We start from the raw sequence: 229,391 nt of genomic DNA, 5'->3' as shown, positions 1-229,391 counted from the left end.
ACTTGAGGATGAAGCTGTTTCAGCTTCTATGCAATACTCCAGCTCACATATACTCCGTATATCATACAGCTTTATCCTCTCTGACTGCTGATCAGAATAGGTAGTCTATTGGAATCAAATTGAGAAGATCGATTCCATCAGGTGCATCATCTCATCCAATGCACTTTTGTTGTTTCCAAAAAAAAAGATCCTTGCGTCTGTTTCTATCTTCTTCTATAAATACAATCACATTATCTGTGTAAAGATTGTCAATGGAAAAAAGAACTATAAATGGCCATACAAGCGCAAACAATGTTGAGTATGTCTGTCACCACAAGATAGTGCACATCTATCTGTATGTTACAGAGTACCAGAGTTGCCATTAACATGCAGCAATGGGTGGTTTGCATGAGTGGAGTTCAAGAGATGAACCACAATGGAAGTAGGCTACTACCTGACTTAGAAATAGAAGAAGAAGAATCCCTTTATTATCATTGTACATGTGCAATGAAATTATGGGTGCACCATGCCAAATGTGAAGGAGTAAGATAGATAGACAGACAGTAAGACAGACATTTATACAGCCTAGAGGAATATATACAAAACAAGAAAAAACACACAACGGAGCGTAAAGTGCTTGGAAGCAGCCTCCAAGAGGTGGCAGAGGGTAGCCAATGATTTTTTTAGGCGGTGTTACTTACCCATGGCTAAGCTATTTGGCTAGCCATACAGCCATATAGCTTTAACCCATACAAAATGCTTTAGTTACAAAGAAACACAGCATTCAGCAGAATGGTTACCATCAAACCAAGAAGCCCAATCAACAAATAGGCCAAACAGGGATTACCATGCGTGTGGCTTTAGTTTGTCATGTGTTGACAGTGTTAGTGTAAATACTCTCACTACCAGTGATAGGTTTGTAGCATAAACCTATTCGCTGGAACGTTAAGGACAATTTGCTACACAGCAAAAAGCAAGACACAAGGCATCAAAGTTCTTTGTGTTACTCATGCATGAGGGAGACCTGCCTGGAGCCAAATGTCGTTCCACCACTTGACCTCCGTCAGACTCTCAGCCAGGTTCCCCATAGCACTCCTTTTATTGTGGTTACATGAATATGCATAGGGTCATTAACATATAACATCTTACATAGGTATACATGTGAACAAAGAATACTGTGCGTGTGTGTGTGTGTGTGGGGGGGGGGGGGGGGGGGGTGTCAGAGTGTGACCCCATAAATGACTTCCCTAAACCTACTGGTCTGGAAAGTCCAGCAGTTCATGTAAACAAAAGGCACTTAGACTAAAACAGATATAGCTACGTTTATCCTACCATAAAACAATAAAACAAGGTACGACCTTTTCCCATGCTCCCAGGATGTAGGTGTGGATTCCAGAACACTCTGGAATGCACACCAAGCCTTTGCAGCCTGCTAAAGATCACACATCCTATCACTACACAATTGATTATACACCTCTAAGCATATATGGTTAAATATTTCCTAATACAAATGACAATAATAAAATCTAAACCCATCAACCAGAAGGGGGAGACAAAAGTTCCACACTGGTGGTTTAAATATGAAAATAAATGTGGGATTACAAGCAGCAGGTCTCCACAGCCTGAGTGTGTTCCAGTTAAATCCCCAATATGTCATTTAGTCACACATACACACACTTAAGTCTCTACAAGTTGACGTAATGTGCATCCAAATTCGACAAGTTATGAGCGTACAGAATAAGGCTTTTACATTTGCTGGAAACAACGCCATCATCCTTTCTATAAATACATTCTTTGCAAGTCACGTGCAGCACAGACCAGCTGACAAAAAACAACAAAAAAAAACAACTGCCTTTGGCAACCATGTGTCATACATTTGGACATGAGTTTCCTGTGCATCACTAACACATGGTGACAGCGTTGCATCATGGGCTTTCTTTGAAATCACCACTCTTTACAGTCACAGCGTTTAGTTTTTGCATCTGTTTGTGTGCATGCTCAACTGTGTTTCCTTGAGCCCGTCGTATTTCTGGTCAGCCAAGAATATCGGCCCTCACAGACAGACACAGACACAGACTGTTTGTGCAAGGCTCACACATCTGCTAGCACATGCGTGTTTATGTGCGTGTGTATTTAAACATCTCCACCCTCCAATACACTGCACTCCATCGCATCCCACATGTCATTACACGAGACGGGAAATGCTATTGCTCACCAGAGGAGGTGTTTCTTCTGTGGAAGTCCCTGAATAGATAGCTTTGGCCTTCATCACGTCGGAATCAATTAAACCAAAAATGAATCATAGGCTACTAGTGAAAGTTATGAAGACTGGGTGTAACCAGTTTCCTTAAACTGCTTTTCTGTGGGATGAATGGAAACATGACAGATAAAGACCAAATAAATTATTGATTGATTCATGAAAGAGCATTAAAAGAAACTTTCTTAACTGGTCAAAAGAATTTGATTTCTAACTTAGGCCCCTCTGATCTAAAACTCACAAATCAAGTTAATATGAAAGCTTTGCCATTTTCCCTTTTACAATGCCAGCGTAAATGCGGGCTCATACAGGAATATCCACGGACCAAATGTGGAAAAAAACAACAGCCAGGCAACTACTGAGCAAACTAACATAACCAAAAAAGCAGCTCGGGAGTGTGCCACTACTCTGAGTACGGTGGGGTATAAAAATACTCTGGTTAATATACATCCACATCCAAAAGTGCATTACCTCCATTACATAACCAGAAAAATCTCATATTTTATTTTCTACCCTTTTATATGCAGCTTATTTACATGGACAAATGTCTGGATGTTGTCCAACAATGAGCGCTATAACCAGCAACTGCAAAACAGCTTTGAGTTAATTCCACAGGCAACTGTATGTATCAAAGTCAATGTGCTTTTTTTGTCACTGACAAGCTTAGATTGTTTTTCTAAGTGAGTGTGATTGTTTTTGATATCGAGCCATGCTTTTGCTTGTACTAATACCAAATCAACAAAATAAGGTTAGTTCCACTCTGTCTGCAGCAGGTCTGTCCAGTCTTGGAACAGCTTTTTCTTCCAGCAAAGTGCAGTTTTGGGTTCTTCTTCTGTTTGACTGGCCGTAATCCTTCCAGTTAAAATGGTCAAGGCAAACACAACTGCCTGCAAGGCACAGCATAAGGTCAGTGCAGCCCCAGCTTCAACAAATACCTAGCAATTATAGCTGTCAAATAAAAGTAATAGAGTAAAAAAGGAATAATAATTCCCTCTAAAGCAGGCATAGATAAATAATTTTCCCAAGAGTCCAAATGAGAAACTGGGACTGTTGTGAAGCATTGCAGCAATAAGCTTAAAAAGAGGTAAAATTAATATTGAGGAGCGTATTATTGTGGCCTTACAAAACATTCCCTTTTCTCAGGTCATGGAGTCAAAGCAAAAACGTCAAGAAATGTAAATAGAAAAATGCAAGTACCTCAAAGAGTACAATACTTCAGTTAAAGCACTTACACCATTTACACCATGCTATTGATTTATTTACTTCCATTTCATCTTTACCCCCACCACAACCAACAACAACTTTTATTCTTATACGCTTATATTTCCTCAGTTTTCTTTTCACACCTCTCATAAATATCTTATCCAAAAACTTCAACCTTTTACCCAATGTTCTCACTGCCTTGCAACACCACCAATTTCTCTGGTTTCCTTCATCCCACTTTCCTTTGTTGAATGCAGTCTGGTTTCTATCACTAGAAGAAATATATGTGGTCACCAACTGACCTAATTCATATTTTCAAGAGTTGCAATGCAACAGAATGAACATTACATTCAAAGCTTAAAAACAATATTTGTAAACCCTTTGACAGAGCGCATTTTGCTGGATGGAACTAATTTTTTGTGCGGCATTCTTGAAACAGTTTACAGCACAAACAACAATAGAAATGGACTTTCACTTTCAGGACTCACAGTACGAATCACACTACGTGGGGTAGATGTTCTGAGCTGTTCTGTTACAACTTTTTATTGAAACACTAAGCAGCAGTGATTCAGAGTGAAAGCTACTGTTAACTAAATAAAAGATAAAGGATTCAGGGCGTCAGATTTTACAGGAAACTCACAAAAAAAGAAAAATCCTAGCTCTATTCCTCCTGAGTGTCAACCACTTGGCATCATAATTTCCTACATTTCCCAATCTGCATCTTCTTATTTTAAACTGTTGATTTGCAGTAATGCATCGCTACTGCTGCCTGCCACATCCTGCAGTTAGTATTTCTGAAGAAATGTTTTGCACATATAAAAACAGTTATGTTTGTTAGCTTTGCAACCAATGCAAACCAATGAAAAAAAGCAGTCACACTCCTCCATAAAAAGATAAATTCTAACAAGACTGTCACTCGTTACGACCTACAGTACATGATGCTGTAAAACATGTTACAGAGCCAAGTCATTTTCATATACTTATTGACTCTGAAACTCTTAAAGTCTGCTGTTGATCTCAATAAACGTAAGAGAGTAGCCTTTCTTCCCAGTGTTTCCCAACCACTGTGCCGTGGAAGATTATCTGGTTCCACCTGATTAGTAATCTAAGCAATCAGCGTGAGTAACGGGCAGAACAATTACATTCTCTTCCACTAGAGGGCAGTACAACTACCTGCTCTAATTAAATGGGTTGCCAACTGCCAATAAAACAGAAGAAGAGGAAGAAGCAACTACATAATAGTCATGCTGAGGATGCAGAGTGTAATAGCAATAGAAAAACTATTTGAAAAGACAAAACTGGTCAGTCTGACCTGGGTCCTGGAGAAAATTCCGACCCAGATAAAGGCCCTAGCATGAGTAGTGGTCAGAAGAAAGCAAAAAAGGTATACTGGGGACAAATACCTGGTGTGTGGGGAAAAATTATCAATAGGCTTTTTGTGACATTTTTGTTTGGTGGTGTGCCGTGTGATTTTTCTACTGTGAAATATTTGCCGTGGCTCCAAAGGGTTGGGAAATTGTAGCTTAATATTTGTTCATTATTTTTTAACTTGACTTTTGTGCCGTAAATTTGAGGTTATTTCAAATTAACCCTGGAGAACCAGTGGGGTCGGCTCTGACCCCATTGGTTCTCCAGGGTTAAATACTGAAGTTAAATGACACAGCTGGCCAAAATACTAAGTGGAAGAAGGATTAAATCCTGGTGTGTAAAACATGAGACTTAAAATATGAGGACTTGTGTATTGTACAAGACCCCCAAATTACACAGACGTATGTTACAACATTGTTTTGAAGGAGGTGGTTATATGTTTAAGTTCTTAACTTATTTAGTTGATGTTCATAATTACTCTGTAATAATTATGAATGTCATTATAACCTTGAGCTGCTACCAAAACATTGAGATATAAAGATTTTGACGGCAGAAAGAAAGTGCATGTATGAGAAGAACCAGCCCATGTCATGAAACTCTGTGTGGCAGGCAGGAGATGAGGACTCAAAGTGCAGGACTCACAGACTCAGGGGATGAACTCAAAATCACAGCTTTATTTGCTGGTCACAGAAAAACAAGCATACAAAGTAAACTAAGCTAAACTGGGAAACAATGAACTAAAACTCACAGGGAGATCCACACAGCAAGAGGGACGACACGACACTGACTCAAAGAAACACAGGGTTTAAATACACTGGGAAGTAACGAGGGGAGCGAGACACAGAAGGAGAGCACAGCTGGGAGAAATCAGAACTGATGAGACAAGGGAGCAAAGCAGGACACATTTACATAAGACACAGACCTTCAAAGTAAAACAGGAATTAGCACAGACGCAAACTAGACTAGGGGAGACAGAGCAACTAAGAAACACAGACAACACCAACAACAAAGAGATACAGAGGGCAGCTACTAAATACTCAGAGAACTAAACAGAATACAAGAAAACCAAACTAAGACACTACACTAACGAATAAGCTGGGACAACAGAGAGAACTAAGAACATAATACAAAAAACTCAGAGGCACAAGAAACTCAAAACACTGGGTCACTGACCCAGAACCATAACAGCCCATTTACCATTTCCAGCAGTAATAAATACTCCGGGTTCAGAGGATCCCTGTGGTTCCTGAATTATTTTTGTGGTGAGGAAAAAATAAAATGAGATATTTTCTCTGCTGCACACTGTCATGAGCCACTGTGCAGCCCTTTTTTCTTATTTTGGTGCCTTTTACTCCACATTCCTTTCTCAGCTAAGTCACACTGTCCCCTTGCTGCTTTTGTCATCACAGATTCATCACTTCTTTCTTTCATTTTACGGCTTTTCAGCACATCATCATTCAGATCTGCCAACATGCGCCACACAGCTGGAAAACCTGTATCAGTGATGGGTGCAAAAAAATAAAACAAAACAGCAGTTGTACAAAGCAAAGTTTTTGTCTGTCAGTTTACACAAGCTTGATTACACTTGGGAAAAAAATTCACATTTCTTATCCACAGGATATTGGTCACCATACTCCATGAAAACAGATCACATTTAAACTGGTGGAAAACCACTCACAGAGGTCCTCACCAAATTCTTCCCAATATCAAAGTGGCACATTAAAATTTCAAAATCATGACTAATTTGTGTACCCTTCACGAGTTCTGTGCCTCCAGTAGGTGCAGGCGGTCGGAAAATGTTTGCTGCCGTAGCCAAGAGTAGAAGGTCTTTCACAGCTCAGTCAAGTGTGTGTGTTCCTCGCTTGGACTGGTTGTGATTTTGAGTATGGAATAAGACAAGAATTTAGATTTTTTTTTTTCCACTCACTTTTTCCAACCCGTTGATGCCATGAGTAGAATGGCTTATTAAGTTACAGACTCCCATACCAGGTCAGAGCATTTCAAGGATAAAAATACTGCACACATTAAAGGACATGCTCATTCTTCCAGATACTCCACTTCTTGCCACCCCACAAAGATCAGATATTTCTGTCATCACTGTCTCACCAAGTTGCTATAATATGAAATCTATAATGATACTTTTATTGAACCTCTCCAACTGCGGACCTTGTTACATTTTTGTAACCTTATTATGTGCCAGTCAGGATATGCGGTCGTGCATGAAGTCCACTTTTCCAGGCATATAAATGGGCTCTGCATTCTACAGCAAAGCGGAAAAATCTATGGGATAACCATCTGAAGTTTCACGCACACACCCACAGTGTGCACACAAATATCTTTTTCATGTGTAAAAATCACCATATTGTAATTGCATGCCCACTGCCATGAGGCTGCGGTGTTTTCCTCAGGATTCGTTTAATTAATATATTCGTATTGCCCATCAAAGTGTAGTCTATGCATAGGAAACGAGGGATTGTTATTGTGCTATTCAAAGTTAAAAAGTGACGTAAACCAACAAACAGCATAAGAGATGAAAAGCAAACACACATCCTTCTATATCTGCAAAAGATTTTTAGACAACCTACCCAGCAATTCATATATATAAAGTTTTTAATTTAATTTCTTTTATAAAAAGAAATCTACGATCTGTTTTTGTGTGGTATGTTTAAAATGTTCACATTTATACCGCAGACCTGGGACTAAAAATTCCATTTTTGAAAATGAGACGCACAGCCGCATTATAATTTTTGACAGACAGGAAGAGTCGCTGCCAACTGCCATGTGGCAATTAGCAAATCTTTTTTTTTCTGGAAAGCCAAGGGGGACAGCAGTGATGTAGATGATGAAGCAAAAGGATTTAGAGGAACTAGAGGACAGAGAAGAGAAAGAGACATAATTCATCCACTTTTAAATTTGTCTCAGAGAGCAGAAGAGAGCGATCAAAAGCTCAATGTGGTTCTCATTTTGTGTGCCTTTGCCTGTGTGTGTGTGTGTATCCGTGCGCCCTCGCTGTGCCTGTGCAGGCATGCACGTATTTTATGTATGTGAGAGAGCTTGTCAGGATGGATCCTCCATCTGAAAGATAAATAACCACATTACATGGGAGGATCAGGCCTGCAGCTTAGAGCTGACAGCAGATAGGATACTAGACAAATCCACAGTCTTAAAGAGAGAATCTGGCTCTGACACAGAATCACAAACACACAGATGTCGGCATCAGAAAAGTCTGACTTTTTACACACGCTCTACTCCGCTACTGCACAGTTTTTTCACTCCCAACAATCAACAGTGACCTCCATACAAATAGTTTCTTTTCATTTAAAGACACTACGGACACTGTGTAATCGCTTTCCTCCCAAATCAGTATTTGCATGTAAAGGGGTTCAACTACATGAAAGACCATTATTGATTTTAGTGGTTTCACATATTTAATGATGGAACAATGTGAATTGTTTCAGGATTTGTTATAAAAAGCAGAAGAAATTTATTGAAGAAAATGAAATAAGCGCTAATAATGCTTTGTCTGAAATGTAAACTGTTTATCATTCAATAAGCAAATGTTACCTTGGTGTTACGTTCATAGCTCCTGCCCACTGCCTGCAAAGTACCAGAGCATCTAGAAATTTCGTAATCCCACGTCACAATTACTTTATGTATGTATGTGTTTATTTATTTAGAACTTTGAAGGAAGCACCTGCAAGTGAGAACAGGGCATTCTTTGAGCAGTCTTAAATAGGGTGAAGATGCATTACATTAAAAGTGCAAGACGACTTCGACTAAATTTAAACACGGCAAAAAGCAAAACAACACTTTAACAGAATTATAGTTAATGTAAATTCAATTTCATTGTTCTCCCCGACAATCCTATATTGAATATATTTATATAACAGACACAGTCATGGCCCTGAATGTAGCTGTACTTTGAAAATCAACTTACAGTGACAGAAAGTTTCCCTTTTGTGCATTTTGCTGCTTTAGTTTTTATTTGTTTTGTTTTTTTTAACATATTTCTGTAATATAAGGAAGAACATTTGTGAGGATTTTTTTATGTTTCAAAAACTTTTGTTAGCAAATAAATGAAATTTAGTTTTGGCACTGATGTTCCTGCCTTTTGTCCATGACTGTAGAGCTTTCCAAGATAAGTCAATATCAGTATCCAACTGTAGCATGGTGAACTGTGTCCAACGATTTCAGCAAATTTTCTAATCACTCTACAGCTTTAAAAAAAAAAAATAGTTATCATATTTCAATATGAGATGCTACAAAGCAATTCCAATCTTCTGTAGGGCATCACATTAGACAGTGAGTATAATGACTTCTCTCAAAAATCTTTCACTTTCAGGTGATGGTTTTTCCAGGATAATTTGGATCATCATAGCTGCTGGTGCTAGCATGCTGTTTTGTGCTAAGCAAAGCTACTTTCATTAACCTGTGTGTTCGATATGTGGCACATATGTGGTACAGTACTGATCTTGATTTGTAAATAAGTGCATTTTCCTAATAGTTATCAGGGACTAGAGCAGACAATAACAAACACATTGTCCTTCGTATATAACAGTAATAATTATGCATTAACAAAAATCAAACTTAAGTCAGTGAGGTGTGTTATAACAAGACGTTCTCCATCACCCCACCAGTTCTTAACCATCCAAATTTTAAATACAACCCACTTATACATACAAGATGCATCTTTGACAATTGTTGCACTTTATGTAAAACATAAATTACTTAAAATCACAAAGCAAATGCGCACGATGGTAAAATCATTTTCAGGCTTTGACACAATGAAAACTACTCAGCTCTGCCGTCTTTGAGTAAAGATCCAGCATCACATTTTGTTTTAAATTTAAGACACATGATGAAATAATGTTTTATGGTGGAACATTGGCGGGCTATGAGGGTCCTGTACAATACACAAGTCCTGCAGAGTAGGTCAGTGTGCACACAGTGGAGCAATAACAGAAGGCCTTCAGAAATCAACAAATAAACTGTTTAGGTGTGTTTATACACAGTACACGGCTGCACAGCTTCATTGCACCTTTCATTGTTTGTGAAAGTTAACACTGCATTTTTGTGTTGCAAATAGTCATAAATTTCACAAAGATGAGACTGTGGCTTAGAACAAATGTGAAGAGTTCAAACAGACATCTCAATTCAAATGTATTTGATTATGTTTCATAAAACAAATTTGCTTTGAATTCTGGGTAAATTAAACATGGCCGGGTTGCTTTGTCAGCCATTGTTCTTTAACTGCTCAGCTGTCATTTTTCTAACTGAAAATACTTCATTTTTTATTGTTTCAGGGGTTTCTACTGCAAAGATTCAGCAAAGACCTATGCATCTATACAATAAAGCTTACAAAAAAATGTTTGCTGAGATGAGGTGGCCTTTTAGCTTGGCTCAGCACTTGAGTATATTGAGTTGAGTATATTGTCCTTATGACTTAATCTTATTATGTTAAACTTGGATTAGGTTCGACATTTCTTTGATAAAACGCCTTCTTTACATTTGTAAAAATATTTAACTTAGATTAAACTTGTGTCATTGTCACTTCATCCTTATGAACTCCACTGTATGATAACCTTTGCCAGAGACTCAAACATCCTCAGCCTCCACTATCTCAACCAGGAAATTGTTTTCTTTCTGCAGACTTTATGTTATAATGGTTCTTTAATGGTTCTTTTTGGTCACATCACCACCATGCTCGGTGTTAGGAGACACCTTGAAATATTTTACAGCCTCTCACTTGCCATCAAAAGGAAAAGGGAGAAAAAAGAACTAAAAAGAGCTTCGGCCACCAGAGAAACAGATACAAAATACAAATAAAAAATATATAAAAATTTTAAAAGAGAAGGATGAAGGAGACATAATTTCTAACTGAAGTAAGTTTTTTTTCCTGGTTTGATGATAAGACTATACTAAAGCCGTCTTTTGTCTCTGTGCTGTCTTTGCTGCTTTGAGTTAGGAGAAATAAATCACAGGATCAAGCTAAGGGAAGCTTTAGCAAATGCCTTTGGTTGGGGAAGTGGAAAATAATTATCCACTCCACACCACATCATCAAATCATTGCTGAACAGAACATGAAAACCACAGTTTACACTAAAGCCTGTGACACCTTAAGGAAAAAAACAAACAACCAAATGCACCCTCTTTCCATTTTTCTGTCCATTTATCTGCTAAACTGTCTGGACTGCAAAGCAGAAAAATAAGAGAGGCTCTTCCAATAAAGAATTTAGCTGGATACAACCCAGAGTAAATCAACATACGACAGATGATGAAGTAAGACACACTAAATGGATACACAGTAGTACTTGTTCAACCTCACAGGAGATACATATAACTTACCACAGGTGTCCCTGCAGGGTTTAATCCATTTGTCTTCATGTCAAAGGGTTGAGGGTTGGCGCAGGAGCAGTGCTGGTTACGGTATCGTTCACTGGCAGGGTTAAGGTTATAATTTATTCACAGAATAATAGATCGAGGGAAAGGAAGAGAGAAAGATAGAAAGAATTGGATTGTTTAAGCCACAGAAAACCATAGTTAATAGACAAAACTGATTCTGTGCCCAGGTTGAAACAAAGGCAAAGGCATATTTTGTCTTGGAATGCATGGAATATGAAGGAAAACAATCAGATCTGAAAGTCCAGTTTTCTCTTTTCAAACTCTTTTCCCACAGTTTATTCTAACTTCCCTTGTTTAGGCTGTCCATGTGGCAGATGGGAAACAAGAATTGTATATTTGAAAGAGATAAAGAAACAAGAGGTCACATGATAGATAAGACCTAGGTTTATTTTATGTTTCCACCTGAAAAAATGTTCCCAGTTCAGTCATGTCAACTCTGCAGCTGTGAGGGCGGAATGGGCAATCTTGGACTGAAAAACAAGTCTTCTGGTCCCAATCACCACGGAAGAGTGAGACGGGAAAAACATTACTGCTTCTTAATCAGCCAATCAACATTAAATGCCAACCTTGTAAAAACAACCGTGGATGTTAATATTACCAAATGTGAGGCAACAAAAATTAAACACACAAATGCATTTTAGTCATAGTATTGAGGCAAACTTCAGACTGGCATGCTCCGTTTCTCGAAATTTAGATGTACAACTTTGGCCTTAAATATAATGACGGCCATTAAGTCGTCATTATATATAAGGTGAGCACACTGGAAACGTAATCACACAACAAAAGTGAAACTGCATTTGCAAAAGCTCAGAATTAGCCAGAAAGTCTGTACGGCAGTTAACCCACAGAGGAAAATATCAGCCAATCAGAGCACCATATCCCCAAAAAGTGATCAGTTGTGAGGAAGTAATATAATACACAAAAGATACACAGAAAACAATCATCTAAGTACACCCTGAAAAACTACTGAAGCAAAATATCAAGTTGCAATACCTGAATCTAGAAAATCTATCATCTATTATCTGATGCCAGGACTTCCAGTTTAGCCAGCAGATATTTAAACCATGTGCGACAGATTTCAGGCAATTCTGTGCTGCGGGTTTCCAATGAGCCCTGCAGCAGACTTGTCCAAAGATTACCCCAACTCTCGCCCTACAAGCTGAGCTCCCACCACAACCCTGAAAAAGATAAGCAGAAGAAAACATATGAATTGCTGGGTAGGTTGTCTAATGACAACCAAAGCTTTTATGATTAGATTTTAGCAAATGTAAGCCCACTTTTGCACATTACATGAACTTTTTACCTGCATATTACCAAAGCTTGCTCAAACGTGAGAGCAGTCAGAGTACTATTGGCAGGCTAAACAGGCTAAGCTTCTTGTTTCTGTTTTAAAAAGCTTGGCCTTCACCTACATAATCTACACATTCATGTCCAGAAATCTTTATAAAGATAAAAAGCACAGTCACACATGACCATGCAAGAGAAAGTGCAAACGCTTTTCTATGTACACCCAATATATAAAAGCAGAATTATCATTTGTTTATCATAAAGAATATTAATTATAGCCACTTTCTATGTTCACATTATCTTTTCCTCACACTTTTGGTGAACACTATCAGATTAGGACAACTTCTTTAAACCGTTTAGATTTAGTTAGGCTGATACGAACGACAGTGTTTGGTACATTATCACATTAAGAACAATTTTCAAAGACTAGCAAAATTACTAAACTTGTCTAAATCAAACAAATTCATCAGAATTCATAGAATGTGAGCATTACTCTGCTGCGGATGTCTGTGCATGCAGAGGTCTGGCCATGATGAACCCAATCAGTACAGAGTGGTGCATCTAAGTAAAACACTCTGTTTTTCCTCAGGAGCAGCATCTGAAGTGAATCTAAGAGACAGCTGAAGATGGGCCAGTAAAGCAAAGTTGTTGCTTGAAGCAGAATTCCTGGTGGAGAGGGATATCCTTAAATTGCCAGAGAGAAACTCATGAGCCAGTGGTCTGTGTTGTTTACTATGTTTTCAATCTTCTCTAATGGTAAAAGTTCACATTGCCTCACAGTGTCGGTTTTCTGCTCTGAAGGGGAGGATCATAAAGGATACTCTTATATAAAAGAAATTTGGCATTTGAAAATGTTTAACGTGTAATTAAAACTGGAGTACAGCGTAAAAATCTCGACTCACGCCTCATTTATTTGTTATTGGGGCCAGACTTTTATATATTTTTTTAAACATGTTCACAATTTCTCAGGGCTTTCTGAAGATCTTTCAGAGTTTTTCTTTGGTCATTGGGTAGTTTTTCACTCATTTTCAGTCAAGTCTCTGAACCTGATCATTTTCAGAGGAAAACCTCAACCATCAAAAAAAAAACTCTATGAGAGAGCACTTGGTTTTGGGGGAGCATCTGCTGTGACTGGTTTGGGGTGAGAGGAGAAAGACAGGATAAACCAACACAGACCTATGAATCATTCATAAAAAAGGCACCTAACTCAAGAGATGAACCAATGTTCTGTCTACTCACAGCAGACAACTCAACAATAAAACAATTTTAAATTGTATTTTTAGGCACTTTGTTATTAGCAGCCCATTCACTGAATTCATTTATTCCCATTTCTTTAGTAATAATTGAACAATTCCTTAGATAAAACAAGAGCTTTTAGTCAAAAAGTTGGGTGTGCAGTGTGTCCTTAAAAAACTGGAGAAGCTGGACAAAAGGAGGACAAAGGAAGAAGTGGCAAAACTATCTACAACAGACGAACAGTATCTAAAAGCCCTGTCCTTGGGAAAGGACAGGACAAAAAAAATCAGCAATGACTTGACATGGGACCTTGAAGATACAGCTGGACCTTCATTGGATCTACTATCTGCTGATCACTGAATACTCATCACACATGGTCTCAGTGGAAGGGTTGCTGTCAAGAAGCCATTCTAAAGGGAAACAGTGAGAAAAAGATGAAGAACGCCAAATTATGCAAGAACTGGAACGAAAATCAGCAGCAATAGGTCTTATGGATCAAAACTTGAACTTTTGGGTGAAATTGTCATCAATATGAATGAAGGAGGTCAGAAGAAAGGTACAACAATGAGCGTCTACAGCCATCTATAAAACGTGATGGAGGTAATGCATTTCAGTCAGTGATGCTAGAGATCTTGTCCAAACTGATGGTATGGATGCAGAACCATGAGACTTCACCTATCTGGAAATCATCTGATTGGCAAAGGCTTCATTTTTCAGGATGACAATGAGAGTGTAGAAGGATAGATAAACATAGTGGAACACCATCGGTTATGGATTGCCATCCCCAGAACCAAGACCTCAACATTGTTGAAGCACTGTGGGATCATCTTGATAGAGAACAGAACAAAAGGCAGAAACATCCATCTTTGAATCTCCTTCAAGACGTCTCAAGAACTATTCCTGAAGACTACTTAAAGAAATTATAAGAACACTTCCCTAAGAGAGATTGTGTTGAAGAATAAGGGCAGTCATACCAAATACTGACTTTTGTAAAGTACAGTGTGAAATTTTGAATGTCACTAACAGTAGAAAAGCACTATAAAATTCAATTCAATTCAATTCAATTCAATTTTATTTATATAGCGCCAAATCACAACAAATGTCGCCTCAAGGCGCTTCATAGATACAGAGAAAAGCCCAACAATCATATGACCCCCTATGAGCAAGCACTTTGGCGACAGTGGGAAGGAAAAACTCCCTTTTAACAGGAAGAAACCTCCGGCAGAACCAGGCTCAGGGAGGGGCGGCCATCTGCTGCGACCGGTTGGGGTGAGAGAAGGAAGACAGGATAAAAGACATGCTGTGGAAGAGAGACAGAGGTTAATAACAGATATGATTCAATACAGAGAGGTCTATTAACACATAGTGAGTGAGAAAGGTGACTGGAAAGGAAAAACTCAATGCATCATGGGAATCCCCCGGCAGCCTACATCTATTGCAGCATAACTAAGGGAGGATTCAGGGTCACCTGGTCCAGCCCTAACTATATGCTTTAGCAAAAAGGAAAGTTTTAAGCCTAATCTTAAAAGTAGAGATAGTGTCTGTCTCCCGAATCCAAACTGGAAGCTGGTTCCACAGAAGAGGGGCCTGAAAACTGAAGGCTCTCCCTCCCATTCTACTTTTAAATACTCTAGGAACAACAAGTAGGCCTGCAGAGTGGGAGCGAAGTGCTCTAATAGGGTGATATGGTACTACAAGGTCATTAAGATAAGATGGGGCCTGATTATTTAAGACCTTGTATGTGAGGAGCAGGATTTTGAATTCAATTCTGGATTTAACAGGAAGCCAATGAAGGGAAGCCAAAACAGGAGAAATATGCTCTCTCTTTCTAGTCCCTGTCAGTACTCTTGTTGCAGCATTTTGGATTAGCTGAAGGCTTTTCAGTGAGTTTTTTGGACATCCTGATAATAATGAATTGCAGTAGTCCAGCCTGGAAGTAATAAATGCATGAACTAGTTTTTCAGCGTCACTCTGAGACAGGATATTTCTAATTTTAGAGATGTTGCGCAAATGGAAGAACGCAGTCTTACATATTTGTTTAATATGTGCGTTGAAGGACATATCCTGGTCAAAAATGACTCCAAGGTTCCTCACAGTGTTACTGGAGGCCAAGGTAACGCCATCCAGAGTAAGAATCTGGTTAGACACCACATTTCCAAGCTTTTCAGCGCCGAGTACAATGACCTCAGTTTTATCTGAGTTAAGAAGCAGAAAGTTAGTGGCCATCCAAGTCTTTATGTCTTTAAGACATTCCTGCAGTTTAACTAATTGGTGTGTGTTATCTGGCTTTATGGACAGATAGAGCTGGGTGTCATCTGCATAGCAGTGAAAATGTATGCTATGTCTTCTAATGATGCTGCCTAGGGGAAGCATGTATAATGTAAACAGAATTGGTCCTAGCACTGAACCCTGTGGAACTCCATAATTAACCTCAGTGTGTGAAGAGGACTCTCCATTTACATGCACAAATTGGAGTCTATTAGATAGATATGATACAAACCACTGCAGTGCAGTACCTGTAATACCTACAGCATGTTCTAATCGCTCTAACAGGATATTATGGTCAACAGTATCGAATGCTGCACTAAGGTCAAGAAGGACAAGCACAGAGATGAGTCCACTGTCAGAGGCCATAAGAAGATCATTTGTAACCTTCACTAAAGCTGTTTCTGTGCTGTGATGAACTCTGAAACCTGACTGAAACTCTTCAAATAAACCATTCCTCTGCAGATGATCTGTTAGCTGTTTGACAACTACTCTTTCAAGGATTTTTGATATGAAAGGAAGGTTGGAGATTGGCCTATAATTAGCTAAGACTGCTGGGTCTAGAGATGGCTTTTTGAGTAAAGGTTTAACTGCAGCCACCTTGAAGGCCTGTGGTACATAGCCGATTATTAGAGATAGGTTGATCATATATAAGATCGAAGAATTAATCAATGGCAGGACTTCTTTGAGCAGTTTTGTAGGAATGGGGTCTAAAAGACACGTTGATGGTTTGGAGGAAGTAATTATTGAAGTTAACTCAGAAAGATCGATTGGAGAAAAAGAGTCTAACTTAACATCAATGGTACTAAGAGTAGCTGTAGATAATATTACATCTGTGGGATGATTATTGGTAATTTTTTCTCTAATGATAAAAATTTTATTTGTGAAGAAGTTCATGAAGTCATCACTAGTTAACGTTAAAGGGATGGTTGGCTCAAAAGAGCTCTGACTTTTTGTCAGCCTGGCTACAGTGCTGAAGAGAAACCTGGGGTTGTTCTTATTTTCTTCAATCAGTGATGAGTAGTAAGCTGTTCTGGCTTTGCGGAGGGCTTTCTTATAAAGCAACAAACTATTTCTCCAGGCTAAATGATGATCCTCTAAATTTGTGACACGCCATTTCCTCTCCAGATTACGAGTCATCTGCTTTAGGGTACGTGTTAGAGAATTATACCACGGGATCAGGTACTTCTGATTAGAGACCTTAGTTTTCACTGGAGCTACAGTATCCAGAGTCGTACGTAGTGAGGAGGTGAAATTATTAACAAGATAATCGACCTCTGTTGGGGTAGCGTTCAGATAGCTGCTCTGCTCTGTGTTGGTACAGGGCATTGACGATGATAACAGTGGCTGGATTATATTCTTAAACTTAGTTACAGCGCTTTCAGAAAGACATCTACTTTGATAAAGTCCACTCTCCACTGCTGCGTAATCAATTATTGTAAATGTAAATGTTATCAAGAAATGATCAGACAGGAGAGGGTTTTCAGGAAACACTGTTAAATGTTCAGTTTCTATGCCATATGTTAAAACAAGATCTAGATCAATTCCAGTCCATTTAGTCTATGATCCTGCCACAGAAACATAAATATTATTCTCAGTCACACAAACACTGAAAACCATATCAAACATCCATAAAGCTTAAAGCATAAGGATAAAGTAAATGAGCACTTCTAAATCAATAAGCTTTAAAATTTAGATTCCCATATGTCCTTGCACTTGCCAAAAACAAAATACTGTCTTACTGTACGCTAATGCTGCTGATGCCTTTGAGAAAAACTTTCTGCTGTAAAAAACACAAGTGAAAACCATTAGAGAGTTCTGGCACAAACCCTAAAATCACCTAAAAATGAACAACTGTATCCAGCAAAAAAAACTGTGAATAAATACACACCAGAAAGGCCCCTACGTAAAGGGAAGTACAGTAGATTGCAATGAACTGCAGACAACCTGACAGCATGTGCAGCATGTGGGAGATATTCTCCATGGCAGCATTCAGATCCAGGTCTGTAACAACCATGCTAATGCTTGATTGCGTTTAATTTGATACAAATGAGGACATTATCCAGCAATTTACCAGGAGCAAGTTTTACACAATATCTCACTTCATTACCAAATGGGATAATATGACTGGCAGGTCATCTGTAGCATATGTGAAAACTGAACTGTGAATTTCTTTAAACCTTTTTCTTTCCCACTCTCTCAGGGGACTGTACTCGAGAGATGTGGTGCCGGTGTCATAAAGTATGCTTCCCTGAAAAACTGCTGAAAGATTTCTGACAGAAACAGGCCAACATCTAATTGGGCCTGGAGAAGAGGAGAATTCTAGCTCTTAACTCTTTTTTTTACTCATCCCTGTGTTTCCCATTAAAATAGTTTCCAGCCACTGAAAAAAGGATTTGAAACAGCCAGCCTCAGGTAGTACCTGCTAGAGCATTTGCCAGACCATTGGGATGAACTCTAGACCTGGTTCTGACGTTTAACTCTTTCCAATAACATTTAAAACCTTAAATTTAAAAAAAAAAATCTATGCACATTCAACCACTATTTTTTAGGCCACCACACACTGAAAGCGCACATTTTTTAAAAAAAATACATAGTGATTATCTTCAAAATCAGAGAGCATAATATATGATATAAACAATAACAATAGACAACACAAAAGTCTTACTTTCATTATCTGTTCTGTCACTTAGAGGTCTAAACATAACGCTTCAGTAAATCTAAATCTAAGTTAGACTAGCAACAGATGTTTAAACGTTAAACAGAACGCGTCTCATCGTATCTGAATTAGTCTTAGTGCCGTTGATAGTCATGTGGAAAATGTGTTGTGTGTGAAAATAGGACATTTGACAAAGGAAAGAATGTACAGTAAATGGTTCCAGTTGTGGGGTGGCTCATGATTTTGATCCAGCTGTCAGAAGAAAATTGTGTTTATGGGGCCATTTTTTCACTAATTTGAATCAGCACATTAGAAATGCAAATAAACAATAACTGTAGGAAAAATGAAAAGTAAAATAAAATTAGAAAGTAAAAGTGATAGATTTCAGTCTAAAATGTTCAGGTAATATCCTGTCCCACACAAAAATAAGGAACCACGGACCTTTTATTCTCTTAATGTGTAGACATCTGTTTCATTTCAGCTCACTGTGAGAGTCTCTAGTGTGGTAGCAAGCAGGACATAAGGGTAAAACATACATGTTACCCCTCAGCCATTTGCAGACACACCTATGGTAGCAATTTCAAAATCCTAGGTGACTTCCTTCTTGAGTTATCGCATTCACAAGATTTTCACCAAACTTGACGTCTGACCTTTAATAAGTCGAGATCAATGAGATTCAAACTCGTCCCAGATTTTTGGTAGATACACCTAAATTATCAATTTGAAGTTTGAGGGATTCCTCTTTCGCTCTTTCTCACACACACACACGCACACACACACAGCAAAATTGCATATTTGTTAGTGTACCTCTGTATATCATCTGAGTTTACTTTGTTACAGCAGCAGTTGGAGACCCAGTGTGTCTGTTTACTTCATCCTCGACTTTTTCCCCCACCCCCATTTTTCTCACCCTTTACTTTTTCTATTTCAATAACAAGAGGAGGCTACAGAAAGTCTTCGGTGTTCCTCTTGGGAAAGCAAATATGTTTCGAACAACAAAGCAGGATAGGACAGGTTAATAAAAAATATATAAATACATTTTAAAAAATTGAAGCTCCTAACGTCACCTCTTTTTCCAGTTATCGCATTTACAAAGTGGGTCCACGCCACCCACCGGCTATTTAGGGCTGAGAGGTAAAAAGGAGTGAAGCAAAAGAGCAGCCGAAAGAGAACCAGACATATTTTATGACAGCTTTACCCTCAACTGAAATTTTCCTACTTCCTTTCACAAGTCAAAGTATGGTGAATCAGAGTACAGAGCTATTTTAACCATGTTCACTGTTAAAGTGCTCGTAGAGTGAACTCAGCTTTGGAATATTCTTAAACTACATTTGCAGCATGCATTTTGTCCTAGTAAATAAAATATTAAAGTCTCTGTGAAAGGTTTCAGAGAATAAACAATTTTAAACCAAATATGTCCATTGTCTGCCTAAAAGTACATTTAGTAGTTGACAATGTGTACATTAGGTACAGCTGTTTAATTACTCATTAATGTATATATAGAATCAGCCAATATAACATGGCTGGAATTTAATGGATATAGGCATGTAGAGATGGTCAAGGCAAGTTGCTGAAGTTCAAACGTATCCGAGTATTCCAGAAACAGCTAATCCACTGGAATTCTTCCACACAACCATCTCTAATATTTACACAGAATGATCAGATAAAAAGAAAATTTACAGTGAACAGCAGCTCTCTGGGTGAAAATGACTTGTTCGTGCTCAATGGCAGGTAGAGTGGACAGACTGCTTTTAGCTGAGGAAGGCAATAGTAGCTAAAATTCAACTCTACCTGTTTAATTAATTTTATTTATGTAGCACTAAATCACAACAACCGTTGCCACAAGGAGCATTATGTCAAACAACCAATGAGGTAGACAGGAGACGGTTTCCAATGATCACTCCTGTCAGCTAAGAACAGGAAACTGAGGCTACAATTTATACAGGCTCACCAAAATTCAACAATAGAAGGCTGTAAAAGTATTGCTTGGTCTGTTAAGTCTTGATATCTTCTGTGACATGGTATAGTCAGAATTTAGATGCCTTGTATCAACAGCTCAGACTGATGTGGCAGATATTTTCTTGGCACACTTTGGGCATCTTAGTACCAACTGATGATCGTTTAAACTTCCAGTAGGATGACATGCCATGTCAGAAAGCTCAAATAATTTTAAACTGATTCATTGACCATGACAGTGAGGTCACTGTACTGATTTAATGGAACAGGAGATTCACATCATGGATGTGCAGCTGATGAATCTGCAGCAACTGTCTGATGCTATTACATTAATATGGACCAAAATCTCTGAGGAATGTTTCCAGCACCTTGTTGAATCTGTGCCATGAATAATTAAGGCAGTTTTAAAGGCAAAAGGGGCTCCAGCCTGGTACTAGCCTGGTATGTCGCTAAATGACTTAATATAAAAGTTTAATTCTTTGAGTTAGTATGGTTAGTAGTTTCTGAACACAGAAGAAGAATAGAAGAGCATACATCTAGGTCTAATTGTAAGCAGGTGATTAATGTGCAGACTGGAAAAAGTGTCTCTGCTTCCAAGTGCCACAATCACCCCAGCTGGCCCTTCTCTCTCTCGCAGGTTTTTTACATTTTTCATAACATTCTTTAATCCACCTGGCCGACTATGCACACAGCATATCCAGACACATGCAAACATATGTACGCACACACACACAGACGCAATTACTTACAGTAAGTTTGCACTGTATTCCCAGTAGATGGATCCGTGACCTCGCAGTGTCAACAGACCATAGAGAAAGATCCTTCAGCAATCAGTGAATGAAGGACAATGAGGACACGAAGAGGTCGCACACATAAATATATTGTGTTACATTAAACATGATACATCACACAAGTGAGTTGTTTATCTCCAGCTGACAGGTTGGTGTGCAAGCTGCAATGTCTTGATTTCACACACACACACACACACACACACACATTGGTTGAAGACTAGGAAAATGTATTTGGGCACAGGATCATCTGGTTTCAATATGTCTGTCACAAATAACTCTTAATATTGGCCAGACAGCAAAAAGATTTTTTAGCACTGCTAAGATCAGCAGTTGGCCAAAGAGCTCACCACTTCCTAAACCGAGCAGAGAAAAAAAAAATCTATGCCTTTATTCATTCCGCATAACAGCACATATATCATATCAAATAAAAATGTGTATTAGCTTCAGGTACTTATTATACATTCAAGCTTTTTTAACTGAGTAAGATATGAAGACGCTTCAACTCTCATTTCTGATGGCGCATCATTCTAGTTACTGCTGATTTGGAATAAACAAGAATGATTTTATTTCTATGATGCTAGTAAAATCCATCAATATTTTTTCAGTTTTTCTCTTATTTGAGTAGGCCATGCATCTATAGTATTGACCGCCCATTTATATTGTGGATCAATATTAGATTTTTCTTTTTTAATATGTCAGCAAACAATGGTATTTGTCGCCAATTTACTTGTTTTCTATCCTTTCACTCGAATTTTGAATCTTCAGTCACTTACCCCTGGCCCTTCTCATCTTGTGCTTTCCCTACTGGCTGCCTCGCTGGCTATGTTGTTGTTGTTCATATCCTTAAAATCAGCTGCTTCCCCAGAGAGCATCTCATCCCACCATCAGATGCACTCAGCAACTCAGCTGCCTTGGACAGCAGCTGGAGGCAGCAGTCGTTCATCTTCTTCTCTGGAGATGTGCTGAGAGCTGGAAAGCCGCCCTAACGTCATCCAATGCAGTCCAAGACAGTGAAGCTGTTAAAATAAAAGCAAAAAAGAAACTTTGTAGCATGTACAGCACAAATAAAAATATATACATACACCACTCCCTGACTTCCTCCCAAAATCTAAATCTGTGTGAAATAATAAAAGACACAATATTTTTTTAAAAACATAATCCACCACATAAACCATGTGCTGGCTTCTGTTTAATTATGTGTTATGTTCTGGCATTTCTCCTGGTTATCTACCAAGCCAGCAAGAAGTCAGTGCACTCAACCAAAACCCAGTCAGACACATAATCCCCAGTAAAACCACAATGTGTCAACTTCAGTGGAGAGACTTTTTTTTAATGCAAAACCCTCAGCCTAGACGTTAACATGTACTGTTAAAGCAGATGAATGGTATCTAATTGTTATGACAGTTGAAAATCTGTTAAAACACACCTGAAAGTAATTCTGCCTCGCTTAAGGTTAAATTGTCTAAGGTTAAGATCAGATATATTCTGCAGACACTTTATGTGCCACCAAGCCACCATGCCTTTATCACATCCTTTTATCATGTCCTTTTTCACAAGGGGGTGTAGACAATAAAAGACAAAAGAGACTTGGGCAATTACAGGAGGCAGAAAAGGGTTAGAGGGGAAAGCAGATCTGTGAGGAAAAAGCTACGTGAACCATGATACTCTTTCAAACGGTTATTGTAATCACTGCTGATGTAAAACATCCCCTCCTGTTGAGCCCAGAATGTGTTTTTATGTATTAGATTTGTAGGTAAGCTATGGTTTCCTCCACAAAGCACAATGTATCTAAAACATTATCACTCTTGACCTCAGATATGATGAGACGTACCCTAACAGAAGGGCCAAGCAAAAAAAACTAAGGGTCTGAAACAGAGCAGTGGTACAGAATCTGCTTTCCTTCACCTCCCCTCTGAAGTGCTCCGTAAGTGAGATCGCATGTCTTCCTTAATGCCTCTGCTCGTATTTAAGACAGAGCCTGCACTCAGCTACCTTAGCTTAGCATAACAACTGGAAACAGAGGGAAAAAAGCCAGCTTGGTTTTATTCAGAGGTAACGTCTGACTAGGAGACACTCAAGAGCTCAAGTCATATCTATATGCAGGTCTAATTGTGTGAAGCAACTTCCTGTCAAACCATTTCTTCCCAAGAATTCACTTTCCAAATACTCCTGGCAAAAGGATTCATTTTGTAATACACAGGTTTTTGTTCTGATGTTTGTGGTATTAGAAACAGTGATGTTATCACCTATTTGTTGATTAGTGAACTTAATATGTCAGGACTGTTCCAACCATCAACCATCAATCATTTCCTATTTTTTTCATTAAAAGAACAAGTCTTGACCACAGTTCTTGCTAGGAAGCAAACAGAGGTGTCCAGGTAACCATGAAAAACACATCAGCACAACTTTTTCTTTTTTTGAACTACAGTATTTTTCACTTCACTATTTTTTACTTTAGCAACCATGCCTCATGGTACAGATCGAGGGAATATGGCAATTACAAATAGTGGGAAGTGCCTAGTAAAGAACCATGATTGGCTGGTCCATGCATGTCTAAAACAAAAGAAGCACAAAACACTAAAAACTGACTGTAATGTGACATGCATGCTTATTTTGTGTTCAGAGTAAGAACACACAGTAGTAAAGGAGTGTGAGTGCAGTTTTCTAATAATGAATATAGTTCAGTTTTTCAGACTAAGAATAAATTCATAATTTTAAGTGTTAGGTGCCTATACAAAAACAAAGAGATCTGCTTTCTATAACTATTGTTCATTGTAACACTGGCCAATAAAAGATTAATTCCTTATGCACTTTTGGTGGACGTGAATAAGAACTCAATGTGAATTTTCAAAAAAAGAAAAAAAAAGAAAATACTGATAATAAACTATAGGGAGAAACTTTATCCTTTCAGAAATAATGGTTTAAAAAAAAGAAGAAGTGAATGGAATTAATGAACCCATTTGACCCTGAAATAAATTTGGCTCTCGGTGGTTTTGCGTGAGTAGTCAACATCAAAAATCTGTTACAGCAAACAGAGGCTCAGCTTTGGCTTTGATCATTGTTTGACTTTAATTTTAAACACAGTTTTCTCACAGATAAACTATACTTAGGACAGACATTCATCCACTGATCCACTTTCTGCCGCTTATCCTAGGCTGGGTCATGGGGGCAGCAGTCTAAGCAGAATACCCCAGTTCTCTCTCTCCCTGGCCACCTCCTCTATCTCATCCAGGGGGACATTAAGCAGTTCCCAAGGCTGCCAAAAGATATCATCTCTGCAGAATATCCTGAGTCTTCTACAGGCCCTCTCCCTTTATGGACATGTCAGAAACACCTCAACCAAGAAATACCCAGAAGACATCTAAATAAGATGCCCCAACCACCCAAATTGGGTCCTTTCAATGTGGAGAAATACCAGCTCTCCACAGTAACTGAGCCCCTCACCTTATAGCTGCTTGTATTGGCATTCTCTTTCTTTCAGTCACTACTTAAAACTTGTGAGTCCATGGAAGCCATGAATCCTCAGACAGAGTTTTGTAATTTCACTCAGAAAGCTGACTAAAAAAGGAAGAATGTTTGAAACTTTGATCTCACTTTGAGTGACCGTCTTCCCTCATTAACAGTACGGAGCAGACCGTTCCAACCAAAAACAACAAAGATCCAGATGTCATAAAGCCATTGCTTTAAAAAACTATAACCTCACATTCAGATGTTATTAAGGAACTTTGTTACTTTGTTATTAGGGATTTTTCCCCTATTTTTAGGATTTAACAGTGTTGCTACTGAAATCTAAATAGGGTAATACAGTGAGCTCAAAGGCCATTTAAGCAGCTTCTTCCTAATGCAAACAAGCAATACATGTTTCCCTCTATAAGATGATGCGCCAGAGGTTTCCCCGCAGCATCCTTTTCCCTATGAACCATTTGTTCCCACTCACCCCCAGGAGGACTCTGAAAGTCTGGAACAAGATAGCTGAGATCATGTTTTTCACACTCTTGTATTTCCAGTTCAGTTATAAATAATGCAGTCTCCATTACACACATGTAACTGAAAAGGATCATAATTGGAAAAAGTGTTGGAAAAAAGTATTCACTTTGCATTTTTTATGTCACTGGGGACAAATCCCTCACTACATCAAAGGTTTGTTGTTGTTTTTTTAAACCTGTGCCTATTCCAGCCTATGACTGAACCTTTAGTGTTTGAACAACATACCAACAATCACCAAAACAAAGGGACAAATGGTGCCAACAAATCAAACTGATACTGAATAATACTCAGCTGGTTAGTGTTGCTGCCAAAAATCCTGCTCCGAGCCTACCCCTGATTAAAGAAGGATGAGAATCAAAGCTGTTTGTGACAGAAAGACTTGTGACCTAAGATAAGCCTGCGCTTCTGTAGAGAAGGTATAGCAGATAATCTTTTAAAAATCAGTTATTACATGAAAATTAATAACACCAATCAGTGTTAGCGAGGAAAAATGACTTTCTGCAAGCTTCACACCACCTGTGTGGGCAGCTGCACTGGAGCATCGGACTTGTGAAAGGTCAAGCACAGGTGAGAAAAGCGCAAAACTACAAGTCAAGTATTTTCTGTGTGGACACACCTCACTCAGAGTGTGGCTTGAGTTCATCTGACAATGCTATACATTTGTGATAAAATCTTTGACTCTAACAATGCACAACCGCACAAATTTGCTTGGTCTGGATGCTTTTAGAAAGGAATCGCATTCCTCTGAAGAAGAAGAAAAAAGAGTAGAAAACAGTATCCTAACTGTTTCTTTCCGACTTCTTTGGACACCTCTGTTTCACAGCTAAAGGCATTACACTCATCACACAGACACTGAACTACTTCCCAAGAGCTCATCCCAGAACATCTGTGTCGTATAAATCATTCGCAGAGAAGTTACCTCACAAAACACCAGGTCTCAGGGTGACAGAGCGAGAGCGAGAGAAGCCCCTGTGACTGCCAAGCAAGAAAAGGAATCTAACACGCAAAATGCAATACATCATTTTAATCGCCAAAATACTGGAATTATGCTCAGAGAGGGATTTGTGGATAGATTCAGGCTGAAAAATGAGGGATGCAACAACAAAATGAAATCAACACGCTGTTGTGCTAAAATGTATCTCCAGACTCTAGTGCAGAGACATCCAAGGCTAAACTCTATAATGAATTATATCAAGCAAATATTCTACCTGACTGATACCTGGATGAAGTCCATCTACTGCCTAAGATTTGGTGTCAGCATTATGATCCAAAAAAGTTTTTAATGGAAAATCAAATGCAGAATGACACACATTTATGTGATTTCATGGGCCACGGAGCAGAGGGGCAATACAGAAAAGAGTGAAGAGTCTGATGATGGCTTACAATATTATTATTATGATATTATTACTTTTACTGTTTGTTAAACAAAATAAACTTGACCAGTCCCGTTAGCAAGCAAACCAGGAAAACTGGCCCATTTTTAGCATTTATGCAACTCACATTTTAAAAGCATTGTATCATGCTCAGAACACAACATCATCTACTTCTTAAACAAATGTACTTCATTCAAAAGATTAACATTCAATTATGACACCATCATGTTTTTGTCAATGGACTAAGATTATATTTTTATAGTAGAGCAGGACCTATGCATCGCAGGGGACACATAAAAATAATTTGTATAAAATCAGTCCCATATTTATATCCTACTTATTTGTATAAATAAATAGGAGAAATATAAATATTAAATGACTGCAACTGCTATTTTTCCAAGATGACTGATCACTTTGCCAACAGCACAAACAGACCAAACAATTCTGTTAATGTTAATTTCAGATACTGTCCATGTCTATTAGTGAGCAATCTTCTCTCTTTTCCTGCCTTTCTGGGCACATTAACTCCAACTCATGGTACCACCAGTAGGACACTGCCTCATGTCAACAACATATAGCTAAGATACAAACAAAATAAAGAAGCACTCATGGAAACTTGACTCCAGAACGCCACTGGATATATTTTTTCTCTTTTTCTTTTTTTGAATACTGCAGAAGTAAAAGGCCAATCGTTTCCCAACGTTCACCCACACATAAAGTTTGTATGCTTTCACAGTGATTAAAGAGACGTGAAACAGTGAGCTAAACAATGCCAATTCACACAACCATCTGTTGAAACTGAGGCGCTTGGTCTGGTTTTAAAACTGGCTGTGGCCTGTGGCAATGTCCATCAACTCAGTGAGACAGCTAAAAGTGACATAGATGCATATGAACTTTTGGTTACCCATTACATGCAATACACTGCTGGTGAAGCACGTGGACTGAAACAGAGAAGTACTAAAGCCATGTGCCTTTGCTGACTCTTCCCTGATCTGATTTGCTCCCGCCTTCCATCCCTCACACTCGCTCCCACAAGAGATACACTGGAAACAATTATGGGTCTTGATCAGGCATACAGAGAAAAAAAAGTAATGACAAGGAGGGACCTGGTGAAAGGAGCAGGAGAGACTGAATAATGAAGAAAGACAATGCTATTAAAAGTGATAAAGTTCTAATACAACTTGATCATAAATGTCTAGGGCTGACCCGAACACCATTTCTTTGGCTCCAGAGATTTTCGCACAGCAGGATCGCAGACTGACAGGAATATAAGTGTCCACCACCAGCCTGCATGTAGGAAACAACTTCAGCTAGGAGGAAACTCTTTTTCACATCTACAGGAGACAAAATGCAACATGTTTCATAACAGGGTTGTTCATGTTTTCCAAGGTTTCTAGTGGGGCTGATTTGGAGTCTTTGCTGGGCCTTATGTTTGACACCCCTGACCTGACTGTACTTCACTGACAAGCTGCTAATAACTAAACAAAATGATGCAAAACACCTGTTTATGCTTCAAGGAATGCTGTGAATTATGGTTCGACATGATGGATGCTCATGTGCTGTCCCTGATGTGTGTGAAATTACTGATCCAACAATAATATAAATTGAAAGAGGTCCTGCAAGTAGTTAAAACTGCTCTGGAGTCCAGCTGCTCTGAAGGCCAGCCACTTTGACGTATAACATACAGCGCAGTACATTAGCAGGCTTCCTCCTGCGGTACTAAAAGAGGCCAACACAAAGGAAATTGTTGGATTTTAGAAGGAGGCTTAATTTGAACGCCACTCTAGAAAAGGTAGAGGTGGTGAAGAGCTGCAAGTATAACACTGAGGCTGTGTACAAAAAAGGACAGAGCAGGCTCTACTTGACAAAGTTCAGGTCTTTTAATGTGTGCAGCAAAATGTAAAATGTTGCATATTTTCTAGGTGTTGCCAGTGCAACTTTGCAGTTGGGGTAGCATCACAAGAGCCAGTGACACCAGGAGGCTAAACAAGCTGATTAGAAAACCTGGCTCAGTGTTGTGTAGCCCCTACACTTAGTCACTGAGAGAAGGATGTTTCAAAAGCCGCTGAACATAATGGACAACACCTGTCACAGCACACCAGTCAAATAGAAAAACTTTCAGCAGCAGGCTTCTTAAACTACAAATAAGTACAGAAAATAGGAAATCTAACTTAACTATGTAAGGATTTTAAGACACATTAGTTCATTGGGAAAGAAAGATGTAACTCACTGTTTGATGTTAAAGTCCGTTTTCTTCTGTCGTTGATGGCCCTGCTGCGCTGGTTGTTTGTTATTTTGGTGACAGCATACCAACGCTGCTAGCTAAAATACAAAACAAAAAACCGAAGCTAATAGCTGCCCGTTTCTGTTTTTATTAGTTTTCCTTTCGTAATAATGAGGCCACAGACTGACTTATTTCACATTTAACGTTTTATTTTTCTCCACAATTTCAAACTCACGTGGTATTTTTCGCGCCTGATAATTTAATTCGTAATTGCCACAGGTTGTTAGTACACCTCCCCTCTCTTAGATACAGGTCAGTCAGGGTCGCAGATCTGACCACACTCCGGCTGACTGCTACTTACCGTTACATTCGAGAGGGGCACTGTTTCACTAATTTTGCAAGTTGTATTTTTAGCCTGTGAAAACCCCTCTTAAACAGTTAAATTTGTAATGTTCTGTAGTGTTTAATTTAGTTTTATGTATATATAGCCAAATCACAACAGCAGGGCTTTTCTACATAAATGTAAGGATTTGCTGCTTTTCAATATGGGATATTAAATTAAAGACACCCTCCAAGTATGGACTAATAATCCAGTCAAGAAAATCCTAGAAATTTGATTATGTTCATCTGGGTTCAGCAGTTTCTCATGGGAGAAATCCTTCATCACTCATCCAGGTACTTCTTCAGTCTCAGCTGACAGCAGGTTTTCCCAACCTAATAAACAGTAATCTTTTCCAGGTTACAGGAAAAGGGTGATAGATTTTCTGAAGCAGTTAGAACAGGACATCGCTACTGACCGGACCCTCAGAAGAGGGCTCTATTATCTTTGATATCCTACCACAGACAGTGTTGGGGAGTAACGGAATACATGTACCGCCGTTACGTATTTAAAATACAAAATATGAGTAACTGTATTCCGTTACAGTTACCGTTTAAAAAGGTGGTATTTAGAATACAGTTACTCTGTTGAAATAAATGGATTACACTGTTTGGGTTTTGTTTGACAGCTGTGTTCTGTTGTTCCAGGCAGCAGCGTTACGGTTGCCGTGGTTACAGGGTGACGCTCTCTCTGCCACTGTGTGTTTCCTGGGTGAGAGAGCGCCTTTTTGTTGTTGTTGTGCTAAGCTAATAGGCAGAATGCTACAGGCATAGCCCTAAAGAATGTAGCCTCATGGGCAGTGTAGTCCGTGCTGCAGGGAGAATGGACTGCCATACCCGTTATGTGTCTGTGAGCACGAGGAGGGAGAAAAAGGAGAGTGGAAAAGTACGAGTTGTCATCGAGCAGAAACGGGAGCTGGACGCATGTAAATATAATAATAACCACTGCAGCCAAGAAGAGTGCCTGACGAGCCCAGTTGTAAGTAAGCTATTAAGACTCGACTGTACACTGTGTTCGTGTTTTCCTCCGAAACAATAAGTTCCGTTGCAGCAGCCTTTCAACGCCTCTCTCTGTCTCTTGCTAGCAAACTTGACCCAGACAACAAAGTAAAGCTATTTTTCGGCTACGAGCCCAACACGGAACCCGACGTATTAGCCAGAGGTCCCTTTACAGAGCCTTCAGTAATAGTAATAAATCACATTCATGTAGTTGTAAAAAGCATAATAATATATTAAGTAATCCAAAGTATTCAGAATACGTTACTCTCATTGAGTAACGTAACGGAATACGATACAAAATACATTTTGGGGCATGTATTCTGTAATCTGTAGTGGAATACATTTTAAAAGTAACCTTACCAACACTGACCACAGAACACCACCGAGCCACTGTTCCAGGCATGCGGATGACACTTGTGTGAAAAACAAGTCATTGGACATGCCACAATTCACTGAGCACATTAACTCAGTGGACAAACATATCAAGTTCACCAGAGAGGATATAAAAAAAAGACAGAATTGCATGACTAGAGTGTGAAATTACCATTTACCATTACCATAAACCAATGCATACAGAATTTGAAATTTGACTCTTATAATCCATTGGAGCACAAACTGGGTGTCATCTGGACACAACAACACAGAGACACTGAGTAAATGTGGTTATCCCAGCTGGCCATTTGTCAAAACTGGGAAAATGCCTAAAGAATGCTCCAGGCAATCCAGGAGAGAAAAAGGGCAACCCCAGCCTAAGATATAAACTGGGGAAACCAAACAACTTCTGGCTAAGCAGATATCACAACACAGAAGAGCTGCCTCATCAGAGCCGGTCTTTCAATGATGAGGATGTGCATTTCCTCTTGGACAGGGAGAAAGGCTGCTTTGAGCAGAGAGTCAGGGAAGCTATCTATGTGAAAAGGGAACAATCATCTCTGAAGCAGGGAGAGGGCCTAAGAGTACATCTTTCCTGACTTTACGGTGCTGTGATTGCTGCCATTCCCCAAATCCCAGTGAATAGTACTCATAATCAGTTAGGCAATTTGCATATTGACAATAACGAAACTGAGCTCATTGTTCGTTGTTAGGCAGGGGTGCTAGTTTGAGTGATTGTGAAACTGTAGTGTTCATATGGCTGGGAAAACCTCCAGTAAACCGAGACTGAAAAAGTCAGTTGTTTGACTGATGAAGCTTTTCTCCCACTAAAATCACTGCGTCCAGATGAACAAAATCAACTTTCTGGCATGTGCTCCTCAGCTAAAATCTATAATTAAACAATATAATATATGTACAATAGAAACATACATGCAAATTATTTCAAAACTGATGTCACGTTTAAGTGAGCTCAGAAAAACTATGAAACAGATAAAATACACAAAAAGGCCATCTAGGCTAAAGACTGAATCTTATATTTTCCTGTTTTCACATTTTATAGGCATTGACACCCACTGATCTTCACCCAAAGCCACCAAATGGTCTGAAGATGATAATTTATTACTCCTGTGATTACTCATACAGCAGGGTTACAAGGTTTACGAAAATCCAAATCTTTTTCTGAAGAAATTGGTTTGTCATAAATTAGAGACACCCGCATAATTGGCAGTAGGTTGAACAGACATCAGCCACAGCAGTTCAGGAGTTTCCCCTCACTGCTGGAACTTCATGTGTGTTTGTCAATCTTCTAATGAAATTACTTGGTGTTTTCCCTTTTTTGCTCATGTTGCCCAGCTATGAATCAATATCAACCTGATAAACAGTCCAAACTGGAAATGATCAAAATTCATTCAGTGCTCCTTCCCATTTTTATTAATATTTAACACTCTGAGACCAAAAGTAGGCACACCCTCCTGCTTGATTACCATGGTGATTCAGCTTTTCTAATATTAAAATTAAGTGATGTTATTGCTGGCAGCTAGCACACCCACTGACCTCACCAAACCACACCAAATACAATCCAAACCTCTGGAACAATAGCTCATACCAAACAAATAACAAAAAGAGGGCAGCTGCATCCAATTTTCTATGTATGCAGCACATTGACACGCTGTTCAGATCTGTATTGTTTCACCAGACTAATGGTATGTTTACACAGTGTCCCGGGCTTGTGCATAGGCGTTAAATTACGCAGCCAGATCCTGGCACATCTGTATATATGTGTATGTCACAGACTGATTACTCATACATACTAATTTAGAAACTGTCATGTAGTAGACAAACCTGCAGTGCTGAGGTTTGTCTGCTCTTCAGATTATGTGGGATAGCCTCATACTCTTCAGGAGAAAGTAAAATTATTAGCGAATTGAGTCTGTTATAGGACTGTTGCTATTTCAGCTGTGTCAACATGCAAGCAGCATTTTTTAAACATACTCCAGACAGACAACATCAAACTCACCTCTCAGTCCTCGCAGATCAACTAATAAAAGCTGGTCTCAGTGCCAGCACACATCATGTAGTCATTCAGCTTCTTCTACATTCCTTCTTCATATCCAACTGGCAAATGCTATTCAAGGCACACAATTTCAGCTGCCTTAGACTGCCTGCCAGCAGTCGCTGCACATGTGCAAGCCACTTTGCAACCCACCTCCTCCTTTTGATGTCATGTCTGACACCTGCGAGGTCCGCTGAGCTCAGTATGTTTGGATCTGGCATCAGCTGCTGTTCTGTCTAACGACAGAGCCATGCCACCAAATATAAATGAAAGCAGATATTCACTCACTGCCCACTTGAAAAGGTACATTTTGCTAGTACTGGGTTGGACCCCCTTTTGCTTTCATAACTACCTTAATTCTTCATAGAATAGATGTAACAGGGTGCTGGAAACAATTTTTCCTTAGTGGTATGATAGCAGTAGATAGATGTGTCAGCCCCACAAGCAGCAGCTTGAACTGCATAGATCCATGCTTTTGGAATGACTCATCAGACCAGCCAACGTCTTCTTTGACCAATTTTGATGAGTTGGTGAAAATCCTTACTTTCCTGTTTTTAGCTGACAGGAGTGATACCAGGCGTGGTCTGCAGCTGTAGCCCATCTGCTTAAAGATTTGATGTGTTTTGATACAGTGATGCTCTTCTGCATACTTGTAACGAGTGGTTATTTGACTTATTGTTACCTTCCAATCAGCTCAAAGCAGTCAGGGCATTCTTCTCTTACTTCTGAAATGAAAACATTTTCAACCAAAGAACATGTCAGATATTTATTCCCTTTTAGAGCATTCATTGTAAACCCTAAGATGGTTGTGTGGGAAAATCCTAGCAGATCAGCAGTTCCTGGTATGGACCTATGGACCAGACCATCTGACACCATAACAATCTGACAATCATGTCACGTTCAAAGTCACTGAAATTACTTTCCTTCCTGATGTTTGGTTTGAAATTCAGCAGGTCATCTTGACCATGTATGCTTAGCTAAATGCACTGAAGTGCTGCCATGTGACTGGCCGATACACATTTTCATTAACTGCAGCAGTTGAATAGGTGTACCTAACAATGTGGCTGATGAATATAAATAGTAATGTTCTTTTAACAAGATTCCTGCTGACTGAAATGTAATATTTGCTGCTAGGTTTATGCTTAGCAGTTGCCAACATGACATCGTAATTTGCAGACAGTGTGTAAATAATGTGCAGTACCATGGTGGTAAATGGAAATTAAAATGTTAACGTAAATATGCTTTGTGATTCTTCACACAGGAGTGGATTCTTCATTTTATAATAAAATATTTTATTTTTGTACTTGTTACACCTTATTAGTCCTTTACACAGCTGCACAGCACGATAACACAGTTAACATGGTGTCATCAGTATAAAAAGAAAATGTTGAAACACTGCAAACATACAATTTACATCCTACAGGACAACTGATATTTTCATGGCAGGACACTGTATGTGATGATTGGCTTGTTTGTCCAGGTAGCGGATGTTATAAATGGTGGTGGTAAAAACTGTATGCAGACAAAAAAAGCATACATATACAAATTGAAAATAAGTTGCAAAAGGCATGACAATATCATAAGAGTCCGTTCCACCAGTGTTGTTTTTTCACTTGTGTAGAGCTCTAACAGAAGACCAAATAGATATGTGTTATGTAAACAAGAAGCTAGGACATTATTTATATCCAACATTATATTATTGTGGCCTTCTATAACAGAATCAGCGGATAAACTGGATGACAATAAAAACTAACTGGGTTGTAGCTATTAGGGTCCTCTAAAAGGACCAAAAGGGTCAAGTCCAACAAATCCAGGGACGAATGGATGGGAATGCCAAAGAAAGCACTGGGTTTAGTCTGTCAGAAGGTTTCAGATTAAAGAGGAGTATCGTGGCCAGATAGGCAGACAAAGGACAGATCACTTTTTTTTAAAAATCGCTGGTAACCGTACAGCTTCTCTCAGCAGAAGACACAGTTTGAGGTCATCTTTCCAAAGAGCATATGTTGTTTATCAGTTCGCTCTTCCTAGTTTTTCCTGTTCTTCCAGTTTGCATTGCATTTGACATCTGAAAGCACACCATTTGGTCAAATCCCTGGGCCGCTTGCCTTGGAGCATTTTTCCACTGAAACGTGTTTTCACTTATTTCTGAGCTGTAGAAGGTTCATGCTCTCTGCCTTTCTTCCCTCACCAGCATTTTTTTCACTCTTGTCTGCCTTGTCATACACTATAAACAAACACCAAAGTTTGTCATTTATGAAGAGAAACAGAAACAGTCTAACACTTAACAAGTTCGCTGCTTTTGGCCACCTTAAAGGAATAGTTTGATTTTGTCACATACATTGTTCCTGGAGTACGTTTAGAGGAAGATGAATACCTCTTCAATATCTGCACATCCAAACGTACAAAAACTGAATATAAGCAGAAACCTTATTGCCTGGCTCTGTCTGGAGCACCGCTAAAGGCAAATCCACACATAAAGTTTTTCAAGTGGTGAAAACCCTCTTTTTATGTTTTTGTTCTTTGATGCACATAGTGAAGCATATTTTTGTACAGACAGCTATAAAGATGTAACAAATCTTCAATATTTATATAATTATAATAATAATTATAATTATAATAATAATAATAATAATATATATGAGACCTATGACACGAAGCTCTTGGCGCACAGTTACGGTGCTGATGTTAACAACAGAGGAGGTTTGGAGTTTTTGTTACACCAATTTCAGTAGATTGTAGTGGGAAGAAATATTATGAAGTGATTTGTTGTACCGTGGCATCATATTCTTAATTCAGAGAACTCATTACAAAGACCCATTCTTTCACAAATGCTTGTGAAGGCAGACTGCGTGGCTATTTTTCAGCTATTTCACCTGTCGGACTGAGACAAATGAATTCAAAGATTAATACTGTTCTCTTTACACATAGTTGTAGTTGTAGCCTTTTAGCTTTTTTTCAGGAATGACTGATCAGAATTCCACTGCCAGCTTTCTGGTTTCACTTTGACAAGTAAATTTCCCAAATAAAATTTAAAAAACTACATAAAAACACTGCTGATTTGCTCGTCTTGAGTTTATATGTTAAAGCCAGCCTGACAGACTGTCAGAAACTAAGAAGCGTACATCTGAAAATGCTGAACTATCCTTTTAATGTAGGATAATATCCAAATATACATAATTGATTTATTGATGTTGCTTTTAAATTGTAAAAGCGAATCATTGCAGACCTACATGTCAAAGAGCATTTAATATTAAAATAGCACCATTTACTAAAAAAGTTGCTTTCTCAGTATCTCTCTGAGAATCCCTACTGTAAAGAGAAAAATCTTCCCTACCAGACATCAGTTTAGCTATATACATACAATACATACATATTCACATGTATTTATGTTCTTCCCTTTTAAGAATGGACAGGTAGGCATGATGAAAAGAGCCCATACTAAATAAAAATACTACTTGGTGCAGTTCATCTGTCAAAATTTCAAGTAACAGGATGCAGTCTACTTTTCCTTGCAGGGAAATGTCCGATGAATAAGCAGCAGACGCATCCTGTGATGTCACAACAAGTTCACCCAGTCAAGAGAAGGCACTGAGGGCGGAGGAAGAAGCATCAGCACCTCTGCCCTCGCACAGGCAGAGACAGACGCAGACTTTTTGTGGAGAGACGTATGCTGTGAGACAGTCCAGTTTAAACAGTGCAATCCAGGCTCTGAGAATTGTGGCAAAGAAAAGATGACAGTCTTGACGGGGAGCTTGACGTTAAGAAACACAGGTGCGTTTCTGTGAAGGGTGAGAGGAGTGTCAGCATGAAAGTTACAAACAAAACAAAATATACAGTATGGTACACACTCAACACTATATAGTTATTATATTTTGCCTTTGAATGTATTATCTCTAATGATTGAGCACATGCTCTTGATTCAGCAAAATGAATTTACCATTAAGTTTTAGGAAATGTCTTATTTCTCTGTGATTCATGTGCAATATGCTGTGAGTGCACTAGTAAGCCAGGCTTTAATAGTTTGGAATTGTTGGAAATATGTAAATTTGCTTTTTGGGGACAGATGAAAAGACTGATATCGATCTTATTTCACCATATAAAATATGAAGCTGAATCCAGGAGCCACTTAACTGCTCCTAGACTAGTAAAAGTGCTGTACTCAATCACTCATAAAAACAAAGAAAACAGTCTGATGTTTTACATTTTGTTTTAGTCTGCACTAAATTAAAAAGAATATAAAAAGCATACATTAAAAAATGCTGAACAAGTTCTTGAAAATCATTTAAATCCTGAGTCATTTTAATTTCTTCCACATCTGTAGAGAGCCAGTGACCCATGGGTCATTGAAAATGGAAAAGCAAAATGGAAAAGTATGACGTCATTTATGATTATCTACTTTATCTACTGCACGCTCAGTTTCTTCCTATCTACGGTGCGGTTTACACCAACCTAGGCAATCTGCTCTAGTAATCCATCAATTCGTGTGGAGTATTAAACCCCCCTTGTCATTTACTTGCCCTTTATCTTTTTTACCTTTTGTTTTCCTGCTCTTATGTACAATATAGATAATAATCAACTTCCTGAATTATTGTATTGATGCATTCTCAATCATCCAGGGAAATAAATCTCCAAAAGTTGATTCTGTTCATCTGGACGTAGCGTTTTCTGGGAGAAACGTTTCGTCACTCATCCAAGTGACTTCTTCACTCTCAGCTGACTGCAGGTTTCCCCAATCTTATAAACAGTACATTTGCATAATGACTGAAACCAGCCCACTGAAGGAACAATGGGCTGTGAGGTCAGTTCCTTAATCATAATTATGCAAATTCTCATGACCATTGATCAACAACCACTGACCAAAACCCACTGATCAAAGACCACTGATCAATGGCCATGAGTACCATTCACAGAGAGTTGGGGAATGGCTGCAATCACAGCATTGTAAGATGGTGAAAGATGTACCCTTAGGCCCCCTCCTTGATTCAGGAGGCAGAAGAACAGCACATCAAAAAGGCCCTGAGTAAATGTGGTTATCCCAGCTGGACTTTTGTCAAAGCTGGAAAGGCACCTAAAGAAAGCTCCAGCCAATCCAGGAGAGAAGGACAACCGCTGCCCAAGCGAAAACCTGTAGTGATCCCATATGTGTCAGGAGTATCGGAACAGTTGAGACTCATTTTTTCGAAACACCGGGTCTCTGTGGCTTTTAAACCCGAAAACACGCTGCGCCAAAAATTGGTCCACCCCAAGGATCGGGTCCCCCGACCCAAACAGTAACATAGTGTACGCTGTTAAGTGCCAGGAGGATTGCCAGGATTTATACATCGGGGAAACCAAACAACCTCTGGCGAAGCGGATGGCACAACACAGAAGAGCCACCTCATCAGGCCAGGATTCTGCAGTCTATTTACACTTACAGGCCAGTGGACACTCTTTCAATGATGAGGATGTACACATCCTGGACAGGGAAGAACGCTGGTTTGAGCACGGAGTCAAGGAGGCCATTTACATGAAAAGGGAAAGACCATCTCTGAATCGAGGAGGGGGCCTAAGGGTACATCTTTCGCCATCTTACAATGCTGTGATTGCAGCCATTCCCCAACTCTCTGTGAATGGTACTCATGGCCATTGATCAGTGGTCTTTGATCAGTGGGTTTTGGTCAGTGGTTGTTGATCAATGGTCATGAGAATTTGCATAATTATGATTAAAGAACTGACCTCACAGCCCATTGTTCCTTCAGTGGGCTGGTTTCAGTCATTATGCAAATGTACTGTTTATAAGATTGGGGAAACCTGCAGTCAGCTGAGACTGAAGAAGTCACTTGGATGAGTGACAAAACGTTTCTCCCAGAAAACGCTACGTCCAGATGAACAGAATCAACTTTTGGAGATTCCTGAATTATCTTTATCTAAATTTTCTTTACTGAAAAAGATAAATGACAATAAGTTAAGAATTAACTTCTGGTGCTGTTCTTAAATGTATGAAAAGAAATGTATGAGAACATTTCTTTTCTTACTTGATCACCATTCTTAAGAACTATATCTAGGAGTATTGTTAAAAAATAACAAGCGTTCAGATTAAGGCAAAATACCTCACTGTTCACAGGATGGCTTCATATCTGTGTAGAGGAGCTCTCTCTCTGGGTATCCAGGACACTGTAGTACATGCAGAGGCATAGAAAAAGCATATATTAACCTTTATTTGTTTAAGAAGTGAAACTCTTATTTTTGGGAAAGTCTTGGGCTTGGATGGGCAGGATTACATGGGAGAGAGCATACACACTCCACACAGAAGTGCCCAGCTTGGGTTCAAATCCAGGACCCCTTTGCTCTGAGAAAACAGTGCTAATCACTGAGCCACCATGCTGTAACGTTAGATAATATCATTAGATACTTCTGAGGTTGATAAGTTACTTTATTACATTAAACATGGAACTACAATTTCACTCAGCTTGGTTTGGAGGTGATCTATTACCAGATACGGCTTAAAAACAATCAGTACCACAGGGAAACTGCTATCGCCAGGCAAGCTGGCAGTGGAATACATGTCTGCATCTTGTAATGGTTTCAACCTCACTGTATCAGTTCCAGGTCTGGCTGGTGACGATTTAGGAATGATAAATGTGTCCTGTCGGCCTCCTGTATCTCAAACTCGCTTCCCCTTCTCCTCCCAGCCTGGTTTGTTTGGCCCGTTTCTTTATCTGATCATAGTCCAAAAAGAGGATAACAAGTGAGCCGCTTACGATTGGTGCTGCCGTACGAAGTCTGCAAACTGCCGGTCCTTAGCGTAGAGCTCAATGATGCGTATCCTGTCTTGGATTTCCTACAGAAAAACAGGATATATGTCCAGAAGGAACATTACATCACAGGCAGATAAACAGTAAACTCAACAGGCTGCAGCTTAGTGAAAACATGACATCACAAAAAAAGCCACAAAGAATATTAAATCAACAAAAGGTAGATGGTGATAAAAACCTGATATTAATTAATTTAATCATAGACAGATAAAACGTGTAATTAATATGTATTGCCCTTGGTGTGTAACTTCCCCAAATTTCCCAGCTGCACTGCACTCTTTTTTTGTTTTTTGGCCCAAACAGCAACAGCAATTTTCTCACAAAATTTGAGCCAAACAGTCTTCAGAGTGTTGTATAAGCTTAAGCCTGGTGTTTTATGTGTACAGAGTAGACAGGGCAACTTGGGAATGACTTCTGCTTACTAATCCAAGAGTTAAAAGAAATAATGAGGTAAAGAAAAGACACCCTCTTTTCTAATTCAACCACTGGATTGTAGTTCTCTCACGAACCTCCCTAGTCAGTTCGCTGTTTTCATAGATGTGTCGTATCTCCTCGCTGCTGAAGTCAGTGGAGGCCTCAGCGCTGGCACTGCTGTACACGGGAGCTTCAGGGTAGCGGCGGTAGTAGTGACTGTAGCCTGTGGTCGCTTCACTCTCATACATGGGGTTGTACTTGGTCGCCCTCTCTAAAGATGGGAGACTCTCTGCTCGCCTGCAAAATGACACAAACAGTGAAGTCAGTCGCATGGTAGAGAAAGGGTGGGAAACAGAGTCACACATCCAGGAAGAAGAAGTCAGGAAAAGAGCTCCGTGGCCATGAAAAATGTTATTGTACGTTTCATCAATAACTTGTGCCCATTAGAAAGTAGTACATGGGAATAAGAAGTTGTAGCACTTATTGATGAGTGGCTATGAGAAATGCAGTCTGTTGTTGACTCACTATAGCAGCCAAGCTCCATAGGGCTATTATAACACGTACGGCATGGATGAATTTGACAAATGTTGTTTAGCAGAAGCTTTAAATAATGACAAAAACAGATGTGGACCAGATATGAAAATATTCCATGCAATATGCTGCAGTTTTACAAAGGAGAAATGAACCTTGTCTACTCCTCGCTCACTGAACTAGCACACTCTCTAATGAGGGTGTTCTGATTGCTCTGTATAGGATCCAGTGTGTGCCAAATTCAAGCGACTGCCTTCACATGTGATAGGGTAAAATGAATTCAATAATAAATCCTCTCAAAATCAAAATATAATGGAATTAAAACTAATTTAGCCATGCTTCATGCGTAATAATAGCATTATAGAGTTCACCCAGTGTGGCCAGTAAACAACAGACTAGTTATCTTGAGGCCACGCATTATTAACACACACACATTTTTATTCATCAGCTACACAATGATTTACGTCCTCCGTAACACTGTGGGTCTCAGTAAATAAGATGTTATTGTGGAATAGCCTTTATTAGGCTTAGATAAGCCAGCCTGCTTGTGCCAGAAAGTCAGATTCCAGACTAGTAGAAAGCCTAATGTGTTATGTGTTTAAGGCTTTTTAGCAATAGATCAGCACCATATCTGATCAGTTAACTGGCTGAGGTCAGCGCAGTCATTCTCCACAGACAGGTCCGGGATCCATGCCAGACAGATCTTTGTGTGTGTGTGTGTGTGTGTGTGTGTGTGTGTGTGTGTGTGTGTGTGTGTGCGTGTGTGTCTTTAAAAGACAGAGGAATTCAAGAAAGGAGCAAAGCAGGACACTCCAAACATCCAGGCAGCAGGAGACGATGGCTGTACCGCTGTAAGTTAAGAAGGATAAAGAGATGGTACAGTGGAAACTTTGACTGTGGAGACTGGCCTGGGATTTCTCAACTTAGTCTGTCCCCTCAAGAAAATAACCACACTGATTGCATGGAAGAGGGTTGGTCATCAAACAGACTAAATTTAAGTATTTGTCTTCACTATCAAACAATAAAGTATGGTTTCTTTCCATTTAAGACTGACTGACAAAAGGATTTTGTGTTAATTTTCCTATTTTAATCAAATTTAATATCCATTTAAAGACTGAACCATGAAATAATTGTCAGAAAATTCCACATTTTTTTGAATAAATAAATAATGATTTGCATATATGATTTTTAATCACACAAAACTCAGGTATCAAATACAATAGACCAGGTGTTATCATTTTTCACTATAGCATGCACCATACACATTAAATACAGCTCCAAATCTTAACTGAAACTCTATTTAAACTGTTTAATGTGGCTTCAGTGGATGAATCTGTAAATGAAAAACGGAAGTTCTGTAAAATATGCATTATATTGATACTCAGGTGTGGAGTGCACTGAAAAGCTGGTTTCTCAGTCGTGAACATGCCCTTGAGCCTTCTGAATGGTTTGCCCACTGTAGAAATCTAAATCCAACAGCTTTACAGAGAGGCAGCGAGATTAAAAGAACAGTCATAATTACTAAAGTCAAACAACATTACAAATATCCTGTAAACTCTTAACTGCAACAGAAATCCCAAATTCTTTCATTATTAAACCATCCCCATGTGCTCTGTGGTGTTGAAATGACTCTTTGGGTACTAACAGCATTTAACGTGCACTCCTTACCGTATGGGGTCCTCTGACTCATCCTTGTCATACTGATCCCGTAATGTCCTGGCCAGGAAGAAGATGACTCCAGAGGCCACCAATAGGAAGCCAGCTACAGAGGCAATCGCTATGCCAACAACCAGCGGCTCGGACACGTACTCCTCACAATGTTCTCCTCTGTACCACCAGTTCTCCCCGACGCGACACCTGGGGATGACGTTGGAAATTTTTCAAAACCGCGATAAAAAATTTTTCCAGTGCTCAAAGAACGAAAAAGACGAGAAGCATTGGAAACAGCAGAAGATGAAAATACTGCATCCCACATCATGATTCATACATACACATCATGCATCATGTTGTAACGTCTCTTTCATTCACTGAATAACAAAAATCTTTAAAAAGTCATCACTGACGACAACAAGTCATTTAATCATTAATACTTTTGGAATAAAGAATCAACAATTCACACCACTCGCTTGGAGCACCACAATACTTTTGTTGAACGGTGTGAGGTAAACAACGATCCAACAGCATCTGGAGCTGCCTGTGTGTTTTACGACGTGGTAGTGGGTGTGACACAAATGTTAAGCACTCATCTTGGAACAAAGGCCCGTCCTTGTTTGTTCATAATCACTCAAGTTAAGCACAACACATACAAAATCGTGAACATAGCCACCGGACATATTTCTTTCACTGATGTTGGATTGTTCTTGGCACGTCATCTTGTGCACAACTTACACACCACATACAAATTTGCATGTTTGGATATAGATGCATATGCACAGATCTTTGGACAGGTTTGGACCATATCACATTAAACTGAAGTATTGTATCCTGGAGCAGAGAAAGTTAATCACCATGTTAATCTTAGCAATACTGTTTTCAAGTATGTACAGGGCAACAACAAAAAAATAATGTCTTCTGGTGTAGATAACTGAATATTAACTGCCAAAGTTTTGAGCCTTTGCAGATTTGCTAAAATCTAATACATTTTATTTTTAGGCACCTTTAAAAACCCTCAAGGATAAATTACATTAGTACAGCAAATTAAAAACATATACACAACACTAATCAAAGTAACAATTGACTAAGACCATGTTACGATGAATGGTATGCATTTCTGAACAGATGGGTTTTGACACATGATTTAAAAATAGAAAGAGAATTTATGGTGCCAAGATATGGTGGAAGTGCACACCAAAGTCATGGGGCAGGGCAACGAAAGGCTCTGAGTCACAAAGTCGTCAGATGAGCAGATGGAATAGACAAAAGAGAAGCTGAAGCAGAGTATGGGAGAGGGTAAGGTCAGAAAATAAATCTGGGCTGGTCTAATTATATTTTGTACCCAACAAAGATATAAAACATAATCTTCATTTTATTTACTTATTTATAATTTGTAAGGCCAGCTAGATTTATGGGGAGACCCAGCTATAACTTGAAAATCTGCTTATGTGATGGCGTACTAGCCTCACAAATCTGCAAACTCAGACACACTATCCAGCACACACTCTCAGATCACTTCCCCTAATCCCCGCCTGTCACCCACCTGCAGATGGCTCCCTGGCCAGGGATGACGTCGCATTTGCCGTCATTGAGACAAAAGTCAGTCTGCAGCTCACAGATGCTCTGGCAGGGCAAGCCATCCACGCTGAAATACCCAGCATTGCAGACGCACTCTGCCTCCCCAGACCACTTGTTCACTTTACACTCAGCGTACTCGTTACACGCCTGGAACTTACAGGGATCGGCCTGGTCACCTGTGAAATAAAATAACCTTCTCAAATTTGCATGGTCAAGAGAACTCAGACTACAAATGAACTACAAATTGAAATAGCTAACAACAAACGGTCACGTACTAGTTGGCTTATTCAATCCAGCTGAACCCTGTAGTTAGTTACTATACCGGGATATGTCATTCTACTCACACTAACTGGTTGGTCAGAGTGAACAGTAGATAATGATATGTGTCAATATGGCTGCAGTCCAGGGAAGCCTGATTATCTCATTCCAGCTTATCTGTTTGTGACGCTCAGCTCTGCCACAAGTCACAATAATTCAATTCAGTTCAATTCAATTCAATTTTATTTACAGAGAGCTAATTTTAAACAGGAAGAAACCTTCAGCAGAAGCAAACTCAGCAAGGGGAAAAAGGGGTTGGCAAGGTTTTGTAGGCTTTTGCGCACTGTACTATACTTTGCCTTAGAATACCTTAGAATAATTTGCAAAGCTATATTCTAAGGTGACAATGAAGTAAGTGTTTAAAATTTATGGAAATAAGCCAATTGCCTTCTTTTCGTGAGTTTGTTATACAATGCTAGCATGAAAGCATTTAAAAAGGCTAATTTAGAGCCCCAAATACATGCAAGGAAGTAGCTAAAGATAGCTGGTGACAGGTGAGACTTTCTCATAGAGCAGTGGTTCTTGGCAACAAAAACAGAAATAGTGATTTCTTTAAGAGACCTTTGACAGGGATCTCAAGAAGAAGTGCTGTCCTTATGACAGCACTGGTTGTCAGTGAGAACATACCTGATTCAACATCCAGTGAATACTTGTCAATGGCCAGGTTCATGGTCTGGTAGGCTGTGTTACAAAAGTCCTCCAAGATCAAGTAGACAGTTGTTGTGACGCCACGAGCCACAGGCTTCCCGAATTTCATCCGGCTGTTGACTACAATGCTCCCATTTCGGAAGTTCAAGATCTCCAGGTTTTCAAAGTGACTGAGGTTGGATTGTAGGTAGGGCACAAGCTAGGGAACAGTTGAAAAATGTGCAGTTTGATGTTACAAGCAAAAGGACTTTACACAGGATTGTGAATATTGAAAATAACAAATACTGCAAGACGCAGGCATTTACCAGCTCAAGGAAGCGTTGCTCCAGAGCTTTGTACTCTGGGGAACTCTTGTTAAAGAGATCCTCTGAGAAGATCATGTTGGTCACCCTCAGACTAAAGAAAACCATTAGTGCTCGTCCAGGGTTTACAGGCATGGCAATACTAGCCTGGTCTGTGCCGTGGCCCACACCTATTGGGAATCCGGTGCTGCCCTCCTCTGTGTGGTTAATCAAACCATAACCATACTGAACCACATTATAACCATGGTCTCCAGTGGTGGTATCATCCAAGCCATCATCAATAGTCTGGATCTAGGCGATACGAAAGTAAAATGATTTGATTATCAGATGCAGACAGCATACATTTTTTGTTCAAGACAAATCTTGTTTGATTCGATTGCTTTACCTCCACCAGTAAAGGCATGTCTGTGTCAGGCTCATCATCAAAATCAGGGTTTACATAAGAGATATGGGTAAAGGGTGACTCCCTCTCTGGAGACAGAGCAGTTGGTTGGGCAGGGCCCAGAGAATCTGTCACTGGTGGTTCAGGAACATCTTTGTTAACCAATAAGATTTCATCATCTGTAAGATCTTCTCTAGAGATCTCTGGAGTTTCTGGAGGCTCTTCTACTACAACTGGAGCTTCAGACAGAGCCTCTTCATTTCTTTCCTGATCCTGATTTTTTACTGATTCTTCCAAGCCATTCTCTTCAAATACAGGTTCCTCGGGGCTGGCCGACAGCACATTAATGGCTGCATTCTCAGGTTTTGGGGTGTTAGCCTCCTCATTAGCAGGTGGAATATCTGCAGGGTTAGACTCTTCTGATTTCCCCTCAATGAAGTTATCGCCAACAGGAAGAAGACTCATCTTCGTTGGCTCTGGCTGTGATGCTTCACTAGTTATATCTACAGCATCTGGAATTGGTATTTGGGCAGGTAGACCCTTTTCTTCCTTGGTTTCAGTTATGACAGTAAAGATTTCAAGTTCCTCTATAATCTCAACAACATCATCCGGATTCTCCTCTTCCATAGGTACAGCTGTAGGTCCAAATGTCTCTTCCTCAGCTCCAGATGTAACATCTGCATTTATGGTGATTTCTTCTGTTTTCACCTCTTCCTCTGAAGCAGTTTCCCCAAGGAACATTTCCTCCTCTTCTGGAGTGATTGTAGATGGTTCAATTAGCCCCTCCAAAACATCTGGGACTGAACCAGAGGCTTCAATTTCTACTGGAGGTTCAGGCAGTGTGACGCTTCCTGGCAGTTCAGCTGGAAGGTCTTCAGGTGGAGGAGGTTCTACAGAGGGAATCTGCACAGTAACATCCAGCAACAAACTCTCCTTTTCAATCCCTGAAAAAACAAAGATAAGAAGAAACTCACTCTCTATTACAGAAGATATCTGACTTAAAGAACTAATGAAAAAGGTAGTCTTGTATAGCTGGAATGCTATGTGGAAAAATAAAGCATCATATGTGAAGTTGCCCAAATAACACTTACCGGCAGCTTCAGGTATACGGAAGGTCGGAACAAGAGCAGGAGATGCAACTTCACTCTCCTCTAGAACAATAACATCATTTTCTGTTGTTGCCACTGTGTTGGTTTCTGAAGATTCACTTTTGATGTCCTCTTCCAGGGTCAGGACCTCTGGCGGCTTATCAACAGCACTGATCTGCATCACAAACAGGAGCTCTGATTGGTCAGTCACCAGAGGCACAGATTTTTAAACTTATCCCCAAACACCCTTTTTACTTTGGTGACAGTGGGAAGGAAAAACTCCCTTTCAACAGGAAGACATCTAGATATATCATGAAAGTTAATTACAGTAAATGCCTGACTTATTGCAAAGCCAGACACATCAGGAGGATTATGTGTGAGCCACGGCAGAGAATGGAGTGATTGCTTAATGCCAACTTTAAGGACACTGCTGGTATGTTAGCCAAGCTTTGTTGTGAAATACTGCTTAATCATCTTTTATTAGAACCACATCTAGTGTTGAGGTAAACACTGTGTGTGTGTAATTAAAGACTGAACAAAGTTAGTTGAGAGTTAGTTGATGGTGCTGCGGTGTTTAACACTGTTGCCTCACATCAAAAAAGTCCTGGGTTTGAATCTATTCTGGGGCTTTTCTATGTGGGTTTTCTCTGTGTCTGTGTGGGTTCTCTCCAGGTACTCTGGCTTGGGTTACATGGTGATTATAAACCAACCTTAGGTGTGAACGTGAAAGTAAGTGGTTGTCTGTCATTCTGTGTTAGCCTTGCAACAGATTGACGGCCTGTGCTGTGACAGGTAAGACAAGCTCAAGCCCTCTTGCAACTCTGAATTGAGTAACAGGAAGAAAGCGGATAGTTGGAGCTTTCAATATGTATTCTAATGAATGTGTCTTTGCGTTGCATATACTTGTTAGCCAAGAGGAAATGTTGGTGCCTGGTTAAATCAAGTTACTTTGGTGAAGTGTGTGATGATTGAAGACTGCACAGCTGAAACTCGAGTTACCTTACAATAATGATCGTACAGTATATATATACATATATATACAGTGTTGGGGAGTAACGGAATACATGTACCGCCGTTACGTATTTAAAATACAAAATATGAGTAACTGTATTCTGTTACAGTTACCGTTTAAAAAGGTGGTATTTAGAATACAGTTACTTTGTTGAAATAAATGGATTACACGGCAGTACTTCCCTGTTTCATGTTGTCGCGGGTCAGGACTGTTTGGGTTTTGTTTGACAGCTACGCTCTGTTGTTCCAGGTGGCAGCGTTACGGTTGCCATGGTTACGGGGTGACGCTCTCTGTCTGCGTGTTTCCTGGGTGAGAGAGGCCTTTTTGTTGTTGTTGTGCTAAGCTAATAGGCAGAATGCTACAGGCATAGCTCTAAAGAATATAGCATCATAGGCAGTGTAGTCCGTGCTGCAGGGAGAATGGACTGCCATACCCGTTATGTGTCTGTGAGCGAGGGAGGGAGAAAAAGGAAAAGTACGAGCTGTCATCCAGCAAAAACGGGAGCTGGAAGCATGTAAATATAATAATAACCACTGCAGCCAAGAAGAGTGCCTGACGAGCCCAGTTGTAAGTAAGCTATTAAGACTCGACTGTACACCGTGTTCATGTTTTCCCCTGAAACAATAAGTTCCGTTGGAGCAGCCTTTCAACGCCTCTCTCTGTCTCTCACAAGCAAAGTTGACCCAGACAACAAAGTAAAGCTATTTTTCGGCTACGAGCCCGACACGAACCCACCATATTAGCCAGAGGTCCCTTTACTACGGTTCGGAGCCGCGGACCTTCAGTAACAGTAATAAATCACAGCAATAGTACATTCATGTAGTTGTAAACAGCATGATAATATATTAAGTAATCCAAAGTATTCAGAATACGTTACTCTCATTGAGTAACATAACTGAATACGTTACAGAATACATTTTGGGGCATGTATTCTGTATTCTGTAATGGAATACATTTTAAAAGTAACCTTCCCAACACTGTATATATATATATATATATATATATATATATATATATATATATATATGTGTGTGTGTGTGTGTGTGTGTGTGTGTGTGTATGTCTGTACATGTCATCTATGTCTGTATGTCTGTACATCTATGTGTCCTATCACCTCTTTATAGGTTGCCATATCTCAATGAAAATTTGCACAGACATAGTCACACATACAGCTATCATTTATATAATTTTTTTTAAAGAATTACATACAGTTTTTGTGAGTTTTTGAGTGTGTGTGTGTGTGTGTGTGTGTGTGTGTGTGTGTGTGTGTGTGTGTGTGTGTGTACTCTTTCTATTAGCTGCTGCTAAACCACCCAAGTCTTTCTGAATAACTGCAGAGTTTTTATTTCAAGATCTGTATCAATCTATATTTCAGGGAATTATATGTTCTTGTTCCTCAGCTTTCACATTAAGTCTTAGTTTTGCTCATGGACCTTGTGTTTTTGTAGTGCATTAAGCTAATTCCCTAATTCCTTTTTATAGTTAAAAAATTTCTACTGTAATACTTTTGCTATTGTATACATTTAGTTTGATGGCTTATCATAACATTCATATTTCTCATAACAACCAAATGAAATCTTTATTTAAATCGTTCCAACTTCAAATCGGGGTAGAAACTCTCCAACCTCATACCATGTGTCAAATTATCAGGCTATGCTGAAAACATGACCGAAGCAAACCGAACTGTGATTATCATTAAAAGCACACTCAAACACAAGAGAGCACGAACAGAGACATACTTTAGATGGTATTGCTTGTCTAGATAAATTCTCATGTGCAGTGTCTGTTGACTCATGGCGCTGTGGTGCACTGCAGTCTCTGCCCATGAATAGCAGTGGATTATTACAGCAAGAACCAAACTAATCCTCAAAGCTTCACTTCATCCTTGCTAGTGAGCTCATCCCCTACCTGCGCCGGTGTAGTCTGGATAACATCTCAAGGCAGTTACGGGTCTTCACAACAGCAGTTATACCAAGGTGTCTTTTAACAAAAGCGATGTACAAATTCCAAGCAGCTAGATCGCCTGGAGAGAGATTGTTTTCATGATAGCTGCAGAGGTAACTTGTTACTCACCATGGCTCCGTCTTCAGTGTTGATAGAGTGAGGAATCTCAGACACTGTGGAACCACAGAAGAAACAAACATTAACAAAAACTGACATAAAACACACAAACGTGCCAAATAGCCTAAATATTTCTGCCTGCCGGCGTATTCAAAATTCTGTTAACTGTTAGTGTTTCAGCACAGACTGCCTGCTTTTTGACGGCATCACCTCCAGGGGTAAATATCTACAAATCAGTGCTAAAATCTGGAATAAATATCAGCCACTGTGGTCCAAGGCTATTATTGCATCACCACCAAGGCAAAAAAACAAAGCCAAAGCTGTGTCTTTAAGTCCCCAAGCCACATGTGTCAGCCATATGAGAATGTTTAGCCATTATTTTAGATGTCACAGCCTATTACTAATATGGAAATGAGAGGGCATCCATCTTTAAAAGTGCTTGCCTTCGCAGTAAACTAATGACCTGCAGTCTTTAAAAACACAAGGCTGAAGAAATCTCACAGGAGATTCCTTTAACTATATATTAACGTATAATTAAATGACCAAAGTAAAAGGTAGGTAGGATATTGACTGCCTGAGTTTTTAGGTGGCATATTAAAAAAATAATAATTGTATAAAGGTGTGTGTGATTGGGTGAATGGGACGTGGTCACAGGTGAGGCAACGTCTGTTTGGCTAAAGACAAAGATTTCTCCATTGCAGTGTCGCCAACATTTAGACATGTTGACTACTCAGTAGTAGTTACTCCAGTATTACCATCTGCAACTTTGTTTTCACTTTGTGAGTCTGTTTGCATCTCTATGTTGAGATCATTTGGGGAAAATGAACAGCTCAAAACACTTACTGCAGCAGAAACTACCACAAAGCTGGCTGCACAGCTGGATCAACTCCTTTGCAAGATGGACTGTAGTTATATATGTACTCATAGATTGGAAAGAGACATTAAAGACAGACACAAGGGATTCAAATAGCCTATTATTGAAATACGGTATGTATTGTTTTGTTTTGTTTTGTTTTTAATCAGACCTGACCTGTGATTCTGTATATGCAGTTTTTATATCCCACTGTAATCTCACAGGACTGGCTTATAGTTCCAGTTGGACCAACCAAAGTTTGTGACCCAGTTTTGCACTGTTGTCACATCTTGGCAAAGTCTACAGACAACATAAAGAATTGCAAAAGTACTCAAACAGTCTTTGAGATAGTTCTTGCCACAGAAGGTGTCTCCAGGAGCATATCTTGCTTGGATAACACATTCACAGACTCACAAGGTTAAAATAATCCCCGCTTCAGTCTCTCAAAACTCAGACATCTGCATAAATATGTAGAATCTGTAGGCAAGGGATAGGATTTGGGGGGATACGTAAAGTAGTGTGAATGCTATTGATCAATATCTATGATAGACTTTAGAGGAAAGCAGGTAAACAGTCCACGTGGAGAACAAAACAGCAATGACATTAATACAAACCCACTGATTAACAATGACTGTATGTGTGTATTCCTGTATTCTGCTCTCTCTTATTGTATTTTCAGCACCATGGTGCACTGTGGGCAATGTTATTATCACATATCGACACTTCAAAAAAACATAGGGAATAAAATAAACCATATCTTTGCTTTGAATATGCCTGCTTCCAGTCTGACCATCTTTAAAGGAGAGCAATGCTAAGTAGGTAAAGTCATTTTTTAAGAGTTCACTGTGAGATCCAAAATATGTATGCCCAAAAAAAGAAAGGATTACAGTAAAGCCCAAAAATCTAAAGCTCAGATTTCAAACATCCTTTCTGTTGAGTTCTCCTTTGCTGACCATTTAATGACGAGGATTTAACTGACACACTGAATAAATACACAGTTCCTATAACTGATGACTGTTATTTGTCCATTAAAAATGGCCCAGTGGTGGGACTGAAACTTGTCTCTGTCCATTTGACAGAAAGAGAGTCAAATAAAAAACAGATGAGACTATTAAAAGCCTGGAATGTTTTCTCAAGTGGCGAACGGTGTGTTTTAATATCAGTGCAATGTCAACAGTGTCTCTATTTGACATGACACATGTAGGTTTGCCCTGTGATGCATGCACCACCTTTTCCAGTGCATTCCCAGTGACTCCACTGCCATGCTGGCAAAATAAATCTCTGCAGTATAGTTGAAATATGAGCGTATCAGTTTAAGGAGTATCTTTAGGAAGACTGGCACTAATGCACATCATCTTACCACTCTCCAGCTTTTGGTCATCTAGGGCTTCAATGAAAATTTTGTTGTCCTCACTGATGGTGAGGACCATGGTGGGGTGCTCCTTGATCTCTCGATAGGAGTTCTCCACTTGGTTCGACTGTAGGGTCAGGTAGTTCAGTTGTTCAGCGGTCACTCCTGCTCCATTCACCACCACTGTGACGGCATAGTCCACCACCAAACCACCAAACCTGCTGACACAAGTATGCTGTTGTTATATTATATCCAGTTCATATAGTGATCCATGTTAGGCCTAGGGACAATTGTTAATATAATTTTCCTATATTTTCGTTAACTGCACTCTCATATTGTACTTATGTTATGCTAATTATGATTTAATTCTTCACTATAAATATATTACGTTATTGATAATCCCCACCTCTAATCTCTCTCCTTTAAAGCTCCCATTACCGCTCCACTACAGCAGCAAGTTTAAATATTTAATTTAAAATAAGCAGAGAGGGTTTCTCATGCGTTTTCATGACCAGTATATTATTATCCCATTCAATAGTTTACATTTATCCTTTGCACACAACTACACTAAAGGTATTAGAGGGAAAGAGGAAGAAAATTGTTCAGGCATTAGCTTGATTTAATGATAAACCTTTTTTTAAAAATTGTAGAACACTAACATATGACTGATGAATCGTGTGATTTATTCTTGCTTGGAACGCAGGAGTGTGACTGTATAGTGCTAAAGGAGCCGAGTCAGCAGAATGATCAATATCATCATAATAAACATGGAAACCTCACAAGAGATTCCAGAGCCTGGAAAAAGCCATCTATCAGGCTTCATTTGACTACTGGGAGCCCTCCATGTCCATGCTGACCTAGTTTGTTGGGTTACTGGCAGACAGCTGAGCACGTGCTGACCTAAAGTCAGCCCCATTTAGAAGGAGATCCAGTTTACAAAAGGGCAGGCAGCGCTCTGCTCCTGCTGTGCCTTGTTAGAAGTTGCATGCAAGGTTGATTACAGCAATAAATTCATTTCTTACTCACCTATTTAATGTATACCCATAATTTCATGAATAAATAATATTCAGAGTACAGTTACCAAAAAAACTAATGATTGCTTATAACTATTATTATTATAACTATGTTTATTCAGGTATTGAATGAGAAAACATACAAGGTATATAAACTTTGATTTCATTGCACCTCAACAACAAACTTTGTACCCTACAACATTTATCAGGCCTTTTGTATTAACAATTTTCTACACAGATTCACACATTGAATAATAAATGAATACTTCAAACAGACGACATGTGTTGTTTTCTCTTGTTTTCCAGAGGTTGTGAGAGACACATTACTCTCAAATCTTACTGTTAAATATGAAGCCCTGACCAGTTAGCGTAGCTTAGCTGTAAACAGCAGGGAAGATTGTTTTTATACAACCCCTTTGCAAAAAATGTTTTGGCACTGCGTACAATGTAAATTAAAAACAGAATGCAATGATTTGCGGATTTCATAAACACAAATTCACCGCTGTGTAAACAATCTTTAAAATGCCTGTGAACTGAGATCATGTCCACGTATGGCTTCTTTTGTGGATGGCAGAGCTTTAACCTGCATTTGTGGATGGTGCTGAGGAAATGTTCTGGAAACGTTCCCGAGCTCTTGCATTAATTTCCATGAAAGAAATGGGCTATTTTTATGCAGTGGCATTTAAGGGCCTGAAGATCAGGAGCTTCCAATACTGATTTTTGGCCTTGTCCCTTGTGCACTGCCAGTCTTTGTATCTTTTGGTGATATTATTCCATCAAATTCAAAATTATTTAATATTTGTCATGAAATAACCTCACTTTAAGTATTTGATATGTCTCCTGTGTTCTGCCATGACTTAAATATGGATCTATGAAATTTAGAAATGTTAGCGATTTGTGTTCCAACCCTTTACACAGCATCATGAATGTTGTGGAATTGGGTTTATATGTCCAACGATAAAATACCAGCACACCTGAAGCTCAATAATCAGTGCATAATAGTCAATGTGTTTAATCTGCACAAAAAAAAAATGTGCATTTTATGAAAAGTTATATCAAAGCTTCTAGGCGCTGCTGGATTTAACAATTCCTGGAAGTTCCTCGTTCCAGTCAACGATCCAGGACAGCATATTGCAAACTAAATTCTTAAACTGTCATTTATCCCCTTCTGCTTTTGTTCAGCTCAAACAAACCAGTTCAGTTTATCTTTCCAAATAGCCATTTCCCTCTGTTTCCAATTTTTGTTAAGCTAAACTAACATGGTGCTGGCTGAAGCTTTTGTACCAGTCCCACATAAGCATGAGACCTCTCATCTAAATCCCCATGAGGGAACGTACAAGCAGATTGTTTGACCCTGCATTCTGTTTGTTGTCCATTCACTTGACTTGCCTTTTGTAATTCCCTTATTTTTCTCCATTTCACCACACAAACAGGTTATTTTTCCCGATAATTCCACTCATTTCCATCCTTCCAGGTAAAGCTCAGATTATCGTCTCTATACAGGAGCACCTGCTCACTTGGTTCAACCCACCCTGATCCCACTTAACAGGTGAGTGACTGCGCTAAGTCCATTAACACAGGCAACTAGTGACACAGCTTAACACGTGCCCATGCTCACAGGTAAACATAGCGTGAGATGAAGCTGGGGCAACACACATACACAGCTCTAGCTAAGGTTGATAGGGATCTGTGGCCTTAAACACAACACAGGATGGGGAGAGCTATTCAAGGTCGAAGTACCAGAGCGACTACTGATGACTCACCCCTCTGCGTCATCTTGCGGTCTGTGTGAAACAAGCGAGATCTGTTAAACTTCTGCCGAGAGCTCAAATCACGATACAAGTATTACAAAAAGAGGCCATTTGCTCTAACAGCCATAATCATTGGAGAGAAGCTGACCTGAAGTCAGTTACAGACACACTTTTAAATCCAGGAAGCCCCTCCAGAGCGTCTTCTATCTGCAAAGACAAAGTTGACCAGGCATCAGAGTGGAAACCGCAGTTAATTTGTTTCTTATTTCGAGTGGTTTACAATAAACTTGCTTGCCAAAATAAATCTCGTTTATTGTTCCAAAAGGACTCGTTTTGTTCAAAGTACTTGAAAGGTCGTCCCCGGATTATTTTCCTTAAAAGACAAACTGCTCATAGAAAACAGCTTGTAGTGGTTTTCAAGGCCTTGCTTCACCACACTAACATGAAAAAAGAAATAGATATAGTCGTGTCGTCCTGCAGACTCACTGACCCAGTTTATTAAATCTTCCAGAGATGAAGAAGTATGCGTACAGGTCTCCAGGGTCTTTTGTCTGCTGACTTCTCCTCCACTTCCTCTTTCTTTACACTCATTTACCATCAGTCCCTATCTTACCCTCCACTCCACTTTTCTTCTTAATCTCTTCAAGGCACGCAAACTTGCTTGTATGCATGATGTTTCTTGCTATAGACTACGGTATGTCAAGGTGTGTGCAGATGTTAGCTGTCCATCCGCGCAGAGAATAAAAGCAGCTCAGAAATCAAAAGAAAAAAAATACTGAAAGCATTTATCAAATGCAAAACACATACACGTGTGCGCACAAAAAAATGCACCAAATTGTCTGTTTAATGTTTTCATTTGCAAGGTTTTGTGCATCCACTGCCAGGAAAAAGGCCTGTAGGCATGTTTACTGAGTTACTCAAGTACCTGTAAACCCACTGGATACCTGTGCAGCGGCGTGCATGTGCGGAAGTTTATGTATTCCCAAGACATGAGTCATGAAGCTGGATTTTCAGCACATTATTATTTCACCCTAACCAACTGTGTATCATAAAGTCAGTGTGTTTTGAGCCCTTGCCTAACAGTTTGAGTTTAACTACTGCTGTCATTAAAGTGCGAGTTATTAAAACTAACAATGCATCAATCACAGACCATAAACCAGTAGATATAGAGAGTCCAGGCCAGCGCCAAGGCTCAGATGGGAGATATAAAGGGAAACAGACACGAGGAGCCAGAGCTAGAGGCAAACCTTTTCAGCGAGCTGTCTGCTGAGTGTTTGGTACTGGAGGCTGGCCGGATCAGCAAGGCTCTCGTTGTACATTTCTCCTGACAAGAGGATGCTTAGCTCCACAACCTGCTCCAGGGGAGCAGGAGTAGGCGGTTGTACGGTAATATCATTGTAAAGCTGAGTAGTGAGAAAGAGATAAAGACACACTTTAGTTAAGGGCAAATGATCAATCCCAGTCTGCAAGCAATCTGTGTTTACACTCACAGGACTCTCCTCTACTCCTGGTGAAATGGCAGGGGAATCCTCCTCCTTGTTTTCAGCTGTGTCTTCTAGGTGGTTAAGTTCATATGCAAAAGAAAAAGGGATTGTCGGTTTATTTGAGGTGGATGTCAGCTTAAACGTTTGGCAAGTGCCACGATTAGTGATAGTTATATGGATTAGACTGTCCTTACCCTGACTTCTTGCTAAATCTAAGGGTCAGCTGACCTAAAGCCAAGTTCACATACCGAGCACTTAAAGATGCACACTCCAAAATACAAAACTGCGCACTAGACAAGGGCCAGACACAAAAACAGCAAATCTATATCAGGGTGGTTAAATAAAAGGGGGATTTTCGCTACAGATGCCAGTATAATCAGGTAAAACACTGACCTAGCTCAGGAGGTTCAACGGATTCTGGTATGTCTGGTATTGGAGTGCTGTGAAACACAGGAGGATCATGTTAGCGACGCCGATCCAACGTTACACAATTATGATATAATAAAAAGGCAAAAAGCACAGCTATTAATGGCTTATGCACACTGCATGTAGGGTCGGAATAAGAAGTTAATGGAAGCAAATCCAGTTTCCGAGTGTCTGAAAATTATTAAAGGTTAGATTTTTGTACATTAATTTAGTTTGTTAAAAAAGATTAAAAAAAAGAAAGTATAGCCAGAGAGGCAAAGACTGAGATCCAAGCTAGTCAGAAGCAGTCAAGCTATTTGTATTTGTTTATTTAAATTAGATAAACTGCTGCACCACTGGCTAACAGGACTCAACCATATCGATATATAATCACTACACTAAAAAAAATAAATAAAAAAATTATTTCTTAACTTCCTTTCAACTAATTCAATTACTTGTATATTTTGTATGCAATTTTGTTACAGAAGTACAGAGTAAAAAGTTAAATTTATGGAATCTTGTCAAATGAAATGTACTGGATTTGCATAAATTTAGAGCATCTGAATAAATAAACCTTTGATTTTATGTATTTCACATGAATTTGACTTTTTTTTAAGTGTGCTGTTCAAATGAGCTGTAAAAGATAATAATTATATTATTCTGGGGGGGAAAAAACATGTGTTTCATGTGTTTACCAAATACCTTCAAACATTTGGTGAAATCGATGCTGTTTATACAACTGTGAATGTTACTGCAGACACATTGTTTGGCATTTCTGGGCACGATGGGAAACATGTGATATCCAAATCATGTGAATGTTGCTAAAATTTGATTGAGGACTAGGGGAGATGCATGTATTACGAGGTCCTAACTTTCAAAACCAAATTTTGTACCAACTCAAACTCACTAACCAAGAAAAGGTAAACATGTTCCACATTCAGTAATTTCAGGTTGATTTCTCGAAGACTTCAGCAGATAGTTTAACGATTTTGTTTGTTTGTTTTAGGACGGCTGGTTTAGTGGTTTCTGTTTAAAGCGTCAAAAAAATTGTTTTTATGAACATGGTGAAACAAAATGTTTTTTTTAATAAAAATCTCATATTCTTTAAACATCAGACAGCAAAGATGTAGCTGGAGTAAGAAAAAATAAAATGATGGAAGACAGCTGACTTCAGGCCAAGCCATTTTACAGAACACTGCAAAGACAAACTGGAGTTTTAGAGTCTGAGTCAAATTTCATGTTTCCACATGACATGAATAATAAAAAAGGATGAGAATTATAACAGGTACGCTTGTATTTCAACAGCTTCTTTGCTTGGACCCTGTTAATATTATCATTTAAAGAGGGAACTCAAACAGACAGTGAGCATAAAGACACATACCTAAGTCTATGACACATAAATGGAAAAAAAAGAAGCCAAAACAAATAAATGTGAAATATCATGTTTGATAAATGATGAGTGGGAATATGAACAGGTAAGGTTGAAGAGCTTTGACAACCTTACCTGCACATATGTTGCCAGGACCTGGTGGGCTCACTACAGATAGTGGTAAAAATGACACATTTACAAAACACAGACTTAATAATGAGATCATGAACGCATCATTAAAAGGTCACTTTGGGGAAAACAAAGCAGAGAGTTTCTTTTACCTCTTCAAACTGGGCAGCGACATTCTCTGGAAGTGGAAAACAGTTTCATGAGCCAGCTCCAGAGAAAATCATGTTTTGTACTAATCGCATATCATTTTATTGTTATTTAGTTACCTTTTTAGCCAGAGTCAGATGCTCCTCTGACGTACTAAAGTAGCTGCCAATATCCCGTGCAGAGACTATGCCCTCCTGACATCGACTCATCCAGCTTTGGTACTCTTCTTGCTCTGGGAGGCGGTCCCAGAAGATCTTAAATGCCTCCCATATGGTCTCCTGGCACACTGGTTAGACCAGAGAAAGACAGCACCCTCTTAAAAAATAAATCTGGAGAGCTTTCTTTCATAGTAATGTTTTCCAAGTTATTTTTATTGGGGTGAAACTTGAACCCTAACTTAAATGTATGCTTGTTTGACAAGGAAACCACGACACACGTTCATTAGCTGAGAAATAAGATCATATTTTATGGGTTTGACTCATTTACAATCTTGATATCATTAGTTAGAGTTTCTGGGGGCCCAAGCTAAATCATAAATCTATCCATTTCCATGTTGATGTCGTGATATGACTCTCGTGGGTCAGCCTACTGGGCGCTGATCCAAAATCAGTGCACAGACATATGCTCCAATCTTCTTCTCTAATTAACAGTGTCCACAAGGCTGCAGTGGTCACTTCCAAATCCATATCTAACATGCATAACAAACCTGCCCATGCACACATATAAGAAAGAGCTAAATGTCTGTTTTTACTGTAACTTTTGGCTTTTTAGAAAAAATCTTTTTTGTTGTTGTTTGTGTAATATTTGTATTTTTTGTCAGCGTGAATTGCTAATTTCATGAACTATTCCAAGCAAAGTACTTTAAAGCAGCATTACCTACTAATATGCAACTTGGCTGTCAAATTGCATTGTGGGTTATTGGTAGATAATATAAAAATATATAATGCAGTGCTAAATTGTACAAAAATCCTTTAAAAGCACACCAGAACTCGTCTGCAGGGCTGGTAAGACGCAGTGTAGGTAACAACGGCTTCTTTTAATGGAGACCTGATGTTGTGTAGATGCTACCAGTGTGTGTGGTGTAATGTTATTTCAGTAAATGAGCCCAATAAGTGGAGCAATCTGTTTTGATACAAATCTAATGAAGTCTAATTGAGTCTGATGGATCTTATTGCGTAAACGCAGCAAAGGTTAACTCTCTCGTCCACCGGAGAATTAAATCTTTTCACACTGTAGACACACAAAGAGGAAGATACAGAGGGGGCAATCTCTCAAAATCAGTTTGTTTGTTCTTTTTGGTGCCATCTTCACACCTTGGTGTGACAGTGACAATGAAAACTCCATTTACAATATTCATTTTTAACACCGGTTCACACTGGGTCTTACCTCTGAGATGAAAGTAGCTCAGATGGTTTGCAATGACTTGCTCAGTGGTCTCTTGCGCGCACAGTTTGACTCCACTTGGAAAAAGGATGTTCCTTTTCCGTCGAGAGATAACCGCGTGGCTCTCACGCGATGGCTTCACCTCAGATATGTGAGTGATGTGTGGAAACACCGCAGGCTCCTGAGTATAAGGCAGATCAAGGTATCCCATAGAGGAACCTTCCATCATTGCATCTGGGGTGCACAACAACAACAAAGTTTAAAATATAGAGTTTGTGTGTGCATTTAGGTAAGTAGTGAACGCTTGATTTTTAAGTCAACTAATGCCACGTACCTGTCTTTAGGTCCAGAAATATGACCATTAAACCAAACACAGCAGGGTAGAAAACACATTTCCACGAGAGGATGCTCATGTTAAATCCGTGATTGTGCTTAAATCCGTGGCCTTGGGAAAGGATCAAGGAGATACGTGTTTCGTCTCAAATCACGCAACAGCAGTGGGACAAACTGATTACGAGTTTGCATATTTCAGAGTTCTCCAAAGAAGACCCCAAAGAATAAGGGAAGCCCAATCACAAACCATTTGCTGACACAGTCACACTGTGGGCTCGCGCTTTCCTCTGTGCCCGGGGAGAGGTGTTTTCCATGGTGCTGAGAGGACAGCTCCTGGCTCAGGTAGATAGGCAGATGGCACTTGAGAGACAGGAGGATTTTTTAATGCTCTCTAATCCTGTTTACAGTAAGTCTTTTCGGAGAGCTCACCAAGAAGTTACTGGAGCAACACTGGCAGGGGAGGGTACTTAGTGTGGAGGAAACGTGGTCAGAGAGGAGGTAACAATGGCTACATAAAGGCCAAAGAGCAGCCACATGTACTGTATGTATGTAGAGGAATGTAAGGCAGGTTAAGGATTGAGTTGGCCATTAAGGTCATTTTGGAAAAAAATCAAAGAGTCCATTTAACTGGCAGTCACCCAGTTAAATGTGCACTCAGACTCAGCTCAGGAGATGACCATTAGCCACTTGCTATTTCGATGGGGTTTAAACTGTTTTCAAACTGGAAATCTGCTTCTTCTTACCTTTGAGTAGACCAACTTTTTGTAGCATTTACAAAGAGTGTTTGAACACAGATTTGGAGGTTGAAATTAAAATAATATGATGCTTAAGCAAAAATAAGTAAATATATTGTTAATTATTGTGATATTTAAAACGTGGGTTATGTAATCTCTCATATAATCTTAGATTTGCCTAAAAATGTGAAATTTTAGCTTCATATATCAAAATGCTTTGGGGTTTGTTTGTTTTTATCTGAGGCATCATCAAAACAAACAAGCAAACAAAAAATTAATAATAAACAATAATCTTTAAAAATTCACATTGCTAAGGACATTTAGTGATACTTTCTGGGACGCAGGTAAATCTCAGAGTAATCTGGGGGGAAAAACATGAAATTCTTAGTCACAAACTAAAATCATACTGGATTGAGAACATATGACAAGCTGTACAGCAGATAGTTTAACTCAAACAGAACAGGATGTTGGAGTTTCCAGATGGGAGTCCTATTAAAGCTGAGAAAATACTTTCATTAAATATTTGGATATTTTCCATTTTTGAGATTTTACCTACCTGTTATTTCAACACCTGCTGCCCACGATGGGTGTGATAATTCAGGTTAAGTTTAAAATATGCTAAGAACAAAGAATTTCATATCACAGTTCCTAGGTGACGTCTTTCTTAACACTTTCAGAAAACCTCTCTGAAGATTTTCAGAGTTTTCAGTTTGAAAACTCTTACGTTGCCTTGTTGGGTGACAACAATATCCCATCACCCTTTAATGGCTGTGGGGTAACAAGAATCCACTACTGACAATAACATAGCGTGTGTACCAACCCACCAGTCAAAATAAAATGCTTCACAATGCATCAGTTTGTAAATCATTCTTCACAAGGACCAGACTGGGCTTATTAACTTAAGCAATTTAGTTTCAAATATAAACGGCAACAAAAAAAGCCACATCAGAACAAGCATAATTTTTTCTACAAGTTTTAATATACAATGAAACCAAATGTATTTTGGAATCAGTTTCTGTACATTCATCTGACAAAATAAAATAAAAAAAATCCCAAAGAGAACACCATAAAGGTGTTACACAAGAAAACAACAACTGAACAATCTGGCAAAAAGGGAAAACTGAGAACATTAATAAAGGACTGAATGGGTCTTCAGCAGGTCATCGAACGTTACACATGCCAGCGTGTGCGCCCTTAAACTTTTTTTGCAAGGTGTATTCATGTTAAATTCATAAAGTTATCTGTTAACCAGGACTTGAAACTCAATAGACCCATTTTGCAGGACAAACCCAGGCAGGATAACAGCACTAGCCAGTGAAGCAATTTGATATGAAAGCAATGGTTTCCAGAACACGATGGGGAACATTTTGCACGAAATTCTTTTCCTACTGTGTTTCAAAGAATGACACATCTTATTAACAAACAGATGGCATTTTGTCATGACTGTATACAGTAGGCTGCACTCGCGTTAATCTGCAAATTTGTGTACATAAAGATATCATCATCTGAGACTCCTGTGGATAACAAAGAGTAGAGCCTGACCGATGTATCAGTAGGCCAAAATAACTGGCTGATATTAGCCATTTGGAAAGAAAAAAGCCACAAAGAAAAAAAAAATTGGCCGATATATCAGATTAGGAGACTTTTTTCAAATGAAGTATCGGTCGGGCTCACAAACACCTACTGTTATACACACTTTAACTTTATTAGAGAAGTGGGTGACTGCCGGGTCTGTCTGTAACTGGGAGGGAGAGGCACAGTCCTGTAGTTTCAATCATATATTTTTATAATGAAATTCAGTAAGAAAACTCCTGTCTATTAAATACCACACCGACGCTTCTTACATTTTGTCTAAAGTAAATCTTATCTAATAAAACTTTGATACAAAAGAAGGCAACATCAGGGACTACCTGGATAAGAAAAACACACAACTGAGATCTGAGCTAAACTGAACTGTCAGTCGGATAATACACGAAATGTCTACCGGATGCCAGCAAGCTGAATTCAAACTACAAAAGCTTAAAAGAAACCAAAGATTAAAGCAAGGGGGATCCTAATAGAACTTAAAAAAAATAATTTTTAAATATATCACTTTGCAAACTAGGTTTTACCACTGTTATGTTTTCACACATTATCTGCTTGGGCATACTACATAGAAAATTGAATTTTAATATTTCTTTATAAAATAGTTATCAGTATAAAAACAAACAATAAAAAGTCTTGGATTGATTTGTGTGTCTAGATATGCTTTTATGTTTTTCTGCCCTTTATTTTTAATAAGCCAATTCTTTTATATTCACTAATAGGACCCCCAGGTAGTCAAAGGTTTACATTTTCAAGTTAACGCATAAAATAAAAGAATCTGCTATAAAAGAAATATTTTCAGTTCACGCTGAAATGACCGTTGCTCAGTATGAGCAGTGATTTTTAATGGCTACAGGAATGTGATGTGCTCAACCGCTCAGCTGCTTTCCTAGTCTATTATCCAGGTTCTGATGTCGGTAAAGGTTAAGTACAAGATCTCTGATTTCATCTCGTTTCCTTCGTGCCTGCTGCTGTGGAAACCATTGTTCTAGGTGTAGTGGGAGGTCAAAGTGCACCACGGGGTCCTGAAAGCAGAAGCAGAATTAATTATGTTGTCCTTGATTATTAGCTAAACTAAATATGATGTTAAAAAAGTGCTTTACCTTCAAAAAGCACTCAACGTATTGTAGCAGGTAGAGGCCACAGTCGCTGCTGTTATCCTGAAGGGGGACGTGGCAGTGTGAGCTTTTCATCTGATCAGGACCAAAGTCCCTCGGTGACCCACGACGCACCTCCCATTCTGACTGCAAGTATCTGAAAGACAAATATGTGTCATTAAAAATAAAAATAAAAATAATATAAAATTTCACACAGACCCATATCCATGCATACCCAGCTTCAAAATTGTGGATTTAAGGTGTCATACTTACTCCCGCAACAGTTTGAAGACTCGTTCATGAAGAGAAAGTTTAAGGGAATCCATGATAAGAATACACGGCCTACAGAGAGGACAGACAGCTGCAAGTCAGTGTTTACTTTTACATCAAGCTTTCATTTGTGAAGTCTCTTTGTTCGGATGTGTTTAAATACCCAGAGACCAGGGGGGAAAACACATAAACTTCCAAAACACACAAAGACCTTTGCCTCTTTTCCGCAAGTGCCTACTTGGCTCAGCTCAGCTGTTAGGGGTTTTACATTAAGTTGTAGTACCTTTCAACCACTGTTGTAAAGACATAAATTCCTGCACCATCTCATAGTATAAGAGCCTTATCCCTATTATTTAACTGTGTTGTTTATTGTTCTGGATTGAACACTGTACTATTTTTACTCTTTATCATGCTGCTGTAGCACAAAAATTTCCCTTGTGGGATCAAAAAGTATCCAACCATCTACCTGGTACCAGGTATTTATTAGTACCTGCTCAGCCAGGCTCCAAACAAGCCGAGTCGCTCCAAAGATGTGACATCATACTGCATGCCACCGATTAGTCGGTCAAAGGCATCACTCGATGACTCATGAGACCAACTCCTTCACAAAAATCTAAACCACCATTTTTGAAACCCAGCAACAAGGGAAACCAACACAGTGAGCGGCATGTTCACTCAACGGGTTAAATCAGCCAGTGGTGGCTGACCAGTAACTGTCGACAATGCTTATGACTTCATTAGACGTATGTTGGAAGCAGATTTCTGCTTAAACATATGCACCTAATACAGCAAGAGTAGCAAGATTTTAAACTCAATGCGATATTTGATTGGTAACCAGTGTAGATCAACAAGAGCCGGAGTAATAGGGTCAAATTTTCTAGTTCCAGTAAGAAGGCGAGCCGCAGCATTCTGAACGAGTTGCAGCCTTCGAAGAGAGAAGGCTTGGAGACCACAGTAGAGAGAATTACAATAATCTAACCTGGAGGTCACAAAAGCGTGGAAGTTTTTCCAGGTCCCTGTGTGGTATATAATACCACTTAGCTTTAGAAATCTGGTGCAGTTGAAAAACAAACTACTAAACCATTATCAGTGCATGAATATAAATGGTGTTAAGAGGTCAGAAAACAGATGATCAGAGGACAACAGGAGTTCTTTTTAGAATATGGACTTAAAAGGTGTAAAAACTCACCTTTTGCAAACTGTCTTCTTTTGCCACGTCAGCTCTGTACAACTCTACAAAGACAAAAATAGACTGAGCTGGCTTGCAGGAACAAACAGACACTTAAATATTCTTATATGTAACTGAATTATATCTTACTACTGGATTAGGTGGTGAATCTTTGGTGAATTCTTCCTGGGTATTTTCTAAAAGGCATGAAACGACACACAATGATTACCTTCACCTTTCTGTCGTCACTGGTATAAACACCACTTATAAACACCAAAGACAAAGAAGGCATGAGTCAAAAATACCTGTCTCTGTGTCTATATTGTCACTGCGCATAGGTGATTTCTCCGCATCATCATTAAGGCTTTTACTTCCTTGTGCATCATCTTGACTCTCAGACTCCTCCGTCACGTCGCTGCTCTTTCCTGTCCAGCCCTCGATTTTAGGCTCACCCAGTCCGGGAAAGCAAATGACAACTAAATACCAGTGAGCTCTAAATGGAGAGAGTCATGTGATGTGTTTAACAGCTTTACTGAAAATTAAAAAAGAGAAGAAAACTGTGCAAATAACACCTCCTGTGCTGAACTTACTCCTGATTGACAGGAACAAACAAGAAGTCCTTTTTGAAGATGTCGACGTGTCGTGTCCATGTCTTCACGCGTTGGTGCCGCCTCTGTCTTTGACAGCTGAATACAAACAAAAATAAAAACAATAAAAACATTTTTTTCCCAAGGTTGAATACACTTTGGAGTCGTGCCTGTAACATGAATCTTGATTACAGGACATATCAGGTCTAAATACATTAAACATGCAATCTATTAAGCATTGCATTTTGGTCTTTGAAGCTTAGATGGTGTAGATGAGGACATCTACACTAATGACCAATGCATCCAACTCAAAAGGTACTGTAGGTTATAATACTGTTTAAGGAGGATGTAGTGTATCTTAAACGGCTGGCAGTTATTGTGCTATCATGTTAAATCCAGTAAACTGTAAGAAGGTAAGAACTCCTCTCTTTTTTTAAGTGAGGACATTTCACACAATCAGTACACCGTAAAGCAGACTGCAAACTCTATCAGGGTTACTTACGAGTCGCTGTTGCCACCTTCACTGGCATTGTCCCGCCGCGTCAGCTGCTTGTAGAAGAAGCTGCTGAAAATGTGGGAGCGCTCGACCACTGAAGCAGATGCGTTCTGGAGGAGGTATCTGGTTTTAAAAACACAAAAATCAAAAACGATCAATTTAGAAGCATCTCTATGCCTAGACTCAGAATCAGTTAATGCCTTTTGTTTAATAAATAAAAAAAATAAAAGTTCATACTTGAGGTAAAAATCAATGATAACATCGTTAAGGTATTTCCCACTGTCAAGGCACTGCAGGTCCTCCATTGTAACAGTGATTCCTCCTTTCATTGGCGGAGGAGGAAACTGGATCAACCTAAGTAAGGAAGCAGGAGATAAGAATGATCCGTTATTTAGATCATCAGAACTTTTAGGTTATACATATTATTCAAAGTGTTTTTTATGAGGATGCACTGATCTCATAAGTCAGCTTAGTATTACGATAAATGGGGACCTCATAGTAGTATTAACACCACAAATAATTTGCAGTTTGTTTATTCATTCACTTTTGTGATTGATCAGTGATTGATCTAAGAATTAAGTTAGTTCAGTCAAAATATTCCCTGCTCTCCTCTTGTCGTCCATAAATATAATCCCAATAAGTTCCTCGCAGTGTGTTACAGCTTGAACATTTTAATCATTTTGCCTCTGGACATCACCACAGTGGATCTGAAATTAAGCAATCACAATGTGATCAAAGTGGAGGCTTAAACTTTATTCGAGGAGCTCAATAAAATATTATTTTAGCAATTTAGGATATTACAACATAGCACAATTTTCAAAGGCTCAGAATTAACTAAGAATTATACTTTGCAGTCAATTGGCATCCCCAGAGGTTCCTCCTTTGAGAAGCTCTGACAGTATTTACTGCAGCTGTGTTCAGCTGTTTGTTTGTAGAGCTCTCTGCTTTCACCAAGTGGAAAATAAGCTTGGGCTGAGATCAGCAGACTGACTTGGCCGCTTGAGAACTTTCTGTTCCTTGTTTTCAGGTAGTTTTAGCTTTGTGTTTGGGGTCATTATCCTCTTTAATAAAGGTCATCCAGGTGTCCGGATTTTGACTGCATCCAAGTAGTAAAGCATTTTGCAAAGAATTCATGCTGCTACTTCTATCAGTAGTCACATCATCAATCAGCAACAATGACCCAGTTCCACTGGCAGCCATACATTTCCATGCCATCAGATCGTCTCTACTGTGTTTGACAGATGATGTGGTATGCTTCAGATCACGAGCCCTTCCTTTTGTTCTTCATACTCTTCTCTTCCCATCACTCTGGTTCACGCTCATCTGGACTTAATCTTTCTGCAGAATCCTACTCCACAGCTGGACCAGATGTTTTTTAGATGTTTCTTAGCAAAGTCTAACCAGTTTGTTCTGTTCTTGACCAATACTAGCTGTTTGAATCTTGCTGTAGCCTCTCTGTATTTACTGTCACAAAGGCATCTTTTGATTATGGCCCTTGATGGTGATACAGCTACTTCTTTATAAATATTCCCGAATTTCCTAGATGTGTTGTGAAAGGGTTTTCCTCACCTATGAGAGCTTTACAATCATCCACTTAACCTGTTTTTCATGGTCAACCATGATTTTTTGATTTTCCTCAAAAAATAACAAGTAGCAGGCCACATCTATCCACAAAACTGCTCCAACCTCCCTGAATTAACACCTACATCAGCCCATTGAAGACTCCATTCATACTACACCAAAGTAATTAACTAACAGATAAACAGTTAAATAACACAAAAGTTCCTGGTTTTCCACTATTTATACTGGGTCCACAGTTTAAAAATATAAAAAACATTTCTATGAATTAATCAACTCAATTTATAATATCAATTTATAATAATAGTCTGTATAAGGAACTACCCAAACTTTTCCTGTAACTTTTTAACATTTAGTCTCACTTGTCCAGGCAACTTAAAATCAAAGTACCTGACATACACCTTTAACCACAGCTTTTGCTGTATTTCAAATCCTCTGTGTTGGTGTAAAGAAGCAGAAATTATAAAATTTCTGCCACTGTCCAAATACTTAAGGACGTGTCTGTACAAATATTTTAAATATACTGGTGGTCTGTATGAACAGATCTCAAACCTTCACTGATGGATCTCATAAGCATCTTAGCATAGGCTACTTGCCTGTGAGCCAGACCCTGATGTTTATATTTAGTCCAGCTGGAGCCTGGTTTACACAGTGACACAGAGTAGGATCCTCTGGTTCTACGATGGCACATTGTATACACAGGAGTCGGTTCCTCTTTCTCCTTCTGTGGAGGGAAATGCACATCACAGACCAGTGGCTGTCAGGTGAAGTGGGCACAAGCTAAATAAATGCTTGGAGGGGGGGGGATATACTCTTACTGAACCACCCAGTAGACACTTACATCAGAGGGACATTCAACCCTTTGTTCTTCCTGATCAGGCTTTGGTTTGAGCAAAGGTGCTTCTGTGTCTGCCTCTGGTGCGATCTCTGTCTCTAAAACTGAGTCTGTCTTTTGTGCTGTGGGCTTTTTGTCTTCTTCAGGTTCTGTGTCCGTGTTTGTCACACCCAGCATGGAGAGCAGGAAAGAGTCTAGTCCAGTTCTTCTAATCAGCTCTATGCTATCATCCAGAGAAAGAACAGGAGACAGAACGTCTCCCAACTCACTAAATCTGTCTGTATTGTGCCTTAAATTGGTTTGTTCATTTGCCAGAGTCTTGAGACAGACAATGTCCAGGAGAGAGCGCAATAAAGCTCCCTCCATTCCCTCCAGAGGTTCTCTCAGAGTCAGCAGGATGAAAGGGCTGGCTTTCCCTATTAAAACAGAGCGCAATATGAAATAATGCTGAATGTTGGCACTATATAACAGAAACCTTCAGCATTTGTAAGTTTAAATGACCAAAACCCTGAACTTGTCATCCAGCAGTCTCACCAGTGTTCACAGCTCCATCTTTTTTGGCCGACAGCAGGCAGAGGTCCTGCTGTACCGAAGCTGCAGCAGTTTCTGACACACAAAATAGCAGCACAGCAGCAGGTGTGGGCTCCTCATCACCCTTAAAGTGCAGCTGTCGTTCTTCCAGTTCCTGTCGCTCCCAAACACTGTACCTCCTCAGCTCCGTACGCTCAAAGGTCAACTTCACCTCCAGCTCCTCACTGGTGTCTGAACACAAGATGCGGTCGTAAGGACAATACATTTTTACAAAAAGCTTTACACTTTATTCTTGTTTCTGGTATTTTACAACAATGTTTGTCTTGTTAAATTGACAAACAGCTTGTATATTTTGTGCAAGTATTTTTAAAGTATAAAGTAACAATTTTGTTCTTGCCTTTTATAAATCCTTTTCTAGCTAAGTAATAGTTTTGGTTTTAATGCTTTGGAAAATAATGTTCAACCACTCTTCTTTAATAGAAACATGGGTTACGCACACAAAGGCAGGCTAAAATGTCATTAAATGAACCCATAAATTGACGGAGTTTTACAGATTCAGAGGTGAAAGTCTACTGGGATCTTGAGGGTTTGACGCATTAGCACAAAGAAGCTAAGCAAAATAAGTGAAAAGCTAGGAGAGGATACTATGCCAAAACAAAATGAGGTGACTTGTTTTTGTGTCAAAGCTTATACAACCCTGCCCAAAGGCACAAAAATGATCAGAAAAGCTGATAGAGAGAGGTTCTCTTTAAAAGTTATTAAGAAAAGGAATTACTTAAGATCAAAACATATTTACAATATTACCTTGGAGTGGGATGATGATTTCTTCCTTCTCTATCTGTGAACAGGGAGAAAGATGCATTAGATTTTCAAATTCTGTGCATGCTTACGCCCATCTTAAGCCCATCTTTGCATTTTATTAGGGTTACCGCGATGGGTCCATTTGCTTTTCCATGATAAACTCCGCAGTGCAGACCACAGAAGGGCAACTCCATGCAGGAATAGTCTATATCGAGACTGGGAGCTGAAGTCACTGGAAGAGTAGTGTTGTGCACAACAAACACCTGCAAAACACAAACAGACACACACATGCAAAGTTTACAGGAAATAGAGCAAAGCAGGCTGCGCAGCCGCACAACGAGGCAAACAGATTAATACACGGTAATGTCAGGATAATAACAGACTACAAAGATAACTAGTGGCATGATTAAAGGGCAGCATGCAGAGGCTATATAAAATTGTTGCTTTGGCACCATCTGGTGGTGGTTAAAAGAATGACATGGCAGTTTACAGGTATTCCGCTGTCTATTGAAAAATAGTATATCAAGATATTTGTCTTGATATGTTGCTCAAATGAGAAAAAGAGAGATGACGCAGGAGTTCACCTGGTTGTCTATTCTGCAGGAGTTTGTTTAACCTTTTTGTGGCACTAAATAAAACTGATCTGTGATATTGTGCTACAGCTAAAGAACACACACACACAAATATTCTTACTCACTGCATGCACTGCAAAGCTATTTAAAGCTGAATTCAGTGACTCTTCCTGCCAAAATTTGATGCATGTGCTAAATGCATCGACTATAAACCATTATTAATGTACCGGGTTTGAAACTCTTGATGTTCTCCTTATAATGCCACAATCTTACTATGGTGGCAGTTTTTGAAAGCAGCTGTAGAGTGATCTTAGTTCACGTGACTGTGAAATCGATAACATATTGGTTTCGAAAAGAACAAGTTCTTCCTTTTATTATATCCAGACATCCACGTGCATGGCTCCTCTCTCCCTTCATGTCATTGGGTCAGATACAAGACTAAGTGGCTGCAGCACAGGCAAAGTATTGTCTTTCAATTAGCAGTTGATGACTTGGACACCCTGGGGTGAAGTAAAACCTTAGGCTCCTGGATCATGTCTGTAAAATACCCTTTGTGATGTCATGTTAATCTGGGCATTAGCTCAGCTCAGTTTAGAGGCATGTGCGAGGCTGTTGTCTGCACAATATAAAAAAGGAAAAGAACATATAAGGGGATTATAAAAACTGAGATCACATATGAAATGTGTTTGTGCTGGACTGAACACACTCTACGAACCTGCATGCCAGCAGTGTGTTGCTGTTTGGCCTCAGCTTCCTGTGACGACTGCCCCTTTATTACTGTGTCTTCCACAGCGACCAGTGTGCGGACTTGGCTGCAGCCCCGAGAAACGTCTCCACCCTCCTCATCGTCACTGGACAGCACAACTGAAACACAACCATTAAGACAGCATGAGGCCAGAGTGAACCTTTTCTTTGGAATTCTCTAAAATTACAAAACGCTTGAGGACACATAAGCCCCTATCTGACACTGCATAATGGAAATGTAATGGGCTTTAAAGCCACAGTGAGGACAGTAGTAATCCAGGAAAAGGCACGTGGGTAAGCTAAACAGTGAAAACATTGTAGCTGCTAATTGTATTTTCACGTGCTCCCGGATGGCCCCTTTTCCTGAGTCAGTCTTCAGTGTGTTCATGTGCCTCATAAACATAGAAAGAACATGGATGCTACAGAGAAGTTGTATTTTAGTGTTTAAGGCATTAAAATAACAGCTTGTTAACTTGATAAATAAGTAAGTCCTCAGGGTAGCTGACATCTTTGACATTTTTATTAACTTTTCAAACTAATTTTGGTGAATGTATGCAAAAAGAAACTAATGGTTACAACCTAATAACATACTGCTTCACACTCAAAAGAATCAGCTGAATTGGTTCAGGCATCTGACTACTAGGATGCCTCCTAGTAGGGATGGAGCCCAAAACCTGGTTTTGAATGAACCCTGGGAAAAAAATAATTAAAAACTGGAGAATCAATAAGCACCAAAATTATCAGTACTGCTTTCAACCGTGGAGAAATAAAAAAGAAAGAAATTACATGTATTTATTGCTAAATAAATAAATAAAGTTATCTTTTACATTTTATCGGACCACCGTTACTGATTAAGAGATTAGTTTAAGATGCATTTAACCAGTCCAACAGATAGCGCCCTCTGTGTCGCACGCAAGGGCCAGGGTGCAGGGGAGGCTCTGTGTCACACATATGCACACACAAATCCTGGTCTTTGTGAAGAGGGCTGAGAGAATTAAACGCTCAAAAGTATAGCTGTACTTTGTTAGAGTGAAACGGCTCGTCACCACAAATGCAGGTCTTTTAATCTGTTAAAACAATTAGCAAAAGCCTATTTCTCCAACACATTGACGTGGAAAAATGAAGGGTTTTTAAACTGCTTCGTTTGTAGTTCATCTGTCATTGTCATGGATAAGAAGTACCGCTAAGGCTATTAAAATGGTAGCAGAAATACTATGCCTCTAGGCTGACTTGGGAATGACTCAGTAACACACACACACACACACACACACACACACACACACACACACCGAAGAGCTTGAGGTTTAGGTATCCTTGCTTAGACTTTTTCCCGTGTCCCGATACCAGGTACGCAAAAGAAAATAGATGTAAATTTAAACCACATCTTCAAATTTACCATACCATAACTTTCCAGTTAGAAACAAAGTTGTCCACCCTATAATGCACACAAGCTACAACACCAAAAGTCAGAGAAAAACTAACAAACCATTTTTTAAGTTTTTCAAATCTCAGCATTAATGCTATGTGCTTATCCAAAAAAAAGATATTTGTTGCTGTTTAACTCCATACACTAATGTTCGTTTTATCCTAAAAAAAATCCAGCACCAACAAAGCTCCACCTATAATGAAGTCCATGCTGTTAATAGGCAGTAGCTTTCTCTCTCATAATCGGGAATATTGGTTGTGCAACTTTTCTGACTAAGAGCCGCTTATAAAATGTATGACTTAGTAATACACTTTATTTTGATGACCGCTATTTCAAGGTGAGCCAATTTCAAAGTCACTGAGCAGATGCAGCACAATTAATTACTGAAGTTTTGTTTAAATGAGGCCCTCTCTCACACACACAAACACACACATAACAAAAGAGCAGAGTGGTATTCATTTGCCTGGTTCTGGCCTGCTCAGACACACTCAGCAGTGGACTGAAGCCACACGTTTGTTGGGTGTACTTACTGGGCTCAGAGGGACTGATCTGATTCCCATTGTCCTGTGTGGATGACAGGCTTTGTCTTGGGCTGCCAGTAACATCTTCGCGTTCCAAATCAGGGTTGATGACTGGGACAAGAACTTCTGTTCCATCGTCTTCACCCACCGTGAACTGCACTATGCAACGCTCCAAGCTCTCCAAATCGCCATCCTCTCTACTGTCCTCATGACAAATGGGTGCAGAGAATGCTCCTCCATCTCTTCCATCTTCTTCTGTGAGCTGAAGAACGCTCTTGCGGTTGCGTTTGGGGCTTTCCGTTCCATTGCATTGGGACGCCGAATCCCTTCTTTTCCTCTTCTATCACACAACATAAAGTATAATGTATCACTTCTGCTGTTTACTGAGCACACAGCATAAACTGAAAGATTACAGAGCCATTTTTAGAATACAGTAAAACAAAATAAATTTTTAATCTCACTTTTTAGACATGGAATAACAACTGCTGGGTCTTAAAGATGTTGGTAGGCAGGTTACTAGTTTCCCAGCTTTTGTTCTAATCTAGTTAACTGTAGCACTAAATTTACTAAAACGATACAGGGGTGGAATTCATGCAGTAACTCTTAGGCTCAGGTCACAGCATGCTAATATGTACTGGGAAGTAAGTAGTGACCCGTCACTTTATCTCCTGAAAAAGTTCCTTATATGACTGAATCTCTTAAATTCAAAGAGGAAGTGAGCTTCTGTCTCAACCTAATCTGTCCAACAGTCACATTTTCTATTGGTTTGCCAACACTTTTTCTCTTGTCACCTGCCAGTTCTTGATCACTGAGCCTGCAGTTGGTTAGGATGCGTCTCTACTTTTTATCTCTAACTTTAGAGCCAGAATCTCCCCACACATGATCTCAATTTTTATGGCCAGGAAGTATGCCAATCAATTTTGGCTTTCAGTTTCTGTTTTTCCAGTGTTTCAGACTGCTTGCGTGGAAAGGACTCAAAGCCTTATTCAAAGCACAAGGCTGACAAGAAAATTTGCTACCATGTTTGCATAGTGTGGTGCACACCTGCTGAGCTCTCCGGGGATTGGTTAAGTTTAATCAAGGTTGATTGTTCCTGGTTTCATTTTGAGTTTTAAAAGTGGTACTCACCAGACTAGGCTCTGCATCTTTTTCTGAATCAGTCCACCTGTCTTTGATGTCACAGGACACTATATCCTCAGCAGGCTCCCAGCTCAAAGACAACCCACAGTCTGCATGACAAACATATAAAGTTAAAATACACTCATACACCACTGACAACCTATGAATGGAATTCCCTGTCCTCAAAGCAGATCAAAAACAGGAAAACAATTACTAAACTTTAAACACTGATAAGTAAACAGAGTAACATGTGATGTCTTTTGCTCTATATAACTTTTGTTTTTTTAAATCTACTCTGGAAATAAGATCAGCTGTGGATGGAACGGTAATGTCTCGAGTACACGATTTATTCACAGTTAAATCCAACATTGTCTTTATGACAACAAAGTCAGTCACAAAAGAGCGCCAGCAGCATTAAACCAACAAGTGCATCAACTCTTCATGTTTACCCACCTACAACTTCAGCAAATCTGTCATCTTCTGTGTTGTCCTTGCCTATTATCACCTCCTTGATATCTTTGCTTTCTTCTTTGTCCTCTTGGTTGTCAACATTTTGTGGTCTTCTTCTAAGGCTCAACCTGTGGAGAAAAAGATGGGAAAAGATGTTCTGATTATGATGTACAGTTTATTCCTGTTTTTAGCAAACTGTTAAAGATGAAATTGGGCGTTTCCATTCAGGTCTGGGTTGAAAGAAAAAGTATGCTGGCTTTAGTGTAAAGTGTGTTGTATGTAAATATGTTTCCCCAATTAAAATGAGCTACTGCAGATTCTACAAGCCTCTAAAGATGTTAAATTAATGAAAGTGGTCAGAAAGACATATACTTTTTAACTTACTTTCCCCCCTTTGTCTTATTGGGTTGGTCGGTGTTTACCAGAACTTACTGCTCGTAAGGATATTTGAGAGAGACTGACTGCTTCATCTAACTAATAGTCCTTCACATTACTTCTTTTACAATGCTATCCCACCTTTGGGAGGTTGGAGTGACAGTCCTCTGGTTGCGCTTGGGTGTCACGCTCTTGCTCCTGTTATGCCTGGCTTCCCTCTGACTGGATCTAGTGTCTCTGTAGGTCGGAGTTTCCTCTCTACACTGACCGCTCTCCCTCCGTCTGCTTGGCGTTTGTCCTCTGTTCTTCGCACTATGAGTCTTTTTTGTCCTTTCCATATACTCCATGCCGAATTTTGTCTTCAGGACATCTGTCAGGATCAGAAGAGGCTTCCTCCTGTGGGAGAAAGCAGAGAATCGTTGATTCACAACCTTCCTCGAGCGACGTCTTCTCCGCATATTGTTCCCATCAAGCCCACTGAGGTATTCAGGCTTAAAACTCCTCTATCTCTGCACGTGAGACTTTATGTGTGCCAGCTGATCAACAGGGTGCGGTCTGCTGGTGTAGATAAGTCACATGTGCAGAAATGATAAGCTTGGCTTTGAGTCATGGTGTTTGCAATGGTTCCTTTATGGACCGCAACTCTGACCACTGTGCAAAATTAATAAAATATATACAGAAATGGCAAATATGCCTGGGTGGCCCAAACAGGCATTTTAATGGTCGTATACTAACTGTGCAGCATCTGTCTTAAAGAACAATGACCACCTCCATCTATTTCATTTATCAGCACTCTTTACCCTTCTTCTCCCATTTCTGTTGCTCCTGCAAGTGCTCTGCAGAGAAATTATATTACTCTAATTTTGCGGAAATACTGCAGTGACACTTTTTTATTTTTGTTGTCCTGGAGTAATGAAGGTTAGATTAAGAGACCTTGGAGAACTTCATTATTAATTGTGAGCGCCCCATTTTATGAATGCTTAAGACTGCAAAAAATGTTATTTTTTTTTATTTATTTATTCATTTTTTTTACAGAGAACATAAGCGCAGTACGCTTCAGTGTAGACAACAGCACATATTTATGAGTTTTAAATCATAAGCAGATATTTTAGTGCGCAGTCCGCAGTTTAAAAAAAGTCAAATCATCACACGACACTTCTTGCCTCCTTACCTGTCCATGTCCAGTGCGATCATAGCTGCATGGCTGTGATCAAACTTCGTGGATCCATTTTTATGCGGTGACTTGCGATTTCTGAATTTGCAATCTGCAAACGCAGTCCAGGAAACCTTTCAAAGAGGAGGCAGACACTGTTAGTTATAAGAATAACCCAGAATAACCATGTTAGCATAAACATAATGCTGTACCTGTCTTTCTAATTTTCCATACTCTGATGAAAGACATGCCATGGGGATTCTGAGTGGATTTTCCATCTAAAATTAATATGGTTATTAGTGACCATGCTTGTATGAAACATATTGTAATGCAATAAACAAAAGCGCAAGATTTCTTTCACACAACTAAGGAAAAAAAGACCAGCATTGTCCACTTTCAGCTGTTTCTCAAGAAGCATCTGTTGCTTCTCGTTTTGTGATTGTAAACTAAATCTAGACTTCTGTTAGGAGAACTTAGCATTGTGGTATCTTAAGAGGTGTTATTTTTGCTAGTTTTCTGATATTTTACAAACACCAGCAATGAATAAGTTCACCGAAGACATAATCAGCAGCGTCAGTGGGAGTCAAAGTAACTCAAGTTGCAATCCTTGTAACAGCTTTTAAGCGTTGATTATGCAAGGAAATCCACTAAGTACAGCTCCCTATCCTCAATCAGTCAGGTCTCCAGCCCTTACTAGGAAGAGAGTGGGCTCACTGATTATCAGACTCACAAGAGCAAACCTGTGAGAAAGTAAAAGAATCCCAATTTGCAACGTGCTTGTGATCAGCAAAGGGTATGAATGCAGCAATGAAGCCATCAGCACCACAGGATTGGGCCAAGAGGAAATACAATTAAAACTGCACACTCACACAAGCTCACAAGAATGAATGGATGAAATGGAAAGTGGGTATTTCATAAAACATAGGTGATATATATATATATATATATATATATACCAGGTTATCCTTGCTCACTGTAAATGGAATAGTTAAGGCTCTCCTTTGCTCCATCATGGTCCACGGGTAAGGCACAGCAACAAGACTGCATGAAGCAAACAAACAGACAAATGTGAAAAAAGCCATATAGTGTGCCATCATCATCATTATTATTATTATTATTATCATCTTCAAGAACAGTAGTATGTGAATGTGAAAATGGTATAAATCTAACAAACAACAAGTTTTGTTGGAAGAAAAACTCCATCTGGGTGGCTCAGTCAAATAACTTCCAAAAGATGGACATGCTAACAGATTCCTGCCAAATGTTAATAAAATTTAGACAACTGTGATAAAACAGAGAGAAATGTGCGGTAATGGGACTTCCTAAAACAGGAAATACTTGCTGACATATAGTTGTATGACCTATAGTTAGTTGTGAGACAAATATTAACACAGGAATACAACATAACTGCTTCCTCTTGGGATATGTTTTCTGAACATTGAAACAAAACACATTTTCCAGTTTTCATGGAATATTTTATGAACAAAAATGACTGATTTAATGAAACATGACATAACACTGTGTTTTTTTATTTGCTCAGGCAAAAACATGGCACATGGCAAACCACACATTCAGCTAAACACTCAAACATTATTAAAACTGAATAATAACACCAGAACATTACCACAATAAGCTTTCTTTTTTTTTTTTAATTGAGTTATACATTCATTCCCCGGCCACATTATTAGATACACTTTGTTACTATCAGGTTGGACCCCGACTTCAGAACTATATTAATTCTCCATGGCATAGATTCGACAAGTTGCTGGAAATATTCCTCAGAGATTTTGGTCCACATTGACATAAAAGCCTCACACAGTTGCTGCAAATTTAATAACTTCGCATCCACATCCCACAGGTGGTCTATCGACTGAGATCTGATAAACTCATTGTCAAGTTCAAGAAACCAGCTGGAGAAGATTTGACCTGTGTGACATGGTGCGCTTTCCTGCTAGAACCAAACCTGAGATGATGTTTACACTCTGGTCATAAAGGGATGGACGTGGCGAGCAATTCTCAGGTAGGCTGTGATGTTTAAACGGTGCTCAGTTGGTACTAAAGGACCTTAAGTGTGCAAGAAAATATCCCCACACTATTACACTTCCACCACATGCTTTCATGTTGTTTACCTTAAATTATAATACTACTAACAAAATGTTGCAGCAGAAACCAGACCAGAATCGGACAATGCCTGTGCACAATGTGGCCTCAGTTTCCTGTTCTTAACTGCCACTCCGCTGTAGTCTTCTGCTGCACCTTTGTTCCTTATTCTGATGCTCAGTTTGAACAGGTCCTCTTGGCCATATCTACATGTGGAAATGCCTCAAATTGATGCCATGTATTTGGCTGTATTTGTTTTGAGTTGAACGGGTGTACCTAATAAAATGGTCAATGGGCATATATCATTATACATCTGACGTAAATGTCTCTCAGAGTGTGTCAGACTGCAGAATATTGCAGATACATTGCCCACGTTGTTATCCTGGCCAGCGAATCACGAAAGTATGATAACTGACTTCAAACCCTGGAAAGTATTATTCAGTAAATAAACCCTCTCCAAAAGAAAACTACATCACATGTTGCTGTAAAAGGGGAAAAGGGCACTTGGCAGACCACACGAATTGCTGCCAGCCATGATCAAAAGACAATGTACTTCCTATATGTTTAAACTCACATGCATTTCCTATTTTGCATCAACCACCATCGACAGATCTTATGAAGTTAAATGAATTATAAATCAGTTTCTTTGTGGACTCTCATAAGGCAAAATGATGAAATGCAAACTCAGAAATATATATAAAACTCAGTGTTGTGACTGTAACAGTACCGACTTGCAGCTAACCATAAGCGACCGACACTGCCAGTTCAGCAAGCAACACTCCAGCTTTCTTTTTTAATTGAAGCTGATGTTTAGCGCACATGCTGCTCCCAATCCAAACAGCCAACCTTTATTATGGTTGTAACACGGCACATTGTAACCTCGGAGGTCACCGTGCACACCTCGTGTTTATTTGTGTTTATTTTCTCTGCCTGAACACACCAGAAAGATGAAATCTGATTAGCTCTCGGCTGCAGCTAGCAGCGTTAATACTATGGCTTACCCATGATGCTAGAGACACGCAGGAAAGCTAAAGCTTACCCCAGGCCACAGCCGCTCGCAAGTGCAACGCACAGTATCAGGAAACTGGAAACCTACTTTCCCACGGACGTGTACACCTGCACCTTACAGTCACAGAAGGCACACATTTTCCACAGTCCGATAGCGTACTCAACGGGCGCTGCAATATTCCTAAGGAACATCCGGTGAAACCCGGAAGTGCATCCAGAGGAAAACAAGAGCGTGAAGAGCAGTTTGTTCCCAGGCCGTGCTAGGGCCGGTGTTCTGAGCGGGCTGAGACCAGGGCTGGATTGGCCATCGGGCATACCGGGCATTTGCCCGGTGGGGTGCTCGTGATTTTTCGTTTTTATGGTCCGATGGGGGTTTATATCTTTTTTTTAACGATATAAATGAATGGTGGTGGATTGGCCAGTTGGTCATGATCGAATCTGGGCTTGACCAGTTACAGCAGAGGAGGTCGAACTTTAAAGTTGAGGTGAAAAGGAACGCGATTTCATAACTACTTCAACTAGAAAGTTACTAATTCAATCATGAAACTGATCAATAATCAGCTGATCGGCTTTTCTCTCTGGGCCAAAAAGAGGAAACCAGCAGATGTCGCGCTAAACAACAGCAGCACGTTTAAGCTTGATCAGCTGTCGGTAGAATTTATTTAATATTAATTTCTAGTATCAGCTGATGTTTGTTGGAGCCACAGTTGTAAAGCTGCTGGTCATAATATAGGTTTGGATATGTGGTAAGAGGGAAACATGAAGATGAAACCAGGAGATGTCCTTACTAAATCATCAGAGCTGAACAGGGGATGGAGAAACAGGTTTACATTTTAGGTGACATGAATGAGTTGAAGGGAAAAAATGAACTGTTTCTGAGAGACAAATAACACCAGGATCTATACTTTTCTTTCTTATTCTCATTTAAAATGTCTAGCTTTTAATAAATATTTATCTGAATCTTACAACCAAAGTTTTCATCTGATGTAAAATGTATAGAAATACATTATTGTATTCAGTAAATATTAAGTCTAGTATATACCCTAGTAAGTTATAGTATTCTTTCCTTTGGGAAAGTACCATTTTTTTGCTGGGAGTTGGCAACCCTATTAGTTAGGTATATGTAATTATAAATTAGCTTGTTTTATATTTTTGCTAAAGACCGTTTAGAATACCAGAATAGGGAGGGTGGTGTAGGTTTAAGTTTATTATAAAGGCTTTATGGCTTTTCCTATAATACCATGGTGGTCCGGTCACTAGTCAAAATGCCCGGGCTGATTTTTTGTCCCAGTCCAGCCCTGGCTGAGACTGTCTGTAATTAATTAATAATTAGATGTACAGCAAAAGCTGCAAGTACTAGCTTTGTTTTAGGAATAATAATGAATTCATATTTAAATCTAAACAATTAATTATATCATGATTTAATGACCAATAATTATAAAAAATAATTTACTAGTCAAACAGTCTTTTAATACATATGTTTTAAAGGGGATATATTAAGCTAATAATAATAATAATAAAATTGTAAGATTTTTTTTTTATCACAAACTGTATTAGGAATACAAGGCATTTAAAATTTACTTTTTACTTTGTTCGCTGTTTTCTCTTTCCTGTTAGACACTGGACTTGATTTCCCTTCCTCTATTTTAGGAGAAATGTGGTTAAAACTCGGGTTCCTTAAAAGACACTATACAAATTTCAATTACTATTATTATAATTACTTTTTGTTATTACTATGAAGTCTTTCTCTCTTTTTTAGCCATACCCTACAACTCACCATTACTTCTGAGATGTAGCATATCACAGTTGCATCAATTAAAGGAAAACTTGGCAGCTTTTGTCTAGTATTTAAAGGAGAAGTCTAGTTTTGAAATAAAAAAAAAAAAACAAGAAACAGTTTAAATGTACACAGTCAGCTTTAATTTGAGGGGGCTGAACAAAAATATTCCATTCACAGTTGAGGAATTACATTTACATTTATCTTTTTATGAGTAGCTCCTATTGTCAGAGGCTCAAATATTATTCTACAATTCACTCAAGCGTTATAAATGATGTATGATCCCTTCATTATTTCTTCATAAAATAAGCAGGTACTTCCGTGCAATGACAATAAAGTTTTACTGTCTTCTAAAGGGTCAAGAGTTGATTCCAAGTGTAGTATTTACATTTGCTAGTTGTTCATGCAAATCAACAATGTGTGGACACAGGATTCACACATTAAGTCCAAGTTAAACAGTCAGTCACTAAGATGAAAGCCAAAACAAATCCATCACATTTAACTTTAGGAATATTAGGACATTGGCAGTGGCTAACAGCATCTGGAACAAAGAAAAACTGGAAAATTTTTGAAAGTTTTGAAGTACAATATTATGGCGTTTTAGAGTCAGACAGTCAACTCAGTTGAGGTGCATTTCCCATGGTGAGCAACTAATTAACAAAAAACAACTGAAGACTGTTGCAGTAAAGCACTGGGAAACATCAGAAATAAGAAAAAAAAACATTATTTCCCAATGCAAAGACTTAGGTGTACAGTAGGTGTGGTCTTCTACATCAGCAAAAGACCACATTGGGTGCAATTCCTGTCAGCTAAAAAAAAGGCAACAGAGGCAACAATTTCCATGAGGTCCACAAAGTTTGACAAAGGGTGACTGGAAAACATTGCCTGGTTTCACAAATCCCTCCTTGGTGCTAACTGAATATTGTTTATTGTTGAGTATTGTTGCTGACCGTGTTCTGACCATGACTCTGGTGTGTACAATGAATCTTCTGATAAAACACCAGAGTCACAAAGTTCAAATCATCTGAAACTGGTTTACTGGCTTGACAGTGAGTTCACTGTACTCAAATGGACTCAGAGTCACGAGATCATAATCCAATAGAGGACCTTTGGGATGTGGTGAAACAGGAAAATTCCCATCATGAATATTCAGCCAGCAAATGTGCAACAACTATCTTATGCTATCACATCAAATGGACCAAGAAAATGTTGCATCTGTGCTCTGAAGGAAAAAGGAGGTCCAACTTGGTACTAGCACAGAATACCTACCAAGGTGGCTGGTAGGTGTCAATAAAGAAATTAAAACAACCAAAACTGCCAACAGTTGTGTAGATCCCTTGCAAAAACTCTCCCTCATTATGAATTCTCATACTATGATGTTGCCAGTAGATTCGTCTCATTTCAGCAAATCTTGCAGTTGATTTTATTGATTTTGTGTCTGGGAAAACTGATGGCTGTTGCCTTGGGCTCTTCTTCCAAGTGGAAACATGGAAACAAGTTTCATTATCACATGAAGATGAATTTCAAGATGCATCCCAGCAAGTATCCCAGCAGAACAATAACTAACTTATAGTTTAATTGGTCTGCTACAGCAGCACCCACAGGACCTAAAATTCATATATGTAAAAAAGATATTACCATCCACTTTTACAGTCTTTTTGTTTTTTGTTACACTGCATACCAATTGCCAGGGGCAATAAGCATACCAATGTTAGACCAGCAATAATACAGCTGTAAGTTTTACAACAGTTTCAGCACATATGGTGCTTAAACTTAATTATCTATCAAGTTTTTTTCCACAAAAAGATTTTTTGCAAAATCTCTCAGTATAAATCTGTACATACAGCAGAAAAATCCATGATGTAATTATTCACAACTCACTCAACAGTCAGTAATTCATGCTTTCTCATCAACATGGCTGTCATGGGACACTGGTGTTCCCTGAATGGAGGCAATAATACTGCCATTTCTATCCTGTGCTTTTCCAGCTTGGAAAAGTCAAAAGGCCCAGCACGAAGAAAAAAAAGTAATTTTAAGGATTAAACTCAGATTTTCACTTCACCATTATTCCATCCATCCGTTCACTTTATTCCACTTATCCAGGGGAACACCAAGCCATTCCCATGCCAGCTGAGAGATATAATTTCTCCAGCGTGTCCTGGGTCTGCCCCAGTGCCTCCTCCCAGTAGGACATACCCAGAACACCTCAAGCATGAGGCACCCAGGTGGCATCCCTGTCAGAACCACCTCAAGTGGCTCCTTTCGATGTGTAGTAGTGGCTCTACTCTGAGTCCCTCCTGAATAGGCCAACTCCTCACCCTATCTCTAAGGGAGAGGCCAACCAACATTTGGAGAAAGCTCATTTACGCTGCTTGTATCTGCAATCTAGTGCTAGGTGAGGGTAGGGATGTAGATCAACCGAAAAATCAAGTGCTTTGCTTTTATGGTGAATTCTCTCTTCACCACAACGGACCAGTATAGCTTCCACAACAGTGCAGCCGTAGCAGCAAAAGGTCTGTCAATCTCCCGCTCCCCTCACTTATGAACAAGACCACGAGATACTTAACCTCCTCCACTTGGAACAGTAACTCGCCCCTAAACTGTTGTGGGCACTCCACCTTTTTCCAGATTATGGCCTCAGACTTGGAGGGGCTGATTCTCATTCCTGCCGCTTCACACTTTGCTGCGAACCACTCCAGTGCAAGCTGGAGGCCATCAACTGATGAATTCAACAGAACCACATCATCTGCAAAAAGAAGAGATGAGATTGTAAGACCACCCAAGTGGAAGTCTTCCACCACTTGGCTATGCCTAGAAATTCTGTCTATAAAAATTATGAACAGAATCGGTGACAAAGGGCAGCCCTGGCAGAGTCCCACTTATTACCGGCTGTGTGGCCCAAGCACTTGCAACAGTTGTAAAAGGAACGAATGGCCCATACCAATGGACTTGATGGACAAGTCATCCCTCTCGTCCCCAGACTCTACTTCCTCCACGGAAGATGCACCACTGGGATTAAGGTGATCCTTTAAATATCTCTTCCACAACCTGAAAATATCCTCAGTCAAAGTCAGCAGTGCTCTACCTGAACTATACACAGTGCAAGTTGAGCACCGCTCCCCCTCCTGAGTTGCCTGACAGTTTTGCCAGAAATTCTTGGAGACAGTCCGAAAACCTCTCCAAGCTTCTCCCCCACCTGGGTTTTTGCTTCAGCCACAGCCTTCAGCCATAATTGAAATAAAAAATAAATATATTTTCAAAAATGTAGCAATCAAAAAGCAAAATTGTTTCTGAAAGCTGTAGAATAATTTAAAATAAATAAATAAATAAAAATAAAATAATAAAAAATAATAATAATAATAATAATAACAATGCCATTCATCAGATTCATCCTTAACTAACTCAGTGAAAGAACAGCCACTCACTCATTTATTACTAAAATAAAATAATTGAAGATTTCATTTTTTACATAGATATTTTCATTTTTCACAATTATTGTCAATGCATGTTTACTGGTACACTCTTAGTCCTTATATAAGAAAATATGACCACAAGAGCATTTTTATAATTTATTGATGTAACAGCAGAAACATCAGGCCAGCTCAGCCCCTGGAAAGAGGTTGGTGAGCCAGCCTTCAAACACTGCAGCAGATAAACTTCAGATTTTACTTACAGAGAACATGTTGACCTACCACTCACACTTGATAACATATGCAGACTTTTTTTTTTAAACAGATTTTGGGTAATGCTATTACAGTGATATTTTCTATTAGCTATGCTAACGTCATGGTGTGGCAAGTCAAAATGTCTCAAGTAATAAAAATTTGACCACTGGGTACAACATACAACATGGACAGTGCTGGAATAATATTTCTTGTTTGTTTGATGTTTGCTTTTGTGTAAAAGAAAAATAACAATGTAAATCTTCACACATAAACTGTTTAGTGTATAAAATGAATGAGTACCCCCCAAAAATGAAATTAAATAAATAATCGATTATTTATTTCCATTGACTTGTCCATGGTCCTAGTGTCCAGCGTAGTCTTTAACATCAGGAGCCACATTTCTGCACGGCTGTCTCTGATGACGTCCCTGGCCCTGCTGCTTCTAAGACGCCTTCATCAGATCCTGGGCTCAGTGATGCAGCTGAGGCTTTTTCTCTCAACCCCTGCCCCGCTCTCTTTCCAGCTAAGATGACAAGAGAAACACATGGGAGTCAGTGATATTTACAGTGTAATGCTCCTGCATAAATCTACACGCACACTCTGTCTTTACCTCTAATACCCCTAATCTCATGCTTAATGATGTAATGTCTTAAGAACTATGTTATATGTGCAGTTCACTGGTAAAAATAAGTGTTGCTTGTTTACTAAATTAATGTTTTGCATAAGTGTAAGACAATTTATTTTGTTTTTGGGGGGCAGGGGGGAGTGAAAGAAAAATAAAATCACACTGATAATACAGAGGTCTCAAAAACCCGCAAAACTCATGTACCAGGCACACTTGGCTTTAAAGGGTTAACGAAGATCTGCGACATCCACAGTCATAGACAGTTTGAACTTTTTTCCTGCTTGCAGTTTATTTCCATTAGTTGGTTATTATCTTACCAATAGCACTACATGGTGTCAGGATGGGCTTCTCCTGTTGCTCTCCTTCAGCGATGGAAGCCCGGATCCTTCTAACCACGTAGATGCTAGCTGCAATATGAAACAACACAACAAAACAACACGATTTACTATGAGTATGAGTGTGCTGTGTGTCATGTTTTGTTTTGTTGTACATATCTATCTATCTATACGTGTGTGTATATAAAATATATAATATATAAATATACAGTCAAGCCACATACTGTATAAACAGTCACATAGATAGGTAGGTCTTATTGTGGAAAAAATGTAAACACCGCGTGGTCGCGAAACGGTTTAACAGGGATTTCAGAAAAGTCTCCTACCTTTTATTAGCAGTCACACCATCGTTTCTGTCCAGTGTTAATCTGTACTTCTCGTAAACTTCTCCGTAACAGGTACACACAGCTTCCTGTGTCCGCGAATGGTTATAAAAGCTCACAATCTATTACATATCGTGCCGGAGGCGGGGCTTCAAGAAACCCTGCTTTCTGATTGGCTGAGGTGTTACGAAAGCTGAACATGTAATGAAGACGATGTGCGATGAGCAATACCTGTGCAGTGGTGACATAAGAATGATTATACAGAATTGGGGTTGACGTAACATTTACAGGACATCTAATAAAATATAATAATAACTTTCAAAACAGATTTTACAGATTTAATAGAACTACAAATTCAAAAAAACTAAAAGGGTAGGCAAGCATTGAAGCCAGACACCAAAAGAATACAAATATAAAAAAATACAAGCGAGTCTATTGAAATGAGCTTTAAGAAGCGATTTCCTCGGGTGGATCATTTCAAAGTTGAGGAGCCCTGATGGCAAAAGTAGTCACCTCTAGGTTTAACTCTTGATTTTGGAACAGCTGTAAGTGCTCCAAATGTGGATCCAAGGCGACTCATGCTCATATGGGGTCAATAATTGTTGGCAGCTTGGGGCCAAATCCAAGAGACTTTTAAAAGTGGCCAGTAAAATATTAAAATAAATTCTAACATGTGCAGAAGGCCAATGCAGAGAACCCAGGAGAGGGGTGTTGTCTAGTAGATACTAGATAAAACCTTAATCAAGCTTCATAATTACGCACAGAGTGTGGTATATAGGAGTAAATAAAAATCAGGGTGATCCATTTAATAATTTATTGTCATTCACATATTGCAATTTACAGAGCTTCATTTATTCGAATCCAATCCTAACAAACAACATTTAGATCAAGTATTTGTGTCCCAACACATCTGTAATCTAGAATAGAAGCACGCTGAAGTCTACTTGACATCTTTTTACAAGAACACAGCCGTTTCTCATACAGTTGCATTTGTATATTCAATATATATACACACATAAAATTTCATTTAACTTAAAACTGTTTCCCACAGAAAGAAAAGCACAACAATTTCACAGAGAAACCAGATAAATCGCATTCTTTCATATTACAATATATTTTTTACAACAACAAAAAACAACTTCAATCACCAAGAAAAACAGATGAGACACAGATAGTGAGGGGTTAAATTTATAAGGAATGCTGTGAGTTTATAGAGAGGAAGTTTCAGTTTGTTCTCCCAGGACATGAAGAACGATACCGCTGTAGATAAACTGAGGAGCCACTAACGAAATGTTAATATTTTTGTAGGTTCTGCAGCCAGAGTTGTAAACAAAGACGTGAGTGGTATTACGGTCTTCCTCCCATCACACTCTCACAGTTTATTCACTAAATGAGACCTCACACAAAACACAAACATTCACTAGAGGGCTCTAAGGGGACAGCAGGAGATTCGACAGGCAGGACTTAGTCCATCCTGATCTTCTGATTGGTCATCCTGTAGATGATGCTGTCGTAGCCCGGGTCCATGTTCCACAGGTTGTAAGCGATGGCGATGACAGCGAGTGCCAGAACGATCATGAGCCACAGCACGATGTTGAAGACCACGGCGTACTCGAAGTTGTACTTGTAAGCCAGGTTGTAAAGGCTGCCTGGGTTACTCTGAAAAATGTTTGCAGTAGTCAAGAAATTATAAACAGCTATTTGGAACTAGTTTAAAGTGTCAGTGTCCGCAGCTAAGAAACAAAACAGAATCACCACAAAGTTGAATGAACGCCTCTCGAAAAGAAAAGTAATTTTGCTGCTATTCTCTGCTACATGACGCAGACCTCTATACTACATGTGTTACAGAAAATGTGCTTGAAATGTAAATAAACCCATTCTAATTTGGTACATTTATGTCATATTCAGCAAGTATCTCCTCTGGCATATATATATAAAATCATCAAGTGACTCATTATTGCCTTTTTGTTGGCACTAAACAGAAAATCAGAAAGTAAAAGTAGGTTGACCCAGACTTACAATCTGTCTGGATTCCAGGATTGAGCGGGACTTCCTGGTTAAAGGAGCTTCAAAGGCCTTCACTGTAACGACCTCCACCACAGAGCTGTTGCCATAGAGACCATACACATCCTGCCCAAACTGAAATGAAAAAACAAAAACACACACGCACACGGTTAAAATGTGGTTAAATTGTTAGCTGAAGAGGTGTATCGCTTCTTCAGATCTTCTTCTAACCTTCTGAAGGACAGAAGCGAGAAGGGCCGTGGCGTCGCGGTACTGAGGGGAGTCTGGACCATAGAGCCGGCTCAGCTCCTCCAAGCCAGACAGCTCCAACGAGTACAGGTCAGGGGAGTGGTCCTTAGCCAAATGTCTGTGTCTCTGCAGCTACAGGAGGGAAAGAAAAGATTTGCGTCAAACACAACTCTTTTTTCCTTTTTTTTTTGTAAGTGGAAAGAATTGCTTCAGTCCGAGGGAACAACTCACCAGAGCGGTGATATCATGCAGCACTTGGACTTCAGACAGGAAGAGTAAATCAGCCTAACAAAAATAAGAATAAAAGAGTAAGAAAGGCAAAGGAAGGAATTTTGGTTAACTAGGGAGTAAGAACTAAGTCTTTTGGTTTTAAAGGTGGCTAAGAACTGACCTCTGCATTTCTGCTGAGGGAGTTGAGGGGAAGAGAAGACAGCACTGAGCCATCCTGGGACAGACGGGCCCGGATCTGCTGCAACGTGACGGGTAAGTCCTCGAACACAGCATTGGCCTTGCCGAGCATATAGAGTCGCTGAAAGAAATGAAAGACACGTCAAAGTAAATAACTAACAGTGCCTCAAGAGGGATGTCTCAGATAAGAAGTACATCAGCAGACTTTTATTACCTCCTCACTGGGGGCCAGCTGGAGGACTACAGGGGTGTCCTCAGCAAACAAAGAGTGTACAGTCTCTGCAACACTATCCACGGTGAAGGGAACGGGCTGCAGGAAAGAAGATAGCGCCTTCATATACAGGTCTACGCTTCTATTTATACCATGATAAAAAGCTGATGGACAAAAACGGTCATACTTACATTCTCCAGGGGATATGAGGCCACGCTCTGAGGCAGAGCCAGACTATCCACTCCTCTCACCACCACAAGAACGTTGGCCCGGGGCCGCTGGAATAACGGACCAGCCTGGAGGCCAGGCCACGATAGATCCTGTGCAATTGGACACGCATAGTAGAGCTTATGCTGGCGTAATTATGAGCTTAGCCTTCTTCTATAACACTAATAAAACTGTGGAGCATGAGTTGAAGTAACGAATCACCTCTTGAACTGAGAAGCCCATGGTTAAAGCCACAAGGTCAGGGATCTTCTCTCCAGAAACCGGCCAGTCACCTTTCTGGAAGGACACAAACTCTGGAGCCTGCAGCACAGTGAAGCTGTCTCCATGGACACCTGAGGGGAAAAACAGCAGGACTGTAAATCTAAGTGGAAAAGAATAGGGTACGGGTTTGTTTTTTTTTTTTAAGTAAGACAAAAAAATATCACCACCTACAAATATAATTATTAGCTTAGCTTTCTTTTTGATCCCAATCACCACCAAACTTCACTGGTTATTTTAGTTTTGTTTGAAGTCACTATCTGTTGCCCGGTGCACTTTCTGTATCCAACTGATTGCCCAATTTTGTAATTTAAAACATGGCCATTTTGCAATCACAAATTCCCACAAAAGGAACAAAAAGAAGCATCACATGGCAACATGCACAAGTTTTTGAAAGAATGGCACATGTACTACTTTTCCTATGAATTATTTAAAAATTAAATTACAACGAAATTTGTCCAATTCTGTCCGGAAACTTCTTTTGCTCCTGTACTGAATACTGACTCAGTGAATACAGCATTACTTAAAATATTTACCATCTAGCAAGAACTTTAGCTATCACCCCTCAGGCTAGTTTAGTGAGTAAAATGACCCAGTCGGGTTACACAGGAATACTTTCTTGTATTGTACCATTTATTTTACCTGTCACAGATACAGAGTGATTTTTATCAACATATTGACCATTAAGTCGTGAGTTCTCAGAATCGGCTCTTTGAGCACAAGAATGACAACATCACAGAGCGCAAGTATGGCGAAGCTCGCGGCTCTCCAACGGGAGATTGCGAGACCAGTGTTGGACTGTAGAACTGCTTTGAAATTCATATGAGCTGTTCGCACTAAAGTAAAAAGCACCATCACTTCATGCGGATACCCTTTCGGCGCCAGCTGCGATCTCAAGGCTGGAGCCGAACAAAAACACCCTGATAACGACTGTGTTTAGTCTGTTCCTTCCCATTCCATGCAAGGCCACCTGGGTTGGCTGGAAGACTGTTTACTTAGCCTAGCAGGGCGAAGGACACTGTCTCAGCTGAACTCTGGACACGCACACACATACATATACACTGATATGCACACACTCATCTCCCCTCCCTTTCCAAACGCCTTCGATGCTTGTTCCCTCCTGGGAACACGGCAGGTCTGAGCCCACGCTGGAATGGTAGCGCTGGGCAGGATGGCTGCTGTGTTTGCTTCGGATTACTCCTCACCGCCCACCCGACCCTGTGGCTTGTCACGTGTTCCATAATGTTGTGCTGTGGAAATTTATGTGCTGTTTTGTGCAGAGGAGTTTTTTTGTTTCCTGTTCTCATGCTGTCCTCCCAGGAGCCCAGCATGAGTAGAGGTCTCTTTTTTTCCTCTTGTACTTTCCCATTGTAGTGTATATTTCAGTGTGTTTTTTTCTGTAACACTACCGATCTCCAACCTGTATCCCCATGTGATGTCTGTGTTGTGTGTGTAAGGTCGGGGGGGGGGGGGGGGGGGGGGGTTCCTATTTCACTGCAGGGCAACCTGCACGTGGCGAATAAAGCCTTGATTGATTGATTGATTGAAGTATCTGCTTCAAGGCTTCAGTAGCAGTAAATCTAGATCGTCTAGATCTATTAGCTACATATGAAAGCAAAACATTACAATATAATTATGAAAAGTGGGACATTACAATAAAATCAAAGCCAATTATGTTTACCAGGGTTAATGACTCCAAGTAAATTTCAGTTTTTCTTACCAAACCAAGAGGGCCAATATTTGTTAGTGTTAGAACCAGACTGACACATTCATGGCAGTAAACTGTTTTACATCTATAAATATCACATGTGATTCATAATGACACATTTTTTTTTTTTTGCCGTTTTTCCAAAGAGGGCAGCATTGTGGCCTCACTGGTTTGTATCCAGCCTATGGAGTCTGCATGGGTTTGCAGATGGTTGCATAGTTTCTACAGTCAAAAGACATGCACAGGTTTACACTAACTGTAGGCTCCAGTGTGTCTGTAGGTGTGAGTTGTCTGTCTGCGCCTTAGCCCTGTGACAGACTGCAGACCTGTCCACCATGACAGTACAGTGGCAACGCTTAGTTGGATATGCGTAATTAAAGAAAATACCTGTTTTGCATGACTCTGCCTTACTGTACCTACATTATAATCAATCCGGTCCTTCTTGGCCACTGTGATTGCCATTTCTGCTACCCTACTGGTCAGATATCTCTTGAAAAAGACATTTTTAATATACATGGTAAATTTACCTGGACAAACAGAGAATATATAAACTTCTACGTCTTCAACCTTGTGACAGGAATGTTCATTCTGGCTCAAAATGACTTGATATCATTCATTAGAGATATGTTTGACATATTATAGGTCAACACGTTATTTGCAACAGTTCAAATGTGGGCAATAATTTTTTGGCAGACAATCACTTTTTAGTACAATGGCAGCCCCAAGCCTGGATAAATGGGAGGCCTGGATTAATCAGGAACGGCATACAGTTTAAAAATCTCTGCAAATCCCTTAGGAATAAGGAAACAGTTAAAAGTATTTATATAAACAGTGATAAGGCATTAACACTATAACCTTTACTGACTGTCAGCCCTGAGCTGCTGGAGGATGGCGCACAGTTTATCTCACTGTTACAGCAAACACAACAAGCAGCAGCCTGCTCAGTAACTATCGCCCCTCACCTTTCATGTGGATGGAAGAAGAACTCGTGACAGAGAGCTGATGGTGAATAAAGGGGAACCAGTGGCGTAGAGCATGTCACGTGACCGCCCAGGCTTCTGTAAAATCGTAACCCTCTACCAGGAAGCCGTATATTTAGTACTTTCTTCATTTTTACATGACCTGGACGAATTTGTCAACCTCGTCCTTACGAATATTAACCACGTCCTCGTCGTCACTGGCAGATTTTAAGAAGCGACTGAGCTATAATCTCCGTTAGCAACAAGCTAACCCTATGGTCTTCCGCTTGATGACAATCCAAAGCCGAACAATGATTCTCAGCATCCGCAGAGTTATTATTCCACTTTTCCTCGTTTATATTAGCACGGTCGTACGAGTCTGGCCACAGAAATATTACAATGAGTTAAACGGCAACGCTAACAATGTTCCGAGCTCGGCGAGCGACCTGCCATTCAGCGCATATAAGATACTGTGCTATTACATGTAAATACGTGGGGGGAAAACACCCCAACACGTCAGCAATGAAAAACTATTATTATGTATTTCTTACCGACTGTGAACAGCCAGCAGAAGGTCAAAGTGACGATAAAAACAGACTCCATCCTTCGCAAGATCTTCACAGACATCTCTCTCTCCTCTACAGTAGCGATCAGCTGACCTGCGTCTCGCTCTTGTAGGACTTCACGTGAGCTACCGCCGCCTGCTGGACTGGAGGGGAAACAACACTCGCTGACGACCAAACGTCGCTGTGATGTTTCTCCAAGGAGATTTTATTACATCATAGTTATACTTCAACTAAACTTTACATCCTATATACACCTTAATCTTATCTAGTATTTGCTGTGCTTCTGTTTTACTGTATTTCGTTAGCAATTTTTGTTTTATATTGCTTTATTGATTTTATTGCGCTATTCTACTTCACTTGATTCTTTTCCCAATACCGAGCCACTACACAGCTCTTAGGATTCCCCTACGTGCTGAATTCCACGGTAACCTTGACTGTATTCATTTTATTGTTAGTAGTGTAGTCACTAAATTATCTTTCACTGCATGTGTTCTGCATCACACATTCAAGCTCATTACAATAATTAGAAATACAGTGTATATCTGAATAATATTTGTATTCTCATGCACTAATATCATTTTATGATATTAGTGCATCATAAAATGATGCACATAAAATGATGCACCCCCCCCACACACACACACACACACGCACACACAAAAAACATATTAAGGATTGTACATTAACATAAAACTGTTGTACACATGCATGATATGCAAACGGCTACCAAACAGCCATCATAATTCGTCATACAATGAGAACAGGACTAATCATCAATTGACAATGACTAATTAATATTAAAATCTGTAACATAATGTATTGTTTGGAGTTTAGTCTGTTACTGTTAATATTTTTACCATTTCTTTTTGGAGCAACTGTAACCCACATTATTTCCTTAGGGATTAGTAAAGTATTCTGATTCTGATTGTTTCAGGATGACCTGCCACTGACCTGCTACTTTGCACTCCAGTATGAACACAAATCCCCCAACTCGAGGATCACCACAACATGATCTAACACTCCTACACCTTACTTCACAGATTCACTTTGTCTAGGGTTTATTTCTGAGATTTCACACAACCCAGGATTCAAATCATGAATACATGATGGGCTTGGATTTACAATATTATGAATGAAATGTGCTCTACTTGGAAGCAGCAGGCCCCCCATCCCCTTTCGACAGCTTGTGTGTGAGACTTTAAATCATCAAACTGTAAATTATAAATTTTCAATTGTTATTGATCCCTTTACCCCGAGTCCTAAAGTGTATATTTATTTTCTTACTCTTCTTATATATATTGTTTGTTTACTTGCACTGCTGTAACTGGAGCCTCGTCCTCTCGTCTCTCTATATACTGGACTGTATGTAGTGGAGATGACAATAAAGTTTACTTTGACTTCAGCAGCGAGCAGGCGCACCGAGGGCTCTCGCGCTCTCTTTTCGCGTATAGAATTTCGAAAAAACATCGGTGCAAATTATAGCTCTGTATTATAATGTCTGGTGTTTTCATGTTTGTTGGTTTGTTTTAATTTTGTTTTATTTTGCGAGTTGGTTATTAGATGCTGCTCCAGCCAGCCAGAGAATCCCCCGCCGCCCTCTCCTCCCTGTGTCGCAAGCAGCAGGCGCACCTCGCAAACGGAGGGCGCCCCAGCAAATGTACGATAGAAAACCGATCGGTGCCTGTACCATTCCCAATATGCGCTGGCTGACGTCGGGACAGCATGAGTACGAGCATTTTATTTTATTTTTTTTTGCCGATGCCCGTGATGCCGCCCCCCACCACGATGCCGCCCCGGGCAACTGCCCATGTCGCCCGTATCTAAAACCGCTACTGCTTTCATGTTTAATTGAGTAAAGAAGTTTCTTCAGTACTTCAGGTTTTACTGGAGTAAAGTTGTTTTGTTTGTTTGCTTGTTTGTTTTTAACACAGGTATCTGTACTTCAACTCAAGCAAGGAAGGTCTGCACTTTTGCCACCTGTGGTTAACACTGGGTCAACACTACAATGGAGTGAGTGCGATGAGGAAAAAGCAAGTCACCCAGCATCTAACGTTTAAAAAGTAACAAAAAATAAACATTCTTAAATTTACATGTTACATGAGGTATCATGGTGGATTTAGTAGTGGATAATAGTAAGCATTCATTTTACTGGAATCCTCGAGTCGCTCCCTTCCTAAGTATCTCCTTCCATATAATTTTTTACCAGGCTAATTTCACCTCTTCCTTACGTTGTTGTTGGGATTCCCTCCTGCACTTCTCAGTGGATGGTGCTAGCAATAACAGCTTCCGGTGCCTATGAGATTGAGCTGTTGCTGGTACTACTAGGCCCAACTAACATATTGCATGTTCATTTATCAAATTTTGCTACATTTATTTTTAGTTTAATTTTCTTTTCTTACCGTTTCAGCTCCACCTTTTCGCCACTTCTTCCACACCACACTGTGTCCAGTTCAGCCATGTTTAAAGGTAAGGATTGCTCAATGATATTTAATAAACTGGAAATTTAGAGCTGACAAGTACGGAAGTTACGGAAAAGGATAAGGGACACCGGAAAAGAAAGAAAAAAAGTGGGCACGTCTTCTTCTTCTTTTTCTTTTGACGAATTCTGAGGAAAAAAAGTAAGAATTCAGAGATTAAAGTCAAAATTCTGAGAAAAAAAAGTCAGAATTACGACTTTTTTCTCAGAATTCTGACTTTAATCTCAGAAATCTGACTTTCTCAAAATTCAGAATTTTGACCTTTTTTCAGAATTCTGAGAGTAAAGTCAGAACTTTCACGTTTTTCTCAGAATTTTGACTTGTGAGTCTCAGGTGTCATTCTTTTCCCCACGCTGGGCCACTGCAGCCAAATTCCACTTTAACCCCTTTACTACCTGGCCACCTAGCTGTAATAATAATAATAATAATGATGATGATGATGATGATTTCAACTTCTGTAACAACAGAATTCCTAAAATATGCAGTAAATTATTTATTTAAATTATTATTATTTGTTATTTTGCTTCACACCTGAAAGCTCAAGACTAAGAGGAAACACTGTGGTGCTGATGAATAATCTTATGTCATGGAGGGCATTCAGAGTAAAAATCTTTGTTAAACTCTGCATGCAGATCCATCTGCTGTGGTGACCTCTTGCAAGAAACTAGAATAAGTTTCTATTTTGCTTTGCTTTTTTCTATTTAATTGAGCTTTTTGGGGGATTTTTTTAAAATGTAATTAAGCTATACTGTTTTTTATTAAACGGCTCTACACAGTTAAAGCTACTTTGTAATAACTATGTTCTTTTGATGAGTCAAAACTAGAATATCTCACCCCAACCTTTAGCTTAAATAAAGCATTTCTTATCCTATCTTTAAAAAACATATCCCCTGGAGGGCTTGCAAGTTTTTGTGAGATATATGAGATTATTTACTCTGCTATAATTGTCTTGCTGGTGTATAAACAAAGGCCTTGTACACAAAAAAGTTTTTTAATGACTCGTTTTATATCTGCAAACTAGAATTACTGTGGATAAAACTGTAAATTCGAGGGCATTAATAATATTTTTCATTTCCTCTGTAAATTAATAGTTAAATGATGAAACCAACAATATTTATGGCTACACAAAACAGTGCAATAACCATCCAGGGTTTTTTTTCTCTTCGTTCCTTTAAACATTATTATGATCATGGGAGAAATATGGTTTGTAAACAGACATAAACCCATAGACCACCACTATATGCTGACAATCAACAGTGATAATCAATAATCAGACACATAAAAAGCACGTGAATATACAGTATAGACAAAAACACACAGACACACACACGCATGAAATAAAAGGCAGCAAATCAAGCCAAAAATATAAACGCTACTTAATGCTACTTTCCTTTTAAAACCAGCAGCATACTTGCTGTAAAGTGCAGGTGTTGTGGTCTCCATTATGTTAGAGATTCAGTCTTTCTGGTATAAATGGAATCTAATGCACTTTGTCTTTGTGTGTGTGTGTTACTATACTTATGGGGACCAAATGCCCATCCCCATTAGTTTGAAGGCATTTTTGAGGCTCAAAATGTGGTTTTAGTGTCAGGGTTACTATTAGGTTATGGTTAGGTTTAGAGGGTTAGGGTTAGGCATTCATTTTTCATGGTTCGGGTTAGGGTAAGATGCCAGGAAAAGCATTATGTCAATTAAATGTCCCCACTAACATATGAAAATGAGTGTGAGTGTGTGTGTGTGTGTGTGTGTGTTAACTACAGTTGGCAGTTCCTCTTTTTCATCTACACGCCTTGAATTCTTAACTTATGACTTGATCAGAGCGTTACATTGGGAAAAAAAAGACTGCAGAAAAGCTGGTGATAGCTCAGCACTTAAAAATGTATGGTAGAAGAAATGACATCGAAAAATGTTCAAAGGGACGGAAATGGTTCTACAGCTGCACTTTGTCACCATTGTTGGGAATGCGGTGTAACCAGGGTCCAAATCAATGTAGTAACCAAAGCACACAAAACTTGCCAGTTGTGGATATGTTCAATCGGTATTTGACCTTTATCATTGTGGCCCTACTGGTTTGTTTAGAAGCTGGCACAAAGCAAAGCACACGCCTGTTTTCTGACTTGGCCTAAGGCAGTTCCATATTTCCACACGTTCAGTGTTAAGTCGCTGTGATTTTATCCTTAAGTCTGAGGGCTGTGTCAAAATAAGATAACTGCTCCATCATCTCCAGAGATGATGATGCGGTGAAAGAAGTCATCTGGTATCCGTTATGCTGTCATAATTCTAAAATGATTACAAATCGTTCCATGCAAAGCTCGAAAATCGAACCCAAGAAATGTCTGAGAGAAAATACGACTTTTCTTTTTTTTTATTACTTAGTTTTTAATAAAGGTTTTACATATTTTTACAACAGAAAAGGAAAACAACAAACAACCAAAAACAACAATAACAAAACAAGCAGTCGACTGGAAAGCACAGCTTTTTCCCACAAAGCAATTCTGGCAGTGAGAACATGACTTTATATTCATGAATTGACAGCACATCTACAGATGTAAGAGCAGCTTAGGAGAGGCATGCAGAAGTTTATATAGATGTGAGTAGGCACAAACAGGAGAAAGAAAAAATAAATTAAATTAAAAAAACAAAACAAAAAACAAAACAAAACAACATTCTAATTTCGGATATATTTCAACCACTTGTCCCATCTTGTGGTATAAATATTAGCTTGCAGCCTTAACAAAACGTTTTTCCATTTTATGAATCTCATTTTTTAAAATGAAAACACGACTTTTCATCAGAATGCCGTGCCAAATAGAGAAAAAAAATGACTCAGGGTTAAGTAAGAGCATGTCAGAATTGTGTGTCTATTTGCATCCCTGTAGATGTCAACAAGCTGTCCAAATGCACTTTGACAGGAAAAGAAAAGTGTGCAGAGTGGCACTCAGAAATGGCCCCCTGGTTGGTTTGCCTTTTAGTAAGAGTGGTAAGCTTTTCTTTCTGTCCTTTGTCAGGGTTGCAGTGGCTGAAAGACGTTTCAGCGCTGATTTATCGACACTGCAGATCAAATTTTATCACAACACTTGCTTGAGATTTTTCAGTTCCATAAATCAGTTAAATCATCAGACTATTTCTGGGAGCTCATTAATAATGGAGAAAAACCCCAAGAATCAGACATTACCAACTAAATCGAGCTGCACGCAACCGTTCATTTTTCAGTCTGCTTGGCTCCATTCTAATGAATTTTACTGACAATTAGGAAGAAACAAAGCCTTCACCGTGGGTGACGAGCATATCCACGCCATATTCTGTGTCATCCCAATTTTTCCACTTAATAGTGCCCATAATAAGTGCTTATTAGAGGTTTATATTCAGAGATAAAACCCTTATCTGCAATTACATCCTGCTGTTGAGTAAAGTGGGAAGTTAGTCAGAGTAGAGATCCTCTTGACACTGAGTTGTGACCCTCCTGCAACCTCTGCCTCAGGATATGACTCTTCAGAGTCTCGGCTGACAAACTAACGCCTTCAGCATCTAAATTAGCTGTCTGACAGACTCTGACACCTGACACGAGTCTGACACCTTTACCTGGATATCTGCAATGGGCTGTTTCCTCTCTACCTGCATGCAGAAAGCAGTTCATCTCAGACTTTCCTCACCTAAGCAAAAGCAAGGAGTCACACTGAGCATTCTGAGTGATGTTGCTGGACTTAAAAAGAAGTCCTAAGATCGTCTTATATCCCCACAATGATATTAGTTTGTCTTTATCTTTAACTTTGTCTGGAGAACTTGATTTGGTTTATGCTCATGTACTGCAATTTGCTGTTTCCATCCACAGCAGTCTGTCTATCCAGATATTTATTTCCTGAACGGATGTGTTGATGTTAATCTAAACATTTAGGGAATGTGGAAGTTGTGATGCAGACTGCAGATTGCTTCACTGTGGGGCTGTGGGCTAGTCCTACAAGTCCAGCAAACCCTGTAGCGTGCATGCAATCATTGCTTATCTAGTAGAGTGCACACAGCTGACAATTGCATTGCGTTTTTTTAATATATTTTATATTTTGCCCGCAGCCCTGGATAGCAACTGTTATTCCTATACCGTAAAGGCATCTGTGCAGTCTGTCAGAAATGCTCACCGAATGCTCAGATGCCTTAGGAAACCCCCTTTTCCCACACCTGTCTGACTTTCTGAAACTACCAATTTGACATTCAACACCTTCACTGGCTATTGGCCAACTGTGCAGGGGTTGGAAAGCAGCCAGAGTCTGAAGTGCTCTTCTTTTTGTTTTTGAACAAATTTACAGCATTTCTGTCTCTTTTCACATGGGGTGAAACATTATAAATATCTTCCAGGAGACAGTGGCAGAAAATGTTGCCTGCAGAGCCCAGACGAGATTTTGAGTCCCATCCCGGACCACTTGAGTAACAATATGCTGAAATGTTACCATGGATTATTTGATCAGTGACGCCAAACACGTGTTGCTTATTGCTACGTTAACTCCTGAGTGACAGCTGGCTTACAGTACGAAACAACACTATCAAACACAACCTCACCTTATCACCTGGCTCCAAACTGCTTAGCTGAAATATACATTTCCAGAATTATGTGCCACAGAAGCACAGCAGCACTACAAGACCTAAACATGTGAATAAAGTAACATATACGTGCTCTTGGCAAACTCCCACTGCACGTGCCTGTGGTGCTTCCCACTCTCGTTTTTGTGTTATGGAAGATGGACACTGTGGATTTAGAAAACATTTCTCAAACAATAGTAAATAGTGAATATATTTGGAACATATTGACATGACGGCATCACAGAGTTTCTGGAGATTTTGAAGCTGCTTATTCATAATGTGAATCTCCCATTTCGAATCTGGCCTGGTGACGATAGAGGCCATTGAAGTAAGTTGTCATGTTCAAGAAAACAGATTAAGGTGATCAGAGCTTTGTGACATGGAGCGCTATCCTGCTGGAAGATGGTGCACTGTGGTCATAAAGGGATGAACATGGTCAGCAACAATGTTTTCAGACCAAGTGCCGTTCCAACCTTTTGTTGTCCAGTTTTGTTAAGGCTGTGTGAACCGGAGCCTCAGATTCTTGGTCTTAGCTGACAGGAATGGGAGCCGGTGTGGTCTTCTGCTGCTGTGGCCCATCTGCGTCAAGGTCAGACTTGTTGCGCATTCAGAAATGCTCTTCTGCATACTTATACTTATAGTGTGTGGTTATTTGAGTAACTGTTGGCTTCCTATGAGCTGGCCTCTGGCATCAACAAGGCATTTTCACCCAGAGTACTGCTGCTCACTTAATATTTTCTCTTTTACAAGCCATTCTAAGCATTTGTGTGGGAAAATCCCAGTAGAGCAGCACTTTCTGAAACTCTCAGACTAGTCTGTCTGGCACCAACGATGATTCCAAGTTTAAAGTCATTTGTGTACAACAGTAGAGATCTGTGGCACATGAATAATCAGTGATACTACTCATTTGAAGGAGAACTTCTTTGCTGGTTTTGCTGATAGTAAGAAGATCATTAGGTGATTATTACCATTAAAAAAACTTTTAATTTGGCTAATCAAGTAATCAAATCATGACACACACTCACATATTGTGTTTTCCAATCCTGCCTTGATGCAATCAAAAACCTCCTGGATTTTCATTAACATTAAAAAGCATCGGCACCCACACAAAAGTTGGGATTTAGAAATGAAGCTCCATTGAATGGGTGGTGTTTGCAGATTTATACACTAGAGGACGCTGCAAGCCAGCAGCTGTTCACCACATAGGCGGCAAAAGGGGAGTTGGCACATTGTTCTCTCAGGGTTGCAGCAATAAATTGCACTAAACCTACAATACTTAAAATTTCCAAGAGATGGCAATAGAGGATCGTGGTGGATCGCACTTCCATCAGGCGCAGGAGTAATTACACACACAGATTAAAATCGACAGGGCACCCATCACCGCTCAACTTCTCAGAATTCAAATGACTTCACGAATGACTTAACAACGAGCAGGAGACGTAGATCATCTTGCGGTTTGTATATTTATTTTAAAGCAACTTCGTTTGTAAAATATAAATACAAATTATGAGATATTTTAATTACAAAGTTAGAACAAAAAGGACAAACAAACCCAAAACAAAACAAAACTGAACACACCAAAAATTACCTTACTGCAGTAGCCTCCTTGTTATGTACAAGCTGTGCCAAGGGGTGAATATCAACATTATCTTAAAACTTTATTATACAATTTTGTAGTTTGCATGTTAAATTACAGACTAAACAGGAAGCAACATTTGAACATCCAGAAAAAAAACTCAAAAAACAACAACAACAGAAAAGCCCCTGAGGCTCAAGCGAGCACTAAAGTCTGAGGAGGGGATGGCCAGGGGGAGAAAAACAGGACATCATGTGCTTCCTATAAACACAAATACCACATTCAATAGCACAGCCTCGGTACTATTCTGTACAACTAACACATGCACAATGTGCCGCGCGCTCACGCACGCCAACCAGTTGCTGACAACACGCTTATGCTCTGTTGCCATACAAAATCTTTCAGAGGGGCGTGTGAGCAAAAAAAAAAAAAAAAATCTCTTGATATTATATATTTATATATATATATATATATATTTATTTATACATATATTAATTTATAAAAATAAGACCATTATTAAGTCTATTGAGTCACAAATATATTGATCCTCAGTTAACAGAGGGAAATGTTTCAGCAGCCCATCAGCCAGTAGGTCAGTCCATCTGTACAGTGCACCAGTGCTGGTCCAGAGTCGGGCCAAAACGCAGGAACTAAAGGTCAGGCTAAGGCATGTCGTCATAACCCCTGCTCGGTTCTAAAGCAAACTGCAGTCGATAATGATCAAGGTTCAGTGGGTCAAAGGGTCAGGATGAGCCCAACTTTTCCACAGCCTTGATTTTGTCCTTGAGTTTGTCACCGGGGTGATCCCAGCGGTCGTCCAGAAACTCCAGTGTGGAGCCCAGCAGGGCTGCGAGCTCTGCGCTGTCTTCCACCAGGTCCAGCAGCTCCTTGCTGTCGGGATGGAAGCCCTCCAGCTCTTCTGGGCAGGAGAAGAGCTGGGACAGAGATGCTTGCCGGTAAAACTCCGCCTCCGCTACCGTCACCACCTCCATGTGAGGGAAGGCCTGCCGGAAACCGCGAGCGGACATCCGCAGCCGACGGAGCACGTCGGAGAATAGCAGCCAGTTTTTTGGCCTGAAAGAGAATAATTAACAGACGTTTAGGAATTTAGGAAAAAACAGAGTTGAAAATGTAATCTGCTTTTGAGATTAATGCTCACCCCTGGGAGAGGGACACCTGGATGTTGTAGCAAGGCAAAAGAGGTCGATCGGAGAACTCAAACTCAAACACCTCCCTTTTATCATCCTCATCTTCATCATCTGGACCTGGGGCGTCTGCTAAAATGTCATAGACACCGCCCTCTTCGGTAGACTCTGGGCACAGAAAAAAGGAAGAGCACGGATCGTTTTTTTAGTGAGCGTCAACATTACCATAAAGCTGCCTTGCCTAAAAGAGGCCAGTGTGACGTACAGACACTGATGATGTTTAAAAATAAAGACTTTGTAAGCACTAAAGGACACACGCAGAGTGCTGATCAGTACTCACCACACACAGCGCTGCCATAGAATTCCCAATAAAGCCCTGGGTCGTCATCTGAGCGGCCCTGAAGGTCGGCAAAATAATCTACGGACAGAGGAGAGGAGCGAAGCCTGTTATTCAAGAGCCAGAGCCCTGGGGACAGGCAACGAGGCAAATACAATTGCCCTTGGAGAATACAGCAGAAAAATGGATAAAGAGTGCAGGAAAAAAAAGAGGAGAGAAGGAGGAGGAGGGTGAGGGGGAGTGTCAAGAGAGAAAAGAGAAACAAACAGAGCAAATGTTTTTGGGGGGAGGAGGGGGGAGGAAGGGAGGGCTGATGGTCAGGGGCCAGCGGCTCTACCACGGGGGAGGAGAGTGGCTGTCTCCGCTGGGTTAGAGCTGGCTCAGTGCAGAGCAGGGCTGCAGACTGATGCCAGGAATCAAACAAGAACCACACACAGTCGCCGAGTGCGCACACACATACACACACACAGAGCGATGGAAACAAACAGGCAGAGGGAGCTGGATAAGCACACCCAGCGAGAGCAAAGTGTGTATTCAGCACATGCGCGTGCACACACACACACTTGCAGAGTGAGAGCTGGGCTTTGTGCCAGTGCTGAGGCGTGGGGCGTCTGGCGTGTGTTTGGAGGGATTAACGGCCTCCAGATGAGTGGGACCAGGTGGAGGGAGGGCAGCAATCGCTTGCACTCGCTCATTTTCTCCGGTGCTCGATCTCCCTGCCGACATCGATCCATCCACCCGCGTTCTCTTCAACATTCAGCACCAGCTTTCGCAGGCGTCTACCTACTCGCATAAACCTCCTCCTGCCACCTGTTTTATTTTCGCCTCCGTTCCGCGATAGTCTCTCCTGCTCGCTACGAGCCCCCGAGTGTCTCTCAGGCAATAGCTTTTAACTAGTTCAGGTAATACCAAGCAGCTGGCTACAGGGGAAACGTGAGCCTGTTTGTGTGTGTATGTGTGCTTTCATTTCCTCCTCCTCCTCCTCCTCCTGTGCACAGATTCGTGTTGACTCAACCCGAGTACAAACATCAAGCCCTCACAACACACACGTCAGACTGTAGCGTGGCAGCCTTGTGAAAAGACAGGCGCTCACATGCACACGTACAAAAGCAGAGTCTCTAGCCAGAGCAAAGCCCATTTCCGCACGTACGCTGAGCAAACACAGTTGCCGTTGCTAAGTAACCAGATAGAGGAGCTCAGAGGCAGCAGCACGCACCCCGGCGGGCTCAGACTCCCTGTCTAACAGGTGGTCGAGGGAGGGAGGGAGGGGGAGAGGAGGGGTAGGGAGGTCGCTGGAGGGGAGACGGGGATGACAGCGACGGACGTGTCGAGCTGTAGTTGGGAGGATTTGCGGAGAGGGCCTCACACCAACAGGTTGCACAGAGGTCAGAGCGCTGAAAGAACAGCAAACAGCGAACAAGCCAAGATGGGAGCTTTCGGGAACCGGGCTCGTGACCGATCTCTTTAACAGTTTACCCTTGCCTCACCTTTTGATGCTCACACTCCGGTGTGCCTTCTGGTTTATGTTTTTTTGTGTGTGCGTGTGTTTTTTGAAAAAGAAATCCTTGCTTCGCGCTGGCTTTTATTTCCCTTTTCTAGCATTGCTGAGTTTTATGATCTGTGGTCAAAGGCACATTAATATTCAAATTTTGTGGCTTTTGCATTTCATTTTGTCTGCATGAGAAAAGAAACGTTCTACCAACTTTAGCTCTTACTACACTGCGATTTTAATAAGGATCTTAAATTCCAAGTCATCTTTTTTTGTTAAGATCTGTTTTGTCTTTCTTCATATTGCAGATAATTCCGACATATGATGGCCTAACTCAGAAGGCTTTGTTTGCAAGCCATCTATCACACGTGCCAAAATGAGACTCAAATGTAAGAATCTGAAGTCAAGGACTCAGTTTAATGTCAATTTTTTTCTTTCATGTGTAAGAAAATCACATTTACCAGTGAGGAAGCGCTCCATGCTGTCGCTGTGGGTCATCTTGAGAAGGCCACGGCCAGAATACGTTGCCAAGGTGGGGTCGGCGCCATAAGACAGCAGGACTCTCACCACATCCAGGTGGTCGTTCTCCACGGCATCGTGAATCGGTCTACACACACAGGGAAGTAAGTTCATTGATTAACTATTGGAGTGGTTTACCAGGATGAGATTAGGGGGAAAATTGCATTTTGCATCATATCTTTACAAGTACATATCAAATTAAAATTATAAGAGGGAAATGTCTTCTTTACCTTCTTCAGAAAATATTTTAAACTAACTCGGATCCACATATCCTTCAGAATCCATGGATAAAATTTATACATGTTGTGGAGGATATTTTTGGGAATTCACTTCTGATCAAACTTACAAGAACGATCTAGCGTCACAAAATATATTTTCCTTATTTAGATTTTCCCTAAACTCAGATGTAGCGAGACATAAAGTAAAATGAAATTCAGATTTATAAGACTACCGTTGTTCTTACTGCAGATGCTGCAAATCTCAAAAGCAAAACTGCATGGGCAATACTCCTGTAAGACCTGAGCACAGTTTCCTAGAACAGACCCCCTAGTGTAAATTTTAATAACACTGCAATGAAAGTACTAGCCTTCCCTTTCCAAAAGTGCAGCTAATCAGCCAAATTACTGCTCTTGTACAATAATGTAAAATAAATCATAATTTTAGTTATGAGAAAGCTCGCGTCACTTTATTGATGGCCAAGCCCTGGTTTTCTTTATTCGGGAATTAATGTAAAACCAAAAAAAGAAAAAAAGAAAATCCCTACATTTCTGCATTTTCCTAAGAGGGGTGTTTATGTAACCGCTGGTGTTTGTGATCGAGTGTGCATGTGCATGAAAGAGTTTGTTTACCTGGTGCCGTCCTGAGCGCTGCAGTTGATGTCAGCCCCGTAATCCAGAAGGTGTTGGACTATGGTGAGCCAGCCGCGGGCGCACGCCTCGTGGAGCGCGCAGTAACCGGCGTAATCTCTGTGATTCACCTCACACACTCTGTTCTCCAGACAGTACAGCACAACCTCCTAAAAAAAAAAAGAAAAAAAAAAAGAGCCAACAAAGAGAGCAGGGCTTAGTGTGTGAGCATCTGCGAAGCAAACACTGCGAGAGCAGCCACACAAGTCAGATGCATGCGCAAACAGTCCTTCCCTTTACGGTTCCTGAGGGAGAAAAATAAAGGAAAGGAGGAACTGAGTGTGTTTCCTGTGCTGGACAAACATACACGCTCGCACACAAATGCTCCATAATACTGGAGCTGGCGCCAAACACATCGAGGAGACCAAGTGTGACTCAACTGTATTTAGCCTGCCAGATTCTCCTCATGCATGTATGTGAGTGTGTGTGTGCGTGTGTGTGTGTGTGTGGCATGGTTGGGCCTGGACGCTGCTGTGGCAGCCAGTTACAATGGCTGGGCTCTGAACACAGCATAATGGAAGCGGAACAAAGAGATTTGATAGCGCCGCTCAAGAGCTGGAAGCGTTTTCTCTGGTCTAGGGCTGTGACAGTTGGAGGTCCAGCACTAAGTAGTCAGACTGGTTTTTATTGGACTGGAGCAGCGTCTGCTGCCATTAAACAGAGACGAGCCAGAGAGACAGAAAGCAGCCTGAAAGTGTGTCGATACAGGGCCCGTTCGAGTCAGACAAGTGTGCTTTTTTTGTTAGTTTGTGCCCTTTTGGATAGGCAACTTAGTGTGGCACTGGCTATTACTAGTATTTGTAAACCCAAATAGATATATCCAGACGTTAAAATAGCTTTGAAATCCAATATGTCCTTAAATTCGCATGAAATGAGCAGTTTTGTGACCACGAGTGGCCCGTCTCCACGACACCAGTAAATTGTCCTTTCACTTTTGAGCCTGTGAAAATGGAAATGCCACGCAGAAATATAGAAAAAAAATAGCTTGAACTCGTTAACATTAACACAATATTTGTCTTAAAACCCCTTGAATTAAAGCTGCATACATTTACATCTTTATTGCTATATTTCATATCAATTGTAGTGGTATATAGAAGCAAAATTATATATAAATATTAGGGGTGCAACGATACACAAAATTCACGGTTCGGTTCGGTTCGATACTTTGGTGTCACGGTTCGATATTTTTTCGATACAAAAAAAATGTTCATGCCTTTTTATTAATTTGTCATTTATTAAATTTTCACGGCACATTCTGCACCACATCTCTGTGCGTTCATCATTTGTTTGAAGCCAGCTCACCTCCTGCAACCACTTTTCAGAGAATACGCGCTTCTTTTGTGGTTCGGACTCCTTCTGACATTTCTTTGGAGGTGGAGGAACATCACAGTAACTGCTTAAAGGAGCTTCTTCGACATCTTTAAGAGTTCTAAACAAATGTCTGTCCTCCTGAAAATCTTATGTACGCAAACACGCGTTGCAACTTCTTATCTTGTGCGGGTTTTTATTTTGACAGCGAATGCGCACCTGCGGACCACTTATGTGCAGCCCTGGTTATTTAGCTCGTCATATTGCAGCCACAGAAATTCTTTTGTCCATGAAACCATAAAGCTGCACTTTCTTTTTTCCTTATAGTCTGATTTGTCATAACCTTTCCGTTTTGTGGTAAGCTTTTCTTTGGCTGTCACTTCTTCACGCTGACCTGTCTTATTTGGCTCAGCAGAACTAAAATATATATCCTGCTGCTTTTACACACGCACTAACATAACGCTCAGCGATTCTCTGCGCGATCAACCTCTCACATGTTTAAGCTGCGGGAGATTTCACTTGTCATGTTTGCATAGTAAGCTAACGATTGATAAGACGATGTCAGAGGAATTGGTGCGCAAATTATCATCACTCACCAATCAGTACTGTCGCTCTCTATACACAGTTCACGCGATTGCAAAGTGAAAGCAAAAAACAAGCGCAAATTCAAACGCGATTTCAGTATGTCACATATTGACAGTGGCCGATGCCAATGACATAATTACCCAGCTACATTTCCAAAAGAATGCAAAAGCATTGACATATATTTTTCCTTCCTAGGATAGGCCGACGGGCAGGGCAGAGATAGATTTTGGTAGCCCGACTGGAAAAAAGCCCCGTCGGGCTAGCGATTTTGCGAGCCCTGTATCTGATTGAGGAATCACTCATCTTTGGAAAAGAGAGTTTATTATGGAGAAATGTCTCTTTCCAAAATAAAAGCTATACTATACGCTTCTTCTGGGCTATATTCTCAGCAGCATATTAAACATATCAGGTCCCCATAAGGAGAATCGTGTGCTAACGGCTGTCTAAATGACTCGGGTAAAGTTTGTAGCATGCTGCTTGTTGTTTTTCTCTGCTTCCACTTGTCTTTGCACTAGGATGATGTCGGAGTAAATGTGCAGTCATATTGGTTGTGTTCCCACTAGTGCTGTCAGCGTAAATCTGAAATGACATTAACGTCACAACACGGCAAATCTCCGTTAACGAGCTACCGCGGATCACCTCATGAGTGGGGCTGGAAGACGTCAACACATTAACGAGCTAACTGCGCTAACACACTAGTTCCCACCAATTGAGCATTGCTGGCACATCCAACATACTGTTTTACTTTTGTCCATGACAGGCTTACCTTCAGGGTCATACATCACATGAAAACCAAAATAGTTCCAAACGCCAGATCTGAATGAGGGTGGGGGAGGTTCAATTTGCCATGTTGCAACTAGCCTAGCTTCTGTCTCGCTAGCTTGCCCTGCGCTCAGTGAATCTGTGTTCGACTACTCCGCCTAGGCTGCACTGTCGAGCGCAGATCCACTGAGCGCTCAACACAGACAGCATCATCAGAAGGAAAGTTGATAAAATAAATTAAAAATGTTGTATCGTTCGATACATATGCGTACCGAACCGAAAGCACTGTATCGAACGGTTCGATATCGATACGAGTATCGTTGCACCCCTAATAAATATATATATTTTTTAAACTTATGGATCCAACTGTAACCACACACACGTGACTCTTATATCCAGACACATTCATACCCTGTCCTGCTGACAGTCCTGTGCCGAGGGGAGCAGAGCTGCTCATCTGAACCTGGGAAATGACTCCAAACTTCCATTTCTATGCTAATTCTAGGCTGCCATCTAGTCCAAGTGTTTATCTCTCTCTCACTCGCGCTTTCAGAACAGGGTGGCTGGAGGGAGGAAGAAGGAAGGAAAGGCAAGCGGAGAGAGAAAACAGACTGACAGAGGGACGAGCAGAGGGTTAGAGAGGACGCGGAACGGGACAGACGAGAGGCAACACCCCGACAGATGACAGATAAATGAATCTGTGGATGAAATCTGCCGGGGCAGTCCTCTGGGCTGCAGCTGATAATAACAAGAGATGAAGGGGTGGTGGGTGGCGGTGTGAAAACGGGGAGGGGTGAAAGGAGTGATCGAGCGAGCGATCGGATGAGCCAGAGAGGCAGGAGAGATAATGGAGAAAGAGAAGGAAGAGGGAAAGCAGGCAAGGAAGAAGTGCAAAATAAAAAGAGGGAGAGAGAGAGAAATGAGGGAAGGTGGAGAGACGCTCCAACTGGTTTTCTTTCACTGCCAACGCTCTGTTTGCCTGCTGGAGAGAGATTCAGGAGCACTGTGCTCAAGCTCCCCTCTGGGGGATTCCACTTGCTGTGTGTGTCTGTGTGTGTGTGTCTGCGTGAGTGAATGAGAGCAAGTGTTAGAGAGACTGACGGGTAGAGAGTGTTGATATGCAGCTTTCCTTGGTCTGTGTCTGTGCGCTCGTGTGCCTTTTTGTGTGTGGCTGTGGAGGAGGCGTAGCGCTAAACCTCCGGAGCCGTGTTTAATATCGCTGGGAGAGAGCGAGGAGCTTAGCATGAGAGCCCCGGCTTCCCGCCAGACAGACACACACACACACACACACACGCACTCCTCCGCAGTAAAATGAGACACCCCTCCCCTCCTCCTCCTCTCGCTCTTTCGCTCCGTCCTCTAATCTCCCTCTCTAGAATGCTTCCCTGCGCTCGCCTGCAATCAATGCATCACTCAGACATTTAACCCCTCGCGGCTCGCAGAGTCTTCGCATACAGCACATGTGGTCATGTCGAGATGAATCACGTGCGCAGACGCACGAGTGGCTTTCCTTTGAATGATGAAGTCTAGGCAGCAAAGTTTGTGCGTGCTCGGAAAAGTGAAATGTGCGGATGATTGAGTGCATGTGTAAAGTGTGCGTGAAAGCCCGGCCCTCCTAGAATGGCACCGCTGGAGGGAGACGGGAAGCCTCAGTATGCAACTACTCATGATGTCAGTCAGACTTAATCTCACACTCAACCACACATATGCCATTTAAGCCAACTTAAAAAGAAGAAGGAAAAACAGGAGGATGTCCCATTCTCATCAGTAACCTGCACATTAAAGCTTCTCCACAGGTGTCTTTTAAATGGGTACGTCCACACTAATCCGGTTTCATTTTAAAACTTCTGCCGCTTTCACATCCACTGTCCAAAATCTCCGGCCGGTTTAGGAGCTCCGAAAATAAACCTTTGGAAGCTCTGCTGACCCAGCCTTTGTGTGAAAATGATGAGATATTGTTTTAATCTGGAGAAACAAAGATAACGCAACACCCGCGTTCACTGATCAAACCATTACAGCTAAGCTTGCGTACTTTTATTTTGAGGTTGTCCTTCTTGTGCCAATGCCAGTGGCTTTTACTAACAATGAAAAATGGTCCTGCCACTGTCCTTACATTTTCTCTGCAACACCGCAAAGTCTGTTTTGGTTTTCTTGTTGCCGCTTCTACCTTCCACCTCGTTGGTAGTCCAGGTGGAAAAAACAAAACCTTGTCTTGAATTTCGTCAATCCTGTTGTGCCGTCGCCTGCTGCACATGCATACCCTGTGGTATGCGAATGGTCTTGCAATAACCATTTACAGTTGTGTTATTGTTGACCATATTCTGTATATTAAACATAGACGGCCTCACGATTTTTTGCTAATAACCAGCAGGGGGCGACTCGTCTCGTTTCAGTCGAGTTGTACTGAAGCCGATGAAAAAAATGCACACGGACTTCCTCATAGACCCTCATCCTAACCGTCTGATGATGAAATTTACGTCAAGTCCCAAGCAGACTCGGAAGCATAACCTCTGCTTTATGCTTCTTTGAAGTCCACCACTTTGTGAGCATGCGTAGCTGCTGCACTGTAATGTAAATTCTCCTCGCAGTCACCAAAAGCAGGTAGACGCAGACGTCCCCACGGAACTTCACACTCACCGTCTGATGATGAAATTTACATTACTTGGACCCAAGCAGGCCTGTGGATACGGAAAGCATAGTCCTTTGTCACTCGGAGATTAGTAGCTATTGGTATTTCGTTGGATCAGAAGCTGACAGAGTGCAAATGTAAGTTTGCAAAAAACGTTGATGTTACGTCCGAAGCTAGTTAGCAATCTTTTGGTAACTAGCTCTAGTTAGCAAGCGATACTGCTACTACCCAACAACATGACGGTGCGAACCCGCCAAAGCAGTTGTCATAGGTAGCTGGCCTGCGACGAGTAAGCTAACCTCAGCTTAAAATTGTTTAGTTAAAGAGATGTGCAGTATTAGTCTGTTTAATGAAATGCAATACAGTTAGTGTGATAACGTGTTAAATTTTGGACTTTTTGGTCTGTAGTTCCATCAAAAGTCAGCACTGTCTGGACTGCTTGCCATCGGTCAAAGCTGAACTTTAAGTCACTGTGGATGTACTTTACCACAAAAACCACTGATCACAGTGATTTCATTTTCCAAGTTTTTCCATCACGCTTTATGGTCCAACTACGCACTTAAAATGCAATCCATTTTTTTCCTCTTTGCTTGGATCATACATGGATTTGAGGAGAAAAATCAGAAGCGATTCATGGGGAGAATAAATGACAGATTGCACCTTTATCTGAGCTTTGAATGGGCAGAGAGCTGAGGGGCCCCGAGCCCCAGCACTAGAGGGATGAAGACATCCGCAGAATCTCTGCTCATTACCATTTCAAATGCTCAGAGAGCGAGGGAGAGCGAGAGAATAAAAGGGGAGTGAGGGAGGAAGGAAGAGAGAAAGAGAGAGAGAGTGGGCTTTCATGTGCAGAGGCACGGATTGCAAAACTAAATGAACGTGAAATATGCACAGTGTCGGCCCGGGCAGCAAGAACAGCACGGAGAAGTGCATGTGTGCTAAAATCGCATGCATGAGGTGATTCTGCATCCTGCATGTGCCAATTTACACACAAACACACACACACAAAAGATGCAGCGGCGTATTTAGTGGCTTGTGCATGCATGAGGAGACACTGAATTTGCATGTGCAGGTCTATGTGGGTGTGCGATAGCGAACGCCGAGAGTAGTCTTGTCTGTGTGGCATATGGAGAAGAAACATGTCAGGATGCCTGTGCATGTGCTTACTGGGTCAGAACGTGTGTGTGTGCGTGCGCGCACGTATTCCGTCGCATGCTCATAATCGGCATGTGAGCTGTGTTCGTGTGCGTGCCTCCGTCTCGCAGGCCCTCATATCTCTCTGCCTGCATGTGATAAGCCCAGAGCTCGCGGCGCTTAAACACCAGCATGAGACAAGCGCTGTACGCATCTACAGGCTTGTATGCAAGTGTGTGTGTGTGTTAGGCCTTATGCATAGTTGGTGTGTGTGTTCCTGAGCACGTCCTTGTGTGTGCATGTGTGGGAGCCCCAGGGGCCTGCCCCAGGCTTATCGCACACAGGCAGTGAGAGACGAGCTTCCTGAGAGAGAGAGAGAGGGAGGGAGGGAGGGAGGGAGTAAGAGAGAGAGAGAGAAAGAAAGGGTGGGAGAGAGGGGGTTGTTTGCGCAGCGGTCAGCGCCTTGTTTGTGTAGTCTCAGGTTTTCTCCTCCCTCCTCCTTCATTCCCTCTCCACATGCAGAGCACAGGAAGGGAAAAATGCGAAGGGGGAATGAAAAAAAAGAAGGAGAGGGAGGGGAAAAAAACGTTCGAGAGAGACGCATAAATCAGAGAGACGAGCCAGCTTCTCTCCAGCACGGCTGACTGAACCCTGCTGCTGCGCTGCACCCTGTTCGTGCGCGTGTATCTGTGTGTCTGAGAGTGTGTGTGTGAGTGAGAGCGAGCGAGCGAGCCAGGGAGAAAAACAGCCGCCGCCACTGCTAACCACAGTCACCACGGCACATTAGAGGGCCATTAGAACGCGATTATACTCCCAGTGCTTACCTCTCATTCACACTCTCGCTCTCTCCCATTCAGACTCACACACATAATCACTGACACACACACACGCGCGCGCACGCACCTCATCATCATAAACGTGTCCAAACACACACACAACCATAAAGCAACTCATGAATGAGCAACAAAAGAAACCCACACCTATTTACAGTTTCTGAGAAGATTCCTCTGCTGGTGATAAAAATTATCACGCACGCACACAGGCGGCATCAAAGGAGATACCGAATGAGTGGACATGCATACAGGCGCCCACACACTCGTGCGCGCGTGCACACACACACACACACACACACAGAGTGAGAGAGCAGGAATCCGCAGCTCAAGTAGCATTAAAACTACTCAGATCAATAAATCAATTTGTAACATCTGTCAACAAGGGGGAGAAACGTTTAGGCTCGCGAAGAGAAACACGGGGGATGCGGGAGAACGAGAGAGCGGGCCATCCAACTTTAATTAAAAGCTTTCGGAGCAATGGGAGTTGAGAGAGAGCGAGAAAGAGTCGGTAAAATATACACAAGTCTCATTCTTTCTTGCGTGTGGGGAGTATGAGAGGATCTGGTTTAGGAGCAAATGATCGGCAGCAAAGAAAAAAAAAATCTCCCGATGCTACGGAGAGGCAGCGAGCATCAGTCTGCGCATAATGATCCCACCGATCCCCTCATGCTGCCTGCGCGTGCTCGTTTCTGTGCGTGTGTGCGCGAAGTGTGTGTCACACTTCGCCTCACGGAAAATTAATGAGATGTGAGAGCGGAGCGAGGCGAGAAGAGGGGAGGCTGTGTGTGTGTTTGTGCGCACTTGTGGGGAAGAGGAGGGGTGCCAACGACAATCTGAGTCACAAAGAGAGGAAGAGAAAGAGAGCGCTGAGAGGAAAGGGGGGGAGGGAGAGAGCGGAAACCTGAGAGAGAGAAAGAGTAGAGCGGGCGAGAGGAGCCGAAAAGATGGAGCATGTGAAGTAGAAATCGCGAGTGAGGGCGAAATAGGAGGAAATCATACAAGAAGGAAGAAGAGGAAGAATAGGACAGATGAAAGAAGAATCTCAAAAACTCTGAGAAGGGGAAAAAAAAAAAAAAAAGAAGTAAAGCGACGTCTGGCAGAGTCACAGACAGGAACAAAGTAGGTGGAGAAAATGAGCTCAATTTAAGAAGGGAGAGAGAAAGCGAGAGATTTGGAAAAGACAAAGTCTGAGGGTGTAAATTGCGAAGAGAGAAAGCAGATAAGAAGCGAGGATGACTTCGACTGAAGCCTATTACCTCGTAGCCCAGTCGCGCTGCTCTCTGAAGGAGCGTCTCCCCGGCGTTCTTGTTCACAATCAGCCGACGAGCCTCTGGCGGGATCGGACGCACCACGGAGGGCTCGGCAGGGGGGGTTCTGTGCAAGCCCGCCGGCTCTGGTGGAACACCGCCCGCTCTGTCATTAGCCTGGAGCTGCAGGGAGGGCGGACAGAGCGCAGTGGGGGAGCAGGGCTTGACTGGAGAGCAGGGATAATGATTAGGAGAAGCGGCTCTCTTCCTCGGAGCGCTGCACTGCTCACTCAGCTGAGGAGAGAGTGAGAGATGGGGAGAGAGCGTTACAGTCCCTGCCACGAAGCAGACGGGACATTCACAGACACACACGAGCACGAGCATTCAAGGGGACAGGGATGAGACTACGCAGACACGCGCACAGAGGGAAATTAAAATGTGCATCCATGCACAGGAAATGATATCCACTTTTTTAAATAAGTTAAAAGGAGAATCAATTAAAAAGGTGGTTTAAGTATTCGAATCAGGGCCCAAAATTCATACTGAAATTTAAAGCTCAAATCTGTTCTTAAGCCGTGTGTTTAGACACCCCCACCCCCCATTATCCTCACATGACTTCCAAACTACCTCTTTAACAGCATACCTACTGTATATATACACAGATTGATTTTTTATCAACAACATCTATGTTTATATATGACTGTTGTGTCTGGGAGATACGCTATGCATCGCTGAAAACACACACACACACACACAGCTTTCACGCCGAGTGTTCACGCCCTAAAACAGTGCAGGTTGGCACGCCACTTTTCTTTAACTGCTAAACCAACAGAGCCCTCTGAACACAACACACAAGAGAGGGAGTTGCCTGCTTGAGTGTGTGCGTGTGTGACTGAGTGTGTGCGAACACTGCGAGCCCTCTCAGTGGAATTCCATGTCGAAGCAGCTGTCAGGCTGAGGAGGAGCAGGGGAGGAGAGCAGCACGGGCGGAAAACGACTTGCCTTCTTTTTTCTTTTCTTTTCTTTTTTCCCCCCTCAATTTTTCCCCCGTGCTCCCCCCCCCCCCCTCCTTTTGAACTCGGCGTTTCAAACGCTCAGTCGTAGCTGCCACATTCCTCATTGTGCGAGTGAGAGAAAGTGTGCGTGTGTGTAGCTTTGTGTTCAGGAGTGAGTGTGATATATAATTGCTCCAGGGTTTTTGAATGCTTGCAGACACTCGCAGCCCTGTCTCTCACCTACCTACACACACACACACACACAAAAGATGACACGCGTTCGACAATTAAGGCCAGAGACACAAACACATGCACGCAGGGCCCTCCGCAGGGAGCCGCTGAGGGCGCGGGGAGGTCAAAGCTCCAGCAGTCTTCTAAACATTGTAAACATACTTCCTTCCCTCAGTCCCTCCCTCCCGTCCCCAGCTGCATAATCAGAGGCGCCAACAGGCATACTGAAACAAAGTCTGCTGCTGCAAACATCCAGACGCCTGCGTCTTGGTCGCACTCACCTTGTCATCCTCAGCTTTTCCCAGCTCAGTCCCGCAACGCTGGCCCGGGCTGCTGGCGGCTGCCTCTTTTCTTTTCTCCCTCTCCCGCTCTCGCTCCCTCTGGCTGGTGTGTTTGGTCTTGCACGGCCGCTTGCCCTTGGGTTTGTCCGTGTCACTATGGCGACGGACCTTGAGGGGAGGGGTGCCTCCCACGGACTGCTCTGGGGCCGGAGAGGGGGGGCCCCTCCTGGACTCCTTGAGGCCACGGTCACCTGAGAAGGGGTTCGGCGGGTGCGCTCTGTCCTTCAGCTGGCTGGGGGGGAGGGGAGCGACGGCAGCAGCTACTCCTGGAGAAGGAAAAGAGGAAGGCAGAGTGAGCGAGTGTGAGGATAGGAAAGTATTGCAAGGCCATCTCTCACCCTCTGTTGGTTTATTAATGAGCACACAGAGCTGTCTGAGAGCGCAGCATGCCTGCTCGCCCAGGGAAAAAAAATATATAAAGAAAAAACACACACTCTCACACGCAAGCTCGCATAAACACCGCTATAGTGATTCCTGTGCACTTCTTCACTGCAGCAAGGACACGGCTAGGAGTAATCTCCTTAAACAAATGTGGCACTGTCTGGTTTCAGCCTCTTATAGTACATATTTACACAAAAATAAAAAAGCTGCCCTTGAAACCTCAATGTCAAAAAGCTTATTGGAATAGCTTATTAAAGCGGGTTTGCTCCTAAGGATAGTTGCAAACCTGCTTTAATCTACTCCGCAATCTGGTCTAGGTCTGATTTCTGCTGCAGTACAACTTTTAGAATAACAATTTAATAACAGCAATTTGTTGCAGAGACAACAGCTTTTTACAATGCGATATCCTTAACAGGCAGATTTATGCATTTCATGTGATTAGTGGTTTTCTGAAGGAGAAAAAAAAGAAAAAAACAACGCACAGATAGACACAGTGGAATAACCACAGTCATTATCAACACAACCGTTGTCACAGTCATGAGAGGTGAGAGGTAATTAAATAAATATATATTATTTTTTTTAAAAAAGAAAGAAAAAAAAAAAGAATCAGTGCCCGGTAATGGTCTGTGGTTTCTACAGAAAAATTCAAACCCTCTTCTGCTTTATTCACTTCCTTTAATCTCTCCACTGCTCTTTTATTCTTTCTTCTGCCTCGGAGACGCCATTTTGCATTTCTCATAAGGGAAAGCCCTGGCTTTAGTAAGACCCCTCTACCTCACCCACCCAACAAAGGGGAAAGAAAAAGGAAATCATTGATCACACATTAGTCACACTACACCTGCCCACACATACCTCCACCAGCTACTTCCCCTCATTTGCTTTTTAATCGTCTTCACAGAGACCCCGCTGCAGATCAGCTGAACATGAAAGAGAAAGCCTAAATCTACACGCACCGGGAGGGTGGTGAGAGGCATTTTATCTTGTGGTTCTCTGCATCCCCCTTTTTTTTTAAATTCCTCAAGCCTTTACCCTGGCAAGAGGAAGAATCCCCCCCCCCCCCCCCTCCTTGTGCTCCCTGACAGCTTTTGGGAAATCCCCTAAAGACAGACTGCTCAACAAGAAAGTGAAACGTGAGCCAAAGATAGATTTCCGTTACCCTAGCTGAACTCGGCGGTTTGTACGGCTGGTGGTTCACTCTTACCATTAGGCAGCTTCTCGCAGCCCCATTTCCTGTTGATCTCGCTTCTCTGCGCTGCGGCTCTGTCCTCGTGCTCGCCGGGCCTGATCTTGCGTTCGCGCAGGCCCTGGGTAGGGCTAACCAATCGGGGCTGAGGCCATGCCCTCTCCTGCTTGATTTGGGACCCATCAGGTGAAGCAGCGCCTGCGGCGGGCTTGCTGAGTCGCAGTCCCTTGAGCTCTATGCAGACCTTAAGCTTCCGCACCTCCTCGTCGTCGTCGTCGTCCGCACTGGCTTTCTCACGCTCGTCTGCAGATGAACACAAACACGGAATGTTGCTTGAAACGCAACAGTTTGATGGTTTTTGCGTTTAAACCTCGATGCAAAGATGTGAAGAGCAAGGTCTCGAGCCTCGGTTATTTTAAAAAGGTCATTTAAAATATACGCTAGATAGTCTGAAAAGTGCATTATGAGCTACTTAAAAGATTTCTTCTAAGTGTCTCTGAGTTGACATTTGGATTAAAAGGTTTTCTGCTTTCTAAAGCCGTCATTGTCACCGTCTGCAACGTGCAAAACTACTGTAGATATTGACATGCAAGCTACAGAGCACCAAGAACAAAGGCCATTAATCAGGACATTCTTATGGCTGGTAAAACCCCATCTAAGCCTTACATGTGACACACACCCAGGCAAGAGAGGCAGGGAGCAGGATGTAGAGCAGACAGATTGCGGAGTGAAAGGGGAGAGAAGTCAAGAGTCGGGTGGAGAAACAAAGCAATAAAGGCTGGAAAAGCAGAGGGAGGGTTCTCCCCCATGAAATTCACAGGGGACGGGTATTTGACTCGTCTGCCAGTGCCGAGGAGAACAAGCACGATACCGCATGCCAGCGAGAAAAGAAATAAAAAGGAAACCCAAACAGATGAGGGAAAAAAGAAAGGAGATGAAAAGAGAAGAAAAGAGCAGCTTTGAAGAGGGTGGGTAAGCACAGCGAAGGAACGGCAGTGCTGAAAGAAGAGAGAGAGAGAGAGACACAGGGAATAGCTGTCCCTCTTCGTCGCTTCTCTCGCGCTCCGCTCAAAGGCAGGATTAAACACTTCTCAGAGCTGGCTGCCACACAGAGCGAAACACAGGACAGAGAGCAGGAAAGGGGAGGAAGAGCGTGTTGTGATGGAACGGATGTGAGGTGGAATTGATTGGGATGGAAGTAGTGATAATAAAAGTGTGATTTAAAAAAAAAAAAGAACAAGGGATGAAACGGTGCTCGGCATCACACGGTGAAGGAAAACTAACTGGGCAGAATTCTAAGGATGCATGGAAAGCAGATGAAGAGCAGAAGGGGGATGCTATTTGAGGCATGCGAGATGCACGCGTGTTTGTGAAATTCTCACCCGTACAAAGCTTGGCTCTTTTCTCCGAGTGGATCACCCTTTCTCCCTCCATCTCTGTGTCCTCGTTCTCCGCTTTGAGGCCAAGGGGGTGTTTCCTGGTGACCCCAAAGCCAGGGCTAGTCCTCTCGTCGGGGAAGCCCTTTGATGGCGTCAGTGTGGGTGGCATACAGTGACCTTCCTCGCATTCTTTCATCCCCTTCCTGACACCATCCTTTAGCCCTCCTTGGCCCGGACCTCTGGCCCCATCTTGGGCTTCATGAGGATGGGACAAAGGCTCCCTCTGCCCTCCACACCTCTGAAGGACTGGAACTCTGTTGTTTGCGTATGCCGGCCGGACACCTGAGCAAAGCAGAGAAGACGGGGACATGAAGCGAACGGAGGAAAAATAAACATAAGATGATGGGAAGGGTGCAGACACACGGGAAGAGATTTCAGACAGAAAACAAGCAGGGAAACAGGGTGACACAAGGTGTGGTTGGTGGGGGTTGACGGAGCGAGAATGCCAGTTAAACACCAGCCAGCTTTTATTCTGCTTTAAAGACAGGCAGTAAAACTTTGATGAGGTAAAGACTTTTTAATCTGATGCGAGCCGAGCCAGCGGCCTGATGGTTCAGTGCAGCCGTGCACACTTCCAGCAGAGAGAGGCACGAAAACATCCTGCGCACATGTTGTGCATGGCGACTCCCATCCCTCTTCCCTCTCCCTCTTTTCGTCATCTCCCTGCCCCCCCCCCCCCCCCCAACTCCATGACCGCACCACGCCCTTCTCACACAGAGCGTGACTCTACCCCCCCCCCCTTTCCTTCCCCTCTCTCGTCGTCGACTCCCTCTCTGTCTCTCTCCATGCCATAATTAGGCTCACACGTCAGCTGCGGCCTCGCTCCAACACACAGCTGGGCTGCCAGCCAATGTAACTACCCCGCTCCCCACCCCATCCCGTTCTTTCCGTTGCGCTCTCCCATCCGCTTTCACCCACCAACTCCCCCCCACCCCAGCTTTCACTCACGCACTCCCTGCCCCTCCTTCTCCCCCCTTGCCCTCCCCTCGCCATCGTCTCTCTGCGCAGATAAGCACAAAAGGCTTCTTGAAAATAAAACTCCCCCTCGCTGTCTCTCTCTTGCCCGCTCATTGGCTTGCGCTGCCTAGCTTGTGTAAAAGTGCGTGCACGCACGGACACGCTTATGTGTGTGTCTGTGTCTCTGTGTGTGAGTGGAAGAGTGTCTTTTTTTAGAGTGACCCGGTCTTGCCTCAGCATTTGCTGCAAGTGCATGAGAGCGAGTGTGTACGCTCCTATTGTTTGCGTGCATGTGTCCCTTTTTTTTTGTGAGTGTTCATTTGCAGAGTGTCTGCATGTATGTGTGTGCATGCCTTGTGTATATGTGTGGTGCTGGGTTACTCACCCTCCCTCTCTCCCTGCCTGGTGGTGTGTTGGCAGTACTCCAGCACTCTCTCTCCGCACTGGCCGTCTGCCAGCTCCCGTCCTGCTGCCGAGGCAGTCATACACACACCGCTGCCCTCCTTCTCCTTCAGCTCCAACTCCGAGAACCGCATCATTGCCCGCTGTGCATACACACACAAAAATGCAGAGAAAACCCATGAAAACCACTCATCATCTGCCCACGCTACGCACACACACGCACCTCTCTAAGCCTAAATCTGGCCTCAACAGCTACACAAGCAAAAAAAAAAAAAAAAAAAAAAGCATGAGAAATCACATCGTCTTAAAAAACAAAAGAAGAATATGCCAAAAGAATTAACCTCCCCCCACTCCCCCCCCCCCCACCCACCCACCCACACACACTCACAACACACACACGCACACAAATACACGCAGGACACAAAGGAGGACAGATAAATCACAAGCACGGCGTCAAGACACAGGTTAGACTACTGCAGCCACTGTCAGTCCATGCGCTCTGGGGCTTAAATCCTGGCTTCTCCCTTCCTGAAACATAAACATGGCTTGGAAACATATACATCTAAGCCCTGAGGCGGAGAGAGGAGATGAAAAGGAGGAAAGAAGGAAAGAAGGGAGTGGGGAGGGGAAAAATAAAAAAAAGAAGTGTGCAGCAATACACAGTACAAAGGAGACAGAGCCCGTCAGAGGCAGATGTGATAAGAAATGTAAAGAACTGACCTCCCAGTTAGCTGCAGGTTGACTTATATTACTCCCCTCTCGTGATATGACTTCCATCTAAGCAATTAGAACGGGGGGGGGGGGGCTCAATATATCTGTCCAGCATTTCATCTTTTTCTTTTTTTTTTTTAAATAAATGAATTTACGTTACGTTTCTCCACATGTTTCTTTTACACAGAACAGGTAGCCACAATCCCAACAAAAATAACAATCAAATTAAAGTGAATCAACAGGTCAATTAACACTGCATCAAAACCATCAAATAATTTCTGAACTGCACCAGTGACAGATTGGAAAATTTGAATGGAAATAACACGGGTATTTGAGGTATAATTAATGACACCAATTTAGTTTCAGCTGTCTTGCTTTCTTTCTTTTTTTTGGCGGCAGGGGGGTGATCCAAGCAGACCACATCTGATTTTTTTACGCATCCAGAAATCCAGTGTTTGATAGCTTTGAGTTGCAGCTGTGGATTGACAAGCATGACAAAAGACAAAAACCACAGTTTTCTAGGGTGCATTCACAACATAGACAGACATGTGCAACCTATTAACATTTCTGCCCCTGAGCCAGTGGATAATATAGCATAGTGTGTCTTTGTGTTTCTGTGCTCAGCATTGAGCAAAAGGCAACCCCGAAAGACATAAACAGTTTGAAATGAATAGCTCAGTGTGCATGTATGAATGACAGTGGACAATAGCTAAATGTAGGTGATACTACTGTAATAGTATGTTTATAGAGGTCATGTGATCTTTGTTAGGAGGGTTGGTATTTTAGCCAATGGCGGGAGCGGGGATGAGGAGAATTATGACCTTAGACAGCAACCAGGCAGGACAGGCCATTGGAGGGAGGTGGGTTGGGTGAGGATAGTGAATGGCGGATGGGGGCATGCAGAAAGCCTTAGAGAAACCCTGAAGAGGGCAGCTGTTGGTTGTTAAGCACACTGCAAGCCCTCCACTGGCCCTAACTTTGGGGTTAAGCGTAGCCAAAGGCAGTGTGAACTGTGAGGGTGCCACAGTCATGCTCCCAAACTACTGTACATGTCTCTTTAGCACACTCAGCACTAACATGCTTTAGCCCCAAGGCAGTCACACAAGGACAAGCACATACGGAGACACAAACACGCACACACGCACAGAAATAACCTTTACAATGGCTGCTCACTAATCAACATACAAAGATGGCAGCTCTGGTTAACCTTTGAACTGCCACCCCATTAAGGAGGGTCTCGACTGGCCAGATCCCTAAGACAATGATAAACTAAAGGGACAATCAAATCTACCGCCAGGACAGTAGCGTGACAGCAGTTATATTGTATGCAAAGTATGCCAATTCCATGCAAGGTTTGCTCTATAGGCTGATCTGAATATTGCAGCAGGGAAAAACTGAGAGTGGCCTTTGAGGTTTTATTCCTGTGTGGATGTTAGAAATCAAAGTATGTCTGAAATGTCTGCACATAAGAAAAGTTGCTCATAACAACCTCTCCCCATCCCATCAATTTTCTTAAACCCAGTTCATTACGTATTGCATGTATACACAAACGTGCACAGTTGTTTGCAGCCTTACCTGCAGAGCTCTCTGTTCACGGCTCAGCTTGCTCGAGTCAGCATATAGCTCAGTGGTGACACATTTAAAGCGGTCGCCAACGTAGCCTGAGGAGTTAGCAATCCTTTTGGCCAGGCTGGATCTACGAGAGTTTTTAGATGAAGTCTGGCTACCGTCTTCTTCCTCATCCCCTTCTCCCTGAGACTCCCCCAGGTCAACAATACTGTCTTCTTTTTCAGTCTCTCTCTTGAGGACTTTTTCCAGGTCTGATTTCTTCACCATATCTGTGCAGTGTTGTGTAAGGCGAGAAATTCTGCTGTCCCCCCTGTCCCCTTTGTCCCTACCAGAGCTGCGCTCCCCTGATGTTCGAGCACAGCGCAAGGTGCTCTGATCTTGGTCTTCAAGGTCTGGGCTGGGGCTCTGCTCTTCACAGCTCTCCTCTGCTTGGGCAACCAGGCACGGAGAAGCTGGGGATATGCTAGATGTTGCCCCAGCACAGCCAGTGTCCTGGGGAACCTCTGCTCTCCCAAAGGGAGCTTCTGGTTGTCTGTCACTGTGGTTGGGCTTAAGGTTAGGGCTCTGTCTGGAGTGGATTGGATAAGGAAGGGAAAGGTGGTGTTTTGGTTCATACTCAGTCTTTGTGAGATTTTGGTTACTATGACAACATTCATTTTGGGAAGCCTTGGTGCTGGTCTCGGCAGAGTGTTGTTTGTGGCCTGATGGTGTAGTCTCCATATCTGTGTCTGAGTGTACAAGGTCAATGCAGACAATCTTTTCTCTGGATGTTAAAGAGGAAGAGGGGTGTTTGCTTTGACTGCCACACTGTCCTTGTGCTCCAGCTTCCCTATCAGGCTTCATTTGGTTTCCTTCGCCTATCTCTTTCCCAGTGTTGTTAACTCTGTGGCTTCCACCTTCTTCAACAGTTCCCCGAGATTTATCCTGTCCCCGGGACTTCAGTGTTGCATCTGCCCTTTCTGCCAGCTTGTTGTCAGAGTGTGTCTGCATCAAGGGATGGGCCATCTCCTGTGAGTTATAAGTGAGATATTCTCCTCCTGGACCAGGGAGATTGTGGTATGGTAAAGGGTGTTTTGCTGCCAGGTGGGTTGGATAAAGGCTGTTGCTGCCCAGCAGTACTGGGTGAGGGTAAACGGGGCCTTTTCCTCCAATTGGCACAGAATGTATTGTCATGTTGTCTGTGATGGGGTAGGGTAGGTATCTGTTGGCATAAGCCAAGCTGTGGTTTAGATAAGCCTCATTCTGTGGAAGGTAAAGGTGGCCAGGAGGATGACCATTCTCTACACAGTGCCTCTTGTAAGATGGCACATCTGGGGTTGTTTCAGCTCTCTTACTGGTCTGGGAGGGCTTCTCTGTTCCCTCTCTGTGGTGACCCGCAGATGGTGGATGTTCTGACTGGCTGGGGCTGTGTTTGACCCACTCACCATTATGTTTGGGAGAAAGAGCCCTGGAGTTGACCACAGAAGTGCCAGATGATTGAGTTGAGGAGTGGTTGGGCTCTTCTATCCTTGGACAGGATGAGCTACGTTGCTGAGGGAGTACTCTCTCCAGACCTTTATTTTTGATAACAGAGGGTGAAGAGCCTTTAGTTTGTGAAAGACCCAGGTCTGTATTAGGTCTTGGGGAGGTGGGCAGGCCCGGTGTGTGCTGTGCGTGAGAAGGTGATGGACTAGGTACAACCCAGGTGGAGTGTAAAGTGCTGATCATCTCTGGTCTGTCTGAGACCTTTGAAGAAGTGCTGCTGACCACACAATGTGGATGGGGAGAAGGGGAAAGGTTTTCTTTTAAGAGCTCTCTATTAGGGGGAAGTCCATAACGTGGACCTGAAGTGTCCATCTTAACTGGGAATCCATTGGAGGGCAATCCAAAGTCTAGCATTCTTCCAGACAAATCCAAAGGCTTCTCTGCTGGGTCTTTGGTTGCCTGTGGTTGGTGAGCTGGCCTCTCAGAGCTGGCTTTGGAGGGAGACCTGCTGGGTCTTTTTTCAACTCCTGCATTTCTGGGTTCAGGGGCCCCATCTCTTGGCCTTGATTTGTGGGAGCTGGGTCGGGCAGGAGAGGGCTGCTCTGATGCCATGCTGCTAACAGAGAACGTAAGAGGAATGGACTGTGCGGATGTGGATGAGGCAGATATTGAGGAAGTGGACGACACCGGTTGTCCTATCCTGGCAACCGGCCTTTGCAAATCCAGTGAATTGTCGAGGAGAGCAGGAGGAAGGGGAGGTTGTGGCAGGCGAGAAGAAACACGAGGAGAGGAATCAGTAGGCAGACTACTGATACCACTAGTAATAGTACTACTTGTATTAATATTGTTGCTAGAGCCCTTCCTGGACGGAGGTCTGCTCGGTCTGATACTCCTGTTAGGTGAGCGGTCCCTGTCTATAGAAGCTTGATGGTGCTGAGAAAGAGGTGAGGGTTGGTGAAGCTGCTGTGCAAATGGAGGTGCAACACCCAGCCCCTTGTCTTGGCAGTGTACCAGTGATGTTGGGGCCACGGTGACTGCAGGAATCCTCATAGGTGGTGCCACTAGGGGTGAAGAGATGGGAGAAGCAGGATAGGGAGGCATATAATAGAGCCTGTCAGCAGCAGAGACCGCTGCAGCAGGGGTAACACTGCCTCCCTGGGCTGCACACAGAGAAGGATAGGCCAGGTGCTGGGAAAGATAGGGGTTGGGTTGGCTGAGCAAAGAGGCTTTGTACATGTTTAGAGCTGCATACTTGGATGTGTCCATGAAGGGATACATGCTCGCTTCGGGGTAAGGGCTGAGCCACGGCATGCGGAGGTAGCTGCCACCAGCACTTGCCAAGCCCAGTTCAGATGCTTTCTCTCCAGGCCCTACTCTGCGTTCCAAGCCAAGACCTTCGGCTCCAGGAACCAGCACGGGCTTGTGGAGACTTGGATGAGCGCCCTTATAGAGGCCTAGGTATCCATTCGCCGTCTTACGACTGTCCAGAGGGCCATCAGGCTTGTAGATGAGTTCTGGGAGTCCATCCCTGTTATAAGTGAGTGGAAGTGCAGGCGCCTCTCTGCCCTTCTCTGCCTGAAGTGCTCTGATCCCTGGATACACAACCCCACCATGGAGATGAAGCCCATCATGTAAAAGAGTGCTTCGGTCCAGCCCCATCGCTGCCAGGGGCGTCAACCTTGCATCCACCTGCAGCAACAAAGGAAAAAGTATCTATTAGCACAAAAAAAAAAAAAAAAAAACCTATCCTGACATCAGCACAAAAACAAAAGAAAAAATACTACTAAAGATTGAAAAGGAAAATCTTGGCTTGTTTTTGCTAAAGTGACTTATGCGACAAATGAGTACAATCTGTACATGGGGATGAGCACGGGGACTTGCCATGTTTCGTGCGATATGGTTCCCTTGTCTTAGTTCCAGGTTGGTTTGTGCCTCAGCATCGACATCACGAACAGATGTTGCCCTGTGGAGATGAGCAAACAGTTAGCTGTCAGTGTCTTGGCTCCGTCACACACACTCACAAACAGGCACACACACATGCAGGCATGCACCACAGCTGTGTTGCAATCCTGCTGCAAAAGCAAAAAAAAAAAAAAAAACCCCAAACAAGCAATTACAAAAAAGCGAGTTCATAAGATTTCAAAAGAGGAAACACATATTAACTCTTACCAAGACTTAAATTATGCAACAAATGTGTCTGTGCTAAACAGGGATTAAACGCGGTCCAGGGATGTGCAAGTGAAACGAGGCAAGAGCAACAAAATGGCACTGTCCACTGAAGCGCTTGCTAGAGATGAAAGCACAGTGTGGGCTCCCCACTCCCGCCCCTTCTAATCTGTCAACATCTCCCCCATCCCCATATCCCCCTCCCGTTACCCCAACCTGCCCACCCTTGGGCTAGACGTGCACTGTGAAGCTGCATCTATTCAGTCACGTTCCTCACACACTGGTTTTTCTATGCCCTCTTTGACCTGCCCCCTCGGCTGCCTCAGCCAGCAGAGCGAGGGAAGATTATGCATCACAGACCAATTCGGTGGGAGACCATTTACCACCCGCCAACACAGAGCTTCAAATCAACAAACACTCACACCAGAACACGCACGCACACACAAGCACACAAAAAGAATATCTGGCAGCAAGAGAAAAGAGACGACTGTGCAAAATTTTTAATAAACCATAGATTTGAAAAATAAATCATAAATTTTAAAAATTAAGTTGACAATAGAAGGGGAAACTATTTTTAAACCCCAGAGGTAGTGACAAAAAGAAGAAGAAAAATAAATCTTCATCAAGACCGCCGTTTGTGTGAAACGTCCTTTAATGTCTTGTGTTTAGTATAGATTAGAATTTTCTTAAAGTGCCAGAGTACAACAGGGTTATTGTTGTCGTATTTTTGTAATGACAGGGAAAATGTGAGAAGTTACAAGAGGATGGTTATCAATTATTCATTACTGCAACAAATTCTGAAGACAACAGATTCAACAACTGGTTGCTAAACCTGTGCTTTTCTCAGCTGGGTGCTGATGAGTTCGATTTCAAAAGGGGGGAAAGAACCAAACACGCCTAATTTAATTAAACTGCTGCGAAAGCAAATGTACAGCAACTTTCTGAAGAGCGAGGATTTTTTTTTAAAGAGCAGTGGCAACCGACGTCAACCCTGCATGTTCGTTACTGCCTGAGTGACATCACAATGCCCTGAAAAACAATGTGTCACATACCACACACACACACACAGGGTTTCAAAGATTTTAATTGCGCAAATGTCAAAATAGAGATATTAATGAAATATTTCGGACCCTTAACGGGTCATGTGGTATCTTAACACCAACAGAATGGTCTGCTTCATTCAAGAGGCTTTTCCCCTAAAAATTTAAAATGAAATAAAACCATCGAACAGAAATGTTTAAATTTGATCCCCTTTTCGGGATTTGGGAAATATTTTACTTTGAATTCTGACTCGATTCCTAATTACGGTAATAAATAAATAAATAAATTTTCTGAAGGGCAGCCGTGGTAAGCAAGCACACACAGGAGTGCGGTGAGAGACGGTGAGAGAGAAGAGGCTTTAAAGAGGGGGAAAATGAAGCTTTGCAGAGAAACACGGCCCTCGATCATTGCAGTAAAACGCCTCTGAGCCTCGCTGGCACGCCACTTTTATTGCCGTGACCCGGGGCACATTAATCAGCCTGCTGTGGGCCCCTCGACACGGCTTCTCCCTGTCCCATCCTCCCCCACCACCACCCTAAGCCACAGCTCCGCCGCCAATCCACCGTCAAAATCTTCCGCGTCAGAAGCGAAACGGGTAGCGTGTGTGCGAGTTCTTGGGCACCAGCGAGACGGTGTATAAGCACGTGTGCACGACCACGTGTTCAGCTGCAGGAGTTTCGTCACATCGCTCCTTCCTCAGCGCGTTTCTCTGCGTGCCGCTCTCAAAAAGCGGATCGTGTTGCGCTTGCACTGAAAGGTCTGCGCTCAACCAGAGCAAACAGCTACAACAGCAGCGGACACAAAACACCCTCATTCAAACCTTTACCAGCGTTTCTGTCCAAATGGAAGAAAACTGTCATAAACACTGCTGAGCTTCTCTGGAAGGAAAATACAACAACTTGGAGATCGAGCGTTTTTATGACAGTACTATCTCTACCTAGACTGTTTTTAGTCAGACTCCCGTTTCTTAGATGAAATGAGCAGCACCAGGGCCGAGATAAGAGGTTGTATCGGGGCAAAAGTCAGGATGAGGCACCTGATAAACGCTGAGGGGGAGAATGCGTGTCTGCGGACTGTCTCCCGCATGAACTTTAGAATTGCACGAAAACGCTAAAGCTTTCTTTCTGCCTTCTACATTAGTGGGATATATAGTCATATGTTTATGTTAATATGATAAATGGGCTGGTGTTTGTTTTAGGCGCTTTAAAACCTGCTGCTCAGCTCACATCCACATCGCGTGTGCAGGCAGGAAGAGATTAAATCAGGGCCCACAGGCTATCAAGACGCGAGCAGATAAGGTGTCATTAGAACCCTGTAAAATAGGTGTTTGAGGATTTTCCGGGAGTAAGTCCTGACATATTTTCTCACTGTAAGTGGATAGATGGAAAGAAAAAAAGAAAAAGAAAAGCAGGAGGTGGGAGAGAAGGGAAAAGGCAGCGTGTTGACGCCCAACCCCACTGGCTAAGAATAGTTTGCGCAACAAACAACTCCCGACGGCCGTCCAATCCATCACGCTGGCCTGCAGCAGGCCGAGGGAGGGAGGGGGGAGGGCAGCGGTCGGTGCTGCTGCGTTTATAAACCAGACCGCTGGAGCGCAGCCCCGACGCGCACCATTAAACTGAAAACCACCGGGTGTTTTTTTTTTTTTTAGCGGAACCTGGTTTCAGCGCTGCGTTTCAACGGAGCAGCTGTAAACAAAGCCGAAGAGACGGACTGATGAAAAAAATTAGGAGAGAGGGAGGAGAGGAGAGCCAGAAGACAGTCCCGCTTCTCCCTCCTTTCTCCTTTGTTTCCCGTCTCCGATGACAGCGACTTGAACTCTCAGTGACCCGCGGCAGGCGTACCAGAACAAACACCGGCACCACTCATCATTTCCTCCAGGGCTGAGGCCTCTCCCCGCGCAGCTCAGTGGTTGCGTGCATACCAATAACGCGCGCGTGTGCGTGTATAGGCCTCATCTCCTTTTAAAAGTTGATAAATGACCGCCTAGAAACGTTTCAGTGAAAGAGCTCGGGGCATATATTAAGTACGGCTGTTCCGTTTTTACGATCAGCCCGCCGCGGGACCCTGTTGTTGAATTTCTCTCAGACTAAACGAGGAAATCGGGTGGCGAGTCTCTGCTGTGCGCCGGGGGAGAATGTAGGCTACATAGGCGCCCTCTCGTTCTTTGTCCCTGGAGCTTTGCCAGACTCTCTGAAGCGGCAGAGCTGCGATCAGCTCTGGAAAAAAAAAGGAAAAAAAAAGCACTGTGACGCAGGATAATCTCCGCAGCGACGGGGGTAGGGTGGGGATAAACATGGATTAAATGCGGGCGCGCGCCCACACGCACCCCCACCACACACACACGGGATCACCGTTACGGCGGTGTGTTTACGCGCACTCGAAACGAAAGGAATTTTTTTGCGCAGACGGCGGAGAACATCTGCGGCAAAACACGTGAATAGCAACTACAGTCTGGCTACAAACTCCACAGCCTCAGGTCACCCGATCCCCAGCGTTAACACCCAGCACCGTAATGAGCCGGGAAAGGGAAAAAAAAAAAAACCTCGGAAGAGAACGCCGGCCCAATTTTAATGGTTATTGATTATCGAGCCGACGCGTGCCAAATGGACCAATTGATCATCTCAGCGCAGGCTGCGCAATCTATGGAAAGCTGACACGCTGTTTCTCGCTGTAGTTTCAGATTTAACAGAGCTGTGAGCGCAAAGTGGAGGGAGGGGAGTGGAGGGGGGGGGGGTGAGCAGGAGATGGAGGAGATAAATGTTGTGCGGGGACTCGGAGGAGAGGCGCGCTGCAGCCGGAGCGCGGAGCTGGAAGGAGAGATGGCGGCGCCTCTTCAGCTGTCACATTATTAGCGGCGCAGTTGTAAACAAGGCCCCCCCGCGTCCTCCCGGGCCGCTGCACAGCCGCACGCAAGTCGGTGCACGGTTCAGTTCCCCCCGCAGCAGCACGGCCGTCAACAACGGCGACATTGTGAGCCCCCCTCCCTCTCGCTCTCCCTCCAGTGCTGTCACCAGGGCTCGGGCGGCGGCTGCTGAACTGGCTCTATTCATCCCAGGCCAAATGAGGACTAAATGGCTCTTTATGCCACCAAAGGACCCGATTGTAACAGAGATGCGCATGCACGAGCCGGCCCGCGTTTACCGGAGGTTTTTGGAAACGCTGGCATTGCTTTCATGTATTTCTGATAAAAGCACATGATGATGAAGGAATGATCCTCTTTCATGTGCCCTCTATTTGTTCGCTACTTTCCAAAGGCTGAAGTTCCAAAGTGTTTCGCGCAGACGGAGACAAGAGGATGTTTTGCCTCTTTTCATACGCGCTGCTTAATTAACTGCGCCCTGTAAATTAGACCAGACAATCTCTGCTGAAACAATTAAGTGTTTACCCTCACTGTACGACCCACGTGACCACCCTCCCCACCTCGAGGTCAAAAGCTCCGCGGCCGACACAGGCTCGTGCGATGTTACGTGCAGACAGCGCGTGACGCATTCCTGGCTTTGAAGACTGTCGGCGTAATAAACTCCTGTCGCTATTAACATGCTGCGTTGCCAAGAGTCTGTGGGATTTCGTCAGAGATGCCCGAGGCGCAACGCGGTCTAAAAAAGAGAAGGGGAAAAAAAGCTTCAAGACCGAGCCTGCAGAGACTAGGGAGGAAGGAGGTGAGGTGTGTCATCATCACTCTGCCGCTAAATCAATCACACCGCGGGCCAGAGCGAGGTCAGCAAACTAAATCCATTCAGAGTGAGATTTAGACTTTAATTACAGCCCCCCCCCCCCCCCACTCGTTCACGTTACATTAAGCCACCACTGATGACATTTATCAGCGATCGCTGCTGTAAAATAAGCAAATGTCTAAAAAAAAAAATCGCTATTAAACCAACATCCCTGGGTCATCGGCGCCAGAAAGCAGCTGCTAGAGGAAAGAATAATGCTATGTGCCCCCCTCTCTGTGTGTGGGTAAAGCAGTGGAGAAAAGGGGTGGGAGGGTAAGTGACCCGTGAGCTCCAGACCTCGTCGAAACAAAAAGCTCTCTCTCAGAGAGAGAGAGAGCGAGAGGTGGGTGGGGAGGGGAGAGGAGAGGAGGAGGAGGGAAAGGGGGAGAAAAGGCGGAGGGGAGGGTGGGTTCTCCCGTTTCATCGCAAGGTCCCGGGAGGCCAGCATGGAGCATAGCTTCAATCAAACCGTGACGTCTCCTCCGGGAGCTGCGCAGCGCCTGGAAAACCGATCTCTCCTCGGCTCTCTGCCGTGCCTCCCGCTTTTGTTCACACGCATCTCGCCTCAGCAGCGAGTGCAGCGCCGGCAGCGACGAGCCTGTTGTTTTATATCCATGCGTGTGAGAGACACACACACAAACACACACAAAGGAGCGCGACAACAATAAGAGCGCCTTCATATTTCTGTCTGGATGTTTACCGGGACACAGGGCATTTCTTTTGACGACCCCCCCCCCCCACACACACACACACACACACACACACAAACACACTATTTAGAGCTCGGAAGGTTTGATAAGCAGGAGCGGGTCCCGTGATTGTAATGACACGCTCTCTCTGCTCACAATATTCCCCGCGTGGTCCCTATTGATTCCGGATTAGAAGCGGACAAACAGGGGGGGGGGGGGTTAATTGGTTTAAAATGGAGGTGGTGAGGGTTGTTTCTATTCTCTTAAAGGCAAGCAGATCTCCAGCCCCCCGCGGGGCACTACGCTGACACGCTGTCACACATCATTCAGCGGGACAATAAGTCCGGCAGTCCCCGAGGCTGCTGTTGCCTCCAGGTGAACTGTGCGCCCATCAGTATACACGAACCTCTGCGCTTTTTACAACTGCGGATTTCTCCACGTCTGCCTGCTCAAATGTCTTTAATGCTTCACACATCACTTCCCCACCTCTGCTGATTAAAAACCTGCACATGAATTGGCTGCACGTATGCAAGCGAGGTGACGCTGGCAAAGGTGAAAGTAATTAATAAACCCCCTCTTTTCTTTGCACGTTTCTGATTCTAAATGATGTCTAATTAATAAAATTAGCACCAGATGCAATCCTGTTTTGCTAAAGGGGGTGGAGGCACTGAACCGCACTCTGACAGCTAATGGGCCTTGGCAATACAACACTGTTTGTGGAAGAAGTGTGAAGTCTTCTCGTGTGAAACAGAGAAAACTCAAGTATGTCAATCTAGCGAAAGCAGCCCTCCCTTTCTGTGTTCCGACACCTGGAAAACAGATCAGTCCCACACTGACTTCACGGCGCACAGTGGAAAAATGATGCGCAAAACAGTCCAACGAGCTTTCGCTAAAAATAAACTCGGCCCACACAAATGCGAAGTATTTGTTTTAGGATTCCACGGCGCGCAGCGCTTGGGAACCAGACTCTATTGCAGACGAATCAAACTAAGCAGCCGTCCAAGTTTGTGCACATAGTGTTTATTCCACGGGGCCCAATGAAATCCGTGCGTAACTTTTATTTGGACACCGAGGAAAAAAAACCCAAGTCGGACTAAACCTGAGATCGTCACTGAACACACAAGCAAAAGTTGTTGAACAGTTATTTCAATTATAATAGAAGTGACCTTAAAATACCCTTTCAGTAAGTAATTAGCCCCACTGTCACGCAAAGTCACATTTAACTTCAAATAAATGCCTTCCAGTTGTCCAGCTTTTCTCTGCCATCCCAAGTAAAACCGACGTTTAATTTAAATATAAACAGCTCTTTTATTCTGACTCAAAGCCACCTGAAACTGACCCCACCACCCCTTTACAGTGTCCCAACACGAGGTCCTGCTCCTGCAGCCTGTCGGCAGCCGTCAGACGTTCGCGTTATTACAAGCGTTTCTTCGACCGTTTATCCTGCGCGGATTGGCTGCTGGGGGCTGAAGTGGTCTTTTCAGTAGCTGCTTCCCTCACTCAGCTCGTCAATGAGCTGGAGCCAGCCAATATGAGGCACATCGATCGTCCTAAGAGAGCGTCCCCTAATTAGTGCATGCGTGGCTCCAGGACAGGCAACAGGCAGGGCAGCACGGAAGGAAAACTCCCCAGATACGAATCTCTCTCACCGTCTTGTCTGCGGTGGAAAATGTGGTCCGATAACATCAACCTTCTAATAAATGGAAGAGAAAAAAAAAAAAACCCACTTCGCATAAACACTGCTTTGACGCGCGTGAAACGCAGTCTGCGTTGCTCACAGAGGAGCTTCAAAGAATCGCGAGGTAAAAGACGACTCAGTTTGGAACGCATCCAACGCTTATTTTCAATTAAACTGCAATAGTGGAAGAAGCGGATCGCGTCGATTGACGTCGCGCACAACAGCGTGGGGAGGGTGGCGAAAACGATTTTTAAAGTTAGCGCAGTGCAAGTCAGTGGAGTGGGGGGGGGGGGGGGGGGAGAAAGAAAACGATCGTTACGGGAAGTTTATTATTATTATTAAGTGTTTGTTTTTTATTTCTTAGTGAAAGCGTCCCGGTGACACATTCTCTGTGCAAGAAAGCAGCGCGTATCGGAGCTCCGGGAGGAGGAGGAGAGGTGGAGATGGTACGAAGGGGGGGGAGAGAGCCAAACTGGCGCTACGACGAGTCTCCGTGCGCAAAGAATAATCCCCTGCATTGCAAAGCCTAGTCATACAGCAAGTGTGCCTGTATGAGTGTAACGCAAAGTCATATCCGAAAACACCTGCAAGACTCGGCGTGTGAGTGGGGAGAGCGAGAGACAAAGAGGTTTCCATCAAGTAGACACGAAGGTGAGCGGTGCAGCCCCCGCGTCCCGTCTCTTCCCCCAGCGCTATACCTTTGATGAGACAAGAGATTATCAGCGTCCACTCCGTCCAAACCAAACCTCCCCCGCGACACACACACTCCGCGGCACACCAACAGCCCACACACACACCGCGGGGATGCCCTCCAACTGAACTGAACTGTGCATAAACGGAGCAGCAGCGCTCGCTCGCCTTTGGCAGGGCGAGGCTGGATTCCGTAACCTTGTTTAGCGCAGAAGCTCCCGTGTGCGCGCACGTACACGCGTACACACACACACACTACCTACCCTCAGCCCCACAGGCACACTCGCGCTCTTCGTCACACAACAGGGTGCGAAAAGCCTGAATAGTCACCTTCGAGGACGGCGCCACTTTCAAGTTCGCTAATCTCTGGGATGTCCTTCTCACCTCTATCAGTTTGACAGGGCAGTTGTTAAAAGGACAAACTCATGCCCGGATAATTGTGTGTGTGTGCGTGTGTGTGTTATTTATCAACCACATGCCACTGCCCCGCCGAAACGCACAAAGACCACCCTATGCGCTATTCTTAGAAGTGGCCGATCCTCTCCCCAGTCTGCGCACAACACTGGACGATCGCGCTTAGATTCAGCCCCACGAGGGGACTGTTTTTAATCAAAAAAAACACACCCCATGAAAACACAGGATAATTTAAAACATCTTGCACGTTATACTGCCATTAAAAAAAACAGCGCTGCACGTTTTCGATCGTCACGCGAGGGATTTCACATCAAAGACACACGTTAAGGAAAATAGGTTCTGATTTGCCATTGATTGCCTCACCTGGTTAATTGGTGCAAGTTCCAACCGTGCTCAGCGCGCCCCAACTCACGCCTTATTTTTTCTTTTCTTCTTTCCCCCCCCTGTTTTTTCCCCCCAAGTTAACTGGAAGGGCAGCGATCCGTGCGTACGTAGACTTGCCCGGTCACGGTCCTGTCCGCTGGAGACAGACGATCCCGGCCAGAGAGAGAAAAAAAAACAACTAAAAGTGCCTAACAGGTTACTCACTTGTCATAAAACAAAACAAGTCTTACATATAAAGCTTTGGGTCTTTATTCTTTTGTCTATAAGCAGCTCTCATCCATTCCACTATGTTTCAAGAGGAGTTTTTGCTGCTGAAAATGTCACTTGGGTTTCCATAAAGCAAAAACAAAAAAAGATCCTGCGCCGAGCAAAAACAAACGGCAGGATACAGAGAAATCCACTAAAGAAAATCCGTTAAGGTCCTTTAAGTGGGAGAGCACTGCGCCGTATGGCCCGGACCCCTGAAGGATACAGGTGACGAGGTCGGCGGAATCGCGGAGAAATTAATTCAGCTCGGCCGTACCGCGCAGCAGCGCCATGTTGGGTTTCAGCGGAGCACGCCGTCCTCGGAAAAAGCCCCTTTCTCCAGCTCTCCGTCACTCCATGTCCTCTCCGACAGCGGAATCTGTGTCGCAGAGGGTTTGCTGAAGGTTATTCCGTGTAGCTTTCCGTCCCGCGCGTTTCCTTCGAGGATCGTAGACAACAGCCCGGTCGGAGCCCTCGGTTCGCACCGAGGACGCACGGAGCTGTACGGGGAGTGCCGCACAGAATGGATGAGCGCTGCCGAGACCGTGCGGCTCGTTCCACTCCCACTCGCGCAGCTCTACCCAGAAGGCCAGTCGGGAGACCGCAATTACCATAAGCCTCCAGCTCACGGCACTCACTGCGCGCGCACGCGCAAAGAGAGACACACACAGAAAGACCGACACACACACACGAGAGCCGCCGAAACTCCAAAACAGGAATAGCTGAGGTTTTAACCGAGAATAATTCAGTGATGAAAAAATGAAAATAGGTATTTGACTAAAGGAAAAGTTCAATGAAGGACTTGGGTTTCTAGATCTCAATGTGCAGTTTAGTAACAGATACAGGGACATTTATGTTTAAATATATAAAGAGACATAACGAAAAGTTACATATATGCATGTAAATCTCTTTCTGTCTCTTGATTGAGTGAATGTAATTAACATGGCCCGATACTCTAACCTAACCACACATACATGGGGGGTTATATTTTAACAACAGCTTCTTCTTAGCTTCCTTATTACATCCACATCTTCGTGAATGTTCTAATTTTGACTCCACTGTTTTATTTTCAAATTAAATGCCAGTTTGGTCCGTTTTCTCCCTGAGATGAGATAAGGTAAAATCAGCGAAGCACAAGGCAGTGGAGACACAGAGAGAAGAGGGGGAGAGTGGGGGAAGCTGCTCAAGGCTGGGGCACATCTGTTAAGGCTCCCATGTCAAGTAAAGGAGGAGGAGGCTATGAATATCAAGCCTGAGGTGTGTGGATCGTGTGCCTGCATGGGTGTGTGTGTGTGTAGGGGAGCGAGAGAGAGAGAGAGAGCTCCAGGCAGAGAGAGAGGAAAGCCAACAGACAGACACACAGACAGAAAAACAGACAGACAGAAGCAGAGTAGGAGTAGGAAAAGAGGGAGACTTGGCAATGGAAGGTCTGGCTGCATTTGCCACAGCTGTTGAAAGTAGGAGTTAAACCAGACAGTCACACACAAATAAACAAAGCTCACAGAGCACTCACATATGGACGCGTTTAGAAGCTCAACTCATCGCAAAGGCCAAAAGTTTGGCGTCAGAGGCACGTGGGATTGAGAGAAGGGCTTCTTCTGTGAAATGAAAAGAAAAGGTAGCTGGGTGCACGACAAGAGCAGTGCTTTTTCAGGCTGGACATAACTCGAGGTGAAAAAGCCATGGTGCAAGTTTCTATTGCAGGCAATTTAAAGAAGCCTTTTATTTTTTATTTTTTTTCTCCCAAACCTAAATAACTTCAGGGTGAACTGCCGGGCACGTTTGCGCTGATCAGCTCCACCTGTACCTCTCAAAAATGAGACCTATCCCACTGCAACCACAGCTGCTAAACCACAAGACAGCTGAGCCCCGTGTTCACGCTTAACCAACTCGATGTGAAAGCGCCGTTTGCGAGGTGTTAAAATCATTGTCATTCGCGTTGAAATGTTTAATCAATAGGAAAAAATGGTTTAATTGCTTTTTATTTCTCTTTTTTTTTTGGTCAACAACCTATAAAATCGTGCATCTCAGCCAACATCTGGCAAGAAGTGGGGCAGGCGGGTTACTCTGCTCAGTCTCAGCTGGTTAAACCTCTCTGCAGTTCCTTCCTTCATTTTATGACCACATATGTACAACCAGACACACTTTTTTTTAAACACTTCTTTTTCGCCTGTGTGTCTTCAGACAAATGAAAAAGCTTGGGTTAGTGAGCTGTCTATGCTGGTGCTGCTGTACAACAAGGCTGCATTCAGAATAATTTCAGCATAGCGTGAAAAAAGGAAACGCCTTGCTTCACTTAAATGATGCTTGTCCACTGACGCACCAGGTGTTGCCGTGCAGAACCTGAAAAAGTATAATCAATTCAATGTAGATTGATTTGTACAGGACCAAATCACAAGAACAGTTGTCTCAAGGCAGTTTATATTGTAAGATAAAGACCTTCAAAAGAAAAGAGAAAGCGCCAAACAATCAGATGATACCCTGTGAGCAAGCACTTGGCAATAGCGAGAAGGAAAAACTCCCTTTTTACAGGAAAAAATCTAAGAAGCAGGCTCGGGAAGGGGAAAGCTGTCTGCCTTGAGCAGTTGATGGTGAGAGAAGAGAGACAGGAAAACATTCATAAAGAAGCAGAAAAAGTCTGACAAAGAAATCTAAATCTGAGTCAGCTTTTATCAGATAAAGTAGCATGGGACTGAGTCATGCACAGTTGTTGACATAACTCTAAAGCTGCTGCAACAACACTCCAATCAAATCACTACTGATGTGACTGCAAAATGAAGCCATACTCTGACATTCAAGTTGTCATTTACGTTCACGGGCCACATTTAGAACATAAACTAAAATTTCATCTAGAGTGGGCTCTATTCACTTCAGTTTTATTTTGTTTGCATAAGACCAAATCACGAGCGCAGGCGCCTAAAGGCACTTCACACTGTAAGGTAAAGATAATACAATAATACAGAGAAAATCCTAACAATCAGACGATCCCCATATGAGCAAGGGCTTGGTGACAGTGATAAGAAAAAAAAAACCCTTTTAACAGGAAGAAACCTGTAGCAGAACCAGGCTCAGTGAGGGGCAACCATCCACTGCAACTGGTTTGGTGTGATGGGAGAGAGACAGTACAAAGACACACTGAAAACACAGAAAGTGGAGTATAAACACATAGTGAGTGAAAAGAGGTGGGTGAAGAAGAAATTTCAGTGCATCGTGTGAAGCCCCCAGCAGCTTAGACCTACTGCAGTGTAACTAAGGGAAGATTCAGGGTCACCAGATCCAACCTTAACTATAAGCTTTATCAAAAAGGAACGTTTTAAGCCTAATCTTACAAGCAGAGAGTGTGTCTATCTCCTAAACCCAAACTGGGAGCTGGTTCCACAAAGAAGGAACAGAAGAAACAGAAGTATGATGGGCTCTTTGCTCTCATTACAATGAAACACTACCATCGTGACCCAGTGAAACACGTGGGCACGGCCCTATGGTGTAACCACTGCTATGGTAGGCTGTGGTTATTATCTTTGTAAGCAGGAAAGTTTGAAAAATGAAAGTGATTCAGACCTCTTGTTTGGATTGCAACACAACACTTCCTGGTGCAGGAAAAAGAAAAATGCAATGAGAAGTCCCGACATCCTCCTCTGCCTTTCATTAGAAATCTTCACACTTTGGACAGATTTGGACCTTTTAGCGGACCACTTCTGAACCCACAGGCCGCATGCTTGGCACCTTTGACCTTGAAGGTTAACGATGACAGAAAGCTTCACTGCCACAGAGCAGGTTCACGTCACGGTTTCCCAGGAGCTGTTGCCCACTCCTATTTCACCAGCTGGCGAGGATGTAGCTTGTCGTTCAAATACCTCACTTTAGGAGAGGCTGAACAGGAGCTGCTGACAGATGGGAGCGTGTGTAACACATAACACACACCATCCAATAGACTTTTCATGTTGGTTTTAGGAGCATGACAATGAATGGATTACATTAAACAAGAATAGAAGAATTAGGCAATATTTGAGTCTTTCTTAAGAAAAAAAGAAGAAGATAATGAACTTGGCTGAATGAGACTTGTAAGATAAACTTTAACATTCAGTCACTGCTGGTGGTGTTTTGCTTTCTCCTCCACTTTTCCTGTGGATCTAAGAGAGGTAACGGAATTGCAATAACATTTTGAAGAAAAGGCCCAGGACGCACAATAATCTTTTTATTCCATCAAACACAGCAAGCTGAGACTCTAAACTACGCATTCTGGACTATCCTGGTTAAGATGTATTATTTATGTAGTTACAAGCGGCAGCTGGCATGTGACAAACTGCCCTCGTAGCTCTGTAGCCAGATTTTGGTTCTGCTAAAATGTTTCTTTCCAGGCTAAAGAAATATGCCAACGTTTATTTCCCCCCACTACATATAACACCATCTTTAGCCTTGGCAAAGTGAGTGTCATGCTCTACACGTTCAGCCACATTGCACCATATGTCCCATTTACTTCTGCTGCCCAGATTTTTGCAGGTAGGATCCAACCTGGCAACCCTGAGATCTCCTAGCGCTGTTAGTGTAAATACTGGCTTATAAAGGGATTCGGCGGGCTACTTTTCAGAACTGTCCAACCGTCCCAACATTATGCTTTATTATGAACCTCAATTTAATACAAAGTCACCAAGAATTCTCTCAGAAAAATCGTTTACAAATATGGAAAACCTACAGTGCTCACGTGACAGAGTCTAGAGTCAGGAAAAAGGAAGTCAGAGGGTATTTTGGAAAAGACAGACATCACTGCACACACCCTCCTCTCTCTTCTCTCCCCCTCCAGCTCTGACTCGAGGGGCGCTGATGGCAAGTGGCTCTCTCCATCACTCACTGGGAAACTGGATTAGGATGAATATTGCTGGGAGAAACCGCAGGGCAAACCAGATTTCTGGCGCTGGACACAAAAACACACAGCTGCAGCTCCAGAAAAACACCTTCGCTGACAGAGAGTCTGAGGGAGACACATAAACAGGTCTGGGGAGAGCGAGTCCAGCCCTTTTTTTTTTTTTTTTTTCATAACGGCCTCACTTTTATGGCTGTGTGTGAACTTTGCGGTTTGAAAAGCCAGCCCCGAGAACAGCATGTGCCTTTGAAAACTCTCTCAGTGGATGAGAGTGACAAAAACATCGCGCTTTAAATTGTGATGCCTTCCTCTCACTGCCATTTTATGTCATGTCAGAGAAGCACGCATGTAACGTGTGCATCTTGTTAAAAGAACCAAAACAGCGTGATCACACACACGCGCAGACACAGATGCATCCTGGTGTGGAAAGTACTGCACTCTGGGGGGTCACAGCGATCCAGCCATCTGCTGTTGCAATCAGACACTGAAGCAGCAGCGGCCTGGCAAAACACGCAGTTCGCATGGTGAGTTCACATGTGCACCTTCGGCGCACGTTTTGTCAGATGCCTGAAAACGGAGACATAAAGCCACACAGCGCCGACACACATTTTTTTTTAAAAAGAGGGCTCACTGCCAACACACACGCACGCACAAACACACACAAACGCACACACTCCAGTTAGGCAGGCGGGCTCAGATTGCAGGAAGCTCTTTGCACGCAGCTCAGTCCACAGCAGCCGGTACTAATCAGCACAATCCACCTGCAGATCGTTATGGATCGCTTACTGCAACTCAAACACAGAAACTTGCCTGAACACTCGCTAGCACGCACAAGCCCGGACATGTGCACGTGTGCAATCAATAGATCTATGCTCGCTTGCAGCACGCCGTTCACGACAGTCCACACTCACTGATGTTTTGCTTTGTTTGAGTTCACCTTAAAAACGGTGACTGCGCTAAAGCGTGGACACCTGGGGGGGCTCATTTGCATATCTAATAACTAATCGTGACTTTTTTTTTCTTCTCCTTCCTAAGTGTAAGGCCCCGCCATCAGTTGCTTTAAATCACTTTTGTCTAATCTGCAATTCAAAGCTCCGCGGTTCGTGCGAGGACTCGAAATGCGCTCTGATACAGGCTACCGAAATATCAACACAGAAGCCGCTCTCTCTCTCTCCCTCTGTGCCACACCAGCGCACGATCACGAGCGCGCGCACACGCTCTGGCACGCACATGCGCGCACCGCTGCCCCCCCACCCCGGTGTTGTAGGGCTAACCGGTTCCCCACAGGCGCGCCACGCTGTGTTAGCGCGGCCTCACCGGGGATAATTACAGCCTGGCGCGGCAGGGCGAGCGTGGCTCCGAGCCAAAACGCTGCTGCTCGCGAGAGAAGCAGAGCGAGCGAGAGAGGGAGAGAGAGAAAATAATTGGAGCGCTGAGAGACATTAACCTATAGATTAAGCCCTAATCAATAGGGCTGCTAAATTCATCGATGCGATCAATCAGTGGGCTCATGACATAAAAAAATGCGATCCCTGTCACGCATTTCTTATTTCGACCTTGGATGGGGTGGTGGTGGTGGGGATTAGAAACGGCAATCCCCGTTTCCAAATGCGCGCGCATAGACCACTGAACAGACCCGTCTCCCTCTCTCGCTCTTTTTTTTTTTTTTTGGAGAATATGAAAACCATCAAACGAACCTTATCTGAGAGGAAGGAGAAGCGGTGGCGGCTCTCAGCAGCGCAGCACAAGAAAGATCTGCCCCCCCCCCCCCCCTCCCTGCCTTCCCTCCTCCTCATCCTCCCCTCCTTCTCTCTCGTCTGTCGGCCTCTGTCGAGTTCCGCTCATAACCTCGCCACCCACCCTCCCAGTTCCCCGCCTCTGCCTGCTTTCCGCTGCTGGCTGGGAGCGCATACACACGCGCACGCGCACGCGCGCACGGAAACACGCACGCACCTCTTTATAGCTCTCTCTCGCTCTGACACGCACCCACAAGCATGCACACACACACAGACACACAGGCAGGCAGCGTCAATAAAAAGCCCAGCGCTGTGAGAGGCCGCCGGCACTCCACTCCCCCCTCCTGCCACTGCGATTAGCGGAGGCTGGCTGGCTGGGGAGAGGCGCCCCTCTGTTATCTGGGGCGGTGGCAGCCTGTGTGTGTGTTGAGAGAGAGCGAGGGTAGAGAAAGAGATTAATTTAACTCTTTCGGGGCCGGATCGCAGCGCTTAAAGCGCCGCTCGCTGCTGCACTGTGCTCAGGCAGCAGCAGTAGCGGGCCTGCGGTCGACAAGCTGGGAGATAGGGACGTTAAACAGACGATTCGCAAGCGACAGCTATAAATAGGAAAGATCGCGGCCACCGAGGTCACGTCATTGGTGGTGTTTCTCGAATTTCAGGGGATTATTCGAGTCACACACAGGCAGGTTTTCTGCACAGCTTATACTGATATTTTTGGACCAAATCCTCAGAGGTTAAAATGAAAAACCTGAAAGGATCGTGCAGCCTGTTGGCAGCACCAGGAAAGACTGCATGCGATGTTTAGATTATAGGGCTGGAACAATGACGCCTGGTCGATTAACTGATCGACAGAAAAGAAGCAAAGCTGCTTCTGGCTTTGTGTGTTTGCGTTGGGGAGGCAACACAAATATTAGATATAAGGATTTGGGGCTATGCGTGATGGTGAGGGGCGTTTGGACTATTTTCTTGTACATTATACTGAATTCCGAGTGGATGCAACTTTTTTGTTTGTTTTCAAAATTCTCTCAATGTATTAATTTGGTCTGTGGCTAGAACTTCGTAGGTACCTCAGTGCCTTCTCGTAATATGACGCGATTTTGTCAAAGCCGTTACGCAGAAGGTGACCTTCGACATCTCGACGCAGCAGTCGTGACTGCAATGGCAGAGAGATTAGTGGCAGGCCTGTCCTCCTGCAGACCAAGGCTCGCGTCCCGTTTTTAACGCTTTTTTTCCTGATTGGTTTTAGCGCTAAAAACTACTTGGTTAGATTAAGGCAAGGATCGTGGTTCCGTGTAAAACCCGCCCCTTCAAACTGGTAGCCCTGTGCGTTAAATATGAGTTGGGAACGAGCGACCATCTCAGCGCTTTACGCACAGAAGCCAAAGGACACTGTGCGTTAATGATCCGTGCCAGCAGTCAAAATAACACCCGGCTAAGTCGAAGCATCTGGCGGAAATTGATCATTTCAGCTTTTACGAAATCCTGGTTCATACTCTAAATGGAACCTGATGGTATCTGTCACATAAGTAGATTCACATTTGTGTTGACACTGAATCATTTTGTTCCAAACTGCACTGTGATTGGGCAAATCCGTCTCGTTTTTAGTGACGCCTGGAAAAACCACGTGGAACATACACTTAGAGCATTTTCACATTTCGATATCTTAATAAAGCTGCGCTCCCCAAAAATAGAATTTTGGTATTTGGTGATATTTGTTCTGTACTTACAGTTTGATCAGATCTGCTCTGAGCAAATGATCACAGACCCAAGGTCAGCGTTAAGAGGACCTGAGGATTTTGCACACTCTTCTTCTAGATATTTAAGCCCTCGACAACAACACCAGTACCAGCACCTTAAAAAAAGAGACTAGGCTAAAATCCATCTTTTGTGCCCCTATACAGATATCAAAAACCGAGTAGTTTCTTACTCTTACAGCAGAGTAAGAAACTTTTGCAGCTGCTACTCTGGTGTTGCCAGATTTGATGACCATGCGTGAAAGACAGTTTTAAGATTTTTGTACACTGCAGTCAACTTTTATAGCATTTGGTATTGTTTTTATGACCACAAAAAATGGCCACATTAACCTGTTGGTTGACCACCTGGGCAAAAGGTTAATAATAAGAAGAAGGGGGTAGGGGTCTTGCACTGGGCCACTTTATAATCCAAATGACCACAAATTGAGAGGCATAGGGAAAAAGGAGCCCAGTTTACAGGTTTCTCTACATTTGCAACAACTTCCACTCAATTATTTAGATCAGTCATGCTGTAATCTCCTCATTAACCTTCTCCAGCCCTTTTTTTTTTTTTTTTTACTGTAAGCAGCCGGTGAGCTGGTATTAGGAGGTTATACCCTCCCCCAATAATGCCTGTAAATACTGCCGGGGCTCTAAAGAAACAACAACAAAAAAACAAAAAACAAAAAAAACAGCAGACAGGGCTCCCTGTGGAAGCAGAGCAGAGCAGCCACAAACACCCATCAGGACTGCCTGCCTGCCTCCCTTTGGCTCAGAGGTGACAGAGCTCCAGCTTGTTTTTCAGCGTCTGCTGCTGCGCTGTCGCCTCTCCCCGCTCTCTCCACTTCTCCTCTCCTCTCTGTTTCTGTGCGTCACAGCTAGGTCATGGCCGGACTCCAACAATGGCTCCGGTTTCTCGAGCCACACGCACGCACACACACACACATACGCACACACACAAAGGCACCAGGAGCACACAAACACTGATCTGACAAATGATAGGGTGGCGAGGCGAGGCGAGCTAATAGTAGGCAGTGCGCCTGCTGACATGCCCGTGGGCCGCGGGTGTTAAATTGTATCCAATTACGGCGCATGCGACGATATGAGGGGGGAATAATAATTCTTCTTGCGTGACAGGGAGATTCGCTTATTTCACGGGATCTTTATATGAAGTGGGGGCGCAGGGCTCGATGTGTTCACACGTTTGTGGGCAAGCTGTGTTGTCTATGCACGTGGAGGAAAAAGATCTGGTTTTCCGGAGGACACGTTGCCCATGATCCATTAATCAAAATCCAGTTAATAACGTTTGGAGATGGGCAGGGTCCGGTAGAGTCCGACCAATAATTAATATCCATTATTTAAGCAGGCCCCGCCTAAAACATGTCTGAATGTACATACACACGTAACCAGACAAACACTTTGCAGGCAGGCAAGTGGGAATGAGGAATGGCATCAATGTGAAAATGAAATAAACAGGCCTAGTCTCAGCTTTGTTATGAAATGTCTCTCCTGCTCATTTATTTGATGGAGTGTGCAGCCGAATCAAGCGAGCAACAGTGCCAAGGAAGGGGGGGGGGGCAGTGTGGGTGATACAGTGGTGTGATTGTGAACTGCAAACCAAAGTTTCACCCAGGTGTGGCTGACACTCAGCAAAAAAGATTTAAAACAAAAAGGTCAAGAGTTGGTTTTCATAGTTCAGTTTGGCAAAGACGGAGCTGACGGCTGGGAGAGATCCGACTGTCATGAAGGCTTGAAACCAGAAAAAACCAAATGGGCTGTGGTAGAGCATAGCAGGTGGTTCACGCTATTAGCCTGACAATCAGCGACACTGTTCCTTACTTCAAAATAGGCTGGCAGAGGCACCTTAAAGAAACAAAACAAAAATAATAATAATAAAAAAGTATCCGTGTGTGTTTCTACGAGGGGATTTATTTGACTAAAAGCATCTCTCTGTAGTTGTTCATAAGGCTGTGCGTGTTGAATTCGGCTCTGCTTGACTGACACCGCTGAGCAGCAGATCTGGACCAAGAAAGAAAGAAGTTTCATCTCATCCTGGTCCAAGGCAAAGTACAAAAATAGAGTGTACAGTTAAATATGTACAATACATTGATCTGTTATAAATAGTGTATAACAAACAAGTATAGTATTTTTCATTAAAAAAAAAAATACAAAATAACCTTCCAGAAATGAATACATGTGCAGCAGTTGCATCAACAATAACAAAAACAGGCAGAAAACAAATATTGTGAGGAAGGTGACATGGGTGCTTTGGGATTTAGTTGCCCTGTTGAGGCATCTTGACTGTTTATAACCCCTCCCACTTCTGTAGTTCAACTCCGCACCCACATCCCCCCTGTTGGCAAGAAAATTGTTCAGTAGCAGGATCAATCTCAGGGTAGATGCAGATGCTTTCACGTCAGACACACGGGATACATCTTAAAGGCCTCCTTTTCAACTAATCTCCTGCAGAGACGTGAAAAGAGAATGCTAAAGGAACACCTTGTTATGATTGCCTTTCAGCGGTCCTTATGGGTTCTTTTTTCTCCATTTTATTGTTCTGGCATGCCGAAATACTGCAGACGTACAGAATACGATGCAGAGAGGGAAATCGTTTCAAGGCCTTTTTGGGAAGAAGCAGATGCGTTTAACATCGAGAGGATCTTTACAGCGTCCTAGTCCTTCCCCTTCTCTTGTAGTAATGCGCTGAGCTGGAGCTCTGTTCAGTATGTGTGGTGTGTGTGTCTTTAGGATATTAAATAGTAAAGGATGGGGATTAATAATGGAACCTGACAGCTCATCTCCGGCTCCTATCTGCCTGACTGTCCCCCACAATCTTCCCTTCCATTCCCTCCCTACCTCTTTTTCCTCCCTCTCAGTTTCTAATCTGCTGCGTTTCTCTCTGGCTCTGACCCTCCTTCGTGTTCCTTCCCTCCATCGCTTTTGTCTCCCTCGCTCTCCCTCCCTCCCGCTCTCTCAGGGCCCTCGGTCTTTCAGGGTCATGTCAGGAGAGTAGAAGAGCACATTGGTGTCATCGTCATCGCTGAGGTCGGCCAGGTCAGCCTGCGTGTAGCGCACCGCCCCGGGGTAGTACTCTCCAATCCGTGTTCTGTCACAGAGCCGTGACTGCAGAGCCAGCTAGAAAACAGACACACATACAGTTTGGAATCAGTACACACCAATTGTACTGGTGTAGAAAGGATGTTCACACTAAAGCTCAAGACTCAAATGTTTTTGGCCATTAAATTAAAAACAGTGCCCCAGGTAGATAAAAATGAAAATATTAAACCCCAGATTTGCATATCCAAGGTGTCATCGTGAAGCTGTGGGTCGCCGGCCATAAGAACCAATAATCCCCTTCAAGTTCATTTTCTCATGCACCTCTGGACCGCTTTAACCCCGTCTGCTATTTTTTAAAGCATCCATGTTACAATCTTTAATGTGTCAAAGCATTGGCCATTCAACTTCAATTTCATTTTGGCTAAGAGACGAGACTGCACGGAGGGAGATTTGCTGAGCAGACTGAGTGGGAAGTGAAGGTCGCTGTGGTGTGACCAACAAAATCCCGCCTTTTCAATGCAGTGTGTGCTGGAATAGGATGGCATGAGGAACAACTGAGGTCGTTAAGCATTGAATGTTCTGCCTCGGGATGCAACAGTAAAACTTTTGTTATGGTGACATTAAAATGCTTAAAATTCTATATACTAGTGTGAGAAGTACGAGCCGCTGTAAAGGCCCACTTATGCAGAGTTAATTTTAAGACTAATACTGTGGCTCTGCTAGAATCTTTGGTCATCCTGCACAACACTAGATTCCACCTTTTGTAAATTCCATGAAAGCAGCGTACTTCAAACAATATGAGAAAGAAAGAAAAAAATCAACGGCAGTGCAATAAAACTTTAACGAGCGTCTAAATCTGAAGAAGAAAGTGTGCAGCCCTACATCACTTAAGCATGAACTGCTTTGATGTGTGCGAGTAGCGGGAGAAAATAGCCTAACTGTCCAGTCAAGCCTGAGCATGTAAATGATATGCACGCGCTCACAAACGTCAGGCTCATGAGAGGCAAATGAGATTCTGCTCATTTGAGTTTGTACGTGTGAGCAGGGGTATCGATGCACAGTGCCCTAGCCAACAATACTGAAACCAAGAAAATGTTTAGTAGATTACACTGGATCTGGAAATCTGGAATTTTCCTGTTTATCTCAGTCACCATTCCAAATGAAAGTGGGAATAACGGTCCATATTTTAACTTTTAAGCTGCCAAAACACCTTGTCTTGTGTTTTGGCTTCTGCTAAGCCCTGGAAATCATTCATAATGCAGTCAAACCACCCTTCCCTTCCTTGATTGCATTTAATTGCGTCACTGGTACTTGAAAATCCCCTCAGTGTGGGGCTGTTTTCGATCTAACAAAGAAAATTACCTATGGAACTCAAGAGTGAACAATTACATAAGCTTGTTTGGGTGAGGGGGGGGGGGACTTTTGTCCCCTTTCAATCTCGCAAACATTACAAAATTCACAGCACAAATCTCGTCTCTGGGTTCCACTGACTTTGGTTCTGTCAGATGAGCTAGTGACTGTGAAACGGGAATGTGATTAACGCACAGCAACTGTTTTTATGCTTTTTGAATGGTGTGATTATGCAAACCGAATCAGATGTTTGGCTGTTTTATATTTACATTTATTCAACTGGCAGATGTTTTGTTTAAAGTACTGTTACCGAGCCAAGCCAGAGTAGCTCACAGTTCACAGGTTTTTCATTGCAGAAGGACAATGTGAGCTACAGTAGGATGGAAAGATGAAGGGTGTTTAGACCAGTTTAGACTGGGATTTTAAAATCCACATTGCTACCAAGACTAGCTCTTGTTCCATTGCAGATCATATGAATAGGACTGCTCACAAACCTGCATGGGATTATTCATGTAAGTGGGAGATGTGCTGATGGCTACTCTGCTGAAATACCCAGAAAAGAGTAAAGAAACGCAGAGTGACATATGCCGTCTTTGGCTGGTTGAACCTCAGATGTGCTGCTGCAGTTTAGATTTATTCATTTATTTATATATATATATTTTGCTGGGGTTTCACTGGCAGCCCTGCCAGAAGGGAATACAGTACACATACACTATAAGAGAGCAAGGGGGAGGACTGAACAGAGGTTTAACCAGCTGAGCCTCAGCAGCGTAACAAGGCTTTGTCTGCCTCTCCTTAACACACGACAGCTGTGATGCGCAGTTTCTGTTATTGGTGGACAAAAGGGGGCCATGCTCATGTGGGCACGCGGTGTTTCCACTAAAAAAAACAAAACCAAAACCCCCAAAACAATCGTGCTTTAAAATCAGCCTGCTTTGCATTAAGATTGCCACGATACCGAGACATGTAGGGCTTTGGAAGAGCTTCCTTTCCTGCGTGCACACTCATAAACACAGAGAAGGAGAAGTGAGATGTGAGCTCATTGCAGAGCCACGGGTGGTTCAGCTGTATGGCTAGAATGCAGATCAATATCAGGGTAGGAGCGAGAGGAAGAGGGAACGAGACGGAGAGTACACAGGTGGGAGGGAGATGCTGGAGAGCAGCAAAAATAATGTAAGATAGATAAATGCCAGAGATGCTGTAACAGGGTACTGGGAACAGAGGAGACAGCAGAAGAGTACGCCGAGGCAGAGATGGGCAGAGAGAGGGAGAAACAGAAGAGCGGCTTCACTGCCGCGAAAGAGGAGGAGGGTGGGGGAAACCGAGGACTAGATAAAGAAAGAGATGCCATGACAAAGAAGCAGGTTAATGGAAGAAAATGGGTTTAAAATAAATAAATAAATGCGCTTCTGTTCACAGTAATAACCTGGTTGTGTGAATGCATGAATCAGATCTGTAACCAGAAGAGGCCTCTCAGTGAAAGTGTGTTAGTTTTAGTTTTAGTTAGACCGACTCTCCTCACGCTTAAATTTAGCTTCAAGAGGAAGCGAGGAGGAATGGAAATATCCGCTAAAATCACGACCTGGTCTGATTTCTTTTTTTGTTTTTTGGTGTCATGATTTGAGTTTTAATCGGGTGTGTGCCGAGTCTTTTACTTAACTTTGTAATTCTCTGCACTGCAGTACGAAACATAACTGGCAGGTAGGCTTACTCACCTTAAAGGTCAGTGTCTAACTAAATTTAGGGGAAAAAAATGAATGGCAGTGAAAATGTGTGGGTGTATGCAGCAAAGGCTATTTGAAAAATTTAACAGCTACAATTTCTATGGCTCAAAGTAAACAGTGTACTGAAAGCCACCGCGCTTCCTGTGTTTTTGCTCAATCTCTCAACTGAAGCTGGCCGATAGACATCGTGCAGTCAGAGTGTGCTGTGCTTTTATGTCTCTAGTGACGAGGACCCATGTCCACTGCAAGTCTAGACTCAGGGAAACCCAGTGGTATTCACAATCATGCATGCTAGCCTAATAATCAGCCTGAAATGCCATTAAATTTAATCTCATTTCCATCCTGCAGTTTTATTTTTAGTTGACATGGGAGCTGCTCGAGTGGCTGCCAAGATCATTTATTTTGTAAGGTTTTTTAAAAAACATGTAAATTAGTTATTTTTAGCAAACTCTGCATCACGATCTTTCACACGTCACCATTCAAATCAAAGCAGCTACTTTTCATAGTGAGAGTGGAACAAATTGTGGATGTTTTGAGGGATCTAAATGTGGTGCCCAAACTCAGCGTTGCTGCCAATTTGCTCCAGTGGCCATTTGCAAGCACTGAAACAAATAAATGGCACATTTTTGCCATACCCTATAAAATGCGTGAGCCTTTCTTAGAACTCACAAAAGTGCTTTTATCTGCAATGTCTCATCCTAATGTGCTATCTATGCACTGAGCAGAACAAAACTGGCAGGGCCACAGAAAGCAATAATAATGCCTTTTTGCTATGTGCTGCATAAGCCAAAAGGGAACCTAATAAACTGAGAACAATTCAAAATCTTGGAGTCCAGTATCAAGGTTTAAAAAATACCAATGGCACAGTACCAGGCATGTTTGAATGACTGAACATATTGGATATTAAAAAGGTACTCCGCACTTAAATGTTGAGTTTATTGAGCTATAAACTTAATGATATTACTGTCACTATTACTGGGATGAAACATGTCAGTGCTGGTGGTAATGGCATTTCTTTGCAAATAATAAAAACCTGAATGTCACTGTCTGAAAATGGCTCAATAAGCAATCTACTGTTTTAAACCTTGCAAAGCCAGACTGCCACAGGTCAGACAGTTTAGGGCTCATCAACATGTCTCAGATCAGCTCAAATCAGCTGTGGGAGAACCCCTCCCACCCCTTAGTGTCTCATACTTGAATGATGGAAACTCATTTACATGAATGTCTGCCATTTCCTGCAAACGCTTCTACTTAGGGTTTTTCAGTTTTGGTGCAGTGGTTTGGACCTTTTGAGGGCTGCGAAAGCATCACCAGACCCTCACATAGCTCAGCAATAAAGGTGGCAAGATGCCCCCTTTTTAGTGAGAGACAAAGACACACAGAAGCTTTAAGCAGTATCCGCGCTGGAGCCAAAGGCTTGAACTGATGCAGCACGAGACCAGGATGGTCAGGACCAGCATGGCCTTCCACCACATTAATGTCTGTTTCAGGTGATTACGGATTTCTTCACCTCATATAAACCCTCTGTGGCAGACATGTGTCTCTTTCCATTTTCTCTGGACTGGAAAAGAGAGTGGGCAGCCCTCTCCTCGCCCTTTCTCACACTTTTTCCTCATTTTTTTTTAATACGTGGGGGTGGAGTTAGATTAAAAACTGTGGGCGAACTAACATTTTAAGAGGTCTCTACCCAAACTACAGGTGCAGATACAGATACAGCAAATGCATTACATTACAGTCGACGCATGGAGTCCACTAGTGGCCTGAAGGTGAGCTGTGGTATCTGGTGCCAAGATGTTAGCAACAGATCTTTCAAGTCCTGTAGGCTGGGAGGTGGGGCCTCCATGGATCAGACTTGTTTGTCAAGCACATCCCACAGATGTTTGATTGGATTGCAATCAGGAATTTTGAGGGCAAGTCAACACCTCAAACTTGTGCTCCTCAAACCCTTCCTGAATCATTTTTGCTTGGTGGCAGGAAGCATTATCCTGCTGAGAGAGGCCAGAGCCATCAGGGAAACAGTGCTTAGGGTAGGTGGTAATAATCATAGCATCAAAAGTAATATCCACATGGATGGCACAACCCAAGTTTTCCAGCAGAACATTGCCCAAAGCATCACACTGCCTCCGCTGGCTTGCCTTCTTCCTATCCCACATCTTGGTGCCAGGTGTTTCCCAGATAAGCGATGTACACACACCTGGCCATCCACGTGATGTAAAAGAAAATGTGATTTATCAGAAGAGACCACCTTCTACCATTTATCTGTGGTGCGGTTCTACTGCTCGAGTTCCCATTTATGCTGCTTTCGACGGTTGACAGAGGTCAGCACGGGCACCCTGACAGTGTTGTTTTTCATTTTTGCTCCTGGTACTGTATGACGTCAAAGAGAGCGGCTGTCCCTAATGTAGTCATCTCAGGCACACAGGCACACAGCTCACAGTGCCTGTGAGCACAAAGGTCCCATCCACCTGCTTTTTAAAGCCTCTGTTTATGAGGAGCAGCGAATCGGAATAATGATGGATCGTTATGAGCTGTAAATCACGCAAGACTACTATCGCAGAGTCCAGGAATAAAAACATGAAAGTGGGAACGAGCATAACAGGTCACCTTTAATTAAACTGATTTTCTCCGCCTACCCAAAGCAACAGCCACCAACAACTTTTCCAAAGTACGTATGGCACGAGAGAGCAGAGTGAAGACAGCCTAGGGAGAAGGAAAAAAGGAGCCTACCCTTTAAATCATGCAAATGTACTGCAGGCAAGCAGCAACAGAGGCAGAGAGGGAGAGAGCGCTGGTGAGTGAGCACGAGGAGACAGGGTTAGGAGGGCCGGGGTGGGGGTGGGGGGGGTAGGGTTGAAAGCGCAGATTCGTCGCTTTGAGAGAGGAATGTTTTGACGCTGTTGCAAAACCCTCCACACCACCACCACCACCCCCACCTCCTTCTCTCCCAAACCTCTCCCCCGCGCCCCCTTCTCTTCCCCGCCAATCTCACACCTGATGTGTGGGGGCTGCTGGGAGCCGCATGCCAAGATGAATAACAACCGGCTGTTAGTCACGATAGCGCACGAACACACGCCGCCTCTCTCTCTCTCTCCTTCTCTCTCTCTCTTTCACTCGCTCTCGCTCTGTCATCTTCTTTCTCACCTTCTCTCTCGTTCTCCGTGAGACGCGCAAACAGCGTTTTCTCTGTGATTTACGAACACATTGAGATTCCGTTTCACTTCTCTGTCTCTCTCTCCCCGCTCACCACAGTGCAACATTGACATTTGGGCTGAAGGTCACACCGCACATTCCAGTCTTCCACACTGCGCTCACGACCCGTTATCAGCGTGGTTGGTGGTACTGACTAGGTGACAATATGTGTGTGTGTGTGTGCGTGCGTGCGCGCGCGCGCGTTTGTGTACACGTGAGCTAACACCACAAAGAATTTTCTGTGTTTGCGGTTCAATATCTGCTCTGGCTCGTATCAGCAGATACAGTCAATGTTTGCAGATTGAGACAAATCTGTGGAGAACCCTATTGATTGTGGTGTTTATTGAAATGCAACAACGCAGGTTTGTGGTTTAAATTTTAAAAAAGAGAGAGAAATTAAATATAATATATACACGTAATTTTTTTGGAAAAGCTTGTCTTCATTACATGTTCCTAAGCCCTGAATTTGAGGATGACACAGTACAGAATTTGATTTGCTATTTTACACTTTAAAAAAAAAGAGGGGGGGGGGTTTGTACCAAAACCCAACAAGTATTTTCCGTACAGGTGGCGTGTGAACACCTGTAACAGATGGTAACAGTCAGTGTGGGAAGTTAAATGGCCTAATTACAAATCCTGAAGCAATTATTTCTCACTGGGAAGAGGGCTAAGATGATGTTGCAAAAAAAGAAGGAAAAAAAAAGTAAAATGACTTTTTGTAGAATTAGCACATCATTAAACTTAAACATCTTCCTTTACGTAAGCATTTCAACACTGGTATAAACCGAAAATTCAGCCACTCATTTCGATGGCCTTCAATACGTATGTCTTTGCTGGGATGGGCTTCAGCCACCTGAGTCCCTGAAAGGAGTAAGCAAAGGTACACTGCAGAGGACAGATGGCATTCAGAGCTTTATAAAGCTCCTTTCAGACGTGGAATCTGTGACATTGCAGACTGAATAGATCTGCTGAAGGAATGGATTTTAAACCACGCTAACAGCAGGAATAACAATGATGGTCAATCTGAAATTCACATAATTCAAATGAGTAATCCCAGCGATCATTTTTGCTCAATGTCACAGCAAAGCTGATGTTTTTTTCTTACGACTAAAATGTATTGGAAAACTTTGGTGATCCCAGACTTTTAATCTGTAACCACAGATTTAAATTTGCCCATTTAATTCACGTGTCTATTACTTTACAGTTAAACTGTATTATACCTGCTAACCAGCTGCATATTGGATGGTTGCTGAGTGCGTCTATATGGACCTGCGTATCCTGGTTATGACAATCTTTTAGAAGTACTCTGTTTTTGTCTTTGTGTCTTTATTTCTGACACTTGAATGGGCCTTTGTTCTAGGTGTTAAGAAACCTGGATATGCTTCTGAACATGTTGAAGTACCCTTATACAGCACATCCAGGTGTCCGAATGCTCCAGCCAAGTTACCTCATAGAAACACAAATAATGGTGGGAGCAAGACATTCAAGTCTACAGAAGACAGTTTGCAGAATGCCTGTTTCTCAACATGTAGAGTGAAACAAGTCAGGTCAAAGCCACCTGGGCTTAAGTTTAGTAGCTATGAAGATGAACTGTGAGGAACTATTTGCATGCCTAATCAAATGTATATAAGTGTCATATCCTGAATATGGTTAAAACCAGGATAAGCTTAGGTAACCTGGGATACTCTGTCCATGTAAATGCACACATTATGACCATGTTTGCATACTTAGCGCTGAACTGTAAGCATTTAACCAAATGTACAGTTTCAACCAGTATAAGCCTCGATTGAGAGCTCGTGTTAGTGCAACAGCCTGATTGGTTCCTCGCATGTTGGGTTAAATATTTTCAAATGACACGGACATGTATTTACCTTTATTTTTTGTCACCTAGGGTTGATTCGCATCAGTGCAAGTCTTTGAACAGACTACTGTATGCAATCACATGAAAGATGACTGAGTGTCTATTCAAGCGTAACCACTGTGTATAAATATCCTCCAGATTTAAATAACGACGCGGTTCTCACAGGTGTGTGTGAAGTTTACCTGCATGCCAGTTGGGCTCAGGAGGCTCCACCAATCCCTATCCAGGCCAAACACAAAGGCATTGGCCAAGCCGTGGAGTGGTGCCGACAGGACGTGCAGAAGTGTGAGGGAGAAGGACGGTGCCTTAGGGTAGAAGGCGTTATGGAGCCTGGAGGAGGAGAAAAAAAGAGAAGACAGAGAAGTTTTAAGTTCTCCCGTAAAAAAGTTGTAAATACAGAGACAACTAGGAGCAGAGCTTTAGACGTGACGATGGAGTAATTCAGGGAGAAATCAGAGGGAGAAGACGGCAACGGCGGAAAGAGGAACGGCAGAGAGCGAGAGGTTGATAGAGCAGCAGAAAGAGAGGGAAAGAGAGGCAGAGGACAAGTGAGTGACAGAGTGAGGGACAGGGTGAGAACGAGAAGTAATGAGAGTGAGTGGCAGAGGCAGAAAAAGGAGAGAGAGAGGAAAAGGGGAGGGCGAAAGAGCGAGTGAGCTTTATATCAGCGTTTAAGAGCCCATTAGGCAGCGTGAGACGGCTGGGCTGACACATTCTTGGCTGCCGCTTCGACAGCACGCAGCACTTTACAAGGACAGGGAGATGTGTAGCGCTCAACTCCCTTCCTCTCCTTCTCACCTCCTTTCTCTCATCTCAGTTTCCTACTTCTCCTGACCACAATTTCGCCGTCCCATCTTTCCCTTCTTTTTCATTCCGCACACGTTTCCCCCGCACGCTGCTCGGCCTCACTCAGATATCGCCCCCATTTCTTTGCATTCAGTTTCATCTATCTGGATATCTCATTTTCATCTTGACTCGTGAGAGTGAGCCGCTATTCCTTTCTTTTCAATTTCCTTCCCCGCGCCTGGAAACCTGGGGCACGACTAGGAGAAAAACCTGATATTGTATGGTGCGGCTGAGAACTAATGGCTGCCTCTGAGAACGATGCTGCTCAGCCATTAACCCTGGATTAACCTTGTATTAGCACTGCTCGCTGGGCTAGCCCGCCACTAATGTCTTTTATTGATCTATTAGCGTGAGAATCAAACCGCCGCGCGGCTCATGGCATTTTCTGCATGTGTTGTGTTCTTGGGTTTGGTGTGCAGCACGAACTAAGTGGCCACAGTGGTTGACCTCAGGGTCGCCAAAGTCGTCTCTGTCTTGGGGGAGGGTGGGCCACTCTTGTATTGTGGTTGCACAGAGTTACGTGGGACTCTCCAGTCACCTATTCCTATGTGACTGTCTGACTCAGAGAGATTTTTTTTTCATTAGTTTTTGAAATGACAATTATATTGGAGAAATCTTTAGGAATTTTAACACCGCTGTGCTTTAAATCACTCTCTGTAGCAATCACTTCACAATAGCACCACAAATACTGAGCCATCACTGCACCCTGCACATGAATATGACGAGTCTTCGTGGCTGTAGTGACATCAGCCAGGCTAATAAAAATAACTCCTGGTGACTAACCAAATGTGTTTTATAAAAGCAATGTTAAATGTCGTGATGCTATTACATCACTGTCACTTTCTAGTCGCACAGGAGGGGGATAATGTTTTAGAGAATACTACTGAAAAGACTGGAAACTTTCTATTTACAATAACAGGACACTGAAGGCCAGATCAAAAATAAACAAAAAGCTTTGTGCAGTGGAGACGTCCAAAGTAGGTTCAGGGCTTGCAACAGGATTTATTTCCAATAGGAAACACATAAACTTACATTGGCAGGGTTATCCTTGAGAGGAGTTTCATCTGATGACAGATGGTTTAAGCACTGAAAAGGCAATGGATAAATCCATTTTAACACATTTAAGCACAAAGCAAGCAATGAAAAGCACCCAGGTGCCAGGAAGAGGAGCGACTCTGTTACTTGCCGTGAGAATCAACTAAAATCGGAGCAAATTGATTTATATTTAATATTTGTCATTATTTTTGGAAATGACTAAAAAGTTAATGCAATGTCTTACATTTCTAGAGACATAAATAAAATAAAAACACTATATATCCCATACAGGAGTCCTCTCTTTCTTACTGGGGATTTACGCTCCAGCAGGAAATTCGTCACCTCAATGTGAGGGGTGATAATCATAAGCATCAATATAAGGATATCAGCAAATTTCTGTTTATCAGAAAAAGGAATTGGAAAACTTGAGCAACAAAAATGTTTTCCCCCACAAAAACCATGGAGCAATTAACACACAAGTCCACCAGCACAAGCATAAACACTTCGACGTCAGCCACGTACATGGGCCAAATTGTCGGCTCGATTCAGTCTAAATCAGGCCTCAGTAGTAGATGGCAGAGAGTCTGAGTAGTGAGTCTTTTGCTAGTTTTCACCTGCATTTCACAATTTTCTGCCCAGTCTGTCAGGACATCATGTCCAGAAAAACAGAGCTACTGAGCTCATTTTTGTGCTTGAGTTCTTTTGTGTACGTAGACTTCTTCTGCTTCTGTATCACGGTCTTGAAAAAGGCTGTGTACACCACCCATTTTTAGACGGGAAGATTTTGTTTCCGGAGATAAGATGGAGCTCCAGTTGGGATGTCGCAGCTGTATGAAACTAATAGCTGGTGCAGCTCCTTTGGTACACACAGCTGCTTCAGGTGCGCTGTCAACAGCAGCCTCTTACACTACCAGCAGCAGCAATAGCAGAGCCTGAGTTTCTGCTTGATGAAAATATAAAAACGAGGCGCTGTACATGCTTTTTTTCTAATGTCTGATAACTTCCAAATTAGCCAGCTTTTTCTTCCACCTTGCTCTCGCCAACGTGACAAACACAGCGTTGATTTATGTTACCCAAGCGAGATCTGATTAAAAAAACCTGCATTTTCAAAATATTTTAAGGTTATATTCCTAAACTTAACCTAGCCTGGCCACTTGCACTTTTGTGTCATTACAGTGTGTTTATTTACAGCAAATTCCAACCCGATACTACAATAACGACCGTGAATGTTTTTTTATTGTAGTGCATTTGCAGACACGGTTTTGCTAAATCTGCTTTCTGCTTCATTTTCATACAGATAAATTCCCAACCTGCAAGCCACTCTTAAATATGAAAAGAAAAAGATAAAACTTGCAACAGAGGCTATCCATCATTTTAATTGTGGTCTCTTGGAGCAATAATACATAAATGATTATTTTTTCCTGATGTAACCACACTCAATAATCTCAGCGTTTAAGTGAAACCAAACTCTGATCCTTAAATGCGTCAGTAAAGGCCTTCAGTCACTGGACACGTAACCATAATATTTGCAAATATCAAATCAAGCTTAATTTTTATGATTCAAATAAGCATATCTGACCAATCAGACCGCTGCACTTGGCAACAAGTGTGCTGTAGCTCAAAATGTGCACCAGTATTAGATACACAAATAGTAAAATAACACTATTTTACCTCTTACACACAGCTAGATGCTGCTGCGGGTCAATCGGCTCTCTGAAATGATTTCCCTACCTCCTCAGATGTGCTCCCAGCTCTGCCAACAAGAGTTCAAACTGCCCCACTGACAACATAAAATGTATGGAGGCTATGACGACATAGGCTCCTTGCAGCTGTTGCATACACTAACATCTTTTGCTTGAACAAAGGTCCAGTTCTCTTTTTTTTGTTAATTTAAATTCTTTACACGCCATAGAATTTGACTGCTGTCTGCTCATTGCTAATTTAACAGAAACCATGAAGTTTAATGATGCCAAATTCCCTTTTCTAGTATAAATGAACCGACTCCAATGTCTGCCAAAATCTTTCATTTATAGTAAACGGGGATGCACGATTCAGTGATCCCGAGTCTTTGTGTAACTGTGTGGCGCACCTTTCTGACCCAAATACTGAAGGTCCAGATTCAAGAACAAATGATCTTTAATTGCCAATATGGATTCGATTTTAAGCTTCTTTGGGCAAATACAACTGCAGAAATTGAGAACTGCGTAAAGTGTCTCACTCTGTTTGAGTTGGGATGACAGAGAAGCTCAGTCTCCTCGTGGTTTATGGTTGTTATTACAAATATGTTTTAAATTGGCATGCCACAGTGGAGGACCGTAACTATGAGAGAACTTAGCCACACACACCAAAATAAAAGGAAAAGGGGAAAGAGTCGTAGTGGCTACAGACGTCATGCCCTGCCTTCATTCCATCTATGCTACAAGCAAGGTAGGCCTGGCCATTTGGAAAGGCCTAAGGAAATGTGACTGTTTCATGTACCTGTCACTTTCTAAACAAACACACACACAGCTATGGTCTTTGGCCCCATTATGAAGTCCTAATCAGTGAGCGATCCAGCTATGGTACCTACAGCCGGCTGAGAAAGGATGGTATCTATGCCATTTTATGAAGGAAACCTGATAGAAAATTAGACTGAAATTCAAATTAGAACAGAATTATTATTATTAAACCAAAGAAGCTAAATGCAACAAATCCTTCTGAGAAAGTCTAAATGGTCCTGAGGGTTCCCCTCTGCTTTACCATCGAGTTGCTCAGAGAATTCATAATTACTCACAAAATGTATTAATTAATTAGTGAAAGCTTAAATTATGCGCTGACAGAACTCTTTTTTAACAAGTGAATGAAACAGTCGGCACTGGTTGAAAACCAGACTGTTTCCTAAAAAAAAAAGGTAAAAAAGGTTTACAGAAAGAAGTGCGCCAATTTAAAAGGAACATTCAGAGTGTAGAGCGGCTGTAACCCGCAGAGCCTCCAGCTGCTCCTGCCATCTCAGATGATGGTTTTCTAAATTCAGGAGAGGACGAGCAGCGAACGCGTTTGATCCCAGTACCAGCGGAGGGAGACTCAGCCTGATATCTACAGAGTGCGGTGGGATACGTGACGGGGGATCAAAGGGAACGAGGCCTCGGGGACACCTTTTGACCTGCATAAAGGTATAAGGGATACATGTCGCCATCTAAGCTTTGAGGATCTCTATACCTTTGTGCCATTGTGCCCATATGCTTTTGCCACATTCAGGCATTTTTATTTTTACTTGCATACTGAGGGAAATGCAGACAGTATAGCATCACCTGATGCCACGGGCTGGGTTAGGGCATATTGTAAACAGTGTGACAGTAAGCTTAAGCGTGGGAAGAGTGCTTGGTTCACCTCAACTCCAAACAATTCACAAGAGGTTAGACTTCTAATATTCTCCTGAACGATAGGTAGCACCACTCAAACCATACCGTCATATCAGTATTGATATAGGAAGAGAAGATGTTTTTTCCACAGTCTCACAGAAACTGTTGCACCATCTCCCTCTGTCTGATCGGTAACTTTTATATCATTATTATGGCAGTAAAAACCATCATGGTCATACCTCAACCCAGCTGCGATAGCAGTGGTACGATGTGCTGAGTAACAAAAGTCAAGAGGTCAAAGAAAAACTAAAACAGGGAACATGTGACAGGGAATAAACGGTCACCAAAAGTGACCAGAGAGATGTTGTACTGTAGGGAAGAGAGAGCTCAGTGTGAAAGTGAAGCTGTCAATTTACTTGCCAATCTATGTTCCCACCCTCATCTTTAAGACCACAAGCTCTAGATCACGAGTGTCAAACTCCAGGCCTCGAGGGCCGGTGTCCTGCAGGTTTTAGATGTGTCCTTGATCCAACACAGCTGATTTAAATTGCTAAATTACCTCCTCAACGTGCCTTGCAGTTCTCCAGAAGTCTGGTAATGAACTGATCATTTGATTCAGGTGTGTTGACCCAGGATGTTATCCAAAACCTGCAGGACACTGGCCCTTGAGGCCTGGAGTTCGACACCCCTGCTCTAGATAGTGACCTAAAGAATGAGACTGAGAATACAAGCTGCAGAAATCAGTTTCCACTAAAGGATGGCCGGACGTTCTCTTAGTGATAGGGTGAATTGTGTCGTTTGGCAGGACCCACTACTTTGCCACATCAAACAAAACTAACTGAAATAGATCAGATATCTGACTAAGACGCGTCCTGGATGCCTCCTAGGTAAGATGTTTCGGGCATGTTCTATCAGGAAGACCTAATTCCCGCCGGATGAGCTGGAGAAGGGAAAAGGAGGTCTGGGCTTCTCTGCTTAAACTGCTACCCCCCACGATCTGGAATCCAGAGCAGTAGAAAAACGGATGGATGAATGAGCGAACGGATGGAAGGATGGACGGATGATTAAAGAGATTTTAGTGTATTTTTTCTTGTCATTTGTGCACATTTTGTTCATTTTTTAGCAGTCTTACAAACAGCTCCTAAAACTTTTAGATTTACGTTAAGCAAACTTTGTCAAAACCAAGCAGGCACATAAACAGGCTGTTGTTTTTTTCCCTTAAAAGCCCAGTGAGAACTGCAGGAGAAAAGCACAGAAGATGATTATGGAGATTCATCCACAAATCTGGTTATAATCCTCTCTTATCCTCTTTTGCAGCGTGAGGTTGCAAGGTTTATTTGCCATTAATCTGTCTCCATTTACCTTCCAACAACCCTTTAAAAAGTTGTGACAGAAAGAAAACCACAAGTTGAGTTGGCCAGAGGTCGAATATAAACCGGCAACAAGAATCTACCTGCCATAATTCTGGATAAAAGTGTCGACTAAACGTCTAAATGAAGCTTAAAATAAAACCAACAGTGCAGCCAGTGGAGCGTAGAGTGGCGTATCCTGGTGCTTGTCAGAGTAGGGACCATTTCAGAACTGTTTTCTGGGTTAGCCTACCGCGATATCTCCGAGGACCAGACCAGCTGCTAGTCACATTCATTTCACTTCCCATTAAAGGTGAAATAAATCAGGAGTCCCCACACAACCTCCTAAGAGACGCAGGAAACACACACACAAAGACACACACACGGACACGCACGAAGAGGAAGTTGGACACATGTGGATACACATAAACACACATCACTCCCCATGCGTGTGCAAAATAGGTGTCTACATTCAGTCTAACCTGGGTCACATACGCCGAGAATGTCAGAAGGAGAGGAAATGCAGTGGGTGTGTGTTTGTGTGAGCGGCTGTGTGTGTGCGCCCGCCTGCGTATGTGTGTCTCTCTGACAGCACAGCGGTGAGAGTGAGTGGGTCTGTGTGAAGGGGGGCTATTTCTGGCGTCTCATTTTTTTTTCCTGCTGCCGCAAAGAAACACGATCGGCGTCCGGGAAACGAGAGCTGGCAGCAAGCAATCATCTGCCTGCCACACACAAACACGCACACACACACACACACACACGCAGGCGCACACACATGCGTGCGCACACACCCAGACACACACACAGACAGCACCTCGCAGCGCTGAGCAACACGCGCCATGGCAACGGAACAGCCGCAATTAGAGGCGAAGAGCCTTTCCCCTCCATCGAGGGAGAGACGGAGAGCAAAATGAAAGGAAGAAAAAGAGCAGGCGAGGGGGAGAGAAAGGGAGACAGGAAGGCGGGGGGAGGCTGGGCAGAGACGAGTGTCAGAGAAACGGCGCTGCACAGGAAGGAGAGAAGGGAGAGCGGGAGCGAAAACGGAGAAGACGATAAAAGAGGTGAAAACGTGGAAGAGTGAGGAGGCCGTGGAGGGGAACGAGGGGCCGAGAGCGATGGAGGAGGAGGAGCAGGGAAGCGGGCAAAGGGGTGAAGGAGCGAGGCTGAATGAAAAAGACTAAAAAAGAAGCCAAGGAGGCAGAGAGAGAGAGAGAGAGAGAAGGGAAAGAGGAAGAGGAGGAGTAGGAGAGATATCTAAAAAGACAGATTGCAAGACATGAGTGAGACAAACAAAAGAGATTACGTGCGAGAGAAACCAAGATAAGACGGGTGGGGGTGGGGGGGGTGGGGGGGGGGTTGCAAGGAGGTTAGATAGAGAGAAGGGAGAGATGGAGAGATGGAGAGGCTGGTGGAGGCGTGCGGAGGATGGGGGAGGATGGTAGGGGGTGGTAGGCTGTTTCTCCTGTGTGAGCCAGGCTAATGAAAGATGAATGAGGGAGGCAGTGGTGAGAAGGAGAGTGTGGCTGCGGGCGATGCCTGGCTGAGCTGCTGTGCGCGCGTGTCGGGGTTTTGTGTGTGCGGCGTAGTTGAGCAAGTCTCACAAAAGGGATGATGCTGTGTACACAATATCAGGAGCAAATGGTCAACAACAATAAACACGAAGACACGCTTCTGCGCTAACACTCGCGGGCGCATGTAGCCTTAAGTCTCAGCCTGCTACCACCTGTAAGCATGCAGTCAATCATTAGTACTCGCGCAGCGTCTCCGAAGCCTCGCTCACTTATTCAGACCTTCCATCTATCAAGCTGTCACTCACTCTTTGAACCCGTCTATCTCACCTTCCGCATTCTCTGCGAAATCCCTCATTTACTGCCTCTCCCTATCTCCTCCAATATCCCACCCTGCCAGTCTATACTTCTTTCCTTCCCTCGTTTCCATTTCCTCCTTCTATCAGCGTTCACCTTTTCTTTTTCTTTTTTTTTTGTCTGCCTCTAATTGTTGTGCCGAACATCCTCAGAGCTGTGGGTGAAACGCACTTAAAACAGCTTGGACGAGAACTCCTTCCCCAGAGTGGAGGGCAGCCAGACAGAGAAGTCATCCTGAACCCGATTGCACTTCCTCCGCTCTATGACTGACTGCCTTACTTCTTTTTTTTTTTCCTCCCTCCAGACAAATCACATGCTTCGCAGTGCCCAAACAAGGCTCTTATTCTCCTTGCGGTGCCGCTGCTGCGAATCTGAACTTTTCTTTGACTAGAAAGTCTAATTCTGTAAAATTGAATTTGATATCCAAGATAAATTATAGGTGGGACAAAATCAATGCAACTTTAGGACAGTAAAGAAGGAGATTTATATATAATTTTTTAAATGTGTGCCAAGCTCACATGATATTCTACTGCCTTTCATGTAGGTTTCAGAAAGGTTTTAGATTTTAAGCCCCTAAAACTAAATCCAGCTCAAAGGTTTCTATTATATCTATATTTCTAAAACATTTAAAAAGACAAACACTAATCTCAAACAGAGAGGATGAAAAATGAACTAGACATTGTCACAGTTTATTTTCGTCTAATTATTCTTCACAGTGCTTCGAGTCATGATAGCCTTTTAAAGGACTCAAAATATGGTAGAATCCACTTGTTGAATCCAGATTCTTCACACGTAAAAACTCTAATCTTTGTGGTTTTTCCTCTCAATAATCTCAATAGACAAAGCAATAAAGAAGATTTTTTTTAAGCACTCAACACTGGGTTTTTTAAACTCAGTGCCTGAAATTCATTTAAATTAAAGCTTGACCTGTTGATCCGTTGGTTGCTTGCGTCTCTTTGATACATGTGTGGTGGCCTTTAGGGCAGCAAAAACCCAGGACAGGCTTTTCTTTGTACAGTGACATCATGTGACAACATGTGTTCAGCTCTATTGCTTGGGAACTATCTGCTAGAGGATGGTGCGCTTTATCTTCTTTCTCCTGGGTGTAACGACACGTAGATGAAACCATGGTCTGCATGTGCGTCGTGCTAGTGTGTCTGCATGCGTGTCGTGCTAGTGTGTCCGCATGCGTGTGCACTACAGCTGAAAACTGGAAGATGGTCTACTTTGAGCATAAGGTCAATATGGGTGTAAATGCTCCCATTACAGACAACCGCACATGCTTGGTCCAAACACGTTAATTTTTGCCAAAATTTCTGGAATAATCCTGAAACACACAAACAGGCACACCTGCATGGGATGCGCACACACACACACACACACAGTAACAGACAAAGCGGCATACACAGACCCCAGGGACTAAAGCGGCTAACGTTCACCAACAGAATAAAACCCAAACAAAGAGACATCCTGTTTCCTGGAACACAACACCGCTCAACGCACTGTGCTGGGAGCCAGTAAACGCACACACACACACACACACACAAAATCTCTTCGTGCATTGAAGCATACGTGTTTCCCTGCACCTGATTCATGTACCTGCATGTGTCTGTGCGTCCAGTGATGCCACTGGCTGTGCCTCAGAGTGTTTGTGCGAGTCAGTTCGTCCTTGTGAACGGCTGTGGCTAGAAGTGTGTCCGTGTGTGTAGGGGTGGGTGCGTGTGTGTGTGTGTCTGTGAGAGAGAGGAGGGAGAGAGGGAGAGCAGATGATAGAGTAGGCTTTAGCTATTCCCTGGAGTGTGAGGCAGCGTTTACGGCACTCACAGAGCAGCCAGAGTGATGAATATTTAAAGACGTGCCTGAAAGAGCAGAGGGAGGGGGAACAGGGTATGTGTGGGTGCGTGTGTATGTGTTTATGTTTGCATACGGCAGAGTGTGAGGGAGGTTATCCAGTATCTCCTTTAGGTTTTGCATGTGTATACCATATGCATATGTGTTCATGTGCATATACACCAGAATGACCCTGTATGCCTATATATGGATACTTGTCTACATGACCTACATGTATGTAAGAACAGTCAGGTCAGTACAGTGCAATGTGTTGTGGTCATGCAAATGTGTTTGTGTGTTCTGCAGGTTTCATTTACATGTATGCAAAGAGATACATGTTACAACTACGTTTCTACTTCAAAACTGAAAATTCAGCCTTGATGTGTGTGTGTGTCCAGCCTTGATACAGGTGGCCCCTATGTATGTATGTGTGTGTGTGTGTGTGTATGTGTGAGTGTGTGTGTGAAGTACACACAGCCCTGTAGACCATCTCGCCGTCTCGCTAAATGGGGATGAATAGCGGAGAGTCACTGCTGCTCAATGGGAGACGAATGGCTGTGTGGCTCTCCGTCTCCAGCTGCACACCAATCACTGCCCGTGATGCAAAGACAAGTGTGCACATGCAGGCACGCACAGTAGGCATGGTCACATAACCACCAAATATTATGTGGGTCGAACAGCTGTCTGTGGCTACGCTATCGCACAGGCAATCGGGTTGCTCAAACAGCATGACATTTGATGCTACAGACAGGTCAGATTTGCAAACATTGATGTTCTCTGTGTGTAAATAGGTTAAAATAAAATGTCAAAATTAAAGGATTAGAGGTTTCACTCTATAGTATGTGCTTTCTTAAAATGTTAACTTTCACTCTGCGCAATTACAGTTTAAACCAAGCTAATCTCAACTTCAGTGGCAAATCCCTATAGACTGTCATGTCACTCCTGCAAAACCGCAAATCAAAGCATCCCAAAAAAGACAAGAATGGTTCATTTTGCCTCTAGATCTGAAAAACAAAACAAAACACCACTTATCTGCAAGTTATATCAAGTTCAAAACTTATTTTAGCAAACAGGACAACGCTGCCACTCTTACACTGTAAATTGAAAGTGAGGCGATGGATAAATAAAGAAGGCTTGCAGACAAAAAAAGATGAGAGTTTAGAACCTCACATACTGCCTTTCAGCATCAGCTTACTTGTTCAAGTAAACAAAATACACCACAAAAGATAGTAAGGGTATACAGTACGAACCACACACCAGACTAGACACACACGCACACACGGGGAGTCACAAACACACGTCCATATGCGCTGAATGCAAGATATTCCGAGAAGCATAGAGGCAAGGAACGGAAGGAGGGGACTATAGAAAGGGAAGAGAAAGCAGGAGTGAGAAAGAGAGAGGGAGAGCAAGAGCGCATCCTGGGATGCAGAATGCCGAATACAGTGTGATAAGAGTTAATGTATCCCCCCCACGCCCCTCCCTCCATCCCTCCCGTTTGGCTCTCTCTTTCTTCCTCCCTCCATCCATCCATCCATCCCTCCCTCTCTCCTCCTCCCCCGCCTCCTCCCCGTTCTCTTTGAGGGATGAATAATAACTGCTGCTCTGAGATTTCCTCCCTCGTTTTTCAAAGCGCAGAGCGGAGATGGGGAAGGTCTGCCTGGCCCGGGTTGCGCGTGTGCGCACGCACACAAAAGTGCAGACACGCACTGAAGCACACACAGATGCGTGCGCACACTGTCTTGTTCTCGCTGCTCGCCTGGAGCAGGGAAATCAGATCTCCTCCAGAGAAAGACGAGTGGGGGTGTAGGGGGGCTAGGCGCTGTAGGGAGCCCATACAAAAAAATAAATAAATAAATAAATAAAAATAAAAATAAAAATCTTGTGCTAGCACCGTATAGGCCTATGCACACCACGAAAACCACACAGACAGCACTGAGTGAAACCAAGAATAACTAGGAGGATGCAAGCTACCTCCTGGAGCGGCAGGGTGAACTCAAGGTTACAGACACATCACCGGTTCAAGCCCTGCCGCCAGGGCCAATCTATCCACGCTGAAGTGCCCCCCTGCACAAGGCGCGTAACCCTGATTGCTCAAAGCCAAGCGGCTTTGAAAACTGGAGCTACGGCTTCAAGACAAAGCCGTAAAGAAAAAGAAGGGGAGAAAAAAAAAAGAAGCACTGAATGATAAGGCCGATTTGGTGGTGCGCTTTGGTGTTTAAAATGGGATCGGGGTGCTTTTGAGGAGAGCAAGAAGTCTTGGCAAAAGACGAGCAGGCTGTCCGGGAGGAGCACTTGCACATCGAGCTGCGACGCGCCACAGAAATCGGCAGCTAGGTTCCGAAGAGAGGGCTTATTTATGCAAACAAGCATACAAGCGCGCACAGTAGGAATCTAGACAAGCCTTGTAAACAAACACACACCCACACCATAAAGCACACAGGGGAGGCGATGTGAGAAGCAGACTGTGAAAACTCTAGTCGTGCCCAGGCAGTGCTTACACACACACGCACACAGACGCACACACACACACAGACGCACACAAAGAGCCGAGAGAGACTGAAGTGGGAGAGCGCGAGAGAAAGAAGGAGAAGGAGAAAGGGGAGGAGAAGGAGGAGGGATGAGTGCAAAGGTGCGAGTGTCTGGTGCTACTTTTGTGTTGCCAAATGAGGGCAAGCGAATGAGTGAGTGCGAGAGAGAGAGAGCGAGTGTGTGAGAGAGATGGATGTGTACGGCGAAATGACGTATAATGGCTTGTCCGTGCGAGTGTGTGCAAGCGCGGGCGACACGAAATAGGAGCGTTTTCCCATTTCAATTCGCAACAGCTGGTGTCGAATTAACACATTTACCAGTGTGCATTTGGAACAGATTAAAATTGCGTGTGGCGTGTGACTATGTGCGTGTATGTGTGTGTGCGTTTGTGTGTGTTTGTGTGTGTGTGGCAGCAGCAGATGAGGGCCAAAACAAGAGTGTGTTTGTGTGTGGGAGTGTCTGTGTATTAACGCAATGGATCAGGGCAGGGAGAAATGGCACAGAGAGAGAGAGAGCAGCAGAGAGGGTTGCACAGTGAGCGAGCGAGAAAGAGAGAGCTCTACCCGACGGCTTTAGCTGCTGCCCTGGGCCGTCTCTCTAAGCCCTGTTTAGGAGGCTTTGGAGCTCAGATAGAAATAATCCCCCACTCAGACACACACACACACGCTAGGCATGCACACACAAAATAAAAAACGCACGCACGCAAACACATGGGAGCTGTCGCGGGCAGACGCGAAGAAGCACACACTCCGGTTGAGGCGGACAAACAAGTGCGCACGCATTCACGCCGACACACACACACACACACACACACACACACACACACAGGGGAACAAGCAGAGACAGCACATTCGCCTCGACATGAAACCAACCACCCACCCACGCGCACGTACGCTCTCATATACAACAAAACACACACACTAAGGCTGTCTGCCGTGCGGAAGCAGAGCACAGCGACATCGGCACGACACCGTGACAAACACTTTACACACTCCAGCACTCAGCAGAGGGGAGGGAAGGAAGGAGGGAGAGATGGAGAAAGAGGGGAGGAGGAAGAGGTGGAGGATATGAGGCAGGGGGAGGGAGGCGAGTGAGTAGGGGAAGGGGAGGGGGGGCTAACAAATTAATAGGAGCCGGAGATATATACAGCCAGCGCTGCTGAACGGGGGAGGAGGAGGAGGAGGACGACGACGAGAGAGCAATTCATTCCCGTTTTCTACTCGTTCGCTCTCTGGAGAAAGGCAGAGCCGAGCTGAGCGAGAGCGTATTTGCTCAAGAGAGGGGAGAGAGAGAGAGGGGGGCTTTGTGTCGCTGAGGAGAGGAAAAGTGGAGGAGGAGGAAAAAGGGAGGGAGGGGGTGGAGTGGGGTGACATAAAAACACAGCAGCAGAAAGATGGAGCGCCTGAGCGAGGAAGAGTGAAAATAAGAGGACAATAACAAAGACTTTTTGAGCGTAAAAGAAGGCGAGAGGAAGGGAAAGTGGCATTAAGGGAGGGAAAGGGTGGTGTGTGTAAGGTGGGGTTGGGGGGGGGGGGCAGCGTTAGCGCAGGATGCAGTTTGTCATCTTCATCAGCCGACAGCCGGGGCACGGGAGGAAATGGTCTGGAATGGATGGAGAGGTGAATGGGGGGAGAAGAGAAGGGTGGTGAGCAGGGCGGGGGGGTGAAGGGTGATGGGCAGTGTTTGAGCAGAGCCTTTGAAAGACGTTGACCCTGTAATTGACCTGTGTCTCCGCCTACATCGCCGTGGCGACAAGCAGAGCCGCTGCAGCTAATCACTTAGTAACCCTGACCTGTCAATCACACCAGTGCTGTGTTGAGATGGGGGGGGGGGGGGGGGGGGGGGGGGGCAATGAATGAAGAAGGAGAGGGAGGGAGATGAGGAGTAAGGAAAGGAAAGGAAAGGGAGGGAAGGAGTAATAACAGTGCTGGGGTTATCATTTACTGGACCACCCGCCTCCTCCCACCCAACCCTCAGCCGACGAAGCTCGGGTTTTATAAAAGCCAATAAAACGCTCTATACCTCCATCTCTCTCTCTCTCTCACACACACACACACACACACACACACACGCCCTCCTTTAGCGTTCAACTGCTACGAACGGAAAGAGGGAGAGCAGTGCTTTCCGAGAGTTCAGATAACAGAGAGAGCTAAAGAACGGGAAAGGCACATCAGGGCTTGGAGGGTGGGAGGAGATAAGATAGCAGAGTGAAGCCCCCATGCAAATAAAACAACAGAGTTTATAGCTGCACAGGTGTGTGTCTGTGTGTTACCTGTTGATGAGGGGAAAGATGGACACGAGCAGGTAAACGGAGGGATACCACTTCAACGGCTTGATCTCCTCCGCCAAGGAAACCTAGATCAGAGAAAATTGGCTGCTCACCCATGTAGAGAAACTCAAATGCTCACGTTAATGCTCTCGTCTCGCCTGTGCGTCGCGCACATACACGTGCACGCGCAGCATCAGTGTCTTCACTGGAAGATCAGAGCGCAGGGGCGAGAAACAAAGGCCAATTAAAACCTAATAAAATATTAACCTGCTGATAATACGCAACATCCACACAGTTATGAGAAGAAAACGGGGATTTCAATTAAACGAGAAGCAAATACTTTGCAGCAAATGTGAAGGGGATGAATTCAATATCTCGTGGACAAGCTGAGAGGAAGACAGAGACATGCTGCAGCAGCAGCAGCAGCTAAAAGTCGAGGAGGGGGGCGAGAGGCTGGTGGTGGAGAGCTTTTACAAGCCGTTATCTAATTCCCGGGAGAGGAGGACTCTTGCGTCCGGAAGAGGCTGAGAAGCGCGGCCCCTGGATTGATTTTCTGCGCTGTGCTGTTTTTTCGCCCCCCTCCTCCTCCTCAAGGCTAGGTCGCAGCAGCGGAGCCAGCGCAGAGCCTCCTTCTCTTTCTTTCTCCCTCTCTCATACACACACACACACACACACTTACACACAGTCTGAGCCAGGAGGCAGGCCCACAAGCTCTGGTCTCTACCCCCACATGGAGGAAATTAATTACTCACCAGAAAAACCCTAAGGCAGTCGGGCTCTAACGCAAGCATTTTAAGCAATTCAGATGAAATCCAGTGGTATTTTATCTTACGCATATATGCGTGTGTGTTCTTGTGGGGGGTACCGAATGCAAGAGGCGGTGTTTCACCGTGTGCGAAAGGCTGGCTGTATGTGATCTACTGTATTTCCACATCACTGTCTTTAACAGCACAACCCCAAGGCAAAAACCAAGCTCAGCCCGATTAGCATCTATTATCACGGGAAGCCCTGACGTCACTGGCCGTGTCAAGATCTGCCAATTGCTAACTTGTGTGTATGGTGTGTGTATGATTGGGCACTTGAGTGTACGTATACTGCAAAGAATTTTGCAATGAGGGAGGGGAAAAGGACAGCCTGAAGGATGCTGCATGCAAAAGGCAATTTGTGGCTGTGTGAGCATGTGTGTGTATATTTTGGGGGGAAAAAATAAATCCAGAAAAAAAAAACAACTTCAAAGACTGCTTGGAGCCAAGTAATCTCAGATCAGATTTCGGTGAGGCGTAGAAACAGGCATTTGAGGAATTTCAGTGAGCCGAGGAAAGGGTGCAGAAGGGTTGAAGAGAAACAGGAAGAGTGTGGGTAAAGTGCCTCCGCTGCCTCGTGTTTTTAATCACAGTCCTCCAGTGTCAGAGGCCCCTGCGCTGCTTGGGAAGCAGAGGGGGGAATGAAACCGTAATTATGTGAAGAGGGCGCAGCGGTCCCAACGTTAATGACACACGCTAGATTACAGACAGCAATCGGGAGCGACCCATCCCCTCCACCACCGAGCACAGCACTCACCCGGGCTTGCGCTCATCTCAGGAAAAACTTCCTCTAAAAATAAGAGGATCGGGTTTACTGATGGCACTTTAGCATTAAATTCAAGGACTTTTTAAAGGATTTTTGGGAGTAAAATTCAGGAACTAAAACTGAATAACATAATAGATGGAAATCTGCTGCAGTATTTCAGATTTTCAGTTACAACTTTTAAGCCAACATGGCTGAGAAGTCCCGAAAGTGCTCTTTTGCTGATAATTTTTACCTTGAAGATGTCAAACATTGCCGTTTCTTTGAATTACTGTGGTTTAGTAATGATGCAAACAGACACTCCTTTGTTGTGCATTCATTCGTAACTGATTACACTTTTGATTAAAAAAAAAACAAAACTTGGCTAGGTTTACAAGAAAACGGCGACTGATTACAATCCACACAGCTTCATCGCCGTAGGCTGAACACAGAAAAGTCACCAGCATCACTATCGGTAAATTTTGCCGGCGAACTGGCCAGCTCAAACCCTCAAGTGTGTGTGTGTGGCTGTGCTGAGCTCTGGGTTTTCCCCTTGCAGCTGAGAGGTTTGCTGGATGAGTGTTTGGGTCAAAATATTGCATCATTTATTTGCAGCTTGTGCATAAAAAAACGTTTAAGACAGGACATACTTTTGAGATAACTAACATTTAAAATAGAGCAGTGGAAGTTGGAAAGCCCGGTTTTTAATGAGTGTGTCATTGCTTGGCTGCTTTTGAGCACAGTGGGGATTCTCGGTCTGTGTCTTTGGCCGGCTTTTGCATGCTGCGTCACGTATGATGCTCACCGTATCTAACATATCACGATACAGTGATTCTGCAATATTTAGGCTATTACAAGGCAGTCGTCAAAAATAATTATGATATCTGTGTTAGATTAGCATGCATTAGTATGTATGCTGTCATTATGTATGTATGAACTTTATTATACATTTTAAAAATAATTTAATTAATTAGCTCTTTAATTTGACTTGTGCCACTGTCTGCTTTTTTCCTCTTCTGTGAACTGTTTCATCTTCTTTGAAAGTTATTTCACTTATATTCATTTTACTACCATTAATTTGATAAGCCTGACTTATTAAATAGCGACCAATTAGAATACACACACATAGAGCGTACCCTCAGTGGTTTGCAAGGTTGTGCATGCATGCGCACACACACACACTTGTATAGACATAAAAGTAGAGGCCACTGCATTGTTACTCAAGGCAAAGCTTGTGTGGATCGGTAAACAAACATCTTGAGAAGATAACGAACAAGCGACTTGCTGTTTGCTCAGCCAGTTTTGTTGCTATCCGACGGGACTGAGCTGCTGTGTGTGCAGTTGTGCAAATGTATTTAAAGGTGCGCACGCGCGCATGTGTGAGGGGTGCTGAAAAACCGTCATCCGAATATCCTCTCGTTGACCTGTGCTGCTTCAAAACCTTGTGGCAATCATGTGTGCTCATGCATGAACACAAACAAATCACTCAAGAAATACACACACACACAGATGGGTCACAACATGTGACTTACAGCGCTGATAACTGCCAGCGCTAGTTACGTACGTCACCACTCCAGCCAGATGCAGACGCACATGCACTCAGACAGCGGGAGGGGGGATGATGCTGCGCTGAGTCAGGGAGGGAAAAAAAAAAGGGGTTGGGAAATGCGTGTGGACACAGGGCATTAGGGGTTTGAGTGTATGTGTGCGTGTGACAGTAACAGAGAATGTGTGAGGCACAGAAGGAGGGAGACGTGGCAGAGTGAATGGAAATCACCAGAGCCAGCGGTCTTCAGACACCCAGCAGGAATCGCTTTCTCTAGTTTACACCTGCTGCTACACACTCGTACACACATGAGCAGGAGCTCACTGGTTTGGCAAGCACAATCTGGGAGGCTGTTGTTGTTGTTTTAAAGCATCGCAGCGCGTGCATAAACTCTCATAAATATTCATGTCCATGAACCTGGCTTGCTGCTTTATTCATGCTGGGTATGAGCACAACAGTGAGAGAGACAGCGAGAGAGGGGGTGAGAAAGACAGAAAGAGAAAGACAGGGAGAAAAAGAGAGAGAGAGCGTGAAGTGAAAGGCAGGGAGAGAGGGAAAAAAAACAGATGGAAATGAGCGGAGTGACCGGGAAAGAGAAATACGAGGAAAGAGAGTGTGATAAAAACCACTGCTGACTTATTTACACTCTGTGCTACACATAGCAATTAGCCCACATGAAGACGTGTGTGCGTGTGCATTTATGTGTGTGTGGTCACACATTCATGCACACGCGACTCTGCTTAGGGTTACGCCAGTTCACCGTGCAGTAAGTATGTCTGCCACTTAGGGGCAGCATCTACATAACCTTAACCCTAACCTGCCCTCCGACACCTCACCCTGCTGGGCAGAGAGGCAACACCAAACAAGGAGGAGGGAAGAGGGCGGAGGGAGTGCGAGGGATTGCTGCTGCTAGTTTTTCCTACTATGCATTAATCATATTGTTTCAATAGCACCTGGTTAGGGAGAAGTAAGGCTCTATAGTCTTCCTGGTGAACAATGCATCATGAGCAGTCAATGAACCAGGTAAAAAGACGTGGCAAAAACCTGTTTAATGATCCACTTTCTAGTACCAGGATTTTCAAGAAATCTACTTTGGTTCAGCTTTTCCAAACTCTGTGTCTCACAAGAGATGAGAAAATTGTTAAAAATCAAAGCAGCGGAGACAAGAGGCTTTTAATTTGTGCAGGTCAAGCATCTTAGATTTCCATCATGCAACCAGCTATTTCATAAACCCTTCCTGCCTACATCCTTTATTTAATTTCTGCAATATTTCGTGTGTTGTGGCAACACTTTGAGAAGCTTGCAGAACTGACTGCCTCACATTTAAACAGTGGCTCCATTGTGTAGTGGTTTACACATTTAAATAAAGTTATATCTCCAGTCACGTTGAGAAGGCTGGCTTTTAACTCTGCCTTTCAGTGAGTCCTGCTGCGATCGGAAAAATTACTTTCGCGAGATAGTTCTGTTCACGCGTAACCCAGCACTAATGTGTAAAATCAGTGAAGTGCCCCTTCAGACTAGGCTAGGTTAACCCTCTCCCCAATTAATTTTCCTTTTTTCTATTCCCCTTATTTCTCCTCCTCCTCATGTCGCACTTCTCAATCTGTCTTGATTTACACCCATCTCCTGCTCCGTTTAAAAATGAAGCTTAAACACACCTTTACGTGCATGCACACATTTATATACACATACACAAGAGCTCACACGGGAATAGATTTGAGAGGTCAAATTGCTCCCTGCTGTGTTTGACACCTACCCAGCGTGAAGGCAAGAGCTAATCCTACAGACACGCTAATCCTCAGGTTCTGTGTTTATACGTGTACATGTGCGTGTATGTGCTAAGAAATTTGATGGTCAGACCATTACCTTGCGCCTCTCTCGCTCTGGGTTGAAAGTTCCCAGCCATGACTGCATCTGTGCAGAAAAGACACAAAATAGGAAGAAAGAGGTCAGGGCAGCTAAAAAACTGGGAAAAAAAAAGAAAGAAAAATTGCAGTGATTTTACGATTTTAATCAGATGGGTTTTCCTAGTGAGGAGTGACATTGTGCTTAGAGGTCATTGCCTGCAGTGAGAAACCTGAACAAATATCACTACTACCACATCAATGCAAAATCCCACCACCTTCTCACACGCCTCAGCAAAACTACCCAATTCACAACCGAGCGCGCAGCTTAGAGGCAGAAGGGAGCTCTTAAACAGCTCCCAGCATCTTGCAAAAAAAAACCCCTGATCAGCTTCAGTGCACACAATTTGACAGAGGAAGAAGAAAACAAGGCGGAGGGTAGGGGTGTGTGTGAGGGGGTTGCGTGGGGGGGGGGGGGGGGGGAATTTTGTTTAGAAAAAAGTGTCGGGAAAAAAAGAAGTGGAGCAAACATGGCAGACACGAGGCCTTTGGAAAGAACGTGGGAATAGTTTTCGCTCTTCCTCTGCGTCCTCTCTCGGGGGAATGAATGGAAAATGTCAACAGGCAGGCGCAGGAACACACATGCACACAACCATGCACAGGACTGGGGATTGGTGATGGTGGGATAGTAGGGAAGGGGCTGTATGAAGCCAGAAGGTTTATGTAACCCAAGACATCAGAGACAAATCTCATGAGGCCCTGTGCGAGCTTCATACGCATGAACAAAAAGGCAGCATGAACAACATGCACTAACAGCTCTTCTATTCTGCTATTTATTAACTCAATGTTGCCATGGTTTCTCGGTGCTGACGTGATTGTCATTGTAAATCTATGCGTGACCGTGGTGTTTGTGCAGTGCGGGGATAAAAAAAAAGAAAAGAAAAAAGGACAGCCGTTTGGTCATTAGATTCAACTTGTTTCCACAGCAGCCCTCTGCTGCCCAGCTGAGCACCGCTATCCATCAAAATCAACAAACGCTGATAATAAGTGGCAATATCATTAGGCTTTGGCCAGGTCTCCACATACCCGGCTTTCGTTGCAGTCTCTCTTAAGCCACGCTACTGAAAGGGAAGCGGTTATGCTAGTGGCGTGTTGAGGGCTGGAAGGAAGGGAGTGGACATGTACAAATTGCATCTGTAAAACAAACACACTCCCAGAGCTCTCTGTGTGGCCCGAAATGACTCATTAGCCTTCAAATCCCTCCAGTTATTATGAGCTCGCACAGCCACTCAGAATGTGTCCTGTTTATTTTTTTTGTTTGTTTTGTTTTGTTTTTTTAAGCAATCTGGGTGTAAAGGACTTGGAACCCCCTCCCTCGCCACGCCCATCTGTCTCGGGGAAATCGGAAGGTGGAAAAACTTCTCCGTCCAGCTAACATCCCACCTCTCCTCACTCAGCCTATTCGTCTCTATCCCTTTCTCCATAGCGTCGCCACCTACCCTGCTTTCAAAGCTTTTGAAATTCTTTCAAGTGAGACAGCCTGCAGCTGAAAAGAGATAAGGCTTGAGCTCTTCATAAATACGACAGAGAAAGCAAAACGGCAGAGTGAAAGGGGGAGACAGACATGCAGGGGGAAAGGAAAAGGGGGGGAAGAGAAAATGAGCGGGAACACAGAGAAAGAGAGAGAGAGAGTGACAAATGAATGCAAAAAAGGGATTCAGAATAAGGAAGGTGGGAAACAGATATAGAGACAAGAGGTAGAGGGAGTGATAGCTGAATACTGTGAGCTGAATGAGTTATGAGATGCAGGTTGAAAACCAGCGACATTCATTCATTCTCTTTATCGCAGGCGTGATAAAGAGTGTAGTCTCTTTCCCGTTCCCTGCCTCTCAGAGACCTGCTGTCTGTCTCCGTTGTCGTCTTCCTGCAGCCTGGCTATCTGCAGAATCTCTCTCACTCCACCGTTCCCTGTGCAGCCCAAGCAATGAATGCTAACGTTCAACAGCAACACAACGACTGTGAGTCTGATGAGGCTTTGGCCTCGTCCTCCCTTCACGTCAAAAGCTCACGAGCATACCGTGGCAACGCAAGTCTACCGTCGCTGTTCCAGCGGCCGCAGTGTGGCGTGTCGTCAGATCAGGGGAATGGCAGCTATGCAAACTTTGTGGAATGCTGCCCCTGGGCTCCTACAGCACCAAGCACGATGAAGAGCCACGCAAAACTACAAGCTACCATGATGAGCACATCAACTAAGTGGTAAATGAACTTTTCTGATTTCCTGCACAATTCAATGGATTGCAGTACAAAATATTAAATACGGTAAAAAATGCCCATCACACAAGAACTGAAAGTCCACAATTATATCAATTCAGACAGTTTATTTGCCCAAACATCAATTCCAATTAGCCAAAGTAGACAATTTAGAGTCACACAAAAATTAGAGAAGCATGAAATCCTCATATTCTAGTAGTTGGACCAAGTAAATGTTAGCATAATTAATAAATTAAAGCCATTATATTTTATGTTTTGTCCAAGCATCAGTTTAAAAACCAATTTAAAATGAATACAAAAGCAGAAATTGGCACAATGTAGCAGCTGCACCAAGTGAAACAAAGGTATTTTTGCTTGATAAATTACTTAAGTAAGTAATAAGTAATAAGTATAGAACCGGGACGACATTTTATGACACTGTTACTCCAGTATGAAAAAAGTCCCCAGAAATGCATCTCGAAACACATTTCTCACTCAAAAAGTTAGATGAGATTATTCCTTGCTACCTTTAAACAATATTGCAAGCTTCTTGTAAACTGTATCTCAGCAGTTTTGACCTGTAGTTATTTCTCTTCCTTAAAGAGCTGCTTGACATTCAAACAGCCATTATTACCTTTTCCAAATGCACTGGAAGCGAAAATGAAAACGAAAGCAAACTATGAAAGTATCACAATTGTTTAAATGTGTCTAGTTGTCTGAATTCATGTACTTTTTCTAAGTATATTGCACACGTTCTCAAATCTCCACAAACCACATTTATCCTTTAAATGACTTTTGATCAACAGGATAGGATCGTTTCATAGCGCATAGTGTTTTGGGGAATTTTATCTTATATCTGTACTTCAGTGAGAACATTTACACCCCCACCCCATCAGTACACCCACAGAGCAGTTCTCTCTGAGCTTCCACTAATGCCAGGTTTTGAAAGCTCACAGCGCCGTCACGTTCGGCTAAGTTGTCTTGAAATAGACATATATTGAGTACTCACTCTCTTATTGGCCACGCAGATGATCCTGGCGTAGCAGAAGATCATCAGGAAAATGAGACCAAAAAGAGGCACGTACCATCTGCAAAGCACAGGCGTAACAAATCAATAACAAAACTCCAAATGAGAAACATTATTAAAAGCTCATTTTTGCTGTTTTGTCGGTGGAGGTTGTTTCTTTAGCCTCCTTGCTTCAGTTGTAGAAAGTGTGACATGAAGTCACATGAACAATATCAAAAGTTATGATTACTGTGATATACTCTTATGTATTCTTAAGGAATTCACATCTTAGGAGAACACAAAAGCAAGCCACGTGTCCTGTTGCTATAGGATTTAGTCTAGACATGAATAAAAGCTTATGTTTAGCTGGCGTGTCGCATAAAATCATTGCTATTTTCTGTCTGTATCTGCCTACAGATAGTTTTTTTTTCATTCTAGCCAGCGTTATCAATATGAGTGTATACACCAACTTACAAATTTATATAACATACATTTATGACATGACTATGTAAAAACATTATGATAAAGTAAACGACATCGCTTGGAGGAAAGAAGCTACAGCAAATGACCACCTCTGTGCTGCTTTCCTTAGCTTTACAGAGCACTGCAGTTCAATTTTTAGCTGTCTGGCCACCAGTTTTACTTGCAGCAGTGTTGCATTTTCGGAAAAAACATGTTTTGAAGTCCACTGCGTGCTACTTGCTCAGCACCAAAAGGAAATATAGTTAAAGACTTGCTGGTAAACACTTAAGAGCATTTACAAGCTGAGGAGGCAGCTATTTCTCTCAGAGGATGGGAAACGACCAAGAAAGAACAAATGGGCCATGAATATACGACATGCATTCACCAAGCAGACAGGCACATTACTCTTATAATAATGTAGGCCCCTGTAAGAAGGAATTTAAATAGGCAGTTGTTTGTTAAGAAGCTGATTATATCAACTTAACAGGTAAAAACTTAAGCTAAAAAAAAAAGAAATTAAAGGTTAGAGTTTATCAGTACTTTTTCCATAACCAGTTCAGGTGAGACTGTTTCGCTGGCTGACACTAGAAAGCATTATTCTAAACAGCTGATGCGTAAAGGGCACACAGTATGTACACAGTCACCAAAGACTGTAAAAAAATCTGACGAGGCAACTCTGGACCTCACTCCATATAGTTTTACATACTGAGTCAAGAGGTAGATGAAGAACAAAAGATCATTCCAGCAAAGTCACAATGCTGGAAATGCATGGCATTCCTACGGGACAAGGGTTGCAATTTATAAAGGGGAGGTGTGGGAGAATAATATGTCAGGTATTTCTGAGCGGATGAAAGCGAGCAAGACGAGCAGGGGAAATGAAGGTGATTACTTTTGGTGGAATGACAGTCTTATGTTATGCAACCTTTTGGGAGGGAAGCTCAGAGGAGTTTCAACCTCTCCCTGTAATTGTGAAACAGGTCTTTGTCTCACTTTGATATACAGGTTCCTGGTCACAACTTGTCTTTTCAGTCTAGGTAACCCTGAGCAGTCACAACTGTTGTGTTTGTCACCTACCTCCTATCTAAAGAAGTCTCAAGGGCAGACATGAAATATGACTGGCCAATCCTCCACCTGTGTCATCCTATGCATGCAAATACAACTTTCTGGCTTGCACCTGCACTTGACACAGGCAAAACATACTGGACAGCATTGAACAAGGCCACCAAGAGTAATTATAGTCCTCATGATAGGACAAAATGGTTCAGCTGACTATTAAAACCAAGAGAGTCTGTCTCAGACCCTTAAATGTACAGACACACACTTATAAAATGGATGAATGTCCAACAGAGATCATCAAAGTCCTTGGCATAGGCAAATGCAGAATCCAAACATCCAATAATTCACCCATCCATGCATTTTCCTCTGCTTATCCAATTCAGTGTGGTGGAAAGGCTGGAGACAACTCCAGCTGTTACAGAGTGAGAGGCAGGGTACACCCTGGACAGGCTAGCAATTTATCCCAGTTCTAACACATAGATACAGATGACCATTCACACTCACAATGACACCTATGGGCAATTTAGAATCACAAATTAACCTAATGTGTATGTTTTTGCACTGTGGGAGGAAGCCAGATTACTCAGACAGAACTCACACAGACACTGGACGAACATGCAAATTCCAAACCGAAACACTGACTCGTCTGTCTATTTTGTGCTCAACCATGGTTGTCCTCAATGCCCGAGGACTGAAAGAAACTCACTGAGCATTATTAAATTAAACTTTTTATTGGAGGAGGAATCCGATACAGTAGGCGTTTGTTTCAATGCAGGAAACAGGCTGAGGGAAAGGCTCCTTTATGTGCCTTTATGTCTTGTAGGGAACATCGGCAGACAAAGGATACTGCCTGTCTTTGAAAGCTGGTATGACTGCATCTGCATGTGTGCATCTGTGCAAGTTCAATAACGGCATGGGACACTGATGAAAGCGATTCAGGGGGAGACCTGTGCGAGCGTCACCCCGGTGTGATTTAATAACCCGCTCTCCGGAATAAACAGCGTCCAATTACGCCAGCGCACGTCCTGTTAATGATGGAAAGACGAGCTTGGGGGGTGGATGGGTTGGTGGAGAGGGGAAAAGGAGGGATGGCCTTTTTAACGATAGTGTGGGGGGCTGTGAGGAGGAGAGAATGACGGGCGGCAGCTACAAAGTGCTCTAATTAGCATGATAATGATCTGCCATTAGAGTCCGCTGTGCTCTACAGCTGAGCACTACCCGGAGAGAGAGAGTCAGAGCAGGAGGGAGACGGCGAGAGACAGAGAAAGAAGTAAAAGCAGAGGGAGAGAAGATTCAGAGTGGGCAGAGGATGATAAAAGTGATGAGATGAATAGAGAAGAGGATGCAAAGGTGGATAGATGACTGCGGATTGCGGCTCAGGACCAGAAAGAGCAGAAATAAGAAAGAAGCTCTGGGTGATTAAAAGGCAAGCAGAGGGATAAGGTCGCAGTGAGAATGAAAGGAACAGCAGAAATTCGTTGCACCCGATAGATCGACTAGGGAAAGATGGATAGAAATACGGATAACCACAGTGGGGTTTTCAGAGGACAACAGTGAGCAAGAGTGGATTGCCTGAAAGTGGCAGAAAGAAAGATCATCACAGATGTGCACAAATTCAATCACTCGGCCTTAGCCTGGCCTTCCCTCCAGTACAGCTCTGAAGTGAAGAATGAGGCTCGGTTGAAAGAAGTCTTAATTGAAGTGCCTGCTAGAAGACGAGAGCATGGTAGAGACCCGTCTATGCAGGTTAATGATCAACTGCAGCCGTCAGCTTTGACCTGGGAGATCCTAGCACACAGTGAAAGATCACGATCAACCACTTACGCAAGAAAGGATGGCCTGAGAGACAGAAAGAGAGGTGGAGACTTAGAAGCAGGGAAGGAGGATAAGTGTGTGCAGGGTGAAGGTCGGGTCTCACTTGATGCACTAATGGAAAAGCCATAAGGTATCTACAGCCTAGCTAGAGGTGCTTTGACTTAAAGGCAACCCAAGCATGCAGCGTCATTGGGTGAACACAACAGAAATGGACAGCAAACTGAATTCAAATGGAGCCTCATATTTACCCACTGATCATCAAATTAACATCGCTCTGTCCCAACTAGACCTTTACATACTTGAAGTAAGCATAAGATCTACGTGTGAGAGCAAAAATAGTTGTTATTTAAAACCACAAATGGTAGCCTCATGTTAGAACTAAAGTAAAGAGCCAGGAGATCAATCAGTCAGGAGATCTATGGGTATGGGTCAAATCCCGGACAAGCCCCCACTTATGTTACATCCGAACTCATAGACTGCAATATAAAACTGACATGACAGCACTTTATAATAATAGGAGATTTACTGAAATTACTACATAGGCTAGGTTCAAATTTAGGGGGCATGTCTAATAAAAACATAACTGGAAACACATGATGACCAAAAGCAAAGAAATGAGGTGTCCAGTCCAAGCTAACTCTTAGTGCCCTTATGCACACTTTCTCAGGTGTTGACAAAATGGCAAGTAAACATGGGCAGCATAAAAAAAAGTCGTGCATTGCCGCTGTAATGAATGTCAGTGCTGCAAAAGAATATAACAACGATCACAGGTATAAAAATGCATTTTGTAAGAAAATCTGCACGCATTTTTTGCGTATTTAAATCTGAACCAAAGTACTGATCAGATCCACAGACTTCTGTAACATCTGTAAAGCAATGCAGCTAAAACAACCACATAACCATTAACTTCCACTTGCAAAGTTATTTTCACTGTTATTTCTCAGCCGTATGCTTGAGTGGGGCCCGTGGCGCACACCGATGGGGGACCTCTAAGAGCGTTGACTCAGCTAAGCTCGAGTGCTTCCAATTGCTGACTCAAGCCCTGAAACTCTGCACCTTCATCACACAGCCCTGTCCTCCGCTTTGCTTTCTCCTTCCTTTTTCATCCCCTTTCGCACACCCCCTCCTCCATCAAACCTTCTCTGCCTCCTCTGTTCTGCCCGCGCGCTTCGCTGAACTCTGATGAAGACACACTACAGGGCGTGGGCAGACACGAGGACAATCTATTTCTCTGACTCCCTTCTCCTTCCCGTCCTGCAATGCCGACCCTCTTTCCTTCTCGTGCTGAATAATTCCCTGTCTCCGTCCAACTAGACTCTGTATGTTACCCCTCCCGCCTTTTCCACTTTTCACCTTTAATGCTACAGCCTCTGCCCCCCACAAGGTGTCAGCAGGCTGTGTGTGTGTTTGAGTGCATGTGTTTTTGTCCGTTGACGGGTGCTGCCTTGGCCTCTAATCTCTCGTCTAGTTTGATGTAATTAAGGCTAATGAAGATTCCCTGATCCTCTGAGCGGCTCGTCCCCCTGGGCCACGACAGCGTGGAAAACTAGAAAGAGCCAGGGAGCAGAGGAGCACTGATAAAAGAGACATGGGCTCGTTTAGCACAGCTGATAGCTATGTGTTGTTCTCTATATATGTGTGCGTGTGTGTATTTGTCTGAGTGAGTCTGCCTCTTTGTGTGTGTATACGTGTGTGTGCTTATTTGTTTAAAAAGATTGATTCCCTGCTGATGCTGCGAGCAGCAACGCGATTACCTTGGCTCATAGCAAAGTGTTGTTGTGTGTATGTGTGTGTGTGTGTGTGTTTAAGTGTCTGCACCGGCAGATTGGCAGAGCCCTTGCAGACTTAGGGCCAGTTGCAGAAAGCAGTAGACAGGCATAATCCTTCATAGCCGTCCTAAACACTTAAATACACAGTGTAGCAACTCCCCTAAATCTGACAAGGCAGAGGCAGACACAGGAACATCCGCACACGCATGCACAAACACACACACACACACACTTCTTGGCCTTGCACCAAGGGGGAAAAAACCCTGCAGGCTCCCCTGACATGCAACCCTTCACATTTCCCCGCAGAGGCAGCCCTTCTCCTCCCTCCTCCTCCCCATCTCCCCCAGTGGGGGAAGCTTTGATGGCAGTGCTGAAAGGGTCTACTTACATCCCAAATCTCCAGGCTACGTGATCGTCTGTGATCCAGCTGGGGGAAGAGAGAGAGAGAGAGAGAGAGAGCGCGCGATGAGGGGGTTACAAAGGAAAAGGGAAAGCGTGAGCGGAAGAGAGACTTGTGTGACTGCAGAGGAGAGAAGCTGTGCAGCTGTAGCTATTAATAAGCCGAGAGTGGAAAGAGAGAGCCGAGCCCGGAGATTAAGGCTCTGTCCCAATTCTCATTCCACCGCCTCCTCTCCTTGGCCTCTTCCACTTTTCCTCACCCCCTTTAACAACCCTCCAAACAAATAATGCCTTTCCCATTTACCACAAGAACCGGAGAGCACGAGGAGGTGTTGCACTGTGATCAGATGTGCTGATAATTGCCAATTTTAAGCACATAAACTCCTATAATGGTTGAAGCAAATCTAGAGTTGGAATGAGGCCAGTGCTGTGGCCGCCCTTGAAAGAAAAGACATTTAATGGAAAATACACGGTCACTAGCTGACAAAACACAAAAACTACACTCTAGCTGGGGCGTACTCACCACCAGGCTCCTGCGGGGCCATAGTAACCCTTGAACAGCGGCAGCGAGGCCATGACCAAAGGTACCCCCCACGCCATCAGATGGTAAAACCTGATAAAAGGAACGCATTTATTTCATTATGAGCACAGAGGGTTCGGCAGGTTTTTCCCTGAAAAAAAAAAAAAAGCTTATAAATAAATCAATTCTTTTCTTCTTCACTTCATCCCTTTGTTGGCACTCACACTAGGGTCATTTTTCAGGTCCAGACGAATGTCTATAACAGCCAGACAGCCAATTACTCATGGTAATATAAACCATAATTAGCTTAACTGTTGGGGAAAAGATGATTTTCAGTGGAAATCCCTGCATCAAAACCACAAGCAGGATGCAGATTCTCACTCAAGGGGATCCTAGTGGATGGACAATTTAAGTGTAACTGTGTACCTAAAATATGTTTGTGCACTATAAAAACAGTCTGCTTTCAAAGGGAGGGGGTTAAGGAGGCTGAAGAGCCTCATACAGGCTATTGATGAAAAATGATAACAGCGACGGAGACGGCCTTTTGAGAGTGTGTGTGCCAGATGAGGTGTGTGCGCCAGTGTCTTCGGCGTCTGTGTGGGAGTCGATACTTCATAGAGCGTACAGCGTCGCCTGGTCAATAGAGTGGAAGTCCTGCCCTGACTTGTTCCGAGTACGGTCAATCGAGCAGTGGTGACACAGCTGACACACGCTCAATCCCACTCCAGTTGTGTGACACACACACCCACACACACACACTTTATCACTCTATTTCACTGGGGCGCACTGTACGCTCCCCTCTCCCCGACCCTCTTGCTGATGGACAGCCCTGAGTGTGTGGGAGGAGCAGGAAAAAAGAGAAGGCTGCTGGTTTAAATAGAACAGAAAAGTAGGCGGGAGAGAGACATAGTAAATATATGGATCCAGACAGAGTTTGTCTTTAGATCGAACATGAGAAGGAAGTGTGTGAGAAAGATGAAAACAAGCAAGCAAGAGGCCAGAAAGAAAACAACAAAACAAAGAAAGACAAGGCAGGAGGATACAAACGGTGAAATCGGTGCTGCCAGTGCATGGCATGACAACTGGTGCATATGTGGGGGGGCTTGTCAGGAAATCAATGCTGAGAGCTCACAGAGCCCTCACTCCCCACCCCCTCCCAAACACACATGCACCAGCATGCACGCTGCAACACACGCATCACACACTTGCAGTGCTTTGAGAGGGAGATGACGAGGTCCGGAGCTGCGCTCAACATGGGCTTAATGAAGCACAGCAGGACTGCTATGCGTGCCGCATTTCACACACCTGCATACACACCCACACGTGTGCAGACACACACACGCACACGCACGAGCTCATATAGAAATCTCTCTCGAGGCTCAATCTCATTTCTCACTGCCTCATACCACTCCTCTACCGCCCCCACCCCTTTAGCTTCTATCGCCCAGCACATTCGGTTTGCGCGAATTCTTACTTCAAATCCTCATAAACATTCACACACACATACACACACACAAACACACACACATGAGCGCGTGTGCACACTTCCTATCCTCTCTTGCATCCACTTCAATCATTCTTAGATCATCCGGCCTCCGTTCTCCATCTCCTCTAGCAGTTTGTTCATTCATAAACCATCACGCTGTGCCGTCCCCGTGAGTGTGAGCGCGAGAGCGAGAGGGTGGGAGGTTGGGTTAGGAGGCTGAGACGTAATTGCCTATGCATGCAAAGCCACATATTGCCTCCTAAACACATGCAGCTTCTCTCCGCAGAGTCAACACACGAGAGCCCCACTGACACGCCGTCTTTGCTTCGCTCTTACTATTAAAGCGCTGTGTTTTCCCCCCTCTTCACATCATGTGCGACCAGCCGCAAATATACAGATATATCCTCCTCCCACTTTGCTCCCCCTGGACTTATAAGAGGTATGCAGCAGATAAGGCTCTGAAGCAAGCTCATTTTGGCCTCCAAGTTTGCCCCTTGCCAGCACCCATAAAACCGTCACCTTTTGAGTTATACCACCATTATATTGTCTGGCGTATTGCTAATCAATGCAGGAAAACTCCCATGGGGGTGGTGGTGGGTGGCGTACACATCTTAATGGCCCACCCTCTCGCACACAAGGGTGGGACTTTTTTCTGGACCACCAAGACACATCAACAGGATACGCTCATTAACAATTTGGCTTAGCAACGTAGCACGCATAGTTGCGTCTTTTTTCCCCCCTTCAGATTGTGCATTTCTCTCACAAAGCTTTCATTAGGCATTAAAAATGCAAAAATATTACACACGCACACACACATAGGCAAATTCACACTTGCGCCATGGAAAGTGCTCATGGGAGTTTGAGCGAGAGCAACATAGAGACATAGAGCCACAAAGCGTGAAGATGGGTATGCGCGCCCACACACACACAGAGACACACACACACTAGAACGCACTTAACGGCTGACACTCACTCCCTTTTCAATTAGAGTGTCGGCTGGCTGGAACATAAAAGGAGGAGGAGGAGGGGTCTGTCAATGCTCTGTGGGGAGACACATGCTCTGGCAGACCAAACATGCATATGGACATACAAGACACACGCGAAGGAGAAGGAGCCCAAACAAGACACAAATAAACATTCAAATGTGGACACAGAGAGAAAGAAAAAAAAACTGTTCATGCACACGAGGGATAAACAGATTATGTTAAATTTAAATAATTGATCAAATTATTAATAACTGGCAAGATTAGAATACAATAAAATACAATCAGTGACATCTTTGATAAGTGATAAACAAGTGATTGCATCCTCTCCAATATGAGGAATTGTCGTTGCTCTCTTGAAACACTACAATTTGAATACATTTACATTTTGTGAAGCAGGTTAGAAAAAAGGACATTTAAAGACACAACAAACCAAACGACAAATCAAAAGAAGTTATACAAATAAAATTAAATAAAAAAAGATCCTTAAGTAGTTCCCTACTTACATTTCATATCTGTTGGTGCTTATTTCTCTGACCAGGTTGAGGTAGAGGTTTAGTGTGATGAGGCAAACCCAAGCCAAGGCACTCCAGTCTACAGACACACGGACACACAGAAAAACACCAAGGTCAAATTACAACACAGCTCGCTGCCACACAGCATGCACCTGCAAACGTGTGTCCAAACATACACCTATGTATGAAAGGGAGCGAGAGAGTGCGTGTGTGTGTGTGCGTGTGCGCGTGTGTGCATGTGTTCCACTTTTTGATAAATGAAGGCCCATTCAGCAGTAATATGAGAGAAACCTGTAGCTTAGGGTGATGGATGAGAGGTGGGAGCTCAAAGAGAGATAATGATGAACTGTAGAAAAGCAGAAGGGAGATAAGACTAGAGAGGGAGGGAGAAAAAAAGAGCAGTAAAGTGAGGGGCAGGGTAATTGGGGTGGAGGTGGCGGAGTGGACTACGGCGAGTGTTAAAACAATGAAAAGAAGATATAAAGAAAGGAGAAGGAAGGCACAGTCAGCAGCACGGGAAAATGGGTATACACAGAGGCGAGGAAGAGTCTAGAAGGACAGCTTCGCATTTACACAAATATATTTTCCACTACGCATGCTCCCCTTATATTTAGGGAACCTTTGGGATTGCTGTGCAATTGCCAAGAAAGAAGAAGAATGGCTGTTTATGTCATTATTTTAATAAATTACTATCACTTCAATAGCTAATGCATTTTACATAAACAAAAGGCAGCCAAAGGTTTTCTCGAGCTGGACAGCATACAGCTCGGCTTCACCTCCTGTCCCGCTTCTGCCCCTGATACCGCCTTCCTCTATTTCAAACACATTTCATAAAATTTTATTGGTGGGAGTTAAAAGCGGAGCTGTGCTCTGCGGCTCCCGCCAGACTCGACGCTGTGCTACAGAACAAAGTGCCGGTTCAGCTGGCGTTTATGTGCGCCCGTTTGTCCTCAGCGCGAGGATCCTCATGATAAACCAAGGTGACACACACCAACCCTGCAGCACTAACTCACCGCCCATTACCCTGCATCAATCTGAGTGTGTGTTTGCGCGCACGTGTGTGTTCGTGTAGGTGAGTGTCTGCCAGCGAGACCAATAAAACGAGCCTGGTGTAGCGTCGTATTAACAGCCAGTCCTAACTAAGAATCTTTAAACTAATCAACGCTAATTGCAACAAATGCAAGCAAAGCAAATACACCCGAGAATCCTGAAGCAAATGAACACTAAGAACCTTGAGGTGTGCCCGGTTGTCACAAATGAAATCAGAAGTCCTGTATTGTCATTGGCGGAGAATCGTCTCCTCATACACTTCTTAATGTACCGCCCTCTGGTTTGAAGGAGGTACACTAAAAAGGTAGCAACAGGCCAATGACTACAAAACACAGTCGCAAATATTACACACCCATACTTGGCACATATTTGTGTGTGAATACGTGTAAAAGCTGAGCCGGCCTAACCACTTTGTTAGCAACAATGATCGTTGCCTTTTTTGGAGAACTCAGGGTAGGACACGCTGGGTGGAAATTAACGGAATTTTATCTGGCTATCTATGACACACTCCCTGAATTTATTTTAAATCCATAGCATAAAACAAAATAACCACAATCACAATGCCAAATGCAACAAAAGCGCATATCCATTCATATTATGACTGAGAAAAAACAGACTGATTACCAACATATGAGTAAGCATCTCTAAGTAATGAATATTTCTGATTTAAGGATCTATTTTAATACAGAAAAGCAGGGTTGTAGCAGTTATTTGATCAACAGTGGAAAGCTCACTTGAATGCACAAACAACTCCCCTTATATTTATATTTCAGGAGATTGTCTGATGTCTTTGCTTGATGTCTATTGTTACACATGCTTGTCATGCAAACTGCACCAATAAACACTCAATTAAACTGTTCTTACCAAAATACGTTAGCCACCAGGCTTGGAAATCACAAAGTGATCCATCTGATTGGGACTCACCCTGGGCAGAGAAAGAAAAGCAGCACGGTTTTACATTTTTACAACCGCTGAAAACAAAAAAAGACTGCGTGTGTGTTTAGTGGAAGACACAAGAGTAACTCACCATGACATATGCAACGCTGTCAAAGGCGGCGGCTACAGTCAGGCTAAGAATCATCTTCTGTACAGTGGAAATTAAAAAAAAGACAAAGGATTATTCTCTAAGAAAACATCCAAGGTGGAAAAAAGAGACTGCGTATTTATATTCACTTAGAGAGAAGGGGCAAATTATTGTTCGAATGATCACTGATGTAACTGACAGACTGGGATCCCTGGTGACAACTCAGTGAAAATATCAGATACGAGAGAGTCTCCGTATTTCCACTCGCTTTAGAGCAAAATCATTGTATTTTATATGAAATGAATCAATAATCTGTACGCTGCAGAATTTCCGGAGGGAAGGTTGTGCTCGCCAGATGTTAGTTAAATTCTGCCTGTAAAGGTGGTAACGCAGTGTGGAAGTGGCTGCACACAAAAAGACAAATGAACAAACAAACAAACACACACACAGAGTATTTTATCAATTTGCGTCCCACAGTGACCCGGCCAAGGCTACAGAGCAGGAGGAGGGGTGGATGGGGGTGAACAGAGAGAGGTGGAGACAGGAAAAGAGCGCAGGAGGGCTTTGAGAGCACTAAAGACTATTGACTGACAGATAACCTTTGAAAGTGGATGGACTAAAGGAGAAGGTTTATGTGGCATAAGAGGAGCAGAGGAGGAGGAGGAGGAGGAGGAAGAGCATTAGGGATGTGAGGTCACTCCCTGCAACCTGCTCCAGAGGTAATAGGATCCATCAGAGCCCAACACTAAGCTGTCATTTACTTCAGATTAAGAGGATAATATACACTGCTTCTAAACCTGACATTACTGCTGGACCGGTTTTAAAAAACACAAAAAATTCCACATGGTCTCAAAAACACAAAACAGAAAGAGCAGCATACTGCAGAAAAACTCCCTTTGACTCGACGAATCAAAAAGTGGAGAAAAAGCTAGCCAACATATTTTATATATATTTAAACTTCTTCATTTGGAGAGAGAAAAAACAAATAAAGAAAAAAAAAAAAAAGACGGCAACCACTATCGCAGAATGACCATTAAGTCAATTAACTCCACATTTCATTAATCTGGTGCATTTTAATTGGATTCAATTATGCCAAGATTTGCCATGGCTAATTAAACATCTTTCTGCTGGCAATGAAGCAAACAGGAAAAGAAGTGTCAAACACATACTGAACACCGTAGGTACAAATTTACCTGTGCCAAAGAGTGATACCTGCGAAGCAGCCAGATTACAAACAGCATGAAAACGCTGAGGAGAGAGAAGAAAAACATCAGTGAGATTGGCTAATTGCAAGGGCACCGGTTTGAGCATTACAGACCAATTACTGCTCTATACATCATCACAACTCCAGCACGTAACCCTGCGGGCTCTCTTGTACTCTTAACTGCTAATACTGTTTAGCTTGTAGTAAGATCACTAAGCATGAAAGCTTGTTTAGGCTGAAATTAATAAAAACTAAACTGCTACGGCTTGCTTAGAGTCGTGTGGAGGGCCTAATCCGTGTCAACAAAGGACCACCAGGGTTAAATGTTGTAAAGTCAAAGCAGTATCAATGCTAGAGTCCAATATATGAACTGCTAACTAAAATAATTGTCCACTTAAACTCTTAATGCTACCAGCCTGGGGGTTCAGAAAATTTGATATAAATTATTTATTTTCATTACTATTTTCAACTATTTTTTTTCTACCTACATAAGCAACCTCAAGGCTCACTGGAAGCTTTACATGGACAGTGTTCATTATTTGTATTATTCCTATAGAGGTGACTGAATTTTTTGCTGTTATAATGTCATCCACCCCAACACAACCCACATCATCTCCAATAATGATTGCAAAAGAGATCATCAAGCACTCTTAATTATATTATATAAATGTTATATGACTAATTCTAATTAGCAGCTTAGCCAAATATGTATCACTGTGGAAAGGCCACTGACCTATTAAGCAAATTATCACCAACATCAAATACCACTAAGACCTACATACTGTGTTGGAAAATATCACTGACTGTACTACATAATACACTGATGGCCACTTGATTACCTTAATTTATCTATTCATAGATGAGTAAGTAATACTCTTAAAGAAATGTCAAGCAAACAGGATGCAGAAGGGTGATTTTTGGGTTTGATCTACAAGTTTGCTAAGTCTGAGAACACAAGCACTGCAATTTCATTTTCATTGTCAAAGTAGCTCAAAATACTGCAGTCATCCCTCGTGTTATGGAATCTGCCCCATGTGTTGCCTGTTTTGTTTTGTTTTTCTTTTTTGTTTTCAATTTTCATCAAGTCATCAAGTCCTTCTTCAACTCTGTAGCTCTGGTTAAAAGCACAAATTTTAGATCAGTGTGAGCAGTGCAAATGCAATGCATACATCATCCTTTTGTCATCCTTAATTTGAGAAACACCCTTCAACCGTGTTTTGAGTATTGACATTGCATAATTTATCCATCAGAGGGCAGTCTGTAACTTCCTTGTCACAACTTTGGAACACCAAAAACAAAGCAACCAGTTGATCCGTGCAAATCAGGCAGGGTGTAAACAAGTAAATAAACGACACATAAGAAAAAAAAATTTGTGTCTGAAAGAGAAAAATAAAATCAAATTTCTTTTTTATATTGCCAAACACCAATATTGGTAAAGGTCTTCAATGTTCTCACATCACTCAGGCTGTATATCTTAAATACTTAGCAATGTAGAAAAAAAAATCAACCCCTGAACACAAAGAATAATTTGAGGAAGATATAAGTCAAAATATATTCACCATCCTACTAACGAGAAGGTTCCTGTGGCTCGCTTTACTGTTAAAATCACCCCCTGCAAAACAAAAAAAATGAATCTATTAGTGTCCAGGTCACGTGCACTAATCATAAAAACAACATATAAACATCTTCAGCTGACTTATGCGTACTCCTTGTAGTGTACTCTGTATGATCTACTGGAAGCACTGGAAAGCACTAGAAGCATGTACAGCATCAGATGTACAAACGCTGTGCCTGATAAGCTCAGGCTACACGTCTGCCATTTGTTCTAGCATGTGTTCTCTGTGTTTGTGTACATAAATGCAAACGTGCAAGCTAAAAAAAAAAAGAACAGGATTTGCATACACTTATGGCAACCTGGGCATCAAAACTGTAGGCACCTGACACATCTACAGTGTCCATGAACCTATTTTAATGCAGTATAAAGATAGGGCTTCTGAGGAAGCTTTGGGAAATGAAACACAGACACAGCTAGAACCTGACACTCTACATTTTCTGCTAAAAGCTGTGTGCAACCTGAAACTGATCTCAGAAAGCGAAAGAATGATGAGAATGAATGATATGTGAGTCAGTCCTGGGTAGATGAACGAGCCAGCAGCAGAAGCCTTGCATACAAAACAGACAACGGCACGTCCACACAATCCAACGTACATCGCTGCACTGGCCCTTTGCACACGTCCAACACGTGTGTTCTCGGAAGGGACACATCAACAATAACAAGGAGCTCCTTCAATTAGTCTCATAATCACTTCTGCAAAAAACAAATGCTGCATCATATCCAGCCCTTTCAAAAAAAGAAGAAAATTTACTGCAAAAAATGAAGTCTTCCTTTAATGCATAACTTAGAAGTTAAGGCTTTCAAAGGTTTTAAGATAGGAAAGATTTCATTTATTTAAAGGCATATTTTTCAAACATTCTTTTTTGTCTGTGTGGCCTTCCTGTTGTCTTCGTTTCATGTGAAGGACTTCCAATGTACCATCAGTTAAATACTTAAAGATTTCAGCTCTAAAGGTAATCAACCACACACTGTATTAAATCCACCAAATTCTTTGCAAAGCATCCGATGTAGCAGAATCCATTCAGAGGGTTGTGTATATTTGTTGCCATATGTCTCCTTCCACTTATCTTGATCTGGTATTAAATGATGACTTGAATTATTGAGAAAAAAAGCTGTCATATTTTCAAAAAGCCGCAACCAGACCTGATTACTGCTAGACCTGCTCAATTGACAAATCAGTTAAATATAATCTATCTAACAAAGTGAAATAGGCTAAAAGATCTCAAAATACAACACAAGTAACAATCATGCCAGGTGGTGGCTTTGCTGGTCAGGGGCTGCTTTGCTGCTTCAGATGTTGATGTAATCACAACTTCTGCTCTCTACCATAAAATCCTGAAGGAGAATGTCTGGCCCTGAAGGTCAAATGCACTTAAGTTATGCAGCAGGACAATGAAGCATAAAACACACAAGCAAGTCCACCTATGAATGGCTCACAAAAAACAAAAATCAAAATCAAATTGGAATGGCCTAATTAAAGAATTAAAATTAAATCTGCTTTCACATGACCTCAAATGGGCCGCTCATGCTTGAAAACCCTCCAATGTGTCTGAAAACAAAACATTTCCACAAACTGAAAGGCTCATTGCCAGTTATTGCAAATGCTTGACTGCAGTTTGTGCTGCAGCGAGCAGGTTTATTGAGCAAATATTTTTTCCATGCAGGGATAGGCAGGTTTAGCTAACTTTAAAAACTGTATTTTGCATGTAGCTGGGTTATTTTTGTGTGAGACAAAATATGCAAAAAAAAAAAAAGTCAAGATGGGGTAGCATGGTAGATGATGAGTCAAGGTGGTGCTAAGCCAACAAAAACATGTGCATTAACATCTTTCCCACAATCTTTAATAATGAGAGGATAAAGTAAGAAATTGATGAATAAAAACTGTCCGAAAACTCAGATAGCTACCTTCTTCACTGAGGAACATCTGTATGTGGGTTAGTCAGCTATTTCCCTGGAAATTGCAGTTACCTTTGCATCATTACTGATCTAGGCACCGCACAAGACAGCCCTACTGCAGCACACTTTATCAAGCACAGCTGAGCTGCTGCAAGAACTGATGATAACCTGCAGCCTGATACTGCTGGCACACAAGACCCACACCTTCTCACACAAGCAAGTTCAGTGTACCAGAAAAAGTACTGATTTTGTCTTTCCAATCTAATCTCCCAAGCTCATGTCAACTTTGGTTTAGGCAGAAAGCTACGCCTGATAAATGTATTTATCAATGACCTTTTAAAGAGTGTGCACTCCATACCACCTGTATGTCTAGTGCCTTATAGTATCCAGGTTTGGCACTTGAATTTGCAGAGAGGTGCTGATTGAACCCTCAAGCCGTTTTGAGTTTAGGGTGATTTTTTGCCATGTCTCTTTTTTTGTTGTAAATATTAGCACAGGGCTGATAGATGCTGTCTTAACAGCTGTGCTTTCTGTCTATGTCATAAGGCAGTTCAACACCACTACAGCCCCAAAGCAGCACAGGAATGACACAGAGTTTGAGCCGCCAGAGTGCGGGGTTTGGCCTTGGATTAGAGATAGAGATTAGAGACACCAGCAGTATTCTTAATTAGCTTCAAAGGACTGGTGGCAGGCAGAGGAGATTCAGCAGTTCAGACAGATTACGCCCTTTGCCAACCCCCTGCTGAGGAAGAGACTGATCTTCCTGAAGCAACTGCTGTTGCCATAGTAAAAAAAAACAAAAAAACCCACAACCCTCTGACACATTTTGACACTATACAAACACCATAATATTCAAAGAGGTGGTGGGTTTTGTGAGGGCAATGAACAACAATCAGATATTCAGAATATAAGACTGGATCACTGACCGCAGATATGCTGCCAATATCTGCATAAAACTCTGTTACATTATTATATCACTGCATAATTATTACTGATGTATTAACATGTTAGCACTACCGTCATGTTGTACAAACATTAACTGCTTCAAACAGACTGAGTAGTTTCATTTATAGGAGGATAAACAGCTGCTGCTAATAAATTAATATTGTGGAGTAAAAGCTACATGGACACTTCTGGTCCCACCCAGGAACTTGAAATTTTTCCATGCACAAAACACTAAAACACGCATTTGCTGTGTAAACTACTCTTGCTCTCCAACAAAATGTAAAGTTAGCTTTATAAAGGGGTTCCAAAATATTATTTAAAATACAAAATAGCTCTTGAGAACCCCAAAAATGACCTGTTGTCTTGTCCCAACTTCTTGATGCCCAAACTGCATGTCAAGAGGTTAAAATTAGTTATAAATACAATTTTTATGAGGCTTTCATTTCTTCATACATGTCTCTTATAATTGTTAAACAATTTTATTTGACACCAAACTATTTTAAAGAACAGTAATTATGCATGACCCCATGTGCAACCCTGCTACCAAAACCTATTTAGCGTTTAAAAGGAAGAGAACAAACAGTGATATGACACAACAAACAGAATGTGATATGATCGGATCATGTGCGAACACCACGGGTAAAACAAAGGTCAGTCAGTCTTTTGTGTTCCTCTCCTGATCAGATCGAGACTGTCGCTCTAACCAATGCAACTCCGTTACCAAAATAACCAAAACAAGACAAATTAATTTCAGTTTCCTTCCTTTGTTTAGGTAACTCTATTTAGCTGGCATTCTTTCCTCAGAAAGCGCTAATTCTAGGTCTAGCACTACCGTAAATCTAAAAAAAACCCAAAAAACAAAACAAAAACTCACTGCAAATAAATGTTAAAAATTCAGTATATTTAAACCTTGTTATATTATTTTAATTAATAACAATAGTTTATCTCAAATCTCAAAAGCGTTTAATCTATTGCCTCTTTATAGTTTGAATTATAAAATGTATTTGAACAAAGACTTGTGTATACATTGTGAACATCTGAAAGAAAGAATAAAAGGTGTGACAATTTGAAGAGTTGCTTACATTAATATAAATTAAGCCTTGTCTGAATTTGCATTGAGTTTGAATGAGTATTCAGCATAATGATGACTATCTTTTACTTACATTAACTTGGTAGTCAGGATTATTTAAGGAATATTTTTCAAAATCGACTTTTTCTAGTTTTGGTAAAGTAAACAAACTTGGTTTTAGTAAACGTGCAGCCCAATGATAGCACACAAAAATTAAAATATCGCATTAAAAACTGTACCTTTGAGGCCCCAACTGGACAAATCTTTTTAACTGTTTTCTTATTTGTTTCCCTTAAACATATACAATAAATTGATGAATTAAATAGACGTTTTTTAGGCCTAAATTGTTCTCCACGAACGATCCAGAGCTTCCTTAGAAATCTATGAGTGGTGGCACTCATTTAAAAAATAAAATTTAATTGAGTTGAATGAATTTAAATTCTAATTAAGATCTAAAATTACAAAATTTCCTCACGTATCATTTTTTTTATATAGACCAACATATGAACGTACTCTTTCCAAGCCAACGGCTTAGATATAAACTAAGATATGTTAACAATACGTATTGACAGTAGTGTTTCACAGTGTAAGGCTGGTTAAGTGTGGGTGAGTTCAGTTATCCTTTAATGAGCCAGTGGACCTCACAGTAGGTTTCTGAAATGACGTTAACGTTGATTAGCCGCAGCTAGCATGGGAGATGCCTATGAAATCGGGTGAAGTGCCAAAGCTTAGCAGCGGGAACCAAGCAGGGGTTAGGTCTCTGTTTATCAACTAATCATTAACTAAAAACAGGATGGGACATTTCTTTTACTCTCTTTTGATCAGCAAAGTCCCCCAGAAGAGAAAAACGGTAAAACGTTTCGCGGCTAACTAGCTAATTAGCCAAAAGCTGAAGTTTAACTGACGTCAACTACTTACGCATTGATAGTCTCCTGAATGAGTGTTAAAAAATATGCAGCGTGAATCGTTACTTATTGACTTTGGATCTGGACTGGCCATATTTGATTCGCAGCGATTTTCAGCCAATTTCGCTTCGATTTGTTTTTATTTTGCTGTAGCTTTCCATTGACTTCCTGTTTCTACCGTGTGCGCAAGGGGACAAAACTGATAGACACTGCGAAAAAAATCGAGTGCAGACGTTTTGTAGCCCATGTTTCTAAAAGCCATACAAAAATATGTTTTTTGAAAAGTACAGTGATGAGGTAAGGTTTTGATCAGGTGTTCTGACCCACTATTTTCAAATTAGGGATTGTATATGTGTGTGTTTGTGTGTGTGTGCGCACGAGTATGTTTATATATGTATATATCTGTAAATTTGTATATCTTTTGGCGTGTTAGTGGGGTTATAAATGCAAATACATTCAACAAAGGAAGAATTCATGATGGATGGGGCATAAACAGAAAGAAAAAGTGTTGACGATTAGTTATCAAATACTGGAAAGGGGTGGGATTAAATGAGCTTATGCTTCCCCCTACTCCCTTTTGAACATGCAAGTTATTTATATGTATTATTGTTTTGTTTTCGTTTTGTTTTGCTCAGTTTTTGTGTCTCTTTTTTCTCTGTTGTTGTTGTACTATTTCAATATGTTCAAAATAAATATACAATACCATACCTCTGTTCTCCAGTTTAACAAAAGGACAATAAAGCAGAAACATTACTTGTCCTGATATGTTATGGTGAAATGTGTAAGGTTTATATGACCATAAAAATATGATGACATAACAAGATTGTTTTTATTATAGCATAACATCTCCCCAAAATTAAAAGAACCTTTACGCTGAGTAAGCTAGTGAATGTTCACATGAACAAAGTTTTGCATTGTTATGTTTATTTAAGCAAGATATCTCATACCAGTTAACCTGTAGTATGCAACTAAGAGGTCGCAAAGTCCCCCATGTCTAACGTGATTATGGGCACAAACAATTAAACAAACATAAACAAGCACACCCCACAAAACATAATCTTGTGATTCCATTAAAGCATGTTGCAGCATTACTGTCTGGTGACTGACAACAAAAGCCTTTCTGCTAGTTTCTGGTAGCCATTTTAAGGTTGAGATTAAGATAAGATTGTACTATCTCAGCGGATGTTTTTACAAACTGCCAGCTCATTTAGACTACTGAAAAATGTAGCAAAGCATGTTACCTTTGTCCTTCGCATGGGCAGGGTTTAGATTTTGTGCAAAACCTCTGAGATGTATTTTCAAGGTGTGTCTGTTTGAAGATTTTTTATTTTTGTGGACTAGGCTCTATTTATATACATTTTTAAGGACGTGTAAATTTAATGTTTCTCTGAAACAAGACAGGCAAGAGAAAATTAAGCAATGTTTTCACTTCATTCCATGTTTTGTGTCTCAATATTGGAGTGGTTTACACATTCACTTAACAACCTAATGATTCCCAGTTCATTCGTAGGAGGAATTTTTTATTTTGGAACTGCATCAGGAAGAGCATCTGCCATATCAAACAGGCAGAGATACCCAGTGTGGTAGCCATTAGTAGCTTTATATTAGTTATTGTAGATTTTGTTCATGCATTGCATTGGGTATAATTAAATATACAAGTTAAATAAAAGTCAAAAGAAAACATCTTTATTTCAGTTAGCTGTAGAGAGCTTGGCTGCATCACAGAGATGAATGTACTAAGTGCGCTTCATTCCTCAAATGTCACCTTTCCTTTCAAATTGCCTTATTAGCTGAGAAATTTGCTGATGATTGTGGCTTTTTGTTTTCTGCAGTTCTACACAAGTGTGAATGAGACAGAGAATCAAAGTGGAAATTGGGTGTGTGCATTTTTGTTGCCCTATTGTTACACTGGAACTCCAGCTGTACCTGCTGGTCTTTGAGGTTGTCACTGCCTCAGTGAAGGAAATCTGTTTTCTGGGTGTTTTCTGGGTGTTACATTAGTGTGTAACAATGTGTAACACATGTGTATATTCACAACAGACTTGGCACTCCTTTTCATGCGTTCCAAAATGCTTACATACTGTAAAATGTTAGTTTGATGAAAGTAGTTACAGAGCACACTTAACTGCCACAGGTATTCCCAGACTGCAGGAAAATGCTGATTGAACAGTGTAATTTAAAATATTTTACATATTTTCTTTCTGTGTCATACACTAGTTAGTTAGCTAGTTAGTTGGAAATATCCAGAGGAAATGATGAGATTTTAAGAAAAGGAAGTAACAAGTCTTTTTCGACACATTCAAATACATGTAATATTATCAGCCTTTTATCACACAATAAACTGGTTTAAGAGCCCAGTTGGGTTAAGGTGTTGTCACTCGAAACTTAACTGACAGGTAGCATTCCTTCTACTTCTACTCTATAACATGTTTTTAAATTCCAAATGGCTGAATGCAATTGTGGTAAATCTGAAGGTCAGAATGCCTTTCTGTGAATCTTTTGGTTTTTAACCTCAGAGGTTATCATAGAACGGACAAAACTGCAGTATTGTTGGGTCAGGCTGCATATTTTGGCAGTCTATTGACTGCAAATAGATCAACTAATTCCCTTGCTGATTTTGAGATCCACCTTTCCCCGGAGATTGTCTTTAGAAAATGCAGACAATGCTATAGCGTCATAACCTGTTTTTTTTATTCAACAACAACACAAATGATCAAAAAAGAAAAAGAAACAAAACAAAAGTGCAGTTGAGCAACAAAATATTTGGGTGTTATGATAAAATAACTCAAACAAAACTCATACTTTATCTGTCACCAGCTGATAAGAGCTCAGAACAATGACTTTACACAACCATCATCACAAATGAAACTGAGATAACCAGTCGTTTTTAAAAGTCAAGGGTTGAAGCTGAATGCAACCAGGAAGTCTGGATGTTTCCATTCTCTCTGTTTTGTAATGTATAACCTGGCTCTTTCCATCTCTGGATGTATGTTCATGTTGCATATTATTTTAAAAAGATGTTTCAAGTTTATAATGCATAATTTGTGGCAACTCTTAACATTACCAACACTCTGAATGTTTAAGAATAGCCTACAGGCTTTCATTGTGATCAAAAGAGGAAAGATCAGTTGTGTTAGGTGTTTAGCTTTAAGGCAAATCACAAGTAAAAATCAAGAAATAACTCAATTTTTTTGCCTTCTTTACTCAATAGTTATTCAATTTGTATAATATCTGTTCACAAAAGTCAACTCAAGGAACTTTAGATTGTAAGGTAAAGGCTCTACAATAATATAGAGAAACCACAACAATCACACAATCAGCAAGTGCCTTGCGACAGTGGGAAGGAAAAACTCCCTTTTAACAGGAAGAAACTGGCAGCAAAACCAGGCTCAAGGCAGGGCGACCATCTGCCACAAAGGCTGGGAAGTGAGGGGAGGGAGACATAACAAAATAACACGCTATAATAATTTCCCACTTTTTATCTAAAATGTAAAACTGCAGTGATTTTACAAAAAGAAAAAACAAAACACAAGTGGAATAAGTTTCTATAAAAGTTTATTTTAAAGACAAATATTACCAAGTACAAAAATGGGGCATAAGGTGCATACAAAAGCATCGGCTTAAATTGACAGATGGACATAACAGGGTAAAATTACAATAACTAATGTATCTCATGGAAAACCTCATTATTCTCCATCTAGAAGAATTATCCATTGTTTCCAGTTCATTGACCATTTAGGACATGAGGCGATCATGGGCAGCTACAATAAGCATCTGCCTCCTTCCAAAGAACTTTACATGAGACACATTAGACTAAAACAACAGTCAATACATACAGTTCATCTGAACACACTAACATCATCAGCGTCGCAGATAGGACGCTAAGTCTTTTGTCAGTATCCCTGTCAGTGAGGCGGTTCAGAAGAACAGTCTAAGATCCAACAGACCACTTCTTCTCCAACTTTGAAATAACATCTGGCTCTTAAACATACGGAGTGAGGTAATAAATTACACATTAAATAAAAGGCTTAAATATGTTTCATCTGTGGATCACTTGAGCTGAAAGCATTCTGCTTGTGACACTCTGGAGTGCAAAAATATAGTCAAGTGTGATAAGCAAGCAAATGCTTTCTCCAAGATCAACACATCTACAGTCAAGACCACAGAGTAGACCAACACCATTTAGGCCTGCAGATAAAAATAGCTGCTTTCTTTTCTACCATTCAAATGTTTGTCCATGAATTTCATCAGTAGTAACAGCAGCAGCAGCATAAAGGCCTATTCAAAGAAGACACTTTTGTCATTCAGTTAACGAAAAGAGTCTGTGCGTCAAGGTTTATGTGGGCTCTGGGATTCTACTGGCCCCAACCTCCGATGCCAAGCTCCTTCTTGTAGCGCTTGGTGAGAGAGTTAGCCTGGTCAGTGAGCTTGGACAGCACCATTTGCAGCCCGGTGAGATGGTACTGGAACTGGCTCTGCAGATTCTCGTCTTCAATCTCGTCTTCCTCCTCGGATGAGGCTGAAGAGAGGGAGGACATCGACACCAAGGAGTGAGAGCGAGTGACTTTCATGCTCTCTTTGCGCGTCTCGTCGGAAGTGCCGTGCCTGACTCCCCACTCGATCTCCCCGCGGATAGATTTAAGCAGCTGGTAGTAGCTGTACATGTCCCCCTCGTCCTCCTCTGATTTCAGAGAGCTCATCTGGCTGTCCTCATCCAGCGGGACATCCCGCAGCAGGCTGGGCAACAGAATGGTCTGGTCCATGTTCTTTACGGCCCCGATGAAGCTGTTCATGGCGTTGAAGAGGGAGTTTTTCTGAGTTGTGGTTTCTTGCAGCTGCATCATCATCTTGTCGGTAGTTGTTTTTTTCCTCCAAACGTGAAAGCAATGATCCGAATGTCTTGTCTCGCTTTCCTCTCTTCTGTGTGTGCCCAGCTGTAATACCGCGCTGATCGGCTTTACGCAGAGGCTGCTTTTATGTTAATGCTCCAGCGAAGATTGGCTGCCCTCAAGCAATCACTTGCTCTGGTAGTCGTGCTCGGTTCTTGAGCTTTATCGCTCAGTTGCTTGCTCTTCTCGATCGTTCTGAAACGCTTCGAAAGCGCTGGGATATATATACACACACAGGTAGTTTCAAGGCGGTGCCACAACCTGTTTGTCGAGTTCTACCAAGAGTAATCGGATCCAAATGACCTGAAATGGCACAGAGCAGAGAACAGAGGTTTGGCACTTTTTCTAGAAAAGGCGTGGCTTTATGTTGACAGGTAGACTAGAACACATTCCACAGTAAACCTCAAACACCGATGCAAAGCTCGAGAAAAAGCTCAAAAACGAGTTCAGACGTCAATTAAAGCCGACTACACGCGATGTTTTACGGTGCGTATTTACGCGTAACAATTTCATCCCAAACTTCACTTACTGTGCAACGTGCCGTCCTGTAAACCTAGAGCGTACCGCTGTCTTCCGGTAAAAAAGTCGCTGAGATTACATCACCACATCCCACATTCTGTTCCGATGAAGCACACAGCTGAGGCACGTAGGGTGAGGCTGTAGCGTGCGGACCGGTATTATGAATATTCATTATCCAAGCCATCAGCCCATCGCTTTGGTTTCCAGGCAAACCAATCATGACCCGGAGGCGGGACAAGTCTGCGTTTGACCAATGACGAGACGGTAGTCGTGCAAAAAGCACAGAAGCAACACGTGGGAGAAGTCCTTTCAACGATGTATATTTATAGTGTAGTTATTGGAATCCTTGAGAGCTCGACCACGTAGTGCCTGTTTTCTGCATGTGAAAGACACTCCGGTAAAACTGGTACTAATGTAGTCAGTGGGTTCATGATCTGGAGTAAAAAAAAAGAAGCACAGGCAGCAAGTCTACAGCAGTGACATCAGCAAATTATAAGCAGCAGTATAATAGAAGTATTCAGTGGTTCTTTGTCTGTATTAAACGTTAGTATAAGTGTTTACTGTTGCAGGTGGAGGGGGTGTAGCCTGTGTTAAATACTTTATAAAGCTGGGTGTTTTATTCCTGAGTTTCAACGTTGGGGTGTGTCACCTGCAAACAGTCATTACACAATTAATGCTTTAAGAAAGAGGGGAGAGTAATGTCCTGCAACATCTATCGCTCAATTATCTTTGAATTTTAATTCCTTTTTCTCTTTGTGGATCAGGTTTTATTTGGTTTGATAGCACAGGGAAGTTGCCTGGTGTCCTCTTATGCTAATCATATACAGTATGCTTACAGTCTATAATACTGTCAACTTGTTTTTTCATAAAGTAATTTTTTTGGTGTATTTTGTGTATAAAATACCCATAATAGGCATAAATACCATGGATACTGTGCATCTATGGCAACAAAAATACAATTAAAGTAACAAAAAATGTGATTAGAGTACAAGTTTACTCGTTACTGAGTACCAGTCTCACGCTAACAGAAATATAACAGGCCTGCTGAACTCTTCTCGGGGTAATTTAGTCCATAAACCAGGTGCAGTGCTGTCAAGGTTTGTGAGATTACGCTTAAAATCTGAACTGTTGCACCAGCCGGTTTCCAGCAGTGGTGGTGGGTAGCTGATTTTCGTCTGCCCTTCAGCTGTTGGTAAACAGGGGAACTCCCACACAGCCCCTGCATCAGAAATAGCCCAGTATTAGTACTTGATACACTAGGTGCACCCGGTGGGAGTCTGAAATCTGAGCTTTGGTAAACACTTCTGGCCAAGGTGAAACTGTACAAACATGTTTTCCACATACCACTGTCAGCAAAAATAAAATTCCACCATGTTGACAGGCGTTAAATAGAATTGTGTTAAATCAAAACCGGGATAAGCTCATATGAATGATATTAGGATGAGTCGGAAGTTAAAGCACGGATAAAGGGGTGGCCTGAATCATGCTTTGTGTCTTGGAGATGATGTATGCGGGCACAGTTTGTTCTTGATTCTTTGTAAATGCATCAGCATTCAAGAAGTCTCACTCAGCAAGAATTGTGAGAATGTGAAGACAAAAACCTGTTTGCTGGGTTTCTGTCTCTCTGTGTTTCGGAATCTACCTACAGCTTCTCTTTGTTATGTCCCTTGTCATATCGTTTCCATCACAGTTCCTCACCGCACACCCAGTGGTGGAGGAAGTATTCCTATTTAAGTAGGGTTTCAATAGGACAATGTAAATAAAAAAATGTATGCGTTATTAATGAAACATACTTAAAGTATAAGAATCAAACTACTCACTATGTAAGCAGAAAGGTTGTGTGTCATTATTCTATTGCTCTATAACATATTATTGATTCATACTTATTCAAATTAAGCAAAAACTAATTTGTACTTTTTTAAATTATAATGCAAAGGTTAGCATGACAAAATATGATATTTCCCTGTGAAATGCAGTATGAGCAGAAAGTAGCATCTAAGCATTAATGTAATGCTGCTTTTGTATATTTTTGTTGACTTTCACTGTACTCTGTGTTTTATCATCTGTTTCAGTGCCCTAAACATATTTAAATACAGCAATATGCAAAAGTATCAAGCCAGCCTTCATTTCTTTATATTTTGCTAGGAAAATGAGAACTAGATGCAGAGATTTATTGAAGCGTGCAAACATGTATGGAAATACAATACACAAGGCCAAAAGAGAGTCTGTGCAGCTCTGACAAGCTTGGAAATCAATAGTTTGACCACCTTTATTCTTCAAAACAGTAGTCTTCAGGTAGAGATCTCTGAGATTCTTTAACAATCCTCCTGTTCTGTTCTCTGTTAAAATGATCCACACTGCTTCGGTAATGTTGAGGCCTGTGTTCTGGGGAGGCCAATCCATGGCTGACAGTGTTCCTTTGTGTGTTTTTCTATTCGTCTATGCCCTTTACTGCATTCTCAGTGTGTTTGGGATCATTGTCATTATTGTCATTGTTTATCTGTTGTGTTTTAAACCTGACATTTCTTCTTTTTCCTTTCAGTTTTCTGAAAGGAAAATTTTTTGAGATTTTCCTCAAAAATCTTTTAAGGACACTCTGCACAGCATGCCGAGATGTGTAAAACTGTGTTTTTCATAGAGTCAACTAAAGACATGGGGGCAAATAATTTCTTTTCACAACATGCGACTAGTAACAAAGTGCCATTTCTTTGCCAAGTTGCCTCAACACTGGTTCATCCCTTGAGTTAGGTGCAATTTTTGTGCTTGAATGATTCATAGGTCAGTGTTAAATGGCATAAAAAACCCTGGAGAAGCCTGGAGAACTAGCATTATCACAAATTAAAAGAAAGTCTAGCACCTTAAAGAAAAGAGGGCGGCTCAAGATTTTTGCACAGTACTGTGCTGTAGAGTGAAGGCAAAATATTGAAGAAGTAAAAATGTGAATGCTTAAACAAAAGACCTTTTCTGGATAAAAGCAAATGTGCTTGGAGCCTTGTCCCTGTCCCACATCCCTCCTGTCCCAAAACTGCAAAGCCTCATGAAAACAAATGAACTAATCTTAGTGCTGCTTTGAAGATTAGCTGATCCCAGATCTAGTTAAGAAAAAAAAAAGAAGCAGGTCAGCAGAGCAAATGTGCACCACTGCAGAGGAGAGATGTGAAACTGGAGCTGGCTTTGCTTTCTCAACAGACCTGTCAGTCATGGGCCCCACCTCACTGAATTCCTCTATTCTCCCGTGAAAGGCCTTTCCACTTGTCAGAGGACGTACCGCGTCTGAATGCAACAACCAAACCCGGATCAGTTCGGGAGAGTTTCTCGATTGTGTGTCATGTCAGGAGCTGAGCATCCACCGATTACGGCGGGTGTCATCATCATCCCCGAGGCTTCAAAGAGTAAGGGAGAGAGAGGAGATAGAGGAGGAGGGGGAGGTGGTGGGGAGAGAGGGTTGGAGTGGTGTGCTGAGCTATAGGAACAGGCAGCTTGAGTGGGAACTCTAGTACTTGTCATCACAACTGCATGTTGCTGAAAAGTGTGAGGCAGGGGTGTCTGAGTTAAGCGGGAAGCTTGAGGCAAAGCAGCAACAGCAATTAGAACAACAACAGCTGCGAGAACAACAGCGACAACAGCTCCCATCACAAACAGACAGGTGGAATGGGGCAGGCCTCCTATTTTACTTTATAAGACAGTAAATAAGGCGTCACCGTGGGGTGCAGACGGTAGGGTGTGTGTCTGTTTGTGTGTGTGAGAGGAAGGCGAGGAAGCTTAAGTGCTCCCCCTGCAAGTTTTGGAAATGAAATTCATAATAAGATCATATTAAAGCAGTCAAAGTAATTCTTGTTGTGGATTTAATACGATTTTTAATCAGCCATTTAAAAAAACAACAACTTGTCTTTCATACCGAACCTCGTGCGCCGCTTAAGGCTGGCAGCCATCACTGAGACAAATCAGGAGCAGCGTCCAATGTAGTGCATTAGCATTTACAACAATAAATGGGAACCTTCTAATGACATAATGTTTTCAGGTAAGAAGGACTTCAGATACTTGGGATACCACGACAGGGGTTTGAAAACTTTACAACAATACTGCAGTGAGTGATTTCCCTGTTTTTGTACAGTTGTTGGATTTCATGTAATATTGTAACTTATTTGTAAATTTTAAGCACATTTGGACTTAGTTACCCCAAAAGAATTACGTTAACACGCATTTCAAAGCTGTGGACTTTTGTGTTTTTAAAAGGCCTAAAAATAATGAAGCTGTTTGAGCGTCAGGAGGAGAATTTCGGGATTGCTGAATGTATCAACACCTTGCCACAGTGACCTTGGTTAAGATTGGTTTTTGGTTTTCTTTTCAGATTTCTGCGTCTTTGACTTATTGAATAAAACATCTTACTGATGATTGTTTGTTGTGCAATGAACTCTCTAAAGTCTGCAGAGTAAACTGAACAGTGCAGTCATGAAACCCATGAAAACAATGACTATGTCCCCGGCACAGGACAATGCAACTGCTAAAGCTCATCGGAGGAAAGCCGTCCTCAGTTTTAAATATGTCACTGTGCTTTTCCGACTTTGGCAGCGTCCCGATGCTTTTGAGAAAAGTCTCTGCTAAACTACAATAACTAGGTCAAGTCAAGCTGCTTAAATGAAGGCTTAAAGTGGGGTAGATGCAATTTCATAGGGAAAGAGCCTCGTGCACATCATCGCATTTAGGGGAAAAATAGGATGCGGCGTGGTTATACTAAGCTAAAATGAACGCAGTCGTAGCAGTTAACTTTTTTCCCCCATGATCGTTATTGCTCTAAACTGTTTAAGAGGGACATTGATTCAACTGTACGGTCATTTTGAGGCTGCAGGTATTGAACTTTATTGCAATACTCTGACCTAATTAACACACCCCAACAAACGGGCTTTAAAGGATATTAAAAGAGACTTGAGGCTTTCCCACAGAGTCTGGTTATAATTTGCAGTCTGGGGGTGACGGGGGGAGGGGCGTGGGTGGAGAGGGGGCCCCCACAACTCCTGACCTCAGTAGTTTTCTCTGACCGCCCTGCTGATCCACCGCGCACTCAGAGCGGTCACATTTCCGTCTGCTGGCTCATTTCAGAAGGCAGAGACTCTAAATTCTCCTTATGTTCTGTGTTTTCTTTTTTCTTTTCTTTCTTTTTTTTTTTTTAAGTGGACTGACGATAAGCAGACTTATCTCCTCATAATTAGACCCGCTGCACTGCGCACACACCGACGCGCTCTGGAGCGGCGCTTTGTGTGTCTGCTGTGCGTGTGAGTAATAGCGCTTCCCCAGTGAATGCCTCCCTCTAGCCTATAACCCATTATGTGCAGTCGGGAGGCGGAGGCGAGGGCGAGGCAGGGCGCGGGAGGCAACGGCACGCACGCTCCATTAGCGGACCCACTGCCGCGCCGCTCTGCCGGTAATTTGCGTAACGAGATTGGAGCGAGCCCAGTCGGTCGGCGCGGTCTCCCCGCGAGTACCAGCCTCTCTTCCCCTATCGTCGCACCGCTTTTTCCGGCCTTGTTTCCGACGCAGCCCGCAGCAGCTGCAGCAGGGGAGGAAAACAGACACACAGAGACCGGGGGATGTGTGTGCGGCGCTTTGACAAATGCGGTTTCCCCTCCGTGTTTTCTCCCCCTCCCTCCGCACGCTCTCTCTCTCTCTCTCTCTCTTTCTCTCGGTGAAATCTCTCCACAGTTCCGTTTTGAGCTGATAACCAGGCGCCATCATGTGGACGAGCACGGCGTGATAAGATAAAAGAAACGGCCACCTGCGCCGTTAGCGAGTGTGCAGCGATGCGGGAAGAGCGAGCTTTTGAAAGGAAGAACATGAGGGAAATTATTTATAGGATGAGATCACGTTTAATGGAAATTTACATTATTGTTCATTTATTTTATTTCTATTTGACTTTTTTAGGGGGTATTTTATTATAACACCATACAGGTGCTTGTCGTCTATTTAGCCTACGTTTAACATGCTGTTACTTTTAATCTGATTTTTTTCTCTACTTCTCCTTTAAACCGACACTGGTCAAATTACGAGCTATCTAGTGAATCAAATATGGATTAGATATAATTTCCCAATTTTAAGTGAATATTTTCAGTGAACCGAGTGGGGATTTTTTCGTGTTAAATGGTAAATGGCCTGTATTTGTATAGCGCTTTACTAGTCCCTAAGGACCCCAAAGCGCTTTACACATTCAGTCATCCACCCATTCACACACACACATTCACACACTGGTGATGGCAAGCTACGTTGATAGAAGTCTTATGGAAACAACAGGACATCATGATGCAGAAATGGCTACGATGCTGTGCAAAAGTCTTAAAAGTCAAAAGCAATAAAAACTAAAATAGATTTTATTGCATTTTTTTTTTTTTTTTTTTGAAGTGGTCTTGAGGAGCAGTTCTTTCTGAAGGTATTTTAAAGTTTTTCTTTGGACATTGGCTACTTTTTCACTCATTTCCAGTGCAGTCCTTGCACCTGAGCGTTTTCAGAGGAATGTTTCTTTCCACTTAACACCGACCCATGACTCATTCAAGCTTAAAAAAGACACCCAACTCAAGGGATGAGCCGGAACAAATTGTAAATCGTATCTTTAGGCATTTTGTTACATGCAGCATGTCACAAAACAAATAATATCTACAGCAGGCAAACGGTATCTGAAAGTCATGTCACATTAAGAAATTTGGTGTTTGGTGTATAAATAAATCCTCAAGTCTAAAAGAAACCTTAGAGATGCACCTTACTCTTCAGTTGTTCACCGAAGACTCATCAGAAACGGTGTCAATGGAAGAGTGGCTGTCAATGTATGTTGCCATTTTCCCAGCAGCATATAAATAAATGAGGTATGGTTCAAAACTTTTGCACAGTACTGTAAATGAAAAAAATCCCCAGTTACGTTTCTGTTGAAGCAAAAATGACCACAGTGCAAACAAAAGTGTTATTCTGTATATTTATTGATAATAAGACCACTGATGGTGACTTAGTCGATAGTAGACGGCATGGTGCAGTTCTTCTTTGGGTGTCTAGTGACCCCATGTGTAAGCAGGATGGTATTACAATTTAGTATTTACAGGAAAATATCAGTTCAGAGAAAGGTAAAGTAAGTTTAAGGGTGCTGGAAAACATACATTCACTAAATAAATATACAGTTTTAAAAGCAACAAGCTTTGAAAAGCCACAACCAAATACTGACCAAAACCGAATAACAACAGGATCCACAGAGTCTAGACGCTCGCACTCTCTCGCTTACACGCACGCTCAAGGTTACAGAGATAGTCAGCTACAGAGGAACAAAGTCTCACACGCACACGCATACCGAAAGAGAGATAAAAAACCACTTGGTGAAAGTGTAAACTGAATGCCAACCGAACTCTAATAAATACACAGCTAAACTGCGCGTTACTCTCAACGAAACATCGGCCACGATTCTTTTTTTCAGTGCGGGGTCTTCCTATAAACTATTAAACAAATACAGCACAAAGTGTGGATTCAAAACTGTGACACAACATTTATACTGATTAGCATATTAGAATGAGAAACGGTATGTCATATAAATTACATTTCCGATACATATCTACAGCTGATGATGACGATGATTAAGCATGTTGCATGGCACCACACACGATACAGTAGATGAACACGTGTCTTCCTGCTAAATCTGACGTCCTTTGCCGTAGCAGACCGCTGACGTTAGCTCAAACCAGCACAAAACAATTGGCGACCCTAATGATTCGACATGACACTTGCAAGCTGTAAAGCGCTGCTCTGCGAGCTCTTAACCACTAGAACGAAGCAAAAAGTAAGATGGGTCTCTTTAAAGCTGAAATCTGCCAGTCATTTCTACATTTTCTACATATAATAACACGAACACGAGTACTAAAACATCACTAAAGTGTCAGTATGCGTCAAGTACTTGTTTCCCCTTGCAGGCAACTTTCATCCTGCTTTCCATCTGTTCTCTATATCAGCAACACTCCAAATGGCTTGCAGAGACTGTGTAAAAGTCTGGGCCTTTTTTCTGTATTTAATTCATATTCAGGTTTACAAGTATGACCCTCAAAATACCCCAGCTGAAGCACATGTGGCCTTTGATTGCTCCTCAAAGGAAGCTGAAGAGCAGTAACCTTAACGATTACTGATTACTAGAGGTCTAATTCAGAGCCTGAAAAAACCTGGTCACACCAGTATTGAAGCAAAATCACTACATTTAAATGAACTTGCAGTAGTGAAAATATGTTTAGTTGATGTTTGCATGTTTTGCTGTTTCTTTGTTTTTTAATTTCAAACTGGATAGTCCAATTTTTTTCTTTAATATTTATCTATAATCCTCATCTACCAACCAAAAAAATGTAGATACAGTTATCAGACAGCTTTCAATGGTATAATCTGTGTTTTGTAGAAACTGATTGAGTTAGCATCTACACTAATCTAAGGAGCTTGGAAAGACAAGTGTCTGGACTTCTTTAAGTTTCCTTGAAGACGTTTCACCTCTCATCCGAGAATCTTCTTCACTAGCAACTAGTGGAGTCCTATGGGAGTGTCCCCAAGAAGGTCATGGAACCTCTATTGATCCTCTACCTAATCACACGAGCCAAGGTGTGAAAACAGGTGTGGACCAAGGTTTCAGGTGAACCCACTGTGAAACCTAGCCCCACCCTATCATGTTATTTCCTGAGGTCAAAAGACCCAGGATGTGAGTGGGCATTAAAGCGTCTGGGAAGGGATCTCAAAACTGGATTATAGACAGTTGGTGTCATAAACCACCACCTCTGTTCAACGCTGGTTGTTCACAGTGGACATAGATGGCTTCCTTAAATCCTCTTTCAAACCGTCTGTCTTCTCTGTCCGACATGTGAACATTGGCATCCTCGAAAGAATGCCCTTTTCTTTTAGATGCAGAGATGCCATCTACACTAATATGCTAATTGGCAATTGGTGTGACCAGGCCTTTTAGACTGACCTCAAAGGTGTGACTCGCTGAATGGACTGCATTTCATTCCACGTAAAACTAATGACAGACTGTAAAATGTGCGCAAAGTTGACCGTTATTTTGTAGTTTGGTATTTGTATCCCACACTAAAGTTTCAAAATACCATTAAACCTGTGCCATTCATATTTAAAGTACCTAAATACATTATTTTAGACAAGAAAAATATATCATGCTTTGTCTTAAGGTTAAAAATAATCTTTCCCCTTCTTTTTCGGCTTCCTCACTTTTTAATATAAACCTAAAACATCCTCCTCAGTGCATGTAATCAATTCACAAAGTGTCACAACCAAAGGAATACACAAGGATGAGCGACAGCAAAGTCAAATGCAACAACTGAACCTACCTAGTAAAAGGATTGCTCTCAAGCTTTAGTAAAGTCATTTAGTACAAACATGTGCAGTGTTTTTTTTAAGCATGCTGCAGCCAACTGAGAAACCAAGTTTGAGCCCGCTCATCTACCCGAGACCAACACCGCTGTCCACTCAAGACAACTCTGGTCTACCTGCTTGCCGTGGGCCATCCTGATCTGAGATACCTGCCGGTGAGCAACTTCTACATCGAGCTGCGATGGAACGTGTGGTATAGAAAGCTGTGGTGCAAATGAGTCATGGAATGGTGCTTTACAGTAAGATACATTAAGATATTACATTAAGATCACAGGCAGAGAGACGGAGGGACGTAAATTCCAATTCGGATGTTGGGTAGAGTTTCAGGAATTTACTCTGGTCGTGTGTCAAGAGTCTTCGTCTCTAATTCTCTTCAACTCCCTCTCTGAAAGATAAAGAAGAATTCACGTTGTAGAATAGAGAGAACAACATTTTTCTTTAAATTTATTTGGAGAGGTGATCTTTGGTTTTTAATGGATCTCACCTGCCACCTCACATCAGCTACACCATCTCATACTGATTGGCTGTGATGATCCTGGACAGACAGCAGGCCAGCAGCATGCCAATCAGCTGAAAGACAGAAAAATCGGCGCGTTGAGGATTTATTTATACACCAAACGCGCACGCCGTCACCTGCAAAAACCTCAAGTCCTACCTGTGAGAACGCAATCCCAAACGTCACTCCTGCGATAATGGCCATGTTGGTCTCCATGAAAGAAGTGACCAACTCAAAGCAGCCCTGAAACACAGGGGGCAGGTTAGTCCGCAGAGGGTACGGGGACATGTTATATGAGCAAATCAGAGGCAAGAAGGGTATGTGGGAACGTATCTGAGGCAGGTGTTAGTATATGGAGAAGGCAGGGATTTGAAAAGGCACGTGAGGACGTCTGATGTAAACACAGCTACCTTCTAACCTGTGAGATTTATCGACTGTCTGACAGCAGATAGATGAGAAGGAGGAAAACAGAATACAAAAACTGACCTGGTGGTACACCTTGCTCGGGGCTACAGTCGCGTTGCGAAGGTCTTCGAGGTGGCAGTCAGAGGAGTTGAAGCAGCAGCTGGCAGGAATGCCATTTGAGGGATAATACACGCTCTCAATCCAACTCGTGTAGTTATAAACGCCACAGCAACGCAGCTGAAGAGAGGCGGAAACGGAGAAAGATCAGAATTATCCGTCAATAAATCCACATTAACGACGAGTCAAAAGTACAGTTTCCTTTGTTCAACAATTTCCCACATCTTCTTATGTACATCAACCATTCACACCTACACCCACTTCAGTGTCACCAATTAACCTAGCAAGCATTTTTTTGGACTGTGGGAGGAAGCCAGAATACCCACCCTGACACAGGAAGAACATACACACTGTAATGTTGTAAGACAATGGGTGTTAACCACCACACCACCACGCAGCGCAGTGTTATTTCGTTTTCAGCAAACGCTGCTTAAGAAGGAGTGAGTTCAGCATCAGAGCGACACTTCAAACGCATGAGCCGTGTATGGCAGCTAAGCAACAGTGCCCATTGTTAATAGTCTTATGCCTGATTTAGACACTTTGCAAATCTTTCTAGAAAGATTTCTCGGTCTACAGGAAATTAATTTCTCACTGCATGACATCCACTAACTGGGGTGGTGACGGTTTGACCCTCGGTTCTTTGAAGCCGGGCAAATGTGGGTTGTGCTGTAAAGGGCTTCGAGTCATGGATCTGATTATAATGTGATGTGGCTTTTTGTACACAAACAGTGCTTAAAAGACAATTGTTTCATTGGCTTTGCTGGCAGTAAGAAAAATAAAACGTGTACTGACATCTGTGAACCTTTAGCTTTAGTTGCGTGTTTTGATTTTCTGCTGTTGGTTCATTCATTCTTTATTAGCTTATGCTAAGACTATTTTTTTCATATCCTCTCTCTCTTTCTCATCCCATCTCTTGCTCCTTTCCTGCTCCAAACACATCACATCAGCTGGCAGAGACGTGTTCTTTCCACAGTTAAATCAATCTGATTTTGCCACAGTCCCTATGTGCGAGCCAATCATTTCCGTCCTGTCAAGATTTTTTAAAGCTGTTCCTTCCCCTGCTGCTGTCAGCTGTCATTGCAGTGTCAAATCGATGCAAGCCTCCTCCACCCTCTTTAACTCCACTGCCTGTGGGTCTCATGAGTAGTCCTACCCTACCCCCCAGAACTCCACAATCATCCTTAACCCTTTGCTCCACTGTCATAAGCATCTGTAGACTCCAACGGTGGCGGTGGAGAAAAATACCACTTTAAAGTGACGATGTCTCATTTATTTAATCTTGAGGATGAGGGCTCACCTTGTGCTGCAAGTTATCGACGGCACGGCTCGCCTCATCCTCGGCATTGTAGTGCTTCACCGCTTCAGTGTACGTTCTGCGGAAGGTTCCCTTGATCTGCGGTTTAGGGACGATCGTAAGCACAGGCATTAACAGAGAAAGGCTGTTTACTGAGCTACAATCTTAAAAAAGAAAGAAAATTGGTACATGCATACTGACCTCGTGGCGAAACACAAATCCAGAGATTCCCGCCACTAACTCAGCGAGGAAGACGAGTGACAGAAACATGGCATACTGCAGAGAAGGAAGGGAAAGAGGAGGGAGATTTGCATAGTTAGTGTGAAAACCCTCTGCTTTAGATGAATATCATTTGCTTATGGTTGTACTACTACACAACACACACACACACACACACTCCAACACATTTACTTGACTGTCATTAATGGAACAAAGTGCCCTGCAGCAACCCCTGTGTGGGATAGCGGTCAACCATTATTCCCTGTATAATGTAACCTGAAGCTAATTAATCAGCATCGACACCATTCACTGCAACATAACACCCCCTCCACCCTCCCCCTCCTCCTCCAACAGCCTCTCACCAGCTTCAGCATCCATGGGCTTCCTCTGCAGGTGGCGAAGCAGCCAAACAGGCCGAAAACAATGATGACTGTCCCGGTGCCGATGAGGACGTATGGGGCGTTGGTGGAGTTGTCGGCTATCAGAGAGATGTATGGGCCCAGCATCAGCTTCCCCCATACTCCCACCGCCAGCAGGATGGCTCCTGTTATCTAAAGGGTGGAGGTTGTGAGCGAGACAGATGTTAAACAGAGAAGCACGGAGAACAAGAATGAAATTTGCGGAACAGGCCTTTATTGCTGCACCTCTGCGATATTATGGTTTACAAAAAGTTGTGTTTTAGCGCCACAGCGACAGGGAGGAGGAGGAAGGGGATCAATACGGAACAAGAAAGGAGTGCAATTAGAGTAAGGAGGAGGAGACGGGAGACCGAAGACACAAATTTATCTTGAGTACAGGATGGCAATCACCTGCTTTACTCCTACACACACACACACACACACACCAACACACAGAGGAAGAGAGAAAAGGAAAGAGGACAAATCAAAGAAGCTCTTTGATCCGAGGCGAGACGCTTCCTCCTGTTGCGCCTCTCTTAGCATTTCAAATGAAGGCTACGGATAAAAGAGCGTGTTGTACGAGGCAGCTGAAGCGGCGTGTGTCTCAGCTGGGTATGTCTTGCTGGCATCAGAAAGAGAGCGGGGTGTGGAACGGCTGCTGATGAGCTGACTCCAGCGAGGGCCAACTCATCATCCTAACCTCCTTTCTTCCAAGAGGAGGCTGTTCGCCGTCCCGCTGCCAAGGGCCTCTGACTGGAGGGGGAGCAGCCTGTACAAAATGTCTCTGTGCAGCCTGAAACCTTTAAAGCTAATGAGAGAAATACACTCGGCTCTCTGCGGTTCCCTCTTAGCTATTAGTCACTGATGCAGAAGCGAAACAGAAATGATTAACAGCAATACGCAAACCGGGGCTGCCTGTAAATTCAGAAAAGCCTTCGCAGGTTAATGGTGGTGTTAACAACATTTACACTTTGCCCCCTTGGCAGGGTGCACACACAATGCCTCGACAAAGGTCTTTCACCATGACTAATAGCCAGCCTGTGCTTTGACTGAGCTGCTTTGTTCTGACTTGTTTGTTTGCAGGTTTTGAGCAAACCTTAGGTGTCCTTTTGACCTGTAGCTTCAGAATATAATAATAAAATGCAGTTGCAGAGTAAAATGGCTCAATGTAGTTGTTGCTCATGCAAAAATGCGCTTATGAATTTTCCTATCAGCATCATGGCACGCCCAGACAATGAGGTCAGCTACGGCCTACGGAGAGGCAAAGCCCTTTAACTGAACTAGCGCTGTATCTTCAAATTCCTTGTTTGAGGCTGTAAAAATAATTTGCATGAGTGATTCATCCATTTACCCCCGGGATAGACTGCCGACCTGTCCAGGGTGTACCCCGCCTCTCGCACCGTGACAGCTGGGATAGACTCCACCTGTCCACGACTCTGAATTGGATAAGTGTGAGAAAAATGAACGGCTGGATGGTTCTACCCATTAAGTGTTCGATGCATCATGAAGCAGCATTGGGTCTGACAATGACTATTTCAGCACTTCGTGCATGCACATAAGTTGACTTGTGCTGTCTTTAAATCATTTGCACTGTAACAACACACAAAGCACTACAAATTGACATATTGTAACTTTCAAGTTGATCTCAGTACAAACATGGGGCAAGAACTGATGAATAATTAATTCAGTTTCTCGCTCTGTTTTGGTCTCTATCAAATAGCTGTCTTGTTATCTGCTCTACAATATTAACCACTGAGCTGCATAATTTATCTGACCCCAGTTTGATGGCGAGCATGTAGTGAAATGTAGCTCAATCACAGCTTTTTTGGCTGATACCAGTCTCACAGATTTGGAAGAAGGTTGTTGAAAGCAGTGAGACTAAACCAAACTGTTAAAGTCACAAAAGAAAACGCTAAAAGACGCTAAAGAACTGCAGAATCTCTGTGGCTTCATCACTACAACTCATATTATATACACTCATCCAATTGTTGGTAACAGAGTAATGCTCATTATATGTATAATCAGTTGTAAGTAGGCAAGGAAAAAGACTTTTGGCAGCAGAAGCCTTCTGGTTTCCATCTGTGTGTGCTTATGGTTCTATTAACTATATTATGTAAATTCATTATGTTCGAGCAGGCTTGCAGGTAAACAGTCCATGTGGAGAACAAAAGCAGGATGGCATTTGACAACTATGATCTTTTTTTTTTTTTTTAAATACCTTAAAACAGAAATCTTTTACAGTCATTTAATCTTGACTAAATAATAAAATTCAACACATTTTTAGGCAACTTTCTGTGACATATGCATGGCTGTTTGTCGCCCTTATGAACTTGAATTGAACACTCTACAAATGAGAGACTTCAGACCTTAAGTGGACCGGACAAGTGAAATTCCCACTTTTTGTCAATGTAAAGACGTTTAGCTACAAATTTAATCGCTGAGATATCTAAATGTAAGATAAAGAAGTACAATTCCAACAGCACATGTCAGTCTGTTAACATGATAAATGTATAAGATTACAGAAAAAGTTCTGGTAACTCACTATTCAGTTTTGTTGATTTTTGTTCTTTGTTTTTCTTGATTGATGAACATTTTCTTCTTTTTCTTAACAGAAATCTCTATAATAGACAGTGAAAAACAGTCATTTAACTGTTTATCTATTACTTCGCTGCTTTGGTGCCTTATGAATGGCTGTGGAGGAGGTCTTTATCAGAGGAACAAGCGGTAAAACTTGTAATAATTGTAAAGTACAAAAATTTATGTTCGACATCATATTTTCAGTCATCCAGCGGACCAGATTGGAGTCTTTGCATGGCCGATTCTGGGCCCTGGGCCGTATGTTTTTGACGCGCCTGCTTTAGACCATCAGCAAAAAATGATCGATTCGCCTACCTCTGTAATGCAATAATAATCGACGCAATTACATTTCTGTTGAGAGACTGTTTTCGGACACTTTATAGATGGACGCTTCAAATTAAACAATTGACAAAGAAATGCACTTCATCACTTCACTGATGCAAAAATCATTTTAAAAATCCAATAGTGCCATAAAGCAGCTGTGGACAGTGATTTGCAACATTACCCCCTGAAAGCCAATACAGTGGAAAGAACATTTCTGGTTCATAAAATGTATTTTTTTTTCCCCTCCGCACTCTCAATTTAAATCTATACTGGAAAACCAGAGGACACTGAAAGTATTCAGATAACACAATGTGATATAAAGAAAGATATATGGGCTTCGAAATGTGGAAGAAGAGAAAAAAGCAGCATTTTTAAGAGGTTCCACAGATGCAGAAGTCTAAACACTATGACTAAATGGGACAGGTCTGCTATTATACTGTCATAATAGCAGACCTAATAAAAGAAGGTACAAAGTGTTGCCTAAACTGATGCAACTTAACATATGTAAGCAAGCTGTTTTTTTCAGTGTCCTGCTCAGCTGAACTGAAGGACTGTGGGCTGATGATTAGATTCTTTAGTAATGACAGCTACTCTTTCTATTAACAGTGAATCTAATAGCCAGAGCAGACTGTCATTCTGGAGAACAGTCCTCTCGATGACGATCTACTCACTGTTTATGGCCATCAGCGACAAAATGTCTCTCCTCAAAAGAGCCGCTGCCGCTGCATACCAATAAATGATCATCTTGTCACCGCTAAAGTGCTAATTTTAAAGTCAACTGGGAAATCAAGTCCGAGAAGCATGGGGCAAAATCGTCTCGACTTCACTTCTGCTGCTGAATTTCAAACACCTCTGCCTCCCCCTCCTCCTCCACCCCCCTCTACCCACCCACCCTCGGGCGTTTTGTTTGAAATTCAATGCCCGACTGGCCACCCTGGTTCCAGCACAGAGTTTAAAACAGGTCACCCTCCTCTCTCTTCCCTCCTCCCTTCATCGGCCTCATAAAGAACCAGAAGGTGCAATGACAAAATATATGACTCCACCACCTGCTCTGCGTTCCCCAGCCCAGTATGTGCACACCCATGTATGTGTGTTCTTCCCAATTATGACATTATTTGCCACGAGAAACCCATAGAAACACTTCTCCTGCACTAAATGTGGTGCCAGCGCTCTCTCCGAGCTCTGCCCTAAGAGGCTGAGGACACCCAGTGAGCCGCGAGACTCTTCTGCACTTTTGGCGCACGAAGCATGAAACCTGAAGCTGTTGATGTAAGGGAGTGCTAAAAGACCATCCAATCCAGACTAAATATAAAAGTTCACACGCGTGACACCGGTGCATGTCTACAATGTAGGAAGACACACAGCACAACTCTTGTATTCAAGAGTTTTTCGACTACAGATCCTAACTCGAAGGGTTGAGCTCAGCTTTAACGACGTTCTACAAAGTTAGGGTTAATTTAGTTGGGATTTATTCAGGTTTTGCTCAAAGGAAAGTATTGAAGCTTTTGTTTTGTTTTTGTTAGCTTTCTAGGGTGAATGTTCAGGGTGAGTGCAGAGGGGAGCTTTTAGATCATTTCCCCCTGGCTATATCTGGCTGCTACCAAAAAGACAGACGGGAATAAGTCTGTAATGCGCAATTATGGCTAAAAAAAAATCAGTCACACAGTACTGTGTTCAGTGCTGCCTTATGTTTGTACTGTTCCCTGCATGCTCATATTTGAAGACTGGGCTGATAATCAAAAGGTAAACAGAGGCAAATCCAAAGCACTGCAAATCAAACAGAGATAGCATTTCACTCCTCACTTCACGGATTAATTGAAAACTAATTTATCTCGAAACTTGGTTTTAGCGATTCCTTGAGTGATCTGCCGTTTCAAATCCTCGGGAAAAGTAGTATAAGGAGTGTTAAATACAACTGAGCAGAATCAATTTTTTTTGTATTATTTTTGAATCGGAAAAAGAATTTGCTGCTTAACACCCTAGTAAAAAAAAAGAGCTGGCAGAAATATTGATTGTGCACTACAAATTTAAGGCTTTTGTAGCGCTGTGTTGGTTTGCATAATTTGTATTTGCGCTTTCATTATTAAGCGTGTAAAATATTCAAACAAAAGAAGGTGGGCCATGCACAGGGGGAGGATGTCCGCACACAGAAACATGCATATTCCTAAAATATAGGACTTAACAAAAACATATGGACATTTTTCATCATTTATATATTTATATATATATTTATAATATGCTAGGAAAATGGGGAAAAGAGTAGGAGCAGTGATGTTTTGAAACATGCTCAAACATACATAGAAACACAGAATATAAGCCAAACAGAGTTTGTACAACTCTAACAAGCTTGAATTTGGTATGACAACCTGTATGCTTCAACACAGCCTGACTTCTCTTAGATATGTTTTCTTGTTATTTCTTGTTGAGGCCCATCCATGACAAGATCTCTAACAACACTGGCGAAAAAGCCACCCCAAACCACGACAGAGCCTCCGCTGTGTTTTACAGATGGCTGTAGACACTCATTGTTTTGTACATATTGTCCATGATCTTAACCAAAAGTTTTTTATTTATTGTTCTATAAGATGTGTTGCCACTGATTTTTAGTCTAGTTCCTGACAGCCTTTTTAGGCATTTTTCATGGATTCATTAATAAATAAATGGTAATAAATCAAGTGCTTTTGCAAAAAAATTACTTTTAACAAAGTGAGTTAGGTGCCTTTTATGATAGTTGAATGACTCATTGGCAGTGTTGGGACTAACGCGTTATTAAGTAACGCGTTACAGTAACTGCGTTATTATTGTGGTAACGAGCACGGTAACTAGTTATTATGCCAAAACCAGGAACACGTTACTCGTTACTGGGATTTAGATAGGCTCGTTATTCGTTACTTCTTGCGGTGGCTATCACGGAGCTTCCACAGATTCAGTAACATTAGCAAGTGGTGGATGAGGGAAAGGGGAGGCAAGAGGAGAGACCCAAAGCGACTGCCGGTCTGAGTGTCAGGTGAGCTGAACTTCAGGTAAGAAGTTATGACCTGCAGTCTATCTGGGTCAGATATAAACAAAGTTTAGGTGGAGTTTATTTTTGTTATGCTGACTTTTTCGTATTGCGTACTAGCTAGCATGAGGGAGTTTCTATACAGCTGGGTGGGTGCTATGATGTTTCTGATGTTGAACTTTATTTTGTTCAAAAGGTTAATTATTAGAGTTGCCAACCGTCCCCTAAAAACGGAATCGTCTCGTATTCTGAGAAAATATTACGCGTTTCATATTGAGGTGAAAAGGAACGGGATTTGTCCCGGACTTCAGCTACAATGAAAAAGACATTCTGTGTCTTTGCTGCACAGCTGCCTCTTCTTCTCTTGTTCTCTCACCCTCCCTCTCCTGTTTTTACTTCAATCATTAAACTGATCAAAGTTATGAACTGTTTCTGAGAGACAAATAACACCGGGATCCTTTTTTAATGTAGCTGACAGCTGGTAACTGTGCAGGGGCGGGTCTAGCAAAGTGTTGCCAGGGGGCCAGGTAGGGCATTAACAGGGAAAGGGGGGCAGAAATAAATATTTTTCTTTCTTATTCTCATTTAAAATATCTAGCTTTTACAAAATAATTATCTGAGTCTTACAACAAACGATTGATAGATTGATACATACAACAGTGTACATCACTGTCACAACAGCGTTTGTTTTCATTCAAAGGCTTTATGATTTTTCCTATAATGGCGGGCCGGTCTCTAGTCAAAATGCCCGGGCCGATTTTTTGTCCCAGTCCAGCTCTGTATGCAGCTCATCTGCAGTCTGGAGTTACCTACATCTTCCTATTCAGAAGGCAGAATTTCCGAGTTCTGAGTACAATCAAAAGCACCACGACTGCAGTTTTTGTGTTGGATGTAAAAAGCACACATGATGCTGTGACGTAGGCTAGAATCATGGCAGCGGTCAACAACGGTCCGGATTTCTCTTGTGGAAATATGCACATTATCTTTTCCTTTCTATTGGTAGGTGGCACAGTGCACTTGTGGCAAGTAAGCAAGCTAGAAGACTGGCAGTCTGGCTGGGTGTCCAGTTACGGAAGCAACACATTAACAAGAGAATTCTGAGTAAAACCAAAGTTACTTTCCCTAGTAACTAGTTACTTTGAAAGTAAAGAGTAACTTGAAGTAACTGAGTTACTTTTGATATAAGTAACTAGTAATGTACCTAAGTTACTAATTTAAAGTAACTTACCCAACACTGCTCATTGGTAATTATTTTGTGGCTTAACAAACAAAAATATTCCTCTGAAAATGGTCAGGTGCAAGGGCTGGCAGCCAGTGTCCAATGACAAACTTTGAAAGACCTTCAGGAAGTCATTCTTTAAAAAATGATAAGAAGGTCTGGCTGCTCAGAAAAAAAAAAAGAAGAAAGAAACAAGAGATGGCTCGAGACTTTTGCACAGCACTGTATCATACAACACAACAGCACAAACCCAAAGGACAACCCTAAAATTACAACTCTTCTACATAGCCAGCAACTGAAATTGGAAAAATAAAAAAACCCTAAAACAATTATGTAGTCGATATATTATTGACTGATGTATATTGAAACACATTTGAATGATATTTCAATATAAATTAAATATCTTGTTCTGTCTTCTTCGATGGGAGGATTGAATGAATTTCCCTCTTTATGTTATATTAAACTGAATATTTTGAGTTTATGGACTGTTGGGCAGACAAAAAATACTTTTTCTAAGTGTTTGCTACATAAAACAATAATTTGGAGTAATTGCTTATTGCATCACCGCTTTCAGCAAAGTGCTGGATATTTACATCCTTTCACAACCACAACAAAACAGGGAATCAACAAAACTAATAAGCAGTATCTGCATTAACGTCACATTTAAAGTTAGCAGGTATTTTACTGCTAACAGGAATGCTGTATTTCAATATGACACTGCCACTGTGTATTTACAATCCACTATTTCAGATAGAAATACTATCCTGTTGACTACACCGCACTTATATTTGTTATGCAGCTCTACAGATTATGATTTAAAAGCTAACAAAGCGCAAATAAAACACACACAACAGTTTTCATGTGGTTAGTTAAACCACACAAATCTACATTTAAATGAGTGAAACTAGTTCTGCTGCTGCGAACAGCAATACTGAAATACAGCAATAATTATGAAGTAGCGGTAAAACAATGTGAGGCTGATAGAGCTTACAGACCTTTTACTTTTCTAAGCTCATTTTTGCTCTGCAGTGGAGTATTTCACAGCACTACATAATGTGCGAGGAAGGCTACAATGCCAAAATATGTCATCGCAAGCAAGACACAAGCAAGACTGTAAAAAATAGGGATAAGAAAAAGAATCGATACAGCATAGTACAGAGACACAAAATTAATTAATTAATTAAAACACGTCAATTAGTGCAATTCGAAGGGTTTCGACACAACTTGGTGCCACTGGTTATATTCTGGTTACATTCCTGTTGAACAGAAAGGTTGGTGAGCACAAATGTAATAGTTAAATGTGAGTTTATGTCTATGCAGACAGCAACGGATGTGTGATTTTTGATCATTTATCACCGGTAAACGCTGTATTATCAGAAACAGATTGCATCTAATTGCTAACTTGAGCCCCTGATGCTGTCTTACAACATTTATTCCAGGTTTTAGTCAGAGTGTTGACAACATCATTTTGAAGACAAAAAGAAGAAGAAGTGAGATATCGTTGTCTTATTGGATAAAACAGATCCTAAATGTGTTTAACTTTGAGGACCTTATTTGCGATCGTAAAATCGCAACATTTAATATCATAAACCTTGAATCAACCCTTAGTTATTCCCTAACGGACTTATGCTGCTGGGGATTTCCATGATGCACTGAGTGTTTGTCTTTCTCTCACCAAGTGTTTATGCACCACTCTGCAATTAATTATGAGATATAATCTCCGGCTATCTTTCACAGCACGTCCTCTGTCTTCTCTCCCTACCCTCACCCCCAACTGGTCGTGGCAGATGGCTGCTCCACTCTGAGGCTGGTTATGGTAGAGGGGTTCTTCTTGTTAAAAGGGAGTTTTTCCTTCCCACTATTGCCAAATCTCTTGCTCACAGGTTGGCGTCTGATTGTTGGGGCTTTACCTGTATTACTGTAGGGCCTTTACCTTTACATAAATAAAATTAACATCACAAAATGTAAAAAATAATTTTTTAAAAATCGCAATATGGTAGAGTGAAGTGTTGTGACGATATATAGCGGGATGTCTGGTGAGTGCCACCTTTAGTAATAAGTAATTAGTACATAATGCACTCGTTTTAAATTTGATGCCTTCACGCATTAATATGAATCAGCTAATCGCATATTTTTGGTAGTTTATTCATAATTTGTAGTCCTTTATGTAACGTTTGAGTCTGGAGCGCAACAGAGTAGCATCATGTGCACTTGTTTCTGACGATGAAGTAAAAAATAAATTCCACCACTGAGGCTACACCGACGGTGCGAGGGCCCTTTAAGAATCTATACCAGCGACCCCGAAATCTATAGTATGTGGCCGGGGGAAATGGGCTCTAACCGGGGCCTCATTGCACCGACCAGGCCCTTAACGCCGGAGTTAACCCATCGCAGTGATGTTAACATCATCCACCTCGCTAACTGATACCAACCATGATGCTATATGTGATATAAGCTACGCACTGACGCCCAGCAGCCAAAACGGGCTGTGTGTAACCTTAACCCCCGTTACATAGCCCGCTAGTAGATAACAAATGTCCCACAGACGCCGAAATAGGCGTCTTTATTTCACCTGTGTGGATTATTATCAAAATTGAGCGTTTATTCAAACGACGGAATGGATCCGTCGATGATGCTGGCACTGTCCACTCCTTCATCGCGCACAACAAAAACAGAGCAGCGGCGGATTGAGATGGACTGACATCTTCCTCCGCAGGGTATTTCTTTTGTGTTTAAGAGGACAGAAAAAGGCTACCTACCCAAAATACGAACGAATAGACGATGAGGAGAGTTTTAAGGCAGGTGATGACCGGTTTGGTCTCCATTGTGGATCTACGCTGGACCCGCTGTGGTAAAAATTAACGGGAGCGGAAAAAAACAGAAACGTCTCCTGCGAGCTGTCGCGTTGCGCCCCTGCTCTGATGCAGCCGCACGGCGTCACTAGACCTGCTCACAGCTCTCACATCATGATCACTGCTCTTTTTTCATTTAGCATCAAACAGCAGCATTGATTACTGCATGAGGCCAACAGTTTTTAATAATGCTGAATTTCCTCAGTGGCGAAAGAAAAATATAGATCCTCGGGGGTGACTCCAGTAAAAGCTTCTTAAATTGAGTGAAAATAACAAATACTCCATTACCAGTCAAAATTTACACTCCAAAGGTTATTCAGGTAAAGTGAGTACCATGCATTGGTGTGTTGTTAAGTTTGCTGACTTACAAAGAATGAACAGTCTCTAATTTTTATGGAAAGACAGAATATCAACAAAAAATTCCAGAAAAAAAGAAACCACATTATACAAAAGTTAGAAGTTGATTTGTATTTAATCCCCAAGCAAAACATGACTTAGTACTTGGTGGAAAAACTCTTGTTGCTAAGTACAGTAGTAAGATGTTTATTGTAGTAGTTGATCACCAAGTTTGCACGTGTCTCAGTAAGGATTTTGTCTCACTCCCCAATTAAGGAAACTCTAAATCCTTTAGGTTTCTTGACTGCTGCTTGGCAACTTAAAGCTTCAGCCCCCTCCACAGATTTTCTGTAGGATTGTGGTCTGGAGACTGGAGACTGTGCTTCTAACCAGTCATATTTCTCTTGCTGGAAGACCCATGACCCATCTTTAGTGTTCTGGATGAATAAAGGGAGTTTTTGTCCAATATTTTATGGTACATGGCCCCATCCAGTGTGTTGGGGACTTGTACCCTTAACAGAAAAAATAGCCCCAAAGTCCCAAACACAGCAGGCCCATTTGATGCCTAAGAGATCGATTTTAGTTTCATCCGACCACAACACTTTCTCCCAAGCCTTGTCTAAATCACTCAGCTGTTCACTGGAAACCTTGCGGTTCCTACAAGATTTCAATCCATTATGCTGTAGTGCATTACCAATGGTGTTCCTGGTGACTGTGGTTCCAGCTACCTTCAGATCATTAACAAACTCCTCCAGTGTAGTTTTCAGGTGATCTGGCACTCTTTTAATAAGGCAAGATTTTGCATGGAGCTTTAGACCAAGTGAGATTGATAGTTTTAGATCTCTTCCATTTCCAAATAATCACACCAATAGTTGTTTCTTGATGATGGTCCTGTAGCAAATTCGAGCCTTGCACAGCTCTACAATCCTGTCACTAACATCCTTTGACAGCTCTTTGGCCATGCTCGTGGTGGTGGAGAGATTGGAAGGAGAAAATTGAGATAGAATAAGACAGAATAATACAAAATGTGAGTACAAAAGTACTCATGTTTTGCACTCAAAAGTGCAAAATTTCCTAGAAGCTTAAATAAAAAATGTTGGTATATTATAATTACAACTGAAAATGTAAAAGTTCCTAGAACCCTTAGATTTTTAGTTATTCTAAATTGTCTGTGGGGCTTTAACAGCAGTACAAGCCCCCACTGCAAAACAAATACTAAATGGTATGTTACCTGAGGTGAAGAACCTCAGTGGGTCACTCAAAGCTACAAGGCTATTAGAAAGGGATTCCAAGTTCACAAGACCACTGCGCATTCCTTCATAAAGAAGTTCAAGAGCACTCCAACTATGTCAAGGTTGTAATCCTCAGCCTTGGCGCAAAAAGGTTGTGCAAGTCAGCAGTAATCTAAGAATGACCTTCAAGGCCATCTTGGAGAACTTGTCAGCCTGATCCAAAAGCTAAAGCAGTGCACCTGTTTAGCTTTTGGAAAGCAGCACTTAGAGAAGGGTGACGCTTTCTAGTCATCCAGTTTGTGATCTGGCAAAACAAAACTTGAGCTGTTTGGCCACATGGTAGCAGTCTTTATATAGAGGAGGACAGGAGTGCATGCAATTCAATTTTGCTTCCTTTAGTACAGGCACAGGATCACGAAAAGTGTGGGCTAGATCCTTGATCCTTGATGAGAACATAAAACAATCGGCCTCTTATTTGGGTTTACGCTGTAACTGTATCCCAGACACAAGGCCAAAGCTATCCAGAAATAGTTCACCAATAATCATATGAAGGTTCTTGAGTGGCCTATGCTGAAAAAGGAATGGCCTAAGATACTGAAAGACACATGCAAGAATCTGGTTGTGAACTACAAGAAAACACATCACTAAAACAATATTTTATTGATTATTAAAATGGGCATGGTTGATTATGAAAGCTAGCATTTTGAGCACTCTGGCAGAAAAACTTAGTAAAAATTCGAGTTTTCAGTCACTGGTGTTGGAGATCTTGTCAAAATTAATTGAATTATGAACACAGAAGAGTACCACGAGGTTTTGATCACACATCCAATACCATCTGGGGAAAGCATCTAATTGGCAATAGCTTCATTTTTCAGCACCACACTGCCAATGAAAAGCATCCCTTGGATAGAAAAAAAGCACAGTGGAACACTATCAGCCATGGATTGTTCTCCCCAGACCCTGGATTTCAACATTGTTGAAGCAGTGTGGGATCATCTCGACAGAAGACAGAAAAAAGGCAGGCAACATCCAAAGAAGAGCTTTGAATTCCCTTCAAGAAGCCTGGAGAACTATTCCTATAGACTCCTACAGGAGCTTGCTTCAATGAGATCAACAGTGTCCTAAAAATAAATCTGGTCACACCAAATATTGTACAAACTCTGTTCTTACCTTATGTTCTTTACTACCATGTATGTCTGCACATGTTTCAAAACATCACTTTACCAACTGACAATTTTTCTGGCAAAATATAATGACATGAGGCATGTCTCAAGATTCTTGCACAGTACTATATATAGTGTGGAAATATTGGAAAAAACTACTTTTGTGTAATCATATATTAAACAGATACCTTCAGTGAGCTCTCCAGCTCCATGGGTACAGTCCTTTCAGATAAATATAGATGCACACAGTTAACTGGCAAGCAAGTGAATGTTACTAAAAATTTCCATATACAAGAGTTTGAAAACCTTTATAGAGTTATGTATTGTTGTAAAGAAGGATATGTCATATCATGCAAAAATAAATAGCAATGTTGGCACAATGCAGATAAAATCTGGGATTTAGACTCTAATACAACATATACTATACGGTCAGCCCACCTTCAGGGTGGGGACCGAAGACTACTGTCGAGATTTTAGTATCTGATTAGTAGGGCTGTGCGATATGACCAAAATCTCATATCCATATCATATAAGAATTCTATCATCCCGATAACGATATAAATCACAAAAATGTGATCCCCGCTCGAGTTGCGGGGACTGTTTCCAGCTGCGCGTCATGTACCTGAAGTCGGGTGTTTTAACAGATGCATGAAACTATACATTTTTAGACAGAAGTTGTAACGGCCGCCGTTTCCTTTGCGAGTATTTATTACACGGCGTACTGCGGGGAAAAGCCTGTTCTAACATTTGAGTCTAAGGTTTATTTTTTAGCACCTGGCGGATCTTTTTTTACTTCTCATCCGTAAATAATCTGCTCTTTCACGTGATTCAGTTTATTTTGAAAAGTCTCAACAGGATCTTAAGCTTTATTGTGAAAGGTTTATGTGGAACATAAACAAGCGGACACGCGATGGTGTTACCGGTTGTTGCTAAAAACAATGCATAAAAACAGGCGGTTGTCCGTCAGTGGTGTGGTTATATTAAATATAAGAGAAAGAGAGAACTTTAAGAAATTAATATAGCCACTACAGTGACCATCAAAACGATGAAAAAATATTTCTGTAAACAGTTTATTTTGCGACACCACGAAACAAACAAACGTAAAATGAAACAATAGAGGTTTTTATATGTCATCCTGTGGTGGACCACTGGAGGGCTCCACTAACACCCAGTTCTCAGGAAGTGTTGTTGCTGTGTTTTGGAGGGAAAAGTGTTCAGTTGTGTGGTGATGAGTAATAAACGAGCAGTGTCAATCGAGAGCTCTCGTGTCGTCTGTGTTTACCTCCACATTGGTGACCCCTGACTTGAACATGTTGCACTCCGATGGTGGCACCGACTCCGCTCTGGATGCATCAGCAGCCGCCAGCCCTCTGCCTCCAGCTGCAGCTACGTTTGCTGTGGCGCTCGAGCTGCCGGACTTTTGGCTTCACGATCCCCCGTCGTGGTTCGTGCACGTGGAGGCTCAGTTTGCCCTTTGTGGCATCTCGGGTGACGACACGAAATATCACCATGTAGTGGCTTCTCTTGACCCGCTAGCCACCCGTCGTGCGTTGACTCTCCTCCGGGACCCACCCACCCGAGGGAAGTACGCCGCCCTTAAGGAGCTGCTTCTTCGGCGCTATGCCCTCTCCGACGCAGAGCGAGCCGAGAAGCTCCTCTCCCTCTCAGGCCTGGGTGGCGGTACGGCTCTCGAACTGATGGAGTACATGCTATCCTTTCTCGGACCGGACGACGGGGGATTCCTCTTCGCCCACATCTTCGTCCGACAGCTGCCAGCGGCCAGGAGAGCCGGCCTCGCCAACTCTCCGCTTCTGGGCACGAAGGATTATCACTCCCTGGCTGAGGACGCGGATCGTATTCTCCTGGCTACCCGCACTTTCCACAATCACGACCTAATTCCAGCTTCGCTGGCGGCGCCTTCCACTTCCCCACTGACCTGCCCCGACGTCTCCGATCCTTCGCTGACGGCAAAGATCGCGGCACAGCGACACCACGGACGGGACCTCTGTTTCTACCATCAGCGTTTTGGTGCCATAGCGCACCGCTGCCTGCCGCCTTGTGCTTTTCCGACCCTGAGACATGGACCCCGCCAGCGCGCTGTAGCGGCCGCGACCGCTGGTGACAAAGAAAAACTGCTCTTCATAGAAGACTCGCGCTCTGGGAGACGTTTCCTGGTCGACTCCGGCTTTTTTTTTTCTAAAATTGACTTGGTGCGGACGTATCACCAGGTTCCCGTGCGCGCCGAAGACGTCCCCAAAACTGCCGTTATTACCCCTTTCGGCCTGTTTGAATTTTTGCGCATGCCGTTCAGCCTGAAAGGCGCCGCCCAGACTTTTCAGCGGTTGATGGACTCTATTTTGCGCGGGCTGCCCTTCGTCTTCGTGTACCTTGATGATATATTGGTGGCCAGCTGCTCTGAGAGTCAGCACGCGTCCCATCTGCATCAGGTTTTCCAGCGCTTGGCGGCACACGGCCTGATCGTCAACCCCTCCAAGTGCCAGTTCGGCTTGCCGGTTCTGGATTTCTTGGGCCACCGCATTTCCGCTGACGGTGTGGTTCCGTTGCCAGACAAGGTCCGGGCCGTTTCGGCTTTTCCGCGTCCTGCGTCCGTTAAAGCGCTGCAGGAGTTCTTGGGGATGGTCAATTTCTACAACCGCTTTCTCCCCAGAGCTGCGCACATGCTGCAGCCTCTCTATGCTGCCTTGAAGGGTAAAACAGCTAAGGACCCGATTGATTGGCTCCCTGAACGCATCCAGGCATTTTCTGGGGCCAAGACCGCGCTGGCAAACGCCGCCCTGCTGGCCCACCCGTTTTCGTCGGCGGAGATTGCGTTGACCTCCGACGCGTCGGACGTGGCGGTGGGCGCAGTGTTAGAACAGCGGGTCTCCGGTGTCTGGCAACCGCTCGCTTTTTTTAGTCGCACGCTTAGGGACAGTGAGCGCAAATATAGCGTTTTTGACAGGGAGTTGCTGGCCCTGCACCTCGCGACACGGCATTTTCGTTTTTTTCTCGAGGG

General features: G+C 42.5%; 7 protein-coding genes and 2 long non-coding RNA genes across 18 annotated transcripts; all 9 read right to left on the bottom strand.

Moving 5' to 3' along the window:
• Positions 1–16,965: 16,965 nt before the first annotated feature.
• Positions 16,966–30,729, bottom strand: LOC146500425 (uncharacterized). The gene is made up of 4 exons (XR_014869831.1): positions 29,223–30,729; positions 28,994–29,085; positions 22,177–22,419; positions 16,966–21,756 (listed from the first exon to the last, which is right to left on the bottom strand). It is a non-coding gene; the product is annotated as an uncharacterized LOC146500425 (long non-coding RNA).
• Positions 30,730–35,444: 4,715 nt separating this feature from the next.
• Positions 35,445–60,724, bottom strand: impg2a (interphotoreceptor matrix proteoglycan 2a). 2 transcript variants are annotated; one of them, XM_085134919.1, is made up of 23 exons: positions 60,036–60,724; positions 59,790–59,900; positions 59,459–59,689; positions 58,192–58,358; positions 58,078–58,103; positions 57,932–57,964; positions 56,420–56,462; positions 56,029–56,097; positions 55,786–55,941; positions 54,687–54,745; positions 54,551–54,571; positions 51,784–51,995; positions 49,583–49,626; positions 46,501–46,672; positions 45,413–46,353; positions 45,031–45,318; positions 44,705–44,924; positions 43,725–43,935; positions 42,197–42,385; positions 40,093–40,294; positions 39,530–39,609; positions 38,879–38,942; positions 35,445–36,568 (listed from the first exon to the last, which is right to left on the bottom strand). In XM_085134919.1, the coding sequence occupies exons 1-22, from the start codon at positions 60,100–60,102 to the stop codon at positions 38,900–38,902; spliced, it is 3,585 nt and encodes a 1,194-aa protein (XP_084991045.1). In that variant the 5' UTR covers positions 60,103–60,724; the 3' UTR covers positions 35,445–36,568; positions 38,879–38,899. The 2 variants fall into 2 exon arrangements, with proteins under 2 accessions (XP_084991045.1, XP_084991046.1); XM_085134920.1 differs by having other exon boundaries at positions 51,784–51,992.
• An 818-nt stretch (positions 60,725–61,542) lies between these two features.
• Positions 61,543–79,203, bottom strand: LOC146500423 (sentrin-specific protease 7). Of its 5 annotated transcripts, none has more exons than XM_085134921.1 (23): positions 79,026–79,202; positions 76,786–76,870; positions 76,042–76,107; positions 75,848–75,963; positions 74,818–75,072; positions 74,305–74,429; positions 73,861–73,961; positions 72,742–73,072; positions 70,757–70,905; positions 69,598–69,732; positions 69,473–69,506; positions 68,672–68,899; positions 68,144–68,553; positions 67,899–68,026; positions 65,962–66,078; positions 65,731–65,847; positions 65,232–65,327; positions 64,947–65,134; positions 64,792–64,838; positions 64,663–64,706; positions 63,477–63,545; positions 63,210–63,360; positions 61,543–63,131 (listed from the first exon to the last, which is right to left on the bottom strand). In XM_085134921.1, exons 1-23 carry the CDS (start codon positions 79,127–79,129, stop codon positions 62,976–62,978), a joined length of 3,252 nt encoding a protein of 1,083 aa, XP_084991047.1. In that variant the 5' UTR covers positions 79,130–79,202; the 3' UTR covers positions 61,543–62,975. The 5 variants fall into 5 exon arrangements, with proteins under 5 accessions (XP_084991047.1, XP_084991048.1, XP_084991049.1 ...); XM_085134923.1 differs by having other exon boundaries at positions 61,544–63,131; positions 78,931–79,149; XM_085134925.1 differs by lacking the exon at positions 79,026–79,202 and adding an exon at positions 78,969–79,011 and having other exon boundaries at positions 61,544–63,131.
• Positions 79,204–84,270: 5,067 nt separating this feature from the next.
• Positions 84,271–85,809, bottom strand: LOC146500422 (uncharacterized). Its single transcript, XR_014869742.1, has 3 exons — positions 85,666–85,809; positions 85,322–85,411; positions 84,271–84,902 (listed from the first exon to the last, which is right to left on the bottom strand). It is a non-coding gene; the product is annotated as an uncharacterized LOC146500422 (long non-coding RNA).
• Positions 85,810–86,462: 653 nt separating this feature from the next.
• Positions 86,463–92,378, bottom strand: atp6ap2 (ATPase H+ transporting accessory protein 2). The gene is made up of 9 exons (XM_085134932.1): positions 92,239–92,378; positions 88,964–89,094; positions 88,726–88,854; positions 88,538–88,633; positions 88,307–88,444; positions 88,147–88,200; positions 87,898–88,047; positions 87,682–87,801; positions 86,463–87,321 (listed from the first exon to the last, which is right to left on the bottom strand). The coding sequence occupies exons 1-9, from the start codon at positions 92,312–92,314 to the stop codon at positions 87,127–87,129; spliced, it is 1,089 nt and encodes a 362-aa protein (XP_084991058.1). The 5' UTR covers positions 92,315–92,378; the 3' UTR covers positions 86,463–87,126.
• Positions 92,379–100,746: 8,368 nt separating this feature from the next.
• bcor (BCL6 corepressor) lies at positions 100,747–140,578 on the bottom strand. Of its 3 annotated transcripts, none has more exons than XM_085134665.1 (14): positions 135,982–140,578; positions 125,326–125,407; positions 121,987–125,133; positions 120,421–120,477; positions 119,684–119,843; positions 118,285–118,623; positions 116,921–117,205; positions 115,279–115,604; positions 113,781–114,065; positions 105,217–105,383; positions 104,311–104,456; positions 102,364–102,441; positions 102,038–102,191; positions 100,747–101,952 (listed from the first exon to the last, which is right to left on the bottom strand). In XM_085134665.1, coding segments are annotated over exons 1-14 (5,559 nt in total). In that variant the 5' UTR covers positions 135,984–140,578; the 3' UTR covers positions 100,747–101,621. The 3 variants fall into 3 exon arrangements, with proteins under 3 accessions (XP_084990791.1, XP_084990793.1, XP_084990792.1); XM_085134667.1 differs by lacking the exon at positions 135,982–140,578 and adding an exon at positions 134,202–135,950; XM_085134666.1 differs by lacking the exon at positions 120,421–120,477 and having other exon boundaries at positions 135,982–140,566.
• Positions 140,579–142,235: 1,657 nt separating this feature from the next.
• LOC146500419 (cyclic AMP receptor-like protein A) lies at positions 142,236–196,136 on the bottom strand. 2 transcript variants are annotated; one of them, XM_085134670.1, is made up of 13 exons: positions 195,964–196,136; positions 191,080–191,132; positions 189,510–189,564; positions 188,320–188,376; positions 188,157–188,217; positions 186,234–186,321; positions 183,262–183,351; positions 182,728–182,766; positions 177,241–177,319; positions 174,004–174,051; positions 169,050–169,132; positions 154,162–154,309; positions 142,236–145,933 (listed from the first exon to the last, which is right to left on the bottom strand). In XM_085134670.1, the coding sequence occupies exons 1-13, from the start codon at positions 196,042–196,044 to the stop codon at positions 145,772–145,774; spliced, it is 1,044 nt and encodes a 347-aa protein (XP_084990796.1). In that variant the 5' UTR covers positions 196,045–196,136; the 3' UTR covers positions 142,236–145,771. The 2 variants fall into 2 exon arrangements, with proteins under 2 accessions (XP_084990796.1, XP_084990798.1); XM_085134672.1 differs by lacking the exon at positions 191,080–191,132 and having other exon boundaries at positions 195,964–196,106.
• Positions 196,137–199,488: 3,352 nt separating this feature from the next.
• LOC146500418 (mid1-interacting protein 1-B-like) lies at positions 199,489–201,506 on the bottom strand. Its single transcript, XM_085134676.1, has 2 exons — positions 201,369–201,506; positions 199,489–201,142 (listed from the first exon to the last, which is right to left on the bottom strand). Exon 2 carries the CDS (start codon positions 200,795–200,797, stop codon positions 200,306–200,308), a length of 492 nt encoding a protein of 163 aa, XP_084990802.1. The 5' UTR covers positions 200,798–201,142; positions 201,369–201,506; the 3' UTR covers positions 199,489–200,305.
• Positions 201,507–208,302: 6,796 nt separating this feature from the next.
• Positions 208,303–223,734, bottom strand: tspan7 (tetraspanin 7). Of its 2 annotated transcripts, XR_014869712.1 has the most exons (9): positions 223,552–223,734; positions 213,636–213,824; positions 213,256–213,330; positions 213,058–213,153; positions 211,725–211,880; positions 211,398–211,481; positions 211,227–211,312; positions 210,595–211,127; positions 208,303–210,562 (listed from the first exon to the last, which is right to left on the bottom strand). XR_014869712.1 is itself a non-coding variant. In XM_085134673.1 (8 exons), the coding sequence occupies exons 1-7, from the start codon at positions 223,615–223,617 to the stop codon at positions 211,244–211,246; spliced, it is 735 nt and encodes a 244-aa protein (XP_084990799.1). In that variant the 5' UTR covers positions 223,618–223,734; the 3' UTR covers positions 208,303–211,127; positions 211,227–211,243. The 2 variants fall into 2 exon arrangements, 1 of the variants encoding a protein (XP_084990799.1); XM_085134673.1 differs by having other exon boundaries at positions 208,303–211,127.
• Positions 223,735–229,391: the final 5,657 nt, after the last annotated feature.

This window comes from Neolamprologus multifasciatus, chromosome 16, assembly GCF_963576455.1.
Source record: "Neolamprologus multifasciatus chromosome 16, fNeoMul1.2, whole genome shotgun sequence".
Taxonomy (NCBI): Eukaryota; Metazoa; Chordata; class Actinopteri; order Cichliformes; family Cichlidae; genus Neolamprologus; species Neolamprologus multifasciatus.
The sequence above is the reverse complement of the archived record's forward strand: the minus strand, read 5'-3'. Positions and strand labels throughout refer to the sequence as shown.

Coding starts and splice junctions, on each gene's coding strand:
- impg2a (XM_085134919.1), bottom strand. CDS start 60,102: ATGGAAAACACCTCTCCCCGGGCACAGAGGAAAGCGCGAGCCCACAGT. Junction 59,690..59,789: donor ATTTCTGGACCTAAAGACAG/GTACGTGGCATT, acceptor TGTGCACCCCAG/ATGCAATGATGGAAGGTTCC. Junction 40,295..42,196: donor GAGTCAGAGGACCCCATACG/GTAAGGAGTGCA, acceptor GTCATTTTGCAG/GCGAGCAGAGAGTCTCCCAT.
- LOC146500423 (XM_085134921.1), bottom strand. CDS start 79,129: ATGTTCCTTAGGAATATTGCAGCGCCCGTTGAGTACGCTATCGGACTG. Junction 73,073..73,860: donor AAGATGCAGAGCCTAGTCTG/GTGAGTACCACT, acceptor GTTGTGTGATAG/AAGAGGAAAAGAAGGGATTC. Junction 68,900..69,472: donor AATCATCATCCCACTCCAAG/GTAATATTGTAA, acceptor TCTTGTGTTCAG/ACACCAGTGAGGAGCTGGAG.
- atp6ap2 (XM_085134932.1), bottom strand. CDS start 92,314: ATGTCTGTGAAGATCTTGCGAAGGATGGAGTCTGTTTTTATCGTCACT. Junction 88,201..88,306: donor CCCTCAGCAGAAATGCAGAG/GTCAGTTCTTAG, acceptor TATTTTTGTTAG/GCTGATTTACTCTTCCTGTC. Junction 88,048..88,146: donor TGCATGATATCACCGCTCTG/GTGAGTTGTTCC, acceptor TCCCTCCTGTAG/CTGCAGAGACACAGACATTT.
- bcor (XM_085134665.1), bottom strand. Junction 119,844..120,420: donor AACCTGCAGCTAACTGGGAG/GTCAGTTCTTTA, acceptor GTGTATGCACAG/CGGGCAATGATGCGGTTCTC. Junction 104,457..105,216: donor AGCGCTCAGGACGGCACCAG/GTAAACAAACTC, acceptor CTGTGTGTGTAG/ACCGATTCACGATGCCGTGG.
- LOC146500419 (XM_085134670.1), bottom strand. CDS start 196,044: ATGGCCAGTCCAGATCCAAAGTCAATAAGTAACGATTCACGCTGCATA. Junction 191,133..195,963: donor ATTCAGGAGACTATCAATGC/GTAAGTAGTTGA, acceptor TTTGTTTTGCAG/GGGGTGATTTTAACAGTAAA. Junction 186,322..188,156: donor CTGGTGGCTAACGTATTTTG/GTAAGAACAGTT, acceptor GTGTGTCTGTAG/ACTGGAGTGCCTTGGCTTGG.
- LOC146500418 (XM_085134676.1), bottom strand. CDS start 200,797: ATGATGATGCAGCTGCAAGAAACCACAACTCAGAAAAACTCCCTCTTC.
- tspan7 (XM_085134673.1), bottom strand. CDS start 223,617: ATGGAGACCAAACCGGTCATCACCTGCCTTAAAACTCTCCTCATCGTC. Junction 213,825..223,551: donor TCTATTCGTTCGTATTTTGG/GTAGGTAGCCTT, acceptor TCCACCCTTTAG/ATAACAGGAGCCATCCTGCT. Junction 213,331..213,635: donor GCCCATGGATGCTGAAGCTG/GTGAGAGGCTGT, acceptor CCTTCTCTGCAG/TATGCCATGTTTCTGTCACT.